Raw genomic sequence first — 272,991 nt, forward strand, 5'->3', positions numbered from 1 at the left:
TACATACAATTTCTTAAATGTGTCAGAACTCAGCAGTACAGCGAGAATAGAAGGTGGATAGCCTATCTACTTATTCTTCTTATAATGTGGTATCAAAATTAACATACGGCTCAGCATATTATCTCGGGGTCTTGAACAATGATAATTAGTAGAAGAATGTGTCAGCCTGAACATTTTCATGGCCTAAATATATACCCGTTCTAAGAGTCTTTGTGATTTGAGAATCAGAGGTATTCTATGGATTTCAGGGTGCTTTGAGAGCATTGTCAAAAAAAAACACAGTTGGATAGGACTATGAATTGTAGTTTGGATATTAATATACCACTCATACATAATCCTAATGGGGGTTTGTAAAGAGACTCAGAAAAACAATAATAATTAACATTGATTTAGAGCCTTCTCTGTGGCGTGCATCGTACTGTAGGCACTTCACGTAGCCATATGTCTTTTATTACAAAACAACACTGCAGGGAGCCCATATTTATTTTCTAGCAATACTGAATTTTCTCTTTAGCAACATACTACATGCACTTACTTTGGACACCAGCAATCTAATTGCCAGCTTTGCAAATTGATTCTTTACTCTAAGAGCCAAGTCATCCCTGGTAATTGCATCATCAGGAATAAAGCTCTTACTGTTCAAATTCAGTTGACACTGTGGCTGATCACTAGCATGGCATGTGTGGAACATAGCTAGACAGTTCTGAGCTGTATTGACACGGTGATGTTCACCACCAAACAAAACAACAGAAAAACAACTGGAGCCTATGAAGAAGCACAGGAACTTAAAAGCATAGAGACAGAACGTCCAAACAGGAAGACGCCATTTACACACATATGCTTTTCTGCAAGTCCCCGCACTTTAATTTTGAGAATGAAGACTAGAGGTCTATTAAGAATTCATCCCCATGGCACTGGTTCAACACCTCGGGCTTCTCTGCTGAAAAGCCTCCTTATGTAGCGGCACTTACCAGTGCAGCAGAAAAGAACGCTGAAGACAAAGCCCAGCAGGATGACAGGCTTCCAATTGGGGGAAAGAAAAATTATCTCCACACTGGAAAGCACACAGTAATGACAAAAATAAAGAGGCTTTGTCAAATATACTTCTATTTTCATGACTTGACTTTGGTATTTCAGAGATGAAGGCTCTTTGCTCCAACACATTAGGGATCATGTAAGAAGCCCACTTCACTCGAAGGAGCACTGCGTGGGGAAACGGCCTGGGCACGCGTCAAGCAGCCAATTTATTTTTTGGGGGGGCGGGCCGGCGATTAAAAACACCTCATGAAACAAACATGCCTAAAATTTACAAAATTTGCTCCTTAATTTTAGGTCTGCACACCCACTGGGACCCTTAACGGCGTCTACACTGTTGCGAAGCCCGCAGGACTTCCCCGCCCCTCCATTATTTATTATTTGGCTTTGCCACCCGCTTGCTGCCCGCGCAGCGTTAGGGACGGGATTTGAGAGGCCGTGTGTTCCGAGCGGAGCGTGCAGGGGGGACCCAGGGCAGCAGGGGGGACCCAGGACGGCAGTGGGGACTCAGGGGGCGTCGGGGGCCCGGACGGACACCGGGCGGATTTCAAAACATGACCGTTGACACACACACACACAGAGCGCGGTGACGTCCTCTCCGGAGGCAGCAGCTTGAAAAGGTCGGCTGTGGTCTGACCCCCAGAAACGGAGTCGCCCTGCAAAGGACACACCAACGACCCGCGGACCCGCGGGGCGCCGGCCTGCTGCGGCGGGCGCGGGCGCGGGCTCCGGCCCTTCCACGCGCAGAAGTGGGCTCGTGCGTCCGGCTCTCCGTCCCTCCTGCCCGGACCGCACGGCCCCGCCCGTCGGAACCCAGCACCTTCGTAGCCCAGCCGCGCCGCCCGCAGCCCAGCCCGCTCGAGACCCGGGCGTGCGGCCCGTGGGAACCCAACCCCGCCCGCCGCCCCGCACCCCGGCCGGCGCCCCGCGGCTGCGCGGGCGGGAGGTGCGGCGGCCGAGCCGGCGCGCGCAGCAGCACAGCGGAGGCCGCCCGAGGTGCGGCGGCGCGAGCGCGAGCGCGGGGCGGGCACGCGGCGCGGGGCGCGCACGGCGGGCGGGGCGGCGCGGCGCGTGCGGGCGCTCGGGGCGCACACCGGCCGGCGGGGCTGACGCGGGCGGGCGGGCGGGCTGAGCAGGCTGAGGCGCCCGCGGAGCAGGAGGCGGCCAGTCGGCTGAGGAACCCGCGGAGCCAGGAAAGGGGAGCGCGGGGCGGCCGAGCAGCCCGAGGAGCGCGGCGCGCCGGCTGAGGCGGCGGAGCGCGCGGGGACCCGGGCCCGCGGACCTGTGGGCGCGCGGTCCTACCCGGCCCGGCCCCATCCGCGCCCGCGCCCCCGGCCCCGACCCCCGCGGCTCCTGGGCGGAGGAGCGAGGCCGGGAGGATGTCGGCGGGCGGCCGCGACGAGGAGCGGCGGAAGCTGGCCGACATCATCCACCACTGGAACGCCAACCGGCTGGACCTGTTCGAGATCAGCCAGCCCACCGAGGTGCGCGCGCGGGGCCGGCGGCCGCCCCCCCGCTGAGCCCCCGGCCGCCCCTCCCCCTCCCGTAGCGACCCCCCTGCGGCGTCCCCGCCCCCGGGTCACCCCGCCGCGCGCCCCCGGACCCGGCTGGCCGCGCGGGCTGGCGTGTGGCGCGCGGTCACCTGTGCCCAGGCCGGGGGTCGCGCGCCGCGGGCCGAGCGGACGTCTGGAGCCGGGGGCGGGGTCGCGGGCTGAGCGTGGGTGCCCGGCCCCGTGGGCGTCGTGGGCCGGGGTGGGGTTGCGGGCCGAGGGGTGGTCCCGGGCCTCGTGGGGGTTTCTCGGGCCGCGCGTGGGGCCGCGGGCGGGGCGTGCGCGGAGGTCCTGCCGTGGGAGCGGGCGTGGTCCGACGTAATTTTGTCTCGTTGATCCCGACCTGCAGCGCGGGGTCCGCGGCGCCCCTTGACTGGGCACCTCGGACCTTTGTCACTTGAGAGAGCATGTGACCGGCGGTGTTTTGCTTCAGTGGGTTTGGAAACTTGGGGGTTGCTAACCGCGAGAGTAAAGCAAATATCAGGAAAGTTGTTCTAATTGTGCGGCTTTGCTGATAACGCGGCCGGGAATTGAACTCCAGTGGGGAAAAAACACGTTTTCTGCCATTCGGTGCGTGTAGCTCAGGTTTAATGAGGAGCGCCCCTCCCCCAGCAGGCTGGTCCCCGCGTCCGCGGTGGCCGGGAGGGCGGGGCAGGGCCCGGGGCGGAGGCCGGGGCAGGGCCGCGGGCAGGGCCCGGGGCGGAGGCCGGGGCAGGGCCGCGGGCAGGGCCCGGGCAGCGCTGGGGGAGGGGGCCCGGGTCTCTCCCGGGGCCTGGGCCGGGCCGGCGCGGTCCTGCCCCGCGTGGCCAGTCCTGGGCGTGCTCCTGGGAAAAGGAGGAAATCACACTTGCTCCGGGTCTGGGACGGCGGTCGTTGTTTATAGCAAAGCTGCTGGAAGAGTCCCGAACAGTTTTTAAAAAAGCAGGTTTGAGGCTCAATCAGTTGGGGTAGGGGAGGTTGTGTGGGAGAAAGACCCTGTAAACCGCTTCTTAACCGTGGACGTTTGGAATTGTGTTTCATTCACAAAGTGTAGTGGTTGCACAAACCTTAACTGCCTAAATCCACCTTACCCAGGGTTTATGCCCTCTTAGGACATTGCTTTAACAGCACCGATTTTTTAATTGTTCTAATAGGTAATTCAAAGTTAATATTATTTGTTAAAATACCAGCTTTTAGTCACCAATCATGTTTGGCAAATTGGAACATTCTCATGAAATTTAATCTCTCTTCTTATTAAACCCCAGATTATATTTTTTAATAAGTTGACTTACCTATTTTAACTTCTTGATTTGTCCTGTGATGGGGAAGGATTCCATTTCTTCTGTCTTCAGGGGTAGAGCCATTCATCTTGATCCTTAATTGAATGGTAAGGTTCCACTTTAGACTCTCTGACTTACGGTTTTTCGACTTAATGATGGTGCCAAAGCGATACCCATTCACTAGAAACTACTTTGAATTTTGAATGTCGATCTGTTCTGGGTGTTGCTGCGGTGTGACAGCCCTGGTGATGGCGGGCCCGCCGTGGTGGGGCGCACAGTCAGCCAGGCCATGGCAGGGGTCAGCAGCCCATACTCTGCAGTGGACTGTTGTCAGCGTTTTCTTTCTTTATTTTTACTTATTTATTATTTTTTAAAATTTTTGGATATTGTGTTCTGGGCACGTTTAAAGTAGGCTAGGCAAAGCTGTGGTGTTTGGTAGGTTAGGTAATATTAAACGCATTTTTGATGTATGATGTTTTTGATTTAGGATGGGTTTGTCAGGTGGTAACCCCATTGCCAGTCGAAGATGACAATTATTTGTATAAATTATTAGGTTCAGGTTGTCAAATTGAAACCTGATTGATAGCTCGTCTTCCCTAATGATTTTATAAGTTAGATGCTAGTAAGCAAATTAATATGTAGTTGTGTTCCTTGACTTATTAGCATGCCTTTGGAAGGTGACACGCAGTAATTTAGCTTTCAGGATTATGTTATTTTTCAGGATTAAGTTCATTTTTCTTCTCTGGTTTAAAAAATTCAGATGTAAAATATCTTGGTACATAGTTGTTTTGTTTTTCTGTTTGAATGGACCTATTTATAATTGTTTTTTGAGAGATTCCCCAAGTCTGGTTGAGAAAAGGAATTTTTTTTTTCAGTTTAATAATAGATGATTCAATTTATTCCTTAGGATTTAAGATTGAGGTGGTATTTTTAAAAAATTCTAAATAAGAGGCAGATTATAGTTAATAGATTTCATTAAGTTCAGTTTTTAAGCACTCGACTGAAACTTTTTTTCTATATTCTTAGATATGGGTTGTTGTTGAAGTAAAACTGGCCTGTCATTTGGAGAGCCACTTATTTTCATTTCATACCTTCTACAGGTGAAAAGTTGCTGTGTACGTGTGTGTTGAAGGAAAGTGAAAGTTGCAGGAATGTTTTTGACAATGATTATGTGTTATAGCTTTTCTTCCTCACTTACACCTGAACATTTCTATTTTTAGAAGTGATTCTCAAGGATTGTATTAGAAGGCTTTTTATAATGAAATAAAGTGTTTTTTAAATGTTCATATGTTATTTTTCTTAGTTTTTTCGTTATCTAGTATCTGGGTCACAGTTTGTTTTGTTTTCTGGAGAACCTTTACATACTATCAAGTTTATTCTGATCTTGGAAGTTAAGCTTCAGATTTAACATATCTTTCGTTATGATGTAGTAAACTTATGTTAATTCTCTAAACCAGTATTTCAAGGCCAATGGTTTGAATTTGCTTTATCTAAACTTGTTTGAAAATTTTTACCATCTAATAATGATGAACCTTTTACTCTATTTGGCCATCACAAATTATATCTTAGTTTTTACAATAATGTGTTATACTGGCCTTTATTATAATGTTCAGTAAATGTTGAGCAAATTTACTGCAGAATTTGATTTGTACGAATAAGATTTAAGCTCTATATTTATTTATATATTTGGATAATCTTTTTGTGTATGTGTATGAGAGTGTAGTTGTGTTTGTTTTGTTTGCTTTTTTGGGGGACAGGGTACAGTGATCGGTATCTATTGTCAGGTTTTATAACTATTAATCATCTTTGATGGTTTCAGGCAGACTTGCTAACCACTGATAACTCTGTGGTTACTGTTCAGGAAGGAGAAACTTGGCGTTTTGGATTACACTCACTTTTTAAGAAAATCAGAATATGTTTTAAAGTCAATCTGGTTACGTTTGCTTTTTTTCCTTCATGTTTTACATTTGTGGGTAAAAGGAGGGCTTCCAAAGGAAAAACAGGTACTATTTTATCATTATATATTGTTTAATCCTTCTTCAGTTGGATCCTAGATTCTTTCAGAGTTTTCTAATGAGTTGATGATCTAAACTTGATATTCTACCACCAGGACATTGATGTTAAACTGAATTAAGATCTTTGTTATTGTGGAAAACTGTAATTCAAGATAAAAGCTTCTTAAAGCTACTTAGTCTTGTCCTTTTCTTATTTTTAATGTTAAGGCTTTATTTCTCTTAGGGATTTCTAATTTATTATGGCAGAGTGCTTCTTGCCAATCTTTACATCCCATTATCTTCTCAGAAGAGAGTTTCTCTGGTTACCCAATGTCTGCCTGTCGTTCTGTTGTTTAACTTAATCTCAGTTTTGTCGCTATAGCCATTGGCTTGTCTGTCTCTCTCCCTGATTACATATGAAGGCAAGAGTTTAGAGTTTTATTTTTTAAATATTATTCTTATGTTTGTCATGTGGTCGGTGCTCAATAAATACATGTATTTTGTGGGGAGAATATTGAATATAGCTTTTTTTGTGTATACCTTTATTCCTGACAAAACATGGGATATATTCTTTTTTTAAAACTTAGTGAAATTGTCTGTTAGAGTAGTAAAGATTTATGTTTTCAAGTCTCGTTCTTTTGTATAAAATTTACAACAAAATGCAAAAACTGCTAGTAGTTGACCACTTCATGAGATATTTCTTAAAGTCATTTCTTTATTGTTTCTGGAGTCATTGCCTTCTTTTTGTACCAATGGAAAAAAATAACCTAGTAAATATTTGTGTGGACACCCACATGTGCTCTATTTACTAAAGGTGAATAGTTATATTTTAATACTCTGTTAATCTTGAGAGGTATTGTAGTGATTCGTATTGCCCAGAAGTGTGTGTAACATGCAACTTCTGGTTTGTCAGCAGAGGTGGAGTAGAATCTCCACGTGAAGTGGTAGGAATTGCGTAGCTTACAGTGAAATCTGTACTCCAGACTAATGCTTAGGCTGTGACTATGCTTCGTCACACAACTCAGCTGTGTTTGAGATGGTTTCAGAAATTGCAGTTATATTGTTAAACAGTGGTACTTTGGAAGGTCTCTTCCTAGTAACTAATGTATAATGAGAGAGCAGCCAGTGGTGTTTTTAGTGTTGATAGGCACATCAGTTCCTTTTTTGTTTGTTTGTTTGTTTTCATAGCTTGACCTCAGTGGTGTATAACCTTTATTTCTTGGAGTAACTGATTAAGGTTTATATTTTATGGGTTTATGCTTGTGAGTCTGAGGTAAAGCCCTTGTCTAACATTGTTATCTTAAATTGAAATTATATCTAGACTGGTTTCAATTTGGTATCCTCCTGCCAGTGAAAAATAATTTTACTTTATGCAATTTACACACGTAATGGAATGTAAATGTTGTAACTGTAGGCTTTCTAGAACTATCAAATTTTGATCATGGTTAGTGGTAGAATAGCAATAGTGGTTCTTTCATAGTCTCGAGAAAATATGAATCACAGGCGATCAGGATATGGTACCAAATTGGTGGGAAGCTTAAGAAAAAAGGGTTTAAGTTTCTGTCATTGTAGATTTAATTGAACAATTGTAGTGTGTGAAGCGTTGTTACTAGGTGTTGGTTATTATTCTGGTGGCACAGGTTAATTTGTTTATAGTGTTACCAGACTTGAACTTTGGCATAATATCACAAAATGCTAATAAACAGTATAGCAATTATTTTGATATAAACTTGTTTTCCTTTAGTATAAATAAAATGGATATATGAGTAATGTGTATGGAACATAAAACTAAATTGAGCTCTTAATCAGGTTAGATAGTGTTGATGTTTGTTCAGAAGTTTGCTACCTCTGTTAGTATCTTAACTGTATGTAGGATGTGCCCATTCATCTGAAGATGCCTCAGACAGGGATGGAAATTGATCTACATTTACACTGGTAAGTTAGATATTGAGCAGTGTACCCAATCCTACAGACCCATTTATAAGTTCTGGGCATGTCTGTGAGCTAACACTGACCATCTGGCAGGGCCGGAAAGTCCATTGGTGGCTTCTAGTGAGTATCCCCACATGTGTGAGATGACAGCAGGTGTGGGCACGTGTTCTGAGCTGGACCATCTTTCTGCATGAGCTGTGCATAAGGAGAAGCTTTTCTGGTCATAACTGGGGGCTAAATAAAGCAGGCATGAGAGCTGGTGAGGTCGGTATTGTTTGCTTATCTCAAGTCATCTGGTGGAGGTTTTGTTTTTGCAACAATAAAACTGTAAAACTTCACTTATCTTAGGGCATACGTGATTGACCAAAGCCATTATAATTTAATTTAGAAAGTGAATGTGTTTTATAGGGTGAAAGTAAGTACATGTAGAAGTATAATAAATCATATGCAAACCCCAGTATGAATTGAGTCCTAAAGAAGAGGGTAATTTGAGCTTTCATGCTTGTGTGTCATAAATGAAATTATTGAGAGGACCTGAGATTGACTAGTTTACTGTGTGACTGGGAAATAGCCACAGTTTCTGTATTCTTACTCAAAAGAACTATGTGAAATGTATGTTAATGTTAACGAAAATCAAATTGTGTTGCTTACAGTAGAAAATGAGATGTGAACTTCTGTTGTACTTGTTTGCATTGTCGTGGATGCAGGTTGAATACACACAGGGTGCTTTGTTTACCAAATGTTGTCACTACATTATAGGTAGGGTGCCTTGTGGAACACTTTTGTGAGCAACGGTGGTACCAGGACAACAGGCATCAACTGGGACTGTGTCCATTAACTCTAGGTGTGAACAAGATGAACTTGTTTAATTAAACTGTTTCCAGTTGGCCGTCCTTCAGTTTACTAGTGCTTCCAGGGCCTGATAGATGTGGGCAGACTGGACCAGAACATTGGTGAAATGTTAGACATCTGGGTTGTGTTTTCAAAGTTGTCTTTCATTTTGGTAGGACGGACGCAAACTGAAAGAGGACGAGTCACTGTTGAGCACAGCTTTGCCACCATCCGCAGTGAGAACAGTGCGTTTCCAAATGAGGAGGTCTTGTCTTGCTCTCTAGGACTCCACCTGAAGGTTTCATTGTTTTTCGTAGGAAAAGAGAGTTTGATCTCCAAAACTAGGGCCCATGAAAAAATGTCCACCTTTACTATTGTTTGGATGTTTTATTGGTTGAGAGCAGTCCAGTTGTCTTGTTTTATTCAGAACCATAGCTTGTAGCGCTCTGTTGCTTGATTTCCTACATATTCTGTTAAAAGGAAAATCAAACTTTTGTTCTTTGCAGTTAAACCAGTTGTTCCTTCCAAGAATGTACTTTCTCTTTATCCTTGTTTGCGAATAGTGGTACTTTCCATGGTGACCTACTTATTCTATTTCCTGATTTTTACAGGAGAACCAGTACAGCTTATGTGTTACAACTTTATGCCATTGTTACCTGCTTTTGGGACTGAGACTTGACATTGCCAGTTTTTCCCCCTCTTGCTCTGATTTCTATGTTTGTTTAGTAGAGAAAATGAAATGGGAGCAACAATATGACCACTGTTGGACGCAATCAGATATTTAAAAACCATTGTATTCTTAAAATACGTAACTTCTGTATGCACGCTTAGTATAAAATCTATACATTGGGAAGATGTCTTTCAAATGTTATTCTTAGGTGGATATTGATACTGATATCTGAATCAATTTCTGAGTGCTCCAGGCTTCTAGAAAGATGCTTGTAAAACATACCATGATTTTATATGAACTCTGTAATGAGTTCTTAGGTTACACTACATTTTTCACATTAATGAATTTTTGTATTGGCAAAAACTTGGGGTGATTGTTGGGGTGGTTAGTTTTAAGAGACATTGATAATAAAAGTAAGAATCAGTTATATGGACGTTTCTAGATTGAGCCCCAGTATTTTACCTCCATTTCTGGTACTCATTCTCCTTTGGGAGATTTTCTACTTTTCCTCTTCTGTTGTATTAAAGGCTGTTGTCTGTCTTGTACTTCGAATGGCCTTTTACCCACGCGTGGTTTTGTGCTATCGTGCATTGGCCATTTGGCAAATATTCCTTCACTGAGTCATGTGGATTTTATGCTGATGGATTTCTTTTTAAAAATATATCAAAATGTCACATTTGTTAGTATCCCCACTGATCTGAGAAATCTTAAGTGTTCGGAACCTCTCCAGCTCACAGTGGTGGATACAGGTTTTCAAAAATTTAATTTCCTGTCAAAGCTCAAATTTTACTATTGGCAGCACTGGTGGCACTTGAAGGACAGGCTTTCTTCATTTTTGAGAAAGTGCCTGCCAGATAGCCCAGCCTGAATAACTGGGGTTTGTCACTCCTTTCAGGGAAACATGACGTTCCATGGAAAAGGGGCTCATTCCATTCACACTTCATGGTCGCCCGGATCTTTTCTTGAGAGAGCGTAGAACTGGGGTATGTTGCTCAAGTAGGAGTTTTTATGCGTACTTCCTATTTTGGCACACAGAGCATCAAACAAACATGTACTCAGTGGGAATTCGATAAACTTAACCATTGTTTTATGTCATCACAGACATTTTTAAGTGACGCTGGTCTCTTTTTTTAAAGTGAATGCACAGCAGTGAAAATACATCGAGTGTTAATACAGTTTGATGCTGCTGTCTTGATCTGTACTAAATCATGTGCTGTCAGGATTATTTGTCATTTCCTTAGACCGTCAGCACAAATACCAGCATGAGAGGGGCTAAAACTGTGTAAGTATTAGTGTGAGACGTTTTGCCCTCACGGTTGACACGAAAGGGTCTGAGGGAATCTGAAGGATTCGTGGACTGCAATTTATGAGTTGCTACCCAGAATATTTAATGATGGGTTTTAAGAATTTTGATTTGGGCTGATTTTAAAAATGTATTGTAAGGTAGATATTAAAGTCTATATTCATGGTATTTTCCAACTAAGGCCATAAAGTTAACAGATATGTAACATTTAAAATGTGAACTTAGGACTTATGATAAAAGGTAGATTTCGATGTAAATTTGTTTTACATCTATATTTGCTTATTTCCTATATTTATAAGTACCTATTTTAATTTTTAGTCATCAGTAATATGCATGTATTTACAGTTTTGTTATTGAAGAATACTGGCCACAACCTAATTAAAGAGGTAACTATGAAATTTTATTATTCTGGTTGACTCAGGATATAATCTAGGCCCCTCCTACTCATGGGTCCATTTCTAGGTCAGAGAACAATGGTGTCTAGTGGATTCCAAGTAACGTGGTAGGTGGCTGTGTCTGGACGTGGGCTAATGTCTTGTGGTGCTTGTCTGTCCTTTCAGTCTCCCCAAATGTGAGCTCTGAATTATGACAGCCATTGACTGTGTAAGGATGTCTTTTTTTCCTGTTGTGTTTGGTTGTATTTTCCCTTAACTTTAATGTATTTCCTGAGAAAAAGACAGACATACGAGCACAGACAGAATTTTAATACTTCAAAATAATATGTGAATATATTACTTTTTTAAATATATGTGGTAAAACCAAAATATTAGCATATGGAGTTTATGTTTAAGATTAGCAACACTTAAGATTAATTTATCTACTCAGTGGCAACTTGTTTTGCAACAAATACTATATTGTGTTGTTAATCCACAGTTAGGTGTAAGTTCATTTTGAATTTTTGGTGACTATTTCCTTTTTATAGATAGCATTATTAAATTATTTTGGTGATACACTGTTTTTAACCACTTAGTGAAATGTGTTTATTAATAAACATATTGCTTTAATTTTCTGGGTAATGAAATACAGATACGAAATCTTAATTGCTGAATAAGTGAATTTGTAACTGGGTCCTTTGTAGACCAGCTAAGCTTGTGCTTATTGGAGAGCAGAGGCTGCCCTGGGTACCATGGACAGTGTTTTTACCGCATTTAATGGTCAGGACCTTCAATGTTCTAAAATGTGTTTTTAATTCAAGTTTGGCAAAGGTGACCTTGTTGAGTTCATGGTTCAGTTAAGGTGCTTTTATGCCAAATGTGCTGATTTTAGTTTTTAAAAATTATGTTTTTATTACCTTTATGAAATTGTTACTTTGGGAATATCAAGGACAGTGAAATTAAGACCAGCAAGTCTGGAAAACCGTTAAAAAAATTATGATGTTATGTTCACTTCACTGTAGTAAGATTATACATTTAAAATATTTTTTCTATTATGAAAATAATGCTTATTTTAGAATATTTGGAAAATGCTAGAAGTGTGCATGTATGTTTAGTTGGATCTGGTTGTTGATTATTTGCGTTTTTAGCGAGTACTGAATTATGTTTCTTAACCAGCCATATGTCTGTCAGGAATTGAGTTTTTAAAAGTTACTTATTGTGGTAATAATTGTAATACTTAACATTTTGTGACTGCATACTACCTACATGCATGACATCAGTGTGAATGCTTTTGTGTGTATCGTCAGTTAGTTCTTGTAGCAATCCTATAAGGTGGTACTTTGGCCATTGTCACGTTTGGATGAAGAAACCATGGCACAGGGAGACTATGTGACATGGTCAGGGGTATGCAGCTAGTGAGCTGAGGAGCCGCCATCTGAACCCAGATGGTCTGATTGTGACTTTCTTAAGCCATTATGTTTGTAGAATTTGAAAATTTAAGGTCACCACAATGAAAACTGTCTGGGAGTTTCATAGGAAAATTATAGAGTAATTTAGAGCTTAATTTTCAGGAAGAACCATAAGCACGATGTGGTTAACGAAATCTGTTTTATTTACATGACATATTATTGCATGTGTGTATGTAGATCTTGTATTATATACATATGTACGTGAACGTGTTGGTTTTCATCTTGACTTTTTAAAGCCTGGTTATAATTTTATCTTTTGTGTTTGAGACAGATGATCCTGTGTTTTGTATCAGCGTGGCGCAATGCTGTGCTTTATTTCCTGACTGCTGGGGACTGTGGCGACCAAAACTAGGACTAGGGCTGAAGGGTCTAAGGGACGTTTGATAGCTTCCCCAGTGGTTTCCAGTCCCCGAGGGAAAAGGCGGGCAGGACCTGCCCAAGGTGGTGGCACTGCTGTGCTCAGACCCTTTTCTGACGGCATGGCCGTGAGTGTGAGTTTGTAGTGCGAGTCTTGTGATTCCCCACACCATTTCATTTTGTCCCTTTCCCTCTTACTATGCTTCCTCAGCGCCATCGTCCTTGACTTTGTTCTGCATGTTACCTCAGCCCTTGACATTAAACAGCAACTAAACTTGTTTGTTCTCATCACTGCTTCGGTTCAGTTAACTTAATTTCATAAAATTTTGTTTACATATTAGCTAGTGATTTCCCCCAGGTAACATTTGAATTTCAGCAGTCTTCCAGGGATAATTCCTTTATTGTTACTATTCTTTAACATCTGTTGAGCAAATATTTGCCATTCCCAAATAAGAAGGGGGATTTTCAGACAAAATGGCAGGTTTAGGGAACAGCCTCGTAGACCTAGACCTTCTCAGTTCACACAGACACGCTTCTTTGGTTATGAGTCTATGTTTGCTCCTCTTGTAAGACACAGTAAAGCATGGAGGAAGTTTCTAGGCAGGCAGTTACGAATACTTTTATGAGTCTGACTGTTTGATTATAAGAGCTGCACGTTAGCATACCCAGATTTGTGATGACGGCAAACTAAGGTACTCACTAAACTGTGGTGCAGGATGATGAGAGGTATGTAACGTAGGTTTTTCACCCCATACTATCCTTTTGTATCAGTTGGTGTAGCATTTGCCTGTACATTCTTGTGGCTCATATTCGAGCATAAAATATAATTGAACTTTGAAAAGTTACCTTTTTTTTTTTTTTTTTAACCAAGTGGCACCTAAACCACCAACTATTACTTGTCTGTAATTTGCACAGCTTTTGAACAAATTTCTGATGCTTTAGGAATGTTTGCATTTTATTAGTGTAATGACATTTTTAGACATTTTATCTTTCGTCAGGAATTATAAATGCATGTGATTGGTATCATCAGCTTGATTCTTGGGAAACATTGTAGATTTTACATTAAATAGAGATAATTATTTGCTTCTATGAACTTCTGCCTGTGAGCAAAAGTTGTGGCAATGGTTAGGCGCCTACATCATGGGCTGAGTCGTGTGAGAAATTGCTTCTGTTGCATATTTGGTTTTGTTTGTTTTTTAGTGGCTTAGCCCTGTTAAAACTTGACATTTAAATGTTTCTCTCGGATTTATCTTAGGCTAATGCAGTATTCATTCATTCAGACTAATATTTATTGAGTATGTGGTGTGTTTTAGGCTTTGTTAGGGACTGGGCCTACAAAAGTGAAAGGATGAAATAATCTGCAATCTCAAGGAAGGAAATGAAACAGACTTATTATAATGGCCCCATTGTGCCCTGAGAAGAGAGCCTAAGTGGCAGCCAAGGGCACTGACTGCATTGGGGGCCTGAGGTTGCAGCCTGGCCCTCTCACTCAGTAACTGTGTCCCTCTCTGTTTTGATGTCCAAGGTCACTCTTTGGTGGTCACCTACTGCGTGCCAGTCACTGTATAAGTGCTGAGCTTGCAAAAGTGCTGTGCCCCTTAATGGGCACATGGTACTTGACTCAAATGACTCCCATTCTAGTATGTAGGATAGATTGAAAAGAAACTGCAGCCCTATGGTAAGTATTCTGTTTGGATGGTGGGGATCAGGCACATTTGTGTAGACAATTAAGGTGAGTCTTCAGCTGATAAGGAATTTTCTATGGACAAGTGGGAGGGCTCTCCTGGCAGAGAACATTATTCAGCCAATGTGTATTCATCTGGTACCTGCTGTGTAGAGGTGAGCAAGAGAAACACTTGTCAGGAATGCCAGTTTGGTGGAAGAAATGCACAAATAAACAAGAGCCGCGCCTTACGTGCTGTGAAGGGGGGGGGCAGGGTAGCACGTGGGCAGCTCAGCGAAGTGTAACTGAGTTCATTGTAGGAAGCTTTCTTCTGAACTCTGAAGAGTTTGTAGGAAGTGTCTGGAGACAAGATAGGGACCTTAGTGGCAAACATCCAGGCTGCTTGGATTCGTGTTCATGCCCTTGAACGTGAAGGTGCATTTGTGACCTACAGATTGTATCGTTTCTGATTATTCTGGCTCCTCCCTGTGTGATGACTGTAGGTCCTCGCCTGTGTGGCATCAGGTTTGACCATGGCCGTGAAATAGGCCACGCTGGGCAGCAGCGTTAAGTCCCATTCCATGGTTCTGTCATTGCTCTTCTGTCTTCCATGAATTAATAATATGTCTCAGGCTGTGAACGTTTATACGAGAATGAAGGTTGGAACCGAGTCCCAGCTACCCACAGATCCAGGAAGCGTTATCATGAGGAAGAAATGGCACTTGGTTGTTGTAAGCCGCTGAGGTCTTGGGTTCGTTTGTTTTTGCAGATAACCTGGTGACTGAAATACTGTGTGTCTCTGTGAGGCTGCACATACATGTGTGCACACGCTCACCTGCTATGAAATGGGGTGTTGGCCCGGGCCAGATTCTTAGGGGCCATGTCAGCCCAGTGAAGAATGTTCCAGAAGAAAGACCATGATGAGGGTTTGCTGTTCAGGGAGACCTCCCTGTCAGCAGAGTGTAGGGAGAACAGGAGTGGAGGCCGCGCCCTCACAGACTGCGGGCCGTGCTCTGTGGGGTCACGGCCTGAGCTAAGGAAGGCGCTGCAGCTGACGTGGAAGGAGGGAGTGAGAGTTAGGAGGTGACATTGGGACTGGGCGAGGGAGGAGTTGTCCGTGGTTGTCCATCTCAGGCTCATGCTTGGCTACCTCGGTACTCGGCACCAGAATTGAAGGAAAGAAAGGTAAATGGCAGATGAGATTGGGCAGGGAGGGAAAAAGTCGTCTTTGAGGTGCTTGTGGATTTCCAGGTACAAGTTTGCAGTGTAGACAGCTGAGCGGAATGGAGCAGGGGGGAATGGTGACGTGGCAGGTAGCCAAGGCATAGACAAGAGACTGCTTCGAAAGAGCTGTGTCAGGAGAGACGAGAACCTGGGACAGAAAGCGGGAGAATCCCAAGCTCTGTGGGGTGGATGGTGCAGGAGGAAGTGGCCATGGAAGCCCAAAACAGGGGAAAGGCTCCTGCTGTCCACATCTGGGAGGAGGGTTTCGAGAGAAAGTGTCACCTGCTGAACTCTGTCTGCTCTGTGGTCCAACACCTTGTGACTCATTTAATTCCTGCCTTTCTTGCTTCCAGTCCTTCTACTACGCTGCTCAACTGCTTCTCTCGCCGCCCCCTTGTTCTTTGTGTTGCTCTGTTAGTCTGTGCCTGTTCTTATCTCCCGTGGTTGACTCCATTTTGCTCATCTTGGCACTGTAAGTATTTTAATATTGGAGTATATCCTCTACTTATTTTTTCCATCAAAAGGGGCCTGTAATTAAGTATGGAACCATTATCCCGAGATCAAGGAGGCAAATTGATACTGTAGCTGACAAACTACTTATTTAACATTTATTGACTGACTCTAAACTACGCATACTCATTTAGATACTGAAATTGTTTGTTGGTATTCCTGGGTCACAGTATACTGTGCAAGAGGGAATTACTGGTGGGCCCGATTGCCTGGTAGCTTCTTTATCCTGTTACCTTCTCTGGGTTTCAAACATTGGTTTCGTCTCACTGTGGTGATGCGTTTGTTACTACTGTCGTCACAGAGTCTGCACTGTATGTGTTGTAGACCAGGTAATGGAGGTGACTGATGATTTGCCTGCCGCAGGGCCTAGTGCTGTCTTTCTGCTTTAGGCTGGCACTCAGTTGATAAACAGCCTCGGGAAATGCTGGCTTTTGCTGGGTTTCAGTCTACCTTGGTCATCTTTGGCCACCTCCACTAATGTTTCCACACACACACGTACTCTTAGTCACCTACCATGGTCTATAAGTACAGGCCTGAAAAACAAGCAAAGCAAAATACATGTTTGATTTTGGTGGCCAATCTTGGAGGGGAAGAATTTGGGAAATGGAATAATGAGTACTGTGTTTCCTGAAAATAAGACCTCGCTGTACCATCAGCGCTAATGCGTCTTTTGGAGCAACAATTAATATAAGATCCGGTCTTATTTTAATATAAGACCGGGTGTAATATACTATAATAATGTAATACTCTGTCATATTTTAATATAAGACTGGGTATAATATAATGTAATGTAATATAATACTCGGTCTTATTTTAATATAACACTGGGTCGTATATTAATTTTTGTTCCAAAAGATGCATTAGAGCTGATGGTCTGGCGAGGTCTTATTTTCGGGGAAACACCGTAGTTGCATAGGAGAGGAGAGGAAAATAAACTGAATCCGGGGTCCGTAGGAATTCAATGCACCTGCTTCGCTGGCTTAGCGTTGACATTTGTTTAGAGCAGCAGCATTGTCTCTCAGATTAGTCTGTGTGACAGTATCACACCTCATCGTGAACTTGACTGATCTCTTTGCTTCCACTCCATTCTGTACTCAAATGTGCTGTTAATTTTTCCAGAACTTTCCCACCTCTAAGGCTTCAGACTGCCAAAATGTTGTTTTAGCAATTCCTGACCTCTCCTCCCTGCAATTTGGGAAGGTAGAGTTTCCATGGGGGAAATCTGCATAAAGAGGGCATGATGGCTGTAAGAAAAGATGAAATAGGACCATTTGTGACAACATGGATGGATCTTGAGATTATAATGCTGAGCGAAATAAGTCAGACAGAAAAAGTAGAGAACCGTATGATTTCACTGATATGTGGTATATATAAAACTGAAAACAACAAAAGAACAAGACAAAGGAACAAAAACTCATAGACATAGACAATAGTTGACGGGTTACGAGAGGGTAAACGGGGGAGCTGGGCTCTAGAGGGTAAACGGGGTCTAATATATGGTGATGGAAGGGTAACTGACTCTGGGTGGTGGTGAACACACAATGTGAGATATAGATAAAGTATTACAGAATTGCACACCTGAAATCTATGTACCTTTACTAACAATTGTCACCCCAATAAACTTAAATAAAAAAAAAGTCAAGGGCATGATGATGTTTTCTGGGAACTGGTGCCTAAGTGTCAGAGAACCACGTAATTCCCAAGATTGAAGAACAAGGCCTTGGTACCCAGGACGTTGTCTAGTACTTGGGCTCTCCACGAAGCTGGAGCTGTACCGGGCCCAGGCTGTGCGCCTCCTCTTCATACCGAGTCCTCCGCAGGAGGGCGTGATGCTCACAGCAGATAACTGACGCAGGGTGTATTGAGAAGCAAGTGAGTGTTGGTCAGTGAGGACAGGGCTATTACATACGAACTCAGCAAGGTACATTTGAAGTCTTTTGTGTAAGGCCTCAAAAGTCTGGCCCTACCCTGCTGGGTTTGTGTACATTTCTTCAGAAGTTGAGGAACTTTTTATAGCAAAAGTTTATTAAATATGTATAGCTCATTACAGATATTAATGGCTTGATAGCACATCGTAAGGAGTACAGATTCCTTCTGGAAATATGCCACCACTTTTCACCTGGTACTATTGGATCACCTGGTCCAATTAGAGCCTTTTGTGTTAGCATTTCAGTATCGGACTAACTTAAGGAGAAAACCCTGCTTGGGATAATGGATACTCTATTGAAGAATAAAGTGAACTGTTTTACATGAGCAGTAACTTACTCCAGATAAGTTTTATAACAGGTGATATAGAGAAACCTGTACTTGACTAAGATTTATGTAGATTAAAAATTCGTTTTTCAAATGGAGTTCATAAAGTAAATTTGAAGATCTCTCTTTCCCCATTTCAGCTATCCAGAGGTTAAGAATTTTTAGAAAGTATTTTTCTTAATTTTATTCTGTACCCTTAGAAATGAGCATGTGTGTATATTTGAATTTTATTTTTTTAAGACATGGGATCGTATGATACATTTTGCACATGCTTTTCAGGAAATTTTTCCGTGTGTGTATATCTGTACCAAAACTTTTAATAAGATATAAAATTCTATATTATTTATAATCGCTATGTAATATTCCATGTACTAGTCATTTTCTTAACTGTTATTCACAAGCACTTTGACTATTTCTAGAATACACTGTTTGAATAATGTTTCTGAACATTTTGCAGACCTGTCTTTGTGTACTTATGTATTTCCATAATAGATTTCAAGAAGTGGAATTTGAGTCAAAAGGTTATACACATTGAAAATCCTTGCTAGACCACCAAGTATTATTTTAAAAGGGTATTGCAGTATATACCCCCACTTTTATGAGTGTCACCCTCACCTTAACACTGGGTATTGCAAATTACATTTTTTTCAATCTGACAGGTAAAAAGTTACTGGTTTCAAAATTCACATTTCCTTGTTCATTGTTCAGATTGAGCGTCTTTCATGTATTTACTGACAATTATACTTCCTTTTTACGTGAAGTGTCTGTTTTTCTGTTGGGATATTTGTTTTAATCTTATCGATTTGTGAAAATGCTTTTTATAAAACATTGATGTTTTATCCTGTGTTTACAAGTATTTTTTCCTAGTTATTTCGATCTTCTAATTTTTTGGTACCTTGCCATAAATGGATATATTTTATTGGTTCATTTGTTTCTTTATTTTGAAGGTACTTGAAAAGTAAAAGACCTTTAAATCCCTACTTTTCAATGTGAATATATAAACACTAAGTTAATTTTATTTCAATTATTTTATTTCTTCATTGAAGATTCTCAAAATGAAATATAAATATAGCAATAAATGAACTTATTAAACAAAATCCTTTCCAAAAAACTAGAGAATGAACTGTTATAAGTTCAAAAATACGCCACGAGCTTTGTAGAAATGAGCCTATTGATAGTTGTAAACAGTTAAGGTTGCCTGACTAAAACTCCCTTCTAATTTATTTGATATTTGTTGTAGTGGTAGGTGTTATTTCTACAAATATCACAGTAAAAAAAATAGGTTAAAAAAGGATGCTTAGCATTTAAAAAGCAAGGGGTTTTGCTTTCTGGTATATTTTATTGAATCTTCTATGTGATTTGGGGGAAAGGTAGATTATTGGAAGCCTAGTATATGGCATTTTCAGGGGAATTGCTCATTATAAGAGTCATAACTGAAGTAGTATAAACCACATACTGTTCGGCATAGTCTGCCAGCTGATTGTGCCTTGTTAAGACAGTCAGTGATTGTATGATTATTTTGTCAGTTTGGTTATTTGGAACATGTCACCTATAAAAGAAGAAAAAAAAGGCGGTGACGTACAGCTATATTCTGCTAGCAGTTTGTTTAATTTTACAGACGAAAGTTAAATTTTAGAGCCTTTTCATTGCTTTTGCCCTAAGGGGCCTAACCCTTGACTTCACCAAAACCCCTCTTACCCAAGTCACCAATGGCCTTCCTGCTGCCAAATCCAGCCGTCATTTCTGAAGCGCCTTAGTCGACACAGCAGCCCCAGCGCACCCTCCACTGGCCTCCAGGACCCGCCTGCTCTCTGCTGAGTGGAGGAGACCCCAGGGTTTGACCTGCGGACACCTCCTCTCTTCTCCACACTGACTCCCTAAGGCGAAACCGTTCTTTCTCATGGTTGTAAGTACTAGTGTGTCCCACATTTATATCTCTTGGCTTGGTCATTGCCTTGAGTATAACACGTCCAAAACTGAAGACGGCTTCTGCAGTCTTCCGTGTCTTAGTAAACACCTGGCAGTTCCTTTTTCTCAGACCTCATCATATCTGACCTGTCAGCAACTTCTGGGAGCTCTACCATCAAAATGTGTTCATGATCTAACCTACTTTTCAGCGTCTCCACTCTTGCTACTGGCCTAGTCCAAGCTCTCGCACCTGGGCTGTTCAGTGACCTCTTATCCAATCTCCCCCCCCCCCCCATCTACCTTTGCCCCTTATAGTCTGTTTACCACATCGAGATAACGCTGCTAAATCTTAAGGTAAATAATGTAATTTTTTCTGCTCAAACTCGCATGTGGCTTTTGTTTTACTCTAAGTATGCTTTGGTCTACAAAGCGCAGTGCGAAGCTCTTTTCCCAGGAAGTCTGATGCCATGTCCCCTGTCCTCCTGCTCAAGTAGCAGGACCCTTGCTGTTTCTCAGACATGCCAGCCGGGTTCTGCCTGAGGGTCTTCGCACTTGTCCCTGCTTGGAAGGCTCCTTGTTAATGTTCCCTCCCAATCATCCCTCAGTGAGGTTTGGTCCCTCTCACCATTTGTCATTGCTGGGTGTCTCTTCCTGCTAGATTAGAACGCCCATGGGAACATACTGTTTTGTTCATGAGTTTTCCCCATTGCCTAGAAAGAATTGGGGAGAGGAGGGAATGGAGGGGAGGAGGGTGGTGGTGATTTAACTGGAAATAAAGTGTTCTATCCCCTAGGCTTACTAAGTTACATTTTTCCTTTTTAAAAACGTAGACTGTTACTCCCTTACTACTGAATGTTTCCATTTTTAATACGATTCAAAAGCTTTACTATTAAGCGAGTTTTATGATTGTGTCCCAGCTTTGGACCTCTGACTTGTGCTGTTGGGTTTTGTTTTTGGCTCCCTGGTGGACAATTCTCTCCCTTTCCTTCCTTTCCGTGTCTTGAGAATTATTACTGGAAAGATGTGGGGAACCTTTGTCCTAAAGAACTCTGACCAGTGTCCGGTGGACTGGGTTCTGCCACAGCCTGTGACCTTGGAGGGCTCTTTGTCTGTGGGTGGAGCGTCTGGGAAACCGCCCTTCCTGGCTGGAGTTTCTTAGGAGCTAGCTGTCACGGTCACCTCTCTGCTACAACCAGTCTGTCATTTCACTTAGTTCCCAAATCAGCAAGGAGTGTATTACTGTTCTCTACGTTGCCTTCAGATGAATGAGGCCCAGAAAGTTGAAGGAATTCATTGTTATGAACTTAACCAAAGGGCCCTTCTGCTTCCTTCCCTTCTCCCTCTCTGCCCCTCCAGAAATAACTCACTTGAAGTTGGTAGACAATGGTTGATTTATTTTAACTGTTTTGTAGTATTGCTTTGTCCAAATGAACCGCACGCAGTTCATTTAGTTCTACGGTCTAGGGATGACCAGATTGTTTCTATTTTCCCACTGTTACAGAGGTGGATTTAATGAACACCCTCGTCCATGTTTCCTTCTGTACTAATAAAACATTTTAGGATGGATACCTAGAAGTGTAATTTCTTGGACTAGGCCATGCATAGGTTCTAATTTACCAGGTTGTGCCAAGTTGCTCTTTGAGATGGTTATGCCAACTTACATTCCAAACTTCAGAATTTCCCACGTCTTCAATATATTCAGATTTTTATAAGCTGGAATATATGGAATAATAATTATTTATATTACCCTGATTTCAGTGAGTGAACATGTTTTCTTACATTTATGGTCATTCTTATTTTTCTCTTTGAATTGCCTATTTATATGTTTTATCCATCTTTTTTCCCAATGATTTTATTTGGAAACAAAAATCATTGTCTTTTTCTAGTTTATTTGTAGGAACTATTTATAAATTCTGAATACTAATCTTTTGTGCATTATATATTTTGCAAATACGTTTTTATTTATGGTTTTTCACTTTTTACAGTGTCTGTTGTCACATTAATTTTAAAACTTTGGAAATGTATTTGGGTTCATCAATCTTTTCCTTAAAGTTTTATACTATTTTCTCTTATTTGATGAATATATCCCATGTTTTATTTTGAAAGCTTTACAGTTTCACTTTTTACATTTAGATAATTTAGTCCAACTGCTTTGTAATATGGTAGTACCACCCCTAGTTCCCCTAGTGTAAGTGTCAGTTACTGAGGAGTACATTTGTTTTTCTGGCCTTCCCTCTTGGATTTCTTTCTTTTTTTTTTTTTTTTTTTTACATAAACTCAGCAGTGTATTTAAGAGAATGTTTATTTTGTATTATCTGTAGTAGAACCGTTTCTGATTTTTCGTCTACCATTTTGCCTCAACTGGGAGTGTTACACCCTTATTTTTACACACCAGGGTAAGAGGCGGTGTCGATTAGTGGCTCATAGTATGTATGGCCTCTCGTCTCAGCATTGTCTGAGTAAGAATTCTGCCCACCGCTGTGTGGCCCTGGCAATGACTTGATCTCCCTAAGGCCCAGTTCCTCATCTGTAAGGCAGGAAAATCGTAGTGCCTCCCACACAGTGTCCTTAGAATTGAAGAAGGTGGATCATGCGTAAAAAGTACTTGGCACAGTGTTTGGCTCAAAGCAGGCACTTTCCTTCTGTAACACGGAATGCTTTTTAGGACAGATACCTGCTGTGTTACTGTAGCTACCCTTGCTGTTATGTCCTTGTCATCTTCACCATTGGTGTTTCGTTTTCCTTTCTTCCTCTTGTTTTGTTTGCTGTGGCTGTGGCAGGAGACCGTCCTTGTTCCTCTCAGGACAGAAATTTACAACTATCTGCTGAACCTTGTATTGGTTGGTGTTATTTGTGGGCAGGGGAGGTTCCAACAACATCAGCGTTAGTATCCTACGTTTAGATTGGCTCTGCATTCCATACCTTAAATTGAAAAAACATCTTGTTTGTGGCTGTTTTTATTTCGTGTGCAATTATATCTAGAAATGTAACATCACTTCAAAGTCTACTTAAGTGAGATTTTATGAATCATACTTTTTTATATAAAAACTGAATCCGGGACTTTGAGGTTTTCATTTCATGGAACTGAATACTTGTGTTTCTGTTTCCTTGTCTTTGACTTCATCCCTGTGATGTAGTCCATTAATTATCTGAAGAATTTGTTCCAGAATGTGCTTTTTTAGTCTGTATATGTATGTGTTAGTTTGGGTATTTAACAGTGTGGGAGATTCTCAAATGGGGGGGTTGAAAGTGTTATTCTAGTGATCAGAATGTTTCAGTAGAAACACGAGATGACTACTTCAGTCATTGCTTCTTTTCATGATAATTCTTTTTTGCAATTATATTAAGAAAACTTACCAGTTGGACAGTGAGCCATTTCATCAGGATTGCTGTGCCCCCTGCATAGATGTTCTATATTCCCTTTTTTAAATTAGCGCAGTTAAACATCCTCCTAAAAAACATGAGTCTTGTACAAAGCCCCTCTCCTGATTTAGGCAGCTTACCTTTTTGTTTTTCACTTGTTGGTACCAAATGACATTCTAATCTGCTGTGGTCATTTGGTAATGCAGCATGTGAAACAGGAAGTGTAGTCAGGAGGTACCGGGTGGCACAAAGCGGGCAGTTCAGGATCACTCGTGATACCCAGGGAGGGAATGCCTGGCACCAACACAGTGTTTGTTTAGTTTGTGAAATCCCCGCGATAAGGCAGGAATTTCCATGTCACTGCTACGGTGCCCTCCATCCAAAAATTATTTTGTTTCTAATTGGTTCTTTCTACCTCTGTCCCAGCCCCCTCTCAAGTGTCTTGTATAAGATATGAAAAGCCCTAAGATACAGGAGGACTGAAAAATCTACCTGTTTTAAAATGTATTTGTTTGCCAATGCAGAACTGCTATAGAGATTTGAAGATATTTTTAATTTAGCTAAGTTCCTTGAAGTTTTTTTTAATTGAAATATGTTGAGTACTGTGAATTCAGTTTTCAGTATGCTCGAAAATTATAAATGGAAGCATTTTAATTGTGGGAAGCTTCTTTGCCATAGTTTGAGTATATACTTTGATGTGAAAGTTATTGTAAATGATAGTCTACCAAGTTGTGTATATAATTTGTATAGTGCATTACCCTTGTTCAAATTTAGAAACTTTTTAATATTTCACATACTTAAAGAAGAATCTCAGGGCAGATTTAAGAAGCAGGTTATATTATAAAAGCGAGTTTTCTCTTTTTTTTTGGCTACGTATTATAATATTGGGGCTGAGTTCAGGAACATGGTTATTTTCTTTGAACAAGAAGGCATTTCAAAATTTTATGTATCTTGATTTGCCTACAGTCAGATCATTGGAAATATTTTGAACTTTTAGACATTTGTTGTATTTCAAAAATAGAATTATAAATGTTCTGAAGTATCATTTTCTACAAAGCTTAATATTTTGCATTTTCACATAAACTTTTAATAATATGCTCAGTTGTTTTTTAGATTTTGTATTTCGTTTTGCTAGCGAGAGGATTATGTACCTTTCAAACTAGCTGTTGTGTAAGTGTAAGCTCTTGAGAATTTGCAGACAGGAAGTAATATTTATCATCAAATGCCTTATTTGTGGCAGGTACTTTTACATACCACAAATAACGTAGTAACCACAAACCCTGTGAAATAAATAGTAGGCTCTTCATTTTATAGACAGGAAACAGAGCATTGCACTGTGTTGCCTGGAGCCACGGGAGTGGTAAGCGCAAGTCCTGGGGTTTCCATGAATCCTGGCTGCTCCCTGCTCACTGCCCAGCCACGCCGGCTGCTTGCTCAGTGTAAAGGAGACATGTCTGGCATGTGATGCTAATTTATTAGCTTTTTACTGAATCAAATTCTTTGAATATTTTCCAGAGCATCTGTTTTTTTATGAAAATAGGTTTATTTTACATGTACTAATATTTAATATGTAATTATAACTTATTTTCATTTTAAATGTTTTTAATAAGAAAATTTTCTAACATAGATGAAACTCACTGTATCCATCCCCAAGACATTACAATTTTCAAAATGTTGTCATTCTTAATTCATTATTTGTTGTTTTTAGCTAACCTATTTGAAAGCAAATCCTAAAAACTAACATGTTATTTCTCCTCTACCTCAGTGTGAGTCTCAAAAAAAAAAAAAAATCTAACCATAACACAGTAATCCTATCAACAAATTAACCAGAATCCGTGTTACCTTATATGTAGCCCTTATTCAGATTTTCTGGTCTCTCTCAAAAATGTGCTTGTACAGTTAATTATTTCAGTCAGGATATGATTATTTATGTCTCTTTCAATCTGGAGCATCCCGACTCCTCTCTCCTTTATGTCATGTCACAGACTTGCTGGAAAAACTGGCTTAGTTTTCCTGTTCGTGTTGGTGTTCAGGCCTTGCCTCTCCCCAGGGGTGGTGGTCACAGCGTTTGCCTAGTTTCTGCAGCGGCCAGAATGCTTCCTCAGTGGTGCTGTGTGTGTCCTGTGCTGTGGCATTGGGAGCACGGTGGGAGGCGGCATTGTGACAGCCTGACCCTCTCAGAAGGGTCCCTGTCAGCCTTCACTGACGGGCTTTATCATTGCTGTCTGCTTACGTCAAGCATGGGATATTAAATGGTTATCTTTTAATTCTGTTGTTTTTCACATTCATTGGCTGGAATTCTTTAAAAACCAGAATCAAATTTTTTTTTTTCAGCTGTAGGAAAGCAGAATGAAGTCTGAATTATTTTACTTCAATTGCCTATTTTCAGATTAAGGAGTTGGTGCCTTAGTTACCTGCAGTGGTAACAGTGATTTTGATTCTGGCTTTCTCATTTTTCTTTCTCATGGTGAACATGAGGAGTTCGTGATGTTCCGTGTTTCAGGCAGTGGCAGGCATTGTTCTGCTTGTGTTCAGATTGTCCCCGCTTCGGCCACATGCGCTTCTTGGTCAGCTAGAGGGTCCTTTTCAATGAGCCAGTAGTTCCTGAGAACTGCCTTGTTTTCTGGCTTGACAGGATGTTCCAAACTCATGTTGTCCGTGTTTTGACCTATATCTAGATGAAGCCATTTCTCCAAGGAACCCTGGCTCCTTTTATTGGAGAACAGTGTGCAGAGACCATGCAGTAGGTGCTAGAAACACTTAACTTTCATGACTTGTCTGTAGCTTCAAGGCCTTTGCAGTGGAACAGGAGATACTTTCTTGTGTGTGGGGAAAGAAAAAATCCATGAGTTTTTACTATTTCCAGTTCAGTTTTAGCCTTACAGGGTTTTGACTTAATTTCTTTGATTTAAAAAAAAAAAATCTTACATCGAAAGCCTTGTTCTGTAATTGTATCAGCAGCTCCTGTTTGCTTCATCTTTCATACAATAGTTACGGTATCACAACTGATAATACCAATGTTTCTACTAACAAAGAGACTGAAGAAAACGAATTCCTTCTCTCCTTAGAACAATATCTTTTAGTAATGTGAAGTTCAAGCACTGTTTTCTAAAATCACTTGGAAAAAAATGTTTTTTTCATATTCAATGGACTATTACGCAGCAATAAAAAAATGAAATCTTGCCGTTTGTGACAACATGGATGGACCTAGAGGGTATTGTGCTCAGTGAAATAAGTCAGAGAAAAACAAATACAAATGATTTCACGTCTATGTGGAATCTAAAAGTAAAATAAAAACAATACAGAAACAAGCTCATAGGTACAGAGAACAAACTAATGGTTGCCGGGGGCAAGGGGGAGATGGATGAAGTAGGTAAAGGGGACTAAGAGGTACAAACTTCCAGTTATAAAATAAGTAAGTCGCAGGGACGTAAAGTACAACATAGGGAATATAGTCAATAATATTGTAATAACTGGCATAGCAACAGACGGTTACTAGTCTTAATGTGGTGATCGTTTCACAGGGTATTTAAATGTTGAGTCGCTATGTTATACACTGAAACCAATATTGTATGTCAACTAATTGAAAATGGAAAAAAAAGAAATAGTGAAAAAAAATTTTTTTCTGTATGGTAATGTGACCAACTTGATATGTAGTTAGACATTAATTTCAGTTGGCTTAAAATTTTTAGTGATTTTTTTTTTTTTTTGGTTATAATTTAATTTTTATTATTTAAAATAATTACTACATGGTTCCAAAGTTGAACTAGGTAATAAAGTATACTTGGAAAGGCTTTGCTTCTGTCTTGAATACATTTTGGTTTATTCACTCATGGAAGGTTTCTTTTTGCAGATATGATCAAGTACGTGTATGTTTGTCTCCTGCCCCTTCGTATTAAAGATGCTTGCTGTGTAGTCTGCTGTGCTCCCTGCCTGTCTCACTGAGCTCTGTGTCTTGGGCACCGTGCCTTATCACAGCAGTAAGAGCTTCCTCATTCCCTTTCATGGCATCATTTATTATAGTAGATGCATGTCCGGAGTTCATCCAAGCAGCACCCCTTGCTGGATCGTCTCCAAACCCTTGCTTTTATAAACAGTGCTGCAGTGAACAACTTTTTGCATTAGGCATTTCAGATTTGTGCTAGTGTATGTATCTTTGGGATAGAGTCACAAAAGTAGGATTGCCTGTCAGAATGTATGTATATATGTAATTTTTGCCAAATATTGCCAAATTCAGCTCCTTGGTTACATGCCTTTTTTTTTTTTTTTTTTTTTTTTTTTTTGCCAGCCCCACAAATACAGTATGTTGTCAGACTTTCAGATTTTTACCAATTTGACTGTTGAGAAGCAGCATCTTATTATCTTCTTTTGAAGTCATTAGTGAGGTTGTCCATCCTTTTAAATATTTGAGTCATAATCATCGCTGTGAACTGCTTGTTGAGATTTTACTCCCATTTTTCAATGAGTTATTCGTCTTTTTCTTCTCAAATTTAGGAACTCTGTATATATTAGAGAGATTATGTTTCTTTCTATCATATAAGTTGGAAATGTGTTTTTCTTCAGTGTGTCGCTTGTCTTTGGACTTTGATTATTGTGTGCTTTTTTTGGCCAAATATAAGTTTATTTTTATGTAGTCACATTTATTAACATTTGTTTAATTTCTTTATGTTGAAATATATTTATATTTTTGTATGTTTTAATATATAATTTTTTTAAATGGATTTCCATAAAGTTATTACACAGTAAAAGTTTTAAAAGCGGTGTATAACCTATTTATACTGACACTGTTAAATGATGAACTTAAGGCTTTTCCTAGAAATGTTCTCTGAGATTGTGGTAAGACTGAAAAGGGGGTTGCGAAGCTATGTAATCCCATTTATAGGAACCAGTGTCTCTCAGTAGATAATAGTAATGTCATTTTGTGTGTGTGCGTGTGTGTGACAGAGAGAGTAGCGTTACCAGGTTTATAGATCAAGGAAATGGATTAGCCATAATGTATCTGGACTTTACCAAGGAATTCCGCAACGTCTTTCATAATATTCTTGTTTAAGGGCTAGATCTCAGTAGTTACATGAATTAGGAACCAGTTGATAAGTTGTACTCAAAGGCTGTTTAACCTGTTAGTACCAAGCTGGAGAAGTGTTTTTTGGTAGACTAACATGCAAATGACTCAAGAATTTTAATTTTACTAGAACCTAATTTGAATCAATATTGGTGGTCACCAAAAAGCTAATGTAATCGTAAATCGCACTAATTGCAGGTACAGTATTAGAATTAGAGTGTACTTGCAGCTCATCAGACATATCTGGAGTTTTGTGATTAGTTCTGAAAGCTGTTTCAGGCTAGGAGGATAGAACGTGACTGTTCAAGAGAGAAGAGAACAAAATAGTAAATGGAGTTGGAATTACGCCACAGAAAGAACAGTTGAAGGAACTAGATAGAGTTAGTGTTATTCTGAAGAGGTACCAGACTGGTTCTAAATCCATGGCTCTCCCCGGGACAGTTTTGTCCTCTGGGGCATATATGCAGATTTCTGGAGACATTTTTAGTTGTCACAGTTGGGTGGGTGCTACTGGCACCTAGCGTACACAGGCCAGGGACGTTCTAGGCATCCCACAATGCACAGCACGGCTCCCACAATAAAGAGTTAGTGTCGTAGTGCTGAGGTCGGGAAACTTTTCTTGATTGAAACCGGTTTAACTGAGGCCCATAGTGAGAAAAGAACCACATTTTACCTGGTAGCTCAGGGCATACACAGAAATAACTGGAATTAGAATTTTATGAGCCCGTACTTGTTCTGTTTCCTTACCCAGGTGCATTGTACCGTGTAGAAATCTAGTCTGCTCTATTCTATTTCATTAGTAAATGGGAAAAAATGATCATTCATAAGCCATGATTTGAACGTAGGTCTAAATGATACTAATGCTAAAATTAAGCCCAATTGGTAAAGCTGCATAAGATGAATTTTGCTTTGGTACACGGCAGTGCTGTCTAGCTATCGAGCTGTCCGAGAAGATGGACGTATTGCTTGGCTAGAGAGGGTCCCCAGCACTGCAGGGGGTACAGGGGTGCACGACTTGAGGTCTGTGAATAGATTTCATGGGGTCTTTGAACATGGATGAGAAAATAAATTACATCTCTATTTTCAGAAAACACATTTTTCTTAACCTCTAACTGAAATTTAGCATTTTCATCACGTACAAGTTTATACTCATATCTACTTCAGCGTTAGAGTTGGAGGAACCCACTCTAGATCTTATTTCATGTTGATAAAAAGCACATTTATTACTTGTGGGGACAGAGCCAGGAGAGCAGTTTCCAGGCGCTCGGCCTCACGTGGAAAGGTGCTCACTTGGGTAGTAAATGGCCACCAACTGGGATTGGATGGCCATCAGCTGTGGCTAGTTGGCCGTCAGCTGTAACCAGTGAGCCACTGGCCACTAATATAACTGCTGTGGCTACACTAGCAGCTAATGGGGGCTAGCAAGAAGATGGTGGCTGAGCTAGCAAGTGTGGATGGCGGTTAGCAAGTGAGGTTGGTTGGCAGAGAAGTGGACGGCGGGTTGCGGATCGTGTGGCTCCTGCTTCCTGTGTCTCCAGCCCAGCCACCAGTGAGACTATAGTGGTATGACTCCCCTACCTATGGCTCCGTGGGTGTTCCTTTTTGGCCTCACCATGTCCTGCGTTCTTGTGTGGGGAGCGGGACTAGAGACCCCGCATGAGTCCCTGCATGACATTACTATATCATATTTTAATAAATATTTTCATAATTGTACTTTAATGTAATTGTCCCCTATGTAATGCTTTGTATTTTGTTTTATGCACTTAGAATTTTTATTCTGAGAACAGACTTAGAGGCTTCACCAGACTTCAGAGGATCTGTGGCAAAATCAGTTATGATCTCTGGGCTAGACAGGTGGCTTTTTAGGGTTGTTTTCTAAAGCTGTACATCTGTACAAATGTAGTATTTAAAGATTAGAATACAGACATATTCTTTAATCACGAATGTGATAATTGCTCGTCGGGCAGGTTTAATGTATTATTTAATTGATCATCTTTCAAATCCCTAATATACGTATGTGTGATGGTCACGCAGATATGAAGATTCAAACCCTGGAAGAGGGCTGGGGGGAGGACGTTGCTTTCTGACCCCCCCATGGTGCTGACGGGGGTGGGGCAGATGTCGCACTCCATTGGAGTCTAGTGCAAAGCTCAGGTTTAACTTGCCTTGTTAACAAATGTTGAGCGGCTGAGAGCAGACAGTTGTTAAGTAGATAATGTTGGCAGTTATAACTGAAGCGTTTAAAAATGCTGGCTCGTCGGTTTTCACAGCAGACTGTTTTCTGCAGAGAATTTTTCTGTTTTATTTATAATGTTTAGATGTTTGGGTACTGGACGGATTTTTGTTCATAAAAAGGGAGATCTGCTTGTGTGTGTGTCTGTGTGTTTTGTATGTTTGTTAGTCCAGAAAACTCTTGCTCTTCCCCTGATGACTTATTTCCCATCTCCAATGACCTTGGGCTTCCTTAGCCTCTGTGAGCCCGCGTCGAGGTGTTAGAAGTGCTGTCGCTGGCCCACATTGAACAGGTGTGCGTGTGATGTTAGAGAGCATGCCTTTACTCTCAGGTAAAAGTACTGAATGGAATCATTTTATTACAAAGAGCAAATACACATGTGCAGGTGTAAACCCTTTCCTAGATGTGGGTCAGAGCAGCCCCCGCAGAGGGACGCAGCCTGCGGGGGCCGTACTGTCCTTGTTCGCTTGTGTTGAAACAGACTCAGCCAAGTTAAGCTCAGTCATGGGAGAGCTGGGATTTGAATTCAAGCCCAAGCTAAAGAGATGAAACTCTTCATCTGCACACTAATCATCTGAAAAAGTAGTTCTTTATAAAGCAAATTCATTTATTTAATTTTGTACAGAAAATTCTTTTATAGTTTGAGAAATCAGATGTTTATAAGGTAGCTGGTGCTGTTAGAAAACAATTTATATAAATGTTGAATCACTTGTTATACATCTGAAACTATTATAATATTATATGCCAACTGTAATTAAAAAATAAATTAATTTAAAAAGGAAAGACAAAAGAAACGAGGTTTATAGGAGCTCCCAATCCGTCGGAATAGAGAGTGGGAGGAAAGGTGGGGAAAGGTCCTTGGGAGCGGATGCCAAGGGATGAGTGAGCGAGCTGTGGCCGGCTGCAGATACTTGACAGTATTTCTTTAAGCTTTCAAAAGTATTGTTTGTGTTGTAAAAGTTTTAGGTAATGAAATGCCTATGATTTTAAAGATTATTCTTGAAGTACTAGCGTTTAAAAAATACTGTGTATACAAGACTCCAAAAACCTATATTCAAGGATTTCTTCTATCCTCTACCAAGACTACTAGCACTTAAATGTACTGTTTTTAACAAAATGAGTCAAATGGCTGTTGTCTAATTGGTCGTTTTATGTGCTAGTAACGTGTGTTTTTGAAGGCACAGCTGTACTTTCCTTACGATTTTGTACCTATTTTGGAGGCACCAGCATTAGGAATGGGGGAGAGGAAGCGAGTTTTGAAGTGGTCTGTCCTGTCAACCGCAGTTTCCTCCGTGGGAAGTTGGCTTGGTGATTACCTGTTTGAAGTTAGTGTTGTTTTGCTGCAGACTAGGAAATGGCTTTGAAATAAATGCTGAGTACAGTGAGAAGAAACGTGAGCGGGCCATGGCTGGCCTGTTTAAGCTGCAGAACAGATAGTTGTAATGAGCTAAAGGAGGTTGGGGTTGCCCTGGCGAGGATCTACTCCGGTGGATGAGAAGGCCAATTGATTGTCAGTGTCATTAGTGAGATATTGGTAAAATATTTTAAAGAAAATGCCATCTTTAGGTCTTCGCTCCGCTCGTTGGCTCTAGTATTTCATGTAGCCTTCCACCTTCTATGGGGTGTTTTGGTCTGTTGTATTCTTTATGATAAAAATTAAACTTTTTTTTCAGAGTTGTCAGCCAACCCCAAATAGTGTTCCATTTCTGTTGTAATTTTCATTAGTGATTATATTTCTCAGGGAAAAGTTTATGCAAAGGTAAATATATACCTTCAGGGGAAAAGAAACTTATTTTCCTCTCAGGAAAACAACCATTAAGGAAAGGAAACAGGTGATTGCTGTGTTGCCTTTCCTTCCCTTTGAATTAAGGTCCTGAGATTAGCATGTAGCACTGACTGGACCCATTAAAGGGACTGTCCGACCTGCTCCAGACCCACTTCTTTCTGAAAATGCGCTGCTAGCAATTGGCACTTCACTTAGAGTTTTTTATTTTAGATGTTCTTTTCTCTTGGGTGATTTGTATAACCAACACGAAGGAAGGGAGGTCTTTTGTTTTTGTTTCTGTTTGTTTTTCTAAGGAAACATTTGTCTTTGTAAAATTATAACTCCATTGGCTTCGTCATTATTAGAATATTAGCCCTGTTACTGAGACTTCATGGCTGTTTCTTAGAAATGTAAAGCTTTGTTTTCCAGAGTTCTTACCAGTTGAGAACAGATAACCACACCTGGAAGAGTTGAATGTTGTTACTGGAATGCTTTTCTTTCTATGTGTGAAGCATCCTATTAGAGACTGAGGGAGGGAGGGCCTACTGTAGTGAATACAAGCAGTTTCCTCGTCCCAGACAAGCTGTGGTCTAGTAGGAGAGACGGAAGGGAAGACCGTCTCAGGTAGTGGAGCGCTTGCTGTGCCCGGTGATGGCTCACATGGAGTTATACAGTTTTACTCCTCAAAACAAGCTTGTTTGAGGAAATGGGCGCTCAATAGATGTTACATAACTCGCTCAGAGGTACAGCTGTTGAAATGCCAGCTTGCTCTGTCCTGCTGCAAACCCCCAGGCTTCTCCACTGCGGGAGGAGTGGACAGGCTCCCCGAGCAGCAGTAACGAGTCTGATGAGGCGCTTGCTCCTGGCGTGGAGTGAGCCTGGCTGGATTCCAGCCGGTCTTTGTCTCGCGACACCTGTGTCTGAAGGCCAGCGCTGTCTGGGTGGGCGATCCGTCCCGGCAAGTCCCCGACCTCTGCACTTCACATTTCTTGCTCTATTCATCCATCTGTTTGTTTCTTCTGGAACTCCTCTTGTACCTGTTCTGACAAATAAATCAATAAAATTAGTATCAAACTCCCTTCAGACGATGAAGTGACTGTTGAAGACGAGGCCCTGGAGAGAGCGTGGTGGTTTAAAAGTTCTGGTTCTGGGCTCAGGGAATGCTGGCCGGCATGACAGCCTCACTCCTTAGCAAGCTCTGTGATCGCAGCGGGTGCGCTTTCCTGCTTTGCACCTTAGTTTTCTTTGTGCCTGCACAGAGGGAATGATAGTACCTAACTCTTAGTTTGGGGGATTAAATGCTGAACTCTTAGTATCTTTAATATATGTTAGTTACAATTATTGTTTGTTAGTTTGGTTACTACACACCCAATTTTTAGGTTCAGGAGCTTGGTTTTATCAGTCTTTTCAGATTTGGTAAAATTTTGTGGACGTAACCAGCCAAACTTATGATTAGCTGAATAACTAAACAATACTAATCTATTAATTTATTAAGGAAATATCCTAGTGACAGCTCTGCTCAGGTATAGGAATACCTGTGAGGTTAAGGCAACCAGGCAAACTAAGTTAGTTATTTATTATCTCTTATTTAGTGCAAATGAAGTCATACCATAGGTAGTTTTTATAGGCTGCTTTAGTCAGGCCTGCTGGAATAGCATAGACATGTTACTTCTCTGGGGCCCCTGCAGCTCTGTGCTTGGGTTTATTCCCCCCACCCCAAGTAGCTCTACTTTTCATGGAAGGTCAGCAGCCGAACCACATCAATAATGAAGGTTTTATATTTGCAGTTTCCTTCTTACCAGTGAAGGGTAGTAACGCACATGGAAGGGTTTTCGTGAGGATGGTGAAGGCTGTTGTCCTGTCCTTTCCATGCTCGCCTTTGTCAGGTCGCTCTTGACTTTCCTTTGTGTCCTTGCTCAGGGGCGTTCCCTGCAGCCACAGGCCGTGTGTCTGTGGCTTTAACATCTGGTAGTTTGGAATTATTTGTTGACAATTCTCAGCGAAACTGGTGCTTTCGTGTTTTTTGGGACCCATTGTTACATCTACCATGTTCCGCTGAAAATAAGACCTAACTTGAAAAGAAGCCCTAGCATGATTTTTCAGGATGCTCGTAATATAAAATAAGCCCTCCCATATTTTCCCCAAATAAGACCGGGTCTTATATTAATTTTTGCTCCAGAAAATGCATTAGGGCTTATTTTATAGTACAGGCATCCTGCAAAATCATGCTACGGCTTCTTTTCCGGTTAGGTCTTATTTTTGGGGAAACACGTTGCTGTTTTATGCTCCTCACAGGTGATGTAAAATGAGTCTGTTGATAAAATGATTGCGAACGAGAAGTTAACGTGCCCTTTTGGTCGAACGAGCTTACTCTGAGGGTGGGCCTTCAGAGGAGCCGGGTGGTTTTGCCAGCTAACATTTGAGACTGTTAGGTGTGATAATACAAACGTGATTCAGATAGCGGGGAACATCAGAGTCGGGGGACAAAAACAGGACTCCCATAGAAGAACTTAGGTTTATGTAAGTCAGTTGCTAGAATACGTTTTGTTTTCTAGACTGCTGGTTTAGGGGCCCCCAGAGGACGCAGTGGACAGAGACGGAAGCTGGAGTGGGAGGACTTGAGTGGTTACGGGGGGGGGGGGGGGCCTGGGGCACAGGCCCGGCACAGCGTGAGTGTTTGAGTAAGGAACTAACACGTATGTACAGTTTTATAGTGTAAGAGCATCTTGCACATTCATTGTTAATGTAGCTACAGTTTTTAGGATTGCTGGAGTGACAGATGGGAGCATTTAAAAAGGTATCAGCTGGACTTTCTTTGCCACTTGACCCAGGCTGGACAAAGAGGCAGTTCATAGGATTTTGAGCAGAGCAGGACTCCTGCTCATACAGCTTTCATCTTGCTAACTCATTACACTTCCTCAGACGTCACCCCATAACCAGGGCCCTACTTCACCCGGAGTCTGTGATTCAGTGGTGCTTCTCCAATACACACGCTCACCTCGGTATTTTTTCTGGGCCAGTGGGAAATGGGAGGGTGCGCTGCTTAGTGGTCAGAGCGTGGGTCAGCGCAGGAAAGCTCAGAGACTAGAAATGTGCCTTGTCTCTTTTTCTGATTTAACTTTCATACAGCTCATGCTATTAACCCTGTCCTAATATCCCATTTTCCTTGCTTTTCTTCGAATAAATAAATACTTGTCAGATCATAATTATCAGTGAAGAATAGGCTAGTGCATGGGGGGAAACGGAGAAAAGCTTAACTGATGGGCTTGGGTGCCGTGGTACAGATTTGACGTCTGAGAGACTAGAAAGCTGTAGAAAAGAGGAACGCTAAGGAATGACGTGACCTGACCTAGTTTTAATGAGATCTTGGGTGGCTCCTGGATCTATTTTGATGATGGAGCGACTTGGTGTGTTAGTGTGGAGGCTGAGAGAGGAGAAGCACTGAAGGTGACTGCGGCCGAGCAGCTCGAGGCAGCGAGTCACCTGGGAGTTAGCAATGTTCCCTGAGGTTTCGTTGGGAGTAGTGCTTTTTTCTGTGCTCAAGGAAATACTGGGTACACAGGAACTGTGGCCCTCATGCCTCACATCCCCAGATAAAGTGTCACCCAGCAGGCAGAAAGCAGGTTGTCTCCGATTCAGCGGTTCCCAGCCTGTGGGATAGGAACCACCGTGTCTTAGGTTGTATGGCAGAGGGCCTTGTGGTAGGATTCTTTTGACTGGAGTTACATTGTATTTTTCTCTAGAAGTAAGGTTTTAAGAATAGTCTAAATTGCATTTGTTGATTTTGGGCAAGTTCCAATTATAGTCTTCAAAGTTAAGAGTTTCAATTATTCACATGATGGCAGGAGTGAGGCCAGTATTTCCTTTTTGCTGTGAGAGTCACCCCATTATAATCTCACCTGGATGGCAACTCAGGGACAGGTGACACGGGCTGTCGAGTTCATTGGCTCTGGGTTTTAGTGCTGAATTTGCCACATATCTGCTTGAGCAGGAGAGTCAAACTTTGTGAATCTTAATGACCAAATCTTGAAAATAGGGTTTAATAATAATAGTACCTACTTGACTGGGTTGTTGTAAAGGCGGAATAAAATAATGCATATCCACGTGTACCTGACAATTGCTGGAGAATCAATAAATGTGGTTGTTATTAACATCTGCTCTCCGGACACTGTCTTACAAGACAAGGAAGGAAAAGCAATTGTATGTAGTTTGTCCCAAATCCCATGTTTCTTAGTTTCTGTCTCAGATGTTTAAGGCAATAAAACATTCTGAAAAGGGGTACATAGCCTTTTTCATTTATTACTGTTATAAAAAGTGAATCTTTTTAGAATGTTGTTTTTCCAAAAATGCATCATTGTGTTTTCTTTCAGGACTTGGAGTTCCATGGAGTGATGAGGTTTTACTTTCAAGATAAAGCAGCGGGAAACTTCGCAACGAAGTGTATCCGGGTCTCCAGCACCGCCACCACGCAGGACGTGATCGAGACACTGGCAGAGAAGTTCCGGCCTGATATGCGGATGCTGTCCTCTCCCAAGTACTCCCTCTACGAAGTGCACGTCAGTGGAGGTCAGTGTGTGTCCGCAGGCAGCTGCCTCGCCATCCCTGCCCGGGCGCCTGACTCCTGCCGCGTCCTCGGGAGAGGCTGGGGCGCAGTGCACAGGTCGGCCAGGACGTGGCAGGTCTGGGAAGTCAGTCCTGAGTCTCCAGCACCTGTGTTTGTTGGGCGTTAGAAAGACTGTGTTAATGTTATGTATGCTTATTTCTCCTAAGGTGAGTAGCGTGGCATTTCCTAATTAAAATTATCCAACAGATCTCGGTGTCACATGCATTGATAACACAGTAGTATGTTACTTGCTTTTGGAGAGATAGTCCATGTAACTCTTATGTGTAGATTATAATATTACAGTTAATTATAACCCAGTTAAATATATGAGTGTGAATCATCAGTCTCACTGTAATTTATGATGTAAAACAGCGTATTTTTATTATTCTTTGGAAGGATAATTAGGGTATCTGAAGGAAACTCATATGTAGTTAGTAATTTCTCCTTGTTCTTATGTTTGACATTTTTGAAAATATCCTATATCTGTATCAAATGACAATTTAAGTTGGGCTCATTAGAAATGTAGGAATTTATAAATTTTTATGAGTGCTTTAGAAATGTTGAGTCACCTGTAAAAAGTCTAATTAATACAGCAAATAAAAGATTATACTGTAGCACAAACCCAAACTGAATACCTGTTAAGTTCCATCCACAACTCCTTTTTGAACATTATTATTATAGTTATTATTTGACTTCAGAAATATAGCTTTCTTTGTACTTTTGAAATTGGGCTAAATTTTTTGGTAATGTGTGGATTTGAGTATGACCAAACACTTTCTCCCGGGAGTGTATACGGTAGCTGGGGTTGCTTACTGTTCAATTAAGGTCATGAGGGTGTCACTCACCTACAGAAATAATACCCAAGCTAAATTGGGTGATAGCCTCAAGTTTGGATGGTTTTCTGAGGTTGGTTTTTCCTTTACCTTTACCTCAGAATCTTTGTATATGGGTTACACGCAGGAAGACAATCTCTCAGTTCTAGCCCTTTTTCTGTCTGCATTGTTTTGGTAATTTGAATACCCCTAGTGAAATCTTTGCAATAATATGATGGCAAGATTGGAATTTTAAATCTAAAAACAATGATTTTGATTTTTTTAAATAACTGTTTCCTTTATATTTTCTTTACTCGGTTTGTTTTTAATTAAAAAGTGAAATATGTTATTTGTGAGGAGGTGAAAACAATAGAGGTGTGTAAAGAAGGAAATGGCCTCTTCCCCTGGCTGTGAGTGGCCCACCGGCGACAGTCTGACTCTCAGCTTCCACACCGTGTGTCGTGTCGGACGGAGCGGTGCGTCCCCCTGGACCTCACAGCTGAGGAAAGCCTTGCCTTCCGAGTGTTTCTCAGTCTGTTTCAGGGCTTAGTGTGTCAGGGGTTTTTGAATGGCTCTTCTTGCCAAAGGCCGTAAGTATCTGGCACTTCATTTTATTGAGTAGCTAGAGTCAGGCAAGTTAGTAAGTATTTACACGCTAACAAGGTTGTGGCTGTTTGAAAAAATAGTACGCATCAAATGAAAGGAAAACTCCAGTTTCCATTCCGTTCTCATCACAAGACTCCCTGTGATGGGCTGTGTGCCTCTGCGCCCTGCCCAGCTCCTGGCTGCAGGCAACGCTCACCACGGTGCTTTGGGGCGGTGCTTGTTGTTGTTTACAGCCGGTGGACCGCGTGGGGGGCTGCCTGGGGCCAGCGCCATAGTCCCACAGGGAGAAGGGTTCCCTGGGAATTTGGAGCACCCCCTCCGTGAGCTCCACGGGGCTCAATTCTGGGTCCCCACCTGTGCTTCCACCGCCAAGGCAGCCACTGTTGTCCTTTTTGGACGTTGGGATTCCTTGTGAAATCAGTGGCAGGAGAAAACGGATGCTGCTGTTTGAAAACCACGTGAGAACCACTGAGGCAGGCAGAGATGTCTTACAGTGTAAAGGTGCAGCAGGACCTTGACTGTATTTCCATTGAATAGTTAGGCCCAGTGCTTTAGAATACTTCATCCTTGTTTTTGTTTTATGATTTAGACTTATTTGTTCTTAATATTAGATGTCAAAAAAAAAAAAACACCCTGTAAGGATTTTTATTTAGTACAAACTTTGCAACAAGAATAACTCAGTAATTTTGGTTTGTAGCAGAATTTCAAATTTCTTGATTCAATCACTGACTTATTACTGTTGATTTTCATTTCTCATATTTTCAGTAGATAAAATAATAATTTAGAATTTGTTATTTTTGTATGCTGATAATTAACATTACTGTTTACATACTTGTACAGTATTTACTAAAAGCCTCTATAGGTCTGTCTGTCTTTTGAATTTAAATTTTAACTCTTGCTTCCTTTACCACAGGAATTCTTTAGCAGCCCGCACTGCCTTCTGTGTTTGCTGCCCCCATTTTAGCACATCCTACATAGTTACCTGGAGGATAATCTCCGCCACCTGTAGGCTCCTAGTGTGCGGGCTCTGGGGGCCCCTCCGTGGGCTGCCACGTTCCCATCAGTGCCCGGAGGCTTGAGCGATTTCTAGGGAGGAAGGAAGTATGACACTGAGCTGAGCACTGCTCCTGACCAGGAAAGGGGAGGTGAGGGGTAAGGGGCCATCGTACAGAGGATCCGATGTACGGCGCTAGAAAGAAGAGTGCAGTAATCGCTTCTGAGCCTGGTGAGGGCGCGTCCTTGCCATCCTTGGTGACATGAGCATGAGAAGGAGAAGCTCATGACTAATTGGAACTTCCGTGATATATTAACATTATTCCCTTATTTTCCTGTTGCAGCTGAGATCATTTGAGTTACAGGAGCAGGATTATAGCAATGTCCTGTATCCTTTCTTTTTTCCTATAGTTTGCGTGCATGTCTCTTATTTTCCCAATTAAATTCTAAATGTGAGGAGACTGTCCCCGGTCAGTGTCTGACCCTGGATGCATGGTACTCACCATATACTAGTGACAGAATATTGAATTGATTATTAAAACTCTCATTTACCATTTTGAATTATATGTCAGTCTATCAGGAAGTACTTGAGGTAATAAGGTATTTTATGTCTATAAAATTAAATGCATTATCTAATTGTTGTATTAGTTAGAGCCATTAAATAACCATAGCTTAATTTATTTTTGTTTCATGTTTTGAAGAAGAAAGAAGATTGGATATAGATGAGAAACCGCTGGTTGTGCAGTTGAATTGGAATAAAGATGATCGAGAGGGGAGATTTGTCCTTAAGAATGAGAACGATGCCGTCCCTCCTAAGGTACGGGTGGGCGCTGCGCATCTGCTGCGCGTCTGCTGCGCGTCTGCTGCGCGTCTGCTGCACGTCTGCTGTGGTTGGGTTGCCTGACAAGCGCAGACTGGGTTAGTGGGGAGGGAGCCGGGCCACCTTGCGGCTCCTCTTCCTCAGCTGCTCTTTGACCTTCCTCCCCGAAAAGGATGGAAAAGTAGCCCAGCCTCTCCCTGCTTCATCCTTTTTTGCCCAAGAATCCCAAATATTGCTTCTTACTTTTTCAGTTATGTCAGCTTCAGTTACTAAGAGATTTAATGATCAAGTAATAGCTCCAGTTACCCCCCCACATTATAAAATCATAATAAGTTTGAATGAGAATCAGAAGGGAAAATAAAACTGTAATAACCTATTTATGTCTGAACTTTCAGATACAACTTAATAAGATACATTTCAAACCTTTTTCGTATTTTATGTGTAAAGTTAGGAATTAATGAGCTTTCTTAGGTTTCTTTGGATGGTGATATAATAGAGTGATTCTAAAGCTTTCTCAGGTGGTGGGATGTCTGGAATCCCTGTGCTACTGTTCTTTTTATGTGGAATACTACAATATTGATATACTTTGAAAAAAACTGGAATTCTGTGTCAAATCAAGTGGCATCTTACATGAACATTCATTATTGATAAGTGACGGCAAATGCAAAGGTTAAGGACATTTTGACAAATATCTTCTATTTTTTTTTCCCCAACACCTTGGGAAAAGACGAAAAGACCAGCAGCAGAAAAGTTTCGTTTTGTTTGTGGGATGTCAGTGTTCCCTGTTGAAGAGCCCTGGTGTATAAGTGTATCCTGGGCCTTACTTGTTCCTGTGCTATAGTGACGTATTGGGTTTGCAGTGAGCAGCAAGTATATATAAATAGGAATGGCTGTCCTCTTTGTTCTTTTTTTTTTTTGTCTTCTTTTTTGCTGTCCACGTTTTATTTCATTTCTGACCACAGTGTCAGTGGATGTGCCTTTCCATGGCCCACACATCCTCACTGATGTGTGCTAGAACTCTTCCTCGGGTCAGGAAGCTGCCGAAGCAGCTGGCAACGGAAATGGAAGTGCTGACGTCATGTAACACAGAAGGCAGTGCTCTTTCCCAATAAAATAACCGTTTAAAATTTTTTTTCTTGATTCTCGACTAGTTAACCTATTGAGATATACAAAAAATAATTTGTCTCTGTCATCTGCTGGCAGGCCATGTTATAAATGAAGAATAAAGAAGCAAATAGACAAGATCTGGAAAAGAAATGAAAAGTATTTGCACAGACTATACTTATAACTTTGCTTTATTAAAAGCCAATTTATTATGACTACTCTTAACATTTCTTTTGAAGTTAAAAAATCTCTAAAGTAGATAATGATTTCAGTGCATAGGTATTTCCATGTTTTCATTAGTTTTTTTTAAATTTAGACTTACGTAAGTTATTTGGATTTTTATTTATTGAAAATCAGATTTCATGATTCTCACTCCAGTTGTCTCAGTGGATTTAGTTTTTTATTTGCCTGCTGTTACTTATTAGTTTTGAATGGTGATGTTACTTATACACAGTGAAATGCACAGGTATTGACTGTATAATTTATTAAGATTTGATAAATATGGTCATGTGGCTGTCAGCCCAGGTACAGGGAAAGAGCATTTCCACCCCACACCTTTCCCTGCTCCAGTAGCTTTGCTGTTGGCTGTGGCCTGTGGGCTGAAGGGAGCTAAGCCAGAGAGGAGCTGTAGTGATTCTGTGTCGTCGCCAGCACAGTGATAATGTTACTTTCATCAGAAGGCTCAGAGCAACGGACCTGAAAAGCAGGAAAAGGAAGGTGTTATCCAGAACTTCAAGAGAACGCTCTCAAAGAAAGAGAAGAAGGAGAAAAAGAAGAGAGAAAAGGAAGCAATGAGACAGGCATCTGATAAAGATGATAGACCTTTCCAAGGGCATGACATGTAAGTTAACTTGGGTGTACTCTGGCTTCTGTGTCGGGATGTACGCGTCGTCTCTCTACTTGCTAATCTGGTTAGCAACATTGTTTTTCCTGAGCAGCCTGTGGATGTCAGTGTTCCTTCTTCGCCTGGCCTTGCTTTCATTTCTGCTTTTCTGGTCCTTAAGGCAGCAGTGGTTTCTTATGTACCTCACATGTGCTTAACTATGATCAGAGATTGTCCAGACCAGCGAGAAGGGCAGCTGTTCCCTTTGAGGTTCAAATGCACCATCTCGTTCACTCCAGCCTGACCACCTCCCATTCCTTATTTGTTCCCCCCAGCCTGTGCTACATGTACTTCCTGGGTCAAAACATTGGAGCTTCTAACCTCAGAGCCGAGGGATAAGGGAAACCATTGCCTTTTCATTATAACAGAAAAGAGACATAAGAAGAAATTAGCCTTTCCCTCCCTTATGTGGGAGTCTTCAGATCTGAAGTTAGCTTTGTCAGTTTTCAGTTTAGTTAGTTCATTTAATTACCCATATGCTTAGGGCTCTCACTTACCTTGGCGTTGACTGCACAATAGTCTGTACACTACTGTTCTGTTGTTGAAATAACAGGCAATCATTTAGAAAGTGAGAATCTGTGGACTTGCCAGTAGGGGAAGAGGAGTCACCTGTCATCACATGAGCCAAAGATGGCTGTGGTTCGTTTTTGCTGCACAAAATACATGCTTCATATGTTTATGTAGAGTTTTTAAATAGAAATAAGGTCACCGTCTTTTAAAACTAGAACGTTTCACATGACATTTTTCCACTTACATGTATACATATATATATGTATACACTTTATATTTCACATAAATATATAGTCGCAAATATATGTTCACAAAAACATATTAAGTAATTTAAATGACTGAAGTATTCTGTGTATATTTTTTTCATAATTTGGTAGCCGGCCCTTTCTGTGCACTTGTAGGTGGTTTACAGGCGTTGGGTACTGTGAGTAACAGCCCAGTGAGCGCTTGTTCCGCAGCTGCCTGGCTGTTCCCTTAGGACCTGTCTGAGAGGGGTGGCGGGCGCCAGTCTGATGCTTCCTTGCCAGATCATCCTTAGAAAAGTCGTCCCCAGCCCTCTCATGTCCTCGTACGCTGTTGGGTTTTACAGAGCAGTATACTGTCTCCACAGCATGGAGTACTATATTGAATAAATGGAATTTATTTTATCATTAACAAGGTAGGAGTCTTTCTACATGTTCATTAACTATTTAAATTCTTCTGTTGTGATGACCTCTTCAAGTCTTTTTCATTTTTGATTGATTCTGTGTTCTGTATGTGTTGAGGATATTAACCCTTTGTCAGTGAATGATGTTTGCTGTCGAGTGGAATTGGAGCCCATTTTAGGTTCACAGTGGCTTTAGGTATTAATCTGTTAGGCAGTGGTGCCGATGGAATGAACATGAACTCTCGAGTATAGCATTACGTAGTAAAGCTCTGTTGAGTGTAGTAGTTAGACGAGAGAAAGAATTTGTGTTACATGTATTGCTTACATGTGAAAAATACAAAGAAGAGTTTAAAGCTTAGGCTACAGTTTGTTTCATCAATTCAAATTATGGGTGATCTGTTATTTCTGTTAAGAAAACTAGCTACTTAAAATGAGTTAAGTTGCTCAACTCGATTGACTCAAAGCTTGGCTGATTTTTAATTAAATTATTTTTGTGATTAAGAATATCACTTAAAGTATCGTTATCAAACGTCAAGTTTATCAATCTTAGTATTTAATATTCAGCTCATCATTCTGTACAGTTGACTCCTCATCTTACAAACCACTGGAGCAATTTCCTTTTGAAAATTTAGCTTCAAGTAAGTGAACATTGGTAAATCTTTTAGTTAAAAAATCATGCTGTTTGCGTTCTTCAAGATTTACTATACTATTAAGACTTTTACTAAATTAAAGTATATTCAGTCTTTCTTGTAGTTGGAATGTTGTGTCACTCATTTGATCTGTTTTAGGATAACGGTGGAAATTACTGAAATTGTAATTTATACATTTGCCTTTAGCTTTATTAATATACAATAATTAAAGTATATAAACTCACTATAAAATTTTAACTATAAATTTCTGCTTAGTTCAGTCTTAGTTTGTATCGAGAGAAACTTTATTCTTTATCCACGGTAATTAGCGCATGGTAAATAGTACATGACAGACCTATGTGGGTACAGATGTAGCCCCGAAACATCTGCCATTTTGATTTTTGTACAATTACAATGTAACTTCTACTACAAAATTTTAAAAATTTTGCTGGTGTCTTTTTTCTTACAGTGAGAATTCTCGGCTGGCTGCCGAGGTTTACAAAGACATGCCTGAGACCAGCTTTACCAGAACGATTTCTAACCCCGAGGTGGTTATGAAACGGCGCAGGCAGCAGAAACTGGAGAAGAGAATGCAGGAATTTCGGAGCTCAGATGGGCGACCTGATTCAGGTCCATGTTTCCGATTGTTTTCTGTTACATTTGTTGTAGAGGGCACTACTTTGTTACACTTCTTATTGAATCAGGAGGCCTTGCTTTAGTTAAGTTAATGCGTGAGCCGGCTGTTAACAGATGTATCCTATGTGTCTGGTGCAAAAGCATTGTTGGCTTAAGTATAAGTTCTGTTCACGGAGAGATATGTCTAGTTACATAATTTCACCCTGGATGGCTCTTCTTTTGTTAATTCTGGAAAATTTCAAATATATACAGAAGAAGAGAGAAAGATACAAGGAACTCCCATGTACTTATGAAGTTTTCATAATTAATAACTCATATTTCATCTCTGCTCTTACATATGTTGCTGCCATTCCTATTTTGAAGCAAACCCCAAATTTCTCATTATTTCATTTGTAAGTATTTTGATATATTTTCCTGTAAGGTAAAGCTTCTTCAAAAACAAAACAAACCACAGGATCATTATCACATACAAAAGAATTGACAATTCCTTAATATCATCAAATACCGAGTCGTTCGGATTTTCCTCATTGTGTCAGATAATTCTTGATCTCAGTTGATTAATACGTCTTTTTATGTCTTTCATTCTAAAATCCCCATTGCTTTTATTTTACCTCCCAGTTTGCTTAATCCTTGGTCTGTTTTAGCGAAAACGTAGGTGGCTTTGTACATTTTGCTGACTATAATATATCCTGTGGTGCCGTTTACCATTTTTTCCTCCTGTTTCTCCATTTCCTTGATTAGATAGAGGTACAGGTTTGGGTTATTTTGGGGGAAAGGGTGGGACAGAAATACTTACCTTGGTATCATAGGCGAGCAATGGTTTGGAAAAAATTGTAATGGATTTAAAACTTCTCACTGTATACCCGGCTGTTCAAGTTATCGTCCTTCTGGTTCTTGATGTGTCACTTTGAGCAAGTGTGTGTGTGTGTGTGTGTGTGTGTGTGGGGGGGCTCTTCCAGCTGGCACTCGAGTCTTTGAGATGGCCCCCGTGGTCCTGGAGAGCTTTCCTGTGTGAAGAGGTTCTGTCCGAGGCTCCCCCTGTGCATTTCCTGCCCCACACTAGGAGCCCCACGCCTTTGGGTGGGACAAGCATCTGGTCGCCCCGCGCTTTTGCTGCACAGCCCACTGAGTGGACGGAGCTAGGCAGTGCCTTTTTATTACTACTTTGGTTTTAGAAAATCGGGGTATCATTTTTCCTTCCAATAAATTTGTTTCTTCCTAACAACAACCTAATTATTTGCTTTTTCCTATAATACGTAGTAATAATATCAAAATAAATATAATGCTAATACAGTAGTAGTACTAACAACATGATACTGAAAACATTTTAAGCTTTTTGTGAAATTTTTGTTTGTGAATATATCCACAAGGCTATACTGTCAAATTGTATAATTGATTCCTGTCTGTACGGCTGTATACCAGTATTGATTTCTACTTAGGTTGATTTATTTTGCTTTTGATGTTAGAGGTTTGCTTCTTTAAAATCCAGTGTCCTTTAATAGTTTCTAAGTCAAATCTACAAAACGGTATATTTAGAGAAGTCTGGCTTTTTGTCCCTGTCAGTTCCTTTAATTCATTGGCAGCACTCTATACACTTTTGCCCTACCTTGTTTTTCCCATTTACCAGCATCTTCTGCAGATTATTCTGTCCTCCTGAGGGACGAGACTTAAAGCACATGACTTTACTACTTGATCTATAAATTGGTTTTGTATATGTTTAGCTATTTGACATAAAGCTTTTATTTATAATGAACCTATAATTGTATTCAGTGAGGACAATACTTGTTATAAAGTTACTAATTATAGTTTTACTTGTGAAAAAATAGCATGATCATTTGAATTTTTTTTAAAAAAATCATTGTACAAGAGGGCTATATCACTGATCCAGCCTTTCCTAAAAATTTCTGACCTAATCTGTCATCAACTCTGTTGTCCTTTTATGATGTCACGTTTAGCTGCTTACGAATTGGACATCATCATGTTGCATCCTGTATCCTGTTAGCTTGCTTACTAGTTTTAGAGTTTTGAATGTTGGGATGGGCAGCGTTTCTATAAAGCCTCATGTAAAACAGTGTGGGTTGGGAAGGATTGCTTAGTTGTGGGCCCTTTTCTGGAATCCAGGCCTGAGTGGCCGGGTGTCACTCCCCATCAGATCGTGCTTCGGACTGTAATCCAGTCCACGCCTGTGGCAGGTTAGACCCATCAACAGGAAGCTGTGTTTACACTCATGTTACGTTCGCGGGAACGGCGTTAGTAGTCTCTCTTGTCTTGTCGCTATTGGTGAGCTAGTCTGTGCACCCTGGCTCTAAAATACGTGGTCACTTCACCTTGCCACCATGACAATTTGCCCATGACCTCCTTGCTTTGGAGCTTATGCAGCATGTTATGTTCCAGTGGGTGTTCCATGCCAGGCAGCCGCTAGTTGCGATGTAAGCTGCCTCCCAAAACTTACTTGCCACCGTAGCATCACCAGTTTATTTTGACCCTCTAAGCCAGGGGTGTCGAAACTTTTTTCAACGGTTTTCACCAAGGGCCATATGCGGTAAAATACTCAAACAGCCGGGCCACTCACTTGAGGTGAAGTACGTATTGCCTCACCTGGTTTATTTAAGTAAACTAAATATATTTTTGGAATTTGCTGCAGGCCAATTAACAATGGATTGCGGACCACAATTGGCCTGCAGGCCGCAGTTTTGACACCCCTGCTCAAAGCCCTTCTCACTGAACCTTCATTATATATTTCACGGGAATTGTGGTATCAGTGACTCAGATGAGGAGAATGAGAGACTTCCTAGTTCCATAAGTAATCTATACTTTTGATACCCAGGTTTTTATTTTGCTTATATATCCTGTCTTGTTCAAGGATTTGCAATAACTTACAAACATATGCACTAAAAAGAAAATACCGTGTTTCCCTGAAAATAAGACCGAGCCTGACAATCAACTCTAATGCGTCTTTTGGAGCAAAAATTAACATAAGACCCAGTCTTATTTTACTATATTATATAATATAAGACCGGATCTTATATTAATTTTTGCTCCATAAAACGCATTAGAGTTTTTGTCTGGCTCTGTCTTATTTTCGGGGAAACAGGGTAAGGAGGAAGGTGAGAAAATACAACGATAAAGAAGAAGAAAGCTGGTAAACATTGTAGAAAGGACAAGACGAATGCTTATTGATACCTGCCATGTGCTAACCACAGACCGAGTGGAAGGGCTCTGTGTGTCCTAGGAAGGCGTTTGGCAGTGTGACTGAGATGGTAACTGCTTTCTGATTCCTAGAGAAGTAATCACGTGTGGGCTCGGGGTGAGTCAGGATAAAGATGGACATAGTGTGGAGGCTCAAGCTTTGTAAGTAACTTAAAGTATTATAAGAAGTATGTTTCTAATGTGGATTAGGACGCACCATTTCTATGAATTAAGATAAAACAGGAAACCCTCTGTGTCCCTTCAAGCCAGGCTCCCAGACACCCATATTTATTTTATCACCATTGGGGGTGCTTTGATGGAAAAGTTTGGTATGATCTGTTAATAAGCTGCTGAAGAGTTTTACGCTGGGGATTTAGAAAGCCTAAGCTTCAAGTCTGGAGAGACTACTGTCTCCAGCATGGAGGATGGACTTGAAGGAATTGTGGGTGAAGGAGGCGCCCGCTGTGAGTCCTGCGCAGTCTTTGACCTCAGGCACGGACGGTGGGCCGTCAGCTGAGAAAGCATGGAAGGATATGTGAGGTGAATGGCCAGGAACTGCTACCAGACTGGTTTTCCCGAGGAGGGAGCATTCAGGGTGACGCCTGCTTTCAGCTGGGAGATGCTGATGGACTGTGGAAGGAAAGAACCTTGGGAGTGAGAGCCAGTTTCATTCACGCGTGTCGTGGGAGGTGCTGGCGTCTGGGGTCTCATCCCGAGTACGGGTCAGCAGTCAGGTGCAGAGAGGTTGGGGAGGGATCCGTGGTCGGCAGGAAGGTTACAGGTAACACAGACAGTTAAGGAGGCCGTTGTCCAGGAGGCAAAGGAAACAACTCCAGAGAATTAGATCGGAGACGGCAGGACATCCGAGAAGCAGAGCTGTCTATTGAAGGGGATGGTTGGGGCGGAAGGAAACCTGAGCAACTAGATTATGTTAGCAGAGTAGCTGTTTATGGTGAATATTAAGGAAGTCAAATATAAGTTAAAGTGTTTCATTTTTAATAAATATCTTGGAAAATACAGCTTTATAACCTACTGTAGCAATTAACGTAGCTATTAGTCTGGTAAAGATTATGACAGCTGGTCTGTTACTTCCCTGTCCCCTAAGCCCATGGTTGATTCTCCAAGATCTGATGACATAACTTACATGTATCTGTCTAACTCACTCCACAGCTGGTCAGACATCGTAACTTGTAACACATTTTGGCTCTGGAGTTTGTGTTTTTAATACTCAGGTATATTATATTCACTTTGTGATATCTTCGAAGTAGAATTGACCCCAATTGCCCAATTAATTGATTTGCGGTCATGGTTTTTTATTGCGGGGACTTGCATGAACAGAATCGTGAGAGACTTAGGGAGTCTGTCGTTCTTGTGCCTCATTGTTCCCATGGACGGCCTTGGGAGCAGCGGAGCCTTCCGACGTGGACCCGGTGTCCTGTGAGCTTCCATTGGCTGCTGTGCAGACCGGGGTGAGGATCATAATCCCCCCTTCAAATGAGAACCGGAGCATATTTGTACAAATAGGTTTTAGGCCATAGCAGGAGTTTGTAAATGTTAGCTTCTGTTCTCTCTCTAGTGCCTTAGCAAATTGGGAGGTATGCATCTTTGTTATGACAGTTCCATGGTATTATGCTCATAAACTAAAAACCTTGTCAATCAGATTGTATCCATTTATTGCTTTTTTTAAATCAAAATGCCGTAACACTCATTATACTAAAACCAAGTCAAGTTTTAAATAGATGTTCTAAAACATTTGAATAGATGATGGAAGTAATACCATCCAATAGCTGAATTCATTTGGCCACATAAGTATGAATTTTACAGCTATGTCATCATGCTGTGACTTTTAGAAAAAGTGCCGCTCAAAATAAAATTATCTGTAGGAACCATACTGATTTCTTTCATGACTGTCTGATAAACCCTGTCGTTGCATGTTTTCAGACCAAATAGCCTTTCCTCCTCTATGGTCTGTCCCTTTGGGGTTGCAGAGTCCTTGTGTAGGCTTTGAGCAGATGTGAATTTTAGAAAAATGGTTTCTGACCATTTGCATGTCTCTGTAGCCGTCGAGATGGGGGTACAAGTCCATCGCTTCAGCTTTTAAAGCAGAAGGTCGAGTTGGCTCTGTGCTTGTTGAATGTGTAAGGCACATAGGTGTTACCTCAGCCTACAAAATTATTTCCACTGATTCTCCTGCACATGTTTTTCTTACCGATTACTTCACATCTGTGTTTGGCAGGGGAGTGTAATTAATCCCGATGCACACATTTCAGGGCGCGGGCTCCCTGCTGGCCTGTTGTCCCTCTGCCACCACTCCTTCCCCGGAAGCCAGCGTCCCGGGGCATTTCACCCACCTCCCCACACACGCTCTGCCTCCCCCCCCCGCCCCCCCCCACGTACCTGTGCACACACAGCTGAAAGCGTCCCGGTGCTTCCTCCATCCACTGCAGGACATCTCATCGCAGGGTCTTGGTTTCAGCCAGTGTCTGCCTGCGCCTCCCTGTTCGCACCTCAGCCTGCCCGCCCTGGCCGGCGACCGCAGCCGGACTTCCCCAGGCGCGGCTGGACTGGCACTTGCTAGTCCTGTGCCCAGAAAGCTCTTTAGGTGTCATGCAGCCCAGCTGCTTATCGTTCAGGGATCATGACAGATGGTGGCCCTTCAGAGAGGCCTTTACCAGCCATCCAAGGTAGGATGCTGTATTTTTCAACATGGACCACTGTCTTCAGTTTTATTTGTGCTCCTGTTAGTCTCACCCCCAGCACCCCACAACTGGAATGTAAGCTGTTTGAAGGCAGGGTCACTGACTTGGTCATTGCTGTGTCCTCAGCAGTAGACAGTGGGGCCCTCGAGCTGCGGGAGTTTGCACGTGGTCAGATGTGTTGACAGCCTGGCCCCTGGTCTGAATCAGCAGGTCTGCACTACAAGTCAATGTGGACTGGCTGGTTTCTTAAAAGACCAACATTATTTTCCTGTGAGTCAAGTGGTCAAAATGCAATTTGTGCCAGACTTGTTGAAAAAGAGAATATAAGAAATATTCAGTAGCCAGAATACCTGCATTAGAATTAAGAGGCAAGGAGTCACGGAAATTTAGAATGTGCTTCAGGAGATCCGCAGCTCTTTTAGTCTAGCTCTTTTAAGTTGCAGACGAGAAAGGAGAAAGCTTACCCCAGGTCACAGGCAGCAAAGGGGATGTGAGGTCTTGCTTCACTTCCCTGGTATTCTTACAGCTGTACTTACAATGTTAGTTAGGGCTTATAAATCTTAGGTCATAGGTGGAAAGCAAATTATGATACCAAAAGTGACAATTAAGATCACGAACTTGTTGCAACAATGTTGCTACCCTTTTTGATATCAGAGGGATTATTCATTATGAATTTGTACCAACTGGACAGTTAACCAAGTTTACTATTTGGAAGTGCTGAAAAGGCTGCGTGAAGAAGTTAGACAACCTGAACGTTTTGCCAACAGTTTTTGGCTCTTGCATCACGACAATGCACCAGCTCACACAGCACTGTCTGTGAGGGAGTTTTTAGCCAGTAAACAAATAACTGTATTGGAACAGCCTCCCTACCCACCTGATCTGGCCCCCAATGACTTCTTTCTTTACCCAAAGATAAAGGAAATATTGAAAGGAAGACGTTTTGATGACATTCAGGACATCAAGGGTAATACTATGACAGCTCTGATGGCCATGCCAGAAAAAGAGTTCCAAAATTGCTTTGAAGTGTGGACTAAGTGCTGGCATCGGTGCAGAGCTTCCCAAGGGGAGTACGTGGAAGGTGACCTTGGTGATATTTAGCAATGAGGTGTATAGCACGTCTTCTAGGATGAGTTCACGAACTTAATTGTCCAACCTCGTATACATACCATAGGATTCCATCAAAATGTGTATACAAACAAAAAAGAAAACCTCAGGATATCCACATCACTCTGCTCTGGTTGATTTTTTTTTTTTTTTTTTTTAATTGGGGAAGGGATACAGGACTTCATTGGGGAACAGTGTGTACTTCCAGGACTTTTTTTCCAAGTCAAGTTGTTGTCCTTTCAGTCTTAGTTGTGGAGGGCGCAGCTCAGTTCCATGTCCAGTTGCTGTTGTTAGTTGCAGGGGCGTAGCCCACCATCCCTTGCAGGACTGGAGGAATCAAACTGGCAACCTTGTGGTTGAGAGCCCTCTGGCCCATGTGGGAATCGAACCGGCAGCCTTCGGACTTAGGAGCAGGGAGCTCTAACCGGTTGAGCCACCGGGCCGACCCTGCTCTGGTTGATTTTCCCCAAATTAGACCACAGCTAGAAGTGCCATTCTGGTATGCATCGCCTGGAAGGAAAAATGAGCCCCGTCCTGTACTGTCAGGTGCTTGCGGGACATCTTAGGATTCGAGCACCTTAGGTCTCCTGGCGCCTAGCTCAGTTTTTTACATTGAACTTATTCAGTGGGGTTAATATTTAACTTTACCAGTGTTTTTAAGTTTCAGATAGATGATCAGTAAGTAGAGAAAATGGTGAAATAAGTATATAACCATGTACAAGTGTGTGTAAGGAAAGGGGAAAGCAGTTGAAGAAAGAGCAGTACTGTCAACAGATTCTAGAGTTTCTTCCTCTTCACCCATTACCCATAGTGGTAGTCAGTTCATCGTTACGCACACTTCTTCATCTGGAAGAGAGGAAGAGAGGACAGAAGTCTTTGTCACATAGGATGCCCACTGGAGCAAGGTGTCACGAGATGAACAGGTTGCTGCTGGTGCATGCCACGTAACGGGAGGGGAAGATGGCGTCGTGTACACCCATCTTTGCATGCGCTGCAGCTGAAATTCAGCTGTCCTTTTCTTAGGTGATGGAAACGGTAGCTGTCGCTGTTAGTGGGTAAATAAAGTTGTGCTCAAAGACATCTCGTGTTTTTCAGGTGGGACACTGAGGATTTATGCAGATAGTTTAAAACCAAATATCCCCTATAAGACCATCCTGCTGTCTACTACGGACCCTGCGGACTTTGCAGTGGCTGAAGCTTTGGAGAAGTACGGTCTGGAAAAAGAAAACCCTAAGGATTACTGTATTGCCCGGGTAAGCGACTGTCGAGTTGGTACCGGAGGGTAACTGTTAACATTTTGATACATATCATTCCAGTTGTTATTTTGCATATATAGGTAACTTTATTTTAGTAAAATCTGCTTTAATGTGTTCTTACAGCTTTTACTAAGATACGTCATGAAGATTCAAGTTTTAAGTAAATTTCAATTTGCTATTCAGAATTAATCAGCATTTGGATGATATGGTTCACAGCCATCCATAGTTTCTTGTAGATAAAAAGTATCTCTTAGCATATGTAAATCTATTAAATAATAATCCATTCCACCAGGTTGCATTTGAGATGATATGTAAGAATGAACTTTGTAACATTTTTCCTTTCAGTAACTCGGCCTCCTTTTACAGATGAAAACCAGAGAATGAAAGAACGCCTCAGTGAGGGTCAGGAGGCTGTGAAACCCTTCTTTGGGCTTTTAGTGATGGTCCCTTTGAGGTCATTTGATGATTTCGTTTGAGGCTCTCCTGGTTTTGGTTTTCTGTTCGGTTTTGTCCTTGCCGTTTCTTTTGCAGGCTTAGGCGGTACAAATCAGGAGCTGATTATTATTTTAACTTTGAATTCGAAATTCTTTGTTTTCTTGGCTTGCCATCTCGATATAAATTATGTAATATGTAGCTCTTTCATATTCATCTATTATTTTATCTATTCTAATTAATTATTCAATAAATATTTAAGTTTCTCTTGTTAGATACTATGCTGGGGCAGAAAAATAAGAGCTGCCTTCAAAAGAGCTTATAATAAACGGAGATGGAGAGGACAGAATGAGAAATACAAACAGGGAACTTTTAAATTAGAATGGAGGTTGGAGAAGGCTTCCTAGGAAGTTGTGGGTAGATGAGTGAGTGTTATCTAGACATGAGAGTTGGGGATTGGGCCTTTTAGTCCCAAGGGATCACGGAAACGTGAAATTCGAGGCCTAGTTGGAGAACTCTGAGTCGTCCCATGTGCCCAGATCTCCAGTGGTACGTGACCAAGACTGAGACTCGAGATGAGTGAACGTCAAATCCTGAAGTAGAATGTGTTCTAAGCCAAAGATATGAAATTTAATACAAAAAGCTGTGCAGAAAAATTGATTACATAAGGGTGTGTTATAATAAACTTTTTAAAGGCAATTTGAAGTAATATAGACAGAAATGATAGGGGTCTATAGAAGAGTCTAATCCGTTTGGTGTGTGAGCAGATGACAGTTGGGGGTAAGAGCTATTAAGGTGACATTATTACATTAACTGTGGGCTGAAAATGAAGTTTAGATGCCAAGGACTTGTCTGCGTGTATTTTCTGTAACCCTGTCTTGGTTCGTGTTAATACTAAACTAGAACAACGGCAGAGCAAAAGTTAAGACATTACCATTTAAGCATTACACATTGTCCTTCTATATAAAAGTTTGTTTGGAAAAAAAAACACAAAAGCCCAGATTAGTTCTTTTGGGAGCCAAAGAGGCAGGTGAATAAAAACTGCCCAAACTGACTAAGCTTTTTATTGGAAACTGTTTTCCTTCACTTTTGTTGGTGGTTTAGTGAGAATTGTTGATAGTGTTTGATCAGTTTGATTTTTCAGTGACTTCTTTACCCAAAAACAATAAATTCTTTCTTTTAAATACACTAATTAACTTTTTAGGGATGTCAGTTAATTATATTTTCCTTTCAGGTTATGCTTCCTCCTGGAGCCCAGCATTCTGATGACAGAGGTGCTAAAGAAATTATCCTGGATGATGAGGAGTGTCCTTTACAAATCTTCAGGGAATGGCCAGGTGACAAAGGTAAAGAGTAATTTCATTTGTTAAAGAATTTCTTCTCTGATACGTTAATACCAGTTGCTGAATTTATCAGAGGAGGTGCAAGAGTGTGCATGGCGGTACTTTTTGGTGGTGGTTTGCCGTACAGTATTCTGCATCCCTCTTAGTCTTGCTTGATGGCTCCCAGCCGGTCCCCTTTCTCCGAGGGCCACCCCCAGCTTGTGTGAGTGTCGCGTGTAGACCTGGGACAGACTGTCACACTGCAGTGGGGAGAGGAGCATGCCCTGAAGCAGCCAGCCTTTCCCCCTGTGTCAGCACGTGAAAGAACCTGGTATCTGTCCATGGGGTCCTTCCTGTGCTGAGCAGATGAACTGGGTGCTGTGTGCACAGATGTGTTACTCTAGGGAGGAAAACCTACCACCCTAAAGATTGTCCAGTCAGTTAGTTCACGAAGGAGTCCACACTTACCACTATTCAACCCATTTCCTCTCTTTCAAAGCAGTGGAAGTTTAGAGCTATGTTTTTGATGAAGTACAGTTTTCTTGGTTTCAGATTTACATTCCAAGCTAACTGTTGCTCAGTAGAAAGCCTTCGTACTAATAAAGACATAAAGATTTATTGCCAATTAATCTGATCAGTACTTGAATATAGACTGGTAGTTTGAAAAGTACACTTGTTTAGTACTTTTTCTAGACAGTATTAAGTTACTTTATTAAATTAATGTCAAATTCCTTTGAATTCTGAGTTAATTCAATTGAATTAAATAAAAATCAGATCAACTAAAATATGTTTTTGTATATGTATTTGTGTGTGCATGTGTTATATGTGTGTGTGTGTGAATATATTGATCATAAGGTTACCAATAGAAACATTTATTCTTAAACTGATGTGTTATTTTTCAAGCATGTAATGTAAAAATAACCGTCACAAGTTGCCAGCTGGAGTTTTCAGAACCCATCAAGAGACTGCTGTTTTCTCTGTGGAGTGAAAATACGAAGTGGCTGAGCTTTCGCACGGTCACTCCTCGGGAGATGTTCACTGAATTACATTTTCTTGATCAGTTCTGACTGGTTGAATCCAGTCAGCCAGCGGTCTACACTAATGTGAGTCTGCTTCATAATTTACCATGTTACTGCTGTAGGGATTTTAGTCTTTCAATTGAAGAGGAGGCCCCCAGACTACGTGCCGAAGAAAACGAAGAAGCACGTGGACGGGAAGCCAGTGAAGGGGAAGGACAGAGCCGAGGGGTCCGGCTACGGCTCTGCGCTGCCGCCTGAAAAGCTGCCCTACCTGGTAGAGTTAAGCCCAGGTGAGGACTGTAGGAGTGGTTGTTTTCTAGCTTTAAATGTTTATGCTTTCTAATGAATTTTATTTAAGTGGTCTTTCTGGTGGCCCACACCTTTTTTACACCATTTATTTAAAAAAAATTCAAAGTAACCCTCATGAGGTGACATTTATTTAAAAAACCAAAACCTTAAGGTCATAAGATACATACTTTCATGCATAAAAAGAAAGTTCACATAGACAGAAATGAATATTGGAAAAAGTTAAAATAGTGAATATAGAAATTGAAGGAGAGGTTTAATCTATTCCCTTTAAATTCCCCCCCCCCCCCCCCAAATAACCTTTGTAAAATATAAAATCTCCTGAAAACGACCAACTGAAATGCCCTCCTCTTCGGGCAGATTTAATAGAGGCAAGTGTGTGTGTATGAACAGTTTCGGAAAAGAAGTCCTGTTAAATTTGACAGTGCATTTGAGAAATACACCTGTAAGAGGAAGGATATTTGTTTGGTTTTAAAGTGATCATAGACTAAGTTTATTTCGTGTTAGTCCTCAATTGTGCTTGTAGAGTTCTCTTAAGCCCAAGCTGTTGTTACAAGTGAGCTGCCAGATAGAGAAATGCATCCTGGGCATTCTTAAAGGACTATTTTATACACACGCGTCTCTGTGTACTGTATACCCCCGCATATGTGTGAAGGGTGTGGTGGCACATTTGCTTATTGTTCAGTTAAACTACATCCTTTCTCATTTATTTGATTAAAATGGGAATATGTGACCTGGATTATAATGCTATGAGAATAGACTCTTGCACCCTGCCATGCAGAACTGCTTTTAAATAAAGCTCAATTCATAATTACAGAAAAAGTTAGCTACAGACCAAACTGCATATGTAGGTAATCTATGGTTCTTTTGGCAGGAATTACGTTACTCTCTCCTTTGATTCTTGCTTGCTTGTTTCTATTTGCAAGATTCTACCTACTGATTAGATAAGGTCCAGTTCGGTTGTGTGGGTACAGAAAGCGGTGTTACTCTTCCCGAGGCTGTGGCTCCCACGCAGGGCGGTACGCTGCAGGCGGTGCTTTTTAGAGTGATTACGTCTGAGGGCTTGGAGTCGGTCAGCTGTTTGTAAGGAGTGTGTCAGTGTGGCTGAAAGTGCCCGGAAGCGTTAGGTTTCTCGTTAGGTTTGCAAACATGTCCCAGGATTACAGTGTCTGGACTGTGTAGCGCGTGTTGGTACCTGGTCGTCAGAGGTGCCGAGTAGCAACTGGGAGACAGACAGCCGTTTGTTTTTGACTTGAAATTTTTTAAGGTCTTTGGGCATCGGATCTGTTCTTTAAAATCTTGTACTACATGCTGGAAACTGATGATTATTTTCTCCAGACCAAAATTTTTGAGGATTTAGGAGTATTATATTCAGAGAGAACTGATAAATAGTAGCAGACATAGAATAATTTTCAAGTGCATAATGGAAAGTTGGTTTGGGTGGGTAGCAGAGGCAGGCTGAGCGTTCATTCATTCATTCATCTGACAAACAGCTGTTGAGTACTTATTACATGTCAGAAATTGTTCTGGGCCTTGGAGATAGAGCATCAACGAAACAGATGAAACCCTCTGACCTGGGGAACTCACAGTCTACTGAGAATTGCTGTTTTGACTGCTTCTTTCATACTAACAGTCTCCCAGGTGATGAAATACGTGAAGTTTTTATAGGTGTGAGAAGATCAGAGAGCCTAGGTAGGTATTAGTTCTGTACTACTTTTCAGCAAACGTTGGCAGTAGCGTGTGATACATGCTTGTGAATACTTCCCTTTCCGTCACGGCGTTCTGCTACCTTCAGCCAGCATCCGCTGATCCTCTGGTATGCTAGGCAGTGGGCAGAAAGGTGGACAGTTGCTGCTGCCTTCAGGTGAGTCTCACACCGAGAGCCATCAGTGGGATGCAGTGTGATGAGTCCCAGGGGCCATGTCCAGTGGGCTTCCCGCCTGATGACATGGGCTGCCTGCTGGGTAGCGTCCCCTGTTCCACAGCTGCCTGGAATCAGGTCTGCTCCCGCTGTGTAAGGGGAGCAGATAGTTGTGGCAGGCCCGAGCGCTGGGCCACCGTCCTACACCAAAGCCTTGTCTCTCAGTTTTCATCACTAACTGAGCGTAGTCAGCGTGCTGAATGAAACTGACTCATTTTCCATTGATGAGCAAATGGTACTGAAAAATGCTGACTTGTGGTGAACGGATGTGACTGGTTTTCCACTGCACAGGGTCTCAGTTGGGCTAAGGTCCTGGAGTTGTGCGCTGGACGTTTCTGAGATGCGGGTGTATGCTTACACTGTCTTGGAGAAATGGGGGTACAAGTCATTGTATTCTCTGCTTTGGATTTGACTGTGTCCTTTCCACAGAAAGAACAGCCAAGTGGGGTGGCGGTCCCTACACGTCTGATTCCCGCCTCTCCTGCTGCTTGGTGACTCACTGCTGTCTCAGTGTTTTCCTTGACAGCCGCACTGATTTCTAAGACGCGCTGCCCAGAGCACCTGTTGTCCTCACAGCTGTGAGAGCGGGTGCATGGGGCTCGCGCTCCGTCCTCTGCGAGGTGTCTCACTACAGCTCACTCTCTCCTGTCTCTCCTCCTTCCCTCTCCGCCTGCTCTGCATGGCCTCTGTCCTGCTGACGCTGCCTTCACCTGGGTCCTGTGCATGTGTTGAACCCCAGGGAGAAGGAATCACTTTGCCTACTACAGCTCTCACACTTCCGAAGGTAACGCTATGCTTCCTACTACATCATTAGCTAGAGCACGGCCTGCCAGCGGCCCGCACATTCGTGCTGCCACCAAAGCGCTGGTGCATTCGTTTTGGAACTAATGTAAAGAACTCACCGTAAGAAATGTACTGTCTAGAATTCTAGTCTTTTCTGCTAAGTAGTCCATATCCAGAACTCATTTAATAGAAGCTTATTTTGCAAAAACGTCCAGTTCCTTTATTTAGGCTGTCTTAAGTGAGAACTTGGACCAAAGAAGGGAGAGAGTTGTTTTCCTGACTGTCCCCTCCTCCACCCAAAAGGGTTAGGAAGAGGGAAGAATAAGGAGAGGAGGGGGCAGGGACCAGAAGAGAGGAGGAGAATGTTGGGGGTGGGAAAGGAAGACAGAGGGGCAGGCAGATGAGGGGGGCTGCTTGTTGACCACTGTCCAGTGATCTAGTGACTGGGTGGTGGGAAGAAGTGTCCCAAACCAGAGGCCACGTGTCTGCGACTCCTAAAGAGGAAGAGCACTAGCCATGCGCTTGGAATTCTCTCCTGGGTGTGCTTTTTTCGTAGGGAGCTATTAAGCTTTAATCACAGCCAGTTCAGATCGTCTCAGGGTTCTCGGTTCTCCTGGTTGGTGCTCGTTTCTTCATGTTAGTAAAGTTGCCCTTTGCTTAGAATATGTTTCTCACATTTTGTTCATCTGTGTTTGTCGTCTGAAATAGTACAGCTAGTTGTTGGCTTTCTGGAAACACTTCTTTTTGTCTGTTTTCATATTCGAAGTGTTATTTTTTTTACATGTTGAATATAACAAATACTTTCCCATGATATATAAAGTTCACTATATAAGGTTTACTTACCAAGTTGCATTTTCTCCAAACCGATCATACAGATTTTCATTGGATATTAACCAATCTTGGAGTTTGGGGTTTTTTAAATATAAACAAGTGGTATTTATTACCTATTCTGATATTCATATATACATAGTCTAAGACATGTTTTTATTTTATTCCCGAAGAGGATTCTTTAATGTTTTCATGTGCTTGTTAACTTTGTAATGTAAAATAATGGAACAATAGGGAGAAAAATGCATTTCCTTTTATCTGGTGTGTAAAATGCATGGAATAAATATTCACTAAAGTGTTCACACTTTATGCCAGTTCTATTCCAGGAGAGTTTGTTTTATTTCCCAGGGGAGTTAGTTAGAATATGCTGTAAGATATGTTTCAATAAGCTTCAAAAATTTTTTTGATAGTTTCTTATCTGTTGTGTTCCTTCACTACAATGTAAGTTCTGTGAGAGTGTGAATTTCTTCTCAATTTCTCACATTTGTCTCTAGCACCCAGCACAGTGCCTGGGCCATGGGAAGCTCTTCAGTCAGCATTCTGTGCATGGACTGAGTCCCTCCTGCCCTCTCCTCCTAAATGGTGCTGCAGAAAGAAACATGTAGCACCACGCTCTGACTGCCAGAGATTTACTCTGGGAAGCAACTGAAGGCAGAAGCAGAACTGAATGCACAGAATTGACATAGAGTGAAAACAAGTGCCCTTTGAAACTTGTACTTAGGCAATGTTCATAATGGTCTACTTCCCCTTAACGTGAGCATATTAAAGAAAACTTTGTTACATCTCAGTTTAAAAGAAAAAAAAACGCTGGCACATTAGCTGCAGGACAGTGTGAGCAGTAATTTAGGGGTGCCACGGTTGGCAAATAGAGTTCAGGACACCTGATAAATCTGAATTTCAGGTAAAACACCAATTTTTTAGTGTATGTATGTCCCAAAGATTGCATGTGACTGAGTGTTACATATTTCCTTTGAGAACCCTAAGTAGTATTCTAACGTGAGAGAGAGAGAGAGAGAGAGAGAGAGAGAGAGAGAGAGAGAGAACAGAATATGTGTATCCAGTTGTTTAATTATATATTCATAAAATAGATTTTGAAAGATTTGCTTCTGGTGGGAGAGAACTAGACAAGAGGCATGGAAGGGAAGGATACTTTTCACTGTATACTTTTTGTGCCTTTTAAATTTTGAACCATGTGAATATATTACATATTTTTCAGACAAAATTATAAAATAAAAACATTCTGATTGAAGTACTATTACTGTTTGTGGTGGTGTTACTTAGAGAGATTTATCTCTACTTTTAAAGTGCCCTAGATTTACTCTAGTTATCTAACGGGAAGAAGGGCACTTTGGGCAGAAATTGACTTTTTGTAGGTTACCTGTTGAGGAAGGGCAGAAAATTGAAGATTTGTGCTTTAGGACACAATTTTACTGCCTGTGAGATGATCATTGTACTTTTATCAAGGAGATAGTAATGGACGAGAGGAAAGATATCAGTTATTTGAACATGACCTGCCTCCATCTCCATTTTCTCCCCTTCCCCGAACTCAAACCAGACACCATCTTATCTGCTAAATCACGTGGCCACTGTTGAGCTTATTCAAAGTCTATCTATGCTTTCTGTTATTACTGTGAGTTAGTAAGAGAAGAGGGGCTGGGAAGACTTCTGTTTCTAGTCCATGTGTTGATAGCAAAACAGTAAGGAAGGAGAGACTGGGAAAGAGGTTGTGTTTTTCCCTTTCTCTTTATGGTTCTAAACCTGTTGTGGTAAATGGTGATTTAGAAAAGCGTGACTCACAAGGTACCTTTCAGAAGCATTCAGAGAAGTGTTCATGTGACTTTTTCTCCCCTAAACACACGTTTTTCATGTTCTTGTATTTTTAACTTTGTATTGAAATGATTATTCTTGATCACTTATTTGCTTCTTTTGCTTTCTTTATAATTCATTTGGGTAATTTCTGTGTGATCACCTTGTATTGTGCTATTTTCTTCATTTTTAGTTAATAATTATTCGCTGTTAATACGTTAAATCTTTGAGTACGTACCATGGACCAGAGCCTTGCTGAGTGCCAGGAGAAAGGTTTTTTTTCTCCAAGCCTAGCCTCCGAGGAGCTCAGAGATGGGGGAGGCAAGCAGATAGAAAGTTGGGCGAGATAAAGTGGTCCTTGGAGCTGTGGGGGATGAGAGGGACACACAGCCCTTCTCGACCCGGAGTGTCACGAGGACTGCCGGTGGTGTTTACAGCCAGCAGGCCACACGGGACATGGGCGGAGGGCATGGGTCTAGCAGGTCTGGCAGGGAACAACCCGTGTCCAATAAAATTGTTTCAAAAATGCTTGTTACCGCCATATACGATGAGGATATTCCAGCACCCTGTGAAGTGACACAGACGAAGAAGCAGTTTCTTCGTGCATGTTTAGACATCGGTGTCTCAAATACTACTTCAGTTTCTGCTTACCTTCACCCAGATTTCACAGGTTTCAGATATATTTCAGAAACAAAATTTTATTAGAATGTGACTATGTATAGTCTAGCAGAATTGCATACGTATGGTGCCTTGTCTGAGTTCAGGCCACACCACAGCTAAGAGATTTTAGCAGTCCCAAGCCCTGTACACTCTGGATGTTTAACTTCTAGAGCGCTCGTGGCTTACTTAGGTTCCTGATCCAGTGACTAGCGATTTTAACTGGCAGCCTGGTCATGATGTTGAAGGTTTTAAAGGTTACTAAGGCGTTAGCGCAGACGGCAGGTAGGGTGTACTTGGCCTTCTAAGGAGACTTGTGTAGCATATGTGCTAACAAGGCTGAGAGCCACGGCTCAGATTGGGTCATGATTCACCGATCGCCTCGTATGTTAGCAACTCTGAAATCAGAGTAAGTCTTCGACTGCCATCCTGTCTTACACGGAACATGGCGGGTGAGAAGGGAATAAACATCTGGGTATAAATGAGACACATCTCGTCAGTGTTTCTGCTTCCTCTTCCTCCCCCCCTTACCCTTCCCAAGTCATCTCAATCATAGAAATAATTGCACAGGGAAATGTAAATTCTTGCACTAGTTCACCGAGGTGTAAAATGACATAGACTCAAAAGCTGGTCTCCCTGTCTGTCCTTCACCACGGCTCTGGTGCGCGGAGCTGAGCACTTTCACAGTAAGTAGGTCCTCGGGAGCCAGCGTCAGCAGTGGATGTCGCATCACTTAGGGACGTTTTTCAGAAGGCGCAGGCTTGTGTCTCATCCCCAAGGGTTTTGGTCCAGCAGGTGTGGGGTGAGCCGTGAGGTTGTACATTTCGGAACCTCATCAGTGAGTCAGCTGCCCCCCCCATCCCCCCCCCCCCCCCGCCATGGTACTGTGTGCCCTGCGGTGGCAGGTTTGCCATAGGGAGGGGCTGCTCTGAAGAAGAAGGTCCCTATGTCTTTGGTGATCTTTATTTGCCTACAGGCTTGTTCCTTAGAATCAGTAACAAATATCCAGGACTGCGTGGTAGAGAATATTGCTTTTTCTGTGGTAAGAAAATGTTGGTATGAATAACAGTTGTAGCACCTTAAATTACATTAAACAGAAGCTGACGTGTTTATGTCTTAATTGGAATTTTCTGACTCCAGTTAGTTAAATTGCATGATATAAATTTGGAGGGAACTGTGGTGTTGCTTCTAAGATAACCTTGTGTTTGCTTGCTTTGTTTCAAATAACATGATAAGAACATTACACTTTGCCCACGAAGCTGTCCCTTCTCTTCTTGCAGATGGTTCTGACTCCAGAGATAAGCCGAAGCTGTACCGCCTTCAGTTAAGTGTCACTGAGGTCGGGACAGAGAAGTTTGATGACAATTCCATCCAGGTACGTACACCATCGTGCTGCAGCTCTACACTTCCTTTAGTAGTTCTTACACTTCAGTGGGTAGTAAGTAGCACATGCCAGCAAATGGGTGGATGGATAAAAATTAAAGACTTTATATGTTAATGTAAATATCCTGTTCCCTCTGGGTCACTTTCCTTTGCTTCAGCGTGAAAAGAGCAGAGTGTGAGTTTATGTCCACGCCTGACCTCTAGAAACTTGGAGTGGTCAAGTGGTCTTGGATATTCCTCTGAGACTGTTTACTTTTCTCCAAAGGATGGTGATAATTTTATAGGTGTGTTTCAGGATGAAGGGAGATTAACTTGCTGAAAACGCCTGTCACTGGGTCTGATACGTACAGTAATAAGTGTTTAGTAAATTACAGTTAAAATGTTAGCTGAGTTCCCTTCTCAGTTCTTACATAAAACAGCCTAACACGTTCTGTGGATAAGGATGGTCGGAGTGCATCACTCCATCTGCCGAATCTGGCAGACCCTCCCCACTCTGTATTCTCGTTGCTCAGTGACGAGATGATGGGTCAGGGTTAGGTCTGACATCCTTCCCTGTGTAGCACAGCAGAGAGAACAGCGAGATAGAAATCACTAATCATAATGGTCTATATCGATTTAGCCATTAAATTACCTGTTTAAGATGCCCATATGCTTTTTCATGCAAAGTTGCCATATGCCTTAAATCAGGTTAGCGGATGCTAAAAATAAAATGTTCAATTATTTTGACAGTGTTTATTATTTTTATACCATTGGTGGAAAATCCACTAAAAACACCAAAAATCCAAGTTTATTAGATTACATTTATCAGAAAAGGGGAACTCACAATTTTAAATTTCTGTTTTTAAATACTGTGTACTTTATTATGGCAGTTTCTTTGCTTTTCTTTTATTTTTAGTTGTTTGGTTCAGGAATACAGCCCCATCACTGTGACCTCACAAACATGGATGGAGTTGTCACTGTCACCCCTAGAAGCATGGACGCCGAGACCTACGTGGAAGGGCTGCGCATCTCAGAGACGACCATGCTGCAAAGTGGGATGAAAGTGCAGTTTGGGGCATCGCATGTGTTTAAGTTTGTGGACCCCAGCCAGGACCACGCTCTGGCCAAACGACCTGTGGAGGGAGGCCTGACCGTGAAGGGGCCCCGACAGAAACCTGGGTAATTAATAACGACGTCAACTCTGAGAACTGGAGTGTTTTTTCATTATTCTTAAAGTATTCTGAATCAGGCACCGATCACGTGCTTTCTCATTTTTTATTTTGTTTTGATTTTTAAAAATTCCAAGTGGGTTTGTGGTCCTGTTTCTTGTTGATTTGGTTGGTTTTAGAGGGGAGAAAGGTAGAAAGGTCTTGACTTCATCTTAATACTGGAACTTTCGGCTGGTTTTAAAATTATTCTAAAATTTTTTTTAATTTAATACTTTAAAACAATATTTGTTCCTCTGTGAAGAATTATGGTGTTCTATATAGTGATTCTATGTAACTAAGATTTTTTTGTTGAGGTGGGGTTTTTTTCAGTTACTGATAAGGATGCACGTTAAGGCCTGTAAGGAATTCAGAATATTTTAGCTCCACCTAGTGCCTTTCTGAGGACTTGCAACGAGGGTCTGTACTGGGAAACAACCTTAGTGACTGTCTAGTAAGATATTTTCCTTTTTGTGGTAATAAGAAAGAATACACTGTTAAGGTACTTGGTTGTCCATTTTACAGCTTGGAAAACCTGTTTAAAGCAACAATCACAAAGTACACTGAATTAGACGCACTGCCCCGAGAGCACACGCAAGCAGCCTGTGGGTGGTCATCTCTGTGTCGCCCTCCCGTGTTTTGTCCCATGACATACCTCGTCCTAAGCGTTCAGAGCTTATACTTTGGGCCAGGTGTGAATTTTCAGTGTCTTCTGGTTGATCTTTTGACAGTTTGTCGGCATTATAAATTCTACTCTGACTGTTCCTGGGGGGTTATCAGTGAACTCCGACTCTTCCCATTCTTTGCCCGTTTTGAACCCTGACGAAGGATGTTAGTACGTTACCCTTCATGTCCAGGCAGCTAGTGTGTGAAGACTTAGGTCTTTCTCCAAGAAGAGCACCTGCGGTCATCATGCATATTCATGTAGGCCAACTGGGCGCTGCTGATTCCGTGGGCTTTTCTGATGCTCAGAGCCTCTCTCCTTGAGCCCCAAGTCTCAGCAAGTGACCGTACCTTTTAGTTCCCAAAGAAATGCAGCACCATCTGCCTTTACTGTCTGCTTCTCTGCAACATCCGTGTCTGTCTGCGCTCCGTCCTGCTGTAAACTGGTGTGTATCTGAACTCATCCTTCCATTCTGTGCCTGGGGGCGCCCTTGGTTCTGTTCCTTCCTCAAGGTTCTGTTTGTTTATCAGCCAGTCCCCCTTCCTGCCCCTGCGCATGACCTTGATGGAGGCTCTTTACTTCAGCGAGTAGTCAGGCCGCTGCTTCCTTTCCCAGCAGATGTCTTCACAGGTGAGGTGTGCCTGCTTGGTAGCCTCACTTCCCACGTACTCATAGGATGTTTCACCTAAAGAAACGAGCAGATGAAACAGTTTCTCCTGCTGTGCTGCATGTTGGCTTTCCACAGCACCTCCTGTTACTGCCTCTTCTTCACAATTGTGCTTTATTTCTGCGTTTATATCATGTTCATTTTGACGGTGTTAGTGATGAGATAGATGCTCGCATCTATTTCTGTGCCTAAGCACGACTGCGCGACGTCTGCCCACTGTGACCGTCAGTCCTTCAGATTTGCTCTCTGGTGATGTGATAGGAGAAACCAGTCCCTGCTGTCGTTTCGCCATCACGGCTCTTGCTTTGGAGGCTTCTAATCATAGCTCAGGCCAACAGCGGAGATCGTCAAAGAGTGTGACCTAGGTGTCATGGGGGAATGCGCTGTGAAATTTTATTTTTGTTTTTAAGTCTTTTCCTGCAAAACACTTGTTGGGTGACAATACTAGTACTTACACATGCATCCACAAATTAGAAAAGACTTTTTAATGTTAATTTTATTCTAATGACAAGCTGTTACACAAATTTCTAGGTGGATAAACCCATGTATTTTCTTCATACGTGTATACATATATTCTTTTTAATTGACACATATACTAGTTTTAGGTATACAATGTAATGATTCATTATTTGTATATATTGTGAAATATTTACCACATAAAGTCTAGTTAACATCTGTCACCATACCTGGTTACATATTTTATTTCTTATGAGGACTTTAAGGTACTCTCTCAGCAGCTGTCAGCTGTGCAGTGCAGCCTTGTTAACTCACGTCGCCATGCTGTGCCTTACGTCCCGGTGACGTATTTATGTTATAACTGGACGTCTGCCTTTGGACCCATTTGGCCCAGCCCTCACTGCCTACCTCTTGCAACTTCCAATCTGTTCTCAGTATCTGTGAGCTTGGGGTGTTTTGTTTTTGTTTTATTTATTGATTTTTTTTAGATTCCACGTGTAAGTGAGAGCATATGGTTTTTTGTCTTTCTATGTCTGCCTGACTTCACTTAGCGTGGTGCCCCCTTGGTCCGTCCATGTTATCACAAATGGCAGGATTTCCTTAGTTTTTTAAATGGCTGAACAATATTCCATTGTGTACATATGTGTTTCTATATATACCAGGGGTGCCAAAAAAATGTATACACGTGACTTGTATTCATCTTTTGTTATAGGTATATATTGAGCATTACAATTTTAATACAATTTTTTCTTTTCTTAAAATGTGTATGCATTTTTTTGGCACCCTCTGTACATATCTATGTATAGATACATACATAACTACAGTGTCTTTGTCTATTCATCCTTCTCTGGACACTTAAATTATTTCCATATCTTGACTATTATAAGTAATGCCTATTATTTCCATATCTTGATTATTATTATAAGTAATGCTGCAGTGAACATGGGGGTGCATGTATTAATACCTTTTTGAATTAGTGTTTTCACTTTTTTCAGATAAATACCCAGAAGTGGAATTGCTGGATCATATGGTAGTTCTGGTTTTAAGGTCTTTTTTTTTTTTTTTGAGAATTTTTATAAGAGTTTATTTGAGCTAAACTGATGATATATGCATGTGCGCAGGAGCAAGATCTCAAATGCTCCAGAAAATAACAACAGTTTTGCAGCTTTTATTCGTTTGAAACGAAGGAGGAAACATAAGGAAGATTGCATGGAGGTGGGAGATAACAAGGTGGGGATTACAGGATAGTTAACGAGTTTATGTGCTCTCTTGAGGTTGGTTACTGCTTATTTCAAAAGTATGTTAACCAAGATACACAGAAACAATGGACAGGGCTTGCTTAAGGCCAAGATAAACCTTCCCCTGAAGAAACATATGCCTGGGGCATGAATACCCACCATGACCTGTCCAGTTAGGGATTTATGATCAGGTCGCCCTCTGAGGTCACTTTCCATGGAATGCCTTCTTTCGTCCACAGCTGCCCCTTTTGGTCATAAATCAGTCCGAAGGAGGCATTGATGACCAACCTTTTGGTGAACAGTGTTATCTGACAGGGCTGGGCAGGCTCCTTGCGGGAAGGTTAGGGAAGGTCAACACCCACATTGTCTGACTATTGGGGTGGGGCAGTAACGTACCATGTGATCTGAGGTGAGGCTGAATTTTTCCCAAATGGGAAGGGCAGGTAAATGGAAGGCAGTCAGGTCTTATGGCCTTCATTGCGGAAAAAACAAAAACAAAAACCACTCTGGATCATTTCTCTCCAGAAAACTCACAGGATCCAAGTTGTACCTTCAGTCTCATTTTTCTGTTTTTGGCACCTAGTACAACATTAACATATGCCATGAAAAGAGTTCTAATAGTTACCTTACACGTGTTCAGTAATCAGAAACTGTTGGACTATATAGAAAAACCCAAAGAACAAGTAAAACTATTATTATGACTACTAGCATTAGCGGACAGGTAAAGACAATCAAACAAAATGGCTTCTGAGTTCAGTGTTCGTCATTAGGTACACAGGCCTGTCGCTGTCTTGGGGTAGCTGCCTCTCTCTGGTGTTCTCATCCTCAGGAGTCTTTGATGTCCGTAGACTGGGTAACTGTCCATTTGTGGGTAGGCATCTGATAAGTTCCTTCCAACGAGCTGGGAGAGTCTTTGATGTCTTTTCCAAAAAATCAGTACCTAAAGTCTGTGTCTCCTGGGAGCTCCCTGTGAAACGAAACAGTTACCAATTTGGCATTTTCTTGAAGTGACTTTATCAAACCTTGGCAATAGTGTAAGATGTCTCCTTTCCGGTAGTGTCATCTCATAAGTTCCTTCATCTAATCTAAGTCCAGCTGAAATGCACTGTGATGCATGAAGGAATGAAAAAACCCAGAAGTGAGGAGCCAGGGATCCCTGCAGGGAAGAACCAAGTGGCCGCCTTGGCTTTCGCACAGCCCCGCCTGTTGGTTTAGTTTACTTACGACCAGTGCTACCCAGATAGTACGCTCCAGGAGGATTCCTCACTTACTTTACAAAGTTTCCCATGCAAATTCCTAATCTTTTGAGGGGCCCTTCTAAAACACTGCAAAGTTGTTTCTTCATATATTGAGATTGTAACCTTAAAACCTCAGTGTCTAATGAAAACAGAAGTAATCAATTAGCTTTCTCTAGCTTGGACGTTTTATAACCTCTAGAAAAATTTTCATAGACGTTCAAAGTCAGTTATTAATATGGACTTATTTTGTAAAACCCAGGCGATACAAAGACGTGTGTTTTGCTTAAACCAATAAACTTAAGCTAGTTTCTATTTACTAAGGATTAATCTTAGATCACATGAACTTGAAAAGCATTTCAGTTAATTTCTGTATTTCTGAGAATTTTAGAATACCCTATCCTTAGAAGCGCTTGCCTTAAATCAATTTTAACAATACCATCCAGAGGTAGGAAATTATCTCACATTTACAACATACATCTATAGACTTACACAGACAAACAGTACACTTGGATCCATTTTTTTTTGGGGGGGAGGTTTTCACAATTTATATCTATTCTTGACAAGTCAAGTTCTAAATGACCTTTCCCCTTTTAAAATAAGGACAGCCATTTTTATTATCTCAGAGAATTGGGTTGACACCTAAATGACATCATAGATTGATCTATTTATCTAAGTGCTCTTTTTGAAGCTTTGAGACCAATTCAATATGTTTTCCATTCATTCTGCCTAATTTTATATCTGGCTTTTTCTAATTGTACGAGTGAAAATTAAAAGTGTCAAAGGATCCTCATTCGGCCATCTTGGTACTAGAGGGAGGCTGTGTCGTGGGGCTTGTGGGCCTGGGAGGCACAATTGCTCGTGTTCATTTTGAGATCTGTAGAGTGAACAAACTTTTAGGGCAAACTAGCCCTTACGTGCTGGCCTCCAGATGAGCCAGACACCGCACATACCCTTCTCGACTGCTTTACAGCCTAGAGGAAGTGTTTCCTCAGGCATCCATCCCCGTGAAGGTTCTTAGTCACCTGAGGATACCCGAGCAAGGGCCAGCCAGAGCTTATCGGACGGACACCACCAGAAACGCAGTGCTTTCCAAGGCAAGGGCCCCTCTTGGGTTGGACCCATTGCAGGGCACCCTGCGCTTCTCCCAGGGCTTCCGAAGGCTTCTTCAGGACGAGCTGCCCTCCCGCACTGGCCACCTCGTGGCACCCATAGGTATCACTCCAGATGCCGGGGTCTGAACAACGTGTCAGCCCATTGGCTGTTCAGGTTGGGAAGCAAGTGTCCTTCCTCTTTGGAGCTAAAGAGAGTTCAGTCCAGCAGATTTTGTTCTGATTCTCAGTAAGCAATCTAACTTAAAAGCCTAAATTAAAAGCAGAAACCCATTTTTTTTCCTTTCCCTGGGTTGTCTCAACCAGTATCCACCTCGAGGATTTTCTAAGAATAGCTGAAATAAAGTCATGGCCTGCTGCTTAAAGCCAGGAGGCCCAGAATTCAGAGAATCTCACCCAGGTTCACCCGATGCGAAGCGGGGAGCTGGTGGGGCACCCGGGGCCCGTGCTGGTAACCAAGCATCGGGGCCCGTCCGCATGGTGGGCCTGGTGGGCTTTGTCCAAACCTGGAGAGGATTTTCATGAGTTTGTTTGAGCCAAACTGAGGTCATGTGCTGAGGAGCAAGATCTCAGATGCTCCCTGTTTTTAATCTTTTGAGGAACCTCCATTCGGTTTTCCACAGTGGCGGCACCAATCTGCAATCCCGCCAACAGTGCACAAGGGTTCCCTTTTCTCCACAGCCTCCACACACTTACCTGGCTTTCTCATTGTGGTTTGGATGTGCGTTTCCCTGATGGTTACTGGTGTTGGCCATCTGTATGTCTTCTTCGGGAAATGTCTATTCAGGTCCTCTGCCCATTTTTAAATGGATTGTTTGATTGCTTGCTATTGAGTTGTGTGAGCTCTGTATGTTTTGGATGTTAACCGCTTATCGTATGTGTGATTTGCAAATACTTCCCCCCATTCCATCCGTCGCCTTTTCACTTTGTTGATGGTTCCGTTGCTTGCAGAAGCCTTTTAATTTGATGTAGTCACACTTAGTTTTTGTTGCCTTTGATTTAGGTGTCAGATCCAAAAAAAGCGTCATCAAAACCGATGTCAAGGAGCTTACTGCATGGATTTCCTTCTGGGAATTCCATGGTTTCAGATGTTACGTTCGACTCTTTAATCCATTTTGAGTTAATTTTTGTGTGTGGTATAAGTCAGTGGTCCAGTTTCACTTTTTTTGCATGTGGCTGTCCAATTTTCCCAGAACCATTCATTGAAGAGACTCGTTTTTCTATTGTATATTTTTGGTTCCTTTGTTGTAAATTAGTTGACCACATATGTGCAGGTTTATTTTTGGGTTCTCTGTTCTGTCCCATTGATCTATGTGTCTGTTTTTATGCCAATACTATACTGTTTTGATGACTACACACTTGTAATATATTTGAAATCAGAGAGCGTGACACCTCCAGCTTTGCTTGCTGTCTGTCAAGATTGCTATGACTATTGGGGTCTTCTGGGGTTCCATACAAGTTTTAGGGATTGTTTGTTTTATTTCTGTGAAAAATGCCATTGGAATTTTAATAGGGATTTAATCTGTAGATGGCTTTGGTTGTATGGGCGTTTTAACAATATTAAATTCTTTCAATTCATGAATACGGAATATCTTTCCATTTCTTTGGGTCTTCCGTGTTTTTCATTAATGTCTTAAATTTTCACCGTACTGGTCTTTCACCTTCTTGGTTAAATTTATTCCTAGGTGTTTTATTCTTTTTGATGCCATTGTAAATGGGACTGTTTTAGTGATTTCTCTTTCTGATAATTAGTTGTTTGTGGAAATACAGTAGACTTTTGTATATTGGTTTTGTATGCTGAAACTTAACTGACTTTGTTGGTTAGTTCTGACAGTCTTTTGGTGGAGTCTTTAGGGTGTTCTTTATATGATATATCATCTGCAAATAGAGTTGTACTTCTTCTTTTCCAGTTTAGATGTCTTTGTCTTGCCTACTTGCTCTGGGTAGGACTTCAGTACTATATTAAATCAAAGTGGCTATAATGGATGTCTTGTCCTGTTCCTGGTCTTAGAGGAAAAGCTTTCAGCTTTTTACCATTGAGTGTGGTATTAGCTGTGGTCTTCTTATGACCTTGGTTATGTTGAAGTACATTCCCACTACACCTACTTTGTTGAGATTTTTAATCATAAGTGGGTATTGAAATTTGTTGAAATGCTTTTTCTGCGCCTTTTGAGATGCTCATACGATTTTTAGCCTTCATTTTGTTGACATGTATCATGTTGACTGATTTGCGGATGTTAAAGCATCTTAGCATGTTTGGAATAAATCCCGCTTGACCGTAGTATATGATCCTTTGAATGTGTTGTTGTAGTCAGTTTGCTAATATGTTATTGAGGATTTTTGTATTTATGTTCATCAGGGATATTGGCCTGTAATTTTATTTTCTCGTGGTGTCCTTGTCTGGTTTTGGTGTCAGGGTAATGCTGGCTTTGTAAAATAGTTTGGAAGTGTTCCCTCCGCTTTTGTTTTTTGAGAGAGTTTGAGGAGGATTGGTATTAATTCTTCTTTAAATGTTTGGCAGACTTGACCTAGTGCAGCTGTCTGGTCCTGGGCTTTTGTATGTTGGGAGGTTTTTGGCTACTGATTCAATTTCATAGCTCACGGTTAGTCTGTGCATATTTCCTATTTCTTCATATTTCATTCTTGGTAGGTTGTGTGTTTTAGGAATTTGTTCATTTCTTCTAGGTTCCCCAAATTGTTGGCATGTAAATTGTTCATAGTCGTGTCTTATGACCCTTTGTATTTTTGTGGTGTCACTTGTAACGTCATCTTTTTCATTTCTGATTGTGAGTCCTCTCTTTTTCCTTGGTCGGTCTAATTAAAGGTTTATCAGTTTTGTTTATATTTTCAAAGAACCAACTCTTAGTTTTGTTGATCTTTTCTATTGTCTTTTTAGTGTCTATTCCATTTATTTCTGCTCTGATCTTTGTTGTTTCCTTCCTTCTAGTAACGTTGGGCTTTGTTTGCTGTTCTTTTTCTGCGTGGTTCCTGGAGGGATCCATGATCCATGTGTTTTCAGCTGCACACTTCAGGGTCTTCGCCTGCAAAGCCGGAGTGATGCTGTGCTCAGTGTGGCACAGTGTGATATTGATGGGCACTTTGGGAATTTTAGAGACTTCTGATGACGCGTCAATTCATTTATGAATCCGCCTAATCTGCGTTCTTTGAGCACCTGTGTCGTACAACATTGCTCTCAGTGCTGAGATGCCCGAGACACGGTTCTTACATTTGGAAGACGTCATCAGAGTCATGAATAAAGATATTTTCTAACTGTTCACATATCCAGAATGCAATACAGAGGGATCCATGTTAAACTTGAAAGTTTTGGTAGCTTTAGGGAAAAAAATAAAAAGCTTTGCATGGTATTGAGTAAATTTGTTATTCTGGAATGATAATTACCAGTGGAATCGAGAAGACTTTGCTTGTACTTTTGTACGTCATAGAGGAAGTTAGGGGTGGGTAAGAGTATCTGTAGCTTTGATAGGTCATGATGACAGAGGGAGGTGAGCAGTCATTTTTCTTACATTCATTATCAGACACAAAATAACAAACTTCTCATTCAAACCAGTGCAGACGCGTAGCACTCTTTCATTTTGTGAATATCTTGGTGACAGAGGATAAGTATTTAATTTCAGAAAACTTTGTAATGTGTTGCATGAAGTCGTTTTCAGAAGATTGATGGAAAGTAAAGGTATAGCCTTTACTTTCTCCACACTTACTATTTTAAGTGTGGTTTTATTTTGTATTACCAGATGATTTTATTTTCATAGTGATGGGGTAGAGGAGAAGTTTGCACCTGCTTTTTAATTTGAAAACTTGTTTTGAACTTCTACATCCCTTCCTAGTTTCATTCTGTAGATTGGACTTAAATACAAGTTTCGAGTTAGCATGTGCTTTGAATTTAGACTATTATGTTTTCCAAATAGTGTAACAAAAAAGATTTTCATTCTTTTTGATTGTCTTGTGAAGCCCAGGAAATTTAAGCACTGACTCTTCCTGCTGGTTCCCAGGTGCTTTTAGGCTCTCTTTCCCCTTTGGCTGGGCCTCTCTTGTGCGCTGGAACTCACTCATCCTTCCTTCGTGCCAAAGAAATGTCGCTGGCTTCAGATTATTGACTGTTTAAGTGAGATTGTGTATATTCTGAATTAATTTTTTCATAATGATAGTTCAAAAGTTTTGGTATTTTGCGATACTCTAAAAAATTGTTTAAACAAGAGTAATTCTTGATCTGATTCCTAACATTATCAAAAATGTTCTCCATTTTTTTCTGTGCGGCCTAGTGGTGGTGTCCACAAACTGTTACCAGACTGCTTTTAGGCCGGAGGACGGTTAGCCCCCTCTGCCGTCCTCCTGTGAGCACGTCACCTGCCCTCTATCCACGGGGCGCCCGGCACCTGAGGTGGCAGCACTTTATTCCTGGGCCATTTGCAGCCTGGAGAGGCTGACGTGGTGAAACAGCTTGCTTTTCCCTTTGTTGTTTCTTGCAGTTGACTGTTTCAAGTACAGCTGTAAAGAATATCCCAGGAGGATTAGTGTGCATCAGGCAGGGAAGGTCATGAAGTGACTGGAGGTTTTTTGTTCTGTAACTTCATGTGCTGAAAATGAAGTGACGTCTTGGTGATGTTGGAACACTGGGGTGTTTAACTAACTGGTGCTTTTGTGTTGCTGGAAGAGACTGCGCCGTCTCATTCCAGAGTTAGTAACTCCATGGCTTTCTTTTCATCCTGACAGGATTGTTCAGGAGACAACTTTTGATTTAGGAGGAGATGTCCATAGCGGAGCAGCATTACCGACAAGCAAGGTAGGTGATTGCGTGTTACCTGACGGGACGTGTGTGTGCATCACTGAGGCCCCGTAGGCGACTGTCTGGAAGTGTGCGCGTGGAGCTGGTGTGTGGACAGACTTCCCAGGGCTCTCTGCCCACTGTGGCCCCACGGCCTGCGGTATCGCTCAGTGACAGACCTAGGACATGAGCAGGCTGTCTTTTCCCCAAGGTCGGGGAAGTTGTGCTTTCTCCTCCGTGCTGTGTGTCCCCTTCTTGGTCAGGAGACCCCTAAAGAGTATGGGCTCCTGCTCTCCTTGACCCCTCGACTTAGACCCCAGCTCCCACCCACCAGCTTACCTCCCAGGCTCTTTGCTTGCACAGTCAGTTTATTTATCTTCATTTTGATTCTCTAATGCTGGGGAACAACCCCCCCCAAACTCAGTGGGCTACCGCAACAGCCCCTTGTGCACTTGCTGCGTGTGCCTCATCGTTTGGACTCCCCTGGGCAGTCGCGTGTTGGTCTTGCTGATGGTAACTTGTGTGACTGCGCCTACCTAGCTGGTGGGTTGGTTGGTACAGGCTGTGCCAGGATGCAGGGACTCCTGTCACTTCTCCATCATCTCAGATTCCCTCCGTGGGACCTCTCCCTCATCATGTCTCCATGGGGCAGCCTGACGTCTTGGTACCACACAAGACTGTGGAATTGACAGGTCTCCTTAAGGCGTGGGCCAGGAACTGGCATAGCATTGATTCTCCCCCTTCCATTGGTTAAAGCGAAGCGTAGGCCCCGCCCAGATCTGGGTGGAGGGGCTACTCAAGGTGGCTTCACTGTGGAGGCTGTGACGAAAGACTCCCACAGTCCTGGGGCAGCTCCTCGGCCTCCGGACGTGTGCAGTGACCCTGTTTTTAGAAGCCCTCACTGCCCCCTCCAGCTGTTGCCTCCAGGCTTCTGCTCCTGCTCCTGGTCACAGCGTGATTTCTTGAAGAAACGATCTGTGGTCACATGTCCACTTCCCGGAAGTTCTGTCGTCTTTCCTCGGCTCCTGCTCCTTCATGGGGCCTGTGCTGGTCACGGCACCAGGCCGCCCTCCATCCAGGTCGCCAAGCCCAGGGCCTGTTCTCCGTCTGTCGGAGCTGGCTTACCACCACTGACTCGGGGCACTTTCTTTCAGCTTCCAGGTGTCACTCCATTTCTTCCCACTTCAGTGCTCATACCTCCTCCTGCTCCTCCTCTTCACTTCTGAAATTTGGGGGGTCCCCAGGCTTCAGACCTGGAGCCCCTTCCCTCCTGCTGATCTGTGTCCTAGGTGATGTCGCACAGTTGCCGAAGTTAAAATGCCGTCTTTGTGTTAAGTGCGCCGACTCGGGCCTGGACCTGTCCGTACTGCGGAGGCCTGCTTGCCATCCATGGGAATAGTTAACACGTATGTCAGAGTCACACAGCTGAGATGAACTGGCTCTTCTTTCTCCAGCACCCCGTTTTCCTGGGCCTTCCCGCGCTCAGTCTCTGACGTCCCATCCACAGGTTGTCCTCAGAGCCTTTCCTGCGCTCAGCCCCTGCAGCCAGTCATGCCCAAGTTCTGTTGGCTCGACCTCTGCTTGGTCCTCCAGTGTCTGCCTTTCTCCATCGTCACTGAGAGGTCGGCACGTGGCGGAGCCCGCATGGCTCCTTTCACGGACGGCAGCCTCCTCTGGTCTGCCCGTCTCCTCACTGTCCTCCCAGCAGCAGACTCGTGTTTCAGAGATGGAAATGGGATTCCCTTGCCACCCCGCTGTCAAAGATCCCGGTGGCTTCTGATCCCAGATACCACACGGTCTTTATTTGGGCTTGTGCAGCAGCGCCTTCCCTCTGAGCTTAGCGCGTGCTGGCCCCGGCCAGTCCTGCACGCAGGCCACTGCTGTCCCCTGACCACCTACCGTTCCCATCCGAAGGCCCACTTGTGTCTGCCCCTCTGAATGCTCTTTACACTGTTTGCACGCGGCCACCCCCGTTTCTCATACCTCAGCTTGTCACCTCCTGAACGGAAGTGGTCCTCGAGCTTCCGGGCGCTGTCACCACAGCTTACTTCAAGTTCTGTGTGCAGCCTTTATTCCCGGCTGAGCTCTTTTGTTTGTTGATTGGCTGTAGAATGTGAGCTCTGGGAAAGGAGGGCTCTTGCCGGGTAGGTTCACTGCTGGACCTCTGGTGCCTAGAGAAGCATGTGGTGCATGAAGGAGTCCCAGTAACGATCTCGGGAATAGTTGAATGAATAAATACTCTTGGGACCAGATATAACGGTCTTGATAAAAATTTTAGTTTTTATAAAATGTTTAGTCAACATTGAAAACTTGGTAAATTGAAAAATAAAAGTGAAAATCATTCATTCCTCCACAATTTATAGTTGGCTGTCGATAACATGTTGATGGATCCTTTTTTGAATTCTTTATGCATGTACATGTGTTAATTTATACTTTTTAACATCATTAAATCTGTACACACACACACACACACACACACAAATGTGCACACACAAACCTTTCTGTCCTGCTTCCGTTGGATTTTATTTTGTGAGGTTTCCTTTGAAAATCATTTAAAAACAAGCTAAAGTTGTTTTGTAATATGTTAGCGTATAAAATGCCATAATTTGATTATCTTGCCTTATTCATTTAAAACAATTTTTGGTAGTCTAAATATTGCTATCCACTGACCAAGCAGTTTTATTTCTATAAATGTATCTTATGGAAGTAATTATTGTCTATGAATATATATATTTATGAGCGTGATTGTCATGACTCTATACTGATGAAAATTTCAAATAGCATAAAGGATTCGTTTAATGAACTTTGATGAATAGACAACAAAATGTTTTATGGCTGTCATGCAGGGTCTCTAGTCCCGCTCCCCACACGAGAACACAGGACATGGTGAGGCCAAAAAGGAACACCCACGGAGCCAGATAGGGGAGTCACACCACTACATTCTCGCTGGCGGCTGGGTTGGAGACACAGGAAGCAGGAGCCACACGATCTGCTAGCTGCCGTCCGCACTTGCTAGCGTAGCCACGGCAGTTATATTAGTGGCTAGTGGCTGACCGGTAACAGCTGATGGCCAACTAGTCACAGCTGATGGCCATCTACTACCCGAGCCATCACCTTTCCACGTGAGGCCGAGAGCCTGGAAACTTCTCTCTGGGACTCTATCCCCACAATGGCCATTACAGTTCTGTAATGTAAAAATAATATTGTAAGATGTTTACAACATGAAAAAGAGTAATTTTGTTTACAAATCAAGTTGTATAATCTCATTTTTGGGAAATGAAAACCCAGAGAGACCCATACGGTGTAATCTCTAGTTGGTAAAACAAGGGTGTTTCTTACTTATCTGCGCTCAGTGTCTTCATTAAACAGAGGTAGTGGGTAATCTTCCATAAAGGGAGTGCGCTACAGTCCATTTCTTAGTTATCAGTGTATTGATTCTGTTCTGATTGTTTTCTTAATAAAGGTAACTCATCCTTTTTGTCTGCTCTAGGTTGGTTAGGAATGTGTACTGTTGGGAAGGATTTAAATGTGCTGTGTTGGGTTGATATACATGTGTGTTTTATCTCTGTTGTCTAAGGGCAAGAAATAAACCAGTTTCTATACTGAATTCTCTGTAGGTTTTGAGCTGTGAAAAGTAGAGTTTTAAGTCCTTTCTTAAAATTAACAAATAAAACGAAAGACCCTACCTCTTCATGTTGTGCGTTCTCGCAGCCCTAGCCTGACTGAAGAGAACTGCTTGGGATAAAGTCACTGTTGTCGCTGTGCTTTTGAAGAACCCCGTGTGTGTGTACTGCTTCTGCGTGCCTGTGGTTGGAAGCACCTTCTCGCTCTTTGGAAAGGAAGGTGGCTGTGTGTGTCTTACAGTTCCTCGGTGACAGTGAATGACAGTGTGTCCTGGGCGTGCCGCTCCTCCTGGACGTGCGTCCTCGCGTGCTGAGCATCTCCCGTCTGCTCGCGCTCTGCGCTCCTGTCGTGCCCCCTGCTTGGCAGCCTCGCAGCACAGCTTCCCCTGCAGCACGGGGTGTGAAGCGTGACGGCTGTGTGCAGAGTTTTAAACGCCCGGTGTCTTCCTTCCTCTTGGCCCAGAGCACCACAAGGCTGGACAGCGACAGGGGACCGTCTGCCTCCAGCCCCGCCGAGCGCGGGATGGTGAAGCCCATGGTGAGAGTGGAGCATCAGGACTTCCGCAGGCAAGAAAGCAGGTGGGAAGGAGGGAGCGGCCCAGGGAGGGCTTGGGGTGAAGGCCATTGAACCGACAGGGCTCGGCCAACAGTTTTAGCATGTCAGCAGTAGTTTTCAGAATATTTCCATTTTATGTTACTGACTTGGGAAAAAATATTCCATCAGCAGTTCTATCCCTTATGTGCCACCGAGTTGTCCAGTGGAAATAGGCGTGTTGAATTAAAATGTGTCTGTTTTGAATGTGCTTCTCTGCAAAAATGTGGGAGAGTTTTTATAATTTTAATATTTGTTAATTTATATACTTAGGTAAAACTAGTCATTTCCCCCCTTTTTAGAAGAAATCCTCACGTGTTTAAAAATACACAAAGCCAAAACTGATTTTGAGGGAGAGCTTTCAGGACTCACGGAGTGCCGTGGTGCTGTGTTGGGCTCCCTTGTGGTGTGTCTCCCTGTTGAGATGAAGGGGGTGATTTTGTTTTCTCCTCATTGTTCTTGCCTAGGTTTTTTCAATAGAGAGCCTCTGCCTTTTGTTATTTTCTTTTCTCACAATTTTTAAGTTATATGGTCTTAATAAGTCAATAAATTATATGACCTTAATAAGTCAGAATTTACTTTCTTGTGACCTAAAATTGTTTAAATGTTGAAAATTAACGTCAGTGCCTCAGACGTGTTCGTGTAGCCGATTCATTTACACTGCAGTATTATCTGTGCTGAGCACGTTTACTGTAGGCCTCTCATGTACTCAGACAGAAGCAGGGAAGTACAGTATGAATATTTTATCACGTTCTCATTATCAGCAGTGACACTGGGAGCATTCATCTTCTGGCGCTATTCAAATATTTAATGAGGCCATTCTGACTCTTACCTCCAGTAAGGTGTTAGCTGATGCAGGTGACTTGCTCAAGGTTACTTACCAATTCCGTGAAAGGCCACTGATAGAGTTTTTAATTTTCCAACTTCCAGCAGAGGGCACTGTGTATCATCAGATACTAATATCAGTCATCACAGGAGGTCAGTTTGTGCCTTCAGATGGGGATCTCACAGTTCTGAGCCCATAGAATTAAGTGAGTGAATGAAGACGTGAGAGGAAAGGTGGGTTAGGATAAGGCTTTTGGGATATGCAAAATGAGTAAGTAGAAAGAGTTAATAAGTAATAGCCGCATGTTGGTTAATTGTATGTCAGAAATTATTTTATCCTGTGAGCAAAAATTTTAATTAACTCTTTTCAAGGTCAGATGGTTTTGCTTTGCAGACTTACTAAAACAAAGGTTTTATTTGAAGTACAAGTATGTGTTATTTTGTTGATATTAAGGCAATGATTCTTCTCATTTTCAATTGTATTTTTCACATATACAGGTTGGTAAGCAATACTTAATTTGATATATTCATAAAAGTCTAAGTCACTTTAATAAGCATGTTTAAAATACTAATTTTAGTCAAGGAAGAAGTCTTTGAATGATTGGAGTGACTAAATTATCACTGACACTTGATTTTTTCAATGAGCATTTAAATTCCCTTCATTTTACTAGATTTGTTAAATTGAAGAAGAGACATAAACACTGTGTAAAGTTTGTCCAGGGTCATTCGTTGACATTAACTTGAAAATAACTACTTACCTGTAATTTTAGATGTCTATAAACATGGCAGGGTAAGAGACGCATGTTAAAATAGTTGCATTTAAATTATATCTGTGTATAAGAGCATTTTTACACTGAAATTGTTGAGTTAAATCCAAATTATAAACCATAGACTGCGTAAACTTTGAAGCATATAATTTGATGAAAATATTTTTGTTTTTACTTGTAATGATTACCCTAGTTTGAGTTGACTCACATTATAGTCTCTCCTTATTCATCTTTGAGTATGTGGAGAAGATGAGGATGGAGGAAAGAGAACTTTGTTGTTGGAAAGGAATTACTATTTTAGTTAGGTAGTCTATAACTGTATAAATCTGTAATCATAGGTGTTTGTTTATTTCTCATTTTTGAAGAAGTGTTCGTTATTTGAACTGACTTACTAGTAAGTGCACATAGCAGTGATTCCAGATACCTACTTCTGGCCCGTTACCATTTGTCTGATGAGATGAATAGCCTTGAATGTTCTGCGGGAAACGACTGTCATTTTAAATCACTAACCTAGTGCAAATATCCTGATATCTGTGTTGACTTCCCGTTTCACCAAACAGGAAGATTTATTTGCATCAATATTGACCTCATTTTGGTGTGAGCCAATATTTAACTCAATCGATATTTTCATTCCAGTTGTCATAATCCCTCTATTTAATTTTCTGGTAACTTTGCAGAAAGGCAAAACACATTTATCTTACACATTTTAGAAAGTTTGCGCTATTAATGGCTTTCAAATGTTTTTGACCACAGTACAAAACACAAAATCATATTTCACATTATGCCCTAGTGGACACATACCTGCATGTGTATATATGTGTACCTGAAAGAATTTCACGTAACAGTACCCTGACCTTACATCCAGCCAGTGGGGGCAGGGTGACACACTAGTTGAAGAAATCTTTAATTGAAGTTACCTACCCTTTGAATTAATTTGATCCTGAATACCTGAAAATACATAAATATTAGTTCAGTGCTAATGCTTAGAAATGTTCCAGGTTTCTCTTTGTTTATATTTTTGGCCTTTCCTCATTTTTGTAGTGTCAGGCTGAATGGTGAAAAGTGCCTGCAGTTTCTGTGACTTTAAGAAAAAGTGTGAGTGACTAGGATGTCTTTTATTGAGGCCTGCGTCAGTGCGAGCATTGAAAAATGCTACCCAAGTGGCTGAAGGGATCTTCAGGGACCATCTTGGGTGACTTTTATCAGACAATAAACACAATGACTAGCTCTTGGGAAATTTCTCTCCCTGTAAGAGCTCGGTGCCAGGCTTGACGTGGTGTAGATTTTCTCTGTGTCTTTTCATGGTGACTTGAGCCGTGGCTGTAGCAGCTGCACAGCGGCCTGGTCTCTATGTGCTGCACAAAGTCTTCGTGAATAATAGAGAATCATGTCAGATCTGCTCTCAGGACAGAAGCAGATACTTCAAGGAACTGACTTCGGAGGAGCTGGGGGATGATAACTCTGAGTGTCTGAATATTCAAATACACTTCCTGTGGAGGCAGGGCATTGGGCTGTTTATTATTTCAGAAAAACTGTACACAGATGTAAAAATAGTTCTGAAAGCTGCACAGGTGGGCAGTGATGTTAGGAACTGCGTGACCTGGTTTTCAGAGATGGCAACGTTATTTTTTCAGAACTCAGGACGCTCCTGGGCCTGAGGTGACGCTGCCTGCAAGCATCGAATTCAGGGAAAGCTGTGAGTAACTTCAGATTCCATTGTTAGTGAATTACTGCTTGTTCCATTTTTCTCCATCTGATTTTCATGGGTTTTTGTTTTTGTTCTTTTTTTTTCTTTTTTCTTGTTTTTGAAATCTTTTCACAGCTGAAGATTCATTTTTATCTGCCATTATAAATTATACTAATAGCTCTACAGTCCATTTTAAGTTGTCACCTACATATGTATTATATATGGCATGTCGGTATGTATTGTCCAGCCAGTACAGACCTGATGTCAGTCCTACAGAACGTACTCACAAAGTGATCGCAATAGTCAACAAGATGGTGAGCATGATGGAAGGGGTGATTCAGGTAAGTTCACCTGCAACGCCACGCCAGTCCCTAATGTGCTTGTTCTTTTGAAGTCAATCAAGTTTGTTACTGTAATGTTTCAGATTTGGTTATATGTTTGCCTTTATATTAAGAGTTTTTTTTCTAAATTAAAAGTTATATAAATTGTGTTGAAAAATGTATACCTTTAAAAGTTGAAAAGAAATGTAAATTTTTTACTGTTTCTTCCCTACAGACTTTAGAATAAGGGAAGATAAACTGTGTATATGGTAACGTAATAATCATGAAAGAGACCCTTAAAATTATAATACTTGTGAGAAAGTATTGCGACTTGATGTGAGTTTTCTTAGAATTTTTTAAAAAGTTATTGAGATGAAATTCACATAACATAAAATCAGCCCTTTTACAGTGACCAGGTCAGTAGCAGTTAGTGCATTCACAGCTGTCGCCCCTCTGGTTCTGCGACATTCCCATTCCCTGCAGTAGAAGCCCACCCCATCGGGTCGCTTCTCCCCAGTCCCTTCCCTCCAGGCCCTGGCAGCCCCTGTTAGAATTCTCTAATGGCTGTAGATGCACTTGCTCTTTTGTAACGAGCCTCCTGTGGTGCCGGTAGGATTGTCTGCACTGGTGTGGGCGTGATGGGCATCACGGCGCTTCTCACGATGAGTTCAGGTCAAGTTCTTTCATAAATCTGTTGGGAAATTTCGGAAGCAAGGGTATGTTCTCGGTAGAATGGCTTGTTTCTTTTAGGTACTCTCTCTAGTTGATAAAATTGGCACAGCAGTTTTCCATACTTACAGATAATTTGAAGATTTAATCTTGAACTTACAGATTTTAAAAATAGTTTTCCTAAATCACATGGCAATGCAGCATTCAGCTATAAAACTTATAAAACTTGCGGATGTAATGTTGAGTGACAGGATTAGACGGTTAGGTTGTGTTGTCCTGTCAGGATAGTTTGAAGCTAACGAATCTTTTAATTCCCTCAGAATTGTTTTAAAGGCCAGAATTTTTAAAGAAGTGTTTCTCTTATGTTTGAGTGGTTAGCACATGCATTTGATGGAGTCAGGATTCTTTTACCCAAGTGAGGACAGGGATTAAAAAAGAGAGTCATTTTATTTGGATACTATTTTGTTACTCTGTATTTTACAAACAACCATGATTTCCTTTTCAGTTGTCATTCAAAGCCATTGTCTGTCCCCCATCGTGTTTGAGTTTCTAAAGCCTATTTCAAATAAAGTCCTGTCATCAAACTGCTTTTGATAGACTTTTCCATGTTGAATTTGAACTAGTCATTGAAATCACCATGATCAAATCAAGTCTTTTAAACTTCAGATTTAGGTTTAGTATGTGATTGGAGGAATCGTAACATTTTAGTAAGAAACTATGATAGTAATTTAAATTCTTTAATTTATAAAAACCTACTTTCCAAAAACAGTTTATTCCTTTTTAGTATAGGTATAGTATAGTATAGGTATAAGACTTTTAATCCATTGTTAGGTTCTCAACTTTTATTTTGGTTGTTTCTGTTGGTCTTTCCTGTCTCTTTCACTATTAATTAATCAATCCAGGGGAAGAGACTATGTTCCGGACCTTTCAGTAGTCGGATGCAGTGCCATCGGGACGTTCAGCAGTCCTTCCTTTGTGAATCTTCTAAAGAGATCCATATGTTCATGTGTTGATTGGAACATCGTGAGCGATAAGCTCTCTAGGAACTGACTTAGTTATTGTCCCAGTGGGAAGAACATAGCACTAACTAGTCCCTTACGGCGACGCTCCAGGAGCTGCCTGGGCACCTTCCATGAGTGTGTAATTCGAGAAGAACCTATAACTAAACGTCGTATCTTCATGTCGTACCTTCATATTGGTGTTTGGATTTTTTTGAACTATCATGATTGTTTACAAGTTTCTTTCTCTCGTTCTGCTTGATTTCCCCTCGTCTGTTTTTCTCCAGGAAGTAGACCAGGTTGATCAGGTAGGACATACTGCTGGGACCTGGTCCTGGCTGTGTTGGCTTAGCTGAGTTTCTCATGCTGCTTCCATGTCAAATACAGCACTACAACTGGACTGAGCAGTTCATAACACTCATTCAGCAGCAGAACATGCACTACTAAAATCCTTTTGACTGCAACCTTTATCGGCATTTCATAATTTCTGCTTAATGCACTTCAGTGTGAATATGAAATGACAAAAGTTCTGTTTCTTCTCTTTATCGTTTATCCTTGGTTCCTATTCTTTGGATCTCATCTGAGGTTGCCTGGCCTGCACATGTGGTCGGGAGATAAGGCGATAGATCAGTACTTGATACCGAGTTGCTTGGTGTCCAAGCCAGTGACTGCGAGTATCAGGGTGGCTGTGGGTGACCATGGGGACGTGTGTGTATACTTCACAGATTACCAGATAATGCACAATTGCCAATTTGGTGTTATAGTATTTGCTGTCTCCATTTCTCCATTGATTCTAAATCGTAGCTAATTAGATCCATGTATCTGTACATAAACCCCAAGAAGTGGTTATGTATTTGCCACCGCTGTGAATGTACCCAAATTCCTTTGCAAATATCTGGTATCTGTGGTAAATACCCGGTGACGTGGGAAGGTACTGGTCTATCTTCAGCAGCTTTTCAAGAGCATCCCTTTTTGTGTTACTGTCTTGGTTTGTTCTGTAGCTGCTTACGGAGATGTGTTCTGTCTGCAGAAACAGAAGAACATCGCAGGGGCACTTGCTTTCTGGATGGCAAATGCGTCTGAGCTTCTCAACTTCATTAAGCAGGATCGAGACCTTAGCCGGATCACCTTGGATGCCCAGGATGTTTTAGCACACTTGGTGCAAATGGCATTTAAGTAAGGACCACAGTTCTGGAGACACTGTTCTATAAAGATTTAAATCGTATATTTTCTTGTTGAATTTTCAAAACAAATTTTAAAGGTTTTCATTTACTCTAATTGAAAATGAATATTAAGAAGCGTAAATAACTATGCAAAATGTGTTGACTTAATAAATGGAATTCAGTGAACTATGTTCCACGGATCCTGAGAATAAAACTATTACATTTTTAAATGAAAATATTTTTGAACAGTACAAACTGTTTTGCACGTGATACCATGTCTGACAATAGCAGTGCCACATGTTGAGATCATTAACACTGTTTACGTATTTTCAGGTACCTGGTTCACTGTCTTCAGTCAGAACTGAATAATTATATGCCAGCCTTCCTGGATGACCCTGAAGAGAACAGCCTGCAAAGACCAAAAATAGGTTAGGATATTCTTTTCCTCTTTCCTTCTTCCTTTCCTCCCTCCCTCCCTCTTTCCCTCCTTCTTTTCTTTTCCTCCTTCCGTTCTTCCCCTCCCTCCCTCCTTCTGTCCTGCCTGTTTTTCATTTTAATATTTAATATATATAAGAGGGAGGTATTTTGCAAATAAATGAGCTATCCTATTGGATTTGGCATTCTTAGGAAAATCATCAAGTTTCACTGTCGTACGCTTTGTTTAGCAGCAGTTCTCATTGTGGAATGCCATGCTGGCTGTGCCTTTTAGAAAGTCCCTTAGTGTGTGCGTAAATGCTAGATAGATCTGGGGAATCCCCGTATATAGTTGACAGCCACCACGTCGCGCTGCCCATTTGAGACGGGTATTCTAGACATGAGTGGAGCAGGCCTTCCCGTAAGTGCCATTATCTGGCCCACGGCTGCTTCATGAGGCTCTTCCCCGATGCCATTGCTACCCTGCCTCACCCTGCGTTTCTGAACAGACGATGTTTTGCACACGCTCACGGGTGCGATGTGTCTGCTGCGGCGATGCAGGGTCAATGCGGCCCTGACCATCCAGCTCTTCTCTCAGCTCTTCCACTTCATCAACATGTGGCTGTTCAACAGACTGGTCACCGACCCCGAGTCGGGGCTGTGCTCCCACTACTGGGGCGCCATCATCCGCCAGCAGCTGGGACATGTGGAAGCGTGGGCGGAGAAGCAAGGCCTGGAGCTGGCCGCCGACTGTCATCTCAGCAGGATTGTGCAGGTGGGCGGTCCTGGGGAAGGACTGGGACGCAGCGGACCCTCAGCAACCCCCTTTTGGGCTTTTTACACAATGGGACCCCACAGTGTATACGTTTGCCTGGGTCACTATAATGAAGTACAACACACTGGGTGAGAAATTTATCGTCTCAGTTCTGGAGGCCGGAAGGCCAAGATCCAGGTGGGCAGGTGAGGACTGTGAGGGAGAGTCTGTCCCAGGTCCCTCCCCCAGCTTCGGGTGGGTCGCTGGGTATGTGGGTGTTCTGTAGACGCATCTCCCCCACAGCCACCATCTCTGTCCTCGTCTGCACAGGGCGTCCACCTGTCTGTCCACATGTCCGCTTCTTGTAAGGACATCAGTCGTAGTAGATCTGCTTGATTACACTCGCAAGGCCCTGTCTCCAGATGAGGTCACATTCCGAGGTGCACAGGGAAGGACCTCAACATACCAGGGTAACCAGTAGGACACGGATCCTTCAGTGGTCCTTTTTACTCAGAGTAGGAAAGTATGTGTCCTAAAGCTCCTTTCTAGAAGGCAAATTCTTACTTAAAATGGTTACTAATTCACTCTTAAGAATGCGAAGCCAGGGGGTCACAAAGCAAAAACCTATCTACAGTAGGAGATACACGAAAGAGCGAGAAAGGACTCTGAGCACAGCACTCCAGAAAGTCATCGAGTCACAAAGGAAGAGCAAGAGAAGAAGGGAACAGAAGAGTTCTGTTGTGGAACAGCCGTGTCCTAAAGGCTTCACCAGTTCTGAGGGAATTTCTTAGGTGTTCAAGACAGAAACTGCTGTTTTACACTTAAGGAAAGGAGTATCCACAGTCTCAAAACCTAGGGCGAATTTTTGTTATTACACTGTAGTTTTGTATTTTCTTCTCAGTTTCTTAAGCTAGTCTAAGGAGATTTGGCACAGAAAGAGGCAGCTACCTACCCTCCTGCTTTAACTGAGTCAGCTGGTTATAAAAAGGCCATTGCAGTGAGCCCATTCAGACCCCAGAAATTGAATTGATCACCTGAATGGCTGCGGAAGTATTTCCAGGTTCTAAGAGACTTTTTTAAATGCTCTATGAACATACAATTGAATTTCACTATATGTTTTTTAGTAAGATGAAAAGGCCACATAAAAACCTTTTGTAGGCAGTGCTTTCAGTTCAATTTAATGTATATGGTTCATGTTCATGGAAGTTTGTTTTCTTAAAAATATCCTGCATTTCAAAATCAAATTAGCACGTTACTACCATTGTACAAATGTTCATAAAGGGGAATATTTATGAAATACTTCTAAGGCATATTTCCGTTGTTTGTTCTCCTCCAAGGCGACCACTTTGCTTACGATGGACAAGTACGCACCTGATGACATTCCCAATATAAACAGCACCTGCTTTAAGTTAAATTCACTACAACTTCAAGCCTTATTACAGAATTATCACTGTGCACCCGATGAGCCCTTTATACCGACGGTGAGTGAACGGTGCCACGTTACTACCCGGTGGTGCGGGACACGTTTGCACAGGGAGATGTGGATGAAAAGCAAAAAGGAGAACTTGTTTAATAAGTGACCTTATTTCCTGAGAATTAGATGGCTTACTCTAATAGAGAGGTAAGTTAATTAGATGGTTGGATCCATCTGTTGACCTCCAGTATTGCATTTATGCCAACAAAGGACATCTGTGAAAATAGCTCCAAACTAGGTACCACCGAGTGTCCACAGTGTCCACAGTACCAGGTATAAATAAGTCAGCGTCGTGGATGTAAAGGAATACGGCCCTGAGTGGAAAAGAATGAACTGTAGCTACATGACAACCTGGATGAGCATTAGGTCATAATTTGCACAGGAATTAGGCAGATACAGGGCACAAAGAAGTGCTTCCAGCTGTCTGAATTTTAGGAGCCGACAGGAGCACGGGTGTGGGAAGCCTGGGAGCGGTGCCTTTGGGAAAGGCGGGAGGGCGTGTATGCGTGGTCGCTGCTCGGCTGGCGCGCTTCCGCTCCCTGAGCTGGGTGGTAGGTGAGCTGCTGTGTTCACGTCAGTGTGCTGTGAAGTCAGGATCTGTGCACTTTCCTGTCTGTTATGTGTTAATAAAAAGGTTTTAAACAGAAACCACTATAACCCATAATTCAGAAGTCACCGCTCTTCCTATGTCATTAAACAGTCTACAAAAGTGGGATAATTAGCACTGGATGTTACAGAATTGTGCAAGGAAAAAAATGATTCCTTTTGAAAAGAGGAAAAAATCCATTTTCTTGTGACTACACAGCTTCTGTTCAAAGCTACACATTACTTGAAATCAGTCATGAACGTCTCGGTTCACATGCTGAGGTGTGTGCTCAGCTGGTGGTTTGCTGCCTTACCCCTGGGCTGTGGATATACTGGCCGGTTGCTGTCCCTCCTGGATGGCCCTGTACCTGCGCGAGCTGCGCCAGCCACACAGCATCTCTGATTCGGCCTGTTTCCCAAGCAGGACCTGATAGAAAACGTGGTGGCCGTCGCTGAAAACACGGCCGACGAGCTGGCCCGCAGCGATGGGCGGGAAGTGCAGCTGGAAGAGGACCCTGACCTGCAGCTGCCCTTCCTCCTGCCCGAGGACGGCTACTCCTGCGACGTCGTCAGGAACATCCCCAGCGGCTTACAGGAGTTCCTGGACCCTCTGTGCCAGAGAGGTAAGCGCCGCTCTTGAGCCGGGGCTGAGGTCAGGCCAGCGCTGACTCCTTCCCTTCTCGGCGTTTCCTGAGCCTGGTGGCTGGACTCGGCCTCTGGAGGCCAGTTGTAACTTGGTGTTGGGACCAGCCCAGTGGGGTCATTCAGGTCAGCACAAGTGTTGGCCCCAGATTGCCTGAGTTTTGATCGCACCCTCGTCACCTACTGTCTCACTGTAAAGTGGGTGTGGTGACAGGACCCGCCTGTGGGACTGCTGTGAGGATGGCTGGGTGCCTGCGCGGCTCTGTCAGGGCCGCGGCGCTGTCACCGGGGCCAGGCCAGCTCGTGGTTTGCGCTAAGACCCCGGCCCTGGCACAGCTCCCCTCCCGAGTTCATCACCGTCTGGCCTGCGTTTTCTCCTTCGCGGTCAGCGGTCAGCGGTGAGCGTACCGTCCCCGTGGTACCGGAAGCCTGAGCTCGATGCCACCCAATGTTAGTCCCTGCCTGCTGCCCTTCTGCAGCGGAGCTCAGATGCAGGCGTTTCAAACGAGTAACGAGAATAATAGAAAGGTTGTGGTTCTATGTCCATAGGTGTATCAATTCAGTGAGTGTGATTTTTAACCAGTGAATATTTCACTCACCTCAGTAGATTTTATGTCTTCAAAGATTTTCATAGTTTACGCAGTTGGCTTTACAGAAGCTGCTGCTTATAAGGAGATGGGAGTGTGACTGTCCTCAGGTCTCGGAGAAGCAGAGGCTAGGTGGCTCGGGGTCTAAAAGGACCGAGTGGGATGGTGAAGGGACGGGGGCAGGAGTGGGCAGGGGCTGCCCCAGCCCTGGTTGAGGGCACACGGGAGCCCCCGAGCCAGGGGCGCCTGTTACAGGGGCCTCAGCTGGCCCTTGGCACCAGAAGTGTGTCCTCACACTAACCCAGCACGGCGGTGGGCCCGGGGGCAGCAGCGGCCACCGGGCTGCTGAAAGGTCCCTTCCATACTGTCCATCCCCCCATCTGAGACCACAGCTGTCAGCGCCGCACCCACGTTCATCACGGCAGCGGCCGGCCGTGGGCCCGTTCTGCCACTGCGGCAGCCTCCACACTGCCTTCGGACATTAGAACCAGGCTCTGTTTCCGGCTCCGGCTGGACGCTCTCCCCCATCACCTGTGGGACTGTGGAGCGTGCCGTCCCCCTCCAGTCTCGGTCTCCGCCTGGAAACACACTGCACATGTGACCGCTGTTGAACAGTGCGCTGTGCGTCCTTGCGGGGCCTTTGGGCCTTTGGGCCTGTTCCTGCTCCTGCTGTTGCACTTACAGGCCTTTCTGTATTTTCTTCAATTCCACTCAGGTGTCCCTGTGTCCAGACAACCTCAGCCACGTCCTAACACTTAAGCGACTTCCCCACCAGGGATCCTTATGTTCTGCTGTGTTTTGTGGCAGCACTTGAAACACATTTATAAACATACTGCTTCACTTCCCCTACTGAGCGCCTGGCTCCGGGGGCTGCGTGCCCGTGCCCGGGACCTCCCCTCGGCCCTGCGGAGTGCTGACCTTCCGGACATGTGATGCTTTATCAGGTCTGGGCTTCAGCACCTCATTTCAGGTGTTGAGATGGTGACGTAGCCCAGAACACACGTGCCTTGAGAAGGCTCGTAAAGAATTGGGCATTTTCTTTTATGACATCAGTGTTTTTAATTCTTCATGCTCAATTCTTTTTGCAAGCCAAATAAAGTGCTCGCAATTTATATTCTTTCTGTTTTTTTGTACAATACGATTGATTCTGCGAGAGGAGGCTATAAAATCAGCATAGACTCACGCCTGATCTGAGACGCATTCCTTAAACTAAGAAAGCAGGAAGTGTCTGCTTGCAGTGTGCTCCAGACTTGTTGTGGGAAACCTGATGTTTGAAAAACAAAGAAAATAAATTACAATTGTTGGAATTTCAATGCTGTGATAATTATAATTCCTAGAACAGAAGAAAGACGTTAAGTTGTAGATTATATTTCAGTGAAACCGGATTGAAACCGTTTTGTTTTTTTTTAAAGGACTAAAACTAAGTAAAATTAATTTATGTTCTGACTTGAAGTATATTTGTGGCATCTCCTTTTCTGTCTACCGTGAACAACCTTATAAGTGTCCAAATATACTCCCCCCAAATTACCCTTCCTGGTGGGTACCGGAGTGGAAGAGAGTCCCAGCACATGCCAGCCTGGCCCCCTGGCCAGTGCCCACACCTCAGGGTTAATGGAGACTGGGTGCTCCTGAGAAGCTGTGTGTGGCACACTGGGTGCTTCTGGCAGCTGTTAGCTGCTAATAGTAATGAGGCCACTGGGAGAAACTTAGCAAGACTTGTGCGAGGCTTGTGTGATGTGACCTTTTCAGAAAATTTCTGAGAAACACGAGAAGACCTGACTAAATGAAGAATGCTACATTTTGAAGTGAAAGACTTCATTTTGTAAAGATGTCACCGTCCCTGATGAAAATATCAATGGTATTCTTTAAAACATTGTAAGATGATTCTGAAATTTATTTGTAAGTAATTAGAGTATTACTTGTAAGGAAATTTGGACAGAGTAATGACGAGGGGCCTGTCCTCCAGAATTGCTGTGTGAGTCAAATAATATGCGGGCTGTAAGTCAGGTGGCCGGTGTCTGGGAGTGCAGGCACACATCCAGCAGTGCCACTCGGGTCCCTCCTGCCTGTCCCTTTGTCAGAGAGGGCCTCTCGGGCCACGGGGTAGGTGGAGAGTTAGCAAGGCATTACGCTATGCATCAGCAGTCACCCACAGATGTGAAAACAGCGGTTCTTGGGAACAAAGGAATGGGGAGACCCAGCTATCTTTTCTACCTGGTGTTGGACCAAAACAAATGTATGATTTTCAATGTCTGCTAATTCAGTTTTCAGAGGGAGTAAAGGTGTATGTAGAGTAAGAATAATAAATACTGTCATGAGATGTCAAGTACTCGAGGCCTTACGCTCTTCCCTTGTTGAAGATTGTAGTGTGTCTGACGTGCTCTGCCTGTCAGTCTCACAGCGACTTGTTTGTTCTTCTCCTCAGGTTTCTGCAGGTTGGTTCCTCACGCACGCTCACCAGGTACCTGGACGATATACTTTGAAGGTGCAGATTATGAAAGTCACCTTCTACATGAGAACACGGATCTGGCAAGTATTGGATGGGTGCTAGGTGGGCCAGAAAAAGAAGTGTGTTCCTTATGACGTGAAAATTTGATGCAAATTCATTCCTCGCTTATAGTGAACGTTCTTGTGATAGGAAAGCTTTAAAATCTCCTCTTAATGCTAATTTTACTAAAAAATCTTAAACCCATGACTTATATAGATACAAGTCTTTATTTTTAGACCATGTCTGTACAGTTTTGTCTACAAACAAATGGTGCTTTTTTAAGTAAAGAATCTTTGTACCTACAGTTACACCAACCTTAACATTAATATGTATCTTTATTGGAAGATGTTTTCTTTTGCTAAAAGTATTGTCTTGATCATTCTACCTTGTCTTAAATATGTATCAAATCATTTACTAATGTTCCATAAATTTCTGAAAGAGTGGTCAATTCCAGTATTTACTAGCTTCATACATTTGAAGGGAAATCCTGTTTTGCTTCATACAGAGCATTTCAAACCAGAAGGCTGCTTTCCCTGCGCCCTAGGAGGCGGTGCCAGCCGAAGAGTGCTCATGCCACACACACGAGCACATCTTTCTTTGAAATGCCAGTCCAGAAGAAATAGGAAATTTTTCTGGTTTGAAGTTTTTTATTTAAATTTTTCTATAATTGCCATTTTCGTCTCTTAAGCCACTTAAGAGTTCAAGGAACAAGCAGATGTCGGCGTGACTATGAAGAGGCTCAGTGCATTACGTGTGGTTGGATGTGGCAGTTCAGTCACCTCTGCCCATAACCCCAGACGGCATGGAATAGAACAGTGTGTCTGGGCCAAGATTGAGAGATTCTGGTCCTGAGAAACAACCACAAGTCTCGTGAAGCTTCAGAGACTTGCTTGTGTGTCCTGAATTCCTCGTCGGTACTCAGTCGTAATGAGTGGATTTCGGTTTAGTAGCATACTTTAGATTTGAATGTGGATCATATCCTTTCCCCCAAATGAATTAGTTGATGATTTCTCTGTGTCCCAAATAGATGACACATGGAACTACTGACACAGTGGTTAGGCCTCTGACACTTACCATTCACCTAACCAGTTCTTACTTGTCAAATCTGAAGTGACAGCAATGTCTGATTGCCACATTTCATAGAAAAACAAATACCTTTTAGATGGAATCACTGGTTCTTTACCTTTCTGGTGTGTTCCCAGATCCCTCAGGAGATTTCAGGTCTTGATTTTAAAATACTCTCTCCCAGAGAGAACTCTGGTTCTGAATTAACAGCCATGTGTTGAATTACCACTCCCTGGCAATGTGCCTTTATACGTAAGTCCCCATCTGTGTGTACTGGCAGCTTTCTTCTTTAATTTCGTTTCCTATTTCATGGGAGGTGTGACCTATATACAGCGTGTCACGTCCACAGATCATTTATCTTGCTCACTCGTTTATGAATCTGTTCAAGAACTGGCTTGGCCTATGGGGATGTAGCTTGTCACGAGGTTTACACCCAGCCGAGCGGGCTTCCCATCGTCACGCGGGCCAGGAGCACAGCTGCCTAAGCCCTGTGGCTGCTTTAGTTCCACTCTGTAGGAAAACATGCCTGCTGGCATTTTCCCAAGAGACAGATGTTAGGTCACCTTTGTCAGAGTTTTTCTTCTGTCCTCCCCATAGATACTCTGAAATACGTTTAAGTTTCTTCTTCAAAAAACACCCAGTAATTTATTCTGAAAGGTAATAAAGTAAAAATTTCATTTTGTCTTTATGTTTGGGTTTTGTAACTGGATAGTCATGGAAGTTTAGTTTTGTTTTATACATTAACTTTTTCAAGTAACATTTCAATAGCATTTATAACTAGATTCATGTTTAAGATTCTTGAGTCAAGAGTCTCAATAGTTCCCTTCCCAGATGCGTACCTGAAGAGTACCGGTGTTGATTGGCTGTTGTACTATTTCCGCTCCCACTCGCCTGCTTTCCCTCCCGTCCACCATAGTGAACCTGACTGACGAGCTGGAGCATGAGCTGTGTGACCGTGTGTCATAGAAGCACCCCCATTTCAGCTGTAAAGTATAACTTTGTTTCATCCTTCAGGCTCAGCCGCTGAGGAAGGAACCTGAAGTAATCACTGTGACCCTGAAAAAGCAAAATGGAATGGGCCTTAGCATCGTCGCAGCAAAGGTAGGACAGAGTCAAGGCGTGAGCGTGCTCAGACTTCGTCCTTTAAACCTGGGCTCAGGGGCTGCGTGTGGGGACGTCGCTGCCTGCAGGTGAAGTGTGTATTCAGCGTTGTTTGGGGCGGGGGGTGATGGTGCAGGAGTGAAGCCCCGGCTTGGGCGCCACTCACTGCGGGCGGACCTCCCTCCAGAAGGTGGAGCCAGCGTGAGCGACCTGGAGAGGGAGCCGCTGGGGTTCGGGGGCTCAGGCTGGAGGAGAAGCACCTTGCCATCAGTGCCTGGGGGAGGCCTGTCCCCACGTCCCAGTGGGCGTCACATACCCTTTTCCCGCACAGTGCACTCACTGGGCACCTTGTCACCGGCAGCTTTCTGGCTCTGACCACCAGGCACTCCGTCCGCTGGGTATGCAGGGGAGTTTCGGAAACCGCCTGCTTTACCTGGGCTGTGTGCTTCCGACAGGGCCGACTGCTGGCCCTCCACTTGCAGAGGGCGCCAGGAAGGACGTGGCATTTCAGCCAGCCTTGGCATCAGAGCCTTGGACAAAAAGGACTAAGGGGATGTTGGGGTAACAGGAAGGACAGAAGTATACGTATGTACAGCGCATGTGTGTTCGGACCACTCAGCCCTGCACCAGAGGCAAAGTTGAGTAAGAAGTGGTGCGTAACTCATTGTAAAGCGTCTGGATTGACAGGTCGAGAGTTTGTAGCTTATGCTGTAGGCAGCACAGAACAGTGAAGGGTCCGGAACTAAAGGGGACATGATGACACTTTAGGAAGCCGTACCTGGGAGTGGTGTGGCATGTAGGGTGATTTACAAGCACCTGGCACTAAAGGTGGGATTCCATTTAGGACCCAGCTGGAAGACACCCTGTCCAGGGCGGTCATCTGGTTCTGAAGCACCATGTCACTGGGGTCACCCCAGGTCGGCTGGATGGTGGGTCCAGAGCCTCAGCCCAGCTCAGTCCAGGATTCCTGCTTCCTCCTCCTGAGAAGGCTCACGCTTGTGGCTGTATTGCCAGACTCTTGTATCTAATGGACTCAGAGCTCACTATTTGCAGGTGTGAATGGGAAGGTGTCAGCTGTGGACTCTTGCTCTTTGCTTAAAAGTGAACCAAATGCCCATTTTCAGGATAAAAAAGACTAGGATGAAAACTACCCCATCACACTCAGGTACACAGGAAAAACTTAACCTCCTGTTTTCCGATGTGTCTGTTAGTTTACATATATGTACATATAATATATATATATATATATATATATATAAAATTTTAAATACTCATCTTACTGGCTGCTACCATTTACCAGTGTCTCCATCTTTTCTAGCTTAGATAAGTAGTCTGTCTTAATACAAAACTACCTGTTTTCTGTAGATTCCAGTCTGATTTAGGTTAAATGTCTTTGACCCTTTTGCTCATGTTCTGATGTCTAAAGGACACATGCCACCTACCGCCTGAGGCCCACTGGGCACTCCCCTGCCCTTTCTCGCTGGCCTTGTCCAGCTGCCAGGTATTTGTGGGCAAATAGGACAAGGAGACAAACTGAAAGTCACAGTCAAGCTGTATTCACTTTCCTGCCACTGCAGGCAAGAGGCAAAAGAAAAGGGCACTGTGCCGTCCCCCGGGTGTGATGGTCAGATGGCCAGCAGCAGGGAGAGCCCTCTGGCCGCCAGGAGGAGCCCTGAACCTTTCTGTGGACCCGGCAGCGGAAGCAGTGAACTAGGCCAAGTGAGAGTGGGGACAGTGCTTCAGCCGGGCCCCCCAGGAGGTCGCTGCATGGAGGCGCCTGGCCAGCACTGCGGGTGTGTGTGCTGTCTGCTTCGCTGCACAGGCTGAGGCCGCGGAGTGCCAGCTGTGCCCCGGGAGGCCTGCCGGGCAGCACCGTGTCACTGCTGTGGTCTGGTCAGGCCCAGGGGAGCTGGACTCCTCAGCCTTCACCAAACCTGTGCTCATTGAACTGCTTCCGCCGGCCTTTGTCCACCCACGTGGCTGCTGGCCACACACCTGTCCGTGCTCGTGTGTGCAGTTCCCAAATGGTCCCCTCTGCCACCGGCTCCTCTCCTGTGCAGCTCCAAGCTACTGCGTGTTCTCCTCGCATCTGCATTCACAGGGAGCGTGGGAGGAAAGGAGTCCTCCGTGTCAGTCGTGGGAAGATAGGTGACTGGATCCTTGCTGTCCCACACGCGGTTTGGGGTGAGCAGTCAGTGGCACCCAGGCCTGGTTCCCACAGTTTAGGAGGACACTGCGGTTCGGGTTACGCTGCCTTCATAAGACTAGATCTTTGTTACATGTACTGAGATGTTTGAAAGTAGCAGCTAATTGCTAAAGGGACATTTATTCCGGAAGAGAATGTTGTGTGAAAGTAGAGTATAATTTCACTTTTGAGTCTTTAAATCTCTAGGGTTTTTTTTGTTTGTTTGTTTCTTACGCTAATACATTTAAGAGATTTGTAGAAAAAAACTAGAAAATAACAGTATTTCTAATTGGCATACAGGATTATAGAATTGGGGCTTCAGGGGGAGTCGTAGCGACACAGGGAGTTAGGCAGATGTAAATCAAAGGATGAACTTTTCTGCGGACCACAGCTGGGTTGGGAAGCGTGAGGATGTGGGTGTCTACACTGGGCCTGCTAATGCGTGCTTTCTGAATTCAGCGCGCTCCTGCCGCCCTCCCCCTGTCGCTCCCATAGCAGTGGCCCTCCACAGGCTGCCCCCAGAACAGGGCCCCCCAGAAAGCAGAGAACCCACAAGAAGGAGCGCCCACTCTGTTTCTCCCGCCTCTCAACACCCAGTGCCGCCGGCCCCAGCAGAGGTGGAGAGTGGCTCCCTCCTTTCCAGGGTGCAAGACCCGCGTCTCCTTTTCTAAACGAGAGGGTGGCATCCTCTAACGTAATGTGTCAGGGATCTTCCTTCTGTTTTGGCGTCTGGTCTTGCAGATATTTTCTACAGTGACCAATATGTACATTTAAAACTAGAAGAAAAGCAAGAATGTTTGAAGAGACATTGCAGATTCAGTCCACAGGTGGTTAACTCATCAGCTTGTACCTGCATTTAACAGGACTAAGTACCCGTGTGGCTGTCAGGTTTTCTTCTCCCACCGAGAATGTCGACATGCAGCAGCCACTGTTGGTCCCTCGGGGACAAGGCTGCAAGTGGGAATGAGCGAGTGACCTGGGAGGGGTCACTCTGAGGGATCTTTGCTGGTGGCCTGTGCTCTGCTGTGCCGGGCCGGGCAGCACGGCCTCCCTGCCGAGAGGCCTCGAAGCTGCACCTTGAAGGGGAAGCAGGTACGAACCAGGTAAGATGGTGGCTGAGGGGCCGTGGAGAGGCTGCAGCTGTGGTGGGGCGCAGGAAGGGGGTGCCCCTTGAGGTGCACTGAGGGCAGCGGGAGCAGGTCTGTGCTGTTCGTGAGCTGGTCGGTCTCTGCCCCACTGCGTGGTTGTGCAGTCGGAGTGGGAAAGCAGCCACAGGGCAGCTGTGGGCGAAGGGGAGTGGCTGTGTCCCAGTCACACCGACCCACGAACACTGCAGCCGCTGTCAGTTACTTGCTGCCCGGAAGCCCCGATGGAGCTGTGAGGGAGGTCGGCAGCGTGCATGGGCTCCGATGGGGCCCCCTGTGCTCGAGTGCTGCCCTGCATGGGGTTCCGGCAGGGCTGGAGGGGCTCAGGGGCACGCTCAGGGCGCCCAGTGGGGTAGTTAGAGAGAAGCTGGTCCTGCTTTCCAAATGGTGACAGGCTCCGTGGGGCAGTGGAAGTGGCGTGCAGTCAAGTCAGCAGCTGGAGGTCGCTTTGTTGTGGGGTAACGTGACGCTGACCAGCAGACACCCCGTCTTGTGCTCTGCTGCAGGGCTCCCGTTTCTGGTCATTGTAGGCACTGGTGCACCTTTGTTGAGCAACAGCTTCCAGGTTGCTTGATGAACTGGCTATAGTGGGTGAAAGAGAAATAGCCACACGCAGCCAGATGCTGTGTGCGCAGCTGGGCATACCCAGTGCTCACTGGAGTAGGACGGGGGGTGCAGGGGACAATGGCAGTGTGACAGGCAGCGTCCGGCTTGAGCACGACGGATACGTGTGCGATCCGCTGCCTGTCTCGCTAGGTAGGCGAGTGTGGGACTCCGGCTGGGAGCCGCAGATGCGATGTGGGGTCGCAGAGAGCTGCTCTGGAGGACAGAACTCAGAGCCTGCGGTCTGCTGGCTGCAGGTCTGCTGCTCACGTGGCTGAGACGGGGGTCACTTGCCTCTTGATGTGGGGTGCCTGAGCTCCTGCCCTCGGGACCTCAGAGCGGAGCAGGCCACTTCACATCTCCAGGCCGGCGGTACGGCCAGGGCAATGTGCTGACCTCAGTGTCAGGTGAGGGAGCCCCGGGAAGCGTCCTCAGCCTGGGAGTCGGTGATCGCGTCTGTCACTTGTTCTGGTTAATGTCACCGCGTATTGTGTTCTTTCCTGCAACAGCCAATCAGCCTCTGTAGCTGAGTTGTGCCCCAGTAACCTTAGTGTCTGTGTGTTTTGTTTTTTCTAGAAGCTCTGGTGGTCTTTGTATCTGGCCCAGTCTGTGTTTTTGGCTAATTAGTGAGTGGCTTAGCCGCCGCGAGCCTGGACACTGGCCGTTGAGTCCTCTGCCGCCCCTGCACACTGCGGTTCCGTCCTGGGAAAGCCAGAGGGCTCGGGGCAGTGTGGGTGTGCTGTTCCCTCCCCCAAACATTGCTTTAGGGGTTCAGTGTGCCACTTCTTACTTATCTGTGGGCCAACGCGACGCTTCCTGTTTAATTTGGAGTTTTAAAATACAAACAGTTCCCTCCTCATTTTTCTAGCTCTTTCTAAAGTTGAATAAAGTACCAAGTGAACAGAAATCAGAGCTGACTGGTTACGTAAGAGTCTGAATGTTGCATGCTTCTCATTCGTGCTGATAAGGCCACAAGTGTCACTGCTTCCCGCTTGGAACTGTGGCCCAAGTTTTGCAAGGCCAGCGTGTTGGTTGCTGTTGCAGCTGAGAGAAGTAGACAGTTGTGTTTCCAGGTTGAGAAGCTGTTGTAGGGACCCAATGTGGTTCTCCGTTGTGGGGAGAGCAGAGCCCGTGGTGAGTTTCCTGAGGGGCTGTTGGGATGCGGGTGTGCTCATGCTGACTGATCTTTAAAGAATGTTTTTCTCCCACCGGAGCTTGTTGAAACCTGTCACTAATTAGCTTACTCGTGAAGCAACCTTTTAATGTTGCTTGTAATTACACACCCAGATGTTAGTTGCTTTTTGTTTTAATGCTGCCAGTTCTTAAGGTTCGTAAAAATACAAGTCTCCTACATACTTTTTGTACAAGAAAAAAACATACATTTAATCTGGCTAGTTATAATATGGTGAAAATTGCTTCAAGTAATTGTAACTGCAGCTATATAATTTACTGACGACATGTACAAGAAAATCCATGATGTAATTTTGTTTTGGCTACATTAGGTGGTTTTTACTGTAGGTTTTCTCTAAAACTCATTTTTTCTAAAACCCATTTTCTAAATGTAAACATCAAACAACTTTTAGAAGTACTTAACTGTTTTACTATTTTATTTATAAATGAACAGCTAATTCAGTAGTATCTTAAAGATAGTTTTAGTTTGTGCTTTTAGACTATATATTGATTTTAAGTTTTTTAAATCTTGTTAGCTTAAACACAAAATAAGATTCCTGCGCCTTAAAAAGGAGAGGCTGACACAGTGTTTATTAACACACCGCCTCTCACTGTTGGAGGAATGTTCCTTACATGACTGTCATTTAGTGCCTTGAATCTGAGACCTTCACTCGTGTCTGTTCTTGAGTGTCCTGACTGTGACCGTGTGGGAAAGACCTAGTTAAAGAAATGAGGTCGGAAAATTCTTGGTTCCTTTTTAAAATCAGTTCCAAAGTGCGCCGTGTTTCTGCCTTGGAAATGCCAGAAATAGCTTTCCGTATGGAGTTGTAAAACTAGTGCCTGCCACGCGCGGCCGTTGCTTATGAATTTGAAAGCAGTATTTTATGTTTTAGTTCTAAAAGCAAAATAGCATATTATATAAAAGAATACTTTTTTACCTGTTTTATAATAACGGCCTAAGTTCTAATTTCTAGATTGAGTTCAATTACAATATTAAAACCACATGACAGGAACATTTAAGTGTTACTGCTCTAAAGCAGAGCGGTTGTTTCACACGGTGGGATCCTCAGGAAGCCTTGGTATTTGTAGGGTCCGTCGGCTCAGGGCTCAGCGCCAGGCACGTACAGGGCACACTGCTGTGCGCTGGGTGCACAGGTGCCCGGGGCCAGCCTTGGGCTCTTGCTCCTTCGAGTCACAGGTCCCTTTGAGAAGCTCAGGAAAGCTCTGCACCTTTGGCCAGATGAACCCCACCCACACAGCACGTTTGCCTCCTCTGCCGTCCGTGGGACCCAACCGAAGACTCTCCTTTCTGGTTCATTTTCCTTCACTTTGTTGTGGAGGAGGGAAAGCTGAAGCTGTGATGCCTCTGGTTTCGCATTTTATGCAAAGAGGAAACACCCACAGAGCGGGGCCTAGAGCCCAGCTCACAGAGAGAGATCAGGCTGGGACTTGTCCACAGCGCTGCCCCGTCGTGCACGGGCCTGTCCTTCCACACCGCCGAGGGCAGGGTGTGGGTCCAGAAGGAGTTTTCAAACCGAAAACCGATCGTTTCAGAATGAAGGCGTCCCTACCCAAAAGAGGGAGCTTTTCAGTGGTTGGTAAACTCTGGTCTGAATTTTGCTGGTTAATGGGTCAGAACTGCTTGTCTGACTAGATGTGCCATGTCAAGCCCTGAGAAAGGAGCAGTGGGCAGAGCATGGGGCTGGGCGCCTGACGAGTTGTCCGTATTCCTGGGCGCTGAGGTCATCCCAGCCCTCTGATTGTTGGAAACCCAGCCAGTCCAGACTGGGCTTCCCGGCCTGAGAACAATAGCCATGAATTCATGCTGCTTTGGCTGGCATATCTTTTTTCCTCCTGCTGCCTTTTTTTTTTTGGATTGTATTTTAATGATGTTTTTATGTTGTTAATCATCTACTCCCACACTCACTCAGTTTGCCACTGGCATGTTGGAAGCATAGGTTCCTTCTGATTGAGGCTCCTGATTGTGTCTGGCTGTGCAGCAGGGAGGTGAGCGTACCTGTCCTTTGAAGCCTTCCCAGAAGGTGCGTTGGAAGAATTAGAGGAAACGAGGCATTTGGGCAGCCTTTTCCTTGTAGCATTTTTCATCCGATACGTGAAGCAACTGATAGGTACGTGTCTCTTTCTCGGTTCTAGGGAAAGTGGGATGGATGTCCAGCAGCTGCGTTGGACCTGTGCCTTCTGGCATTCTGTTGGGGAACTTCTGTGTTAACCGACTGCCGTTCTCTTGGTACCTTTCTTACAAGGAAATTCAAGACCCAGCTTTGCTCCTTCACCCTCTTCTCGCTCTGCCCTTGATCTCTCACCTCCTCCGTCCCACCTCCTTCGCAAGTTCTCTTCTCAAACCCTCTTCCTTTACTGTCATAGGAAAGCAAAGCAGTTTCAAGGTGCATTTCACAGTTGATATCACACACGTAGGGATCTGTTACTTCGTTGTAGTTGCTTGTTTTGAGGACTGAGGACCTAGAGCTCTGCCTTCTTTGCACTACCTGGCTGATGTACTCGTGCGTCTGGTCATTGTTCTCTAATTGTCTGCGACGAGGCGGAAGGGCATAAAAGGCAAACCATGCAGTTTGGGTGCTTTGCTGCCGTGGTCCTCTCATGCTTAAGTCTCATTACGTTTCAGAGATGTAGGTAGCGAAATCCATCATTCCTAATGCCTTTGGAACACATATGCTTTCCAGAAGATCCTTTTTAAAAAGGAATTTGATTGGTTAAATGAAGAATGGCTAATTCTGAATGGTTATGCTTATTCTTTTAATTTTGCAACTCACAAATACACTAAAAATACAATAATAAGTTTTTCAAATACCGGTTGAGGTACCTTTAGTCAGGTAATTCTTAAAATTATTTAGAATTTAGAATGTATTTTATACATTCATTTACTATATTGTGTTCTCTATTTTAATAGTTGTGGGTACTCTTCCTGTGTTTGGCAATCAGGGTGTATAATGTTGGCATATACTATACTAAGATCCTGTTTTTACCCAGTTATCTGCCCTGTTTATTACTACTAGCATCTGTGGTTACTATAACGTCCGTACTGTGAAGACCCTATAGTTTTACAGAGTACTGTCCAATGGAAACACAATGTGTGGGCCACATAGGTAATTCTAAATTATCTGTTAGCTACCTTAAGAAAAAGTTGAAACAGTGAGGTCAGTTTTAATTGTTTTATTTTACACATTATATCCAAAATGTTAGGATTTCAGTAAGTAGTCCGTATAATTTGTTAACAAGATCTTTTAGATTCTTTTTCCGTACTAAGTCTTTAGAATCTGAGCGTGTCTCATACCTGCTACCCGTTTCCATTGGGACCGGCCACACTGCAGAGGTGTGGCAGCCGCATGGGGCCTAGTGGCTGTCGAATCGGACAGCACACTGGTACAGCTTCACCAACATCTGGAAATTATATTCTGTAATTGGCTTTTGGTCAGTGCTCACATAGCTCATGTTTATATTCTTTGAGTGACAGATGGATACATTGACATGTAGCAGCAAAAAGTTATAACTCTGGACCCCATTTTCCTTATGGTAATTCTAGAATTACCATAAAATTAACTGTGTGTCAGCCTCTGTGTATATATATATGTGTGTGTATATAAATAAAACAGGAACTAAAGGAATTATTTTAATTTTCTTTCAGTTCAGTCTAGATTAGTTTGTGTGTTATTGCTTAGAAATAAGACACAAGTGGTTTAATATTTCTGAACTTATAAATTTTATTTCATACACTTTTTTTATCATAGTCTGTAACATTTGTATTTTTATTCACACGAAGTTGGGCAGGTAGCAGGAAGCTCCGTAATGCTAAGGAATTAACAATGGCCAGTCGGATGGTAGTCTGCCCGGCCCGTTCCCAGCGTGGAGGGCAGAGATGAAGAGAGCGTTCTTGTCTTTGCTCACCCAGCCAGGTGGGCGTTCAGCCCAAGGCTGCTGTGGCCAGATGGAGACACGGCATCGCCTTTGAGTTGGTTAGAGGTTGTGGAGTTTGGGTTGAAAGTAACTACCCATATTGATTTGAGAGGCGCACACACACAGTAGTTAGAAGTTCCTCCTGGTTCTTTCATCTCCAGGTATTCATCTGTAACTTTGTTTTCCTAAAATAATTACCACTGTGACTATAATTTCTTTGTACAAGTCATATTTACAAATTTTTATGGCCAGTTCTTAACTGAGCTGCACATGAAGTATAGACAGGATTCGAATAAGCAGAGGTGGGGGAACCAGAGTGTAGGAGGGAAGGGCATTGCTATAGAGGCAGCCATTCTGCAGGAAGGACGTGTGTCCACAGGAAGGAAAATGGCCGTGGGCTGCCAGCATCTTCCCAGAAACGGAGCAGAGCAGTCTATGAAGGAGAGAACGGTTCTTGGGGACGTGGTACAGGCCGAGACCACATTTGGAAGACTCAGGGCCAACCAAAGTTTGGGTGCCTCTCAGAATATTCTAGATCCAGATTCTTTACTTTGCATCACCCACCTCCACCAAGAGTGTTTTTTTAAATACCATATTTCATGATGCCTTGTTGATGACTTTTGATTAATTTTTATGACGAGCCTTAAATAGACCTTTTAGACACTAATGGGTCTTCTGAATTGAGGTTTCTAATAGCATGAACTCATATTTCCTCTGATGAAGACCTCCCTTTGTGACAAGCAGATATGCTGCTTACAACCTGAATTCACTAGGGATTAAAAGAAGGGATTGTAACGTAGAATTTAGATAAATAAATCCCCATCACGTGAGCAAATATCTATTCAATACTATGCCTTTCTAATCATCCATCACCTGACAGGAATGGACTGGAGTGTCCCTCTCCTAAAACAACAACACGTTCGGTCCCATCGTCAAAAATGCTTAGGGTTTCTAATTTTTCAAACTAGTAGCCTTACAATGTCATCAGTGTTGTGTTACCAGCTCATATGTAATGGATAGAGCAGCTGCTTCCTAACCTGCTAAGGAATTCCTTAACATTCCGGACTTCCTCACCGTAGGTTTCTAAAATAGGAACTTGACCACATTGTAGCAGCTTTACGAGGCTGAGGCTGGGTGAGGGGGCTGCTCTGGGATGGGAGGCAGTTGGGGGGAGGCGCCTCTGTCCAAGTAGCTGGAATCCAGGACAGAGGACCCGACCATTCAGGGGAACCAGGACAATCCCATGGGAACTTCAGTGAGGAAGAGATTACATCTTGTCTGACGTTGGGAAGGTGAGGGGGTTAGCAGGTTCTGGCAGGTGAGCCTGGGAACCGGATGATAAAAGGAGTTGGGCAAACATTGCATCAGAAAGCCATACAGAGAGAACAGCATAAACAAATGCAAGAACATGGGAACAGGACAGAGTGGGCGCCATGACGCGGGACGTGGATCGAGCAAAGTGTTGTGAGAGGCTTAAACCTGAACTTGGTGCAGGGAGCCGACGGATGTGCAGGGGGCTGCTGCCTTTCTAGACAGCAGGCAGCTGGAAGCCGTGGGCCGGGCACTGGGTTGGTTGGGGTGGGGGGCGCTTCCTCAGGCCGGGGGACCGAGGGAGCTGGCCGAGCCGGCCCAAGGAGGGTGTCCATTTGGGGCCAGAAATTTTCGAAATTGATAATGTCAACTTCTGCTGTTTAAAGTCGTGGTGGTAGTGATGCTGTCAAATACCTATATTACGAGATGGGTTTACGTAAACAGTCTACGTAGGCATATTCCATTTGACATGGCGTGTGGTACAAGTACAGTAACTCACCTGTGTACAAGTGGTGTAGGACGTCAGGTTATTCCAACACCTGCAGTTCTCCTGGCGTCTCCTGACTTGAAGCTTATGTATTAGGCTGTGGGTACTTGTGGGCTCATAGGGTGCAGTCGTTCTCCTCAGGTAGATGAGCCCTGGTTGAAAACACCAAGTAATAATCCAGTGAAGCCGGTTTGTGGTGGCTGTGGGACAGAGACATCTGCCTAGAGTGAAAACTGGGCAACAAAAGTGACTGACGTGCACCACAGAGTGTGTGTGCAGGGTCTTGGTTTATTGGGGAGAAGCAAAAGAGACTTTTTCTCATTTTCTTATATCACTCGATTGTGTGATTTTAAAGTCCTGTTGTTACAGTTAGTCTAAATAAATGAGATTTTTTTTCTTTATTAATAGTAATGTTATAAAACATACTAGAAATGGGGAAGGAGAGCTTGATTTATTGTTTTAAAGTGTATGTTTGGTGTTTTATTGTTTATGTCAGTGTCACTAAATGCACTATTACTAGTATTATTACTAGACGTTTTTCTTGTCGAAGATGGTTAGTAATTGATTCTCTTATTAGAAGGACGATTTTTATTGTCTAATTTACAAGGACAGTATTACATTAACAAAACCTAATGCTGAGTGAAAATGTAGGTAAGTGCTCATTCACACTAAAATCTGGTGCAGTCACACCCCCCCCCTTATTCACAGGGGTGACATAACAAGACCCCCAGCGGATGCCTGAAACCGCAGACAGTACCGAACCCTGTGCACACTGTGTTTTCCTGTACATCCCCCCATGGTAAAGTTTGTAAGTTAGACACCGTGAGAAATGAACAACAATGACTAATAAAATACAACAGTGCACTCAGGGTAAGTTATGTGAATGTGGTCTCTCTCTTACAACCTACCTGACAGCAGCAGCGGCTAAGCGACTCACGGGCGGGGAGCACGTACAGTACGGGGACGTGCACGATGGGATGAGTTACATCCCAGGTGAGACGGAGCGCGACTGCGCAAGATTTCATTGCTTGCGCCACTCAGAGCCGCACAGTTTAAAACTTTTAACACGTGTATTTCTGGAATTTTCCACTTAATATTTCAGATCTAGATTGACCATGGGGAACTGAAACCGCTGGGAGCAAGGGGGGTACTGTATTCTGAAACTCAGTGAGCATTGCTTTTATATCAGACAGAGAGCAGAAGGACAGTAACTGTACTTTAGAACCTTTAGTAGAAATCTGACGGGACTAGCTACAAGTGTCATGTAGCATTGGCAGAAAAAGAGGAAGAGGCATTCTAAGTGCCCCAGTCAGAATTATTATTTGACACCTATGCAGAAAACTGCTGTAGAATATAAGCTCCACGAGGGCGGGAGTGTTTGGTCTGTCTTGTTCATTGATGGAGGCACAGAGCTTAAGACAGCATAGACACTTAGGGAGTATTTGCAGAATGAGTGAAATCGTCATTTAAAGAGCTGAGTTGTTGGATTAAGCGGTTATCATAGATTGTGTAAATATGTTTTTAAAAAATCATCGAATTAGATTGTGTGTGCAGGAATCCCCATTCTAACAGATGGGAGCAGTGGGGCTTGTATCAGAAGTAATTTCCCATAGTGTGTGTCAGGTCCCGAGGTTCAAGGAAACCCAGAATTGGTCTGAGTGAAGTCAGGTACAGAGGTGTGTTTATTGCTCTTTCGTTAAATGATGTGCTAAAATTCAGAAAGTTGCCATTTATTAAGTGCCTACTATATATTTTTTTATTGTGGAATTTCAAAAATACAAAAAAGTACAAACTTTGCCAACTGTCCCAATAATGTTTTTGTTTGTTTGTTTTTTGTTTTTGTTTTTAATGTTATGGCGAAAGGACCCAGGCAAGGATCCCAGGTTACACTTGGCTGTGGGTTGTGTTGGACATGCTGGGTGGTTTCTAAGGGGCATCTGGTCGGCGTTGGGGTCTTGGCCTGGGCAGGAGTTCGCCCACAGGTGACATGTGGCTGTGGGTGTATAGACAGCCACAGAAGGACACTGGTGAGCACGTCAGAACACCTTGGCAGAGGGTCAGGAGCTGGATTGGGGCAACTAGAGAACTTCTAGAAACTCAACCCCAGATCGTGTAACCCCAGGAAGTCTGAAACACGCTGCCTGCCTCCCTGTCAGCTGTTTTGTTAGACTGAGACATTTTATACTGGTTTCTGAATGAGGCATGTAATACACGCCTTCAGGCTCACAAAACAGTGACACGCTGGGTTTTCCCAAAGGGCAGAGCGGGGAGGTCTCAGCTGTGCTGGCCCGTCACACTGTTCTCTGTAAACCTGTGCTGTTAGTTACAGGGAAAAGGAAGGCTTATAAGTGGAAATGGTGTAGTTCGAGTGCTGTAGAACGTTTGTTGCAGTTAAGTCATTTGTTGAAGTCATTGTCTTTATAACTTTGTCTGACACAGTCTTATATTTTTGCTTTTATGACACAGTATTTCACAGCTGGTGAAGTACTTGTGACATAAGAGAGAGATACTCATTTGGAGAGTGTTGGCAGTAAATAATCCACGTGAGATTTCATGCGGATGATGCGCCAGTAAATTATCCGAAACTTTGGCTTTTACGTTCTAGTTGTAATGTCCGAGTAAGCGTTGGTCCTTCTGTAAAACGGTTGTATGTGTGACTTACATCTGTCTCCCTGAAGCTCCGTGTCCTTCCATGAGGTGACATGTAGGAAGCTGGTGCCATTCTGTGTGGCTTCAGTGTTTATTTAGGGTTACAACTCGTGCCCCTCCACCTGAACCCAAGCAGAGTCCTTTCTGCCCGACCTGCTCTGGCCACATGAGTGTCTCTTGTTGGCCACAAGAAGTGTCTTTCTGTATAAATTGTGAACTACAGGTGTGAACAGAACAAGGAGATACAGGTAAATGTGGAACGCGGAAGTCCTGTAGCCAGTTGCCTTTGTGTGAAAGTGTTGAACAGTATATATCATGAGGGTATTTTTTAGTTCACTGACCCTGTGGATGTTCAGGACTGACCTTAAATTACCTTTGGGACTCAGTCAGGGTTAGTCTTCTGATCAGCTGATTTGTTAATAATTGACTGATTTCTCAGGAGTCATTTTTCTTAATTTGGAAATGCAAAATGGGTGTGTTTCCTGTTAGTTTCTTTATATTTACCACGTAGACTGTTAATTCTATTAATACAGTTTTTATATTTCTAATTTTCTTGTAAAAACAAGAACCAGGACTTCTGTTACCGTTATCTATGTACATGTTTTATTTTTTTAGTTTTGTTTTACTTCTGTGAGGATTGTATTCCTTACTGTACCTTCACTGCAGTGTTTCTTATTTTGTTTTTGCTTAGGGTGCTGGTCAAGATAAACTTGGAATCTATGTCAAGTCTGTTGTGAAAGGAGGTGCTGCAGATGTGGTTAGTATCGTTTTTTGAAGAGGTCAATTCTCGGTGTATCTTCTATTTAAAAAATAACATGAGACATCCACTGGCACTTTCCGGTACAAAACAAGACACACTGTTGGCTACAAACAAACAAACGCGAAGGGTACTGACTGTTGCCTTTCCTCCTCCCTTCCTCCTTTTGCTGTCCCACCCCGGACACATGCCTCTGCCTCTTGGTGCTGGGCCCAGGACGGCCGCCTCGCTGCCGGTGACCAGCTCCTCAGTGTGGATGGACGAAGTCTTGTAGGACTCTCTCAAGAAAGGTATCATTCATTTCTTTGTTTTAAGCGTGATTTTAGCATGTTTAGGGATCGCTCACCTTACAGTTTGCAATTGGAAGACGAAAAATAATGCCAAAAACCTATGCCCTTACTCTTTACCTTTTTTAAGTGTAAAACTCTTAATGTGCATGACGTTTCATTTGTTAGCAAAATATAAATACGTGTTTTAGTCTGGAGCAGTTTCTTTGAAGTTTTAAAACAAATTCTGAACACCTCCTGAAATTTCTGTCCTCTTCTTGTTCTGAATGTGATCATAGGAGATGTGTGCGTCGTTAATTAGGAAAGCAATAGGCAGTAGGGAGTCTGGCTGAAGGGCAGAACCATTGCTCAGAGCAGCAGAGGAGGCTGTAGGCTGCGCTGCCCATTGCCTGGTCGCAGGCACCCGTGGGGACAGAGCAGCACTGTGTTTCATTTCCTGTATGTTTGTGCCCCTCTCTTCCTAGGGCCGCAGAGCTCATGACAAGAACAAGTTCCGTGGTGACACTGGAGGTAGCGAAACAAGGAGCCATCTATCACGGTCTCGCCACCCTGCTCAGTCAGCCATCCCCAGTGATGCAAAGACGTAAGGCCTAGCTGTGGAAGACCGGATGTGTCTTCCATTGCTGCTCCAGTGACAGCAGACTTAACCATCACTTCCTGTGTGCCAGGCAGGGACCTCCTCTAATATTGGCAAAGCTCTGTGGAGCAGGGCCTGTTGTATGTAGTAGCCCAGCTTTCCAGGCAGGGAAACTGAGGATGAAATGACTGGCTCATAACTGCCTGGAGACAGGATTCAGCTGTGGGCCAGCTGACTTCACGCCGCAGTGGTGATACGTCAGGTTGTGTGGCTCTTAAGAGCCACTTGGCCTCACCTCCACAGGCCTGGCTGTCTGTGGCAGAGCGTCCGTGTGCCCGGCGCAGGGCGGCACTCAGGCAGCAGTAGCAGATGAATGAATTTTCAGTTTTCAGAGGCAAACACAGGATGTCAAGTCTTCCGAGAACAGGCAGAATTCTCTAGTGAAGGGAGGTTTAGGAATATGAACAGTTATTTCAGTCCTGCATGTGCTAAATGAAATAGGACACACGATTATCTTGTTATCTTTCATTTTAAATAAAAAGCTCACTTATTTGAATGCATTAACTTGTTGATGGGAATGGTGGTTTTGTAGCTACATGAAAAACCTCAGAACAAAATCAATATAAATGTAGGGCTATTGAAAGCAACGAGTTCAGACACCACAAGGGGAAGCATTAGGAGTCCCATTATCTTTAAATCACTCACTGCATACTTTCCATCTCAGTCCTCACAGTCCGCTTGCTAACTGTGTGTGGCCGCGGGGTCCGGCCCTGACAGCTCTCGGCTCCATAGATCAGCATTCTGGGAACTTCAGAGCCCAGAGCCCAAAAGCTAGACCTACTAGTAACAAAACAGCCACGGAAAAGGTACCCAGCAACTTGGACCAACTGTTTATTGAAACGAAAAAGTACCTTAAAAAAATGATGTGCTGTTTACCACATACCTTGACTCAGCATGTTTTTATCTTTTCATAACATAATACTAATATATTGATTGTCTTAATTTCTTAGTTTACAGTTACTTAAAAGAACCAAGGTAGACAGAGTTAGAAACCAAAGAGGGAAACTTAAAAGGAGATAATAAATCGGGGTCACCAAGCAAGAAGCTAAGAAAACTAAAATATAAAAGATTGTGTAAGTCACATCAAATGAAGCCTATTCATGACGATGACAATCCTGAGTAATTAAAAGAATTAATATATTTAAGTGAGGGGAGTGTGTGTGTTTTTAAGTTTGAAAAAAGTTACTCTGAAACAGGTTTTGTTACTTTAGATTTGTTACTTAAAACAGGTAACTTTATGAGAAAATAAGCTTTGCAAGAGTACCTTTTTCCCTTAATGCCAGTTAAATGTTACTTTATTTGAAAACTTTTCAAAGAGTCTCTGGAAAGATTTTACCCTTGCATAAAAATCATCTCATTTCTTCTGCTAAAAACAAATTTTACTTACGGAGTTTTAAATACCGGGTGTGTGCCAAAAAAATGTATACACATGACGTATTCATCTTTTGTTACTGGTACATAGTGAGTATTACAATTTTAATAGTTTTTTCCTTTCTTAAAATGTGTCTACATTTTTTTGGCACCCTTCATATCTGTCGATTCATCTCTTAAAACTAAACAGGGCATTTAAAATAAAACCTTGAATAGATGAAGACATCTTGAACGTACTTTGGTTTCAGTTTCAGATCGCCGCGGCTCAGGTAAACCCCGACCAAAGAGTGAAGGTTTCGAGCTCTATAACAATTCAGCTCAGAATGGATCACCTGAGAGCCCTCAGCTGCCGTGGGCAGAATATAGTGAACCAAAGAAACTACCCGGTGATGACAGACTAATGAAGAATAGAGCCGATCACCGCTCCAGCCCCAACGTAGCAAGTAAGAGAACGAATGGCCCCTCCTCCTGTTGCCTTGAGGTCTCCTCCAAGTACACGCGTGGTCACAGTGAGAGTGAGGAGGGACGCTCTGGCGTGTTAAGTTATTAAAATGGACGTACAGCCTGCCTGTATTGGCTGACTGGGCTCTGTTTCTCATGAGGGATGGCAAGACAAGTGTTCTCTTAACAGGAAATAAAATCTTAAGTTGGAAAACCTTTGCTCAGTTGCTGCTCTAGGCAGGTACATTGATAATGTCACTGGCAGGGGCTGCAGCCTACCAGCAGGAGCTCAGACAGTTCTTAGACTTGCAAAGGATCCTTAACAAGGAAAGGAAGCAGTTGAAGAATGTGCAACTCATACGAGGTTTGCAGAGCATGAAAGATGTATTCTGTGGCCCTTGCCAAGACCGCTTGGCTGTCCCTGGTCTGTAGGTGAGACCTCGTGGCTCTGGGCCCCGGTTATCAGCGGATGGACGGCAGGACGAGCCTGAATCCCTCATGTGCCAGGCACCTCGCTGGCAGAATGGCTATGTGTGGCACACGGTGACTGCCCTTAGAGAACGCTTGTTGGGTCCTGTTTTGTTTATGTCATGTTACATTTCTTTCCCTGACTCTTTCCAACAGATCAGCCTCCCAGTCCTGGAGGGAAAAGTGCACCGGCCCCTGGAGCAGCAGCCAGGATAACATCCGTCTCTACCGGGAACCTGTGCACGGAGGTCTGAGCCACACGCCCCCCAGCTTCCATCACTGTCACTTAGCGTCCCTTCGAAGGCCAATGGTCCAGTACAGCTTTCACTCCACAGATAGCATGTCTATAGTTCGTGATTATTTAATTTGGTTATTTTCAGTATCCTAGGTAAATTAGCTTTAAATTAGTACATCTGGGTAAAGCAGTTTTTCGTTGTGTGTGTGTGTGTGTGTGTGTGTGTGTGTGTATACATACTACATTTTCATGACACACATACTCTAATTTAAAAGAGACCATTGGAAACGAATTTGGCCTGTCACACAAATTGCAAAAGCTCACTCGGCTCCCATTTACTTTCCCAGGAGCAGCTGCCTCCCCCTCGACCCGAGGCCTACCCCATCCCCACTCAGACGTACGCCAGAGAGTACTTCACCTTCCCCGCATCCAAGGCCCAGGACCGGGCGGCTCCTCCTCAGAACCAGTGGCCAAACTATGAGGAGAGGCCACACGTGCACCTGGACAGCAGCCACCCCAGCATCGCGGCTCAGGTCAGAGGGGCTCCATGACGTTCTCAGCGGCAGCCAGAGCAGTTGGCAGGGTGCGAGCTGAGTGCGGTTCCCTGGAGAACAGACTGCTGAGGTCGTTTCTCTTCCATGGTTTTGTGGTGAACTGAGGCAAAGGGATGCATGGGATCAGATACTAAATAGAAAAGAGATTCTTTGTTCTCTGAATGTTTGATGAATGAAATGTCCGTGATGCTGAGCCATGACGACAGTTGGTAAGGCAAGGTGCACTGACTCTGGGAGTGAGAGATGAGGACCCTCATTGAGCATGGCTGCTTCCTTTCAAGTAGAGGCTGCCCCGAGCACTGGGCGTGCAGGAGTAGCCATGGTCCTTGCCCATGAAGCGGAGGACGTGGCTGCAGACTAGACACGTAAATTAAACACAGGACAGTAAGTACCAGCGGAGAGTCTGGTCCTTACTGAGTGACAGAGCTGTGCTCCCACGTGACATTCCAGCTGCCTGAACACGGGAGCTTTTGACCCAGGAAAGAAGGCCCACAGCTGCGTGGCTAAGCCAGAACCTCCAGTGTCCGTCACTGAGTCCGTCACTCAGTAAGGACCAGACTCTGCGCTGTGCCCAGGTGTGGGCTGCTCTGACATACAGGAAGCAGAGTCCACCTGTCATAGGGGAGAAGCACTTTTAAACCTGCACACGTATGGTTTAGTACGGCTGTTTGCGTCCACCTCACAGCCTGGCTCAATAAACTATGATGATCTCGTGAGGAAGGGGTCAGGAGACCGGGAGGCCAGGGGCTTGAAGCCAGGTAGGTGGTGTTAAGCCACTCAGAACCATGATGGACTTGTCATGGAGGGGTGGAAAGACAAGGCCAGTAAGCACCAGGAGCTGAAAGAAGTCTTCAGGGAGACAGAGCAGTGACGCAGGTCACCAGACATAGCAGCGGAGCGGCACCGCTGTGTGCAGTCTGAAGGCAGGAGCTCCAGAAAGCGTCTGCCCTACAAAGAGCAGGACGTGTCGCACCACTTCTCTGTGGGCTGTGGGTCGTTGCCCAGTAATCAGGAAACTGGGTGTCTGGACGTAATAAAGCAATAGCAATGTGTTGGAAGTCAGTGTCCCGGTTTTCTATCAGGCTGTATTTTTCAAGTGATGATTCATTTTTCTGCTTTTTCAAGAAATACTTCATATTTCATTTTGTTGGTTTGTTTTTTATTTAGGGAAAGGAAAACAGTTCATTTTCCAGGTTTGCATTTTCAAATGCTACTCATTGACAGGGCAGGGAAAGTCTGACTCAGACATCATAGCGAATCATTCCTATCAGATTAAACTACTTTTAGACTTGTTATTTTTCAGACATCAGACCAGCCCTTTGACAAAGGTGTATTTATTTCTCTCACACGCACACAGAAGTTCATGTCTATGCTTGTACCACTGCTCTTATCCCTGTCCATGACTGGAGCAGAGCTGTTCCGGATGCACGTGCTGCTCTAGCATCGTCACACACAGCTCTGTGGGAGCCTCAGAAAGCCATGGATGGATCAGATGGTTGACGTGGATAATTACTGCAGTAACGATTAGCATTTTACCACAGAGAAGTAACTTGGTTACTGTTGACCTGCTTTCCCTGCATCCGTCCTTTCAGAGTCGGTTACGTGACTGGTACCATAGTAGAGTCTGCCAGAGCCTGAGAAGCCTGGGGAGGGCACCACGGCGACACTGGGATTCCCTGGAAGGAAGGGCACTTCTCTGCACGGCCGCTGAGCGGTCGGTCGCACAGGCGCAGCCTCTCCTGTACACTCCTTTTCCGAACAGTTTCTCTCCCCAAAGAGAAAATGTTTATGAATTTTCAGTAATTTTTTCTGATAAATGACTGAAATGTCACAGCTTTCCTTTTTCTTTCTCCAGCGTATTACCCGTTCCCAAGAGGAGCTTCGGGAAGAGAAAGCCTATCAACTCGAGCGGCATCGAATAGAGGCCATTCTGGACCGCAAGTCCGACGGCGACATGTGGGTCCATCCAAGCTCCTCCGTGGGCTCCTGCACATCTAGCCAGGAGCACCTGGACCACTCCTCCAAGTCGGGCACGCCCGCGTCCACGCTCACCAAGAGCGGCCCTGGGCGCTGGAAGACCCCGGCAGCCGCGCAGCCCGTGCCTGTGGCCGTGTCCCAGCCCATCCGGACAGACCTGCCCCCGCCGCCCCCGCCGCCTCCTGTGCACTACGCCGGCGACTTGGATGGGCTCCCCATGGATTTGCCTCTGCCCCCACCCCCTGCCGGCCACATGGCGCTCCCGCCTGCTCAGGTGGCTGCGGCAGAGCGGAAGAAGCGAGAAGAACACCAGCGGTGGTATGAGAAGGAGAAGGCCCGGCTGGAGGAGGAGCGGGAGCGGAAGCGCCGGGAGCAGGAGCGGAAGCTGGGCCAGATGCGTACGCAGGCCCTCACCCCTGCCCAGTTCTCCCCTGTGGCCGGCCCCCCGGGGAAGCCCGAGAAGCCTTCCACACTGCAGAGGCCCCCAGAAACCGTCATTCGGGAGCTGCAGCCCCAGCAGCAGCCCCGCACGATCGAGCGCAGAGACCTCCAGTACGTCACGGTCAGCAAGGAGGAGCTCTCCTCGGGGGACAGCCTGTCCCCAGACCCCTGGAAGCGGGACGCCAAGGAGAAGCTGGAGAAGCAGCAGCAGATGCACATCGTGGACATGCTGAGCAAGGAGATCCAGGAGCTCCAGGGCAAGGCCGACCGCTCGGCAGACGAGAACGACCGCCTGCGCAAACTCATGCTCGAGTGGCAGTTCCAGAAGCGACTGCAGGAGTCCAAGCAGAAGGACGAGGACGAGGACGAGGAGGAGGACGACGACGTGGACACCATGCTGATCATGCAGCGCCTGGAGGCTGAGCGCAGAGCAAGGGTAAAGGGGAGGTGCCGGCGGCGGCCGCGGGGCCTGCTGCCCGGGCAGCTGGGCGGGCGAAAGGCCCTGGGCGTGGGGTGGCTTGTGCGGGATTTCCGGCAGCTCCGCCTGTAGAAAGAGCCAGGGTGGGAGGGCCCGGCATTTCTGAGACCCACACTCATGCCCTTTGGAAAGCATTGAAGGCAATTCAAATGGAAATTTACTGTTTTAATTAGCAAACTTACATCTGTCCTCAAACACTTCAATTGAGAAAATAAGTTAAGAACCAATAATAATCTTGATCAGGGGTTGGCAACATTTTTTTCTTAAACAGCCAGAATAAACGCCTGGGCTTTGTGGGCCGCACACACTGGGCCTTCATGGCCCAGCCCTGCTGTCGAAGCGCGTGCTGCCGCAGACAGAGAAGGCGCTGTGCCAGAGCCGCCGGGCAGCTGCCCGCTCCTGGTCTCGATTACAGTGCTGGGTGGGGCGTAACGCACTGTGCACAAGTTAGACGAGGTTCACTGCCCTGACCACGGACAGACTCCAGAGCAGTTACAAGGTGGAGGAAGCAAGCACTCGCGAAATGCTGTTTCACGGGTAGTGTGAAGATCAGAGAACTTGGGATTTTATCCATATTTCTCCAGATTATGCAAACAACTTTTGCGTTTTTGTATCAAATAAGAAAAGTAAAATTTATATTAGTTTAATGCAGTAGATTTTTAATGCCAAAGTTAAGATTGGTGTTAGCCTCTGGACAGGATTGCTGCCAGAGGCAGTGGTCAGTGTTGGTGGCAGCCAGTGCTGTTGGCCATTCCATGTGAGTGAGTTTTAGTGATTTTCTTTTTAATACAACGCAGTATTCTGAGAAAAGACAGCCAAGGGCATGTCCTTTCTGTCTTCTGGATTTTGTTTCTAATTCCAGCTTTTGTTGGATGCTGTCTGTACTAGAGATCTAAACCAATAACTGCTAGTCAGACGTTTCATTCTACCTCACAGTGAAATTTAATCTTAGCGAATTACCAGTATCCCTTTGCAGTTTGCTCTGTGAATTATTTTCCTGAAACATCACACATGCACACACTTGTTATATACTATTTCTCACCCAAAAGTATATAGATTTGCCCAAAATTCAGCCAGCGTCCGTCTTAAGACACTGAAGCTTCTCAAATGAAGGCCGAAATGTTAACTGTGACGTTGTTCTATTAGCATTTCCCAGCTCATCAGTAGTGAACTCCTTCCAGAACGACTGTATTTGCCATCAGTATTTTATTTTATTTGAAAGAACAACTATTGGTTAATGCTAGTTATTTTTAGTGTCCAGGCTCTTGGGAGGATTTTCACTCTGCTCATAACTCTGGCCTCCATTACACACATGGTTGGCTGTGCACTTGTCAGGCAGTGTCCTTTCCCTCTGGCTGGCCAGTGTCACTATTGGACATGTTGCAGGTGGAGTCATTGAAGAAGCTGAACGTGTTCACGGCCTTGTATCCCTCACCCCCCAAAATTCAAGAAAAGAAGGGCTTCCCTTTGCTGCAGTTCAAACTGCAAACCCAAAGCTGTGGTTATGATGAATAAGTAGCAGCACAATCGTCACTGCTGTGACTGTGTCCCTGTGACAGTGAGGAGTTAGCAACAGCACTGTAATGTCTCTACAGTTACTCTTTTCCATAAAGACTGAATTTGTATTGAAGCTCTGTCAGTTCTTCCAGATGGTTAAAATACTGGCTCCCCTAAAGCCCCTTAGTACGTACTGTGATATTTGGAAAGTTTCTTCTGATGACTTACTTAAAAGTATCTGTGTATGTATCATTATTACATATTAAGATTAGTATCTTACTCTCCAAATAAGAGAGCTAAGGCAAATTTTACCTTTTTTAGTTTCTATGTATCTTAATAATGAAACTCAATCTTTACTACCATGTGGACAGTTTTCCATTTCTGAATATCAGAAATTAGTCTGTAGTTCTTTACTTTTCTCGTTGGGGTGTCCTCCAGAAACAGATGAACCGTGAGAGCTGCAGATGTGCTAACGGCGGAATGCAGGTCTAAACTTAACCTTTTTTTCACACTTCATCTTTCTTTTTTTCCTTCTCTGTTGCCTGCAGCAGACTGCTGTGCCAGCAATCTCTGTTCTAGATTTGGTATGTTCTTTCTTTCCCTTTGGTACTTTTTCTGTCTTGATTTTCTTTTTCCTTTCAGTGATGGTGGTTTTATGTTTTCCGTAGACCGAGTTCGTAGGGATGTCCTAGATTAGGATTTGTACTTTCGTGACTCTAGAAGCATGCCTTTGAATGTTTTACATTTAGTGACTACTCTTTGCTTTTCTCCTTTCATTTTAAATGTTACTGTTTGTTTATGGTTTTGACCTTTTCTGAGCTTTAGTCATAAAATTGATTCTGTGTATTCTTACTGGTCATAAATACATGAGCAAATGAAAGAAATTGTGCAGAGCGTAACCCCTTTCATTCTTGTTCCATTAGAAATGGAGTTTAGATGTTCAGCTGTTAGAAACTCAGCTGAATTGACACTGACATTGTTTGCCAGCTAAGCTGCGCCTGTGTAGGAGGTAACTCCGTGAGCAGCAGGAAGGAGCTCGCCAGCAAACATATATCCTGTGTTTCCTTCAACGTCACGTGGATTTTAGTGTGGTTTACCAGCCATCCCAGTTTATTGCCCGCCCCAAATACTGGAAATCGCATTCTGTTGTAAATTCACTGTTTAACACTGGGAAAGTGGGCTGGCCATGTGGTCCTATCGCGCTTCACGCCGTAGCTGTGTATCTGCCAGACGGTTATATTCTGACTCCTACATTAACTTGAAGTCAACATTTGTTAGTCGACTTTTAAATGATAAAAGGCCAGTATCAGGCAATACTTAAAACAAACAAATAAAATTCCCCAATTCAGGTTTGACTTTAGTGGCCTTCTCGCCAAGTAACAGCCTTCCTTTTTAAAATTTAAATATAGCGTGGTGGCAGTATCACTCCAGAGATAAACTTCTTTTGAAAACATTTCCCCTCCTCGTTGACTGAAGGGCTTTTTTTTCGGAGATTTACATTTTGTTTTCATGAGATAAAAAATGTCTGTTTCCTCCCTCCTCCTCGGTGTATTGACATGTCCCTGTAGTGGGTGGTTAGGAAGTGTCCCTCACGCAGAGTTGCTTCTTTGTGTGAGATCTTCATTTACCAAACGGTGGCTCAGCATCCGTTACCCACCAGGGACCCGCAGAGGCACCAGCTTAGAGAGGTGAGGCCCAAAGAAACCATGTGTGCTGTGAAGATTTATGGCAGAGGAACAATGACATTTAAGGGTTAGGGCTCCACTAAGGTTTTTATTTCAAAGAAATAGTTCAGGGTTTTTCTTCCTTTAAAAGATCATTATTTTGAATATCAATATTGATATTAGCCAGCCCGTTTCTGAGTCCGCCTTAGCCTGATTCCCCAGGACCGATGATGTCATTATCTGTAGTTCTTACTGTGTCAGGATCTGTGAGGCGTTAATCCTCTCCTTACGGTATCGGGCACAGTGGCGACACATGACCATCGTGTAGGAACCCTGCCCCGTGCAGCACCTCGGGATGGGATAAACGAGGCAGGTCCACTCCTGCCGGGAGCAGCAGGTTTCCGAGGTGGGGGCTGCCCTCGCTGGTATCTGCTCCTCCGCTGGTCTCGTGATGGCCCAGGGCCCGCCGCCTGCTTTCTCTGCCTCTGATCACTCCCGGGTGCCTGCTGGCTCTGATGCCAGCGACACCCTTCCGACAACGTTTCTAGTCCAGACCCTCATCTACCTGCCGCTGCCCGTCTCCAACTTCCGCCTTCCCCACGGCAGGTTCTTCTAGTTGCTCAGTGTGTAGACGTTCCAGTTACCATAACCCCCTTTTCTCTCCACTGCGAAAGTCTACAGGGTGTGTCTACACTCACCCTGGCCTAGGCCTCCGTCATGTGCTGCCTGAGTTACTGCAGGAGACTTCCTTCCGAACTCTTTTCCCCTTCACAGGCTGCCACTGTGATACTACTCCAAACACGTTGGCTCTCAGAAGTCCTCAGAACCGTGCGGTGGCTTCCCTGTCACAGAGAGAGACGTTCTGAGTCTCCCCAGGGCAGCCCAGGCCCCTTTCCTCCTCCTCAGTCACTCGTGGGCTGAAGCCTGAAGGGCTGGGTGTGGATCTCGTGCCTGTGTTGCTCTAGGCCGCCAAAGAACTGCACGCATCCTTGTCTTCTTCGTTCATAAGCGGCCTGTGATGTGGGCAGAACAGAAGGGGCACGTCCAGTCCTTAAGTGTCAGAGAGAATCAGGACTAACCAGGATCTTCTGAGTTCAGATACAGGGCTCTTCCCGCTACAGTCTCCTGCTCAGAAGACTCTGTTGTGAGGAACCGTCTTCCAACTAGAACTTTCCATGACCCGACGGTCTCTCAGTAGGCTCGTCCCGCTTTGTCCTTCCATGTGAGTGTTCATTTGCTGACTCAGGTGACCCGACAGCTCCCGGGATGTGGGGAAAAGTCCGTCCCCCGCAGGGCATCCCGGTGAAGTCAGTGTCCCCACAGATGGCAGTGCTCCCGCTTTGCTCCTGCAAAGCCCAGGCCAGACCTTCCCTCCCGAGCGCTGCCGTCCTGCCTGCTCTTCGCTGGGCACTGCAGAGCTGGGGCCGTGCCCCACCGCGGGCTCCCGGGCACAGAAGGGCTGAGCTAAACTGGAAGAACTTCAGGCGAGAACCAGGGGAAACCTACTTAGAGGCACCTATTCCTGGGGAGTGGCCCTGGCCAGAACTTCAGAGCCGAAGGGTGACCGCGGCCGTTCCTTGGCCTGAGGACGAGAGGCCGCCATGTACATACTGGGGATAGAGCAGTGGAACCCAGGACAGTTGTCCTAGCAAGATGGCAGTGTGTGGGGGGGGCACTCGTAGCCACATCCCCTGCTGGGGTCACTGATTTGTCTGCCCCTAGAGGCTTTCAGCAGCTGCCCTGTAGACTCACAACTCCTGATAACATCATCATCTTCCTTAAATTGAAAGCGGGTACAGCCCGTGTTGAGGGAAGGAGCCCTCGTTCACTGCACCCAGTGCTGCACCATTCCATGCGCATTCCTCAGTGTGAGAACAGACTTTTCCTGGGAGGAACCCATGCTCTCGTGGCGGTGAGCTGCAGAGCTGGCTCTGAACCAGGACTTCGGGTACCAGGGCCTGTCGTGATAAACAGGCCCATCAGGGCTGCTTCATTTGGGGGCCTTAAAATTGTTTTAGTGTGAGTGCTTTTAATAGGTGGCCTAAAAGCACAACATGCCTGCGGAGAGAAAGGTTTCTTAAGGGTCACGTGCCTAGCAGACTTTTAGTTAGTTGGCTTTTCAGTGAAAATGTCAAAAAAGTAAAATACAAAGATACAAGTTAGTGTATTTTTGTAATACAAATTCTAAACACACAGATCTCTACATACTTGTTTTAACCTAAAAATAACCTTTTTTTGAAATGTGGACTGCCAGGGTAACAAAATCTTGGATCAAGCTTACATACTGGCTTTTGAAATCCCAGCGTAGTTCTTGCTTTAGAATGATTTTAGTCTGGGCGGTCTTCATTCATTCCGTAAGAATTAGTATTATATTTGTTGAGGTCTGTTCCCCCAAGTATAGCCTTCTACGAGACTGCTTTGTTCGCATGTAACTTTCATTCTTGAGTTACCATTTAGAGTAAATTAAGAGATTAGAGTCTCTTTTTCTCTCATTACGTTTTTGGGATTTTGGTTTTTTTGTAAAGCAGCATATCTTTGAAGAATAAAACAGTCTGTGTTTTGAAAAGGAAAGTGGAAAGAAACTGCCTTAATTTTAATAGTGCTGGTTGATACGCTTTTCTTTAAAAATATTAACTAATGAAGTAAACACAAGGAGAAGGCTCCTTGCTTACCACCGTCCAGATTTAAAAGAATGAAGGTTTTTAAGAGAAAAATGCTTCCTTATAGATTTATAAGGGAGCATTTTGTACCTGTAACTATGACAAATGTAATTGTTCTGATTTCTTAATAGTATACTCCTACTTAAACGTATACTGGTTTTTTTGCCCAGAATTTGTTTCTAATTAGGTCCAGAAAGTATAAGATAATGAAATGAGTTTGTGCTTTACTGGTTAACAGCAAAACCTGTAATGCATCAGTGCAATTTTACATTCTTTCGTAAAGTACGTATCTATAGAATATTTAATACTGTCACCTGCTGTTTATTTTGTCATTTTCATCGGCGTGCCCTCTCTCATCATCTTTGCTGATGACCCCAGAGTCCTTGGTGAATGTTCCCTCGTTGGCAGTAAGTGCCTCCTGCAGGGAGCTGTCCCCAGATGCTGGCTCCCGTGTGGCTCCGCGCCAGGCCACTTGGTCCACTTGTTGGCTTCCCTGGTTCTGAAGCAGCAGCATCTGGTCCTGCCCCACAGCTCCTACCGCCAGTTGGCCTGGCAGCCCTCTGGGCTCAGACCTAGATGACAGTAACACGGAAGTTAAATTCATCTGTCTTCTTGCGAAGAGCATGTCAATTTGTTTATTATTGTTTGCTGACATGAAAACCCTAATGGCGCAAGTTAATTTGTTACTTTCCCACCAGAACACAATGTTTGTTCCACAGAAATCAGCAAGAACGATGTTGTTAAGTGTTTGTTTTAAAAGCAAAAAAGACCCACAACTCAAATCCAAAGCACTTTCTGTTTTTGCAGTGAACAACGTCCAGAATAACTAGTGGTCTGCAGATGCAGAAACACCGCGAGGGCCTTGATGTCAGGGGCTCCTGCGGCGGTTAGGGACCAAGCCAGGCGGCTCCCAGCTCCATCTTCATTTTAAAGTTTTGAACCAGCTCCACTTCGCGTGTGCGTGGTTGGGGGTGGGGGTGGGGTGGCGCTGTAGCCCCGGGCGGTGCCGAGAAGAAGCAAAGGAGCACAGAGCCCCGTAGTCCACAGCTGTCATTGGCTCAGGCTCACAGTGGCAGTAGCTGCGTTCATCGTAGCGAGACGGCGGCGGAGAGTCCTACTCTGCTCTCTGCTGGCCAGGTGTGCTTCATAGTCAGGGCTCCTCTTTGGAAGAGCTGTTTTCAACCTGCAGTGAGTACAGAGAGTAATGTGGCCGGGAGGATGAAGGCACAGGAACTCGAGTAGAAGATGTGTCTGGGGGTTTTTTAAGATAGCGTTAAGCATTTGAAGCAAAGCTGTTAAATTTGTTTTGTGTTGTTCCAAAAAGTTTGAACCGAGGTGACACAAAATGGAAAACAGACGGAGACTCTTAGATCAACAGATCACTCTGTGCTGGGTAGAGTCGTGGGAGGGAGGGGCCCCTCCCCAGCAGAGTTCAGGCAGATGGGGCGTCACTTGGCAGAGGTGTATGTGGCACAAGAGGGTTAGAATAAGCTTCTTCCAGAATTCCCGTTTACATCCTGGGACTCAACTTTGGAATATCCCTGAGCTGGGAAGGAATTCTTGGAGTCTGGGGTGCGACCTAGAGGGAACTAACGGGTGACAAAGGGCCAGAGTGGGAAGAATGCTAGAAACTTGGTCTCCAAGACCACGTGGCACCTCTACACCAGCTCTCAGCGTTGCCACGCCCCGCCCCGCTGGAGTCTTGTGCTGCCGTGGAGTCCCCCCACCCCCCCTCAAGGCTAGTGTGGATCTGCCATGTGCCGCAAGAGTGCAGGCTTTCTTCTTGACATTCATAGTGGGAACCAGGATGAACCAGGGGTGAGGGACGCCGTGGTTCCATAGTTCCACAAAGTGGGCATGTCTGCCGTTCGCGTCTGTTAGTTTCCATGAGCTGGGTGACTTAAATACATTCTCATAAAAGAACCATGTTTGTTTCGTGCATGAATGTATAATAAGATGGATGTGTTGTTCTTTGGACCACAATTAACGGAAGAATAATACTGGAACTGTGGGGACAGAGTTTTTAAGTGCCTTATTTTGAAATTAGAGCTATAATTGTGTAAGTTTTATTGTTTTTCAACTGTGACCTTAACCTGGTATTTTGTATTTAACTTGTATGTGTGTCTGCTCGTCTCAGTATGTGCCTCTTATGTCTTGAGCCGGTGGAGTTTGTTGAGTGAAAGTTAATGTTCCTTTGCTGTTAGTTACAGGACGAGGAGCGAAGGCGGCAGCAGCAATTAGAAGAGATGCGGAAACGGGAGGCAGAGGAGCGCGCCAGGCAGGAGGACGAGCGGGCCAGGCAGGAGGAGGAGCGGGCCAAGCGCGATGCTGAAGAAAAGGTTATGGTCCTCTGAGGGCAGCTGGGCTCTCCCCTCTTAGCCTGAACGGAATTGGTTGGCTGGGCACAGGGGCGGAAGCTGATCTCTTTCTTAAGACGTGCCTGGGTCCCCCCGCCTTGTCTCTGGACCAAAACCTAGGGCCCAACCGGCCCCCCACCTCTCTTCTGAACTGTGTCCAGTCCCCTGATGTCTGCGTGTTGTCTCTCTCAAATTTCTGAGCTTGTGGGCCTGGTCAGCCGCAAGCTCTCCCGCACTGGACGTGGTGCAGCTGCTGCTATGCCCGCGATGCTGGCTCAGTTGTGCAACTTGAGTTTGAGCTGTGGGAAGAGACAGGAGTGTAGTGAGACAGACTGTTAACGGGAAGCATTGAAATAGATGATTGACTGAAACTACTCCATTCTGGTTGATGGTAAAGAGAGCAAATGGCTTATGAAAACCGTGATACAAGGAAAATTGAACTTAGTGTGTAATGTGTTGGGTGTCCTGAGCTACTACTTTGTTTCCATGTTTTTCTGAGTAATCCTTTCAGTTAATTTTAAAATGACAGAACGTTGTCCTCTGGCTCCCTCTCCGGCAGTGCGCATTGCAGCCTGTCTTCCGTGGGGCCCCCCTGCACTGACGTGGGGAGTCAGCGGCCATCTGTTAGTTCCCTTCTGTGAAGGTGAAAGCTCGACTGCCACAACTTCTGATGGGGAAAGTTTCATTTTTATTAACAATTCCCTCTTTGATAGTCCAGCGAACTATATCTCGAGAGCAGCCTCCCCCCACCCACCCCAGGAAAAGAAGCTTTAGGAAGCTTTTTGTAGTGATATGATCTGCTAGGATACCTGCTCAAAGAGGCACATTGACAGAAGCCATGTGACAGATTGCAATGAAAGTAGAATAATAACGTGAGGACACATACCTGTACGTACATCAGTGATTCTGTGTTTTACAGACTTTCACCCCTCCTTAAGTCTGTCCCTTACCTGTAGTATCTGGACAGCTTTTGAGGTCTCTTCCGAAAGTCTGGGCTTTAGGGATTAGGTTACCCCCACAGCCCTGTGTGACGGGATAAGTCAAAACGGATGGCCTTTCTAAGGAAACCCCTGGACCTCTCAGTTCTACGGTGTTCGGTGTTGTTCTCCTTTTCTTGGCTGCGTGGAGAGCTGTATCTTAGCTGTCCCAGAGTTGGCATGCACATCCCGCCAGCCCTGGGAGGCCTGTCTGGACCGGGTGCCCATGGAGCCCTAGCCAGTGCAGGTCCACCGGGCAGCAGCGTGTGTGGACGGCAGGTTGTCTCTGCTGAGACTCGGGCCGTTGGGTTTCCCTGCATGTGTGCTCACAACTCATGCCTGCGTCAGACACACTGTTTCAGCAACTGCTTCTGTAACTGAGTGCTCCATGTAAAACAAAGTTGAGTAACCTATTTTTTCATACAGAATGTCCAAAATTGATGCGTTTGCTTTGTTATAGCAAAATGTTGGGTAGAAAAAAGGCTTCTTGGGTCCTGTGATTGTTTCTGCTCTGAGTGTAACTGACGGAGGACGTGTGGTTCCCCCGAAAGTGTTCTCGAGCAGCTGTTCTTCTGTGACGCTAAGGCACCCGACAGCTCCGCTTGAGAGATCATTCTAGATTTCGTTCCAAACCCAAGAGAACACTTACTTGTGTGGAAAGTAAGAGAAAATGTTTCTCCTTCAGGATGTCCACACAGAGTAAGAAGGTGAAGCGACACGCTGGGTCAGGGCCAGGGTCGGGCTCCGGCCTCTGCTCCTACATCTGCTCCCTCGGAGGGGGGAGCCTCGCCCAGTGTTCACTCACTTGGCGTGCACGTGCGTCTGGAAGCAACAGGACGACACACAGGCGTACAGATTGAAACGGGGACTAGAATCGTTTCCCCTAAGGCCAGCAAGGTCCCTAAAATTAGTTATCTTTGGTTAAATGAATTTAAAATTCATTGTGCTGCATTCCGTAGCATTAAACATTTTTCACATTAAGGGAGATTATTCTGTTTGATCTTTCATCCCCTTTCTTACTTACTTTTTTCTTATGTTTGAAAACTTCTGTCAATCTTTAACAAAACTGTGCTGTTACCTTTTTTAATGTTAAAATAATTTTAACTCTGTCAACTGTAGTTTGTGCGGATGTATGTCAGAAAAATGTATCGTGTGTGTCAAATATATTTGAATATCCTGTCGCTCCTGCCCTTAATGCCTGGCTCTCTGATTTCCTGTGAGGGAGTCAAAGACGTGAAATACAAGTTAAGAACTGCGGAAAGCATGTTTTAGGTTGTTGCTCTGGGAAATGAGTAATGTTTTTACACTTGATGGTTTCCTATGAAATTCCCTCAGTAGTGGGAGACACAGCAGGGAACTTACCCCTGCCCTTCTAGAAGGACTGCTCTTCTAAACCCCCTGGGGGTCAGTGGAAAGGCACCGAGAGTGCCAGCCGTAGGCGGCCAGTGACAGCCTGTGTGTGGCTTGTTTGCTCTGTAAATGCAGCAGTGACAGGTAAGTTACTGTCATACTGAAAACAGAAGGAGAGAGGCAGACCCAGAGCGAGGAGCAGAGGGGAATTAGAAGTCTGGCAGGTGACTGAGGGGACAGTGATACATAGCAGGCACGTGGGGAGCCTGGAAGCACCTGTGACTTCATTCGTTCATTCCGCACTTCTGAGCAGCTTTGTGTCGACTCATTCCAGAGCAGTGTGAGTGTGTTCGTGGGCCTCGAGAAGGCCGCTTCCAGGTTGATCTGCTCATTTCTGTCCTAGTCATAACCATGCGCAAACGTTCATGTGCCTTGGACTCTGTCAGGTGGCGGTGGGGGCTGGGGGGTCAATCCATGCTTCCCTGCCCTGTGAGGGCCGGTCGGGTGGGCTCTGGTCCCCCCGATCTCTGTCTGACCTGTGCGCTTTTGTCTATTCCCGCCGGCAGAGGCGACAGGAAGAAGGGTATTACAGCCGCCTGGAAGCCGAAAGGCGCAGACAGCACGACGAGGCCGAGCGCAGGTTGCTGGAGCCTGAGGAGCCGGGTCTGTGCAGACCTCCGCTTCCACGGGGCTACGCGCCCCCGTCCCTGTCCCCTGCGGCTAACGCTCCTCCCCCCCCACCTCAGCGCACCGCCTCTTCCCTGCAGGCGCAGGCCCTCTCCCCTGACTCCCTGTACACCGCCAAGTTCATTGCATACAACGACGAGGAGGAGGAGGACGGCGGCCCCGCAGGTCAGGATAAGTACGCCGGCTCGACAAGGTCTCCTCCGGCCGCCTTTAGGCCACGGCAGCCCCCCTGCCAGCCGCGCCCGGCCTCCGATGGCATCTTTCTCTCCAACTCATTCCAGCCACCCTCGGCCAGTGCCAACGGTACTGCTCGCAAAGCAGGCCAGCCCCTGCCCCCACCAAAAAAAGCGAGCGGCTTCCATCCCAGCCACTCCAAAGGTCGAGGTAAATGGTAGACGTGCCGGTCAGCCCATCAGCCGCGCTGTCTTCCTGATTGGCGTCTCGGCGCCTCTGCGCACCTCCCGCTGTCGTGTGTCCGCCTCAATCAGCACGCTTGGGAGTCTGGGTGCTGCTTTCCTCCTCCAGTTGTAATGTCTGCTCGCATCCTCCTTGGCAAACGGCCCAGGCTCTAAGTACCTGTGCACTTCCCAGAATCCATCTCTTTCATCAGCGGACGGCAGTCAGTCCCCTCCCTCCGTCCCCTCCCTCCACACCTCCCTCCCCAGCCCCTCGAAGTGCTGTTGGTCTGGGCCTCCATTCTCTCTCTTCAGATAATGCTGACATTCGGTAGAACACGCCCCCTTTTCATACAGTTTGGTATCTGATGCTAAGTTTCTGTTTAGTAGCGGTGTCAGCGTTATGTGCCGAGTGTCTGTCCTCTGCCCTGAGTAGGACTCTGTCCTGGATGAATGCCACGTGGCGGTGTCCTAGGCACTCCTGCTTTTGTGTAGTGGCTTGAAACTGTTGGAGCGCTCCACTAAGCAGGGTGACGCTTCTGCTTAGTACCAGCTGCATCCTGCCGGGCCAGACACCCTGGTCACTGTGAAATGACCGTTTCCTTGTCACTGGTCCCACTCCACTGTCACCTGCCCTCTGGCTGCACCGCAGCCCTGCTCGCAGACCTCAGTGGGCATGCAGCTGCCCGGGTGTCGTCCACAGTTGCCGACTGGCCGCACATGGCAGGGCCCTGCACGTGCGGGGCTGCTGTGGGGTGTGCTCAGCACAGCAAGTTAGGTTTAAGATACAACTGTGAATGGGGAGATTCACATTTCAGACTAAGCCCAGTCCTTGCAGCAAATGAGAATGCTGGCGTCAGCCTTCTCAGGTTCAGTATAGACTCGTAGGGCAGGGGACTCAGCAGTGCCGGGGACGCTGACCAGCCCAGAACTCGCACGGCTGTGACTCGTGTGCCAGCGGCTCCCTTCCCGCTGAGTCAGAGCTCATCCACTGAGGTTCAGCAGACAGCGTTTCGGTGGCCACTCAGAAGCCAACCTGTCTGTTGTGGGTTTGTAAAATGTCTGTTGTGACAGAATGGACCTGAGTTGGGTAACAGGACACCAGCTGAGTTGTCACTAACTGGCTGGCTTTCAGTCACACCACTAACCCTGTCTTGTCTCCCACCCGAGGTCTGCGTGGGAGCAGGCTACATACACCCTGCATCCCCGCGTCTTTGCAGACTCTTTCCTCTGTGACGTACAGAGCAGGCGTACCACATGCAGAATGCATTCTGACCTTCTTCCATCTGTCACCTCATTAACACCGTCCCTTCCCTCTGTCCAGCTCTGTCGTGAGCGCTCTGGAAAAGCCTGATTCTGCAGATGGCACTTGGCTTCTTCCACTGGGAGCTGTAGGAGTGGAGTCAGGCTGTGGATTGGAATGATTTCAGCACAGCGATGCGTTAAACATAGTCTTTACTAAAGCTCTTTGGAGATTGTTTGCAATGTGTAGTGTTAATTCATGTGGAGTCAGCTGAAAGTATTTGATAATCCGATTAACTAAAAAGTTTGAAAAACTGATTCGTACCAGTGGAAGAAACAAGTATCATTCTTAAAACAAAGCTCAAAAGATAAAACTATTTTTAAAAACAAAATGAATGAAAAATTTAGAATTAAAATTGAAAAACGTCCACTACGCAGATAATTTGTTGAAAGGCCTGCTGTGGATTACCTTGAGTTAGAGCTGGGTTCCTGTTGGATCTTTTGAGTCTTGGCTGAGCTGGGTGACTTTCCATCCAGTGGTGGTAGGAAACCCGCACTAAGTAATCACGAAAGATACAATGCGTAGAGAGATCGTTCAGAAGCAACGGGACTCTCTCAGATACATCAGACACATTTCTACGCAAGAGGGCCTTATATCGAAGCATCAAATTCATGCTTGTGCAGCTTGTCTGAAAGGGGTGATTTCCGCGTAGGAATATTGTGATAATTGTGTGGCCTCTTTAATCCAGTCCCCACTGCCGTCAGTGTTGGCTGAGTGTTTTCAGCATTTATTGCCGCAACATGTATTACTACAAGCAAAATATTTTTTAAGTGTGAAGTTTTCTTTTTCCTGCTGATGTTACAGTTAATAGAAATACATTAGTACTGTTTCAATGCATTACGATTTAATATTTCGTTAGTGGCAATATTAGCATACGTGGATGCATTTAAAACTGCGTCATGTCTTGCTCTTCCCCAGCCCTTGGAGCTGATGGGTAGGTGACAGCCAGCCGCTCACTGGCATTACTGGGCCCGTCGCAGGCAGAGCTGCTCTCCCCTCACACCGTGCTGTTCTGGCTGTTGTTTTTGTTTTGTCAGTGATCCCTGCGTCGGACTCGAGTGTCGATGCTGGGTGGGGGCTAACAGTTCATTTGTTCAAAAAGTTGTGTTTTAATAATTACCTTCATGTATTTTGAAAAAAATTCAGTAGCTATCCTGAGAAGAGGAGCTTGAATCACGTGCTTCCCTCTTAGTCTGCAGGTTGACTGCCTCTGCTGTCAGTGGCCTTGTAGGAAAATGCTCAGTAGCGGGTGTCTGAGAGGGTTGTGTCGCCCATGCACGTCAGTCTTCTGTGGACTTTTTTTCTGAATGGACGATAATTACGCACTTGATCTGGTTGGAACTTTTTGGCTGTCACTAGCTAAGGCCGATGCCATCTCCTCTCTAATAAATACCAAAGGGATGAGGCCAGTTACTCAGCAGCTTGTGACAGTGGTGACTGGATTACTCAGGCCACTTGGATGGATGGGGGTTGCAGATCGATGGGGCTTCAATCTAATCTGAAGAGCGGTCACCTTTCTTGTTCGGTAATTAAAGGTGTCTTATTCTGTGGGCGCTGCAGCTTCATGAGTCAAGTTTGGAGGATAAATGCAAGTACTTTAACTTGACTTTTTCTTTTATGGAAAAGGACCAAACTCTTACATGGGATCTACTGGGATTCTCCTTGGTGCCCAGGATGTGTATCGGGACCCGAGAGAGAAACTGTCCAAAAGGTATTTACATTGGTGCTGCCGGGCGCCTCCCCCGCCTCCCCGAGGCTCCTTGCTCATGTCTCAGAGTCTTCGTTGTCCGCCCAGGTTTTCGTCATTGTACAAAATCACGTGAGCATGTGAGCGTTTCTATTTTGTGTCGTAACGTAGTTGTTTCAGGCAGTGGTGTGGGTGCCACGCTCACCAGTCAGGACGCGGGAGTCACTGGGACATGCTGCCGTTGGCTTCTGCCACAGAGGCCAGCAGTTCTGGGGCAGCGTCCAGGTGCGCTGCACTCAGGCCAGCCCTGAGGGGGCGCCGAGGGAAGCGGCTGCTGTCTTCCCTGAGTGTCCCCGCCTCAGTTTCAGTCAGAAATGCTGTTGCCCAAAGGGTTCTTAAAACATGGAGGTTGAACTAATCCAGAAAATCCTTTGTATCTTAACTAGAACTTCTTACTCGGTGACACACAGGGACAGCGCCTCTCCGACACACGCAGAGTTCATTAGCATCCTGTATTTTACAGCCGTGCTCCTTTAGCTAAATTTATTCAGAATTACCTGCTTGTTAAAACTGAAGTCACTAAAGAGTTTTGAGAGTTAGATGTGACTGGAGAAAATGAACATTTTAGTAAGGAGAATATATGGCCCTTTTTTCTAAATGGGTTTGAATACAGCCCCAATGATTTGAATTATAGGAAAGGTTATGGCAAAATTGAGCAAAGAATGAGTCTCTCTCACCAAAAATTTTACTTAATTGCCCATTAACGTAAACTTAACTACTTACTGACAAGTTATTTCCGCTTTGACCAGTAATCTTTTGTGTTTCCCTGTAATGCAGCCAAGATGCAGATTTACCTGGAAGTTCAGGAGCCCCTGAAAACTTGACATTCAGAGAGCGCCAGCGTCTGTTTTCACAAGGTCAAGATGTGTCTAATAAAGTCAAAGCCTCTCGGAAACTAACAGAACTGGAAAACGAACTGAACACAAAGTGAGAAAGCAAAGGACACCTGTGTCCACCCCGAGTCCCCCGTGTGGCTTTGCGGGTGGGAGCCTGGACACAAGGAGGGCTCTGTTTCTAAGTCGCTGTACTTGTTTCTGAAGTGGTTGGCACTTAGAGACGGGCCAATTCCAAGAAATTCTATTTTATTTTACCAAGAGATTATCATTTATACAATTTCAACACTGTCTAATTCTTAACTATCTGGCTCACGTGACGATAACTTTTGTTAGTTTGTTTTTAGAGCCTGAGCTGAAAAGGGCTGTGACAGAATGGAGAGCAGTGGAGCTAACGAGGGGTTTCCTCCCCACGTGGCACAAACAAGTCCTGTTTCTGTTCTTTGTCGAAACTTTCTTTTAGCTCCTCAGACAGGGCACAGCTTGGACTCCCCGACAACTGTTGGCGCTGAGACACAGCAGTCGGGGTTTCTCTTCGGGGAGAGAGGACTTGCAAAGCCAGACCACTGCTGGCTGTGGCCCAGAGATGCCATGCGACTGGCCATCCCTGACGGTCGTGGGCCAGCTTAGCCGAAGCCCCTGGAAGCGGCTGAGGCACACCACACACTTCATTCCCGCGCGTGCCTTACGGGTCCAAGCCTTTCCAATCAATTTTAAATAGTTGTTTGAAAAAACTTTCCAACAAGAAAATTTGGGGGCTTTACACTTAGGAAACTTTATTTCTGTAAATATCAGATTATTATTACACTAAATCATTGGTGATTTTGAATATGGCAGTTAACGTTAGAAAGTTAGCAAAACATTTCAAATATTCAAAGGAATCTATAAAAGAGTATCTTGAGCTGAACAGTGTTGATGTGAATAGGAACGAAAATGTCTTGAGAAGCATGTCATACTAATAGGTGACACTTGAGCACAGCTGTTGTTCAGTAATTTAAATTTGAAAAAGAGATTTCCATTGATTCGCTGTCAGGGAAGGGAAGGGATTTGATTACATATGGCGTCTGTAATTTAAATTTGTAAGAACAACTCATGGCAGTTCAAGCTGTTTTTCACACTAATATAATTATTTAATTTTCATTTGTTGAATTATTAGTTACCACTGTCATTTCTTCAGCTATGAATGTGGCTGACGCTGGGGAGACGGACCTCACTCTGTTTCATGTTGTGTGATGATAAAACAATTACTTCGTGATTGTGAGCACATTTTCTGTCTGACAAAGCCCTGATGTGGGGTCTAGATGATTTTTCTGTACCATGTTGTTTTCTTACAAATCTGTATTTTAGGAAAACACACACACTTTCGAATAGAAGAGGGAGGGGCTGTCTAGCCTTGGAAATCACTTTAATAGGAGTTGTATGATAAATGATTCAAATGCAAGTGTAAATATTTTTGTGTCTATCAGGGTTCTTATTTGGAAGTGTGCTTTTACCATTTCCCTGCTTAAGTAAGAGAGTAAAGCGGTTCTGTGTTGATGAAGGATTTGCTGGCTGCTCCGGAAGTGCAGGGCAGCGGGCTCCCCCCAGAGCTCAGAGAACACTGGTGGCCTTCCGGGGACTAAGTCCACACTTTCTTTCTTTAAAGAAAATGAGGCAGAAGAACTATTCTGTTAATATATAGAAGAAAACAAGTACACATCAGTGCGTGCAAATAAATACGTGTAAATATCTGCATACCTGGGTATTTGTGTGCGTGCTGTTGAGCTCACAGACAAGTGGCTTTGGCCACCCTTGCACGGGAGGTCAAGTGTGAATAGGTGTGACAGTGCTTTTCATAACTGCGTTCTATGAAAAACATCCAAACTGCTGTAGTTTTCAATTTCTACTGTATTTCACTTGCAACCTATTTTTAATAAACTTTGTATGTATTTAAGTGTATTTGCTGTCATTGAGTAGTGCTGTAACAGCCGCCTCCTGTCCCCACTGGTTAGACGTATACTGAGTGTCCGTCGGCAGTGCCTCTGCGTGGGGACACGCGCTGTCCCCGTGGTATAGCCTGACTCCACTTTGCGGCCATCTCCTCCCTGCTGTGTTCTGGCTTCCACGGCTTTGCGTGTCAGCGACTCCGGAGTTATTTAGACTTGTTTTTCAGTCACACTGTCCCATCATGCCTCTTTGAATCTGGAGTGTACTCAGTAATTAGCAGATTGTGTAAATGGTGTCCCGGTGACATGTGTGAGTGCACGGGTCCCCCAAGATAGCTCGGGGAGGGGCGTTCGATGACAAGGCAAAGAGGGGGAGGGCTGAGGCCACCAGGGACGCAAACCAGAGGCATACGTATCGGAACCACAGTGTTTACTCAGTACCTTCTGATGCCCAAGAAAGAACTTCACAGTCTGGGAAGACAGAAGGTAGAGGCTGTTACACTGATTTCAGTTTTATGTCAAGGCCCAGGTGCTGTCGCCTTTCCTGGAAATAAGCAGCCCTCAGGGGTCCTCTGGGTCCTGCGTCACAGGCAGAGAGCACTTAGCGCTTTTCTAGCATGTGCCAGCGGACTGGTTTCCCCTGTGGCTGCTCACATGGCAGCTGAATTCAGTAGTTTAGGAGCACACTTGTCACAGTAAGCCACAGCAAAATTTCAGTGCTGACTCCAGAAGGGTGAACATGTACAAACAGTGACAGGTTATTCGCTCCCGTGTTCAGCCAGTGTATTCAAAGCAGTCACGTGACCCCAGGAAACGTACACTCACCTTCCAGGCGGAGTGTAGTAGGCAATTTCCTGCACAGCTTATTCAACAAATGTAACTTGCGGTGGCTCCTGTGGGTCGCGGTGCTGCCCTAGTCCCAGTGTCCCAAAGCAGACCTGGGCAGACATGCAGGAGTTGATGTCGTCATTGCATTTGAATCAAGATGGACAGGGCACTTCAGGGGTCCATGGACGGGCCCAGTGTAAGTCATGGATGCTCCCTCTCGAGAGGAGCTTTGCAGGCAGAGAAGCCTGAGCTGAGCGGAGGCGGCCGCACTGGACCTGGTGGAACCCAGAGGCCAGGGCTCGGGGCACAGGTGGTGGGGCCCGTCCTAGACCAGAGGATTGGTGGTCCTGCAGCGTCGCCGTCCCTGACAGCTGTGAGCAATCCAGTGCCTTCTGAGGGTGGCTCTGGTTGCCGTGTGCAGGGAAGACAAGCGTTCGGGGGTTGGGGGGTGTGCTGCACACCTTCGTGTCTGTGTGACAAGTAGACGGTGGAGGGGGTGGGCGGGGCCCAGGTGAGGCGCAGGGGCGTCCAAAAGCAACTTAAAACGTATCGCATGAAGGAGGGAGGGAGCTGCTCTATGGAGTGACGGTGGGACTTGGCCGTGTGGCTGTAATGTGCCACCTTCCTGTTCAGTGGGGAGCAGGGACCTGGGGGCTGTGCTGTGAAGAGGGGCTGTTGGGTAGGAGCGGGACCCTCATGGGCCTCTGGCGACCATCCCCGGGCGTGGGTGGTGCTTACTGTTCACTGCATTCTGCTGGGGCCGAGGGGAGGTCGTCCCACCCTCTTTCTGTCCTGGCTTTTTGGGGGCTGCTAGGGTAGTGCCTGCAGCCTTGCACCTCCCTGCCACAGGCAGCATGTCCCCAGGTCCCCTCTGCAGCATCTGCAGGCGACTGCCCTCCGCCTCCCCCCACCCTCCATCCCCCGGGGGCGCTGCTCTGCTGCCCCCCCAAGGCGTCTTTTTCATCACATGATTTTGTCCCCTGGGTCCTCGTGTTCCCGATGGCCGCTACAGAGACACTGCCCACTCACAGGTGAGTGTCCCTGCAGGGAGGAAGGCACAGGCACGCGGCGTATCTCAACATGAAAAGGACTTGGCACCGGAAGAGGCTTGTGGTTTACATGGAATTTGGAACATCCACAGTATTTAGAAAATAGTCTTCAAATTTAGCTCCTCCTCCTCCCCTCCCCCCTTCCACCTGGCGTCCCCTCCCCCACCCCGTGCCGTTGGTGCCCACGCAGCACCTACGCCAGCCCGTGACCCCAGCCCCTGCGACTTCGGCCCCTGTGACCCCATGCGGGTGACCCTGCCGCCTGCGGCCCGGACTCCGCACCGAGGCGGAAGCCGTTCCCTGAGGCGGAGGCTGCACCCCCAGGCTGGGCAATGCCAGTGCGCCGCGCGCAGTGGGGACGCTTCCTGGAGCGGCGGGCGCAGCAGCTGCAGCGTCAAGTGCAGGTGAGGGGCTGGGAGGAAAGGGACCAGTTGGCCAGCTGCCCCCCACCCCTGCCTTCTGCCAACCAACCCCTGGGCGCCTTAAGGACACGGTCCCGGTCCCGTGGTGAGAGGTGGATGAGTTTGTGGGTCTCACCGAAGTGTAAACAACACTCCAAGCCTTCCCTGGGGCAGAGCCCGGCACGTTGTCCACCCCCGCCCTGGACCCCTACCTGGTCCTCACCCCGCCCCTCCTCCAGCCTCACCCTCACCTCCACTCCCGTCAGAGGCACCTCTGTTCTGCCTGGGACCTCTGTCCTCTCACCTGGGCTCACCCCCCCCACTCTACCGAATGTCCACTAGTGCTAAGAGGGGGGGGAGGTCAGGGGTTAAGCAACAACCGATACCCTGTTTCTAGTTCCTGCCCTCTTGGAGTAGGACAGAATAAGGGAAAGTGATTAATAAGTAAGCACAAAATGAATGTAATCCATGAAAGTTGAGCTCAATGAATGCTGCCCAAGGGGAGGTACACAGTCTCCTAAGTGTTTCTGGTGCGGCCAGGTGGCCCGATCTGCAAGTCAAAGGTAAGTTTCCCTGGGAGAGGGGGTGCAGCTGAGCGCTGAGATGAGAAGCTACTACCGGCAATGCCCTGAGAGCTTGGGGGAGAACTCCAATCCAGACAGACCCCCCCAGTAATGGCTGTGTGCTGGGCAGGCTTGGGACAGCCCAGGAGACAGCTGCTAGGTGAGGCTGAGAGGTCAGGCAGGACTACCAAGGATGTTTATCTTCAGGGCAAGGAGAAGCTATTGAAGAGATACCGAGAAGAGAGGGAAGACATGACTAGATCCACATTTTGGAAATGTCACTTTGTAGCCAGTCTTGGACCGACCGAGGAGGGTGAGAATGAGCCTGCAGACCCGTCAGAAAGCTGATGGTGGGCGAGGGCCTCTGTGGGCCTGGTCCCAAGCAAACAGCAAACCCAGTGAAAACCGCTTTGGAAAACCAAATTTAAAGCCTCTGCAAATTTCCCTAAGGGGATGCTTCAAATGAAAAAACATCTATTCAAGAAAATCTACTAAAACTCTAAGAGCAAGGACAGTCTGTGGCTCCCTGCCTCCCCCCCCCCCCCCAAGCCTAGCTGGACAGAAGTTCCCCCCTTGGGCCAGGAATTCAGGGAGCTCTCCCTTCAGCTCCCCACTAAGGGGCACCGTATCTTACCAGGAGGGACAGACCACCGGCGTGGAGTTGAAGAGGCTGAATTCCTGGGGAGTGCCGTGGAGACCTAGGGTTTTCTTCCTCCCCGCAGCCTCCACTCAGGGTAGATGCGTTGCCCTAAAGCAGAGGCCAAGAGTCCTGGCGTCCTGACCGCTCTTCCCCACTCGGTCACTGCAGAGGATCCATGTGAAGAGAGCACGCCGACAGGCCAGGGGCCACAGTCCTGCCCCAGCCCACAGTGGTGGCGTGGAGATGCACCCGGGGAGAGAGGCAGACCCAGGACAGACTGAAGCTGTCCTCAGAGGAACAGCTTTATTTGAAACACGCTCGGGGACGTTCAGAAACAATAGCTCTTATTAATTAAGAGCAATTACTTGTCTGCTTGGACCACCGTAATGAAATACTACAGACTCTGGGGCTAAGACAACAGAAATTTCCTCGCAGGTCTGGAGGCTGGAAGTCCAAGATCCCGGTGTCAGCAGGGCTGGTTTCTCCTGAGGCGTCTTTCCTTGGCTGGCAAATGGCCGCCTTCTAATTATGTGCTCAGATGGTCTTTCCTCTGTGTGCAGCCACCCTGGTGTCTCCTGTATAAGGACACCAGTCAGATTGGATCAGAGCCCACCTAACAGCCTCATTGTAACTTAGTCATCTCTTTAAAGGCCCTATCTCCAAAAAAAGTCACGTTCTGAGGTTTGGGGTTAGGGCTTCAACATGTGAATTTGGGGTTGCAGCCCATATCAAGCAATAAGCTAAACCACGGGCCACCTAGTTCACTAGAGGAAACCTGGAAGAAAGCTAATAGGAGCCCTCCTAGGGTTAGAACAAATCTCAGAGACTGGCCTCCCCCAGTATACTTGCCCCAGTTTAATTGGACCAGACACTGGAGAATTTATGCCCCAGGCCATTGTTGATATAATAGAGCAATCATCAGGTATTAGTGGGGCTTAACAGGTGGGTGTGACACAAAGGTGACAGCATAATTGAGGGATCAGGGAAAGACAACAGGAGCCTTAATAAAACTGTCCCCAGGCACCTGTGTGGTGCCTGAGGCTGGGTCCTTCTAGGAGCTATACCAAAGTCTTCACACTGTGGGGAAATAGATTTCCCTAAAGAGTTTAACAAAGTCATTCAATAAAGCAGGCAAATAGCAACAAAAACAAATGGGAGCGGGGAGGGGGGTAGTGAGGGGAATCAGTATCCAAAATTTCTACAATACATTACCTAAAGTGTCCAGTTTTCAACAATAACAAAATTATAAGGCATGAAAAGAAACGTGAGTCTCTTACATGGGGGAAAACCAGACAATAGAAACTGTCTCTGAGAGGGCCCAGAATGAATTTAAAAAGCAAGGACTTCAAAGCAGCCAATGTAAATATGTTCAAAGAACTAAAAGAAACTACACTTATAGAAATAAAGGAAAATATGATAGTGTCTCATCAAATAGAATATATCAATAAGGAGATAGAAATTTTTTTAAAATAATAAATCCTTGAGTTGAAAATAACTAAAATTAACTAATATAACTAAACTAGAAGAGCTCAAGAGTAGATCTGAATGAGGAAAAAAAGATTCGGCAAACTTTAAGAAAGATTGGTAGATATTATGTATGCAACCCTAAGAACAAAGAGAAAAATAGAAGGAAGACAAATGAATGGAATCTCAGAAAAAGGTGAGAAAACTCTAAGTGCACCAACGTATATATAATGGGAGTGCCAAGAGAGAAAGAAAGGAACAGAAAAAATATTCAAGGGAAGAATTGCTCAGAACTCCCCAAGTTTGCCGAAATTTGCTACACATCAAAGAAGCATAATGGACTCCAAGCAGGATAAATACAAAGAGATTCACATCCACACACATCATAGTAAAAATATTGAAAGAGAAAAGCAGGAAGAGAACGACTTGCCACATCAACCCAAATGGACTGTTGGCTGATTATTCATCAGCAACAATGGAAGTCAGGGGGCAGTGGGATGACAGTGACAGGACTGAGAGAAAAGACTTGTCAACCAAGAATCTTGTATCCAGCAAAAAACTGTCTTTCAAAAATGAAGGCAAAATAAAAGCACTCACAGATAAACAAAATTTGAGAGAATTTGTTTCTAACAGCTTCTTTATAAGAGGCAGTAAAGGAAGCTCTTCAGGCAGAAAGCCAGTGAGCCCACATGAAAGTGCAAATCCACAAAGAACACCAGTAAAGATAATTCTGTAATTACAAAAGACAGTGTAAATGTATGTTTCTTCTTCTTTCTTCTCTTAAGTGATTTTAAAATCAATTGTTGTATATAGCAATGTGTGTATAATTGTTTTGTTGGAACTATCACATGTAGAAATGTAATATATTTGACGAAAAAAAAAAAAAAAAAGCACAAAGGAGTTGGATGGGAGCAAAGTTTTAATGGAGAAAATGACACCAGATTGTAACTTGAATCCACAGCCGCAGGACCAAAGGAAGACAGTTAGAAATGGTGAAGAAGAAGGCAAATAAGACAAATCCTATACATATGTACTTGCTGTTCTTTCTTTAATGAAATAAATTATATAAAGTAATAATTATAGCAATGTATTTTTTTTTCAGTTACCCGAAAGTCTTTAATGAAATATTTTTCTATAGTAAGGCAGGATAAACTATTAAAATTCTCTGTGAAGATTTTCCTCTAATTGTGATTTTCAGAAATCACCTAAAAATGCTTTATTCCAAGGCTAAAATGTTTTTATGCTGAATTCTTAAGATTTTCTAAGAAACCATTTACCGATGATTGGTTGACAGCATGGTTTTACTTACAGCATTGTCTGACACATTTGACAATGATTCCAGTTTGACATACACAGTAACAAGTGAAAATCTCTTTATTTATGTAAAGTTTCTTGTTTTGAATTTGAAGAGATAAAGAAGGAATGTAAAGTAAGATTTGCTTCCCCTTTTGGGCAAGGGAGAGATGAAGAGTGAAAATCCTCAAATACTAGTTCTTAAATTATGGAAGTGAGAGCACAGATAAATGAGAAAGATGGAGAAACTAGGAGAATGGTAGTGATAGAATATTTATTCTGTGATCTCATTATATGAATCAGTATCATGATGCACTGTTGCATTTGTGACATGTATAGATGTAACATGTATGACAGTAATAACACCAAAAATGGGAAAGGAGAATGCAGCTGTGTATGAATAAGCTTTCTGTCCCTAACTGGTATTGTCACTGTAAATGTAGAGTCAGTTCTTCCAGGTTCACATGTAGAGGGTAGGCCTTCAAGCAACTGCTAAGAAGAACGACAAAAAATAGTGAAAACATCGTCAAAGGAATGAAAATGTTACACCAGAAAATATCCACTTGTTGCAAAAGAAAGCAGTAAAAGAGGGATAGAGGAACAAAAAAGACATGAGATGCATAGAAAACAAAAAGTTAAATTTTAGACATAATTCTAGACATAAATTTTAGACATAATGTTAAATATAAATGAATTGAACAATCCAGTCAAGAGGCAGAGATTGTTATACTGGAAATAAAGCAAGGTCCAACTAGATGCTGTTTACAGGAGACACATTTAGATTTAAAGATACAAATAGGTTGAAAGTAAAAGAATGGAAAAAGATATGCCACCATCAACCACAAGAAAACTGAGTCACTATACTAATAGACAAAATAGACTTTAAGACAAAAGAATGTCACTAGAGATAAACAGGGACATTTTAAATGACAAAACAGTCAATCTATCAGAAAGATATAAAATTATATCTTTAGAGCACCTAACAATAGGGCCCTAAAATTAGTGAAGCAAAACTGACAGGATTGAAGGGAGAAAAAGGCAATTCAAAAATAATAGTGGGAGACTTCACTCCACTTTCAATAATGGATACACTAGGCAGAAGACCAGCAAGGATACAGAAGAGTTGAACAATGTTGTTAAACCAACGAGATCTAACAGACATCTATAGAACACTCCACCACCCAACATCAGAATGCACATTCTTTTCAAGTGCATACTTAACATTTTCCAGGGTAGACAATATGCTTAGCCATAAGACAAGACTGAATAAATTGAAAAGGATAGAAGTCATATAAAGTATCTTCTCTGATTATAACAGAGAGAATTTAAAAATTAAAACAAAAAAGAAATTTGTGAAATACACAAATATGTGAAAATTTAAAAAGACACTCTAAAATAACCAATACATCAAAGAAGAAATCACAAAGGAGACAGGAAATATTTTGAGATGAATGAAAATGAAGATACCATGGGATGCAGCTAAAGCTGGAAATTTATACAGGTGAACACCTATATCGAAAAGTAAGGTAGATCTTATATCAACAACCTAACCTTCTATCTCAAGCCCTTGGACAAAGCAGAGAAACTGAAACCCAAAACTAGAAGAAAGAAGGAAACGATAAAGATTAAAGTAGAAATAAATGAAATAGAGAATAGGAAACTATAGACAAAAATCAACAAAACCAGAAGTTTCTTTGAAAAGAAACAAAATCGACAGTCCTGTAGCTTGACTGACTAAAAAGACAGAGGATTCAAATTACTAAAATCAGGAGTAAAATAGAGCACATTACTACTAACTTTGCAGAAATAAACGGGATTATAAGACAATGCTGTGAACAACATTGCTAACAAATTAGATAATCTAGGTGAAATGGTCAAATTCCTATAAAAGACACAAACTACCAAAACTGATTCAAGAAGTAGAAAATTTGAACGTAACTATGAGTAAAGAGATTAAGCTAGTAATCAAAAATCTCACACAAAGTAAAGTCCAGGCCCAGATGGCTTCACTGATGAGTTCTACCAGACATTTAAAGAGGAAGTGACACCAGTCCTTTTCAAACTCTTCTAAAAAACAGAAAAAGAAGGAACATTTTCTATTCCACAAGACTGATACCAAAACCATACAAAAACATCGCAAGAAAAGAAAACTACAGAGCAATATTTCTTGTGAAAATAGATGCAAAAGTCTTCAAATACTGGCAAACTGAACCCAGCAACGTGTACAAAGGATTTTACATCATGACCAAGTGGGCTTATCCCAAAAGTGCATGGTCAGTCCAGCATTTGAAAATCAGTTACTGTAGTGGACCGTATTGACAGAATAAAGGACAGCATCCCCTGGTCATTCCAGGAGGCCCAGGAAAAGCGTTTGGCAAAATCCAACAGCCCTTCACGATGAAAACAGTCAACAACTAGGCATGTAAGGGAATTCCTCAACCTGGTCAAGAACACCCGTGAAAACCCCACAGCTAACATCACACTTAATGGTGAAAGCAGCAAGCTAACCATGTCCTTTTTCACCAGTTCTATTCATCCTCGTCCTGGAGGTGCCAGTCAGGGAGAGGAGGCAAAACGGTGGGAAGAAAAAGACCCCTCCTTCAAAAAGAAGTGAGACTATTTCTGTTTGCAGATGACGTGACCTCCTACATAGAAAATCTTAATGAGCACACATATGCAGCACCAGCAAGCGAGGTTGAGGATACAAGGTCAACATGCAAAATCAATTGTGTTTCTGTTCTGTAGCAATGAACAAACCAAAAATGAAATTAAGAAAATAATTCTACTTGCAATATCATCAAAAACAGCAAAATGCTTTGGGAGACATGTAACCAAAGACTTGTACTTGAGAATATTCAACGTCCTCGCCACCAGGCAATGCAGGTCAAAGCCAGGGCCATGCCACTTCACACCTGTCAGGATGGCTCTGACCAAAGGACGGGTGATGGCCGGTTCAGAGCAGATGTGAGATTGGACCTCCACACACTGCTGGTGGGAATGCACTGAGGACAGTCGGGCAGTTCCCCCTGTGCTAAGCGCAGTTCCTCTCCGCGACTCCACTCCTAGGAATGGATGCCAGCAGAAGGAAGCAGGTGTGCACATGGGGTGTGTATGGGACGTCACCTCAGTGCCACTCATACCAGCCGGGAAGTGGAGACAGCCCAAAGGTCCTCCTGCCCGCAAGGACGGGCAGAATGGTACCTCTGCACAAGGGACATTATCAGGCAGTACCAAGCAATGAAGTCCCGACAGATGCTACTGCGTCCTTGGGCCTTGAAAACGTGATGCTGAGTGAAGGAAGCCAGTCCCAGAGGACCGCAGAGTCCACTTACATAGAATGTCCAGAAGGGGCACATCTGTAAAGATGCAAAGTACATGAGTGGTTCCCTAGGGTTGGAGGGGGGTCATTAGGAGTGACGGCTAAGCGGGCTGATGAAAAGACTCTAAAATTAACCCCAGTGATGGCTGCATGACTCCTGATGTGCTGAAAGTCACTAACTTGAGCCTTCTTGGTGGGTGATTGTGGGGAAGTGATTCTGTGCCCGTGACGTTGGCGGGCAGGCATTGGCCATTGCGGTTGTCCAGGGAAGACATGGCGAGCTCTTAGAATTAAGTGGACTTGTGTGAAAGTATCTGAGGGATTCTATTAGAAAGTAAAATTGCCTGAACTTGGGAACAGAAACTCCAGAAGACTGCAGGTTTCTGGCTGGATAACCAGTCATGAAGCGACTGTCCTAAAGGGTCCCAACTGTCTGTGAGCCATGTGCCAGCGGCCTGAGGGAGGAGGGCACCAGGCACAGAGGACCGGCCCTGAGCCCGCCTTCCTGGAAACTGGTGCTTCCCTCTTCATGAAGGCCTCCCATTGCTGGCTTTCTCAGCATTTACTGCAAATCGTTCATCTTTCAGCTCTGCTGCTTAAAACCCTTCAGTGCCTTCCTGACTCAGGGGTAAAATGCAGCTTCTTTCCGTCTGAGCCTCGGGCGCCTGCCCGCAGTGCCCGCGGGCTGACCAGGCTCAGACCTGCCTCAGGGCCTTTGCACTGGCTCTACCTGGGCCGGGTTTCCATGCTGGCCCTGACAGGGTGCCGCCCTGTCTATTCACGGGACTCAGTTTCAGCCTTAGTTTGGCCGCTGCTTTCCAGCTTAGTTACCTGGCCGCTCACGCATCAGTTCCACCCACCAGATTGGAACTCGGGCCTGGTTTGCTCACTGCTGTGTCCGCCTGGACAAGTGCCCAGCACATTATAGGTTTCTAACAAATGTTTTTAGAATAAATGAATTAACACATTGCATACGGCGGGGTTTAAATCCCTCGTGAAGATTCTCGTGATCCGTACGCAACGTGTTAATAGGAAGGAAAGAAATGGTGATTCTGACAAGCAGGGTCCTTAGAGCAGCGCCTTTCAACATCCCCTGTGCATCGGTCACCTGGAGACTGTATGAAAATGCAGGCTCTGAGTGATCTGGGGTGGGAGGGCCAGGCGTCTGCATTTCCCACAAGCCCCCACTGCTGCTGCTCTAGGGGCTCCCAGATGCCGGGCATGGAGCTCCTCACGGTGGCCCCTCCAGCTGACCCTCCCCATAGCTTTCCCCTGAGGCACATGCTCACAGCTGTTCACTAGCCTCTGCTCTGAGGGGGGAAGTGACAACTGATGACTGTCACTGAATTTGATCATTTTCCTTTTTGGATCCTTGCTTGTAGGCCAAAGAAGAGCGAATAGTTGAACTGGAGACTGAAAATGCTGTTCTTCACCTGAAATTGGCAGAGGTAATGTCTTTACGCATCGTGTAGATTGAGTTGAATTATGTCCCATGTGTTGACTTTCGTCCAGTGAGGATGGACATTCTTCTCGATGTCCCCTGATCTCTGCGTCGTCTGCAGGTCTGAGCTCACAGGGTCCTCAGCCTGGTGCTGGTGTCCCGGGACACGCTCAGTGTGTACCCCGTCACCCTGCCCACTGGGGGTTTCCCCTGAGCTCCCCCTTCTCAGAATTTTCTGTTTAACCTCTTCACTCTTCTGAAAACTTCCACACCAGGCAGAGACTTTCCAAGCTGCTTCGTAGTTCCTCTCAGCTGCCGTCTTTGTGTCACCTTGCTTCCAGGCTAATTGCTCGTGAGCTCTGGCCTCCTCTTGGCACAGCAGAGGACTCTGGTTAAGCAGTTTCATGAGCAGCAGTCAGTCAAAAGCTTCAGTCAGAAGCAGATGCTCACACTCAGCATCTGGCATTGAGGAGAAGCCTGGACCCAGCGCCAGTGTGGGCGGGCTGGGGCCTCGCCATCCAGGACCCACGATAGAGAGCGGCCCATTGGGACTGTGTGGCGCCTCGTTTGGCTTCTACCCGAAGAGTTAGAGGAGGGACTCAAGGAGCTGAAACAGGGGCCTCCGAGGCTGATTCTGATACTCGACTGTCACGTGTTCCGCGGCCTACATGAAAGAAGGAAATCGAACATCAGCGCTAACCAGCACCTCTTTCCCCTCCTTCCCCTCCCCAGATATTTGGGACAGAGCTCATGCCTCTGAGGACCCCACTGCTTTCCTGCTTCTCAGTTGCTGTGTGGGATCAAACCAGGCTTCCCGGGGTATCCCAGAGCAAATGAGCCAAAGTCAATGAAACTTAATCTGAATTTTAGTTCATTTTAGTTTCTTCTGTCTGCAGAGGAGAAATTAATGTCTGCATGCTACTTGCTGTCATTTCAACATGACAGCAGTGCCCAGCATTTCCATGTTGTTTGTCCCGAGCTCATCCACGTGAGAGAAACTCCATCCCATGGTCTTGGGCATGGAGGCTGCGTCTGAGGATGGCGCTGTCATGGCCACCATCTTTAACGTGGATGCCAGCTGGGACGGGGACTGCTACCCTCTGTCCAACTGGCCATGAGCTTGTCTTGTCCACAATCTATTTTTGGATTGAAAAATCAGTGAAGAGCATTCAAATGCCGACAAAGCTGGGTTTGGCAACAGAGGAAGATGTGGTAGAAGTTCGAGCAAACAAAGATGTCAGGTTAATCAGGCAACAAGGCAGAGCTGAGGTTACTATTGGTGGGGTTTCAGTGAGGGCGGCATTCTGCTGGAGCCTGTGGAACAGACAGGAGCGAGGTGGCTGGTCGTGTTGCAGCAAGAAGCCGGAAGTGGCAGGCAGGCCTGGGGAACCACAACCATGCACTTGTCACTTCATCCGCTATCTGTGTCCCACAAACGTAGCTGCCGACTGCTAAGTTTGACATTGCCAGATGTGTCCAGGGGGGCTGCTAGGGCTCCAGGTAGCACATGCCTGTGCCAGGTGGGTGGGGGTGGGGGGACAGGGAGATAGGAACACGCCTGCCACGTCTGTTCCTCTCTGTCCTTTGCTCAGAAATCCTGCCCCGTGACTGCCAGCACCTCTCTGGCCAGAACTGGGTCACGTGGTGTCCGACCGTTAAGAGAACCTGGGAAATCTAGGTTTCAGCAGGAACGTTGATAAACTAGGGGCTGTGGTGGCAGCAGATAAGCAGTCACTTGTCTCTGCCGCCCAAACAACTGATGTCTCAGAGAACTCGGACCCACTGGGATCTGTTTCTCCATCAGAGAAATAAAGATCTGCCTCTGTTAGGAAGACAATGCATGCAAGTCCAATCAGCAGAAGTTACAGGCACCCTTTGGGAGTTTTTTGTTTTCTAGTATTAACTGTGGCCGTGAGAACAGTCCCCTCACTACTTTTGTGGATCTGGTTTTCTCTGAGAGATTCTGAACACCGAGTACTGGAAATGGTACCCAGTTTCCCTTTTCATAGCTATCTTGTCCAGGAAATTCTTGACTTTTTATAATGTTTTCCTTTAAAAAAAATGGTCATGTTGCGACATTAAAATGTGCATGGCCTTCCTGTTTGCTTCCCAACAAGGCCTGGCTTGAACCTTAGCCTGGAGCAGACCAGGGTCCCACCACAGGGACACCCAGTGTCCCTTCACCCCCTGCCGTCCTGCAGCACCCACACCCCACGGGCCACCCACCGCCTCCCCCCTGCCTTCTGTCCCCAAACCTCTACCGTCCCATGTCACAGATTCGGACACCTCTGCCCGACCACAGCACTGGCTGTTTGATGAGCTCACGCCATTCCTCCCACAGTCCTCCCGTTTCATCTGGTCGTCAGTCCCCTGGTCACTTTGCTTTCCTCCAACAGCCGTCCCAGGACTTCCTGTCACTCGCCACTTAGATGTCGCATCCATGAGTTCAGCACTCCCTTGCAGGTAGCCAGGACCCCACCATCTCTGCCACCGTCACACCCCTGCGCTCTGCACGTCTTCATCCCGTGTGCACCTCCCCAGTGCCTGCACCGAGTTGCTGCAAAATACCGACAAATAGGAAGGTCGGTCCTCACCATCTGCTTGACACAGGTGCTGGGATCCAAGCCACGCTGCAGTCCTGGTTCCAGAATCAGCCGCTCTCCACCCACCATGGAAAGGGTTTGAATCTCCTCCCCCTCGCAAACCTCTGCTCCCAGCCCCTCCACACAGCCGTCGTTGGGGGCAGACCAGCTGTCCCCTCTCATGCACAGTGTCCTCCTGCCGCCCCACCAGTCACCTCATGGCAAGCATCCCTTGCAACCTCGGGAAGGGCCTGCTGACAACCAGCCTGCACCCCGAAACCCCGACTATTCAGCTGCAGGGCCTCCTCGCCACAGCCGGCCCGGAACAGGTGGCCACTGTCTGGGTCTCTGTCCCCTCACTGTCATCCCAGCTGTCTCAGTGCCCACACCGCCTGTCTGAGCACACGACTCCAGACTCCTGGGCTCCCCCCAGCAGCAGCTGGCATGACTTCACTGCTGTCCTTCCCCATGGACAGTGTCATGTGTCACATGGCGTTCCCGGCCCCCTGCTCTCTGCTCTATCACCAGTCAAGGGCAGACTCGCAGCTGCACTCCCACTGTCAGGAGTCCTGGGCGCCATAACCAGTGGCCTGTTGGCATTCTCACCGGAGGGGCCATGTCGTCAGTGACTGGCGTGTCCCTCTTACTTCCTGGGGGCTGCGTCCTGGCCTGTTTCCCTCTCCTCCCCACCCTTCCTTCCCGAAGATAAGAAGCAGGTTCCTGGTAATGAGAGAGCACGTGTCCCTTATTCCCCCACGGCTGTCGAGCTTCCTCCATCTTAATATTTCTAACACCACTAAGTCTATTTCAGTGCGTAAGTGGTGAAAATATGCATTTTACTATCAGTTAAACCATATTTTTACTGTGTGGGAATTATGGCTGCAGTGCTGAGGGAGGAACAATTTCCCAGCATATGCACCCGCGTGTAAGAATGTCGTGTGAGAGTGTGAACACCCGAGTGGACTTCTGGGAAACAAAGCAAAGTGGAAATCCAAGCTCATTATGTGTCCCTAGTACCTGAGTGGCACCTCCGCCAGCTGCTCAAGCCCCAAACTGGGAAGTGTAAAGGGCTGCATGTCCGACCCCGCATCCGTCTCCCAGTCCTGGCAAGGTTGTCCCCTGAGCATGTGCTGGCCCCGCGCACTGTCCACAGCGAGAGTCTGAGGTCCAAACCAGCACTGGCTTTCTGACCGGTTTACCTTCTTCGCTCCATCCTTGTCCACAGAAGGCCCAGGGTGGTCTCTAGAAATCCTCCAGTGGCTTGGCACTGTCCCTCAGCAAGTGCTGTTTGTCACCCTTCCCCACCTGGCCTGCGGGAGCCTCTGTACCCTCTCTCCCCCTTCAACGCACCCTCTGTTCCTCTCACACTGTTCTTTCTGTTGCTGGAATCTGCCTCTCCCCTCGTGGGCTCCCCGTCCCTGCCCTCAGGACGCTGTCGCCAGAGTCGCACTGGTCCTGCCGGGTCCAGTGTGCACTGCCGGGTCACCTCCATGGCTGGTTCCCGCCGCAGCGGCGGCTGCACAGGGCAGTGTCTGCTTGTAGGAGACGGGCCCTGCGGACGGTCGAGGAGCTCCTCCCCTCGGAGGAGAAGCACCTGCTTCGGCGCCTGCACTTTAAGGCGCTGAGTCCTCTTCTGTTTGTCTCCACAACGGTACCAAGGAAGGATGGGGACGAGGCGTGGCGAGGCCACAGGGCTCGGCCACCAGCGGGGGCCTCGGCACAGGACGCACCCACCCCGGCTGCAGCTCCATCACGCAGCTCAGGTAAAGCGGTTGAGCGGAAGCAGGCTCCTCATTTACACAGGGGGCGCTCGTGCTCATAACTTGTGTTGGGTGAATTGTGTAAGTCACGCCTGTCGAAACCTTAGGGAAGGAGAAGGTGCCTCCATTTGGGGAGCAGCGTGCCTCCTGTGCGTCCGACGGCTTTTCCACGATAGTTGGCTCGTCTGCTCTCCCCAGACGGGAAGGTCACCGCGGTGGTCATGACGGCTTTGGAGCTCTGCTTTCCCACACTCCCTGAGGACAAGACGCCCCTCAGGTGGCACAGGCGGCTGGGACCCGAGCAAACACGGGAAGGGAACATTGGGCCGCGAGCGGGGTTGCTTCAGACAGCTCCTGCGCCCAGCAGTGGTTCTCAGCTTTACGTTAACATCACATGGGCGAGCCCTGCTTTGCACAGGCCTCGTGAAACAAGCTACTGCCGCGTGTCCTCAGAACAGCACCTTTAAACACTGGAGATTCCAGAAGGAAAGGTGGGAAAGTCGTTATTCTGTGTAGCACATTTGGCCATTCTCCAGGGTGAAACTGTGCCTATTTTTATACCTTTGATTAAGAGCATTGTTCACCTTTTGTTATAAACAATGCAACCGGGTGAGAATTAGAAGGAAGCAAAGGTCATTATCACAACAACAAAACACCATCTGCCGACAGGATTAATCCCCACTTAGAGGTGTTTTCCCCCATGAACTGGTTTACTGTGTTTAGAATGGATTTATATAGAATTAATTCTTAATTCTCCTCCAACTGTGTGAAATCAATCCATCTCTGAGTGAAATGTATAACTGTCTGCGTTTCACATAATAAAAATAACTCAATTTAGTTCCGATATTTTATCAAAATATTTCCCAAACATGGAAGCAGTCTCCATTTCCTAGGAGAGAAAAGACTGACAGAACTTCTAAGCTCAGGCGCGACTCCGAGGTTTAATTCTGAGACCCGATGTGCAGCAGGGCACTGGCTGCCATCCCTGGGCCATCACGCAGGACGCGCCCGTCAGCTGCATGGTTCCTGGAGTTCCGTAACGACCGCCGGGCCTGGGATACCTTAGCACACCCACCCAGCGAGGTCGCTCGGCCTGCATTGTTCTCACCGTGAGCTCTTGACAATTGGACTTCCAGAAGGTGGTCTGGATAAGACACCAGAGCTTCGTTCCCATGTCAGGAGGGGGACTGTGCCAACATTGCAAGGAAGTAAACAGCAGACAGAGAGACGGCCTGCGCCTGGCTTTTCCCCACCATGCAACGGGTGCACTTCCCCAGGAAACCGGTGAATCAGTTTATTTTCGTGACTGCTTCACATATGTGGGCGTATGAAACCACACAGGCTGCTCTGTGTAGTGCAAAACCCATACCTGGGTCAAATCCAGAAGTGGGCGTGGCCTCACGTCCCACCTGAAGGTGCCACAGGCCGTGGTGACGGGCGTCAGACTCTGGTTTTGAACAGACTCCGTTCGTGATAAATTGCTGTCTGGCTACGTTAACTGTGGACAGATGCTTCTGTGAGGCATAATTGTGCTGTGATGGCTGCCAACGGTAACTGTGTTAATCGCATTCTTATTTTATAGGAACTGAAACAAGATATAAAAGAGCTTCATTCCTCTTCTGCGCAACTTTTCAGAAACTGCCAGGACCAACACCGGGACTGTCCTTCTGAAACCATGAAAGCCATGGAGCGAGCACAGCTGCAGCTCGAGGCTCTGCCGTGTAAGACGTGACCCTAACCCTAGGCGCTGCCTCGCTCTGGGGTCCGGCAGGAACAGGGATTCCGCAGACTGACACATGCAGTCCTGCTGCCACCAGAGTGAGCCTGGCACGCAGGTGTCAGACCTTGGGCTCGGCCGGACACACCTGGAGGCCCTCGCGTGTTTGTGCCCAGCCCCCATCGATCCTGTATTGTCACTGCAGTTGAGAAGCCATTGTCCTTACTTGCCAGCTGAGGATGTGGTGGCCCAAGGTAGCCCCTTGCCCCCGAGATGCAGGGCTCTCCCTCCAGCCCCAGGGCATTTGGTCGATCCCTCGCGGTGCTTCAGATAGTGGGCACGGTGGCTGCCATGTGACCTGCCAGCACGCACCGATTGCACCACGCTTCTCCCAGGGCAGTCATGGGTGAGCTCAGTGTTTGGTCGCTGGGACCTCCTCACAGTGTCCTGTCCGACGAGGTGATTGGAAGCAACGGGGTGGGCCCACGCACCTCTTTCTAACTTGGGGTGCAATCGTCCTCTCAGCGTGGCAGGCCAAGGCACTTCACCTTGAGAGGTCCTTACAGGAAATGAAGGCACAACGTCACCTTGAAAGGCAGAGGAGGAAGCAGCTTCACAACAGCCTGGTGGTGAGCAGGCCATCCGCGTACCGTGTCCCACCGACCTGGTGGCTCAGAGGAAGGTGCTGGAGGGGGACCTCGAGGGGGACCTGAGCAGGGACATGGGGTGGGAGGGACGGCCCGCGGGCAGAGAGGGACAGGGGCAGGCCCCGTGGGGTGCGAGAGGCAGTGACTGGACCTGACTGCAGCCGCGAGGTGCAATCTGACCAGCGGGGACGGTGGCCTGTGCCAGGCTGGTGGCAGTGCAGGGGAGCACGGGTTGGGCCAGTCCCTGTCGGACCTCCTGACAGGACCCGCCGAGCTGCGGGCGTGAGGTGTGTGGGGGGCGTGTTGGGGGGAGTGTGGGGAGATGCAGAGGTGGGCACAGCAGGACCCCCGAGTGGTGGTGGGGGGATGGTGCCCGCCCTCCCTTCCTGGCCCTCAGGGGCCCTGAGCCTGCCTCTCACTCGTTCCAAGACTCAGGTTTCCATCTACCCACAGAGGGTGCCAGAGTGGGTGACTTATTTGACGGCTTTGATTTTTGATGTATGTGTTCCCATGATATTTGACGTTTATGGGTGTTCCTTGGCCAGTCTCTGCGACTGTCATCTACCTGAAGCCAGGACAGCGAGCTTGCTGAGAGCCCCTCCTACCCGCGCCAACCCCTGCGTGGTACTGACGCGTGTGACAGTAAATCTGTTTTATGCGCTCCTGCCTGGCAGCAACGCCGCCAACACTGACATTGGAGCTCGTTTGTTGAGTGCTGCTGCAAGGCAGGTGCTGTTTGGAGCATCTGCCCAGTGGTGCCGCCCCGCTGAGCTGCTGTAGACGAAGCCAGGTGCTGCCACTCCAAAAGCTCTTTGCGTGGCATCTGGCAGGGGCCATGAACCGCCCGAGGGGCCACAGCTCGGGTGCGGCACTGGACCGTGGAGGAGCCTGGGTCCTGGCTGCAGCCGGTCTTGGGTCTGCAGTCTGCAGCCCTGGGAACAGCACCCAGGGTCTCACGCTATGGGATCCCAGACCCAAAAGTCCTAAGAGCCTGTAAACACATGGTGTGCCATTGACTCCCATCAGAGTCTGAGGGGCTGCACCTCACTCCTGGCTGAATAAAGTGGCCACACAGCCCGGGCGTGGTGTTAGAACAGGTCCCTAAAAGGCTGGTTTCTGAGTATGTGGAGGGAAAATGCACTCCCTGGAAACCAGCAAGTGCTTAGGAGAATAAAACTGTGAAAGAGAGATGGTAGGTGAGAGCATCTGGCCATCAGCCAGGCATTTGAGAAAGGGCCACATGTGCACACGTGAGAGTGCCGGCCCGGTGCCTGCTCATGGCAGGGCATGCATACAGGCAGGAGAGACGAGGGACCCGCGGTCCCCTCCCTCCAGGAACCCCTTCGCGGGGCATGGGAGGCTCGGGGTGTCCTCTGGGCCCCCACTGCTCGGATCCTAACACTTATGAGTGGTTTGCTGGACATACAAAGGCACGTTTATTGTATTTGAGGGTTCACATTTGAGAGGGTTTGATAGCAGATCCAGTCAAACTATTTTAACAGGCTGGAGCATCAGGCTGGACCTGACCTGGGGACGAAAAGCCGGGCACACAGGTGTCGGATGGAGGCAGAGATTTAGCAAAGGTGCTGGTGGGTGCAGGGTCCTCCCGTGGCGGCCTCACCCGGACTCACATGGCCAAACCAAACCCTGACTGTTTGGACGTGGATTCCCCACAACACAGATCTTAGCCCGGCTGGTTCCCCTGCTTCTCTGTGGGAAGGGTGTGGGGTCAGCGTCGCATGGTCTGCTGGTCTAGCTGGTTCTTGGGCTTCGGTTTCATTCCCACAATATCACGTCATGCCACTATTTAGATGGGCCCTTTGGGTTGCTGCATAATGAGCAAAAGGACCAAATTTCAGAAAGTTCTTCTGAAATGCCTGAAAGCGTCAGCCCAGGAGCCCATTGAGAGGTGCTTTCTTGATACTTACTATCGAGTGATAATCATTTGCCAAGTGAATGAATGTAAACATGAATTTTTAAAAAGCTAAAAATGACAGTACTCACTGCTCCGTAGGGACATTTTCAGAAGTCGAGATGTGGGCAGGAAACTGAGGCTCATGTCTGGGGGTGACGGTGTGTGTTCTCTGGGGAAACAGCTCAGCAGCGTGGGTCGCCTCGCTCCTGCGTCCATGGGCACGTGCTCTGTTGTCACAGGATCTGAAAGGGAACGTCAGAGTCCACTGTCGTATCCGTCCTCTGCTGCCTTTGGATGACAAGTCTGATGATCCAGGTTCACATGCCAGATAATTTGCTTTTGTGTGTGTACGTGCGTGTGTGCCTGTGCGTGCACGTGTGTGTGAACGTGTGTGCACGTGTGTGCGCATGTGTGCGCATGTGTGTGCATGTGCCTGTGTGCACATGTGTGTGCATGTTTCTGTGTGCACGTGTGTGCGCGCACCTGTGTGTGCACGTGTGTGCCTGTGCCTGTGTGTGCACGTGTGTGTGCATGTTTCTGTGTGCACGTGTGTGTGCGCGCCTGTATGTGCACGTGTGTGCATGTGCCTGTGTGTGCACGTGTGTGTGTGCATGTTTCTGTGTGCACATGTGTGTGTGTGCCTGTGTGTGCATGTGTGTGCATGTGCCTGTGTGTGCACATGTGTGTGTGCATGTTTCTGTGTGCACGTGTGTGTGCGTGTGTTAAGGAAAAATACAGAAATGGCAGCCAGTTGCCGTGCCCCTCCTTCCCTAGCCTGGTCCCAGAGCAGGACGTGTCTGTGCTGGGGGTGAGGTTCCCTTGTATGGCTGGAGCGGCCTTGCTAATCACACGTGCTCAGCAGACTCTCCGGCAGGTGGCTTAAATCTGGCCCAGATTCTGCGCAGCCAGATGAGCAAGCACGGTGGGGTGCTGCCGCCGTGCAGGCTCCTTCCCGCAATGGCAGGCCGGCCTCGCACTGGTCCCCCTCCCACCCGCCCCCACACGTTGCTTCCTCTGAGGGCGGCCTGCTGCTTTATTACTCCAGAGACCCTGCGGGGTGACGCAGCCGGTATTTCTGACTCAGAGAAAGTTTTGATGCTTTTAATGAATTACACAGAATTACCTGAGATGCATTTACCTGAATGTTTGCTGGAACGCCCTGCTCAATCTGACTTCCCCTCCTGACCCCAACGGGAAAGCACCCCAGGGAGGTGTCTGCCCCATGGCCACCATGTCGACCCCGACTGCCAGGCCCTCCCACCACCATGACGTCGGGCACTTCCAGAAGCCCCACTTCCACTGGTGGGTCTCGGCGGCGGGTTTACTTTCCTCACCATAGATCCCCCCTCGTCCTGCCCACTCAGGTCTCCCCTGTATTTACACAGCATGTTAGCACTTGACCTCGGGTCTTCAGGAAGCCCTGGTCGGTCCCATAATGTGAAACAAACCATTTGTGTCTTTTTGACAGTGACTGAATTTTTTTTTCTTCAAGACGTTTAACTAGCTTGGTACTTAACGTATTTCGATAACTATGGCAGGACCTGAAAATAGGGCCCACCGATTACAACAGTGAAACCCAGCAGCTTGCCGTCATCACGTGTGGTGTGTGCATGGATGTGCTTTTCCAGGGCTGTTTACAGATTGCTTCTGCCATTATTAGGGTCCCGCCCTGCCCAACAAGACAGCTTCCCACATGTGGTCATGTAACTTTAAATGAATGAAAATGACATAAAATGGGGAATGTGGTCTCAGTGGCGTTACCCACACTTTCAGGGCAGACGTTGGGCATTTGGACAGAATGTCCCATCGTTACACAAAGTTCTGCCGGACAGCGCTGATCTGGGCCGCTCCACTTCCCCAAGGTTCACAAGCGGCTTCGTGAAGCTCTTGTCTTTGCTTTTACATCATTCACGCTCATTTGATTTTCGTTTTGAAATGTGTTGCTTTATTTTTTCATGATTGCCTTCAAAGGCCCAAGTTCTTACAGGCAAAGACCTTGGTAAAGCTTTTCTTCTGTATCAGTCACTCCGGAGCCTCTAACCCAAGGCTGTTCTACATGAGATGTTTCACGTAGGTCCGCGTACCACTCCAAGCAGCACGTACAGAGGGTATGAAAATATGAAATAAAGAGCTGAGGTATAAGAGAAAGAAGTTCAAGAAAAAGCAAAAGGGAGGCAGGAGAGATGAAAATAAGAAAAGGATAGAAAAAGAGAGACATGGATACAGGAAGAGGTGAGGGAAGAGAAGGGAAGGAGTAAGAAATAAATCGAAAGGCTGGGGAATGGGGAACCAGAAAATAGAAAAGAAATGAGGGCAGCAAAGTTTGGTTTGGAGAGTTTGGGTGTCAGGGTCCAGAAAGGAATGGTGTGGTGATATGTGTATTAAATGCTATTTTTCCCCTCAGCCCCGCGCCTGGAGAAGTGGCCCGTGCAGTGGATGACGTGAGTGAATCTCCCTAACAAACTGTGGGTGAGGTTCTCTGTGCGATGGTACAAAGCGTCCCCAGATGCTTCCCCCGCCGTGCGTCCTCCCGAGTCTGCATGAATGTAATTTCCCACCTTGTTGCACACTGTCCTAGTTAATGGAAGTGCGTTTGTCCCTTGATTTCTACGGAACAAGAGATGAATGAGGCGTTGGACACGTTTTCCTTTTGTGGGACCACAGGGCTCCTGATAGTAGATCTGTGTCGGGCGAGTCCCTTCACTTTCATTAACTCTCCAGCCCCCAAATCAGGCAGTGAACGTGCGATTGGGACCTAAAATTTGGAGCATAAGAAATACCAATATATGGTAATTCTATTCGTAATTCTTTGAGGAACCTCCACACTGCCTTCCATAACGGCTGCACCAGTCTGCATTCCCACCAACAGTGTATGAGGGTTCCTTTTTCTCCACAGCCTCTCCAACACTTGTCACTATTTGTCTTGTTGATGATAGCCATTCTGACTGGGGTGAGGTGATATCTCATTGTGGTTTTGATTTGCATTCCTCTGATGATTAGTGATGTTGAGCATTTTTTCATATGTCTATTTGCCATTTGTATGTCCTCTTTGGAGAAATGTCTCTTCAGGTCCTCTGCCCATTTTTCAATTGGGTTGTTTGTTTTTTTGTTGTTGAGCTGCATGAGTTCCTTGTATATTTTGGATATTAGCCCCTTATCAGAGGCACTGTTTGCAAAAATCTTCTCCCATTCAGTTGGTGGCCTCTTTATTTTGTCGAAGGTTGCTTTTGCTGTGCAGAAGCTTTTAAGTTTCATATAGTCCCATTCATTTATTTTAGCTTTTACTTCCATTGCCTTTGGAGTCAAATTCATAAAATGCTCTTTCAACCCAAGGTCCATAAGTTTAGTACCTATGTTTTCTTCTATGCAGTTTATTGTGTCAGGTCTTATGCTTAAGTCTTTGATCCAGTTTGAATTAACTTTGGTACATGGTGACAAATAGCAGTCCAGTTTCATTCTTTTGCACGTGGCTATCCAATTCTCCCAGCACCATTTATTGAAGAGGCTGTCTTTGCTCCATTGTATGTTTTTAGCTTCTTTGTCAAAAATTATCTGTCCATATTTATGTGGTTTTATTTCTGGGTTCTCAATTCTATTCCATTGGTCTATATGTCTGTTTTTCTGCCAATACCATGCTGTTTTGATTATTGTAGCCCTGTAGTACAAGCTAAAGTCAGGGAGTGTGATACCTCCAGTATTGTTCTTTTTCTTAAGATTGCTTTGGCTATTCGGGGTCTTTTGTGGTTCCAAACAAATCTGATGATTTTTTGTTCTATTTCTTTAAAAAATGCCATTGGGATTTTATCCCTCTTCTGGGTATCTACCCAAAGAATCTGAAAACATTTATACATAAAGACATGTGTTTCCAATGTTCACTGCAGCTTTGTTTACGGTGGCCAAGACATGGAAACAACCAAAATGTCCTTCGATAGATGAATGGATAAAGAATTTGTGGTCTATATACACAATGGAATACTACTCAGCGGTAAGAAAAGATGATATAGGAACATTTGTGACAACATGGCTGGATCTTGAAAGTGTAATGCTGAGCGAAATAAGTCAGACAGAAAAAGCAGAGAACCATGTGATTTCACTGATATGTGGTATATAAACCAAAAACAACAAAAGAACAAGACAAACAAATGAGAAACAGAAACTCATAGACACAGACAATAGTTTAGTGGTTACCAGAGGGTAAGGGGGGTGGGGGTGGGAGATGAGGGTAAGGGGGATCAAATATATGGTGATGGAAGGAGAACTGACTCTGGGTGGTGAACACACAATGGGATTTATAGATGATGTAATACAGAATTGTATACCTGAAATCTATGTAATTTTACTAACAATTGTCACCCCAATAAATTTAAAAAATAAATTAAAAAAAAAAAAGAAACAGCATAAAAAAAAAGAAATACTAATATAACACCAGTGAAGTTAAGAATGAAATTGTAGCCTCAAGTTTGAAACAGACATATCTACTGTTAAAACTTGAACAGATGTATTCAATTTTTAAGAGTTTATTTGAGCAAAAATCAATTTAAATTAGTGCCAAACCAGAAGTGGTGAGGAGGGCAGAAGCCAGGGCACACACTTAAGCAGAGAAGGTGCAGAAGCAAAGCAGGAAGTGACTGAGTGGCGGCAGCTTCCAGCCAAGTGGCTGCCTGAGGGGCTGTCCTCAGCGTGTCCATGTCCTGACCTTAAGGCACTCACAGGCTTAGGTTTGGGGTCGGCCACCTAGGCCGGCAGAGCCACGCAGCCTCAGTCTCCTGGCTTCTTGTTTAATTCATTTAACAACACCATGAATTCCAATTGGTTTTCCCTTTAAACGCACGTATTTCTTAGCTTTATCTACAAAAAGAAGCCGAGAGGTAGCAGTGCGAACCCCAGCACCCAGGTGGGGCCCCCTAAGTACCAGGAAGTGGGGCTCCCTAGGTGATTGCAGGTTGTATGTGCAGGATGAGGCCCACAGCAAGGGACGCATCAGGCAGTGTGGTCGTGTCCACAGAATGCAGAGTCCACTCAACGGGACACCCACGAAACGGAGCTGACGGAATGACTGAGCCAGGCTGAAACATGTGCTTCCGTAACAACCTTCATTCGGTTCATAGCTATTGTTAGTGGTTTCAAATCCCACGGATCCCCTGTGGAGAGTGCTGGAGTGTCAGCCCATTATTGTGAATGGTGATAAAGAGAAAGAAACACTTATGATGCCTTCCCGATCAAGTGCGTTTCAGGGTAAATGAATAGTTTGGGAAGTTTTTGTTTGTAGGAAAATCTAGCTAATAAGTTCCAGTAAATGATGGGATTGGGAAATCACCACTTGGAGTCCTGATGGCAACGGGAGGTTCAGGGACCCTCTATAGGCCCCAGGCACTTGCAGATTCGCCGGAAGCAGATGTGTGGAGCTTAGGAACTGGTGATGGACACACAGCCCACGACAGGGAGTCTGAGCCAACACAGGGCATCTAATTAAGTCTCAGGGTCCATCATTTTAAAGGTGCGGAAGCAATCAGCCACATCAGAAAGAGGGACATTTCACAGGACAGATGACCTGATTTCTTCAAAAGCCAACGGCTAGCCAAAGGGAGCGAGAGAACCGTGGAGCGAGAGACCTGGGAGGCTCGGGACCACAGCCGTGGGCTTTGCGCGGGACCTGACGCGAACAAGCCATTGGAAACACATGTTGGGGACAGCCAGGTTTTGGGTGATGCTAACTTCATCACGTGACATTCCTGTTGGCATGGTTGTGATGCTCACAGAAGGTCCCTGACAGTTGAATACAGACTGAAATCATTGATGTGTTGTCTGATACGCAATTTAAACTATGCCAGCGACATGGGAGTTGGGCTGAGCAGCAGTATTTATAACACAAGGTCAGCCGGGTGTCAAAGAAGCCACGGGAGGGCTCCTTAGACCAGTTCCTCCATTTTTGTGCATGTTTGAGCGTCTCCATAGGTAACAGTTCATTATATGCTGGCTTAGGTTTCACTCTGGCTTAGCGTGACTACCACAAAACGGGGCTGGAGAGCCTCTGGATGCTAAACTTCCAGGTGACACGGCTCATTCTGAATTTAACATGGCAGTCCCAGGCCACCTCGGTTACAAGGCTTGTTACGGAGACGTTGTTTTATCTTGTACTGATCCCTTCTAAGTCGGTTTCTCTTTCCCATGTGCCTGTGGTTTGACTCTGCATTGTTACGGTTCCATATCATAAACCTCAGCAACCCTCTTTTAGTAGTTCCAGTCGATGGAGCAATGGCTTTATTTTGTACAAAGAAGCAAGGAAATTGTTACGGCTGTATTTTAAAAATTCCTTGACAAAGTCTCTGGAAATGACCATTTTAAAAACATTCCTTGTTTTGGAGTGTTTTTGTTCTATCATTTGGTGCCATGTATGTTGTCTGAAGCACCAGTATTACTGAGTCAAGCAAAAGGCGACCAGTTCAGCCTTCATTGTTAGGAACCTGAGGTAACAGTTGCCCTCGGGGCGTCTTACTGATCCCTGGCTTTCATTGGTGAAGACCGGTGAGGATGTGTGGTTACGGAACTGCCTTTCCTCCCGTCCCGAGCATGTGGGCGCTCTTGTCCCACTCAGGGGCTGTCAGTGGGAGGGTGTCCTGAGCCCGAGGCCTGGTCCCCGCCAGCTGGGGCCTCGTTACTACTATTGCTGCTGTTGTTGCCGTTTTCATCTGGTCCTTCTCGAAGTCCTACTCACTCTTCAAATTCAGAAGTTTGAGAGTTTTTAAAAAATATTTTACTCATCGAGATAAGATAAAATTTTTTTTGATTGCAACATTTTGGATTATGTTTTTAAAAATCAGCAGAATCCAAGTTATTTCCTAATTTAATAGACCTGTTTGTTAAAGGACTTCATATCAGCAAATCTGCTGAAAACGCAAGTGTCAATACTGTGACATTGTAACTCTTGGCTTCCACCTTCTGTTTTCGTTTCCAAAGTCTACAGGGAGTTGGAGTTTGTATTGGATGCATAACACAGCACTTCATTTCAATTTGCCGTCTCAGTCACATCTAATAGTTCTGGGGTCAACCTATAAATAAAATCAACCTCGGGGGGAGAGGCTGGCGACTGCCCTCATTCTTGCTGTCTTAAGGGTTATTTATTTGTGTTTTTCATTTAATCTACTGCTGCTTGTTTGGTAATCAGAAGTGGGGGAACGGGTCTCTGTGCTGAGCTGTCTGGCGGTCGGTGGTTCTCGCTGAGTTTTCATTCTTCTTAACACGTTGCGTATGGCGGGGTTTAAATCCCTCGTGAAGATTCTCGTGATCCGTACGCAACGTGTTAACATTGTTCAGTCTGACAGTTGCCGACTAGAGTTTCCAAATGTCGCTGAGCCAATGGATCAAGTGATTCTTGCGCAAAGATAGTTGAGGTCAAAACTATTTTTAGGGAGGTGCTTGATGAAGATTGATGGATTTGGCAAACCTGACACAAAATTTTCAAGATCCAAGTTTTGTGTGGCCCTTGTTCTTTCACTCAGGCTCAGCCGGCTCTGCACATGGCCGGGACTGCTGGCATCCAGTGCAGGCACTTGGCTGTACCGAAGGCACAGGCCTGCAGCTGCCCCCACGTGCCTCGTGCCTCCCCCCACAGGGGTCCCGGCTGTGTGTGGGGGGGGTGCAGCTGCCTCACGCCCACTCTTCAGATCCATATGTCCAGCTGCCTAGCAGGCATCTGGGGGCGGCTCGTGCGGATCTTAGACTTAAACACCCAAAACAGAATTCCTGATTTCCCCTTCGGGTCCACTCTTCTTGTTCCCCCATCTCAACAAGTGATGAATCTGTCTGCCTCGCTGCTGGTGCCGGGAGCTGGGAGTCAGTCGACTCCTCGACTTAGCCCGTCATCAGGTGCTGTCTGTCCTGCGGTGGAACTTTCTCGAGTCTCATTTAGCCCCTGTCTATCACACTGCAGTCCAGGTCATGTGCATCCTCCGGATAACTCGTCGCCGCTGAGTGACCTTCCTCCCAAACCTGCCTGCGTCCCATCCACTTACTTTTGCCTCTAGAATTTGATGACTGAGTTGACGGCCAGGAATTTTATGCCCTAAGTGTCTGGAAAGCCATCCCAGGGGGTCGGATACAAAGAAACTAGATGATAAAGCAGCTCAATGTGAGGAAAATAACGTCACTGGTTGTCGACCCGGAGCCAGCTACCTCTCTCATGTTCCCTGGTTTGGGCCTTGTAATTCCACGAGGCCGGTGTGCTGACACACGTCCTGTGGAACCCGGAGTCCAGCTGTCTGTCCAAGGAAACGGCTCCGACCTGGGCCGTTCCTGTCCTGAAAGGGATCCAGAGCCCAAAGGCTTGGAGCAGAGGAAATGATTCTGAAAGCCCAAGGAGAACGAGGCTCACCTGGGAGATGCAGGGCTGTGTGTGGACGAGGAGGGGCATAGGTGGGCAGGAAAGAACATTCCAGTTGTGTTTGCAAAAGTTCAAGTTTGCCCTTGGTGTCTTTTCTGATGTTCTTTAAAATGCAGCGATCATACTGTGGGATGACATTCTAAGCGCCCTGGGGAGCTTCAGATTCTGGCTTGTTTTTATGGCTTTTCATGTTCCTTCCATGGTGTCCCTGGAGCTTTTGGGTGAGACCTTGTAAACTTAGTATTTTTCATTTGTTTCTCTTTATGGTTCAAACTTAGGCATTTGAAGACATCAGTAAAACACTTTGGAGGGGGGATGTGTTCCTGTGCAATTCACCCGGGGAGCTAGGATTACATGTTGGCACCATATGAAAGGACGGCCACCACAACCAGGCAACAGGAAAATGAAAATAGGCCGCAGGGAGGGAGCAGGGGACCAAGGCCGTGGTCAGACTCTGTCCAGGGCTGGGAGCCAGGAGCCTGGGGTTCTGCCCTTGACGAGGCCAGTGCCCTGCGTGCTGGCGAGTGTCTGAGCTTTTGTTCCTGCATCTTATTTCAGAGTTTGAGCGTGGAAAGGATTTAGAGCCCCTTCTGCCACCGAGGACATTCCTATTCTTACATGATGACATTACTGTTACTATATCAGAATGTGTGTCTCCTGACAGTTTCTGGCACGCAGTAGGTGCTCAGGTATTCTAGTAGACAATGAAGTCTCGATTCATGTCTCCCCTGAGAATAAGACTCCCCCCTTGGAAGCCGTGTGGAGGTCCAGCCACACACAGGTCTTCCTTCGTGTCGATGAGATGAGGGTGGCTTGGCAGTGACAGGTGTGACAGACTCGGCGGACCCTCTCAGTGACCCGGCCTCTGCTTCACTGCTAAAGTCACCGTGGCCTGGTCTCCATCCCATCCGTCCCAGTGACTTTTCGTCATGGAAGCAGAGGCCCTCTTAGTCTCTACCAAACCCAGTCAGCAGCTTCGATTGAGGACTCAGTGACTTCTCGGCATCGTGGACACTCGCCACCACTCCCTCACTGCTTCTTAACTGGCTCGCTTTGGTTTCAGTGACGTCACACACTCCCTTCTTGTCTAATTTGCATTTTGGAAACATTTCTAAGGCATCAGTGTAAACAGCCGACAGGAAGGGCAGTGGGCCAGCTGGGGGCTGGTCAGGGGCCATTTCCCTCCACAGCAGCAGCGCGGCACAGTGGGGGGAGGGGCAGACGCTCCGGGGGCAGTCGGGGCTCAGCCCAGGCCCACAGCAGCGGCTTTAAGGACCTGCATCCACAGCATGGCTCAGAGGCTGGCAGAGCACAGCCCACCCAAGCGCACAGGGTTTCACCTCTGATTATGAGGGCAGCACAGGTGCCCCTCTCCAGTGACATCAGCATTTCACACCAGGGACCGTAGCGTGGAGCCCAGGCCCGAGCTTTTCATGGTAAGTAAGTAACGAACAGCAACCACTTCTACAACAAAAGCTCTTGGCCCCGGTACCCGAACAGGCCACTCGTTAGACACGTGTTCATGTCCACAGATGAATGTGTCTGTGTGAGAAGAGCTGACCTCTGGTACCACCCGCTACCTCTATGGAAAAAACAAATGTCTGTATGCCGTTCGCCACTGAAATTGTTGCGCTTGGTTTTTTTACTAATTCTTCCTGTACCCGTTTTTTCATGAATTTGCATTTTGTTTTACAGTTGGAAAGAAGTCAAAAGACTTATTTTTTCTTTGCTTAAGTGAGGCTAAGCTAACGCTGCATTTCTTGCTGAAAATTGCTTCTCTCCACACAGGCTGCCACCGAGGAAAATAGTTTAACAGTGTGTTTAGAAAAGAAACCTTTTAGTTCCAGCAGGTACCGTTAAGTCATACAGTGAGTTGTGACGTCTTTAGTCTTTGGAAGGTCTCACACCTCACGTGACCTCGCTCGGTGGCCTAGGCCGGCTGCTCCCAATGGACTCGATGCGTCCCTGTGTCACAGGCTTGCAAGCTCCTCCCCACGGCCAGAGGCAGTTCCCCCAAGTCTGAGGCCACATGGCCCCTGTGTCAGCTACTCACCGTGTGGGCAGTAAACGCAGTAGCGGACGTCCGCGCGTAGCTGTGTTCCGGGGCGGTTCACAGGACGGGGCTGTGCTGTGCCAGTCTCTGTGCCCTGCTGTGGACGCAGCCCCGCCACCTAGCACTTCGTTCACTCTTTTCTGCCAGGAAACCGTCCTGGTGAAATGCAGTCGGCCTTGTCACCCTTCCATCAATAAGACATTTACTTTTGAAAGGTAAGTGTGTTTTAAGATGACATGTAAAGCAAAGTTACACAGATGCAAAGGTCGCGTTAGGATTTGATTAATAAAGGGTACAGTTTGTCCCATCATTTTGACTAATTGCAAAGGAGCAAAGGCTACTGGTGATGCTGTTCTAATTTTTAAAAGAGTCGTCGCCCTCTGGAGACACATACAGAAACGTTCCCAGGTGACGTGGAGACGAGGTCTCCTCGAAAGGCTGTGGGTGGCGAGGGCGGGCTTCCGGTGGAGCTGGGCCAGGGTCCCCGTGGGATGCACGGCACCCCCGGCTCCCTCCCTGTTCTGTCTGCTTTTGTAGTTTGGGGATTTGGGGTGGGGGGTGGGGAATGAAGAGTTAAGACCCATTTTTAAGAGCTTAGCACCATGTTACGTGCTCTACGTGGCCACATAGTCACGCACAATGAGCAACATACCATGACATTAAAAACTGGTCCTGCTTCTAGAGATGACATGGGTCAGTCAGACATTGTCACACATTTTGACAATGAAAGAAGAGAGAAATTTGGTTCCAGCTAAATAAAAACCTGTGTTTCCGGGAAGTAAGCTCAATATCAAAGCGTACATGATGGTGACACGAGTGACCACTGGTGTGTGTGACACGTTTGGTCGTCGGGCACCGACTGCCCTTCACTGCACCCACTCGTGTTCCAGTTGTGCGATGGGTTGCACCTCTTGGAGTCGACTTCCTGCTTAGCTTTACTGGTTCCTGCTTGTACACATGGAGCCACATGACCCCCCTTTGCACAGCGGGCCACCAGCCCCACGATGCCATTACTGTTCTGCTCCACTGACCGGGCCGAGGAAAGCAGGGTTTTCAGGAGCCTGAACATGAAATTAAATATTGCATATTGCCCGGGCTATGATTTTTGCATTATTGTAGGACCCACTTGGGCTGGTTTAATTACATGGGAATTATGTGGTGCCCTTTCTTTTTTTTCTTGTTTGCTTGCTTTTTCTTTCTGCTTTGCAAGTGTTTCTCTCCATCCCTGCTTCTTACATTTTTATAGCAGGAAATGAATCTCACTCTTTCTGAAGCTCTGTTACACTGAAAAGTAATAAAGTTCATCTTTCATTGATGAAAACTGTGAATGTTGACTGAGTTGGGGGCGTGCATGGGAAGTTCAGGAGGGATGCTATTTCCCCGGGTTTTGAGGTTTGGGTACATAGATCTGTTTCCTTTTACTAACGCATCCGTTCACTGTGCCTCTCAGGGTTTACGGGCCAGCTGAACCCCAGAGAGAGGTGTTTGGAGACGTGCACCCCCTGCTGACATCTTAGACGGGTGAGTTAAACTGTTTCCGGTCCGTTACCCCAGTTCCAGGCACAGCAATTGGGTCTTGTTCTTGCTGGGAATGAGAATGTAACGTTGGAGTCTCAGCATGTGATGTGCCTGTAGTGCAAACCCATGGCCAGTGTTGGCTCCCTGTGTCCATGAGAGGGGGAAGGGTGGACACGACAGGAATTACTGGACCTCGGGGTCCAAACAGTGTTACATCCATGCAGGTTTCAGGCTGCACTGATGGCTGCGTTTTTCTCTCCAGGATTTTTCACATCCTGGAATTTTCTAAGAGTCTGTTAAGAGTGTTAGCATTAGATTGAGGGGTGGGTCCCTTTGGGAGTGAGCCTTCCACCCGTGGAAAACACTGCAGCTGATATCAAAGACAGGGACAGAGGGGCTTCTTTCGCAGTGACGTGCCACGCCCAGACTTCCCACAACAGGGTGTTTTGGAGACTCCAGTTTGGAGGAAGGGCCCATGCGGAAGTGCTGGTGGGGACAGAGCTGGGCCTGCCCAGAAAGGCTCCTGCGCCGCCAACTTCAACAAGACGAAAAGGGCAATCACAGCCTTGTTTTCTAGCCAGAGCTCTCTGGCATCTGAAGGGCAGCATGTGTGCCCGAAGGCAGTGCGGTGGCAGGTCACAGCCGCGGGGACCAACCGACTGCGGGTCTCTGAGGCACACCACCCACCGCCCACGCCATGAGATTTTTGTTTCGACTCTTCCTTCAGATTTTTATGTCCATCCAAAAAAGTTCTACACTGAAAATGGCAGAAGAGGCTGTTTTTTCCGTTTTTGTTTTTAAAGTTGGAGTCTTTTAAGTAAGCAGATTCCAGAAGTAAAAAAAGGCGTGGTGGTTAAAATGATTTTTGCCAGAGTTCCCTTTCTGTTACAAATATGAAACAGATGCCATCAGTTTATGTCCCGAGCTGCTTCTGTTTTCTCCACCTCCCTACAGGGTCTGAAAGGTCGTTTTAGGAGCCGACGCACTTGCCATGGTCAGAGGGCTCCCCCTGCTCAGAAACTGAAACTCGCGTCCACCTCCTCAGGGCAGGTGCAGCAGACATGCATGCCTGGGGGCCTTTCATCTGCCCCGGAGACGCTGGCGGGGAACAGGACTTAGCGTTTCAGTGTGGTGGGCCAGGCTCACCTGCCTGTCCACGGCCAGGAATATACATTTGTATCGTAAACTTATTTCAAATATTCCTTCAAATGTTTCAGTCTTCCAGTGGACATTTTGGGCTAATAGCACAACCGGAAGAAAATGTAGGCGTCTGTCCATAGCCCTTGTGTTTTGCGAAATAGCTGCCGTGAAGTAACCCCAGAGTGTAGGGCTGCAGGGACCAGGCCAGCCTGTCACAGAGACATTGCCCATTCTGGCTGATGACAACATGAAAACCCAGGTCCGTTGGGATGACAAAGGGCAAGACACGATGCGACCTTAGTGTGACTGTTGTGAGCAATGCTAGTGGTCGTATCTGCAGCGGGAAGAACATTTTTAGGACCTCAGTAGTAAATAGGCAGACTTCCGGATCCTTCTGTAGGCATCACGGTAAGCCCGGCAGCCACCACTGCACTGAGCTTGGAAGAGGTGGTGCCGAGGAGGGTCTGGCTGGCGAGTGGGCTGTGAGCGGTGGCCAGAACCAGCCGCTGTCTGCCACTGGGGAATGCTGAGACACCGAGGAGAAATTGGTGTGCATGAGACACAGCTGTGCGTGTGCAGCTGTGACTATGATTTAATCCACCCTGTGTAACCTAGCAGCAACAGGCTGGGTTAGCAAAAAATGGCCATGGTCACACAAAAGCCTGGTTTAGAAGGAACATGTCACAGAGGGTCACAGTGAAATGCAGGGAAGCTTTTCGTGCAAGGGATGTCTTTCTCAGTCCCAGGTATGGCCAGACCGGGCGTGTCTGGCTGCACTAAGGTGTGCCTGGACTCCTAGGCACAACGTCTGCACCACGGCCTACGGACAGACGGGGAGCGGACAGAGGTACTCCATGCTGGGCCCGCACTCTGAAGAGGGGCCTGTCCTGCCCCTGGAGTGTCACAGCGACTTGGGACTTGTCCCCAGAGCGACTGAGGAACTCTTCAGGTACCTCGGTGGCAGTAACGGGTGACAATGAGCAAAGAAACATGACAGCTGTGCAGGGAGGGGAGCGGTGGGCAGTGTCACCCTGCATTGTAACTGTGTGTCTTGCGTCTCGAGCACTTTGCTTCTTCAGGATGAGGGCTGAAGACGAGTTGGCAGAATCTAGACAATGAGTCAAGGCATGTGGGAGAAATAAGCCAACGCATGAAACAAACATGTTCTTAATTTAATGCAAGAAAACCTTTCAAATTACCTCCTTATTGTTGTGTAGATAGGAAATGTCTAGTTCAGGCCTGTGACACAAAGACACGGGCTGTCACATGGAGGGTGCAGTCAGGTGCTGAGGTCCCTTTGCTTGTGCTCTGTCCTCGCGGTGGGATCGAGGGGGGTGCTCTCTAAACAGCTCCCTGGGTTTTTCACTTTCCGTCACTGTCCTTGGGGTGCTCCCAGCAAACCCCAGTGCTGAGAATCAGACAAATCTGAACTCATTGCCAACCATTATTTTTACCAGAGAATTTCATTTATTTTTCCTGCCATGTTAGTCTTTTTAATTTTCTTAATTGTTTATTAGAAGACGTTACGTTGTTCATAGCTCTCCGTGGCCCCTGATGAAACCTCAGTTCAGTGGTGGACACATCCAGGCCGCACTTTTCTCAAATACAAACAGCGTCCACCACTCTGGGCGTCCGGCCTGGTTCTTGGGCGTCTTTGTGGACAAGAAAAGCACACTGGTCAGAATCACATCAGCCACGTTGCTTGGTGGGGGAGGGAGTGAAAGGGACAGAAGCAGGGACAAAGCAGGGACATGGAGGGGCTGGAGGGAGGAAGGAGGGAGGCGGGAGGGGCCCAGCTTGTGGTCAGCCCCCCTTGGCCTGGGCTGTGAGGTTTTTCTCTAAGTGCGCAGTATCTTTATTTTTAAACTTCTGTAAAGTCAGCACATAGCACTTCAAAAGACAAACCAAAATAAGAGACGTGGTTGTTTTCAGGAGCCCGGGTGGGTGTCAGGGAGGTCGTGGGCAGGGCTCCGCGGAGGTACCGACGGGTGGCAGAGTAAAGGGCTCAGATGCGAGCTTCCCTGAAACGGGTAAGTTTTAAAGTGAAGAAATGTGTTCCTGGAAACGTGCTGACGACCTAGTGTCTTCACTGCTTGGGGTTCTGAGGGCGCCGATGACTCAGCTAGTTGATCTAGCTATACCTCAGGTGGCACAACTTTGTTCCCAAGACAGTCGTTTACCCTGCAGATTCAAGGGGATCCCCTCCCACCTGTGTGACCCTGATGATAGGACGTCATGGCCCGTGCTCACGGAGCACACGTTTGCTCAGTGATCATTACGTGTCGGAAGTCATGCTGCCACCACTTGTTCACGGGGTTTTCTAAGTTCCTCTGACAGTTTAGTCTCTTGTGTCCCCTCCCCCCCAGACTTATTTCAGAAAACCCGTCAAGGAGGGCAAAGGTTGGGGTCTCCATCGTGGAAGTTTATAACAGTGACGTTTTTGACCTTCTGGCCGAGGATACTTGCACAGCGCTGCCTGGGCTCAAGTGTGAGGTGTTGACGACCAAGTTGGGCAGGAAGGAGGGGCCGCCGCTGACCTGTGTGTGAGTGCTCCGCGGGCCCACCTGCCTGCGGGGCCAGCCTCAGGGACCCACGGCTTTCCCGAGGACCCGTAGGCGGGATCTGCCCTTTTCTCAAGGAAATGGTTCACTGTGTATTGTGGTGCTCAGCTGTGCTGCACAACCTTCAATTTACTTTAGGATTGTCTTTTAAAATCACAATCAAAACAAATTAATTCATCCTTTAAAGTGTCTTCATTCAGAGGTGAGGTATCACCTCCACACTACAGATGACCAATGGGCTCGGAGAAGTTAGGGAGTTGCCCAAGGCCACTCAGGTTCTGCTGTCCCTGACAGCCACCGTGAGCACCAGTGGTACAGGGTACAATCGTGTGTCATCTCGTGAAGCAGCAAGGCTCCTCGTGTTAAAGAAACATGCTACTGAAGCCGTGTCCCCAGGTCCACTTGTGTGTCAGGTTTGCCCCCAGAAGGACTCACCTGGTCTGGCAGCACGGTGGCAGGTACTGCGACGTCGTCCTCACCCACGAGGGTGCAGGCAGGGCGGCCAGTCCTGGGGTCTCAGAGTTAAGGAGGGAGTCGGCCAGCTGTTTAACATCTGAAAAGGCCTGAAGGATTGCATACATTTACGAGGACATGTGTGACAAAGAACCAGACTTCCAGCTTTTGATCAAAAAACCTCCTGCAGATTGAAAGTTCTGATTGGCTGTCATATCTCATTAATTCAAATGAGGAAATAAACTTTTATTTCATATATTTGATTTGATGGACAAAATACTTTGAAATCTTGGAGTCCTTGCATATATAATACATAGAAGAACGCTTGATACTGAAAAGGTGGGGAACCTCTGACTTGGTTCCCAAACAGTTGATTATTTCAGGGGAAAGCAGTTAGAAAGACAGTGCCAATAAAAGTGGAAAGTGTGCTTTTTAATGTTTTGTATAAGATTATCTACTGTCTTGAAACAGGAACACTTAGTTCACAGAAGAGGTTGCCGTTAGCCGAGTGTTACAAGCTGGCTGGGAGCAGGGGCCGCCCCCGCCCGCACACCAGGCCGCTCCTGCTGACACCAGTCCCATCTGCAGGTCTGTCTGCAGCGCCCAGGAATGCATGACGCTTGTCGGTGCAGGTCTGCAGCTCAGGGCTACACGGGCCACGGCCGTGCACGCGCATTCTTCTCAATCTCACCTGATAATAACGGTGACTCTCACCACAGCCCCCTGCTGTGACAGCGCTGGTAAGTGGCTGTTCGTGCCCAGTCAGTTGCACATAATAGAAATCACGTAAGAAGGACTCAGCACCCCATAGGACCTGGGGCTTCATGCAGCACCCGAGGGTGGGAACGGCAGCCACATCTGTGGAGGGTCTGGAACCCAAACCCAGGAGGCCATTGGGCTCCGAGGCTGAGAAGAAAGGGACACTGGGGGTGGGAGGGAGGACAACGCTTTGTGATATAAGATACAACACAGGAAGAAAACTAGGGCACATTTGTACCTAGGAATATGGTGTATTTATCATGAATGAAAGTATAAATGTGATTTCAGTTTAGAAAGAGGTTACAAACCACTACGTAAAATGAAGCCAGTTTAACAGAGCAGCAGTGCACACGTGGGGAGGGCGGTCAGGAAAGCCAGGGTAGTGACCCAGGGTCACCTGCAGGGCCTGCAGGAACATGGGCTGCAGGACACCAGTCCTGCCATCCGTCCAGTGCTGGGCAGGACCAAGGGCTAAGGGTCTGCAAGTGCCAGGTCACCTGCCAGAGCCCACACTCGGAGGTGGGCGGGTCTGGGGCCCAACTTCCTGTGCACCAACAAGCCCACCACAGGCGTCTCTCTCGGGTCTGGGCCAGTGAGGGGTGGATGCTCCTGACCCATTTGTCACCAGGGCTCAAAGGTGGCCCTGCAAGCGGGGAGAGGTGAAGGTGACACACACATTACTAGCAGCCCCTAGTCCAGAACTCGCCCTCCTCAGTCCCAGGGCCAGCCTTGCCCACAGGGAGGGCTGGGCAGTGTGTGGGCACATCCTGCCCGGAGCCCTGACCTGCCATGCCCCACTTATGGGCACGGGGGTCCAGTGTGGATTTATGTTCTTTTAAAAAATTTACGTATGTGTATTTTCTGTGTCTTCTGCAGTAAGTGTATACTATTCAGGTTTAAAAATAATCTTTAAGCAGTCTATTTAGAAACAGCGCACAGCAAAACTAACATGTACATCAAAATGAACACTTGATCAGGATTTTTGTGGAGGCTTACCCAACGAAATTGTAGTTTTAGGACTTATTTCTATAAAGCTGAATAGATTTTTCTGACTGGGATTTTAATGAATGTCATTAGCAGATCTTTCTAAGAAAGCTGATTCGAGTTCCTTGGTACCAGTCAGTCCAGCTTTCCACAGTGGATGTGCTTTGTCTTGCTGGTGGTTCATATTTTACCCAGAGCATCCAGTTACTGTGACACGGCCCCTTCCCTGTCCATGTGTGTGAGGAAGTCATGCAGCTGGTCCCTCTGTGTGTGTGCGGTGTGGCCCTTTGGCCCGACATTCAGAAGGCTTCAGCACGGAGGGAAGCTAAAAGAAGCTTCTGGAATAACTGTTGTCACTCTCCTTGCAGCAGACCGCGGGTCAGATCCATCACTGCTCACGGAGCCTGACTGCCTTGCGCCCCAGCAGCCTGAGACAGGGGGGCGGCGGAGCGCTCACCACAGAGCCTTGAGTGTGTCCCTGGGGGCCCCGCCTGCATGCGCCGCTGGGCACACTGAGCAGGTGTGCGGCAAGCTGCAGCTGGTGGACCTGGCGGGCAGCGAGTGTGTTGGTGAGTGAGTGACGGCTGGGCTGCGGTGTGGCGTCCTGACAGAGCCAGATTGCGGGCAGGCCCCCACGGGTCCTAAGCACGGGGTCCCTCTCTGCACATGATTTCAAACCCGTTATGTCTTAATGGATTGTCATTTTACCACTGCAATTGTACAAGCCAGTCCAAAACGAAGGTGGTCCGTGCCCAGTAAGAGCACCTCCTGTTGGTGGCCGTGTAGCTTGTCAGAGGACGATGGTAATGTGAGGAGGGGTCTCCCCGGCTGGTTCAAAGCCACTGTTCCCGAGAAGTCTCCCTTTTGCTTTTCTGAGTCACGTCGTGATGCCTCCCAAGAGTTTGGTCAAATCCTCACTGTATGTGGCTGGTCTCTGACTGTCCCAGGTGTGTCTGGAGTGACAGGGTCAGCCCTTCACGAAACTTCCTTTATAAACCGGAGCCTGGCCGCCCTTGCAGACGTCCTGGGGGCCCTTTCAGAGCGCCGAGGCCACATCCCCTACAGGAAGAGCAAGCTCGCCACATGCTGCAGGACGCGCTCGGTAAGGAGTGTCCCCTGGAAGAGCTAACCGCTGTACCCTGCTCCTGCGGGGAGCAAGCTCCTCCCGGCCACACCTCCTGTGGGGACCTCCTGGCTCTCGGGTCAGTTGTCTGTCCTCAACACCCCTAGCAGTGTGTGCACAACTAGCTCCCTCCACAGGCAAGCACACGGGGAGGGGACAGAAACATGGGGTCCAGGGCGGCCTGTGCTGAGCCTCAGCTCATCTGGGCTCCTGCAGGGTAGAAGGTTCTTGGAGCAGGGCTGCGGGGGGGGGGGGGACGGACCTGGTGCCTGTGCCCTCCTCTCAGGCCTTCCTCCTTCCTTCCCTCCCTGTTGGTCCTTAAAGCAAAGGAAGAGGCCGAATCCCCTGGGGGAGAAGGCCTGGGTGCTCCTCTCCCGGGACCTGCAGGAGGGAGCATGTGCATAGGGGAAACCCAGCCCGAGCAGGTGCCCCTCAGGGCATCTCCTAACCCCCAGGCTGGTGGGGGAGGGCACCTGGGCCCTGGGCCCTGCAGCTCTGACGCGGCACCACTTGGGCCCCGCCGTATTCCACAGATGCCTTTTCTTCCTTGGAATTCTTCCAACTGCATACTGTTACTTCTTTTTTTAAAGGAGGTGACGCAAAGTTGCTGGTGATTCTGTGTGTGTCCCCCTGCCAGAAGCATGTGGCTGAGACGCTGCAGAGCCTAGGGTTTGGGTCGCGTGCCCGGCAGGCAGAGCGGGGCCGCCCAGCCCCCCGGAAACCCCAGTGAAGGAGAGGCAGCTTTCCCTCCTTAATGTGTTTCCTGCCATTAATCTATAGGTAATATCCGTACCCTTTAAATAAACTGACTTTGGACTTGGTAAACCTCATGGTTTCCAAGGGAACGGCCATAAACAATGGCAGAAGCCAGAGCATAAGCAGGGACCCCAGGAAGAAGAGGCTACCGGGCAGCCTCCCTCAGCCAGGCGGGGGTCCTGACGGCGCAGCCCCGGGGCAGAAGGAAGGGCCCGAGCCGAGCCTGCTCTGCCAGCTCCCTGTTCTGCAAAAGTCCCCGCTCTGAGCAGGTTCTGGAACCAGACTCGGGCCCTGGTGGTGGCTCTGTGTCCCAACACATTCCGTAGCCCTCCAGCCCATGTTGTCTGTGCAGCGAGGCCACTGGGAAGTGCCAGGACAGGCAGATGCGCCGACAGCAGGCGTCTGTAATTATCCTCCTCTTGTCACCCGTCATCTGTGTTGCCTGCTGTCCAAGCCGCCATCCCAGAGCTGGGCAGGATGTGTGACGCGTGCTGGGACCCTGGGCTCCAGCCTTGGGGGTCTGCAGACGGACAGAACGTGGCTCAGGGAACCTGGGTAGGGAGCGTGCTGTGCCTTTATGTCCTGGACTCTTCGAGCAGTTGTTACCGACTGGAATCGACAGACAGTGCAGGCTCAGCCTGTGTCCCATCGTCCTCCAGAGTGGCAGCTGTCCACCCATGACCGGGGCCTGTGGCTGAGTGTTAGCGAAGACGTGCCTGCTTCACCAGTCAGTTTTAGCTGAATGCCGTGTTTTCTTCGGTTTTAACCATCCTGAGAAATGCCCACCGGCTCCCCCAGGCTGCAGAGGGGCCGTCCACCATGGGGGACTGTCCGCGTGGCTCTCTGCACGTCACCTGTCATCCTGAGGGATGGGAGTGTGTGGAGACAGAGGGCAGTCCTCGGTGGGGGGTGACTGGAGCCTCCGCTGCCACGGGCATCCTGGGGCAAAGCTCCCAGCCTCGCAGACCCCAGAACCAGGACAGGGATCGACGTGCCCACGGCGGCCCCATACCTGCCCCCCATATAAACACTACGATGGTGGGGTACAGGGTAGAGGGCACACAGGCCGGTGAGTGAACCCAGGCCCTGCCATCCCTGAGGCAAGTCTGATACAAGGAGGGCCCAGGGGAGGGTCCTCCAGGTGGCTGTCACCACTTCGGGGACTCTGCCCTTCAGGCTTGCCCCTCCCTCCAGGTGGAGCTGCTCACCCGGGACGACTGTGGTCCTCGTGCCCTCATGTCCACACTTCCTCTGCTGGACGCCCTTTCTGGGGGACAGAGAAGCCTGAAGTCCCCTGAAGCAGAAGCAGACACTGGGAGGCTGTGGTCTTACAGGTGGCGGACATCCACTGCATGTCCCTCGTCTGTGCTGGGGGGGCGCACCCCACGGGGCTCGTGTCACCGCATTCTTGGGACTCACAAGGACAGTGAGGCCCTCTTCTTTGGAGGCCTCCCAACTGCAGGTCCCCCTGAGTATCACAGATGCTGTCGTCACAGGGAAAAAAAACATCAGTTTCTGATGTGGTCGAACCCTTGGCCCTTGGCTGCCATATCTTTATCTGCTTGTTGGTGACAAGAAGGGGACGCCACTCAAGGCCCAGACGGGCTCCGCGAGACTCGGGACCAAGGCCGACACTGCAGGGAGCTGAGTGGACGGTGCTGGAGGCCATGGGTGGGGTGGTGGCAAAGGCAGAGTGACAGAAGACCCTCAAGCCAGCGACGGGGGGCCCAGCCACATGGCGCCCATGTGAGCAGCGAGCAGGTGGGTGCTAGGACTTGTTCCTTGAAAAGCGACCACAACGTGACATGTCCTGGAACAGAGTCCCGTGTGGGCCTGGGCAGGGCAGGGCCAGGACGTTGAGGCGTCTGAAACTGCGCCATTAGTTGGTGATGGGGACCCTCTTGCAGGAAACAAAATATAGACGCTGTGAATTCTAAAGTAGGAAGATAAATACTCAGAGAAAAATATGAAAATTATAGCTTTTAAAAATCTGGCCAATAGCACAGATAATCACGAAATCCCACGAGGTCACTTTGTAAGTTGTCTCTGTCACACCTCCGTGACCCCTGGTGGTGTCCACACAGGAACTGGTGACACAGTCCGCTGTCTCCCAGCTGCTCATTGGACTTTTTCTCGTACTGGTCCTTGAAAGGCAGTTTCACTTCTGTGGGACGTGAGGGTCGGTCTGGGCGTGAGGCTGCGGCTGCAGGACGCGGCCCCCGTGCTCAGTCCCGCCGGCCATCCGAGTCGACAGCCTTTTCTGTCCATGCCCCACGCGCATCCTCCCCAACAGGACAGGGTGAGCTGCAGGGGTCTTCCTGGAAGCCACTGCTGGCCTTTGTCTGAACCTCGTAGACACCTCCCACCAAACCCGACCTCCAGACGCCGCCCTCAGCCCCGTGCCCCCCCTCCCCACAGGCTCCCACTCCTCCCAGGACCAGGAGGGGGAGGGGCATTGAGACTCAGCATCTCAATCACGTGTGATTCAGAACGGCTTCGTTTTGCGAATTTTACAAAGCCCTGTAGCCCGGAGCACACCACTGAGGCCCAAAGCTTAATCCTGCTGGGTCTCAGGTCACTCTGTCCCTGCCTGGTGGGTGTACAGAAGTGTCCTCAGAGTGCCCAGGCCATTGCGGAGACCCCTGGCTGATTCACCTGGGGAGTGGTCTGCACTGTTAAGACCCCCCAGGTGAGACGTGCCCCTGGGGTCCTGGAGGGATGCCCGTTGGGTCTCCATCTGCCCGCCCTCCAAGCCCACTCAGAGTGAGGCAGCTGTTGGGGAGAAAGGGCGCCCTGTCCCCAGGCTGTGTCTCCTCAGAGGGCAGTTGGGCTGGGTGACCCAGGGCCCACAGGGCAAGGGAGGTGAGTTCACAAAATGAGGTGATGGGTCAGATGTTCACTCTGGACCCCTGGGCCCTGTGACGCTGGGAGTATCCTGGGAGCCGACGGCCACAGGCACAGGGCTGCCCTGCAGCACCCCCAAACACAACTGCCACCAGGTGCCCTTAAGACCCACACCCCAGCAGGACACCAGCCTGTTCCCAGGCCCCAACAAGAACTGGTGGTTGGCTCAGGACTCCACACTCAAGAAGCCCTCGGGGGTTCTTGTGAATCTAGACCCACTAGCTTGACCTCTGACTTCTGTCCAAACCCGGCCCAGGACAGGCTGGGGTGGGGCTGGTGGTCACTTTCAGCCTATGCTTTCCTGAGCCACCTGCCCAGGGAGACCTGGAGGGAGCCCTGTGGGGCTTTGCCTCGTGGCCCCACAGCTCTGGGGACCACACTCCCCTCACTGACACCCACGCACACCTCAAGGTATCGGGGAGTCAGTCCACTCAGCAGCCTGGAGCAGCCCCGACCTCCCTTCTCACAAACTATCCGTTCCCTACTAGCTCAGACCCATTTTCCTGGAAATACCGGTTTTGTCTAGGAGACTTTTGGTCTTACTCTACACAAAAGGAAAAGGCGGTTTTTCTGACTTTCCCAAGGAGCCCCCTCCCTCCCTCTCCCACTAGCCGTCTCCCCCCTGTGCTGTACACTGTCACTTCCTCTGCGTGGGTGGGGACGGGGAAGGCCATTGTGGGAGGGGTAGAGAGCAGGCAAAGTCCTCCTTGCCTCTAACTGTCCGTCCACTTACCTAAGAACCAGAGGTTACACAGGGGTTAGCAGACACTGGGCACAATCTTCCACGTGTGCTCAGAGGAAGGACAGGCGCCCAACCCCCAGGGGTTTCTTGGGGCCCAACCCCTCCGCCCTCCAGTTAGGGGCAGCCTGCATGTGAGGCCGGCACACACCGCACAGTCTTGGGCAGCCGCAGCCCCCAGCACAGCCAGGTCCTTCTGGCAGGTTTAGGGCAGGAGGCAGGCGCCACCCGGAGGAGCCACAGCGTGCCACCAGTGCCCTCTTGTGGCAGTGAGGGACGGGCGCAGCCGGGGCAAGGGGTTGTGCAGGCAGCTGGGACATGGGCTCTCCAGGGCCCCTGCCAGGGACTCCAAGTGGCATAGGGTGCCAGCTCCTTCCTCCATGCCGTGTGGACTCACCATGCCCGCTCACATCCGTGTGCACACGTGTGGGTGTGCAGGTCCTGGCACCGCCAGCTCACGTCTGCCCCACCCTGCCCATTGCTGCCTTCTTGCGCCACAGCAAATCGCCCGAGGGGTGCGGCTCTTGTGTCCAAAAGCTTCTTTAAAGGAAAGCGAGTCACAGACCTTAGATCAGGGCCCCATCTTTTTTTACTATGGGGACCAGTCTTAGTACGGCTTTGAAAACTCCTTGGAAAGCAGGAGTTCGGGCCCCACACAGCTGTGCACACCCCGCCCATCCCACAGGGCTCTGATCAGGCTGCCGAACCCTCACCCTCTTCCTCCATGGCTGCAGACGTGGTGGCCTCGGTAGCCCTGGGCGTGGGGCAGCCCCACCAGGCACGTGGGCACTGGGAACTGTCAGACAGCCCAGGAAGCCCACGCCACCACCATAGACTGGCCCTCATGGGGCTCTGTGCCATCTGGCACCTGCTCAGAGCCAGCTCATGACCTGCCTAGTTTTCAAACTCCACTTGTGCTGGGAAGGAGGGAGAGACCCTGGCTCTGTGCAGGCTTCTCTTGTGTCTCTCAGAGAGCCAGGCACGTGCAGGACACGGCCGCGGGCCGCTGGGGCTTCCTGCTGCGATCTGATGAGCTCCATGGGAAGCGGGTGTCCACACGGCTGTGTGGTGTGCACCCTTCTGTGGATGGCAGACAGTGGGGTGTCCGCCTGCAGATCCGGGTGACAGAGCTGGGCCCACACCTCACAGAGGGGCCTCTGTCTGCCGGCCCAGGGCTGTGAGCAGCAAGACCTGCAGAGTGGTCTCCCCTGCGCCTGGGGCGGGGCATGACTGTGACCTTGAGCCCCAGGACTCCCGGAAAGCCTGTGCACTTGGCTAGCCATCCAGGGAGAGTCAACGGCAGCGAGAACCCCAGCCGTCCGCGCAAGTTAGAGGTCCTCCACGCCACCACTGGTCCTGGACAGCCGTCGCGAGGAGCTCAGGCCTGCTGTGGTCCCCGGGCCACACGGGACCCGCTCTCCACTGTCAGAGCCGGCACCACGCCTCTGGCAGGTGAAGACACGGGGAATTGTCTCGGGTAGATGGGGTGGCGCCTGAAGCCTGGGTCAACAGGCACCCGGTTGTGGTGGGCGCCTCTGGGGCAGAAAGAGGGTCAGAGACTGGCCTGACTCGGGAGGCTGGCAAGGCGCCAACGGAGCTGCACCCATGTGGACCGAGGGATGGAACCCTTGCGCCGACTGAGTCGTGCGTCGTGGGCGGAGCCTGCAGCGTGGCTGGATCCCCACATGGACGGAGCCTGCACCACTGGCTGGAATCCCACGTGAACGGAGTCTGAAGAGTAGACGGAGCCCTGCATGGACTGAGTCTGCTGTGTGGGTGGAATCCCACGTGGGCAGAGCCGTGCATTGTGGACGGAGCCCCTCATGGACCGAGCCCCACAGCGTGGACCGAGTTGTGCAGCATGGACAGAGCTGCGCCACGAGGGCCTACACCACAAATTCCTCTGGAAGCTGGTCCTCCCCGAGCAGGTCCAGGAAGAGGCAGTTCGTGGACCTCCTCTCGTGGAGGACCACGGGTCTGGGGTCCAGCTCAAAGCCGAGGGGGCGGCTGCGCGGGAAGGGCTTGGAGCGCGGGGCAGGGCGCGGACGCACGTCATCCAGGCTGCGGCTGTGCTCCTCAATGTGGCTTGTGGTCGCCTCAGGGACCTAAAGGGAGAGGCCAGAGGTGTGTCCTGCAGCTCCTCCCTTTCCTGCTGGGGCTTCAGTCATAAAGCCCCGCCCAGTTGTCCAAGGCGGACTCCTCAAATTCTGTGCCCCAGCTCGCTTAATGCTGACCTCCTGGCAGCCCCCTGCGGCCCTGGCCTGGGGCCCCTGAACTTGCTGTCCCCCAGCTGGCGATGCCCACGCAGCCACGTCCGTCTCCTGCAGGCTGCTCTCACTGTCCGTTCATCTAGGAGGTGCTTAGATCTCCTGGCGCAGTGCCCACCCTGCTGCAATCTTGCAGTGACACAGTCGAGCCAATCTTCTACTGTCCATCCCCTGCGTTCCCCGGGCAGGGGGCAGGCCCGGGGCAGGCCCAGGGCAGCGCGGTGAGTGACCCGCCGCCATGTAACCTCCAGCTCCTGCCCCATCAGGGAGGCGACTCACACCGGATGGAACTCCTGTCTGGGCAACGGAACCTGATCCCCCCACCCCCAGAGCCCCCCCTTGATCAGAGGGCACTGGGGCCCTGGGCTGTTTTCTTCTTGAACTCATCAGACCTGGATTATTATTAGTTATTTGATAGATTTTAGGAATAAGCTTGAAGCATCTTGGCAGACAAGGACAGGCCCTGCCCCTTTCATGTGCGAGGAAATGTGTCTGGGCCCTGGCTCTGAGCTGGCCGTAGAGGTCCCAGCCAGGTTGGGGTTCAGCTGAGTGCCCCCCGGCAACTGAACTATTCTCACCGATGTAGCCCCAGATCAGGGGGCCACTGCAGAGGGGGCCACGTGCCCAGTGCAGAGATGTCTGAGCGCAGATACTCTGGGCCAGGAGCCTCCAGCCACACGGGCTGACCCCGCCCAGGGCTCTGCTGCGCTTCTCTCTCCCTCGCCATGTCCAGCTCAGTCCCTCACTTAGTAAAATCACCCGCTACTTTGTCTTCTCACAGGGCATCACCCCCAGGCCAGCTCCCAGGCACGCTGGGAGCTCCCAGCCCACCAGTGCTTTCCTGGGTGCCCACCGCCAGGGGTTGGTGGATGGTGGAGGTGGCACGGCCACACCATGAGCACACAGCCAGGAAAGCCCCCCACTCTGTGTGCCCGTCAGGCCCTGAGGCCAAGGAGAACCAGCCCCCACGCACCCTGTTTCCAGAAAGCCTCCCTGGCGTGCCCCACTGCCTGGCTGCCGTTTCAGGGACCCTCTGGGCTCTCTGCCCAGGGACCTTCTTCTGTGCCTAGCAGGGCCCTGGGCCCCAAGAGGGCGGGCTGGGAGGACAGGTGCAGGAGCTGGCCTGGGGCTGCCCCACCCACAGCGGAGGACGTACCTGCTGTAGAGCCTCGGCACTACGGCCCCTCATCCTGACCAGTGTGACCTGCAATACTGCCATGGACGCCCGGGGACGAGAGGCTGAAAGGATGGAGGGGCGTGAGCAGAGGGGCACCACTCCCAGCACCCCACGGATGGCTGCCCACCCCATGTTGGGACCCTAACTCTGAGAGGGGACTGGAGCCCCTGAGGCCCTCATACCCCTCCTCTTGGGGCTATCAGACCTGCAGAGGGTGGGGGGGTCATGACCTTGGCAGTGACCTCAGCCTCCCACTAGCAGGGTGGTGGTGAGTGCAAAGTATTTGCCATCACAGACAGGATCGTGTGTGTTGTCCATGTGAGGTGCCTGAATCCCCTTTAATGAGCAGTGGGTTTTATGGGGCATGCTTTGGGTGACCCAGGCTCTTTGCTTGGAAGCAAGGGCCCAAGCCTAGGATGCACCAGCCACAGCTCTGTGCACAGGCCACCCAGCTGCCGTCTGCAGGAACCCAAGCAGGGCCGCAGCCCTCCCCCGGCCCTCGGCTCACATGTCCCTGTGCTTCTGCAATGGCTGTTTCGGCTGCCAGCGCTCTGATGTGTCCTGCTAGGCAGTGCCGTATTGTCACTATTATTCATACTGGCTGGCAGACCCCACGCGTGAACAGATACTCAGACACGGAGGCCAGTCCGTCCTTTACCAATGGACCAGACACTCAGAATGTAAAGGTAGACACAGCAGGGAAGTGACAAAAACCTTCCGACCCTGGGTGGCCAGGACCTCAGGCTGGTACCCACAATTGCCCATCATGTCCACTGTCAGGGGTGCTGCAGATGCTCAGGGAACAGGTGACAAGGAAGCCATTTCAGGGCCACACAGCCCCTGACCAACCACAGAAGCATCCCTGAGCCTAAAGAGCTCACACTGAGCTGAACGGACACCTGGCCCGATGGCCCCTGCAAGTGACTCACTATGGTGGTAGCCCTTGTCACGGGGCTTGTGCTGGACCGACCTGGCAGAACCAGAGAAATTGGCTGAAACGCTTTGTGGAGGCCACACCGTAAACGAGGGGCGTGGGCTGCCCTAGTCAGCTGCAGGAGGACCCCCCACACCCTGCAGGGTGCCCCCTGTCATCCTGTCTGCCCCTGGCCCCAAGGCCGCCCCCGTCACGAACCAGGAATCATGGTCACAGGCTCCCCTGCTCTCGGGGGCGCCCACAGCAATGGCTGCACCCTGGCTGGTCGGCCGCACACTCACCCTTCCCTGGATCCGGGTGCCGTGCATCCTTCTCCTGCCAGCTTCTGCAGCCACCATCTGTGTCCCTGCTGCTCGGGCTGGTGCTGGAGCTGCAGGACGGCACCTCCCCCTGGAGTGCCTCGGTCCCCAAGGACCCGTCCACCGACATCTCCCCAGGCTCCATGCCCAAGGAGCTGCCCTGGCTGTTGGCCGACAGGAGCGAGAGGCAGGGGGAAGGATGCCGGCCACTGGCCCCACTGTCCCCGCTGTCCCCGCTGCTGGCTGGGTGCAGGTCCAGCTCCAGTGCGTCGCTGATGTATGACTCCCGGTAGCACTTCTTCTCTGTGCAGGGAGAGAGTGGGGACAGCAACGTAAGAGTGTCCTGGAGCCGCACGTGGCCAACGGGGCCCCTGGGGTCCTGCCCACCCACCCACGCCTGAGCTGCTGCAGAGGCCCCGGGAGATGCATGTGTGCTTGTGTGCATACGGTGACAGCCCAGGATACCTAGGTGGGCTCTGTCACCTGCGGTCAGTAAACTAATCCCCTAGGGCTCTCACGTCATTCTCAATTTGAAGGGCCCCTAAGCAGCTCACACACACAAGCAGACATGCACACAGGCACACACACGCTCGCACACTCACACGGGCACACTCATGAGGACACAACCCAGCTTCCAGGAGCTTCCCAGGTCGCCTTGCCCACCCTTCAGCCCTCCTGTGGGCTCCTGGAGAATTCTTCCCCAGAATCCAATGCCCTAGGCCCCCATCTTTAGAACTGGGCTCCAGGAGAGCTGGAAGAATGGGGTCACCACCATGCCCTTCAACCAGATCATCTGGGGGGATACAGGAGCCAAGAGACCAAACCCCACGAAGGGAAAATAAAAAGGTGCAACTGGACTACAGCCCAGACTGCAGACTGCAGGCATGGGTGGTCCTCCGGGAGCCCCGATTGGGGGGTCGATCCTCTAGGAACCCCCAGACCCTGGGTGTGGGGGCTCAATCCTCTCCCCTGGGGGCCCAGGCCGTGGCGGAGGACAGACTGTGCCCACCTTGCTCCTCCTCGAGCTGCCGCAGCCCCCGCAGTGTGGGCTGCAGGCGGAGGTGCAGCTGGTGGCTGGTGCGGAGCAGCTGCAGCAGGTGACGGGAGCTGGAGGCACCGCCCGTGTAGTACACCAGCTTCCGGGCTGAGGGCAGCCCGTCCGGCCGGATCTCGAACTTCTTCCCCTGAACGAGGAACAGACAACATGCAGTTGTAGAAGGAAACCAGGCTGTCAGGAGAGCCGTGTTTGAACCATCAGCCACAACCCCACACTGGGCAGCAACCATCATCTCTGATTGCAAATCTAATCTCCGTATGCAGGTGGGCTTTCAGGGATACACACGACTCTGCACTCAGTTATGAGAAGGTTAGACACCCCGCTCAGCCTTGGGGTGAGGGTGCATGGGACCCAGGACTGGACCCCGAGCCTCAGTTTCACTGTCCTGAGGAAGGGCCAACAGGGCCGACGGCAAGCCTGTGTCCAGTGGCCCTCACTGTCCCTGCCCTTCTGCCCCGGGCGCCAGGCCTGGCCCAGGGTGACGGTGTAGGGCCGGGACTACAGGGACAGGGGCGTCTGGAAGCTGGCGGCCAGCCATGCACTCCTGTGACCTCCTCATTTCGCTTTATGTCCTCCACACAGGAGCCAGAAAGTCGTGTGGGGCCAGCAGGTCAGTGCTTCCCGAGGACAGGGCCCCATGCAAAGAGCCAGGCCTGGGACACCCAGGCGTAGGGTCTGGTAGAGGACAGAGTGCCCAGTAAGTGCCCGGAAGGACAAGCGTCTGCCGGGCTCTCCTGGGCTCCTGGGGGTTGAGACCCGTTCCCACCTGGACCCCCAGGCACGCACCAGGAATGCCAGCTTCCCAATCTGGGACCAGGGGAAGTCGTACAGCAGCTGTGGGGTGTGGTTCACCTCCTGTAAGACAGCAGCATTGGTATCCACCAGGGTCAGCCCCAGGGAGCAGATGTGTCGCAGGCAGGGGGAGGGAGAAGGCGGGGCAGGGGCCCTGGGGCTCCCTCCATCACCTGGTAGATGTGCATTCCTTTGAGTGTCAGTCCCAGGACAATGGTAGCTCTGTCTTCCTTCTTATCCTAAAAGGACACCTATGTCAGAGAGCAGAGCCCTGGGCCCGGGGTGGGCTCCCCGGGACAAGCAGGGTCCCCAGGCCCTCCTATCTTCCCTCTGGTGCCGGAGGCCTGTTACCCCCGTCCCTTCTCAGACTTTCACTCCCCAGGTACATGAGTGCTTAAGCCCCACTTGATCGCTGACAGGCCCTCACCCCTACTTCCCCAAAGAACAAACGCCAGGTCACCCTGGACACGGGCAGGAGAAAGCAGAGGCCCGGCCTTCACACAGTCCCTTCGCCCCCAAGGTTAGATGGGCAGCATCACCCCAGGAAGCTGAGCGGGCTGGGCTACCCCTATAGGTGTGCCGTGCACACACTGGGACCACAGCAACACCACCAGGACAGAACCACCACTCAGACGGCAACCTGCACACCACACCCGCATGTCCCTCCTGGCCTGCAGTCAGGGCCCTGGCCACCAGTGCCCACAATCTGGGTCCCTCAGCACAGACAGTCCGAGGCGGCCTGCGGGCGTGACCTTGTACAGCCTGAAGAAGTGGACAGGCACGTCCTCCAGCTGGCAGGCCTCCCTGATGAAGCGCAGCACGGCCTCCTTGGGGCTCAGGCCCCGCTGCTCGCGGTGCACGGCGGGTGCGTGTCTGAGGATGTAGGCGCTGCCCCTCTTGGTGATCACCTGACGACCAGCCACAGGCCCATCAGACCCAGCCGGCCCCTCCCCGCCCGCAGCCCCGCCCCCCGCCCGCAGCCCCGCCCCCGCCCGCAGCCCCGCCCCCGCCCGCAGCCCCGCCCCTCACCGCCCGCAGCCCCGCCCCACGGCCTTACCCACTGCGGGAAGTAGGCTTGTGGCTCGAAGTACCGGCCTACGTGGGCCCGCTCACGGTGGTTGCCCAGGTCAGCCTGCAGCCCGTAGGCGGCCAGCAGGAAGTAGGCCTCCTCGCGGTGGACGCACTGGGACCTCAGCACCTGCTCCTTCAGGTGGCAGTAGTACAGGTGCCTGGCTGTCCTGTCCCTGGAAGGCAGCAGGCGGTCTTGGCGAGGGGCTGGATGGTCCCTCCACAGCCCCAGGCCCTCCCTCCCTCCGGGAATTCACACCCTTGTCTTGTCACACGTGGCCTCTTTCCGGGAGTGGCGCAGATGAACCTGCTGACTGACTGTCCCTCCTGCTTTGGGAAGCCAGGAAGCCTCAGCTCTCAGCACACCCAGGTAGGTTCCTTCCCTAACGAGGGGCAGCCTCCACCCGCCCCACAGCCACGGCTGTAGTGGGCAGCTTTCCACACAACCCCACACCTCACTCTCCAGAACCTTCCACACAACCGCAGCCCTCACTCTCCAGAACCTTCCACACAACCACACACCCTCACTCTCCGGAACCTTCCACACAACCCCACACCCTCACTCTCCACCCCTCCATCTCAGAAGACTTGTTGGGACCATCAGGGAATTCCTGGGGACATAGGCCCCACTCACCTGTCTAGGCCGGGGAGTAACCAGGGTTCCTGAACCACCTCGGGGCGCTTGGTGTTACCCTGCAAGCTCTAAGGCAGATCCCCCGATACTCAGAAGGAAGCCCCGGGGATACCTGCCTGGGACCCCTTTCCCGCGGCCGGACACGTGCAGCTACGCAGCCGAGAGCAAGCGAACCCCATTCAGAAGGACGGCCCCAGGCTACAGCAGAAACCTTCAAAACCCGCCACGTAAAACTGCCTCCCCCACCCCCCGAGAGAATACGGGTACCTGCATTTGGAAAACTCTTATGTTCCAGCATAGTCTCCACGTATCTCAAGGAAAAGAATTATGGTGCCTCCCACCCACCACAGTGGCAGCAATACCACGCTCTTCATACAAGTTGCTTCACCCGCTAGACCTTCGCCGTCCCCGGGAGTGTCCTTCGGGTCATCAGCTGTTACCTTATGACCCGCCCATTTTCCACGTAGTATTGCACTCTGAGGAAGGTCACGAAGGGGGCCCTGCATCGCCTGGGTCCCTGTAGGATGAAGGCACACGAGAAGAAGAGGGGCCATGCAAATGGCCTCATTGGTGAGCTGGCAGCTGGGTAGTGGCCTCAGTGCGGCAGTCCCCTGCCATCACTCCATCCCAGCTCCAAGCTTAAGCTCAGGACTTAACAACTGGGAAGTTGATGATCTTATCTCACTGTTTTAAAGGAAAAACTGAGTGGAGTGTTGCCCATAACATTCACGAGTGTTTGCCTAGAATGGCTTCGGGTTGGCTTTCCTTGAGCACGCATGCGGGGACACCGTGGGGAGCATGCGTGCCACCAGCAGGCAGCTCAGTCGGCGGTGGCCCTTCCGTGCAGAGCCAGCACCACTGCACAACATGGCGGGTCCTGGCACCAGCGCCCGACTCGGACACATGGAGGCCCAGGCCCCCGGGTGGCCTCACCCTGCCCTCCCACCAGCAGTCCAGCTTACTTGGTGCATTTCTCTCCTCCAGTCCTTTGAGAAGTATTTGCTGAGTTTTCGCTCCAAATCCATGAACATATACTCGTTGTCTACAAAGAGAAGCAGGGCCTCCATCAGAGAGTCCCTCCATCCCTGTCACTGCGAGTGAAAACCTGCGTGTGGCTGAGTGGGCTGCTGTGCAATCAGACCACAGGACGGATAAGCTGCAGGTTCCAGCTGAGAGCACCATGCAGGACTGCCTGCCGCACGAATTCTACTGAGGTAACAGGGGTGGGTGACAACGGGGTATAAAACAGACGGGATTTGGGAAGACGCGACATGGAGCTAAGAATAGACACGGCTCACAGGTGCCAGGAGAGCGGGAGTGAGTCCTTCAGACTCAGCGCCCCCAGAAGAGGCTGACACCCCTGGGCTGGGGTCCAAGGGTGGAGCTTACTTACTTCTGACCACGCTGAGGCCAAACAAGTGGACTTCTCTGATGCTGGTCTTGTCACACACCTGCTGGAAGAGCTCGCGCCCTGTGGCCTGCACCTGAGAAAAAGGGGAGATGGCTCCGGGCACAGCCCAGCAGCTTGGCCCCCAAAGGGGCAGGCAGTGGAGAGGGTGGACACTGAGGTGGGGCGGCTGCTCCCCACCCACTGGAGTCAGCACTGAGGGTTATCAATGACTGTCCACCTGAAGATGACATGTGTCCCCAACCCAGCAGGGCAGCCGGTGAGAGACTGGGGGTGTAGAGGGGAGTGGAGGAGGGAGGCAGGGGGTGTGGGGTGGGCGTGCCTGACCTCAGTACAGGAGCCTGCGTGAGGTCAGGGGTGCCCAAGACGGGTTGTGGTGAGCTGCGTACCAGGATGTGCCCACTGGGCTCTGTCCCCCAACCCAACACTGCGCAGGCCACTCCTGAGAGCAAAGCTGGGGTCTAGGCACCCCTAAAAGGGGCAAAAGTGCTGTGCTGGGGACCCAGAAGGAGCTGAGGGTGTTTCCAGGGCTCTTGCCCCCCTCCCAGTAATACCCCTGGTCTCAGCAGCCCCCATCCTGACACCCCACTCCCACCATAGCCCCTTGGGGGGACATTTCCCCCCACAGGCACCTTCTGCAGGGCTCCAGGCCTAGGCTGAGTGCCCCCACCCCTGCACCCACTCCCTCTGGCCCAAGGTACTGGGTGCCATCGCTATTTCTGCCCTCGTGATTGCCCAGCAGGTGTGTTTCATGTGAGGACACACAGGTAAGGGCGCTCTTTCCATCTATTATCCACTCTGTTAGACATCATCCTACCAACGCCTCATTCCGATTGAAAATCGAACAATCTCTTGCTATCAAACATCCAATAAATTCACATTTCCAGTTGTCTCAAATGTGAACTCTTCTACACTTCGTTGATTTGAGTCAAGACTCAAGAAAGGGTCCCCTCCCTGGACTGGGTGGCATGTCTGTCCTCCCTCCACAGCATTTCCCCTGCCATCCCCCCCACGTGTCTGGCACATTCCTCTCTCCTCTACATCACCCCACCCCCACCCCGCCGCAGCTGAGGGTCCGCCACACTTTCAATTCCCCCCATGGCAGCCGTGCTTGAGGCCCAGCTGACGCAGTCTCCGGTTGTGAGAGGACGTGCCCTGGCACAGAAGGGCAGCAGGCAGGCACGGGACCGCTCCGCTCTCCCTGGGCCTTCTGCCAGGAAAGCGGCCCACCTGGGAAGGCTGTTTTGTTACTAGTGCGTCTGCACTGTCTCAAGCCACCCAGCATGTTCGCTCTGTTTTGCAGTGAGTGGCTAAGACTGGCTTTGTTGTTGCCCATTTAACTTGGTGGGGCTGGTGGCTCAGCCCTACCTGAGGGTGATGCGTCTGCTGCAGCCCGTGATTTTCTAGTACCCGGAAGTGAAGACACGGGAAGTTAGATACGGGGTCCCCTCCCGGTGCTCAAACGGTTTGCACACACCCCGAAAGTAAGCTGGCTCTGTCCCTGCCATGTTGCAGGCTAGGCACCTCAGTGGGCAAGCCCCCAAGGCTGAGATTTGTGGTTCCATCTCAGGCCTCACATTTGGTCCTGGTTGCACATGGGGTGGGGCCAAAACCACCGCACTCCCCCCCTCTCTCCGCCCCCCAGCAAGTCTGCCTCCAACCCCTCCCTATGGCCTGAGGCGCCTCTAAGGATGCAGGGAGCCCCTGGAAAACGCACCTCAGCTCCAGCATCTCACCCCCAGACGGGGAAACTGAGGCTTAGCGAGAGTCTGTCGCTAATGTGAATGTCAGCACTAACCTAAACACAGACATGTGTGCCTGAGCAGACAGGAGAGTCCCGGGGGACTCAAATAAGGCATTATTACCAGGAGCTGTGTTGCATTTCAGAGAGCGTCAAGCTCCGACCAAAGGCTTTCATAAACCACACTTATCCTTAAAATGACAAGTTTCTGGGTTTTCCTGGTCGTCTAAACCCAACTAAAACAGGCAGATAAAGTGATTCCATCTTCCTCTGACAGGACCCAAGTGGGGTAAGTAGCCAGCAACATCTGGACATGAGACAGAGATTGCCATTTAGAAACTGTCCCCCGAGCTCCCTCTTTCCCCTGCCCCGGTGTCCCCAGGAAGGAGCGAGCTGAGCCATGAAGCTGTTTCTCATGGTCAGCGATGTCTACCCGGAGCTTCTCCGTCCTGGGCCCAGAGCAGGCTGACCCCTCCCTGCCCCACAGATCTGACGGGCGCCTGGCACTGGAGAACCACACAACCCGGCTGGAAAGAGCACAGCAGCAGGGGCCTGCCACACAGCTGCGGGGCGCCCCCAGTGGGGTCCACCGTCGGGCTAGTGGAGAGCAGAGAACGCAGAGGGGCTTCAGAACCAGATGGTCCCGGGCTCGAGCCCCAGCTCAGCACTCAGCAACACAGCTGAGCATCGCCAACCTCTGGGCTTCAGTTTCCCCATTTATAAAACTGGACTAAGGAGAACTCCTGGCTGAGAACTCCTGGCTGAGTGTGGGGAGGTTATGTGTGACAACTGGCGGGTGTCAGCACCTGCGTGTAAGGAAGCAGCCGCTTCAGGCAGCTGATGGTAAAGAGAACTGGCCACCGGCATGCAGGCTGCATCCTCACTCAGAAACTCCCGGAAGACAGAAACCGCAATTTGAAAAGAGATGGCCTAGATTAGAGGAACTTAAAGCCACTTCCTTTTTCACTCAAAATTGATAACAAGTAGAAAGGACCACCATTCCCGTCAAAAAAAAAAAAAAAAAAAAAAGAAAAGAAAGAAAAAGAAAAAAAGAAAAATTCCAGCTGGAACTGACTGGTGCTTTTGGTGATATGTGAGGGAAGGACGCCAGGGCAGCAGCATACAGCCTCGGCGGGCCCTGCCTTGCCTGGCGTGTCCCCACTGGTGTTTGCTGTCAGACCAGTCCCCATGTACCCTAACAGGTGACGGGCAGTCAAGAGCTGTCTGCACTCCCCATGCCCCAAACACCTGCTCCCTCCAGAAGTCCTACCCTGCCCCCAGCCCAGAATTCCTGTGAAAAGCCCTGTCTTCCTACTTAGGGGTACTGCTTCACCATGGAGGGAGGGAGAGCAAGTCCCCTGAAAATGACTGCTTGGGAGCCGTTCTGTCCCCGGGATGACCAGTAGCGTGGGGAGGGTGGGGAGGAGGTGAGCTGGGTGAGGGCAGGCCCTGTCTGTGGGCGTCTGCTGGCCCTCACACATGGGTCTGTGGTGGGGGCCCAGCAGCGGAGTCCCAGTTATCTACCACAGACGCTTAAGCAGTGGGTTCCCTGGTGGAGGTTTGTGGGAGAGCTACACACCTGTGTAGAGAGCGCCAGTCCTTACACCTTTGCTCATGTGTCATCCGGTGTGTGCTGACTGAGTCAATGAATTGATCAGTTACATAATTAACATCTCTCGTAAAAGGATAAGCTGAGAGATTTGATCCTGTAGGTAGAGGTCGAACAGGCCTCTCACCAGAAACTGTCCAGATGCCCACTGCCCAGCCATCTTGGGCACAGCTCTCAGAGGCTGCCCTCATAGGGCAAGAAGCCTGGTGACTCCTCCCCCCGAGTGGGCGCTGGGAGCTGTGTCTGGGGGACCCTATGGAAGTCACCTCCCTGAAGACTCAGGTGCAGGGGGCGTGGGAGACTGGGGGTGGGGAGTCAGCCATGCCAGGAGCCGGATGAGGGCAGTGAGGAATGGAACGGAAAAAGGACCAAGGGCCATGTCAGCCTGCATTTGTCTTGAACGTCAAAGCCTTGGTGTTTGTGGAGGAAACATGCTACACACACGCAGCTCCTTCCTTCCCAATGGTGTCACATTCTTGGGAGGACACGGCTGTGGCTCTGTGTCCCCAGGCAGGAGGCCTCACGGTCGCCTCTGAGGGGCTGATTCTCCAGCCCCACCTTAGCATCTGTTCCCAGTGGGGACACAACCACCCTCAGGCCCCGCCCCCGCCCAGATCACAGGGAGAAGCTCCAAAAGGGATGGGTCCCGGGAGCAAAATGAGCCCAGGAGGACGCTGGACACTGAAGGGACTGGTTAATGCTCAGCCCCGGGACACTGGACACTGGCGTGGGCCCAGCCACAGCCATGAACCGGACAGCGAGAGGGAAACACTGTAAGGCAGCAGTGGGGCCATAAGTGACCGACCCTGTCAGAGAGGGAAGAGCAGGGCGCATAGCTCCGAGGTCCCCAAGCTCGCTCCACAGCCCTGCTGCCCTGCTGCCCACCCTCTGCCCCCACTCACGGTCACGGTCACTCCCACGGTCACCCTACCCCACACGTACCCCCAGTCAGCCCCGCTCTCCTGCACACTCACCCCCACGACCAGCCGTAGCTGCTCCCGCGTGGGCAGCAGCACCAGCACATCCCTGAGCTCCAGGGTCATTCAAGTCTGCCAAGTGACAAGTGTGACCTCAGATCTGGAAAGACACGGGGACAGGACAGGGTTCTCTCCTAACCCCAACCTGATTTGGCCTCCTTACACTGCACCTCGAGGTTTCTTCTCTGCCCAACTCCCGTTCTTCTGAATAATTGGTCCTTGACCACGAGATGGGCTTGCTAAGAATGTTCTAGAAATAAAGCTTCTGAAACCTAAATCCATAAAGTACAGGTTTCACAAAACAACGCAGGAAAAACCATTGGGCAGGGGAAGTACTGTCCGTGGCCGAGGAGCTGGGACATCCCCCGGCAGGGAGAAGCCAACCCAATGCACACACCTTGTGTGAGTCCAGAAACGAGCAGAGACAGATAGGCCGTGGTTGCCTGGGTTGGCGATGACCACACACGGCGGGCATGGGGGTCCCTTTCAGGGCCATGCAAATGTTCCCTGACCAGACGGGGTCTGCACAATCCGTAAATTTACCCAAGTGCATTCACTCGTTGACTTAAGATGAATGTATTTTACAGCACATAAATCACACCTCAGTAAAGCTATTAAAATACGTGTACGTAACAACTCATGAAATAGTGGAAAAACACAAAAAGTCATTCAATAGATGGCACGAAATGCGACCACTGCCAGAGTGGCATTTCCTCCCAGCAGATGTGTGTGTGAACACGTGTGTGTGTGTGTATGTGTGTGTGTGTGTGCGCATAGCCTCGATGACAGCCTATCCCCGTGTCCTCTCCCGCACAACTAGCAACAGTCGTGGACCATTTTCCACCCACTTGCCTGGCACTTTATGGAGTGGATTCTTAGGGTCACAATGACCCATTTTAGGAAGAAAGAGTCTGAATCAGACGTTGAGCTGCTTAGTTGGTGGCAGAGAGGACAGGGCAGCCCTGGGTGGGGTGGAAGGTGGCCCTGTCCCCACCACTCAGAGCTGCACTCCGAGTCCCAGGCCTCGTAGGGAGGAGTGTGAGGTACGAGAACACCCCCACCTCCTGGGCCCCTCCTAAGCCCCCCCCTCATACCTGCGCCCTCCCACATGGAGGTTTAAAATGTGGACCCCAGAGCACAGACTTGGGGGTCCCAGAGCTGGGGTGCTCCATGGCCCAGAAGCACAGAGGTGTCAGCGGTGGATGGAGGTTGGTGTGGGCCCGTGGGGAGCTGGCCCCCAGTCCCACGGATGGCCCGTCACCCACAACAAGCCGGGGAAGGACGTTCCCAGTCCCACTGTAGAGACACCAGCACTGAGGCAGAGAGGCTGGGTGGGGCCTGAAGGCTGAAGGTGCTCACAGGTGACCTGGGCCGCTGCCACACCACCCCTCCCATCACTGTCACCAGCTCCCTTTAGTGGGATAGCAGAGGACCCCTTCGATCAAACCATGTCAGCCCTGACATTTCTCCCCATGACAATTGGCTTCTTTACTGCCTGGACTGGAGGAGGGAGTTGGAAGGAAAGGAAAGGAGTGAGCCAGTTAATTACAGCTGGGGGAGCGCCGGCTCCCCCAGCCCTTGGTGGCTGCTCCTGGCTCCAATTTCCTCTTTCAGCACAGAGAGCAGATTCTTAGGATTCTCTCCCTGCAGCCTCCTCTGTGATTGACAGTCCCCTATGCCAGTGCTAAGCGGGCTGACCACTATTAAATTATAGTCCCCGGCCCAGGAGGAAGCAGTTGGCTGTGAACGTGCCTCTGGATACAGGTTGCCCGACCAGAATGGAGCAGAGGGCAAGGGGCTGGGGACAGCGCCGCACCCCAAATCCCAGCTATAGCTAACTCCCTTGGGAGTCCCCTTGTTTCTTTTTCTCTCCTGCCCCAATTCCAGACGGAGCAAATCCTGATGGTTTTACCTTCAAAACATGCCAGCACCTACCTGCATGTTCCCACTTCCACACCTCTCTCGTCTCCAACCTAGACTATTGCAAAGGCTCCTAAAGTGCCTCTTCCACCCCCACACCCCTCCTACAATACTTCAGCCCCCACAATCTTCCTAAACGGGGCAGATGGTCTCACTCCTGCTCAATGTCTGCACACACTCTCACGTCCCGCAAAGAAGCGTAGTTCTGAAAGAGACGGTGGGCTTACAGCCCCTCTGACAGCCGGTGCTGTTGGCTCTCTAGCCCAGTCTTCCTGCCCCTGGACCTTTGCATCTACTGCTTTTATGCATGGAAGCTCTTTCCAGCATGTCTGCCTGGCTTGTCCCCTCACTGCTTCCAGAAGTCAGCCCTCCGTGATCCCCGGGCTCACTGTCCTCCACAGCACTGAGCATAAGTTGACACATTTACTTGTCTACTGTCTGTCTCTCTCCCTTGGAACGAAGCTCCACAAAGTCTTACAGCTGTGTCCCCACTGCCGAGAGCAGTTCTGGGCCCATTGTATGTGCTCAACAAATATGTGTTGAGTTAAAAAATATCCATTATGTGCCTGGAATATTCTCAGCCATCCTCTTAGGTGGGCTGTTACATCCATTTTACAGATTTGCAAACTGAGGCTCAGAGCTGACCCAGGAATCCGGGTCTCCAGGCTTCCACCTGACTTTTCTACCAATTTCACTTCTGTTTGTTGGAACCAGACCTGGTCAAACAAGAGATGGACAGAGGCAGCCTTGACTCCTACAGATCATCAAACGTCCAGTCAGGGAAAATGGTTCCTGTGACACAGAGCTGCCAGAACTCAAGGTCATGGTCATCATGCTTGCTCTGCCTCCTCAGAACTCAAGGTCAAGCCTATCACATGGGTTTACCCTCTTTAGAACACACATCCTCTCCCCACCCTTCAGAACTCTAAGTCAGGGTCGTCACGTGTGCCTCCCCCTTCTCCCAGCCTGCAGAGAAGCACTAGCACGTAGTGAACCAACACGTTTGGCATTACACTTGGCCACGGCCAACCCCATATGGGAATGTCACTCTACAGCATGACAAAGATCCTTCCAAGTTTATACCTTTGTTTAACTTTTACAGGGTGGCTCAGATTTCCTGGACCAACCTCAAGGTTTTTACTTGCTCAAGGTCATAGCAGTATCCTAGAAACGTAAACCAAGGCAGGCTCACAGTCTTCTTATAGAAACTCTAGAGAGGTTCTTCAGTCTTTGCAGCAAGAAACCGTAGGATGGAGAGGTGTCCAAATGTTTGGAAGCTCCTGGAGACTCTGTTAACTGCGAATTTGTTCCGAGTGGAATGCACTAAGCTGGACCTTCTCTGAACAGCCCCCGGAGAGCTGCCCTTCGGAACCATGTTGACCTTCTGCTTCTTGGGTGAGGAAGCTGTGCCCTGGTGCAGCTGGACTCTAAGGGATACACTCCTTTTGTCAGAGGCTTGTTTCATCGTGTTGTGTGGTGTGGCGCCATGCTGTGGTTTTGAATGGTGACCCTCAGGGCTTGAGCACAGTGTGGGGGAGTCTAGGGAGATGCCTGCACTCTACAGCTGACCTGCGTCCCCACCGGCCAGCCACTCACAAGCAGGTGATCTTGGGTGAGTTGGGTAACTTCTCCAGGTTGAGGCCCATGAAACACTCCCTGCTCAGCAAAGCCTGGTCTACGCCCGTTCCATCCTCCTGCCCTCTTGCCAGCCGCCGAGGTTTAACTTCCAGGGAGCCTGGTTAAGGCCCTACATTTGTATTTATATTTTATTTAAATACATTTTCTATTTCACCTTCATATTATATATTTAGGCTTTAAACTGTTCCAAGTGCTTTCAGATGCACAATCCCGTTAAGACAAAAGGCTCATAGTACTTCCATATTACAGTTGGAGGAAACCAAGGTCCAAAACGGATAAGAGAACTGCACAAGAACAGACCTGACCCATGAGACCAGAACCCAGACACCGAGCACACACTTCTACCCTGCCCCGCAAAGCTGCAGTGCCCATCTCTAGTGAGACCAGGGACGTCCCAGCCCAGACGCCAGGGCAGGTCCTGAGCTCGCAGAGGCCTCGCGAGCTGCAGGCCAGAGATGTCCTGGGTGCAGCTGTCCACGAGGCGTGCATAGGGCTGACACTGTCCAACCCCACACGGGGAAGGCAGTGTGAGCCTGCAGTTCCAGAGAGAACTAACCAAAGACGGGTCCCGTGGAAGGGGACTGGGACTGGCTCTTCTGGACTTAACCTTATGAGTTTACAAATGAGGGCTCCGAACTGTAGAGAAGCGGGTACTGGGCCAGAGCAGCCAAAACAATGTGGTGTTCCCGCCGCCACAAGACAAAGCGCTGACAGCCCAGCAGGACTAGGCGCCCACAGCAGCGCCCTCTGTGCTCATGTCCAGAGGGAACGTCTCCTGCCCAACTGTCCCTTGGTTGACAGCTGAAAAGTCAGCTCTCCACTGGGCACTGGGATTGGGGAGTTGAGCTATTAACTGCTCACTGAGTCAGAGAATAAAAGCCTAAGCTGGGCTTCTAGAAGCCAGGAACCCACAACTTGGAAAGCACAGTCGGGAGGAAAAGCTGAGCTTGGGGTCAGACTGGACTCAGCTTGGACCCATTTCTGCCTCCTTTCTGTTGAGCTCAGACAAAGCAACTGACCTCAAACAGGACACCTGGCATGCAGACTGGCACCCAACCCGCACCCCACAGGTCCCTGCTGAGAGAGTGCGAGCCCCACTCGGTGAGCCCAGACGGCGCTTCTCCCGGGGCCCCAGACCCAGCACCTTCCCGGAAGCAGCTGCAGGCCGAGCGGTTCCATGCTTGGAGCCGCTGCAATGCAGTGAGTGCCTGGTCACCCTCAGCGGCCAAGGGGAAGAGCCCTGGCAGAAGTGTGGCCCACTTGCTGTTCCCCACCCCCCACCCTGGGTGCCTAGGGTCACATGGTCAACAGGATAGGGGGAGAGGTAAGATCTGGTGACCAGGACACTTTTGTGAGTGACAACTACACTGGGACAACAGATGTCATCTGAGCCTGTCCCAGGCCCGAGGTCCCGCCCTGAAGTGCAAAGACCCGAGCCGCCCTTCAAATTCCAGTCCTCTGAAAACAGGATGCAGCATTCCTGTCAAGTGCTGCAGGCCCAGACTCCTCAGGAGGGTACTTCAGACAAACCACGGAGCCATTCGGGTGGGAAACCACCGCCTAATGCCAAGACTTCACAACACACACGACACCTCATAGATATAAATAACTGCTCACCCTCAACAAAGAGCATTTGTGCAGGCAGGCGAAATCTGCACTTCTGAGCCCGGCTGGCCCAACGACTCAGGCCCTACCCACTTGCCCCAAAACAACACCAAGACCTCTGGACTGACCTCTGTGGGGATTAAACAAACAGGCATGAGAATGTGCTGAAAAGCTGCACACATTCTCTAGACTTTACCCACGGAGTTGAACTTGCTGCAGGAGCCAGACTGCTCAAGTACCCAGGATTGGCTGCTTAAAACCCCTCAGAACTCACTGTGCTTCTAGAAGACGGAGTGCAGACCCTCTGCAGGGAGGGCCCTTTCAAGGGGTGGAGGGCACGGCTGAGGACATGGTACCCGACAGTCAGTGCTCACCTGGGCCGGGTGAGGGTGACAGGTGAGTAGGCCCTGCCCTGACCTGGAGGGGCCTAGGATTTCCTGAGGTTAAAGTTCACGGCTCTCATTCACTATGGGGGTTGAGCAGGTGCGAGACCAGAATCCTGGAGACTCAGCCACACTGATGGCTGCTTTCTCTGGAAAAGCTTTTCTCTGTGTAGTTGCACAAGGCTCTAAGTGCCCAGACACAGCACTTTCCGGCCCAAAGCCCTGCCTATGGGTACCTGTCGCAGGCCGGACCTCACACCTGCCCACTGGCCTCCAGCCTGTGTCCAGAATGGGCCCTACAAAAATGCCCACCTGAGACCCAAGAGGCCTGCACCTCGGTTAACCAAACCCAGCTCGGCAAGTGGCTGGGGCCTCTTGTGTCCTCATGTCACCATGACCCTGGTCACCAGAAAATCCCTGGAAAGTCCGAGAGAAATGAACACACCTCTGCTTAGTGTGGGAGGGGGAGGGTGTGTGGGACTTATAGGCTTCTCCTATCAAACATGCAACTGGCAGCACATACCTGCCTGCATAGAGGAAGAGCAACCTCAGGGGCAGGGACAGTGTCCTCAGGCCCCCGTCTGGCTACTTGTTCTAGAAAGGCTGGCTGGACCTGCTCCCCCCTCCCTGAACTTGGTGTGTGGGTGCGGGACCCAGTTCACTTTTTGTCTCCTGTCACCTTTTTGTTAGTACTTAATGGGGTGGGAGGGCTGAAGTCCCACAGAAAAGGGGGACAGGTGTGTTACAGGGCCCCCCAGCTAGCATCTCCTTTCCCACTGAAGCTCTGGAAAGGACCGGGTGCCCACACACACTCACTGACCACAAATGACACCTCCTCATGCCAACACTCGAGGACCCTCCTGAGTCCCCCCCTACATTCCTCTCACCTTCCGTCCCAGCCTTACTTTCCGAAAGGAAGAAAACAGGATCTTTGGCTGGCCTCAGGAATGAAGGAAATATCCTCCACTAGATTAAAATGCTAAGATGTCATTTATCACCTTATGTCAACGTCTCCCACAAGCACTGCCCTGCACACCCACCCCAAACCACCCAGAGTGGCCCATGCTGGGAACTGCTCCCTGCAGGTGGCCAGCCCCTCCCAACCTGGTGTCTCCTCTTAGGCTTCAAGCGCCCCCAAAGTGCAGGAAACAAGGAACATGTAGAACAGGGTAGAAGCCCCTCCTCCAGGTCCCTCCAGGTCTGATGAAACAACTGTTAGAGTCTAGCCCTCTTGAAACCGCTCCGAAAACCCACATTTCAGGCCACACTTCCATGGAGGATGGGGTAGGGGAGGGAATACAGAATGCAGTGCACTGGGTGCCCCTGCACCTGGGCCTGCACCTGCCTCAGCACAGGCGTCACAGGGGGTGGGGCTGAGGATAGAGGGGACCTCAGAGGCCTGTGAGAGGAGGGGAGGGAGGGCAGTAGGTAGGGGAGGGATGGTAGGAGACGCAGGGAGCCGAGAAGCCAGGCCGGGGCTCCTTCCAGAAAGGCTGGCGGGAGACGCCAGGTTCCGCTGGGCGGCCCGTGGGAGGGTCCCTAACCTTCCCCCTCAGGACCTAAGGGTGCAAACCCAGAAAAGTGACGGCGGCGAGATGACAGCCCGTCCGGCCAGGGCCTGCGTCCCCGGGACTCCTGTCCGTGGGGGGGTCGCAGGGACGAGGCGACCCTGCCTGCAGAGATCCACGCGCTCACCTGCAGGGTCTCAGTTTGGGTCCGGCTCTGGTTCCCGGTGGGGGTCCCAGGACCACCGCCGCCGCTTTGCTGCGGTCTGGGAGGAACCCCTCCGGGAGGCAGCAGTTGAGAGCGATCCCGGGGGTGGGCGGGGGGGGGGAGTGCCCCGGGGCTCCGGATTGGCCGGCGCCGCCTACCCTTCCCCCCTCCAGCCCCGCCCCTCCCCGCAAGACTGACAGGACGGCGCGGCCCGCGGGGTTTGCAGCATCAGCCAATCCCGAGGTCGCCGGTCGGTGGGTCGCCCTGTCCCATGGGTTTCACTGTCCAGTGTCGCACAGTCCTGAGGTCGCCCGTTTGGGGGTCGCACTGCCCCAGGGTCGTCGGTCCAGGGGTTGCCCCGTCCAGGGGGTCGCACTGTTCGGGGGGTCGCACGGCCCCCGTGTCGCCCCAGCTGGGGATCTCTTGGTGGCGTCCCAGACTCCGAGGGTTCAGAGCGCGTCGCCAGGAGAAGCTCCCAGTGGACGCACTCCAGGCTCCAGGCACTGAGGCCAGCCGCGCACTGCGGGCCTGAGCTGAACCCCACTGGAGTTTCTCTCTCTGACCTCACCGCCTGGACCCCAGCTGGAAGCCTGTGCTGCCTCTACCAGCACCCCCAGCGCCCACTGGCCTTCAGGCGCTGGGTGCACAACGCCACTCTGGAGGGGCGGTCTGCCTGGGGGGGGGTTGCGGGGGTGCGGGGGGGGGGGGGCTGATGTCCTGCAGGAAAGGAACCCACTCAGCAGGACGCATAGTGGGAGGACTGGGTGAGCCGGTGCATCTGTGCACTGATGGGTGCAGGGTTAAGTGGGACACAAGCTTCTGCAGCCTTGAGGGTCCCTGGAAGGGCTGGGAGGTGCTCTCAAGACAAAAGTGGGTCCAGGGCCTTGGGAGGGGCTGGGAGAGAGCAGTCCTGAAGCTTAGACCGAATTCACCCTCTCTGCGACCAGGGAAGAGCTCTAACTTGGTGACCTGGAGAGAAACCTTTAGCAGTGAGGGAAGAACGAATGTCCCAAACTGTGGTGGTGCCTTATGGCTGCCCAGGCCACAGACTGAGACACCGCAGAGGTTTCACTGCAAACCCGCCTGGCAGCCGGTGCAGGTGCCCCGACTCCTGCGCTGCGGCCTCCAGCATCACTGGCATCACGTTGTAGTGAGGCCGCCTCTATCGTTTTTCAAATTTCTGCTTCTTACCCCACTTGCCCCCACGTCCATCTAATCCCAGCTGTTTTTCTTTCTAGTGTGCGTTATCTCATATAGGACATTTACTTTTTAGCCCTAATTAGAGTGTAAACCCCTCCAGGCAGATGATTTCATCTGTGTTGTTTACTGCTGAAACCGAACACTGAGAAGAGTTGCTGGCACCTTGCTTATTGGTTCAGTGACTGAATTCATGGATCAGGGCCACATGCCAACAACCTGGGTAAACCCATTCCCAGCAGCAGTTAGTCACGTCTCCCTCTGGATCCTCTCTTGACTCTGTTCAAACCTCAATTATATCACAGATTCATTTGCAGCGTCGTTTTTTATGTTTCTACCCCCATTCAACCATGAAAGCCTCCTAGTTGGGCACAAATGATTTTTAAAGAACGGCAACCATCTACTAATCATTTGATATTATATGGAATTCAGCAAGGCAGGACCAAGCTTCCATTTGACAGAGGAGGACACTGAGGGTCAGAGAGGATCAAAACCCCGGTAGGGTGATGGCTAAACAAGCAGGACACAGACTTGCCCGTTGCAAAGCCCGGAGAGCCTCCACCAGGGCCTGCCGTCTGCACTCACTGTTTACTCAGGGACCCGTCTCACCAGTCAGCAGGCAGAAACGTGGAAAACACGGCAACTTAGCAGCAAGCTGTGATAAACAATGCCGTTACATTGGTTTAGCTTTTTACCCATCACCTCATGGGATCAGTTCAAAGTAAGTGAACAGGAAGGTTTATGGTGAAGCATGTAGGTTCTGGGGTCACACACCCACTGTGTCACTTTCGTGTTATGTGATCTTGGGCTACGTAACCTCTCTCTGCCTTAGTTTCTCCGTCTGTAAGATAGGGTTAATGATATTTCTTACAGGTGTGTCTGAGGATCAATTAAGTTAGTATTTGTAAAACATATGGTGCCTGGCATGGGAGGGGCGATGCAAGACTTAGCCTTTCTGCTGTTTTCCACGCAACAAAACAATAAACAACAGTACGAACTAAGCATGTAACACATGAAAGTACGGGACACCTTGTCTTCCAGAAAGGAGCTTCTGAGGGTCTTGACTTACTCTCTTTTCCTCTTCCTGTTTAGCGCCAGCGGTAACAGAGCAATGACCCACTCAAATGAAGATGGCCCAGGCCCTCTGTAAGCTTGCACAAGAAGGACAAAATGGACGGTAAAGGCCTGGGTGCTGGGGACAGGATACCACACACCAGAATGTTCCAGAAACCTCAGGAAGGGTTTGGGGTCCCGGGTGGCATGATGTTTGGACAGTGTGCATTGTCCTGTTTCATGTTCTTTAGCTTCTGTGTTTGTTTCTTTATAAGCTTGTGGGAAAGGATTGCCAAGTTCCCTATTTACCAGCTGCACAGTCTGGAATTCCCAGCTTGTCATCTAAATCTGCCATTACAGGTCACCCCGCTTTCCAGGACGCCACAGTCTAGCCACTTTCCTCATCCTGTCCTCAGCAGAGATGGCCCGAATGGAATCCATCTTCCTAGTGCTGGGCAGGCACCTGAAGTTGGCTGTGTTGGCTTCTCTGGGTCACGTTCTCTAAGGGTTCATTCTGAACTGTCACAGACGCCTGGGTGCAGCAGGCACATGTGAGCTATTCTGAGCAAGGTGGCCTGAAAGCCAACCATTGATGTTAGCATACGTGAGCAGTTACGACACACAGCAACACTGTTTTGCATAATTAAAGAAGGTAAATTAAAAGTCAGCATCACAATAACGAGCCACAGTGAATAGACGTGGTCTGCCTTACAAGACGCACAGCCCTGCCAATCCTCATTTTTCTAGAAGGTGCTCAGGCAGAAGTTGGCACTGCCCTGATCCACTGCTGCTTTAAAGTGCCACCAACCTGGAGAGGTAGTTCTTTGTCAGTTTCTGGTGTGACATTTGTATGACACCAGGCAATTTCTTATGTGACATCTACATGATAATACAGCAAATGGTTCTTAATCTTTTTAGATGGGAACTTAATGATTCTCTCTCCCTAGAAAAATATATACAATTTCCAGCCTGGGAAGGGGAGGGAGAGGAGGGCAGGGAAATCATTTTTAAAAATTATGTATTTACAGACAAAAATGTCTGCATGGAAATTCATTAAAATACACCCAAAGTACTAAGATTTCAGGTTTTTTGTTTTCGTGTTCTTTTATGTAGTGAACAGCTATTTGATACTAATGAAGAAAGAGAAAGAAAAGATTGAGCTTGCTGCAGAATGGGGCTCTAGTTCTAAGAAACCAGGGACACGCTGATGCAGGGCTCCGTCTCAGGTGTTCTGGCTGCGTAGGCTCTGTCGCTGCCCCCTCGTGTCCTGTGAAAACCTCTGTACACCCCCCCCCCCCGATGTAGGCTTTCTCTTTAGACCCTGGGTGGCCCCACAGCCCCGCCAAGTGATTTTTCCTCTAAAGGAACAGTTGTCAAAAACTGGGAACTTGTTTGTTGTTTGGTTTTTAAATGGAGCAGCAGGAACTCCCCTGTTGCTTGGGAATGAAAAATGGTGCAGCCACTCTGAAGGAGAGCTTGGCAGTTTGCTAGGAAACTAGATATTGCTCTTACCTTTCGATCCAGCAATCACGTTCCTTAGAATTTACCCAATGAAGGTGAAAACTTACGCAAAAACGTGCCCATGGCTGTTTATAGCGCTTTAGTCATAATCGCCAAAACCTGGAAGCAGCCAATATGTCCTCCAGAGGGTGATGGATAAACACAGTGTCCATCCAGACAGTGGGATATTATTCAACACTGAAAAGAAATGAGGCCATGAAAAGACACAGGGTAAACCTATGTGCGTATCACTGAGTGAGAGAAGCCAGTCTGAAAAGGATGCACACGTGATTCCAACTACATGCTGTCTGGAAAAGGCAGAACTATGGGGACAGTGAGAGCGTCAGTGGTTGCCAGGGGCTGTGGGGGGAGGACGGGTGAACAGGGGAGCACAGAGGACGTTTAGGGCTGTGAAACTACTCTGGATGGTACTGCAATGGTGGTACACTGCCTGGGCAGAACCCCAGTGTTAGCCACGGACATCAGTTAGTAGCAAGGTATCGCTACTGGTCCAAGCGTAGCTGGTGTCCGGCACTGACGACGGGATCTTGGGAAGGGGAAGAGCACGTGCGAACACTACTTTCTGCTCAGTTTTTCTGAAGTTCTGAAATTGTTTTTAAAAAAGCAATTGTTTATAAAATGTCGTGCTGTGCTTTGGGTTGCCAAGGATATGTGTCCATATAAATAAGTATCAAAAAGGGAGGAATTAGAAGAGAGTATTTGGAAGACTTAAAGGAAGTGTTCAGGAAAGGTGACAGGGCACCTGAGGGCGGGGTGTCCCCAGGTCTTGCCCAGGGGCTGCTCTCTGGGTGGGGGGGGGGGCAGGTTCCAGGCCAGACAGAGGAGGGGAAGGCTCAGGTGGAGGGGGTGTGAACAGATACCAGGAGGGGCTGCGGCTGACCCCACAGGAGGGAGACACCGATATGAAGGATGGGCCTGGGGCTGCCTGCAGACCCCACCTGCCCCCACCTCTCAGGCCTCCTGGAAGAAAGCTCCCCTTTCATTTTCAAAAGGCTGCGTCCAAGCACCCTGAAGGATTTCGGGACAAGGTTCCCTGCGTCCCCTACGGAGGACAGATTCCAGGAGAAGCATCCCCTTCCTGTGGAGTCCTGACACACAAACCGTAGGAGTCTGGTGTGAGGTCCAAGCTGCTTCCTCGATGCTTCAGAACCTTTATTTTCTATTTTATTCTTATACAATCTCACAACTTAGCACAAAGATTTCACGTATTAAGTACTCTATGTATTAGGTTGGTGCAAAAGTAATTGCAGTTTAAAAGATTAAAAATAACTGCAAAAACCGCAATTATTTTTATACCAACCTAATATTAGGATAATTTGAAAAAGCATAAATTAGTTATTTCCTCAAGAGCTGGCAAATGTCAAAATCATGATTTCTTCACCACTCCCTTGGTCAAACGACGTTTTCTTCTCACTTGTAGAATGTTCACGTGGCTGACAGAGGGCGAGTAGCATGACCACCCTGTGAATTGTCCTGCACGATTCACAGAACAAAGCAGGTGGGATGGGGCCGGGCGACCGTCTCAAGACTGTATGGCTGGAGCTGCATTTCCTTTCAGAGATGGCCACTCACAGAGCTCTTGGGGGGAACCTCAGTGCTGCACGGGGTGGGGGGGTCCCCCAGGGGGGCTGCAGCATCCTGGGAGCATGACAGCTGACTTCCTCCAGCACGAGCTATGGAGGAGGAACGAGGGAGGCAGCAAGGTGGCTGTCACATGCCTTTATGACCAGCCTGCACAGACACACACTGTGGGCCCCCCTTTAATCTATTTGCTGGAAGCAGGACGTGCATGTAGCCCACAGCCCAGTGGAAGGAGAACCAAACGATTTGTGGACACGGCTCCCACTCGGCAGCTGCACTGGGTTGTCTTTGTTTGGGAGGTCCAATGTGACAGCTACTGCCCACATGTCACTACTGACCACTTGAAATGGGACTAGTACAAACTGACATGTACTGTGAGTACAAAATACATGTCAGATTTTGAAGACCTTGTATGAAGGTGTAAAATATCTCCTAATAATGTTTTCAATCCTGTTACAAGTTGAAATGAGAGCATGCTTTATTTCTGCTGGAGGCACGCTCTGCACCGTGTCCTGCATTTCCCGCCCTGCGGGGACCTGCCCTGGGCCTGAGACATCCGTCCTTTTGCTTGAGGCCCTGGCTTCACTGAGTCACTCCAGCTAGCTCTCCACAGTGGCTCGGTCCTACATCTGAGCTTCTTCTTGTCAACGTAGTTTTGGAGGTGGCAATCTCCCAGAAGGTCATGCTCATGTGCGTGAAGTGGGGAGAAGCATTTGTTGGGGTGTGAACACAGAAGACTCAGGGTGCTCTGGAAAACCACAGGCGGTACAGAGGCAGCACCCAGGCCAGGATTCCACTGGTGAGGGAGGCAGACACCTCATGCTGGGGCAGGGTGGGCCCTAGTTCATATAACTGGTGTTTTCAGAGGACAGACTGTGAAGACGGTGGCAGAGACTGGGGTGACGGGTCTACAAGCCAAGGGACGCCAAGGTTGCTGGACCCACCGAAGCTCCAGGACAGACTCAGGAAAGACCCTCCCACAGAGCCTTCAGAGGGAGGCGCCCTGCAACACCTCATCTTGGCCATGTGGTGGCTAGAACTGCGAGGAAATGGACTTGAAGACCCCAGGCTGTGGTCCTGTGTTATGGTGGCCACAGGACGCTAATATATACACCGTCTTGGAGGTCACTGGGTATGTGTGTGTGGGGGGCCAGGCTGTGGCTGAGGATGGACCAGATCTGGACAGACTGGCAGCGTTTTTACATGGAACCAGCAGGCATCAGGGGAAAATGCTGGATTCAGTGACCATCCAGCTCAGACCTTCCGCAGGGACAGTTGCTAACCAAGCAAACAAGAATGCACTTAGCACATTTTCTGGATTTCTGTGCTCAAAAGTGACACAAGGAAGGTGTGGTGAGGGAACAGCCTTAGTGGGGGGGCGGGGGGAGGTGGCTGCAGCTGCAGTTCTAGCATTGTCCTATGACACGGCTCATTCTTTAAAGGACTGTTCCGAGCTCTTGGCCTAAGTGTTGGAGGCATTGCTTCTTCCCTCGAAAGATACAGACCGCAGCTGTGTGCACACTGGCTTTGCTGTGATGCTGCGACAAAGGACCAGTGCCTGGGCGGCTACAACAACAGGAGTTTGTTCGCTCACAGTCCTGGAGGCCAGAAGTACATGCTGCCTCTGGAGGCTCCGGGGACCGTCCTTCCCGCCTCAGCCAGCTTCCAGGGGCCACACGCCTTGGCGGTCCTCGGCTTCCAGACTCCCACTCCAAACTCTGCTTCTTTCGTCACGTGGTTGTCTTTTCGGGCTGTGTCTGTTGTCCTCTGTTAATAAGGATACAAGCCATCTTGGATTTGGGGCCACCCTACTCCTGTGTGACCTCATCTAAACTAGCCACATCTGCAACAAACTTATTTCTAAACAAGCCCATGTTCTGAGGTCCTGGGGGTTTTGGTGTCAACAGATGTTTGTTGGGGAGAAACATTCAATCCAAAACACACACCTAAAGCACCCCCTTCTTTAATTCTTTGTTTCTCGTGACCAGGGTGCTCTCACCAGGACAAGGCGCGAAGGTGAGGCAGCGCAGTGTGTGTGTGAGGCGTAGGGGGAAGAACTGCTTCCCAGGCTGGTTTGATTTTGCCTCTATTTTTAGGCCTGAAGTAGGAGTTGGCAACACTCGCGGCTGAAACCAGGTGCCCTGGCTTCTCTTTGGCCGAATCCACTTCTCGGCACTATTTTCCAGGAATGGACCTGGGAGATGAGCCGGGAGAGGTTTCCTCGCCAGCTGCTGCCCTGGGCCCTTGGCCGAGAGGAGCCGAGCTGGCGGGGCTGCGTCCATGGCCCTGACGAGGGGCACACCGCAGCCTTCCACCCGCCCTGCCAGCAGCATAGGGTGCTGCTTCCAGCTTAGAAAGCATGACCTTATCAACGCCATCAGATACTACTGGTGCTAGTGTTCAAGTGGAAAGACTTCAAAGTGAAACTTAAGCACCACATTCGGGACGTGAAGCCAAGCTTTCGGCATCAGGTGGGGGGCAGGGGCAGAAAGGATGGAGAGACTGTTTATTGTCTTCTCACTAAACAAAGAATGACATTACGTGGGGGCAACGTCTGAGGTTTCACCGAACTCAGAAAGCAAACCAGATGGAACCCACCTCTATCCTCCCACCTTTAGAAGATTTTAGAAGATTACAATGATGCATTCTGGGAAATCAAGAATTCTCAGGGAGCAAGCAGCTCCGTGGATGCTCAGTCACCGCAAGTCAGCCTGTAAGAGTGTTCTCCATTTAGATGGAGTCTGTGAAACACACGGCACTTCTTTCTGCTGACCCGAACAGACACTAACCATACGAAAACAGTTTCTGTTATTAATCAGGCTGGTTTTCCTAAACTTACTAAGTCACACTGTGAGTCTTCCCAGAGAAGAAGAGGCCGTGGCTGACTGAGCCTAGCCTGGTGGCCCCAGGCTGCCATGTCACTGTTTCGGGAAGTGTCCTTTTATATTTTAACTTTCTTCCTCTTCTATATTAGCCTGTCAGTTATCACTTCTTGTGTAATCAATATCTCTCCTCTTATCCCTTCACTCCTTTTTCTAATCTGCAGTGAATGTTAGAATCGGGCCTTAAATACTCGGGAGCTGTCACTATGTGAACAGCCCAGCTATTCTTAGGTGAGTAAACGACTGACCTTGTACCTGAACGTTGAGGCGTCTTTTTTTAACCATTCACAGAGATATTTTCTGTTTAATTCCCTCTTAATTCTGGGTTGCGTTTTAGAGAGCTGTCTAATCAAACAGTGACTTTCAGAGAGGACAGATATATGTAGTAAAAACAGGATCTGGATGTTATTGCCAACAGAAAGGGAAAGAATGGCATTTTGGATGATTTCAAGTGCCTGCCACTCAAATCCCATGTCAGACTGAGGACTCGCTAGTCCAGCCCACAATTATTTACCGGGTACTCACCATCTGTCCTTGTGCCCCCTGCAAAGGGGCAAACCCACTCTCCCCCTGGAGTGTATGCACGCTAGCGGGGAAGGTCGGCAAGAAAAGGTCGACTGAGTGTGTCAGAGGTGATTACAGTGTGAGGAGAGAAACTCTAGGGTCTGCGATGGGAGGTGACGGGTGGAACCTCCTTGCAAGTGCTGGAGAACCGGATTTCCCCCGGGCCTGGGTGAGTTCACTGCCTCAATAGACAACATACCTCATGCAGACCTTGCTGCTAAAGAATGGCGGGCCTGGGGCCTTTGCTTCCTGCAGGAAGTATGGAGGCAGGTCAGTAATGAAATGCATTTAAAGACTTTTTTCTCAATGAAACAAAACATATTTTTATACAGAGTATTATATATCCTAGTTAGTTTCTAATTATTCTGACTAAAAATTCAAATAATCTATTATTTCATGTTTAATAATTGAGTTTGTATACTTTATATGGATGACTTTATGTGTTATGGTAGTTATTGGGAAATAAATAATATGTTAATATAAGCAAGGCTATGTAAGGAAGGGGTTTGCCTTTGTAAAATTCACACAGAGGTATGGGCTAGTCGGTACTTTGAAATGGACAATATTATAATTGAATTAATGTTGAAGTGGATTGGCCAAGAGTTTACAATAATCGTGTTAAATATGTCTAAGTAATAATTGTGTTAAATATAGAGGGTGCCAAAAAAATGTACAGACATTTTAAGAAAGGAAAAAGCTGTATTAAAATTGTAATAATATATACTGATAACATACATATAACAATATATACTGATAACAAAAGATGAATACGAGTCATGTGTATACATTTTTTTGGCACCCCCAGTGTATCTAAGCAGATACCAGTATGAAATAAAAACAAGAAGCCATAAAAAGAACCAGGTGGAAACACTCCGTATGAAAACCATAGTAGCTATAAGGAGAACGTACTAGACAGGAAAGCAAGTAGAAGGCCTGCCGTACAGTTCAGCTCGACTCTGACACCATCCACCTGGAGACAGTCTCAGCCGCACAGGCTCAGGCGCAGCCCTGCCACACGGCCGCCGCCCGTTTCAGATGCCCGTCTCAGGCCCAGGTTGCTGCCACACTGCTGACCAGTAGGCTATAGATGGGAGGTTCCCATGACCCCCTGCTTGGGTTTCGCTCATAGGAAACCAGTTAAACTGGTTTAACCAGTTAGACTCAGGAAACTCTCTGGATCACTGGTTTATTATAAAGGATACAGCTCAGGAACAGCCAGGTGGAAGAGATGCAAGGGGCATGTGGAAAGGGCCCAGAGCTCTCATCTGAGCACACCACGCTTCCTGCATCTCCACGTGCTCACCAACCTGGAAGCTCTGCCAACCCCGCCCCTTTGGGCTTCTATGGAGCTTCAGTCCTTGGGCACTAGTGATTAAATCATTGCCCATTGGTGACTGAACCCAAGGTCCAGCCCCTTGCCCTCCTGAAGGTCAGGGGGTGGGACTGAAAGTTAAGCCCTCTGGTTGGTTCCCTCTGCAACCAGTCCCATCCTCAGGTGCTTTCCAAAAGTCAGCATCAACATCACAAAGACACCTTTGTCACTCTCACACTTAGGAAATTCCAAAGGTTTTAGGAGCTCTGTGTCAGAAACTGGAGGAAGACCAAATATCCATATTTCTTATTACAAACGATGACATCACAGGTGGATGGTACGTATAGGATGGATTAGTAAAGTGGAAAATCAGGTGGAGGGAGCCATCAGGAGTCCACAGGGAAGACTCAAGAAATAAAAACTGTACAAGGAAAGTGAAGAGATGCCAAGGGCAGAATTGGTGTCCATAGCGATTTATCAGTGCCTGTTATAGGAATCCCAGTGCCTGTTATAGGGATCCCAGAGGAGCCTTGGGAAAAGCAGGTGAACACTTTGGAAGCCACGGGGTGAACAACAGAGAGAAGGGATTGAGAGCTGGGCCCAGCGTGGGCAGAAGGAATGCTGGATGGCCAGGAGGAATGCGGGGGAAGGGAAGCTGACCGCAAAAATGCCACCACCCCATCACACTTTATGCCAAAATGCAGAAAGAGCTGATTACCTCCCTCCTAACTGGTTACTTCCACACAGACATGGAAACCACTGTCCCCAGGCATGCGTAGTGGATCAAGGTTTGACGGGCTATCTGACCTTCCTTGTGGGGGGGGCATAATGATCTGTCTGCCATCTTGCTCCAAGGCACATGCGCGAACATGGTTACCAGGCAACGTGACAGGTAAAGAAAGCCCACTACTTTCAAAAAGCCCACTTCTGGGCAAGCCCGCTTTGTCCCCAGCTTATAAAGGGTGCCACACAGAGCTTCCCCCTCTCCCCCTCCCAGCCAGTTCGAAGGACCTCCTCTTCCTCTGTGCTGCCTGTGTTCGAGCAGATGCCTAATGAAATCTGTCTGGAAAATTTTCTGGGGTTTCCTCTTGATTTCTGTTTTGGGAACCCATGAACTCCAACGCAGGTAACGGGATGAGCCCGGTGGCATCTGGACGTGTTTCAGTAAAGTGTGAGCAGAGCACAAACCAGACAACGTCCCAAAGCTCCAGGGAGTGGAGCTCAGACAGGGAGTGGTGCTCCTGGGGGGCTCAGCAGGGCAGACCAAGTCCGCAAGAACGTGCTGGGGGGTGGTGAGAACGTCAGGCTGAGGGCCCAGGAGCTGCGGGGTCCTGCAGGCTCATTGCGGCCCCTGCCCACTGGGCCCCACCTCCTGCTGCCCATCCAGAGGCACCCTGGCAGAACTGAGTAAGCAGCTGTCACATGCTCTGTGCCCACAGAAAACGTGTCCCCTGTCCTGGTGTGTCATCCGGCGTGAGGATGGCCAGGTGGATGTGTGCTAGGACAGACATCCAAGTGGGGGGTGGGAAGCACAGACCTCAGGTCACCGTAATTGGGATTACCACAGGCTGGGCAGCTTAAACACAGAAATTTACTCTCTTGAAGTTCTGGGGCTGGAAGTCAGAGATCCAGGTGTGGCAGTGCTGGTTCCTTCTGGGGCGGTGAAGGAGCATCTGCTTGACCAACAGGACATGCAGGAAGAGAGGCCGCATGATTCCCGTGTGTCCCTCCACTGGCAGGCAGCTCCTGGGGCCGCCTCCCGGCCCAGGCCTCTCGCTGGAGGAGGAGGCCACTGGCCAGGGGACGCCAGGAGGAGCCGTCCTGGGCCTGGATAAGCCACCGCAGAGGAGCCCCTCCTGGCCGAGCCCGGGCCACCTACAGAACCGAGGGTCAGCTGCAGGCTCTTTGTTATGTACACAGAAGCGAGGACAGAGCTGCTGAGTCATGGACACCCTGCGTGGCTCAGGAGTCACAGTATCGAAGCAGGTGCTCGTGCCACAGGGGTGCGTGGTCCCCATTCCCACTGTATAGACCATGTGCACCTGCCTGAGCTCAGAGCACCCGGAAACCAGCGCCACCTGCCCTTGCCATGCCTTCCCCACAAACTCCCGGTGACACCGAAACAGTCCTGAGTGTCTGAGACCCTAGCGGCCCTGCAGCCACGTCAGTCGGAGCCTTGTCAGAACGAGCTTGCACTCCCGCCCTGTGAACTTACTCTGATGGGCGTGGCACATGCTGCGGGCCCCTCTCCCGCGGTGTCACGCAGGACCACCCTCACCTTTCGCTCCCACACTGCCCGCTTGCTGTGACAGGCGCCCTCCCCACTTTTCTGCCCCCACCTCCAGCACCGTATCTGGTGGTGGGGGTCGTGTCCAGACGCCCACTCTCCCCCTCACTGTGATTCTCTCCTTCGTGAACCCCATGGCTGCAGGGCCTCGCCCTTCTGCTCAGCTGGTGGGTCTGGCCACTGCAGACATGTCCTGTGTCCTGGGAGTGGGGAAGGCAGACGTGGGAGCCTGTTCCGAACCATGTGGGGGAGCCAGGTTAACCTCCAAAAGGGCACTTTCACCAAGGGCAGAGGTCACCTCCATGACGGGTGTGTGGGTGACACCACTGTCTCTATCCCCCACTCAACCGACAGGTCTCATTTTTACCACCACAGACTATGATGAATGAAACATAAAACACCCAACACATACAGATACCTCCAGGGCAGTAGTTGGAACAAAAAAGTATTTTGTTCCTGTTGAATAGGGTCAACTATAAAGTGAAGTGCAGAAGCTGCGAGTCTGAGAGAGAGAGACTGAAAATAAATTACCTATTGCAATTGACTAAAAATCACTAACAAGGCCTAGGGTTACAGATGTTTTTTTTTTTTTTAAATCAGCACTACATTATGAAATTAAGGGATTTTAACACAAGCCTGTATTATATTGAGTTGAGAAAAACTGAGTTGTAAATACGTACCTGGTTACACAAAAGGATTATATTTTAGTTTTGCAGGTTACCAAGGGAAACGCAGTTGGTTGAGTTCATGGCGCCCTCTAGTGGCAGCATGCAGAGCGACTGGATGTGTTTTTCCAACTCTTTTTTTGGGTTGATTGATGTCCTGTGCTAAGAGCCCTCTTCCCTCTCTCCACAATTCATACTTGAGTCATTTTCTGCTAGGCAATAAAATCCTCCTGATTGTCCACACTTCGCATCCTCTGGTGCAGAATATCTGAACCAAGAAAGAGGAAAATATGTCTTTGAAAATAAAGAGCTACACCAAGAGTCAATGCACTGAGCCTCCAAAGCCTTGAAATGCCCATGTCCCCTCAAGATGTCCTGTCTCTTAGGTCCCATCTCAGCACAACTGTTTCCTTTCCCACCCTGGGAAATGAATGACCATGTTGCTCTCTACACTCCTTCTACTTTTAATACTATCATTGCTGTGACATCAGTTCCCACTTTTAATCACGTCATGTATTAAATAGGCAACTGTAAGTCAGCCTAGGACTAAAGCCACATCTCCATATTGATTTTATGGGAATGTGTTTCAAAAGTCACTTCTAATTTTCTTAGGCCTGAACCCTGGTGCACTAATATACAGCCTTGTGGTTTTCCAAGTGAGGCTTGGCGTCTGCCTGTAGTTTCACTTCACTCCCCATCAGCCCAGAACCCTTTTTCCCACCATCAGCCCCACCCAAGAACATCCAGGTGTGTGGCATCTTGATCTATGTTATCTAAAGTTAAGAAAATTGTCTTCTCCAATTAGAGTGGCCCTTCAGATGCACCCGGGCTGCAGGCTCTGACTTGAGATGGCAGTATAAACATCCTGCTGCCCTGGGAACCGCCTGTCTGTCTGGGCTGTTCTCACCGGCAAGGCCAAGTGTTTGGAAATTTCACAAATGCCTTCTGTTGGAGTTCTTTGCTTTGTTTACCATGCGTATCACTGTGCAGGTACTTTTACATTCCAGCTGACAGAGATGGCTCTGCTTCTTGGTCCAGGTACTTTTTTCTCCTAATATTTAATTTTTGGGGGAAGGTTCAGTAAAGTTCTGACATCTGTGGGCAGTCAGTTTACCCAGCAGCACAGAGTGTCTTACTGCAGCCACCAGTTTCCACTTTAAAACTATGTTATCACCATCATCATCATCACCATTCCCATCACTATCAACACCATCACCACCATCACCACCACCATCACCATCACCATCACCATCAGCATAACCACCACCACCACCATCACCATCACCACCACCATCACCATCACCATCACCACCACCATCACCATCACCACCACCACCATCACCATCACCACCACCATCACCATCACCATCACCATCACCACCACCACCACCATCACCATCACCATCATCACCACCATCACCATCACCATCACCACCACCACCACCACCACCATCACCATCATCACCACCATCACCATCACCATCACCATCACCACCACCACCACCACCATCACCATCACCATCACCATCACCACCACCACCACCACCACCACCATCACCATCATCATCACCACCGCCATCACCATCGCCATCATCACCATCACCACCATCACTTACGGTTACCACCATCACCATCAGCATTGCATACTCATCATCACTGTCGCATTAACTATTCTGCCTAAGGCCAAAAGGCTATTGAATGGTGGGGCTGGGTTTAAACTTTAACAGTGACTTCAGAGCATACATTCTTCTTCACACCACTCTATTGTACTAAGTTTATCTGCCTCGGTTTCTTCATCTGTAAAATGGACATAGTAATAGCCCCTCTCTAATAATGGTTTTGTGCAGATAAAAATGCACACATATAATGTTAGTTTCAGGACTACAGTGATGTGTTTGGTAAACCCTCATGAAATTGTGTGATATTGGCAGAGGCCAAGTGTTTATTCAAATTTCAACTTTTGTTCGCTATATAAATTCATGTATTGATAGAATTCTTGTTAATCTGAATCAAAACAAATGTGTGCCTTAGAACAGAATGAGCATTGGCCCAGGAGATAGGAAGCCTGGCTTCTGAGCCTGCTCTGCCCCCAGCAGTGCCAGCATCACCTAGAGCTTGAGAAATGCTACTTGTTGGGCCCAGCCCAGCAGTCTGGGTGTTAATGAGCCAGATGCAGGGTGGGGGGAGGGTTCTCAAAGGCTCTGGCATCCAAAGCCCAGGTGCTGGGAGGGCGGGCAGGTGGCAGGGGCTCCATACACTGACGGGATGTCTCTTCATCCTGGATTTCTGCTTTGTGTTTCATTTGAAAGAAAGGACCCTCTTTGGCCTCCCAGGTGTAGTCTGCAGGGCTAGGTGAACCCAGGTACACCATCCAGCCTCTGCCCACACTGCTAGGGTAGGTGTTGTGACAGCCACTGGAGCAGCAGGGGCTGGGGACACAGTCTCCAACTAGGCACATGTGTGGTATCTCTTGAGGGGTTGCGATGACTCGATTCTGCTGTGGAAACTGAGAAACAGACAATTGAGAGGAGAAAGGAGTGTAAGTGTGGGATGAAGCTGGGGGAGCCAGGTAGACGCAAACCGTTGGTGAAGCCCGTGGACTGCCAGGTCCACAAGCCTTAAATCCTCACCCAGGGTGCCGTTCATTCTGGCCCCACTGTGTTCCTCCCACGACATAAAGTCCCAGCCTCCTGAACCACTCCATGGGCCCTGCCGCCTCCAGCCTGAGAGGTCAGAGACCACGGGCGATGGTCCCACGCAAGCAGAGGGTTCATGAGATGTGAACGTTTATCACAGTGAGAACCTCCTCTGGAAGACATACTCATAGCTTCTGCTGAGTTTATGGCGAGAATGATTTGACCGTGGGAAGACCACCCCCTGGAATCCTTCATTGCAGTGACTTCCAGTGACGGAGGCCAGAAAGGGCCACCATCTTGGTTGGGATGACCCAGTGACTCTGACACAATGAACCTGACCTGCAGGGAAGAGTGTGCCCACCGGCATGTGCCCGAGGAAGTGGTGCTGTCTCCTGCCCCAGCCCCTGGCTTCCCTCTCAGGAGCCCTGGGGCCCTTTACTGATCATTACAGGTGCTCACAGTTAAGTACGACCGGAAGTGATGACCTCTGCCTGGTGACGCTCAGTGTGCTCAGCATGTTTCAGATTCAAAGTCTTCACAGACCCAAAGTAACTAATCTCTGGGAAACGTCTGAGCTGGGGGTGCTCAGGAGAGGTGGCAGCGCCTCACCTGCACTGTAGGAGGCTGTGCTGCTCCTTCTGGGCTGAACTGGCCAGCTCCTGCCCTTCCAGCCCTGCTGGAGTCACCCAGCACCCTGGTGGGAACTGCCCAGTGTTGGGTCTCACGCTGTGCCGTAGGCAACCCCCTTCCTGGGACTGCAGATGCTGCCTTCATTCGTTCATTCATCCGCCAAGCAATTATCCAGCATCCAGGCTGTGCAGACACCTGTGCACTGAGAAACAAAGGTGGTCCAGGCACAACCGGTCCTGGAGTGAAATCCCAGCCTTGTCAGCAGTGAAGCCACTCCAGAGCTCGGAGCGCCCTGGGTGTTCGCCATAGTAGACCAGTAACATGGCTGCATGAGCTCCTAAGGTGCCAGTCCCTGAGTTTTGTGCCCCCCACACACATTATGCACTGTCAGTATGCAAAATATACCCATGGAGATATCAGCCCCAATCCTACACACAGAATGACTAGCTATAGACGCTGATGGCTAAAAGGGGCCTCAGCAACCAGCTCCCGCGTAGCTTTCTGCTTTGCATCTCACTCCTCTCCTCATCTAGAGCCGGCAGCCACCCTCTTTTCATGCCTGTGTTAAAAACTCATCAGTTGTTCTGGGGAAGCTCCCACATTCTGGATTTTTCTGTTTGTTCCCTTTTTGGTGTCACTAAACTTGTTCCTTTATCCCCCACTTCTGTAATTCCCATTTCTAGGACTTAACACTATAGACATTTTGACATGAGTACTTCCTGGGTGGTGCTGTGTTCTTCCTTTGCATCTGGCAGATGCACCCTTCTGAGCAATGCTGTGCTGACTGCTGGGTTCACTGGTGACAAGGCTTCCTGGTGACAGGGCTCACATGGTGACAGGGCTCACGTGGTGATAAGGCTCACTGGTGACAGGGCTCCCTGGTGACAAAGCTCAGTGGTGACAGGGCTCACGTGGTGACAGGGCTCATGTGGTAACAGGGCTCAGGTGGTGACAGGGCTCAGGTGGTGATAAGGCTCCATGGTGACAGGGCTCAGGTGGTGACAAAGTTTCCTGGTGACAGGGCTCCCTGGTGACAAGGCTCCCTGGTGACAAGGCTCCATGGTGACAAGGCTCCGTGGTGACAGCCAGAGCCCTCCATCTTCAGGTTCTACATCAACCTTTCATCCAACTGTTTCATCCACTTGTAAATCAGCTTTTTCAAAAAAATAGAATTTATGTCTTTCTATTCCTGACATTCCTTCAATATAATTTGCTGAAATTAATTTTCAAAAAACAAATACTCTCATCAAGTAGGGTTATTTGGTTACCGTGAAGTACACTTTGTGTAGGAAAGACAGGAAAATCACTTAATTCTTACTCCTTAATTGTCAATTTTCTGATAACGTTTTTACTTACATATTACATCTTTTGTTCATTTTCCATCTTTCCCTGCTGGAATATAAGCTCCACAGGTGTGGAAACCACAGTCTGCCTTGTTTGTTAGTGCTCCCACGTGCCTGGAGTGCCTAGTAGGCACTCAGGAAATATTTGCTGCATGAGGCAATGAATGCTCCTGGGGCAGCCAGATAGCACATGAACTTGAAGCTTATAATCATTCCTCAGTTCTTATGGTCTCCACACTCTCCATTATTTTTTTTTCAAACATAGAATTCTGTCCTGTAATACAGGACAACTATTCTAAAGGGACATTATGTCGGTAACTTTGTGGAGAGCCAGCTGCGGGAACAGGGCGGGGTTTCAGTGTGGAGCTGGGAATTCTGCATGACCTGAGCTGACGACGGAGCTGTGCTAGGCCTGGTCTCAGATGTGGGTCTGCCCGTGGGTGGGTTTCACTGCTGCCAGGAAAGACAGCTGAGAATGCTGAGCAGGGCTTGGATCGCTTGATTCTCTTCTTTCCTTATTCCAACATGGCCGCCAAGTGGCTATCAAATATTTTGGGGGTGAGGGGAGGAAAAGCATAAAATGTCCCCTCAATGGCAAATGCCTTCTAATTTACAATCCAAACATGATTTAAAGTTCACGCTTTGGAAAGGAGACGAGAGGTAACCTCCGCAGGCGGTGGCCTCCCAGAAGGCTTATTCATTACGTTCCATTTGCTGATTGAATAGCTCAGCTTACAGCAGTCCTCATAAACTATCCTAAACCCTTCAATTAATTAGACTGCTTGGATTAAATACAATAGTGAGGCAGAGGTCTTGGAAACTACCTAATCATATTGTGATTGCTTTGAAGATTAAGCAAAAATATCAGAGGAGGTTAATGTGATCTCCTTCCCACCCCAAATGTAAATATACAGTGTTTGGCGCCCACTGAGAACAGTTGGCAGCCCTTTAGGACTCTTTTGGGAGGTGGGTTCAGGAATCACTTCTCCTTGGCAGTCTAGACAGCCTGACTGAGGCTTCTGGGAGCTCAAGCACATCGCCTGTGAGAAACCTGTGGGCACAGAAGGCTACATGCATTCTGGACACTCATGTGATGGACGCTCACTGAGCAGTGCTGCTCACCATCTCTACACAGATGTGGCAGACGCTTTGCTCATCACACGCAAGAGAGCACGGCCTCTATTTTAATTTACTGAGGGCCTACCACGCGTAAGACGATGACTTGCTCCTGAAGGATAGGCATACCACAGCCTTTACCCTCAAGAATTTAAAGTCAACTAGAAGGTGAGGGACGTGTAAACAAAATGTGTTAGTTACAAGTGACACGATAGAAACAGAGCTGCCTAAAATTGATTCATACGATGGGAGTTTTTTCACCGACCCCCAAGTCAAGAGGTCCATGTTTCTCCCTAAATCACAAGGACGGCTTGCTTTGTGAAGTGAAGATGACCCTGGGGCCTCCTAGCCTAGTAGTCTCTAGGGAGCTTGGACCACACATGGTCCTGACCAGTGCACAGGTCTCCATGGCTGCGGTAACACACCACCGTGGGCCCAGGGCTCAAACACAGTAGATTTGGTGGCTTATTTAGGTTGGATGCAGCGCTACAAGCCTCACACACAGAAAGGACAAGAGAGCTCGGGGATGTAGTCATGCGTTGTGCTTTGAAATTGGGGAGGAGATGAGTGAAATTTCAAATATGTCCCCTGATGGGGACCAATGTGCTCATCACCCTAAGTAATGGAGGTGTAATCATCTTTTATATTTGGTTTTGGGGCACATTCTGCAATTCCCTTACCTTAGAAAAAGAATCTCCCAGAATGTATTAGTTGGGTCAATATTTGAAGCATCCGTTGTTCCATGACTCATACAGTTGTAGAAAGTATAAATCGTTCCAGGATTAAATTTCGCAGAAGAAAACAACAAGCGTGGACAGCCTATTTCAGCCGCTTCTACATGTGTGAGCCTGGGGAACTTCTCAGTGTCTTCACGTCGATATCCTCATCTGCAAAGTGAAGATAAACCTCGGGCCACCCGTTCACTGTGTTGTAATGAGGTCCAAGTGAGACGATGCGTGTAAGCTGGTGGGCAGGGTGCTCAATCAGTGGTAACCCCATGTCACCTTCATCACCGCTGCCATTCTCGGCCTCTTCACCACCCCATGGACTCAGTCTCCGGGCAAAGGAGGCAGCTTGCTGGGAACTGTGTATATTACGGGCTTTGGAATCTCTCTCTCAGGATGTTTAACATGCCTCAGTCCTGCCAGTAGTTTAGAGGAGGCCTTCACTGAATGGGGAACCACTGAGAGTGTGAATACCTTTGGGTCTCTGCTTAGATTTTATGAAAGATGTACAGCTTATGATGATTTTTCCCTCTGTGACAAGCATCGATTTCCTCATGACACTTTCCCTTCCAAACGGGGTGCCTGGGCCCTGGGACATGGTGTCACACGCAGCATTACAGGGCCGTGCACTGTTGTACCAGCTGCCTGAGCAGGCTGGGCCAGCCCCGTGGAGGCCCCCTCATGGCTCTTGTGATGTGTGGAGAGTTTCGGCCATGGTGCCTGGCACACAGTCGATTTCCCAAAATAAAAGGCGATTATTAATTCTGTCTATAGTGAAAGGTTCTCTAGGCAAAACCTGTTTTTCCCCTGTTTTCGTTTTTTTCCTATGTATCCAGCAGGTGGCAGTAGGAGCCTACAAATAACGGCTAAAGGCGCCGTCTTAGGGCTTCTTGTGTTGAGGGGCGGTGGGCACGGGTCCTCCCCGGGGCGTCACTGGAGTCCCACTTTCCAGGATGGCTTGTAGGGGATTTTCCTTTCACAGAAGGATAGCATTGCTCATTGATTTTTCTGAGATAGTTATAAGGGAAAATCTTTAGCAATAGAAAATCTATAGCTTCTTCGGTTTTAAAAACAATTCGCATCTCTCTTGACAATCTTAGAGCTGCAGAGAGGGAAGTTGTAGGTTTGAAAACGCCTCAGCTGACGTCATTCCCTGCACCCACATTAAGCCCGGCTGGCTCACAGTTTAACTTTTAACAATGAAGCCATAAAATACCAGCAGGAAACTGGAAGACATATTTAGTAATGTTGGGGTACAGGTGGCATGGCCCAAATCCCAGAAGACATAAAGGAAGAACTGACAGCAATTACTACATAAAAATGAAAATGCCGTGGACAGGAAGAAGCACACCGACGAGTTAAACCGCACAGTAGGAAACGGTGCTTCCCACACACGACGGGCTCATGGTTCCAGTGCACACTCGTATCAGGAAGGAACAAAACACTGGCACACACGCAAGAGATATGAAGACACGGAAACTCCGCGAGGCTCCAGGAGGCTGCAGAACGCGCCCCTGCCACGCAGAACCGCGCATGCTCGCTGACGGACACCCCGCCCCCGCTGCAGCCGCAGCGCGAATTCGCGATTCCGTGTGAAAGTCCACGGGGCCGGAGCTGCCGGGAGTTGGCTCCAGTCCCCTAAGAGGCGCCGATTCCCAAATAGCCAGGAATTTTGAAAGCCTGGTGTGGCCGTGGAAGGAAAACATGCACCATGAAAGTTGGGGAAAGCTATGAACAGGACTCTCCCCACCTCCCCTGGATGGATACTTGGAAACATCATCTTTTCCGCGGACCTGCTGCTTCTGGCAGAGCCACGTGGGCAACACGGGTCCACCCCACTGCGTCCGATGGTAGCTGTGTTTTCAGTAGTAGCGTCCTGTGCGCCTCATGGTCACAACACAGCCGGGCTCCAGGAGCTGGAGATCCAGCAGTGTGACAAATGAAACAGTGTGTCTCCATGGGGCTGGGCTGGGCTGGGTGTGGGTGACGGTGGGGAGGGAATTATAGAGACATCTAAAGAGGGGTTACCTTGGAACCAGGTCTGGAAAGAGGAGGGGAAGCTTCTCAGAGTGAGGAGGAAGGATGTGGTTCCCTGAGCAGAGGCCCAGGCAGACACCATCCAGAAGGGGACGGTGCATGAGGTGGCAGGCAGTCTGCAGCCACGCTGTGACCAGCAGGTGTGTCATGTTCGGACATTTGATGCATTTCACATACAGATGTCCTAAGCAAGGGCACGGTGGGCTCTTGGGCACGTGACATGTACGTCACCGTCAACCTGAGAACAGTCCTGGTGTTTTATCACCTCCGTCGGTGTCCCTGCTGTCAGTCAGTCTGTCTGGATTAGATGAATTCAAGGAAAATGTTGTCTGTCAAGAGCCTGGGTTTTCCTTTCAAACCTACTAACTTCAGGTACAAACTTTGCAAAGTCATTACCGTGTGAAGCCTCAGATTCTTAGCTGCAACATGCAAGTTCTCAGGGAAAAACACACTGCAGGATAAGCCTGAGTCGTGTTACCGAAAAACATCCGACTCTGTAGCAGCAATTCCACGTTTCCCGGTACCCATGGTAGGTACGTGTCTGTGGAAGCACCTTGCTTCCCAGTCTCTCACTGGGTCCTCAACAATCCTGGGCTGAGCCCACACGAAGACCAGCTAACAGGTCGCCGTCCCTGATCCAGGCTGATATTTTATAAAGTAAAACAGTTACAGAAACACACCCTAGACGTTATTTTATTTATCTATTTATTTTTTTTAAATGTCTAAATACTTAATTTTATTAATTTAAAAAGTTTTGTCATCATTTTGCATACAGATCTGTTTTAATTATGTGCTAGAATAATAATTTGAAATTAAGGGTGAGTCTTATCCTTTAAAAAAGCAAAATAATTTTTCCAAAATCCTCAACATCATGCCTTTTAAATTTGTAGAAAGATAATTGAGTGATTTTTGTCCTTGATAGCAAATACGTTATAAAAGACAAGCCATTCTGACCACTAGGACAGTTGGACACTCCGTAGTATTTATATTTTAAATTTGATATACACATTTTAAAGTGTTAAAAATACTTCACAGTGTTTGTTGGTCACTTATTTCATAAAATTGTAGCATTAGTATTTTCATATTTGTTTACATAATACTTTTTTTCTTTTTTTATTAGTTTCAGGTACACAAGACAAAGTAATACTTACACGTTTATCATTTATATCCCTCACACTGTGTGAACCCCCCTCCCCCATCGCCTATCCCTCTGCCATCGCACAGAGCCATTACATTTCCACTGTCTCTATTCCTAACGCTGTACTCTGCTTCTTGTAACCATATACATATACATATATATATATATGTGTATATATATATATAAAATTGTAGTTGGCATTCATTATTGTTCAGCTTCAGGTGTACAGTGCAGTGATCAGGCATCTACATCATCCCTGAGGTGGTCTCCCAAATGGGACAAGTGTCCATCGGATACCCTACAAAATCTTTACAACATTATTGATTACATTCCCCAAATTAATTTTCAAAACCCCATGGCCATCTTGTGGTTACCGACTGTTTTCTAATCCCCTCACCTTCCCTCTTATCCCCACCCCCCCACCCATCTATCAACCCTCAGTTTTTCCTCTGTGTCTCCAAAACTGTTACTGATTAGTTCATTCACTTATTCTTTTCTTTAGATTCCACATATAAGTGAGATCATATGGTATTTGTCTTTGTCTGACTTATTTCACTTTAACATAATGTTCTCTAGGTCCATCCATGTTGTTGCAAATGGTAAGATTTCTTTCTTCTTTATGGCTGCGTAATACTCCATTGTATAAATGTACCACAGTTTCTTAATCCAGTCATCTACCGATGGACATTTTGGTTGTTTCCATGTGTTGGCTATTGTGTATAGTGCTGCAATAAACATAGGAGTGCATAAAGATTTTTGAATTAGAGTTTTGGATTTCTCCGGATAGATACCTAGGAGTGGAATTGCTGGATCGTAAGGTAGTTCCATTTTCAGATTTTTGAGATACCTCCAAACTGTTTTCCACAGTGGCTGCACCAGTCTGCATTCCCACCAACAGTGCACCAGGGTACCCTTTTCTCCACATCCGCGCCAGCACTTGTTCTTTGTTGATTTATTGATGATAGCCTATTTGACTGGGGTGAGGTGGTATCTCACTGTGGTTTTTATTTGCATTTCTCTGATGGTTAGTGAGGTTGAGCATTTCTTCATATGTCTGTTTGCCATCTGTATGTCCTTTTTAGAAAGATGTCTCTTCATGTCCTCTGCCCGTTTTTTAATTGGGTTGTTTGTTTTTTTGGAGTTGAGTTGAGTGAGTTTTTTTTATAAATTTGTGATATCAACCCCTTATCAGATATATCATTGGCAAATATCTTTTCCCATTCAGTAGAATCCATTTTTGTTTTATTGATGGTTTCCTTTGCTGTGAAAAAACTTTTTAGTTTGATGTAAGCCGACATGTTTATTTTTTCTCTTACTTCCCTCGTGCAAGGGGCTATATCAGTAAAAATCTTACTCCAGGTAATGTCTGTGAAGTTTCTTCCTATATTTTCTTCTAAGAATTTTATGGTTTCAGATCTTACATTTAAATCTTTAAGCCATTTTGAATTTATTTTTGTATATGGTGTAAGGTGGTCCAGCTTCATTTTTTTGCATGTGTCTGTTCAGGTTTCCCAGCACCATTTATTGAATAGACTGTCTTTACCCCACCGTACATTCTTGCTTCCATTGTCATAGATTAAATGGCCATATAGGCATGGATTTATTTCTGGACTCTCTATTCTGTTCCACTGATCTATGTGTCTGTTTTTATGCCAGCACCATGCTGTTTTGATTACTGTAGCCTTGTAGTATAATTTGATGTCAGGTATTGTTATACCTCCCACTTTGTTCTTATTTCTCAAGATTGCTGAGGCTATCCGGGGTCTTTTATGGTCCCATATAAATTTTAGGATTATATGTTCTATTTCTGTGAAAAACGTTGTTAGTAGTTTGATAGGAATTGCATTGAATATGTATATTGCCTTAAGCAGTATGGACATTTTAACTATATTAATTCTTCCTATCAATGAACATGGTATGTGTTTCCATCTATTTGTATCTTCTTTCATTTCTTTCTTCAGTGTCTTATAATTTTCTGAGTACAGATCTTTTACTTCTTTGGTTAAATTTATTCCCAGGTATTTTATAGTCTTTGGAGCAATTGTAAATGGGATTGTTTTTTAATTTTGCCTTCTGATGTTTTATTATTGGTATATACAAATGCAACTGGTTTCTGAATATTAATTTTGTATCCTGCTACTTTACTAAATTCATCTATCAGCTGTAATAGTTTCTTGGTGGAGTCTTTAGGGTTCTCTCTATATAGTATCATGTCATCTGCATATAATGACAATTTTACTTCCTCCTTACCAATTTGGATGCCTTTTATTTCTTTTTCTTGTCTGATTGCTGTGGCTAGAACTTCCAGCACTATGTTGAATAGAAGTGGAGAAAGTAGGCAACCTTGCCTTGTTCCTGATCTTAAGGGGAATGGTTTTAGCTTTTCCCCATTGAGTATGATGTTAGCTGTGGGTTTATCATATATGGCCTTTATTATGTTGAGATATGATCCCTTTATTCCCACTTTCTTAAGGGTTTTTTATCATAAATCGCTGCTGGATTTTATCAAATGCTTTTTCTGTATCTATTGATACAATCATGTGATTTTTATTTTTCATTTTGTTAATGTGGTGTATCACATTAATTGATTTGCGGATGCTGAACCACCCTTGCATACCAGGGATGAATCCCACTTGATCATGGTGTATGATCTTTTTAATGTATTGCTGAATTCTGTTCGCTAATATTTTGTTGAGGATTTTTGCATCTACGTTCATTAGCGATATCGGCCTGTAGTTTTCTTTTTTGTGGTGTCTCTGTCTGATTTTGGGGTCAGGGTGATAGTGGCCTCGTAAAAAGTGTTTGGGAGTCTTCCCTCCTTCTGGATTTTTTGGAAGAGCTTGAGGAGAATAGGTGATAATTCATTTTTGAACGTTTTGTAAAATTAACCTGTAAAGCCATCTGGTCCAGGGCTTTTGTTTGTTGGGAGATTGTTGGTTACTGATTCAATTTCCCTGGTGGTAATCAGTCTATTCAGGTTTTCTGTTTCTTCTTGAGTTAGCCTTGGAGGGTTGTACGCCTCTAGAAAATTGTCCATTTCTTCCAGATTGTCAAGTTTGTTGGCATATAGTTGCTCACAGTAATTTCTTAAAATTTTTTGTATTTCTGTGGTGTCTATTGTCACTTCTCCTCTTTCATTTCTGATTTTATTAATTTGGGACCTCTCTCTTTTTTTAATGAGTCTGGCTAAAGGTTTGTCAATTTTGTTTATCTTCTCTAAGAACCAACTCTTGGATTCATTGATCTTTTGTATTGTTTTTCTGGTTTCTATTTCATTTATTTCCGCTCTGATCTTTATTATCTCCTTCCTTGTACTCCCTTTGGGCTTATTTTGCTGTTCTTTTTCCAGATCCCTTAAGTGTGAAGATAAACTGTTGATTAGTGATGTTTCTTGTTTCTTTAGGTAGGCCTGCAATGCTATGAATTTCCCTCTTAGGACTGCTTTTGTGGCATCCCATAGATTTTGGGTCATCATGTTTTCATTTTCGTTTGTCTTGAGATATCTTTTGATTTCTTCCTTGATCTCCTGGTTGACCCATTCATTATTTAGTAAAATGTTATTCAGCCTCCATGAATCGGTGTGTCTTCCAATTTTTTTTCCTGTAGTTCATTTCTAATTTCATAGCACTGTGGTCAGAGAAGACAATTGGTATGATTTCAATTTTCTTACATTATCAAGACTTGTTTTGGCCTAACATAAGGTCTATCTTGGAAAATGTTCCATATGCGCTTGAGAAGAACGTGTATCCTGCAGCATTGGGACGAAATGCTCTGAAAATATCGATTAAATCCAAGTGGTTCAATGTGTCATTTAAGGCTATTGTTTCCATATTGATTTTCTGTCTGGAAAACCTGTCCCTTGTTGTCAGAGGTGTATTGAAGTCCCCTACTATGATAGTATTACTGTTGATCTCTGTCTTTATCTCAGTCAATATCTGTTTTATATATTTAGGTGCTCCTATGTTGGGTGCATAGATGTTTACTAGGGTTATGTCCTCTTGTCGGATCAGTTCCTTTATTATTATATAGTGCCCATCTTTGTCTTTTAATATATTCTTCATTTTAAAGTCTATTTTGTCAGATATAAGTATTGCTACTCGAGCCTTTTCTCATTGCCATTTGCATGAAATATCTTACTCCAACCCTTCACTTTCAGCCTGTGTGTGTCTTTTGATCTGAGGTGAGTCTCTTGTATACAGCATGCACAAGGGTCTTGCTTTCTTATCCACTCAGCCACCCTATGTCTCTTGATTGGAGCATTTAATCCGTTTACATTTAAAGTGATTATTGATAGGTACATTGTTAGTGCCAATTTTAAATTTGTAGTTAGATTGTTTTCATCTTTCTTCTATTTACAGAAGTCCTTTTAGTATTTCTTGCAATGCTGGCTTGGTGGTAATAAATTCCTTTAGCTTATTCTTTTCTGGGAAGCTCTTTATCTCTCTATCAACTTTAAATGATAACCTTGCTGGATAAAGCAATCTAGGTTGTAGGCCTTTCTTTTCCATCACTTTGAGTATCTCCTGCCACTCCCTCCTGGCCTTCAATATTTCTGTAGAAAAGTCATTTGATAGTCTTATGGGAGTTCCCTTGTATGTAACCCTCTGTCTTTCTCTTGCTGCTTTTAGGATTCTCTCTTTGTCTTTAACCTTTGCCATTTTAAGTATAATGTGTCTTGGTGTGGACCTGTTTGGGTTTATCCTGGTTGGAACTCTCTGCACTTCCTAGGCTTGTATGTTGGTTTCCTTCATCAGGTTAGGGAAGTTTTCGGACATTATTACTTTAAATATGTTCTCAATCCCTTGCTTCCTCTCTTCACCTTCTGGTATTCCTATGATGCTCATGTTGTTCGGCTTGATGTTATCCCAGAGGTCTCTTAAACCATCTTCATTGTTTTTTATTCTTTTTTCTTTCTGTTGTTCTGTTTGGGTGATCTCTGCTAACTTGTCTTCTAAGTCGCTGATTCGATCCTCTGCTTCATCTAACCTGCTGTTAATTCCTTCAAGTGAGTTCTTTATTTCGGTAATTGTGTTCTTTGGTTCTAACTGGTTGTTCGTTATGATTTCTGCATCCTTCTTGATGTCGTCTCTAAGCTCCTTAAACATTCTTATCATCAGTGTTCTGAACTCTGTCTCTGATAGGTTGGTTACCTCTGTTTCATTTGGTTCCATTTCTGGAGGTTTCTTCTGTTGTTTCATTTGGGACATGTTTCTTTGTTTCCCCATTCTGGCTGACTCTCTGTGTTTGCTTCAATGTATTAGGTAGATGCCCTGGAGTTCTTAGTTCTTGCTGGGTTAGTATGTAGTATGTGTCCTTTATATTTGACTTGCACTACTTCGTTCTTCTCCTCTGCGTGTGCTCCAAAGGTGACTCTTGTGTTGTGTATATTGTCCTGTTAAAGAAGATCTTTAATTGACTTTCGCTTGTGAGTAGGTGGGGTTAACTCCTAGGCTGACTAGTTGTGAGACTTGGCTCTGCCCACCGCAGGGTGTTCTGCTGCGTGAAGGTTGACCACTTAAATGTGGTTTGGCCTCTATGGGCTCTTGTGCCTGTAGAGAATTCCCTTTGGGTGTGTCACTTGTAGGTCAAACCCGGTAGTACTCTGGTTTGGTCTGGAGTTGGCCTCTGGGTATGTTGAATCTTGTGCCTCTTAAGCTGGGCCCTGGTAGGGCAATTTCAGAACAAAGCAAATCACCAAGCACCACAACAACAGCAACGAAGAAAAAATCAAATACTTTCAGATGTAAAAACAACCGACAACCCCCACTCAACATAGGCAAAGCTATCAAAGATATAAAGACAAAACAAAACAAAACAAAAAGAAGCACCAGTCTTGGCTTAAGCCCACCAAGTAATCTCCAGGTTGTCCTCTGCTGTACCAAAGAGTCCCCTGCGTATTGTGCAGGTAGAGCCGGTTACCTGATGCCCAGAGTGACGTTGGAACTGCAGATTTAGATGCGTGAGGCTGAGGGGTCTGGATGGTAGTTTCTACAAAGTCAGTACAGTTTCTGTTCTTGCCTGCACATATGTGCACTGAGAGTAACACCACCAGCCCTGTGTCCAGTTCTCCTGAGTCTTAGGGTACTTCCTCCGTGTGTGTGTGTGTGTGTGTGTGTGTGTGTGTGTGGCGGGCAGGAGATTTCTGAACTGCTGAAAGCCCAGAGCTGTGTCTGCCGCTTACTGCTGATCCCTGGGAGTGTCTCTGCAGTTGTAATTGCCCTGCCCTAGGCAGGCCAGAAAGGGTGGGGGCTGGGGATGGAGGGGTCTTCTCTCTCCCAGCCCAGCCATGTCACACTCTTCCTGCAGGCCAGAAAAGGTGGTGGCTGGGGGTGGAGGAGGCTCTTCTCTCCTAGCCCAGCAAAAATCACACTCTTCCCAGCCTCTTCCCTGGGTCAGAGCTGCAGGCCAGTCTTCCCAGAGCCCGAGCACCAAGGTTCCTCTGTAATCTGAGACCACTCCTCAGTTCACGGGCCAGTTTAAGTCTCTGGAAGGGTGGGGGTAGGGTTGGAAGGTGGGGTGGGGCCCAGGTATGGAGTTTGTGTCCTTTGTCCAGCCTAGGGCCTAACTGGAGGTCTCACTGAGGTTATTGCCTCAAATGCTGGATATGCTGCCCCCTCGGGGGGAGAGATCAGCTGTGGAACGCAGGGAAAGAGCCCACCTCCTGGCTTTTGTGTTTTCTGTTCCATCCTGGGATCCCCTGCGTCTCTGCAGCTGCGGATGCCGACAGAGTTTCCACATCTGCAGATACAGGCCGCGTTTCCACTCTGCTCCCTTCCCTCTTCCCCTGCTCACCCAATTTGCCCACCTTCAAGTAATCCTTGCACGAGTCTCTTAGCTGTTCTGTGTGATGAGCAGACAGTCCTTTGGTGGGTTATAGATGTCCCGTTTGTGATAAGATCCAGAGGAGAACTCAAAAAGTGCGCCCCTCTGCCGCCATTCCTATGATGTCCCCTAGATGTTATTTTAAACTTTACACACTCAACGGGCTTTTCCAACACTTGGGAAAACAAGACCATTGTCCCTTGTCGTGGTGCCTCATGCTCTTCCCAGGTGTCGCAGGAAAACATCCAACCCATCTGTCCTTTTAGGAATAAGCCCCGAGCTCCCATCCTGGCTTGTTGATCCCCTGCTTCCTTGTGGGTCAACTTTGGTTCCCTCCAGGGCAGTCTCCTGACTCAGACCAGACACTGCTGTGCATTCTGACCTCTCTCCACACGCCCGCCCACATCCCAGAGGTCCCTGTCTGCTGCACTCCAGTCACAGCCCTCACCTCTGCTTTGTGCCTTTCTGCTCATGAGCGGCAAGCAGGTCACAGAGGGGAGCTGCTCTCAGCTGTCCCCAGGAGAGGGTCTGGCCCCACGTGCTCTTGGTCTCCAGGCCCTGGGTGCCTCAGCAGGGTGATGACCTGCTTCTGCCAGCTCTTCCCAGGGAGCCCTGCCCCCATCATTCACAGGTCCCCCGTCATTCACAGGTCCCCCGTCATTCACAGGTCCCCCGTCATTCACAGGTCCCCCGTCATTCACAGGTCCCCTGTCATTCACAGGTCCCCCCATCATTCACAGGTTCCCCATCATTCACAGGTCCCCAGCAAAGTCCTCTGCTATGTCCCTCTTCCTGCTCACCTGATTGGCCCACATTCCCATCAGGGTTTCTGACCAATAAGGAAGAAAAACATAAAGGTCACCCACAGGACTGTAATGATGTGAAATGACAGTTGGTAGAAAACCCCAGGAAAGGGGCCTCTTAAAGGCAGGCGATGGGAGGATTTAGGTGTGTGCACAGCTAGGACACAGTCCCCCTTTCAGAGGCCGGCTCAACCCAAGACAACGTGATCTGTTCCCTGCCTCTCCCTCGCCCCCCTCACATCCTTCACCGAATTCAAGTTGTGTGACACTTCTGTGGGCTGGTGCAGCCCCTCTGCTCCTGAAAGAACTAAGGGAAGCTGCTACCTCATGAAGCACAGGTGGCAGAGGGGAGGCAGCGAGGGGTCACGAAGCAGAAGCCACAGGAAGCTTCAGCCACCACGGGGCCGCCAAGCACAGGGCATGGTGAGAGCAGCAGCCTCTGCAGCTAAGGAGCACGTGGCAGTGGTTCTCATGGCCCGATAGCAAACAACCCACCTGCAACCCAAAGCCCGGCCCGCTGGAATGGATGCATTGCCCTCCGGAAACATAAACTGGTCGCGAGGGGCTCTCCTGCCCCACGAGATGCCAAGTAGTTTAGTCACTGCCTTGCTTTTGCTTCTGATGACTCAAACATTGTCCACAAAGGTGGCTGGCCATGTCCCGTCACCGCTGGAGCGGCCGTGTGGGAGCACAGTGACATTCCAGTACCTCATCAGCCCACAGGGGCTGCCTGAGTACTGACAGGCTGAGCTCGCAACTGAACGAAACCACAGTTGTCACATGCGAAACGTCGGCTCACGGGGGACAGTGTGGCGTTGTGCCTCAATCTCAAACATGAGCCCTGTGGGAACCTCGGGAATGGGCCCGTTTTCAGCGATGCTGGTTGTAGGAGACACTTTATGCTGTGAAAATGTCTTTCAATCGTACGTGTTCACATCAAAGAGAAGTTCCATTTTTATAACCGGTAATTAGGAAAATTACTGGTGATGAAAACGCAAAACGCACCTTCTCTTATCTTTCAACTCTGCACTCTGTGTACCTATGAGGACGCGGCAGGCCTGCCGATGTGACGGGAAGGTCCTGAGGTCACACAGACAGACAGACCTCGGCCTGAGTGCCAACCCCACCAGCTGCCACCTCTGCACACCTGGGCAGGCCCTTTAATCTCTCTGAGTGTCAGTCTGTGTTCGCGAAGAGGGTGTTACCTCTTCTCTCAAGGCGGCTGTGAGGCTTCAGTGGGCTGTCGGTCAGGCATCTGGTGCTCACAGGTGGCCAGTGAGCTTCTCCTTTCCCCTCCCACAGCAAGTGCCAGCAGAGCCCTGGGCGTGGACGAGGGAGGACAGACAGACAGGCCCCCAGCAGCAGGCTGGTGCCATGGCCTCAGGGAATCCATTGTTCTGGGCTGTGGAGGTGGAGTCCTGCTCCAGGGCCCTCCCTTTATCACTGTCACCCTGCACATGACTCGCTTCCTGTGCCTCAGTTTCCTTATCTGTGGAAGCAGGGCAGTCATGGCACCTGCGAGCCCTGCAGGGCTGGCCACCGTCATCACGCACAGAACACACATGTGCACCTGGAAGTCCTCTGACTCAAGTCCCCTCTCCTGCCTCCTACATTTGGTACTGTCCTTGTCCCCTCTTCTGCATCAGGGACGGCACTTGGCCAAAGTGCATCATTTGGAGACTCTGAAGATGCCGAGTCTGTTATTCCCCAAGCCCTAAGGTGCTCTGTCATTGGAGTGAGCCCAGGTACTGTCGTGTCTGTCTAAGGGCCACCGCTGGTAAGATACACACCTCATATTTCATTTCGAAAAAGAGGTGTCAATTAAACTGGAAGACAGGTCTTCTCACCACTTAGAGGTTTTTTTATTTTATGCTTCCAGGAGTTCCTTCATTTAGGCACATGATGTCAAGTGTCACCCTTGTGAATTCATGAAAGGGAAACCACAGTGAGCATGCCCAGAGGTTACATCTTCTGTCCTCCGCGTTGCTGATGATGGGGGACGGCCACCCTGGTTTGCTTGGGACTGAGGGGCTCCAGGAAGTGGGACTTTTGGTGCTAAATCCAAGTAGCCTGGCACACCGGATGGGTTGGTGACTCCGGAGGAGTGGTTTCTACACGGTGTCATCCTCTGTGCCCCAGGGCTGTGGTGGCACATGCTTCTCCCCGAGTGCCCTCCTGTCCCCAGGGTTTTCTCCCAAGCCCTGATGCACATTTCCCAGGAGCTGATGTCGGCATTCTCTCGATCTGATGTTTTCAGACAGAAATCAGGACTTGTGTTTGTACTCAGATGGCCTCCCGAAGTTTCTCAACTGGAACCTGAGGGACGGCAGCGACAGGGTAACGGCCCCGTCCCGACTCACAGCTTCAGATGCACAGACTGAGCGCATAGGTGTCGGGTCTCTGGGTGCTGGGCCTGGGCATCGCCCCAGGGACTGGCAATCAGCACAGCTGGGTCTTCTTCCGGGTCTGCAGAAGTCCCTTCCTGTGGGCTGAGCCCTGACTCACTTGCGGGGTCGGTGTGTCACCAAGTTCACTCAAGAGGAGGCAGTCAGACCCAGGTTGTGACCGCCTCCCCATTGAGCATAAAAGCACCCCGAGTTCAGAGAAGTCACGACGCAGAAACATCGTGTGCCGGGCGGCAGGAGAAACGAGCGGTTTGCTGTCGTCTGTGAGGGTCGGCCGTTAGCGGTGGGTGCCGGTGAGGCGTCCTGTGCTTCCTCAGGCACGTCCTGTCTTCCCCTCCCAGTCACTCCTCCTGGCCCGGCTGCTCCTCACGCCCATGTCATCTGTCCCCGTAGCCCACTCGCCTTGACAACTAGATGCCACCTCCCTGGGTGTCGGGGTGAAAGGAGCTCCGTGCCCTGAGCCTCGTCAGCTCTGCTCTGACAACTTACTCTCACTGTCGTTTTACCAGAAGTGGCTCTGATGTTTCTCTCTAGAGTGCCTTTTGCATTTGTCACATTCCCATTCTGAACACTGACAACTGGAGTGAAGGGCATATCCATTATTTGAATATTTGTGATGAATAGTTTTTATCTTCAATATATTTTCAAAAAAGTCTTTGAGTTCTGTCGCCTCAACTCTTCCCCAGTCTGGCGAGTTTCTGATTTTCCACTAATGTTATTAAAACATGAATGAGGACATTCTTTGTTTTGCAGGCAATGCTGAGCCCAAGAACACAGTTCCCCTGTGCCACACACACACACACACACACACACACACACGCACACACACGCACACACACGCGCACGCTGCTCTAAATTATGGCTTTTGTTCTTTCCCCGTCTCAGGCTATACCCCCCTTCCCGTGTAGCGAGGACCGCAGCGGAAGTGGTAACCCATGCGAGGCTCTCTATGTCATTTTAACCCATTAGATCTAACACCTTAAATCCGTCAATTAAGATGTAAACTTGAGATGGTTGTGGGAAATATGTTAATTGCTCTGTCTAAATGCTCCTTCCAAAGGAGGTAACAGCAGGTGAGGAGGTCACCTAACACAGCAGGTAATCTCCCACCCTGTTCTTGTCTCTGTTGATCGTTCACACATAAAAGATATTAAAAATCCCCCCCTTCCCCAGTGATGCTAGTTGGCTACCATTCCCTTTTCTCCAGAACGAAGCATTTCACGTCTCTGTACGGCTCCTGCACGGGAACTGAAAACCTAAGCTTGCCCCCGGTGAAACGCCCCTGCCTGGAAGTGAGCAGGGGGCAGGCACTCTGTCACCCTTTGTCAGTCAGGAGCGTGAGCCCATCAGATGCGGCCACGATGCTGAATCTCCAGCTCCAGCCAGAGTCCTAGTGAGGGGACCCCAGACGCCACCTTTTTGTCTTAGTCCTTTGCTAAGTAAAAGAATATGCTGAACATTTCCAAGTGTGATCAGGGAGGCACACACAATTGAACGCACTACTGACCTAGCAAGTCATCTCATCTGCAGACCGGATGCGAACCAGAGACGAGGCGGACCCTGACCCTGAGTTCTTTTTCAAGTGTCAAGTTGCCTCGCGGTGCTCATGCCCTTTAGGCCCTGCTGGACACTTCAGTGTAACTGTCCTCGACAGCACCACGTGACAGGGACCCGTCCTCCACCTGCTGGGAACCCCAGCGCCCCCGCACTCCTGGGGGGGCAGGAAGGAAGACGGATGTGGATGGTGCCGCTCTTGGCTTGCCTACTTCCCAGGCCAGAGCAGGCTGCCCATGAACGAATGCCCATGAATGCTGGATGCCACTGGGCGTTGTCCAGGATTCTGGGGGCGGGGGAGCAGGCTGCACTCAGAAGACATTTTGGGTACACTACCCAAAGAGATCTTAGAAGAAAGGGGCTGGAATCTCCAAGTTTCCTGTAACTTGTATGATTATTTTCTCATTCCAATAAAAATTTACTTTTGTACCTACATTTTTTACCATTGGATCTGCCAGGGACACTCAGGAGAAGAGGGTGTTTCCAGGGTCTGTGTCTAACTTCTAAGATACTCTTGGTGAGTCTTGTGGGCTCAGATCCACGCGGGGCCATGTAAGAGCCAGAGGCCCCTTCCTGCAGCAGCGGGCTCTGCCTCAGCTCTGGGCACGGGGGTCTCAGGGCCCATCTGCTCCCGTTACAGCAGGACCGCCCACTGGCTCGTGGGGCTCATCAGTGCTGGGCAGCTTTACATGCCATCCATGGCCACGGGTCATCAGCCAACCTGATCTGTTCCTATTGTCAGCCCTGGCAGTCAGCTGGGCACTGCCCCAATTTCAGGGGTTGGTTGGAGTGTAGTCATTTTTGGTTGTTACATTGTTTGCAGATCACCACAGTCATTTCATGGATATGGGTTATAAACGCTAAATGCTATAGACTGAATATTTGTGTCCTCCCAAAAACTCATATGTTGACATCCGAAACCCCAATGTGATGGCACTTGGAGGTGGGGCCTGTGGGGGGGATGAGGTCATGAGGGTGGAGTCCTCAAGAATGAGGTTGGTGCCTTTATAAAAGGGACCCCAGAGAGCCCCTGGCCCCTTCCTCCACGTGAGGACGCAGTGAGAAGATGGGTGTGTATGCACCAGGAAGAGGGTTCTCACCAGAGACTGAATCTGCCGGCCCCTCGACCTTGGACTTCCAGCCTCTAAAACTATGAGGAATAAATGGCTGTTGTTTGAAAGCCACAGTCTGTTGTGCTTTGTTATAGCAGGCGGAACGGGCTAGGACAGTAAACTTTTCGCAGTGGGTGGGGCAGTTGTGTCACCCCGAATGTCTTCATATGCCCCATGAAGCTCTGTGGACTGAAGGAAGTCTCCACTGCTCCACACATGGAAAACACTGACTGCCTCATGTTGTCACAGCCAGGAGCAGTGGTTTAAAACCAGGGAACTGCTTCCCCTAGGGCCACCGGGCCACCATTCAAGACAACACGTGGTCTCGTCCATCGTCGTCCCTGGAACACTGCCATCACTGGAAGTCCGAAGTGGACAGGGACACTGGCCGTCAGGGACTCTTACCAGCTCCTATTTAAAAAGTTCAGATGTAAGGATGCTAATCCTGCAACGTTCATTTTTCTGAGACGATATCTACTGTATTTAACAGATGATCTGCCAGCTGAGACTTATGCTTGTTTAAAAAGAAAAGCAAGAAAAAGACCCTCGTGGAGTATTGTGCAAAGTTTCCAATCCAATTTCCAGACTAAAGTTTGTGTGTTTGCAAGTCCACGGTACTCATCTGTGCTGTCCAACCAAAGGAGAAATTCCAGCACATGGCCCATTTTCTAGCCACAGAATAAAAGGGGTAATGCTTCTTTCAACATGGACATAGTTGATGTTTTTGTGACTACTTTTTTCGGAATTCCCAGCTCACATGAACATCTGGTTATCCTGGAGGTTGGGTTTCTTTTTGCATCTCTGTTTTCCAGAAGAATTGATGCTGCAGGTTGATAAGGAGTGAAGTGAGTTGACCTTGGGTCAGCCAAGGGTTGGCCTGGCGGACTCTGTTTTTTTTAAAATGCAATTTAAGTCATCCAGTATTTACTGACCATGAGGTTCTTGTATGCGACCCAGGAAAGGGCAGAACAACCAGGAAACTATGGCTCCTGCGCCCCAGGGACTCACATCTGAGGGTCAGAGGAGGACACGTGTGTGGGAACACACTCCTGGCAGATACTCTCAGGAGACAGAAAATGGAGCACAGCTGTGGGTGTCAGCCATGGGCCACGTGGGGAGTGGAGAAGACCGGGTCACAGGGAAGTATCGTGCTCCCTGCTCACAGCACCCGAACTTGCTCGAAAGGAGCTTGTGAAACTGTCTGCTCGGTGGATTGTCACCAGTGCATTCACAGGGCTGGTCCTGGTCAGCTGAGATTTCCCGGGCAAAGCTGGTGTGTTGGCTGCACAAACCAGCTCTCAGGGAAGAAGCAGCAACAGAGCCACTGGGTACATGTGGAGCCTGGGTCAGGAGTGGGCGACGTGAGGCCCCACGTCCTGGATAACACAACCTTTGCTGTGACGAGGGACTTCTTCACGTTTCCAACTTTCAGCAACTTGTAGACTGGAATGTAATCGTTCCTTATGGTTTCTTGGAAACCCAAGCTGTGTGGGTTATTCTCCAGTTCCTTCTCTGCTAATCCTAACATGTAAACTTTAACAAGGTGATCACACAGCCAGTCTGAAGCTCTGAGGATGCAGCGTGGTCCAATCCTTTTCCCACTACGGGATTTGACTAACTGCAGGCTTCAGGGAGGCCATGGGCCGATCTCGTGTACCTGCCAGGCGCAGGGAGGTGAGGAGCTGCCGGCAGTGACCGGGACAAGCAGCTCAGTGGTCGGTGAAGTCCTAAGTGACTGCGTGGGGCCAGGGAGGTCCTCCACTCTGGGAGCCTACGCTCCCGATTCCAGGTCTGTTTGCTTCTCCTCATTAATGTCCCTTTGCTTATTCAGAGAGTGCCCTTCAGCAGTTTCTGTGCAGAAACAGGAAAAGCATGACATGCTTCCACTTAGTTATTTGCCAGTTATTTGTCACTTGCAAATTTGGACAGTCCTTGCTTTAGGTCTGCGTGGAGGATAAAAACCTGCAGATTCAGTCCGTTCTGTTTTGAGGGTTACTTCCTGGATTGTTTGGTAACATTTAGGTTTCTAACTAATTATTTTAAGATTGCTTTCTTAAGTAAGTACTGCTAATCTTATTCATGGGGAAAATGAGCAATTAAAATTAAATTACAAATCATCTGATAAATGAGTGGAACGATGTTAATGACAGCATTTAGCTGACATTTGGATTATGTCTGCTCAGTCCTATTAGTATAACTTCTCTTTCTATATTTCCTTTGCTGACTGTCATAACTCCATTGAATATTATGACCTGGCTCACATTACTGGAAAACAAATACAGTGGTACCTCGGTTTTCTAATGTAATCTGTTCTGGAAGACCGTTCGAGTTCTGAAACATTCAAAAACCCAGGCATGGTTTCCCCATAGAAAGTAATGAAAAATGGGTTAATCCATTCCAGACTTTTAATATCAACCCGTAAAACTGAAAATTTAGCATCAATTTTACTATCTGATGATACCATTGATCCATAAAATTTACGGCGTTCGTAAACCGAAATGTTCATCAATGGAGACATTCAATAACTGAGGCACCACTGTAATAATGGTGATGAATAGCAGTAATACTTATTGAGTACTTGCCAAGTATCAAGCATCATTCTAACTATATTAACTCATACGTTCCTGCACTGACTCTATGATGTGGGTACTATTATTATCCCTATTTTACAGATGTAGAAACTGAGGTACAGAGAACAAATCCAGAAAGTGGCACAATTGGGGGGTGGGAGCCAGGCAGGGAGCCCTCAGTGTTGCACTCCAAGCTACTATGTTAAATATAAGAAATTTACAATTCAGACAGCCAGGCCCCCTGCACCTGGGACTGACTGTGTGTCTTCTCGCTGTTGTTTCTAGGGTATAGCACAGTGCCTGGCACAGAGAAAGCTCCCAAGAGTCACTGAAAGAATGGCCATTTAACTGAAGGAGAAGGTTCACAGGGTACATATGATTGGGGTTCTCTGGAGTTTGGAATGACATGTCTAAAAATATAACCTGGAAAATTAATAGTAGGTGTGTTTTGATAGCTGAAGCAATAATTAAGCACCTCTGTTTTATGGGTGTTAAATAGGATTTGGCACTTGGAGGATTTGGTCTTATTGTCTCAGTCCTAAAGGAGAGTAGCTATATTCTTGTGTCTTTGTCTCTTACAGTCAATTTGCCTGTCTATTGATGCTGGGAAAGGTTCTGTGTCACTATGCACTATTCTTTGGGTTAATGTGAAAGCACTGACTTTCTGGGACTCGTCTCTCCATGTAGACCTTGGAATCAGTGTGTCCATATGGGTGTCGGTTCCAATTGCACTGAATCTGCAGATGAACTGGGAAGAGCCGACACCTTGATGACACTGAGTCACCCTATCCATGAACATGGGACATCTCTCCATTTATTTAGATATTATTTGATTTCTTTCATCAGAGTTTTGTTTTCCTCCCATAGATGTTGTGCATATTTTTTAACATTGTACCTAATCATCTCTCTTTTTCTTTTGGATGTCAGTGTAAATGGCACTGCGTTTTTAGCTTCAAATGCCACTTGTTCATTCCTGGAAGCATTGACTTTCCACTAATTATTTCCCCCCTTTGCACTGACCGTCACATTTGCTAACAAGGCCATCACCATGGCAATACTTCATTAAAAGGTAGATTGCGAAAGGTGGGAGGGCAGGACTAGCATCCCCAGCGAGGACTGATGAGTGTTTGGAAGAAGTTTAATCTTCTTAAGGCACCAGAGCCACGTAACTGCATTACTTCACTTTTATTTCATGTGGGACATTTTATCTCTGTCATCATGTGACTAAACTCCTCCTGCCACACCTGCAGGAAAGGCCTGGACTTGACAGCGTCCTGGGTGTAGAACTGACCTCACTGCTGAAGGTTCCTGCCCATCCTGGGTGGAGTGCACCCCCCTCCACCACGCGTCATTTCTGGGAGGAAAACTTCAAGAATGATTCTTAACACCCGGAGGACTTACACCGTGTAGGATGACCAACACACAGAGTCACACTCTCAGGGTGTCTGCTCAGTTAGAGAACTAACTCTGCCAGCTTTTTATGTCCCAGGGTATTAGAATGTTCTGGATATGTGGTGGTGGTTTCCAAAAAGAGGAAACTTAGGCATTAGGAAATATTTTAGATAATTGAGTAAACGTGATTTGAGCTGAGCTTAGCTTCATTTAATTATGTGATGCTATAATTATGTGGCTCAAATATTCCCTTTCTGTCCTCAAAACTCTGCCCACAGTGACCCACGTCTGCCCCTAGACAGAAAAGTAAGTCGGGCACCTGCACTTCCTCACCTTTCCCGATTAATATTCCAGCATCAAATGTCCCTGGCCCTGGTTTTCTCCCTTGTCATGAGGGGGGAGAGGAGGTGAGAAGGGAAGGTGACATGGTCTACAGTCCCCGTCAGCTGGGACACTGTATAATTCGATCTCCTCCTGCGACTGTGGGCCTGCATCAGCCCGAAGCATGCCTTCCTATGAACTGGGGAGACGTGATCATTCCTGCAGCTGTTTACTCCCATCTGTCTGCCGATGGGAGGGTTGGGGTGGTTGGATTTCATGCTGCAGCAAGGCCAGACTACATCAGGAACACACCCAGGTTTGTCTCAACAGGGAAGCAGATTTCCCCCAGGTCTAGGCACCCGCAAATCTACTTGTGTTTCTGGGGATTTGCCTCTTCTGGATACTTCATATAAATGGAATCATACAATATGTGGTCCTTTGTGACTAATAATATGCTTTTGATCTCATTTGGAGCCAGTAAAGATCAAATGAGATAAAGTGTGTGTATGTAAAGTCAGGCTGTTATTAAATTTTGATCATTTTGCCTGGATTCTGCCTCTCGTGCTGCCTTCTTCTGATAGACTGTCCTTTGATCTGTCCCCATAACAATAATTAGTGGAAAATAAGTCAACAACTAACAGTCTACTGAAGATTGCTTGATGGATTGGTCCCTCAAACACGCAATACATTTCCTGTCATTCTGATGCAATTCTGGTTAAAGAACCAGGAGAAGAGAAACATGGCAGAACATCAGCGAAGCCAGGACTTCATGGTTCCAGAGGTCAGCTTGAACGTGGACGCTTACTCAGATGGGGTGACCACGGCGAGTGGTGTAGCCTCTGACACACGCTGAGTGTGTGGGTTCCAGGTCCCTAGGCTGGGTGTCTGCTACGTCCCTAGTGCTGGGGCAGGCCCAGGACCAGCAGTAGGTAACACAGGGCAACAGACACAGAAAGTCAGCAGCCCAGCTGCACAGAGCTGTCGACCCAGTCAAAGCACTTCCACAGCGTTTCTGACACTCTTTCCAGCCGCGTCAGAGATGGAATCTCCCCACTGCACAGAGGGCGGCGGAGGCAGGGAAATGACCTGGGAGACGAAATCCAGGCTCTCCTTCAACTGGGCCTTGATGTTACTGTTATTACATCAACCTTGTATGGGTGCTGTGTCTCCCAAAATTCAAATTTTGGAATCTTAACCCCCAGAAGCTCAGAATATGACCTTATCTGAAGAGGGGTTTTTTAAGAGGTAATCAAATTAAGTGAGGTCTTTAGGGAGGCCCTAATCCAACATGACAAGTGCCCTGATGAAAAGGGAAACGCATAGAGAGAAGGTGGCCGTCTACACGCCAAGGGCAGATCCTCAGAAGGAAGCAGCCCTGTCGACACCTGAATCTTGGACTTCCAGCCTCCAGAGCTGCGAGACAGCAGATTTCTGTCATTTAAATCCCACCCCCCCCATTCTGTGGTACTCTGTCACAGCAGCCTGAGCTAATACAGACCTGCTTCATTGTCCCCCATGTGTCTGTCACAGCCGATGGTCTCCTTTGGTTGAGGCTTTGTATGTGTGAAGTGCCCAATGTGAATGCCTGGCCCACTACCAGAGTCTGTTCCTACAGACGGGGCTGCCTGGCCCTGCAAGGGAGCAGGTTTCAGTGGGCGGCAGTCCCGGGCTGGAGTCCTGGCACAGACGTGACACCACGGCTAGCACTTAAACCAATGACACTTGCTTCCACTCAGTGGGCCAGTGCTTATGAAGACTAGCCGGGCACTGTCACAGGAAGGTCACTGAGGACAAAACCAGAATCTACCAGCAAGTGGGTAGCCAGGCAGGCGCAGCCAGAGAGCACGGGTATCAGCCTGTGAGATGCAAGTTCAAATCCCCGGGACCCTTCTGATCAGCTGAAACCCACAGCTCTCCATTTGTGCATGTCTTAGGTCTCTAAGCTACAGAGGGAATAAGGCTGGCACGGCACAGAGCCTGGGCTCAGTGACCACGTGTGCCCCCGGAGCCCCTGAACACCCAGGCTGCACCTTAAGCAGGTGTGTGGGCCCTGCTCTCAGCACCACGTGCATGTCTCCCTGGCAAACGTCAGTAGCTCTGACTGCTGACTGCTCACCTATTCATGTGTCCAGTTCATCTAAATCCTGATTCCCAGCCCCCCTGTTAGCATCACCCTGATTTATAGACAAGGTGAGTTTCAGAGGGCTTGATTAACATGCTATGCCCCACAGTAGTGAGGGGCCGACAGTGCCGACAGAGATTCTCAGCCTTCCAAGCCTGATTCCCTCCACATTCTGTCCGTGTGGCTGCAGGTGGCAGGACAGGAAAGGCAAAGCCCTTGTCAGTAAGAAGCCACCTTCCTGTGCCCCCGGGGCAGAGATCCCCATGGCTCCTCCCATGGAAGCATCTCGCCCCTTGGCCAGCCCCCATGCACCTGCCCGAGGGGCTGCATCACCCCACCTCCGTGCCGGCTCCTCAGACAGCCCCCACCATCTGCTTCAGCTTTCTCCCTGTCCTCTGGGAGCTGTGCTCCAAATGCCAGACTGCACCTCGCTGAGACTCGTACCTCAGTGTTTTCCTGCTGAATTATTTAAAGATAGGCTTTCCTATCTCAGCCCAATCACCACACCCTGGATGACTTCTCCTAGCACAGATGTGTCTGTTACAAGCTTTGTACGTTCAGAGACGTAAGGACAGGGAGTCTGGAGAGGCCACTTGGGTTTGGGATATGACTGGTGAACACAGACAACGTGCAGGCAGCGAGGTCTTTACATCGAAGGACACTAGAGGGACTTGCAGAGGTCACCTCAGTGCATCCTGTGCTCCAGGCAGGGCGACAGTGCTCCACACAGGAGACAGAACCCCCAAAAGTGAACCTCAAGTCCTCAGTAGTAAGAAAATACCAGTTTAACAGCTGTTTCCAACGGGAATTTTCTTCTTTTAAAATATTTTATTATTGGTCCAAATGTCCCAAGACATTTTAAATGGGAGGAAAACATACTTTGCTGGACTCACATTCTCTGGGCACTCAGGATCTGTTCCTGTCCAGGGGGGTGGAGAGGGGCAGGTTGGTGGCTCAGGCCTGGGTTGGAAGGTCGTGTCCTTGTGACGCAGCTTGACGGCCCGAGGAGAAGGCAGCTGGGTGCACACCCATCTGTGGACACTCTCGTTCCCACAGCATTCGTTTGCCGTCACCGCCAGCTCCCAGCGGAGCGTTACTACGCACTCTGGATAACCTCCTGGAATGTTCTGACGGCTGGCATGGCCGATCCACCCTGGGACATACCTGATTCTGTTCCAAACACTGCTCTGATCACTTTTTGCTCCAAGACACTGATTTTCCTTAACAGTGGTGATCCGGGGTATAGGGTGCCATGGAAACAGCCCTCTGGCTGGAAGGATTTCTCCTGGAGCACAACCTTCGCGAGGCCGCTTCCGCACTAGACAAGTCCATGTGAGGGACCAGAAGGCTGAAAACCGTCCCGTGAGGACTGTTTCGCTGCAGGCGCGCCGCACGCCCTCTCAGCCCCGAGAGCAGAGGAGATGCCGACCTCGGCAGGTGAGCTAGGATTCCCTCCTGGGGACCAAACGGAAGCTCCCCCACCTGGCTGCCATGCTGGGCTCTGCCAGGTCCAGATCAACGAACTCGCATAATCCTTCCGTCTTCTTAGAGGAGGCGCCCTGGCATCGGCCCCACAGGTCGAGTCTGCAAGACCACTGAGAAGAAACCCAAGCCGCCGTCAGCCCACTGGCGGTGCCGCCTCAGGTCCCTGAGTGTTCCCGGCGCTGCGCTGCACCCCCACTCATCTTTTGGTGGAATTCTCCCATCTGTTTTCATGTGATAACCGAGCTGGCTGCTGAAGTCCTCTGCGTACTCGCGTTGTCAGTACACGGCAGCTGTGTGGGGACTGGTGGGGACACGTCCCCATGGCCCCAGGGGACTCTCCTCAGTACGACCTGCCCTAAGAGCTGGTGGCTTTCCAGAGCTCAACCTGAGGACTGACGCAGAGCTGACCTGGTCAAAGCCACACACTCAACCTTCAGAGGCAGAACGGCTCCAGAATGTGTGAGATTCGGGCAGTCACCTGGCGGAGCAAGTTGGGGTACCTAAAGCAAGGAGGCACAGTTGCTGTGGGGGTGCCGTGGGGGCGCTGCTCGGGGCACTGTGTGGGGTGCTGTGTGGGCGCTGTGCCAGCAGAACTGGCCTCTGAGGGGGACCTCCTTCCAGTCACACCTGTGAGCACTCAGGTGAGCTTGCTTTGCTTTGGGAACTCAGAGGATGGGGGCAGCGGGGCAGGGGCTGCGTCAGGATCGCGTGGGACTGGTCGGAGAATGAGTGGACATTAGCGGGGTTAGTGCGCTGGGTTCGGGGGAGATGGGCTGGGAACGGGAGGCCGACTTGGGTGGAGGTAAGAATAATAAAAGTGCTAGAAACTACGGGGAATATTGTAGAGAACTGTGCATAACTCAGATTTAGCAATAGATGGATTCTCCTGGAATTTAGGGGCTCTTGCCGCATTCTCCCCCAGCCCCCACCCCAGCAGGACCATAGGGAAAGCACCTGGTTGTGAGGGTGTTTCAAAAATAGTAACAACAGACTCAGAATCACCTGGAAAGAAGCACAAAATGGTCTCCCCGAGGTTGCCATATTTTAAGAATTAAGGTTCTAACGTAACTTGCAAAAATGATGAGATAAATCAGAAGAGTGCGCTTTCAGGAACATAACTCATCCCAACAGGAAAAGTGTCAGGAACTTCCACGGTGAGAGCATGGCCTAATGAACTGAAGGGTAAGAGACATAATTTGGGAAACCTCAGAAAAACCCAAACGGTTTACACCACCAGGCGAGTAAAATTCCCAACGTCCTCCCAACTAGAGAGATTTCTTTGGTTTAAACATGTTACGCACAAATTACCTACATGGCGTTTAGACGTCCAACCCTGATCAGCTCCAGCTCCGGTGCAGACAGATCTGGGGGGATGGGCCCTCACTCCTGTCCCTCACCCCTCCCTCCTGCTGGGCACACAGCTAGGAGTGCCCTCTGCCTGTGTGTGGTCTATGGTCCCCATCAGCCAGGCCTTCCGTCCATTCCAAGGAGTGCTGGGTCCTGGCAGGTGTCACAGGACGTCAGGACCCAGTGGAATCAGACATTCATCTGACAAATGTGTTTCTCCAAAGGAGTGATCAGAGCTGGGGAGGCCCCAGAACACTGACGGCTGGAGGTGCTGGAGACAGACGGCCGGTCGGCGACCGACATGTGGGTTCGGCAGGTATGTGCCTGGGTCGGGGCCCCCACAGGTGTGTGCCCTGGGTGCACACTGCAGTAATACCCAAAGCCGTTGTTTCCGTGGTGGGAATCTGCCCTTTCAGGTTTCCCAGGGAAGGCCTGTCATTAGCTGTCAGAACGTAGTCTCTCCCTGTTGTTTCTTAGGAGAAGACACACGCGCTTTCCCTTTCCCACTTGGAACAACCCCATGCCCGCTCTGGACTCAGATTCAAACAGCCCAGCTTCTCGGTCAGCAGCCACGCCACCCCCAGTGCCCTTGGCACCGCAGGTCCTGGCAGTGGAAGGGCCACAGATCCACGTGCGGCCCCAAGAGAGCGCCGGGCCGTCCTGGAAGGGCTGGGGCGCGGCACCAATGAACGGCTTTTTGCTCTGATTCTCTTTTTAGAACTTTTAAACAGTACTGACTTTCCCATTTTCTCATGTCTCTTGCAGGCTCTGAGCTGCTTCAGTTAAGCTCAATGGCAGGAAAGTGTGTCTCCTCAGTGGCCCTTAGCAATGTGCAGCCCCACTAATTACAGTGTCTGGTCCCACCCGAGTCCACTAGGAACAAGGCTTTGTGAGACGATCAGGCGATCCTCTGAGCGGAAATCTGTGCTTAGGCGAGTAAGCCTGTAAGCACCACGTGCCCTCTACCTGGGAGAGCGGTGCCCTCCACGCACACCTCTAATTAGCCGCGTGAAGAAATGCCAACACCCAACACCGCTTTTTCGCCTTCACAAGATCAAACTTAATTTCTTCAAGCTAAGCCAAAAAACCGGGTCCGTATTTAAAGCGTCCGCGTGGCAAACAGCTGGAGCACGTGGTCACAGCCGCAGGGACTGTGTGTCGTCTGTCCCGGAGCTGTGTCCACCATTCTGGACTGTTCTTCTGGGAAAAGGAGAGAAACCTGGACGGCATGGCTCATTCACACACAACTTACTCACTTGGGACTCAGGCGTTAATTTGAAGAATTAGACGTCCTACACAGATCAGCCATTGAAATCTCAAGTTATACTCCTGTCCTGGGAAACTGTCACTAAGTAATCAGTCAGAGAAGACATCGACAGAGCCTCAGAGCACTTGCTGGGTGGCAGCTCAGGCTGGTGACTGTGGGCACACAGCGGTGGGAGCAGCATGAGAAGGATGCAGAAGCGGGGGGTCCTCAGAGGGGTTTGAGTGGCTGGGATCCCCGGGCAGAAAAAGCGGGGCAGGGCAGTGGGCAGTGAACGAGATGATGCAGGAGGTAAGGGAGTCCTTGATGTCCTTGGGAGTTCCATCCGAGAGCACAGGCTGCATCCCGTGAGAAAGTGGGGGACCTCTGAGGGTTTCTAAGGACGGAAATCACACCATCAGACTTGAACTTTGGAATATCCTCTGTGGCAGGAGATGGATTGGAAGGACAGGAGAATGGAGGTCTGGCTGAGTTGGTGACGACACAAACCAATTCGGCAATAAAAACAGGACCTGGGGCTCCCTGATATGAGGCAGAATCCAGGGCGTGCCCCACTTCAGCCAAGCAGGGATTCCAAGGCCATGGGTCAAGACCACCCGTCTGGAAGGGAGGCTGTGGAGGAGGGTGGAAAGGGTGCTGTGTGGACGGCTGGGTCTGACGTGCCACTTGGCTACACGTTGGAACTTGGAAGGATGGATGGGGCTGGGACGGGATTTGGGAATGGGTGGCAATGGTGTGACAGGCACTCCCAGGACTTTGGAGGGAGAAGAGGCAGGCCCAGTGCCAGGGCTGAGAGCCAGGGCACTCAAGGACATGGGCAGGAGGAGCTCCTGGAGAAACCAGGCCCCTGGGGCCTCCACTCGGCTCTGCTTCCAGTCCTCACACGAGGGCGTTCTTATGTGACAGCTGAGGAGCAGGAGGCCTGAGGGACAGACAGCTGATGTGTGCAGGTAGCATGCGTTCCAACATGGCAGAGCCTGTGAGGACGCTTCCCTTGGTCTCCAGCGGGCAGGCAGGGCCCGGAGGGCAGAGTCCCCACACCGCTGCCCTCATTCTCTCTGCCCCGAGAGTGGGGGCAGCAGGGCAGAGCCCAGGAGGCTGGACACAAAGGAGGAGGCTTGGAAGCTCGGGGGCTGACTGGTTGGCCAGTGCCCACTTTCAACCACGTGGGCCAGCTGGTCACTGGCCGTGGGAGTACGGGCCTTGCTGCCACAGCTTCCGTCTGCTCTGACCCTAAAAAGCAGAGACTGCTGAGCACCTTCTGGATTCTGGGCCTGCGGTAGGGATTGACACCTGTCCTGGCACCGAGTCCCATAGGCCACCCAGGCAGGGGGCAGCATGACCCCATTTTACCGAATTGGAAAGTCCAGGCCCAAACGTTCAGCAAGTGGCAAAGCTGAGACTTAAATCCGTGCCTTTGAACTATTTTCATCCTTTTCCTTCTTCAGTCAGAAACACTAAATCCCCGACAGACATAAAAACACAGTGATGTGATAGAAACATCCTTACAAAAGCGATATTACTAACTCTTTCGTTTAAAACTGTGATTTATTTATATAAACTCTTCAACCTGATTTCCACAGGGATCGTTTTCGTGATGCTTCTCAATGGCAGCAGCCTTGCATTCACCTCGCCACGCGCGCGTAACGTGAGCTGGGGACCCAGGTTTGCTTCCTAAGGAGACAGGGTGTCTTATCATGTGCGGTTTCAGCTCAAGGGCTCCTTCTGCCCGGAGACGCCAAGGGCTCCTATCACTTGGGAGTTGGAACAGGTGCGGTCCCGGTGGCAACGTAAATGACGGCGACCTTACTCGGTCAAAGAACCAAAGGTCAGCCGTTGCTTCCTTAGGAACCATCCCAGAGGAAGCAGGACCACGGCCCAGAGATGGACTTACAGTGTCCCGAGGCCAGTGTCTAGGTTCTTAACACAACGTTAGGCCCTGCCGCACCACTGTGCGGGGACAGTGTGCCGCAGCCTCTTCCCGGCCAGCGGTGTCCGTGCTGCCGCAGGTTCTCCCCGTCCCCGTCCCCGACTGAGGACGTGATTCACCCGAGCTCCAAACAGCTGAGCCTCCCCGGTGCCCTGGTCCAGGCGCCAACCAGACGCGCAGGAACAGCGAATGAGCCAGGTTGCGGCACTTACAGGAACTGGGTTGTGGAAGTCCCGGCACGTGTGCGCCGTGCGGCTGGGATCAGGATGGGGTGACGGGAGGCGCTGGGGGCGATGTCACTGTGAGGGGGAGGCAGGCGGCGGCGGGGCAGCCTGGGCTCCGCGGGCAGCGGGCTGCGCTCTCCCGGCGGCAGGGGGCGCTGCCGAGCAGCCCACAGCCGTCAGAAGGGGACCTGGCTTGTGCGATGCGATGCCGTGGGGCCTCTTCCTCCCCTGGGGTTCAGAGGCTGCCGTGGGGGAGACAGCGAGCGATGGACAGCAAGCAATTCAACAGGCTGAATATTTGCGCTGGTGTCACTTGAGCGGGTGGAAGGATTCAACTAGATTGAGTGAAGGCCTGGACCAACCCTGCTTCTGACCCATTATCCAGGGTGGGAGTCCTTGCGAAAATATGAACCATTACAGGAAACGAGAGTCACATGTTCTTTGTACTCTGAGAGGGGTATCAATGGCCTGTGCCTGCACTGCACACACACCCTGCAGAATCTCTCAACAGAGGCCATGCCAGCCAGCAAGGAGGCCTCTGTCCCTGCAGGGCTGGAGGGAGCAGGGAGGGTGGTGAGGAGGGGCTCAGAGGTATCTGCTGTGGGTCCCACAGTCCTGCAGCCCCCCTGCCCTGCTCGGTGCAGGAACCACAGAGATCAGCAGCTCGCTGACATACAGGGACGTGTAAGCCACCAGCTCTGGGGACAGGCGTGGGGTCAGCACTGTTTAGGAACTTCTGTCACACAGGTTCTTGTCTGGGTCATTGCCTCTCATTACAACCACTTCTGTAACCGACTCAACTGATTTCATCGTATGACCTTGTTCCAGACGTGGGATCCTCCAAAGTGTAAGGAAGAACGTACAACACAGCGAATACAATAAAACACACTGAGTTGTGTACTTTAAAATGGTGAATTTTATGTGACACAAATTCTACCCAATTTAATAATTTAAAAAAGGTAGAATAGTCTTGCACCCTCATGTACCCATTGCCCAGCGACTTTCACCTCATGGTGCTCTTCCTCACACCTCTCTTCCCACTCCTTCCTGCCCCTCCAGTCCCACCCACCTGGGTTATGTTCAAGTCAGTCCCAGAATTCATAGCTTTTCATCCATAAAATTTTCAGTGTGATCTCTAAAAAGATAAGACCTCTTTAAAAAAATAGTATAACTTTCACACCTACAACCCATGAATTTTCCAGTTAAATTCCTCTGATTGGCTCAATTTTTTTAAAAAAATTAACATTTGCTTCATTTGAGTCGTGAGCCAGAGACAGTCCACATGGTGCCCCTGGTGGGCCCTGTCCCCTGAGTACATCAATCCATAGAAGCCTGAACATTACATGTGGAGATTATTATTTTAAATTGTTGGTGCCTCTTACTTTAAATATTAAGTGTTCAATTTAAAACTGTTTCCTATAGTTCTGGTCAAGATAGGGGGCAGGTGAACACTGTACTTACCTCCTCTCAGGACCACATCAATTACAACTAAACTACAGGACAACCATCGAGAACCCCTAAAATCCTCTGAACCAAAGCCCTACAACTAAGGACATACAGAAGCCACACTGAGACTGGTAGGCAGGGCAGAGATGCAGAACGGGCTGGTTCCACACCACGTGTGACTATTAAAAGTCAGGAGGGGTATCTTGGCTGTGGAGGCTCCCCCTGAAGGAGCAAAGGGTCCCAGGGCCACACCAGGTTCCCCAGCCCAGGGTTCCAGTGCCAGGGAGAGAAGTCCCCATAATTTCTGGCTGGGAAAACCAGCAGAGACTGTGGCTGGCGACATAGCGGGCATCTGGAGTCCCAGGTGCTCCTCTTAAAGGGACCATACCAGACTTACTCACCAACAGAATCACTTGCTCTGAGCTCCAGCACTGGGGCAGCAGCTAGAGTGGCGACAGGGATGAACAGGGGGAACTGAGTTGTCCTGCATCAGGATGGGGGCTGGCAGGACAGCTTTCTACCAGACAAAGGAGCTGACAGATGCCATTGTTTCTTTGTTGAGCCCTCTCCCTTCCCGGCGTCCAGACACAGGTGGATGCCATATCTGAGTCTTCATTAACCTGGCTGACATATTCATTTATCCACCCTAGTGATTCTGAGACCCCACCTCACCCAACTTTTGGGCACACCCAAGCCTCTTCCAGTGGCTTTTTTGGTATGAGCCACCTGCTTTGGCTCATGCTGTGGACTTTCCTAAAATCTCTCAAAGGCTTGTGGAACCCAGACAAGCAGCATCTGGCTTGAGCTAGTCCTGTACCTCTGGCTGAGTAGCTCTAAGCCCAGCAGGAGGCAGCTGGCCTTGGTATCTCAAGGCACTTCCAAGCATGACCCAGGTGGCAGCCATCTGTGGATTGCTTTGTGGCTCCTGCTTGGTGGCCCCAGGTGGAGCACGTGCTGTGGCTGAACCTGACCTGCAGCAGTTCCCTTCCCAGGTGGCCCTGGGGCTGGTGTGCCCAGTGGCCAGCTTTGAAATGAGCTGCAGGATCACCCAGCCACCTCCAAGGATGACACACCCAAAGGGCAGACTGGGCAGGCACCAGAGCCCTGCTAAAGTGAGTCCTGCTCTGTAGGGTCAGACCCTGCACTACAGCTCCTCCACTGTCGTCACAGCCAGTCCTCACAACCAATCAGCCTGAGGGTCAGTCCCTCCCACTGATGTACAAACAGCAACCAAGGCTCAAGTACAAGAGGAGGGCACACACAACCCACACAAGGGACACACCTGGAGCATGTGGCTCAGGTGACCAGGGAGATTGCACCACTGAGTCCCACAGCACACCCACTACATAAGTTCACTCTAGTAAGACCGGGAGACATAGCAGCTCTACCTGATACATAGAAACAAACACAGGGAGGCAGCCAAAATGAGGAGACAAAGAAACAGGTCCCAAACCGAAGAACAGAACAAAATTCCATAAAGAGAACTAAACAAAATGGAGGCAAGCAATCTACCAGACGCAGAGTTCCAAACACTGGTTATAAGGATGCTCAATGATCTCAGGGAGAACTTCAACAAAGAGACAGGAAGAATAAAAATCGAGATAGAAAACGTAAAAAAGAATCTGTCAGAAATAAAGGATACAATAACTGAAATGAAGAATACATTTAGAGGGAATCAATAGTAGGTTAGTTGAAGCAGAGGATCAAATCAGTGATTTAGAAGGTAGCAGAAAACACCCAATCAGAACAGCAAAAAGAAAAAAGAATCCAAAAAAACCGAGGAGAGTTTAAGGGGCCTCTGGGACAATATTCCCATCATTGGGGTACCAGACGGAGAAAAGAGAAGGCAAGAGATTGAGAACCTATTTGAAGAAATAATGACACAAAAGTTCCCTAACTTGATGAAAGAAATAGACATATAAGCCCAGGAAGCATGGAGAGTCCCAAACAAGATGAACCTAAAGAGGCCCTCACCAAGACACAGCATAATTAAAATGCCAAAAGTTAAAGAAAAAAAGAGAGAATCTTAAAAGTAGCAAGAGAAAAGCACTTAGTTTCCTATGAGGGAGCCCATAAGACTTTTGGCTGTTTTCTTAACAGAGACTTTGCAGGCCAGAGGTACTGGCAAGAAATTCAAAGTGATGAAAAGCAAGGACCTACAACCAAGATAATCTATCCATCAAAGCTATCATTTAGATTTGAAGTTTCCCAAGACAAGAAAAAGATTAAGTGTTTCCCAGACAAGAAAAAGCGAAAGGAGCTCATCACCACCAAACCAGTATTACAAGGAATGTTAGAGGGACTTCTTTAAGATTGAAAAAAAAAAAAGATAAAAAATATGAGTAATAAAATGGTAATAATTACATATCTATCAACAATTACTTTCAATGTAAATGGACTAAGTACTCCAATCAAAAGATACGGGGGCCAAATGGATGACAAAACAAGACCCTTACACATGCTGCCTATAAGAGACTCACTTCAGATTGAAAATCACATACACAGACTGAAAGTAAAGGGACAGAAAAAGATATTTCATGAAAATGAAAACAAACAAAAAAGCTGGGGCAGCAATACTTACACCAGATAAAATAGACTTTAAAACAAAGGCTATAACAAGCAACAAAAAGAGAAGGACCCAGTAATCCTCCTTCAGGGTATTTATCTGATGAAACCCAAAATGCTACTTCAAGGGGACGTGTGCGTCCATATGTTCATTGCAGTGTTGTTTACAACAGCCAAGATGTGGAGGCAGCCTGGGTGTCCAACAGATGAATGGATAAAGACAGGTGGTACATAGATACAATGGAATATTGCTCGGCCAGGGAAGGGAATGGGTCCTTGCCATCTGCAGCACCATGGATGGACCTGGAGGGCATTGTGCTGAGTGGAGTGTCAGACAGAGAAAGACAGATGCAATGAGATTTCGCTCATATGTAGACTCTAAAGAACAAAATAAACAAAGAAAACAGAAACAAACTCATAGAAATAGGGAACATTTTGATGGTTGCCAGATGGGACGGGGGCTGGGGGTGTGGGTGAAAAAAGGGGAAAGGATTAAGAAGTACAAATTGGTAGTTACAAAGTAATCGTGGGGATGTAGGGTATAGGGTAAGGAATATGGTCAATAATATTGTAATAACTATGTATGGTGTCAGAGGGGTACTAGATTTGTTGGGGTGATAGATGGGAGAGGTTTGGGGGGCAGGGTGAAGAAGGTGAAGGGATTAAGAAGTACAAACTGGCAGTTACAAAATAGTCATGGGGATGTAAAGTACAGCATAGGGAATACAGTCAATAACATGGTAATAACTATGTATCGTGCCAGGTGGGTACTAGACTAGTCACGGGGGTCACTTCTTAAATTACACAAATGTGTAACCACTATGCTGTACAGCTTAAATTAATATAAAATATTGAATGTCAGAAAAATGTTTCCCATATCAACTGATGAGTTTATTTCTTAGTTACCGCTTCACAGATTTGATAGATGTGTGAGAAACAGTGTTTAATACAATTCAGTTGCCTCTTTCCCCTGGAATCCACTTACTCAAATATTCAAGTAACATTAATTAAAACTCCTGGGGCTGCTGTGAGAATAGATGGGGTCAGGTAAGCACCGGGTGCGGCCTTTCGGACCGCAGCTGACTTCTTGTAAATGTGCACTATGAACACGAAGTGGTCGATTTGTAACATATTTGGAGATAAATGAGGAATAGGGACGTGATGTTGGAATTACAAAGTGGCAGCACAGGGAACACAGTGACATCACAGTAACTTTGTACAGTGACAGGTGGGTGGTAGACTTACGGCAATCGCTTTGTTAGGTACATAAGTGCGGAGTCACTATGTTGTGACCTGAAACTAATATAATGTTGTATCTTAGCTGTACTAGAGGAAAAGGCCAGGATGTAAAGATGCAGCTGCTAAGTGTGAAGTCACGTGCAGCTTGTCAGAGGACTTCTCTTTCCCAGAGGACTTCAGGTTGTTCTGTGCGATTCTCTTACCGACAGTAGTGGTCCGAGAAAATTCAAGTCTGGTTGGAAAGGGCCTACAACAAAAGTGACGGGAGAGGAAGCAATCACCAGTTGAGATGGCATGTTTGCCCAACTTGAGTCAAGTTCTAATGAGAGAGACAGAGGCAGAGAGTGAGAGGGAGAGAGATCTCCGCTTAGAGGCAACGACAAAAATTATTTTTAAAAACTAGCTTTGTCATCAATTTTTTCCATCAAGAAATTTGTGCCTAAAATATTCCATTATTTAGAGATCTTTGGATGTCCTGTGCAGAATAATGCACGTCTCTGCAATACTGGATGCAATTATATTTATACCATGACAGGCACGGTATACTAATAGCTGCAGCTGAGCAGGGCCACCGTCGGCCATCATGTTGGCTCTCCACGGCTCTGTAACTCAGTGTTGTTATTACTCTCCTTTGGGGACAGAGTGACTAGACCACAGAAGAGCAGCGCTCCCAGACACACAGCAGGACAGTGGTGGCTGGCGATGGTCGAGCCCCCGTCTCCTGCAGCCCCACCTCCTTTCATATAAACCAGTGCTCTCTCTCTCTCTCACAATACCAGGCATTTCTGCACATGCAGTGTCAAGCCTTTGCAACCAGACTTGAATTTTCTCGAGCCATTACTCTCGGTAAGAGAATCGCACAGAACAACCTGAAGTCCTCTGGGAAAGAGGAGTCCTCTGACAAGCTGCACGTGACTTCACACTTACCAGCTGCATCTTTACATCCTGGCCTTTTCCTACTCGATCCATGCTACTGACCACCCCCATCCTCAGCATTAAGCAGCTGCTGGTCCTCATCAGGGTGGCCCTGGGTCTCGTCCTCATGTTGCTGTGTCTTCTGTCGATGGGCCGCGTCACATCTGCTGGGAACACGACCGCAGGCTGTGCTCCCTTTCCTGTGGTGGCCGAGGGAACTAAGGCAGAGCGGGGCTCATTTGTCTTCATTTTTTTGTTTAATGCACGCAAAAATTTAGAGAACTAGCCGATTTTCAGTGCTCCAAAGGAGGTTTTTGTAGAAACTGACTGAGTTTTCTGTTCTCGCGGATAGGACGTGCAAAGCACACTAAGGCAAGCTGCTCTGAACAGCTTTCTTCAAGACCTTTCCCTGTCGTGGTTCCCGTGATGCATGGCCTCTGGGCCTCTGAGCCTCACTGGGAGGGAAGCTCTTAGTAGGGCAGGGCGGCTGTGAATGGGCTGGCGTCCACTCATTGCCAGAGTAAACGGTGCCCAGTGCCTGCCACAGGCAGGCCTGCTTAGGCATCCGGAAGAAAGTGCCATCATCCCCACCTCATGTGCTAAGTGAAGTCAGTCAGGGGGAAAAGACAGAGCCTGGATGATCTAAGGCCTGTGTGGGAGTCAAGACAAACAAAAACAGACTCGCTGACACCACAGTGGTGGTCAGCAGGGGGGAGGGGCTGGGGGACAGCGAAGAGGGGAAAGAGTCAAGTACAAGGTGACTGGGAGGCCAGGATTTGGGTGGGGCGCACACAGTGCAGACACAGGTGTCTGGGTACAAAGCTGTCACCTGAGATGTGCATGTTCTTAACATGTGTGACCTCAAGACATTTAATTAAAAAACAAAAATAATTTGTTTTTTAAGACGTAACAAATAAAAAGACATCACATAAAAAGAAAGACACAACAAATAAAAAGGCCTTGAAGGTGTGTGTCTAGAGGCCAAAGAGCCACCAGCCTCATGAGCGTGAGCCTTGAGCCTGTGGCCTTAGGGTTCACAACTCCAGATGGAAACAGGGACCCACAAAAGAGATGCACAGCTAGCGATCGCATCTGGAGGTGCTAGGCGAGCGAGGGTGCCCTCAGGGCGATGCCTTAGGGGAGGGTGCAGAGGGGCTCGGCTGGGGACCTTGGGGCACTGCTGAGCAGAGAAGGTGGGGCCGGCAGGACACTGTGTGGCTGGAGCATGGAGGTCACCTGGGAGGAGGCTGGGCAGCCATGCAGACGCCAGGCCAGGTGTGCAGGGCTGTGCGCCAGGTCCCAGGTTTTGGATTTTGTTTCATGGACGGGCGAGTCCCTGAAGACCAAGCAGAGAAGTGAGACCATGTGACCATGGCGCCTGCTGCTCCATGCAGGACGGGGAGATGAATCTGAGCTACACCTGCAATCCAGGTGAGGCAGGGCCCCTGGGCAGGCGGGCAGGCGGGTGAGCAGCACAGTCTGAAGGGTAAAGGAGGGAGCTGGGGCCTGTCCTTGGTGTCTGGTTTGAGCCAGGGGAAGTGGGCTGTTTACTGGCATGGGGGTGTGGTGAGGGGAGGCTGGGGTGTGGCCCCAAAATGCACAGGAGGGTCCCGCCCCAGGCTCTGCGCCCCCTCCCTGCGGTCATGGTGCTGCCCACACACCAAAGGGCCGCTTTATGCCCCACTACAGGCTAACGGTCTGTGTCTCCCCCAGACTCATATGCTGAAGCCCTAACCCCCAGTGTGGCCTCTAAGGAAGGATGAAGGTTAAGCGAGATCGTACAGGTGGGGCCCTCGTGATGGGATGCTCATAGGAAGAGTGTCCTCACAGGAAGAGTCACCAGAGCTGGCTCTCTCTGCACACGGAGGAATGGCCCCGTCACAGCACAGTGGGAAGGCGGCCGTCTCAGGCCAGGAGGAGAGCCCTCACCGGGACCCTACTGTGCCGGCACCCTCAGGTCCACTTCCATTCTCCAGAACCGCGGGAAATAAACGTTTAAGCCGCCCGGTCTGTGGTGTTTCCACAGTGGCTGGAGCTGACCAATGCCCCCTCTCCTCTAACCCTCAGAATGAATGTGAAGGGGGCACCGCCACCGTTCCATCTGACAGGTGAGAGTGACACGGGGCTCGCCCAAGTCAGGTGGCTGAACCGGGCAGATTCCCTCACAGACGCTGTTCTTTCCCACTTGCTGGTGTCTGATCGCCCATCTGTCTGGCCAAATTCTGCGCGTCCTGCAGCAGCCATCTGCCATTCTGGCTTCTCCGGCCAGGTTCCTGACCAGGGACCCACAGTGACCACTTCCTTTGAATTCCTACGGAGGGGTCCACCCCCAGGGTGTCCGCGACACAGCATGTGGCACTGGGAAGCATACGTTTACGTGTGCTGGTCTTGTCTCCCTGACTATCTACTTGGTGACAGAGCTTGTGTCCCAGAAGCAGAGTGCGCAGCGAAAGCAGGAGACTTTGTACAAAGTACGTGCTCAGGAAGTAGTTGTCGGCGCAGACAGAACAGGAAACTTCCCAAAAGGATGTGATCAAATCCATTTTGGATGAGAAGCCAGCCCCAGGCCCAGAAGAGGCACATGGGAGCCCGCCCCCGCACTGGCAGGCCAGCCATTGTCCTTGCTGGCCACTACTTTCCGTCACTAGGTCCTAGTCTCCTTACCGGGGACCAGCCTGGGCTGTGGGAAGTGTTGGCTGCAGGACTGAAGACGAGGGTCCAGGTCGTTGTGCCCTCGGTTCTTACAGCCCCCCTTCTCCCCCGACAAGTGGTGGCGAGGGAAATGTAAACAGTAATAGTAATAGAAACGGAGCCAATTTGAAATGGAGCAGGAGCTGCCCTCCCAGAGGAACCGCCCTGCACGTCTGACGCCTCAGACTTCTGGGTGTTCAAACAGGGCCAAGTGACCTGTGGCCTGGGCCTAAGCAACACTGTGCCCCAAACAACTGTTTGCGAGGGTGACAAGAAAGCAGAAAGTATGACAACTGGACTGAAGACGACAGCACTGAAAACTAAAACACTGTTTACAATCAGCGTCACTATGTCATGTTATCTGCACGGAGAGCAGCGCCTTCCATCTGTGGATGTCACTGTCCCCTTCCCCTTCTCATACACACCATCGCTTTTGTCTCCTCATCGGAACATTATTTGGGCTCCTGCCTGAATCAGTGCTTCCCAAATGGCTACTTTCATTGATGGGGAATACATGTTTGCTGCCTCTCACTCTGAAAGGCCCCTTAATTTTAGCCCCTCGGTGAATAATGACCTCTCCCTGGGTCATGACGTGCAGCTCCCGGTCAGAGCACTGTGGCCTGCAGGTCAAGTTCCACCGTGGCAGCTGGGGAGGGCTGGGAGGGGGGCCGTCCGTCCTGGTGCGATGGTGGGCCCCTCACCTGCAGACCCCCCAGCACAGGCCCTGGGAAGGGCAAATCACAAAAAACACAGAAGAGTCACCGAGAAAAGTGAGCTCCTGAGAAACAAATACATACAATGAAAACAGGAGGAGAGCACAGGTTTGGGTGAGAGAGGCAAGGAGGCCACGAGCGGTGCTGCCAGGGTCACAGGCCTCCCGCGCACGCCACCAGGGGGTCCCCCCACTGCTGTGCACAGTCCAGCGGACGGTGCTGGTCCTCCCTCTGTGTGCAAATAAACAACTCAATGAAAACGATGAAAACCAGGGGTAGGAATACAAGGAATCCAAACTGTCAACGATTTCACAAAACGCCGGGCTCTCCCCACCTGTTTTCACTGTGAAAGAGAAGTGGGTTGGGTGGATATTTAACCTAAACCTGAGCCCTCAGCCTTTGGAAGCTGCAGCTGAAAGGTTAACGCTTCATGTCCCAGACACAGCCTCACTCCCCAGCAAAGGCTGGCCCTGGCCCTCTCCCTGGAGGCCTGCTTCTTTGTCACTTCTGGGGACACAGCACTGCTGCCTTGTGTTTTGCAGACTGCCCTTTCTGTCCCTTCCACAAATGAGAACAGTCCCTCCATTGTGACTGTGTTCCTGCCTCTGCTGAGGTTGATTCTGGGTGAAAACTTACTTCCCTTGACTGCATGAGACAGAGAGAAGGAATGAGTTAAACAGGCTTGGAGAGATTTGTGGGGAAAGAAGTGGGTGGAGTGGGCTGAGAGACCCTGCAAAGTTCCGCCCTGAGAACTCTGCTGCTGCATTCCTGACTTTGGAGAAGACAACTGTTCTTAAAGGGACAGGCTGCGTTTTTGATACTGGAGAGGTGGGAATGCCGCAGCTTTGCGGGGAAGCCTCTCTGGTCAGCAAACAAACGGACTGCAGGCCAAAGCCTTGTTCCCTGTGTATCAGTGAAGACCCTCGGAAAACCCGCTTCGAGCTCAGAGGCCCATGCGCCTTCTGCTGTGGGCCTCTGGCCTCACTGGGGACACAACCGAGCTGTGAGAACAGTGACAGACGGCAGCGTGGAGACACTGGGCAGAGCCAGCGCAGGGGCAAGCTGTCACCCCGTGCACCTCCCGCTAAACCTCACCCACAGGGCAGAGGATCAAATGGCACCTGTCCCCCCAGGCCCGTCCCTGACCCCAGCTCCACAATTCCACAAATGTCTCATGAGCTCGGGGACTCTTCGCAGGTGATTCTCCACAACTCCGCCTGGAATGCACCTGAGAGCAGCTTGCTAGAAGAATCCAGGGGAGCTGGCAACAAAGCCCGTCACCTCCGCACACCAGCCCCAGTACTGGCTCCACGCTGAGTAAACCCGGGGCCCTTCAGAGCTACAGGACTTGATCAAAAGCATGTGACTCAGAAACAGACACAAATACCCACTGAGAAGCAAAACCAAGAGGCCACTGACTGTCACTCACCTCCATCAGACACTTCTTGACCCGGCCACATTCTCTGCACGTTACAGGCAACTTTCGGGAATATTCAGTCATCAAAAACCACCCCCAAGGTGGCAGGTACAGCACAAATGTATCTGAATACACAGGTGGGAGAGACTGAATTTGTATTACTCCCGCCATGGATGGAAGCTAGCCTGCTACCAGCTGTTCCTCTATGTGACGCATACTGCACACCTGGGAGGCGGGGGGCAGTTCATCAACTGTGACCCGATATGCACCTCAGCAGCTGAGTGCCATTTGCAGCCTCGAATGAGTGACTGGTGAGTTACTGCCCCATGGCCGGGGCAGAGTCGGGCAAGGTGACTTACTTTGAAGCCAAGGAGCTGTGACTGCCCTGTAGCCATAGGTCACAGCCCTGCAGCCACGCCCATCATTGCAAACAGGGCTGCTAGAAACCGACACACGCAACACAGCAGGCGGCCAGTGTTGTGCTGTCACCTGTAAGCCGTGAAGGGCTGCGGCCGCGACAGTGGAGCGAGCACGCCCTCTCCCCCGTGACCAGCCTTCAGGGGCAAATGTTTCAGGGCAGAAGACCACCCCTGTTCTAGAGAAGAAAGCTGAGGTCCGGAGAGTGCCCTGAGACAGAGGCTGAACCCACAGCTGGTGTCCCCAAAGTCTGGGTTAATTTCCATTGAAAAACCCACTCGTAGGGAGTTGATCATTCTCATGTAGAGATGGCACGGTCTCTCGTACCACATCACGTGTTTGCACACGCAGCGGATGCTGAATCACGTGTACGTGGGACAGGCATGTGGTGAGCCCCGAGCGGAGTGCGTGGACAGAGCTGACAGCGTGCAAACACGGCTGCGCGTGTCCGCGTCAGGCCTCCGGCGGTGAGGGCCGTGAATACTACACACACTCAGATTTCACAACTCATTCTCGGGAAAGATGTCTCCTAAGGGGCCAAATACTCTACTGAACTTGAGAGATTCCTGGGGAAACAAATCTGTGGAACGCTGGTGCCAGTCTGAGAAGCCAAGTCCCAGTCAGGTACCCCAAAACACATCACCTCTGTCCCTCATTTATTAACACGTACAAATGACTGAAACAAGAGTCCCTTGTTCTCAAGTGGTCAGAGCCATCACTTTGTTCGAGGAAAAGGCAGGACCACGCCAGAAAATGTGGGCTCTACCCCTCCCATCACTGGCTTATGAAAAGTCTCAGGGGCTCCTTTGTTTCATGGGGATTTGCCACACTGTTTGCACAGTGAGTTGGATTCCTGGGGAGCTCTGCAATTATTTTTATCCACCCTAATGGCTCAGGAGGAAGCCACAGATCCCGGTCTCCCTGGGACACAGGGAGGGACTGGGGACAGGATGTGAAGTGGCTCTTGCATGGTGCGCTTCCTGGGATGGTCAGGAAATCAATTCCGGGTGGCTCTTCTCCGCCGTGCACTCGGGCGCTGGAGTTCATGTCCCAGGACGGTCAGTGTGTGTGCTCACAGGTAGTGCAATCACACTACCTGGGAGCATTACTGTCCTTAAGGCTGGAGATGAGGGCACTGTCGGTCATCCTTGCAGGGCCCGCCTGACATCCCAAGATGCCATTCAGACTTTCCTGTCACCATGCTCTGAAGCTCTGGGCCTTCCTGTGGTGGTGCCTTCAGAGAACAACCGAGATGCATGCCACCAACCCTAGACCTGTGAAGAACTGGCTGAAAAACACCCCTCCTTCCTTTGGATGTGGGCATGAGTGTAGTATTTCAACGTCCTCTGAGTATCTTTGTGTTAAAAATGTAAAGTTTGAAAAAGGTGTTATGCTGTTTGGGAAATGAACTGGCAAAGTAGTAAATAAAAACAGAAATTTATGTGCAAGTCACAGGTCCTAACCTCAAAATCCCTTTGTAAGGTGGGCACATCGGACAGGTCTTGGTTATGAGCTACACTCACATGGCCTGGGGTGTGGGGCACAAATAATCGCCACCTTCTTCTAAGAGCTCCAACAAAGCTGCCTGGAAGTCCCAGTCCGCCAGCCCTGAACTAAGCGGGTCCTTGCGATGGCTGCGACCTGACTCTGTTTGCTGACCCTCAGGGCCCCAGGGCCCTGGACTTGCCCGTGGTTCTTCTGCAGCGACCAGAGCACAGCTTTTGTGGTCCCAGCCTGATGACGCTCCCGATCAGATGCCGAGGCACGGGGCCTGCCCTTCCCTTCACCTGCTCAGGCTTACACGCAGCTTCTCTGTGGAGAGGCCGGGCTGCTGGGCACATGGCTTTTGGAGGGACGATTGCTGACTTACTGGAGGAGAGTTTTGAAGTTGTTTTTCTCCTCAGGCTAAATTTGTATGAAGAAAGGAATGCACAGATTCCACTTCATAGAGTGAAGCTGGTTCGTGACCCCTCGGGGTCTGAACCTATCAGTGTAATGATTTATTGAACTGCTCCAAATGTTTGTACATAATTTCATTAATTCCCGTGCTCCATAAACACCGACTGAGCTCCTGCTGCAGGCCAGGTGCTGCTGAGGGTAGTTGCAGCCCACAAGGAGTTTGCATTATCCAGGCGAGACTGGGGCTGTGCGGCATCGCAAGGTCCTGTGGTCATCGGGATCCCAGGGGCCACCTGGCTCCGCGGTAACGGGGTCTCCTGGTGCAGTGGGCTTTGGCTTCATTCAAAAGAAGAAGTCCTAGACATTTCCTGGCACCCAGGGGGCAGCCAGACCCTGCACACAGAGGGGCTGTCTGTGTGCCCGAGTTCCCTGTGGCACCCAATGGGATGCAAACACACACGTGATTTTAGGGGCAAAAGACCTGTCTCCAGAAGCAAGTACCTCCAGGTTTCATGGCCAGAACACGATGACACACGGACCTTTGGGGTTTTCACGTTTAGAGAGGAAGTGGCACCAAAGTAGTGGCTTCCCGGCGCAGTGCCCGGCGAGGATCAAAGCAACGGGTGCTGACTGATGGCGCATGGAGTCCACACACAGCGACGCTGACACCTTCCTTTCTCCTCTCTGAATCCAGGGGGCACCGGTCCTGAGTCCCCCTGTGCATGGCTCAGCTTCCCCTGACTCCAAACTCAGACATGAGGCCGCTACGCCTGCGCTCAGAGGTTTTGTTGAAAGAAATGGGTCCCTTTTAGGTTGCCAGGATACCTGATTGCACTAAGCCATCATAAATGACTTTAATTGCTACCAATAAATACTTTTGAATGTGGATTCCCAGAAAGGCAGTGTAGTTTGAGAAGAATCCAAAAAAAAGACAAAAGAAAACAAAATACCTTTAACTTTTCTGACCTTAATTTATTCCTCTCTTCTTGTTACCTTGAAAATTGTTATAGCGTTATTTCTAGCATACCAATAGCTCTATTTTAAATTTCAGACCGAAAGTCAGTGTTCTCTGGGAAACAGTTGACAGAGCATGTTCTTTTCAAACAGCTCATAACCGAATGTCTCATTGTAAGTGCACGCTTCAGTATTAGAGGTTTAGCTACACAAATACGTGAGCTGTGTGCTAGCCCTGGGTGGCAGCGACATGACAGAATCCTCCCGGCCCCCTTCTCCTCTTCTGGCTTTTTTCGCTTTCCTGTACTTTCTAAACTTTACACAGTGGTTATACATTATTTTGTAATGATAAAAAATTAAAGCCAAAGAATGTTCACTGTGACTTGGCAGCAAAGGATCAAAATACAGAACAAAGACTGGCCTTTAAATAAAAGAGTAGCACTTTTTTTTTTATGTCCTGTCTTGCACCATTTCTATCGGTTATGTTGACACTGCACAGTTATAACCGTTTGATGTTTCAATCCCATACTCAGAGCTGCTTACAGAACTGGACTGAACTCCAAGTCTCCTTCGCCATCTTCAGAGCAAAGCATGGCCTAAGGTCTGTGACTTTTCGTTCCCCTTTTGGTTGACACATTGACAGTGCCAGTTAAAATGGACAGGGGTGTTCAGTTCCATTGCCTGTGACCACCTCAGAATGACCGGGCGTGCCACCCAGGCTTTACTCCTTATGACCTAAGGTGGCACTTCCCAAACTTTCAGATGCATGCGAACCACATGGCATCTCGTAAGAAGGCAGATTCTGACTCAGCCGGTGTGGGGTGGGTCCGGGATCCTGCGTCTCTGACCACCTCCCAGGTGACGCTGGCTGCTGGGCCACCCTGTGCTGTCACTAGAGCCTGAGGATTGGGAGGTGGCATCTCACCACAGAATTACTCCCCCGTAGGCCCTCAGACTCCTGTCTTTTGGCGGAAAGCCTGAGGTTGTAAAGGGACAGACAACGTGGAAGCTGCCATTCCTGCCCCAGAGCCTGGAGCCAGGATGGGGTTGGTTAGTGAAATCTTGCGTTTTGAAGTCTGAAAGGCCAGGATGTGAATGCCAGCTGGACACTCAGTGGTGGGGAACTCTCGGACTGCCCGTACACTGAGCCCCGCGTCTTCAGAGGCCCTCCTGCAGACAGCAGGGGTGGCGCCATGGTGGCCCCGGCACTGGTGCCATGATCACGCCCGGTGCCACCATCGCACACAGTCCTGCCGGAGCAGAATGAGCTTTGGTCCTTTTGGAACACTGCTGAGGACCCTCCCTTTGCTCTCACACTCACAATCTGAGTGACGCGCAATCAGAGACAGCGGCTCCCTCACCAGCCACTCCAGGTTCCTGGGCCGCGTCCCTCAGCAGACACAGACAGAGGTGTGGACACGACGCTGCAGGCTGCCATCTGCACCCCAGGTCCACCTCGGTGCACTTTCTACTCCACGTGCAACGTGATGACCAAGACCCAGATGCAGGTCAGGAACAAAGTCCCTACTGGGAGTTCAAGCTCTGTCCTACCTGTCCTTCTTTGGGGACACAAAGGGCACCAGGCCAGCACAAACAGAGCAGCATGTGGCCCGCAAGGATGGCAAGGGCGCGGGCTGCCCAGGGTCCCCACATCCCAACGACCGCTCTTCCGTCCTGGTGGTGACACTGACATGTTTCCTCAGGAAACACACGTTGGGAATCAACGCCATGTCTGCTTTCCCACTGCCTCTTCAGTAGCACTAATAACTACTGTGTCTCCCCGAAAATAAGACCTTGCCGGAAAATCAGCTCTAATGCATCTTTTGGAACAAAAATTAATATAAGACCCGGTATTGTATTTATTATATTATATTATATTATATTATATTATATTATATTATATTATATTATATTATATTATAATTATATTATACCCAGTCTTATATTATAGTAAAATACGACTGGGTCTTATATTAAATTTTGCTCCAAAAGACTCATTAGAGCTGATGGTCTGGCTAGGTCTTATGTTTGGGGAAACATGGTATGCAGCCAGTGACCAAGGCAAGAGCTTTAGTTGCCTTTGGAGCAATTCTTTTGGACCCTTTCCGTTGCTGTCTCACTCACTCCTAATTCAAGCACCTTCCTCACTTCACTGCTTCCTGTTTATTACCCCTCAGACCTGAAGAAAGCAGCCAGCTTCTCTGTCTTTGGCGGATCTCAGTCTGTAGCTCACGTCTCTCTGGCCTGCCCCTTCACACCAAGGACCCCTGGGCTTGGCCGTCAGGGCTGCACCCCACCCCACTTCTTGTGGACAATTCCCACGCTTTCTGTACACCAGCACAGCGCCAAGGAGGCTGAGGGCGGTGTGTCAGCCAGGACACTGCTCATGCAAAGGGACAGGCCTAGTGCGAAGGCAGGGCTTTGGCCCGCACGGCTAGGAACGGTGGGCTGGTCACAGCATTGAGGAGGGCCAGACGTCAGGGCCAGGACCAGGTCTCGCCATCTCTCTCCCCTCTTCTCTTCCTCCCCCACTTGTGTCTGCTTGACTTCATTCTTCAGTTTCCTTCCACATCATTGGACACCCCAATTTACATGATTCCAGGTCAGTGACACTTTTTTTATCTAGAAAATATCTTCGGAGAGACCCTGAGTTCTGCCAGGATCATGGATTCACTCGGTGGTGCAATCAGCATGGCTGGGGGTCTGTGCGCAGCTCATAGCAGGACAAGCCACCTGGTCAATGAGACAGCAGGTGCTCCATCCGGTCACTCCTTAGATCAGGCCACAGCCTGTCATCCAGGTGCCCACCTGCAGGCTGGTCACTCATCTCAGGGCCAGAGGCTCACCAGACCAACCAGCCTCCCTCAAGAATTCAGAAACACAGGAAAGCTGTCAGGTGGGGAAGGACAGTGCAATTGTCAGGTTGTATGGAACAGGGCCGCCAGTGCTGTGCGGGTGAGTGGAGAGCAGAGCAGAAGTGGGGAGCGGCCATCGAAGGGGACCCTGCAGCTGATCGGGGACCGGCCTTTGTCCCCAGCTTGCCTGGCCATGGGTACTCCCACCGCAGGCTTTCCTTCAGCTGGGGGGTCCTTTGCCTATCTCTACAGAACCACTGCGTTTCCTTCAGCAGAGGTGTGGCGGTTGGCCCTTCACTTCTAACAAGTTTGAGAACTCCAAACAAAACAGAGGTCGGAACCTGCCTCTTGGACAGCACAGAGCTGTCCCAGCCCCTCTGGCGCCCGTCCATGAGGCTCTGGGTCCCCCACCCCACACCTGCTCAGCCTGGATATCCCGTCAGCAAGGTGGGGCTGATGCCTGTGCTGAGCTGAGTGAGGGCTGCAGGCGGGTAGTGGCCAGAGGACATGCTGGGGCTAGAGGTGTGGGTCCTGGGTGCTGGGGTGCTGGGGGCCGGGTCCTCTGTGCCTGGCGTGCCTGCTCTCCTCAGGACCAGCCTGGCATCGCCGCAAAGTTGCTAGGTTTCCACTTACAAGTGACTATGAACCCCGGCGGTCTGGATCTGTGCACCGACCTGATTCCCTTTTCACCTGATTCACCATGTTCACCTACGGCACCTCGTCCACTACGAGCGGCATGGATATGGCCCCACCTCACCTTCCAGGGCACCATCGTGCTACGCACAACTGAACGAATGGCCCGCATTAGAAACTTCATTTCACCGTTTCTACCGACACCAGAAAATGCCCCAGGAAATCCTGCCCTGAGGGACAGCTCGCACACAGGCATGTTTGGATCTACACCGGAGAGGGCCTACTATTTACAGATGTCGAAACGCCCAAGAGAGTGAGAAGGAGAGCTCTTGCAGAATGTGCTGTTTCTCCTCATGCAGGTCTGATGGGCTCTGTAGAAAGAGTGGACACGGCACTTCAGCCTCGCAGCCCTGGAGGTCAGCACTGCTGCCATGACACTAGCAGGAAACACGCTGCTCTGTGTGAAACTGGCAGCACGTCTGCCATGACAGTGGGGACGTGACACTGCAATGACGCGGTGACAAAGGTGCGCTTCCTCCCGCCACGGCCAAGTCGGGGGCAGGAGGGCGCCAGGAAGGGGCCCCTACACGCCCCCGTGTCTAGGATGGGGGCCCCGTGTCTAAGTGTACAGGAGGCCGGCAGGCGGATGAGTGACCCCAGAGGTAGCACACTCGGCCATTCCTGTCACGGCAGCAAGAAGGCGCCCACAGCCTGAGCTCGCAGCTACGAAACAGAGCCCCGTGGGAAGAATGAGAGAGATGACACACGAATACATTTTACCCTTTTTATAAACGGCTACTCTCAAAACAGGCATTTCCAAATATGAATTAATTATTATAAACGGTAAGGCTATATTTAGATAAATCATCTTACAATTGAGTCTCTTCTTGAGCTCAAAACATGCCAACTTAAAAAAAAAATCAAACTTTCCTTTTTAAAATTCTCCTTTTCCACGTTCTTCAAAGAAATCCACCCTCAGAAGCATCCATTCTGGCCACATGGTCTATGGCTGAGAGGAGATTTTAAGAGGGTGCATCCGTTCCTGTCGGTGGCCTTGTGAAGAGTCTGGGAAGGCCAGTGTCCCGCTGAATAAACTGCAGGTGAAAAAGACTAACTGGGCCCCAACGGAGGCACATGGCCGCTTTCAGGATCTTGACTTTTAAAATATTTATTTAAAACAAACATTTGCAGGCCCATGAAAAGGCTTTTCCCTGATTCCTCTTGACTTTCCGTGACCTCCCTCCCAGGGCACGCTGCTCTCTCCCTTAGGGACCATTAAAACTTGAGAGGCTTGTGTTTATTCTTCAGGAGTCCTGGAGAGTTCAGAGAAGTTTTAAAAATTAACCCGGGCCCAGACCAGCAGCCTCTGCCTTGCCGAGCCCGTCTCAGGGCCGGGTCGCGGGGCTCAGGCAGCAGAGTCGCGAGTCTGGAAGCACGAGACGGGGCAACCCAGCTTCGTCTCTCAGACGGCTGGACGTCCCACAGTCCCAAACGGGCTGTTCCCTGCGATTGCAAACAGAAGCTCTCGCTTTCCACCAAGACCCTGCTGATGACAAACCCGGCACCGAGCACAGGCGTGCACTGAGCGCTGAGGGCCAGGGTGTGGCAGCCACAGAGCAGGGAGTTGTGTGTGGCAGCCGGCAGGCGAGGGCGTCACCGCAAGTGAACCCAAGTGAGTCACTGCCTGCGTTGGAGAAAAGGCTACACACAAGTCCTTCTTCTGCATCTCATTCCACAGCTAACGTTTCCTAGCGTCAAACTGAACCCCCTCCCTGCCCCTCTTCGCACGTCTAGAACAGTGGCTCTTGTGCCTATGAACCGAGGCTGCAGGACTGAAACGTCCCCACTCTGGGACCAGGAGGATGGCTGCTGAGTCACGCGGTGAGAACAGCGGCCCGACTGAGAAACACACAGCTTTTTCCAAATGTCAGAATTAAGTTTAAAACGCATGTTCCTCTCTATGCTCATCACTTTAGCCACTGTCCTGACTTCTCTGCCCCGTCTAGTGTTTCTCTTTAGATATGATCAAAACTCAGTGCAAGCTCGCGCCGGCCTCACTGTTACTGTCCAGGTGCGTTCTTTGAGTCCTGGAGAGCTGCAGTTATAAACTGTGATAAACCCCATTAAGTTCTGAGCTTTTCTTCCCTTGACAGTTTATCCAATATGGGATGTCAGGTGTTAATATAGAAAAGCCAAATCCACTTTGTTAAGTAAAGATCACAGGACCCTCTAAAACTGCTACAATGAGAAAACAGGAGAATTTCAGATTAAAAAAACATGCTCCCTACTGCCTTTTCTAATGTGATTTACTCGACCAGACTCTTCAGGTTCTCCGAGTGGCTGAGGCCCTCTGGCATCTGAAGCCCCCCACCCCCATCTTTAGCTCTCTGTCTCCCTGCTGCTCTCCAACACCTTAAACAAAGGTTTCCTGTTGTGAGTTACTTGAAACATACACATTCACTGCCCAGAGAGAACCAAACGTTCCCCCTCACTCAGAATGACGGTAAAGAAAGGAAGAAAGTTCTAAAAACATTCGCGGGGAGTGCGACAAATCAGCTGGGGGATGGGCAGTGCTGCCCCAGTGACCCAAAGGGTCCAGAACCAGCTTCCAGCAGCCTGGTGACACGACGCGGCCCAGGAAACTCGGGGGCTGGCTTTCTTTTCCTGCTCGGAGTATTATCTTGATTTATCCAGAGTTTTGGTGACACACAGCTGAGCAGGGGCCCTGGGCTCACCGCAGTGAACCGTTGAGACTCTCCCGGGGCTGTCTGGCAGCCTCTCCTTTCCAGTTCATAAAGGTACAGGCTTGCAGGGACTTGTCTCTGCAAACCACGTAGAACTTGCCACCTCAGGTGAACTGAAAACTATCCACCTGGTAAAGCAGCTTGAGGTCTGTCTTCATCTTCCCAGGGATTGTGCCCTCTCAGCTCACTGGCCTGGCACATCTGTTGGCTAAAAGATTACTAAACAAATTGACCAAAACGCTATGGGCCGGAAAGCATCTGGAAGGACGAGGCCCTCGGCTCTTCTCTGGGAACACCTACTGGGCAGGCGGGTGGGCAGGCCGGAGCAGGACAAGGTCTGTGAGAGCCGATGTGCGTCCCAGACAGCGAGTGCAGTGACCAAGTGGGGCGTGCAGGAGAGTGGGCGCTGGGCTCAGCTCCTTTCCCAACATCTCCTCTATTAAAATCCCAGAGCCTCCTGCACCTGTGAAAGCTGTTCTGCGATTTTGCTGCCTTTCTAAGTCCCTTTGCTTGCAGTCAGCGAACGCCTGCTAACAGGCACGCTGACCTCACTGCCTCCAGGAGACATGGAGAGACAACATCAGTCACAGGTGGGCCGTGACAGGCTGGGCACGGCCGGCCGGCCCAGAGTACGGGCATGGGGACATGGGGAGCCCTGCGGCTCTGCCATCCCAGTGAAACCAAGTGCTGGTGTTTATATGAAAAGGCCTCAGCTTCTCACTTCTGCAGGAAAGGCAAGTTGACACCCAAAGGAGACGAATGTCTAACACTGAAGGGCTGACCATCCAGGGTCGGCACAGACGTGAAGCTGGACACGCGAGGTGCTGGTAGGGGGTCCCGGGGCCCAGCACACAGTCTGGATGGGGCTTGGGGTGGGTGAGGGGCTTGTCCCCGAAAGTCCTCTCTCCATGCAAACACCCTGTTTAAGAATACCTTCACATGAGCTGATATACCAAGACGCGTGAGAAGAAAACGAGGGGAACGTTGTGGACGATGCTGGAGCTGGGGGAGGAGGCAGGTGCCACCAGGAAGGGCCTCAAGGAGCTCCCGTGGCACTTTGCACACCAGATGCGATGCGGAGCGACTGAATCCCTCTCTCCTGCCACTCACACTGCTATTGTCGCTCTCTCCAGGTATGAATTATTGTGTTAAAACTTTTTCAGGAAAGTCAGACGTAAAGAGTAAATGGGAGGGGAGGAGGTTGAGCTGTGAGTCACCAACTTTTTCAGGAATTTGCTGGGGAGAGAAGAAAACCGGGGTTCGAGGATGGAGGGAGGGAGCTGGAGCTGGTGCGACGGCCCCGGATGGTGAGAGAGCCCAGCCCTCTTGTGACAGCCTCTCTTGTACAGCAGGGGACAGGATTAGGACACACCGCCCCAGGACGACCCCAGGGAAGGGGTGTCCGCAGGAGGAGCTGGGGTCCCAGGAGGCCCTGAGGGAAGAGTCTGCCAACTGTGTGGCCAAGCTTTGCACAACGAAAAGCTTGGGGTGTGTGAGGAAGGCCAGTGGGCCCGAGGGACGTGCGTGAGCAGCTGCAGCCCCAAATAAAGGGACACGGAGCTGGGTGGTTTGTCGTGGGGACTCCCCAAGTCCTGCTTCCTCCTGGAAGGATGCAGGGAGCTGGTGGTGGTCCTGCAGGAGGGGCTCAGCAGTCCACCACTGCAGCCAGGGACCCTGCCTGGGTCCAGGACACGGGCTTTGGGGCGGTGCTACAGACACTCGGTGAACCTGGTAGTGGTCGCATGTGGGTGTCTGAGTTTCTTTTTCTTGGGTTCTCGCTTCCTTCCTTAGGAAAAAACACCTAAACTATTGTCCTCATAAATTGCTCTGTGTGCCTGTGAATCGCTTTTCCAGAACCCAGGGTCATATCCCCGAGCCGTCTGTTTTGTGCGTTGAAAAGGTGAGTCCACCACAGAGCTTAGAAACACAGCGGCGCTCACTCACTCCCCAGGCCCCTCTGTTTCTGCAGTGCTCGGGTCTGTGTGCCCAGGACTTCTGCTCATTGGCTGTGTGATGGGAAGAGGACAGAGGTGGCTGGAAGGATACGGGCACAGGCCGTGCAGGCCACACGGGAGGCAGAGAGGGAGACAGGGAGTCTGGGGTCTGTGACCCTTCCTCAGCGTGTCTCCAACAGACTAGTCAGCATTTAAACTGCTTTCTGGGTGTCAGGCTGATGCTGAGATGGGCCGAGGGTAGCTCAGCTTCGTGCAGGTTCCAGGCGACTCAAGCTCAACCCCAACGCAGGGAACCAGGGAACGTCTGGAAACAACACTGGCCCTGCAGGGGGCCAATGGCCCAGCAGAGCAGGGATGGCGTGTGTGTGTGTGTGTGTGTGTGTGTGTGTATTTGTGTGTGTATGTGTGTGTGTGGGGGTAATGTTTCTCTGAAACCCTCAAAACCTGCAGGGTTTTCCTGACAGGCCATCTGATTCGACTGTAACCTCTGTGTTTCCACACACGCTCTCTGAAGGTGGAACAGTCACCCCTTACAGGACGCGAGGCCGAAGGTGCCTCCAAAGAACGCATGGCTGACTCAGAACGCAGGGAAGTGCCTGCGCCCACGGTAACCCCGAGACAACACCCGGGGCCTTTCCTAGAACCTCGTGTCCCGTGTTTTCGGGTGTGAATCACAACGTGACTATGTTAGAATCTGGTCAGTATCAGCCGACGTGGGAGCCCAGCCACTCCGGCTGCCCAGCGCCAGGCAGCCCCGTGAGCCAGCAGAGCTGGGCACTCGCCAACGCCAGTGCACGCACTTCCGGGTGGAGCTTAGCGGCTTGCGGAGCCCAAATACGATGTGACCCCAACACCGAGCCAAGTAGGTCAGGATAAAGGGTCGATCATTAGGTTTCTAAAAATAATTCCACACAAGGTGGATGTCACCGCATGGAACACTGGCGGCCCTAACGCAAACATCCGGTGAAATAAAAGGCTGCAGTCACCAAATATTTGCTTGGGGTGACATCAATCCCTCAGCTCCACGAGCACAGGGCTTCGGGGGACCCAAATGACCTCATCCTTCCTCGGGGTCCCTGTCACTCGGCGACTCTCCCAACACGACTAAGAAGCCCTTCCTGCTCTGAAGAACAGACGCACTCCCTTCGAGGATACAAGGTCTCTGTCTCCTGAATTTCCCACTATGGTTCTTGAAATTCAAGAGCGGCCACGACAATTTCCATTTCACGAAAGAAAGAAGTGACCGTGCCAAGCACAGGGCTTGCTCCTGGTCCCTCTGGGTGTCTGCTGAGCCCCACCTTCGCCAGGCTTTGTCACAGGCAGGACGCCGAGGGACAGGCTGTCCCTGCCGCACGCTGGGGTCTGCTGCTCTGCTCAGCGCTCTGACTGAGCCTGAGTGAGCCTCTGACCCAGAGACCCCACTTCTAGCAGGTAATGGTGGGAAATGGGGTGTCTGATACATCTAGCAAAACAAAACAAAACACAAACCTGGTCAAATGGGTTTTATCACCTGTGGCCCCGCAGAAAGACGCAGGACTGGTAGGGACCCAGCTTCGGGGCTGCGAGGCCATGTGACCCTCACCCCACAGGCACCGCAGGTTTCCTAGGACAAGGCTGCCAGGCTGCCACTCCCTCCACTGGCTGAGGGCCCTTTCCCAGTGCCCCGAGAGCAGTGAATCTGGAGGTCCCTGACCCATAGTCACACTGGGCTGTCCGAAGGAGGACAGGCATTTCCTTTGTGTTTTGTAACAATGCGGTGGCCATGTCCTGTGCAGTGACCATGAAAGATTCCCTCAACTTCCCTGCTCGTCACCCTCCCAGTTCTTCGAACGACTTGGTCCCACCGAAGCAATCAGACAAGCTGGGCGATATCTGTGCGCTAGAGAAGACGGCCTGGAAACAGCTGTGACAATCCTCGTGACTGCTAAAGCCTCCCCGTGTCAGAGCCATGGGCAGGCGTGAGGGGGAGGCCGCGGTACCCGGGGCCGTCGCACCGCCTGGATGGCAGAGGTGGGAGAGGCAGGGACCCGTGTGACTCTCCCATTCTCATCAGTCAGAGACCGCGGGGTAGTCAAAGCACAGACCTCGGCAGGACCCCTGCCTCTGACTGGGAGTCCCGGTGGCCCAGGAGAAACGTTCACCCACAGCCCTGCCAAGACCCACAGAACCCAAACACCCGCGGCGTCTGGGCCTGGGCACCAGCAGGTGGGAAGAGAAACAGGAACTGCCAGAGCCAAGGTAACAGCACCAGGTGAACTGTGGTGAACCGGGGGCGAGGCGGCTACAGGTTCAGGTGCCAGCCCAGCCCTGCGCCTTCCATGGCATGACCCTGCCCACTGCCCGTGTCCTGTGCCGGAACCTGGTGGCTCCAGAAGGCAGTGCAGGCTCTCCGATTTCACCGTGTGCTGAGCAGACAGAATACGATGCAGGGACCCACACACAGGACGGTTTGCCTTAAACACACCATCATTTTCTTGTTTCTACTGTACCTCCTGACTCTATCCCCACGCCCCCAGCGTCCTAGAAGAATCTGAATGTCTTGTTACTAAAACGAGCCACGCCACACACGAGAGCCCGCAGGGGACAGGTGACACAGGTTCCCCGTGTGCCAGGGCCCGGGCTCTGCTGCTGGGCCACAGCCTCTCCCCTCCTGATGGGGGACGGTGACAGGGAAGCCGCGATGGGATCTGGACATTCAGCGGCCCCACAAAGGCACTATTCTAGAAGCCGAAACTACTCTCTGCCCCCTTCCAGAAGCTGGAAAACCTCTTTGGCTGTTCAGCCAATCACCTTCTCCAGCTGTCACTCTGCCGTCCTGGGGACTTTGCACAGCCGGCTCAGTTTAAAAGCCACAGAAACCAGTTTATTCATCTGGGTTCACCCTGTGAAGCTGATAAGAGATCAAAGTACAGAGCACCCTCCGCTGGCTGCCGAATCGCCTCTCCCAGGGGACAGCTAAGTGCCCGGCTGCTATGCAGAGCCATGAGCTCCGTTTGGGGACAGGTGAGGCACAATCTCACTTTTATATTACATACGTCTTTTAAGAAGAAAAGTGATGTGTGAAACCCTCCGTATGCACAAAGCTTCATTTATCTTAAAGCGTCACGTGAGATTCAAGTGGCGTCTGACGAGCATGGTGAGGAGAAATTTGATGGTGAATTTCCATAAAAGCTGTGACCCAGTGAAAAGCATCCAGTATCTCCATACCTGGCTTCTCTGTCAAATTAGCAAGTCTGAGCAGAGGCTTAAGAGGAAGAAGATACTTCCTGTAAATCCCTTATTTATGTCATAATAATGTAGACAGTCCTGCAATTATGTCTTTTTTTCCTCAGGGCCTGGCACGTAACTAATGAGCCTGCTGTGTAGTTTGCACGACACTTTCTCCATTTGTTCTCATTTCTACCCAAACTGTTTAGCCAGTCTCCCCTGAGAACTGATACTGGCTTGGGATGAGTCTCCGCGGCCCCTGGAAGGAGCAAGCGCCTGCTATCCCTGCACAGCCGCTGCTAGAGCTGCCCGTGGGCTGGGGCAGTGGGGACCCCTTGGTTTCTCACTGCTGAGAAAAGGGGTCCTCACTGCTGCTTCTCCCAGTCCACACGAGTGTGGGTAACTCAGGTTGCTTCTTCATCTCCATCCAGAGCAGTAGGGCTGAGCCGCCTTTTCTGATGCAATGGGTGAGGGCAGCTGGGTAGCACGCAGGGGATCCCGCTCAGCTTACCCCTCTGCACTGGCTGTGTCCCCAGGCCTGACGGATGGGGGCAGGACACAGTTCAGGTCACGACCCTGGAAAGAGTGGGCAGCTGCACTTCTGGAGCCTGGCTTGTGCCACCGTGGCTGGTGTTGTCCCTTTCTAGACACCCTTGGTAGGGAAGTCACTCTCTGACAATTCAGCTGCCTCTGGGAGTCAACAGGGAGGGCTCTTGGGACCGTGGGCCATGCTTTCACCCATGCTGTTGCCAGCTTGGCCCAGCACCTGGCGCTGGGCACCGTGTGGGCCCACAGGTACTGCCAGCACTTCGGGAGGTGGGTTCCCCTTTGCAGCCCTGGGTACACGGCTCTCTGGGGCGTACTCAGCTCCTGCTGTTTTCTGGCGCCTCAGGGTGGGTCCAAGAGCCCATTGTCCAGGCGCAGGAGCAGGTCACGCTGCCTCGCCTCACGCCTCCCCAGCTCTGGCTGCCGAGTGCCACTCAGGGCAGAGAAAGGCGACACTCTCACGTCCAAGGCTCCCCTAGTAGTGGCTCTCCTCAGGGAGCGCGCTGCCCTCCTGACGTCCAGGTGAAGAGGACGGAACTGTCCAGTTCTGTCCTGTCCTCCTGGAGCGGTGCCTGCTGGACACATGCTGAGAGCCCCGCGCAGTGTGGCCCTGCAGGGCAGTGTCCCCAGGGCGGGGCCTCCGCTGTGGATGGTTCTTCCTCCTCCCTCTGGTTCAATCTTTAACGTACATGATGGCCTAAACCAAATCGTGTTTAATCAACTGTTTAACTTTCGAAATCTTAATCTCTGAAAGGTCTAAACTGGACAAGATGTGCAAACAGGCAGTTGAGCGTTAAATCCTGGGTCCTACGCGGAAGCCCCTTGGCGCATGTTGCTTGTGTGACACAGATTCTCTGTCATCCCTCTGCTTGTCGAGGTTCGCGGCCACAGGAACCTCAGTCCCCTGGGCCATCAAAATCCCACTTGGAAGGTAGATATGCCGCCTCGGCTGAGGGAAAGCTGGTGCTGGAGGAAGCTTGAGAGAGGTACGTTGCCAGACTTGAGAAAGAGGGAACCACATGGAGAACCACTGCCAACAGACCTTTCTCAAAACGTCACACACTGGCTTAATGAAACTCGTTTGTGTAACGGCCAGGGGTCTGGGTTGCGGCTCAGCGCTGTCACATGCCAGGTCCTGCGGCCTGGTCCCTCGCCTGCCTCCATCCTCTAGCCCTCTCTGCCTCAGGGACTTTCTTCTTGAGGATGGAGACGTGACGTGGTTTTGAC

General features: G+C 48.2%; 3 protein-coding genes across 26 annotated transcripts; 2 read left to right on the top strand and 1 right to left on the bottom strand.

Annotated features, from left to right (window-relative positions):
• The first annotated feature begins 2,195 nt into the window (after positions 1–2,195).
• AFDN (afadin, adherens junction formation factor) lies at positions 2,196–133,332 on the top strand. 24 transcript variants are annotated; one of them, XM_074333846.1, is made up of 36 exons: positions 2,196–2,519; positions 37,126–37,321; positions 40,471–40,586; positions 42,371–42,534; positions 44,831–44,991; positions 53,085–53,242; positions 54,912–55,023; positions 56,141–56,308; positions 58,985–59,029; positions 63,600–63,694; positions 64,598–64,860; positions 74,990–75,059; positions 79,128–79,243; positions 82,483–82,544; positions 82,671–82,876; positions 84,810–84,830; positions 85,553–85,698; positions 86,019–86,113; positions 86,609–86,874; positions 88,191–88,334; positions 89,337–89,535; positions 92,567–92,670; positions 94,709–94,795; positions 108,970–109,035; positions 109,252–109,325; positions 109,787–109,905; positions 111,579–111,773; positions 112,396–112,487; positions 112,822–113,007; positions 114,884–115,882; positions 117,970–118,005; positions 123,950–124,084; positions 126,996–127,281; positions 127,398–127,500; positions 130,441–130,525; positions 131,339–133,332. In XM_074333846.1, exons 1-36 carry the CDS (start codon positions 2,415–2,417, stop codon positions 131,375–131,377), a joined length of 5,514 nt encoding a protein of 1,837 aa, XP_074189947.1. In that variant the 5' UTR covers positions 2,196–2,414; the 3' UTR covers positions 131,378–133,332. The 24 variants fall into 24 exon arrangements, with proteins under 24 accessions (XP_074189947.1, XP_074189937.1, XP_074189936.1 ...); XM_074333836.1 differs by having other exon boundaries at positions 123,956–124,084; positions 126,996–127,500; XM_074333835.1 differs by having other exon boundaries at positions 117,973–118,005; positions 126,996–127,500.
• A 14,183-nt stretch (positions 133,333–147,515) lies between these two features.
• Positions 147,516–172,639, top strand: KIF25 (kinesin family member 25). The gene is given in 11 exon segments (XM_074333971.1): positions 147,516–147,520; positions 148,328–148,662; positions 148,858–148,936; positions 164,822–164,896; positions 166,829–166,978; positions 168,396–168,572; positions 169,632–169,783; positions 171,155–171,355; positions 171,734–171,862; positions 171,865–171,888; positions 172,500–172,639. Coding segments are annotated over 11 exon segments (1,467 nt in total).
• A 4,555-nt stretch (positions 172,640–177,194) lies between these two features.
• Positions 177,195–190,337, bottom strand: FRMD1 (FERM domain containing 1). The gene is made up of 12 exons (XM_074333856.1): positions 190,269–190,337; positions 185,930–186,020; positions 185,499–185,578; positions 184,977–185,053; positions 183,892–184,078; positions 183,587–183,742; positions 183,008–183,073; positions 182,829–182,897; positions 181,995–182,169; positions 180,968–181,288; positions 179,732–179,814; positions 177,195–178,413 (listed from the first exon to the last, which is right to left on the bottom strand). The coding sequence occupies exons 1-12, from the start codon at positions 190,335–190,337 to the stop codon at positions 178,195–178,197; spliced, it is 1,593 nt and encodes a 530-aa protein (XP_074189957.1). The 3' UTR covers positions 177,195–178,194.
• Between the last annotated feature and the right edge of the window lie 82,654 nt (positions 190,338–272,991).

The sequence above is a fragment of the Rhinolophus sinicus genome, linkage group LG05, assembly GCF_036562045.2.
Source record: "Rhinolophus sinicus isolate RSC01 linkage group LG05, ASM3656204v1, whole genome shotgun sequence".
NCBI lineage: Eukaryota > Metazoa > Chordata > Mammalia > Chiroptera > Rhinolophidae > Rhinolophus > Rhinolophus sinicus.

Bases quoted from the DNA above. Each gene is read 5' to 3' on its own strand.
- FRMD1 (XM_074333856.1), bottom strand. From the start codon at position 190,337: ATGACCCTGGAGCTCAGGGATGTGCTGGTGCTGCTGCCCACGCGGGAG. The intron at 186,021-190,268 runs GTGAGTGTGCAG...CCTTTTTCTCAG, and splicing joins AGCTACGGCTGGTCGTGGGG to GTGCAGGCCACAGGGCGCGA. The intron at 182,170-182,828 runs GTGCGTGCCTGG...TTCCTCGTTCAG, and splicing joins TTGGGAAGCTGGCATTCCTG to GGGAAGAAGTTCGAGATCCG.
- AFDN (XM_074333831.1), top strand. From the start codon at position 2,415: ATGTCGGCGGGCGGCCGCGACGAGGAGCGGCGGAAGCTGGCCGACATC. The intron at 86,875-88,190 runs GTGGGCGGTCCT...TTCTCCTCCAAG, and splicing joins ATCTCAGCAGGATTGTGCAG to GCGACCACTTTGCTTACGAT. The intron at 109,036-109,251 runs GTTAGTATCGTT...TGCTGGGCCCAG, and splicing joins AAGGAGGTGCTGCAGATGTG to GACGGCCGCCTCGCTGCCGG.